General features: G+C 40.4%; 3 protein-coding genes across 4 annotated transcripts; all 3 read left to right on the top strand.

Annotated features, from left to right (window-relative positions):
• Nucleotides 1-91,501: 91,501 nt before the first annotated feature.
• Nucleotides 91,502-195,105, top strand: PREP (prolyl endopeptidase; the record flags this gene model as incomplete). 2 transcript variants are annotated; one of them, XM_080342544.1, is made up of 15 exons in its annotated part: nucleotides 91,502-91,607; nucleotides 93,283-93,357; nucleotides 100,751-100,884; nucleotides 104,067-104,197; nucleotides 106,925-107,134; nucleotides 108,369-108,490; nucleotides 118,718-118,823; nucleotides 142,353-142,544; nucleotides 152,375-152,572; nucleotides 155,982-156,085; nucleotides 177,097-177,233; nucleotides 183,098-183,192; nucleotides 186,150-186,281; nucleotides 191,018-191,174; nucleotides 193,573-195,105. In XM_080342544.1, the coding sequence occupies 13 exons, from the start codon at nucleotides 100,829-100,831 to the stop codon at nucleotides 193,865-193,867; spliced, it is 1,935 nt and encodes a 644-aa protein (XP_080198670.1). In that variant the 3' UTR covers nucleotides 193,868-195,105. The 2 variants fall into 2 exon arrangements, with proteins under 2 accessions (XP_080198670.1, XP_080198669.1); XM_080342543.1 differs by lacking the exon at nucleotides 91,502-91,607 and adding an exon at nucleotides 91,841-92,014.
• Nucleotides 195,106-235,982: 40,877 nt separating this feature from the next.
• On the top strand, nucleotides 235,983-239,604 carry POPDC3 (popeye domain cAMP effector 3; the record flags this gene model as incomplete). The annotated part of the gene is made up of 3 exons (XM_080342349.1): nucleotides 235,983-236,473; nucleotides 238,220-238,328; nucleotides 239,284-239,604. 3 exons carry the CDS (start codon nucleotides 235,983-235,985, stop codon nucleotides 239,602-239,604), a joined length of 921 nt encoding a protein of 306 aa, XP_080198475.1.
• An 18,015-nt stretch (nucleotides 239,605-257,619) lies between these two features.
• POPDC1 (popeye domain cAMP effector 1) lies at nucleotides 257,620-280,257 on the top strand (the record flags this gene model as incomplete). The annotated part of the gene is made up of 7 exons (XM_080342334.1): nucleotides 257,620-257,842; nucleotides 260,133-260,257; nucleotides 265,266-265,453; nucleotides 266,415-266,523; nucleotides 268,449-268,616; nucleotides 272,418-272,559; nucleotides 280,133-280,257. The coding sequence occupies 7 exons, from the start codon at nucleotides 257,620-257,622 to the stop codon at nucleotides 280,255-280,257; spliced, it is 1,080 nt and encodes a 359-aa protein (XP_080198460.1).
• Nucleotides 280,258-288,358: the final 8,101 nt, after the last annotated feature.

The raw sequence follows: 288,358 nt of genomic DNA, 5'->3' as shown, positions 1-288,358 counted from the left end.
TAGGCAAGACTAAAAATCTATGGTGGGAAGGTGTGTATAAGAAAGAGAGGGATGGAGGAAAACTAAGATTGTTTAACAGCAAGGATGCACCAAGAACGGCTCAGGAAATCCCATATCCCATGTTCCCGTTCCTTATTTTACATCAGAAGCTTCTCATTCCAGCTTGCTGGGGCTTGGAGCTGTGCATTGCATGGATGCCCTTTCCCAGACAAGTTAAAAGAACAAGTGAAACAGGCCCCTGTATCTACGATGTTTAATTTTTGATGAATTCACCTCTAAATTAAACACAATAGAAATGCTATATTTACAGACTGCAAGTGCTGGTACTCTCTCATTAATTAATCCAATGACACTTCCTCACAAGACTGAAGCATTTGTTCTACATGCATACACTTTAAACATCAAATACATTAAGAAACACTTTCCTAAGAAGAAGAACAAAGGAATAATGAAATCCATCAAATAAAATGTATCTTTATCATGCCCATAAAGAGTTCAGCACAAGGAATTCTTGTTGCTTTACATGCTACTGAAATAAAACTTCCTTTTTCTCTGGAAGAGCTTTATCACTCAGCTAAACTAAGAATTGTAAAATACTCATTCATCCATTGCCTCTTCGTAACTGAAATATTGTGGCTCTTTTTTGCATATTGATATATTGACAAAATATCTAAAGAACAGGTGACAAATATCTCCCACATTAGTGTAAGAGAAAGGTTATCTTTGAGTTTGAAAACATGAGCAATGTTGGAGGGATGGCTTTCTGAGGAAGGAAGCAGTCACACCAGAGTGAGTACTCTTATAGGGATGTACCACAAAAGACAAGTAAGGGTAATAGTTAAATCAGTTTTCACCCTCAGATTGTAATCACAGTTAAGGTAAATGTATGCAACTGAGGTTTCAGTCATTCTAAACGGTGCTTAAACAAAGTTTCGTAGTGATGTAAGTAGACTGGCTTTAAGTAAATCTAATTACACTTTTGCCAGTTTTTAAGCATAAACAAGTTCTTGGTGATGACACTAATGAGCATCCTTCTCAATTATACCAGTGAGCACCACTGCTGCAGTAAGGAGCCACTCACTCCTGAGTCAAGCTACCAGCCAGTCTTTGTAATGGAGGAATAATCTGTGAAACTGAGGCTGCAGCTGGAGGCCAAGATCTTTCACTCAAGGTTCTGCAGAGATGTGATGTTCTACTGAAATGTTTGGAAATGTTCATATGATACAGGCTTCTGCTCCATTGAAAAGGCTAAATCAAGACAGGCGTCTGAGATACAGCTCTACCCGACTCCAGTACAGCAAATATTTAAAGCTAGTGCTGAGATGTCTTTTCTTAAATGTGGTTTCCACTTGAGAGGTGCTTTACTTGTTTCTCCTCTCAGTTTATCATGCTTCATATTTTGGGAGTGAATCACTGACATACAATAAAGTACAATTTTTACTAGCATTGCCTGAACCTCAATTGTCGGCTCAGGTCCACATGCTTGAGCAGGCACAAACAGTCTTCTAACAGAGAATGCTCAGACTCTAAACTCATCAGACAGTAATTTCATGAGTTGTACAAATAAAATGTATTAAAATATGGATAAACAACATGTATACACGTTCTCATTATTGTAGACTGGGAAGTTTTGTTTAAGACTGCAATCCAAAATGTACAGAGAGAGACTATGCTTCGGAAAGACGGTAAACAGTTTGGCATCAACTTTCAGATTGATAAAGCTTTATATTAGTGGTCTTCTCTACCTGCCATTGGAGAGGGAGAAGTGATGAACGATGTGGTTATATTTCTTCTGAAGACTGGGGGACATGTACACAGATTTGGCCATAGATCATTTTGCATGAGACAGGTGCTTATAAATCACCCAGGGCTGCTTCCCATAGGCCAGAGAGGGACAGGTTTTCTGAAAAACAGAAAGTTGGGTGCACATTGGGAGCTAAGTGAGCTTATTTCCAGACCTGAAGGACCATATAGCAATGCGTGCCCTTGTAAGTGAAATATTCATCAGCAATGGTGCCAACCAGGTCAAACAGCCTTGGAAGAGAGGTCCCACTCAGGTTTCTGAAAGAATGGCAAAGTCTTAGAGAAAGGGCTAGGAGCTAGGAAAGGTGCTTGAGGCTAATCACTACAGCTGTGGGAGAGAGTATGAAAATGTACAGGAACAGGTACCAATTAACATTTGGCAGGGAGGCCGAAAAGCCTCAGGAAGATACCAAAGGATTTGATCAGAACAAATTTGAACAAGAACTAAAAAGTTCCAGAGCACCAGATATCATTTCCAGAGGTACTCCCTGTTACAGGCGAAGATATATTCATTGTCTTGCACATGAGAGAGGAAACAAAGCTGTACTACAATTTTCTGGGAAGAGAAGATGATTCTCCCATACCCTTTTGATGAGAAAGAAGGTAAATCCATCGCATGTGGGTGAAGTGTGAAGTTCTGCAAGCTTCTCTTTGGGTTTCATGATGAAATGAGTGTTTCTGGAGCCCCAGCTTTGAAAAAATACTCTTAAAAGCTTGTCTCTGATGACTGCTTGTCAAAAATACATAGAGCAGCTAAATACCAAGTTAAAAAGCTCTCCTGTAACCTAAAGGACAATTGACCTCACTGCAGTGATACTTAAATCACATTTGCACTGAGCTACTTGGATTCAGCAGGGCTGGAACTGACCTGGCTGAGCTGACTACATACAACCATCTGGTTTTCCATTTCATCCCACATTGCCCATACAAGATTTTACATTGCCTAGACAATATTCTGCCTCCAATTAACCTAAATAATGATAGCTGGCTATATTTGGAGCCTCCGACACAAAGTGTCATCATGTTATAACTCTGGATCAGAATGTTATCAGCAGTCCTAAAACATGACCTAAAATAGAAGTGCTAACAGTCTGGGGACAGAGTGCTTAGGTGGGAGATTTTAGAGCAACTCTCCAGACTGATACAGTATGACTATACCAATAAATTTTCAACTGTTGATGCCATGGACTTGGCTGCTGGGACATGGTCATGCTATTAAACTATTAGAAAGGTATCTGGCACAATTTTAGCCCAGGACTATTAACATGGCTCAGGAGTCAGCGTCGGTCACAGCCCAAGTGTCTCAGACGCTGCTCCACCAGATGGGAGCATGCAACATGGTGGCCCTGGCCAAGAAGATACCACTGAGCTGGAGAATACCCTAGAACTGCCCCGCTCTTGGGTACAGATGTAGCTGTGTCTCGGGTGCTAAGTCTTCACTCTGTGTGCCCTGGCAGCCAAGAGGATCAACTGTGTCCTGGGGTGCACCAGGTACAACATTGCCAGCTGGGAGAGGGAGGTGATTGTCCCGCTCTGCTCTGCACTGGTGCAGCCTCACTGAAGCACTGTGTGCAGTTCTGGGCAACACAGGATAAAAATTATATAAAGCTACTGGACAGTGTCCAGAAGAGGGCCATGAAGCTGGTAAAGAGTGTGGAGGAGAAGCCGTACAAGGACCAACTGAAGTCACATGGTTTGGTCAGCCTGGAGGAGAGGAGACTGAAGGGAGACCTCATCATGGCCTACAGCTTCCTCACAATGATAGAACCTGAAAGAGTGGCAGGAATATGTTCCAGGAGAGATTTAGGTTAGACATTAGGAAAAGGTTCTTCACCCAGAGGGTGGTGGAGCACTGGAACAGGCTCCCTAGGGTGGCAGTCACAGCCGCAAGCCTGACAGTATTCAAGAAGCTATTGGACAATGTCCTCAGACACATGATGTGAATTTTGGGGTCACCATATGCAGGGACGGGAGTTGGACCCAGTGATCCTTGTGGGTCCCTTCCAACTCAGGACATTCTATGATTCTGTGCGTGAGAAATGGGCTTAAAGGCTTTTGATTCATCTTAATGAGGTTCAGATTTATTGGGGAAAAAAAAAAAAAAGGTCTTGAAAAGTTTTGAGAGAGAGAAAGCATTGTTTCCTGGTTTCCTGTTTGTTTTAGCCTCAAGTCCTTATAGGATGAAAGTTGCACTTATGCTATACTAGACATGGGAGCAACATGCAGATAAGAGATCTGTGTCCCTTCCAAGACTAAAAATGTGCTGGCTTCAGCCCTGTATGTTTAAGTTGTTGTGGCAGATCAAAAGTAACTTAAAGTAGGGCCAATGGCTTTCCAGCAGCACAGACCAAGCCTCCAGACTCTTTTTATTAGTCCAACAGTTTTGAGCCACTACAGGCTGAAGAGATACCAAGACCATCTTGTCTCTACAGCAGACTTCGGGAGAAGCAACTTCTTACCTAACCTAATGGGAAGCAACTTTTCACACTTCTGCACTGAAGCTGTACTCATATTTCAGGGATTTGCTTATTGCTTCATGTGCTGAAGTACACGAAAGGATCAGATGCTCTCAGTGAACCAGGTTCCTGTTTTGAAAGAAAGAGGAAAGTACACAGCAAGATGCAGATAACTTATCTGTGTTTGCAACAACTTTTCTTTTTTTTTTTCTTTTAAACTATATGAGCAATAAAAAACTATTTACAAGGCATACAGACTTCAGTTTATAGCTAGAAAGATGTTTCTCTCTGCGTTGTCTCTGCAAGTGTCAAAACAGACTTGTATTTCATACCAATAAAACATGAATTTCATGCCAAGAACAGCAAGAAACAAAACAAAATGAAGCTATTTCCTCAGGAAAAAAAAAAAAAAAAAAAAAGTCCAACTCTTACATATCTGCCTCTGATCCTGTAATTAGGCTGGTGGGAGCAGACACCATGGGAACCCGTGTAGCAGCCTGCACGGATCCGTTCCAGTAGGCCCCCCTGTAGTCTCCAGACCATAATTGGAGGGTACTTCTTTCCCCTGATTAGTTCCTTACTTCTCAAGTGTTCCAGTTCATTTCAGAGGGTGAAGGGTTGCGAATTTAGCCCAGAGTGTGAAATCCAGAGTTATTGCTAGAGCTGGTTAAAAATTTTTCCAATGGAATGCTTTTTTTCCATCAGAAAATGCCATTTTGTCAACCCCAAACTGCTCTCTGAGGCATGTTGATTTTCACAACCTTTTGTTTTGGGGAAAAAAATTGAGAAGAAGTATTGTGAGAAGGTCAAAATATTCCATTTCAACATTTTTGTGATGGAAGCTAAGGGGGAGGAAGTGTTTTTTCAAAGCTGCTTTTAGTTTCAAACTGTAATTTGCTTTCTATCACAGAAAGAAAAGTATTGTGATACAAGGATTTTTTTCAGTCATGGCAATTCATTTGTTTTCATTCTGATTCAGAGCAAAGAAAATGTTAATTTCTTATAACTCCTCTGGAAATTGAAATTTCTTGTGCTTTCACAGCATCAGTTAGGGTTATATTATAGTTGTGAAAATATTGGAGATGCATTTTATCCATCAATCTTTGCAACAAGTGCTTAGAATGTTATTTGATCCTAGCAATTTTCTTGGTTAAATGAAAACCAACATTCATAAAAGTAACACTTGGCTTGAATAAATGTTCACAGATATTGAACAATGAAGATATAAAACAGGCAAATATGACAGCTGATAGTGATTTGCCTTAGTATTCTTGTGCAGATTTTCAACCAGTGAGACAGATTTCATGCTTGTTAACTCTGCAATGAAGACAAGTAGTAGATCTTAATATATTTTGAGTAATGGTTTTAAATGTAGTCCTCTTTTAGCTAGAAAATTAAACTTATCTTTAAGTTCATCCTAGTTCAATTAGAATGTGCTTAATTAAAGTCGGCCTATTTTTTAGGTGATACTTTGTCTTGCGTTTCCTTAGTGTGCTCATTGTATGTTAATCATTTCATGTGCTAAGTCCAGTAAGTCACACACAGTACATAGGTCTGTCACAAATGAATAAAAGGGTCAAACACTGTGTTATCAGTCCTCAAGTCTGCAATAAAGACTTACAGACCTGTCCTTATATGTACACTTCACTAGCTATATTCGGCGTACCTTTCACTTGACTGGCTAAATACTCTAGAACTGTGTGTTAAGTTACAAATTTGAACATCTAAAAGGGTGTTGAAAAAACAAGAGATCAAAGATGTTAGAGCATATTGCGGATCTAAAACAAAGAGTAGCGTTATTTGTTTGATCCTGTTGAATTTCTAAAAATATCTTCCTCTGTAATAAGAGAGCAGGTTGACTCACAGGAATCTAGAAACTTGGCCTCTGTAAACGTGTATCGCCAGCACCTTGCGGGCCGAACAGACTTGTCCAACACTCCCAGAGAGGTGGTGCTGTCATCACAAGGTATGGCCTCTCCTTCCACTGCTCCTGCTTGCCCAGTACAAATCGACTTTTAGGCCTGTCAATTCAGTCCCCCAAAATACAAGGAGTGGCTTAAAAGCTTCAGGATCCTAAAAAATTATGAATGTCAGATCCTTTTTTATGGCCTTTGGACCTTTGAATGTTTTGGTTGCATGTTCTGAAGACATGCCTGAAGCCTTAAAGTCCAGAAACTTCATTCTTAAAGACAGGCTGAGACGTCCAGTTACTCACCAGACATCGAGAGGTCAGATTTTGATGTGGGAGGAAAGAACATTGGAGAACACAAAACATACCCGCTTCTTCAGAGCAACCCAGGCGGTGTCATTTGCAGATGCAGAGGTGATGAATCCTGTCATATGTGCCTTGGAAAAGAAGAGCAGTAAATCTTTACTGTGATCAGAAAAGTGATATTCTTTCTTAAAGGACTAACACAAGATCTTCAGCTAGTATCAGGTAAACTGACCATAGCTAGTCCTTAAGGGTTATGAAGACAAAAAATGAGACCAATATTTCAACTCAGCGGAAGCAGAACTGGGCCCTAAGTATAATACATCTACATTACTTGGCCTTTCATTTTCACGTGTGTACAATAAATCATAAGAAAATGGATCAAATCCAAAGTGTGTGTATTGATGGACGAATTAAAATATCCATGTGTACATAAAAATTCAGTACACCAATCTACAGAAAGCTTGTGTGTGTATGTTCTTTCTGGAAGTATTCACACAGTGAAATAATCAACCACTATAGTTACAGAAAACTCACTTCTTTATGGTATTAACTGTGTTATAGTTCTAAAGAGCATGATATGAGGTTGTGTCTTCATCAAGCATTTGTAGACACAATAAAAACTACAGGAAAAATGTTTTACTCAGAGCTTAAACACACAGTCCTTGGCCCATTCCGGTTGCTTTTAGCATCTTCTTGCTTGTGCTGTCAGTACACCTTCATGTTCCCCCTTCCAGTGGTAGGCACAATTTTGCCGTTTGTATCTCCATGTTGTGCCTACCTCAGAAAATTACTTTTTTACCCCTCCCTCATTTAGGCAAACTCTGAATGTGGACATTGTTCAGACGTGCAAGTGTAGAGACATAATCCTAGCAAGCAGCAAAGCATCCCTAGAAATTGTAGCTGCTTTGACAGTTTCCCGGGAGTTAGTTCCTCAGTTGACCTGCAATTTTGTTTCTTTATTGCTTGTTTTTTAATTTAGAAGAATAGGCTAGAGTGACCCTTTCCCTCCCTTTTTCATATGGCCTCTTGCCATTTGGATTCCTAGACAATAGATAAAGTTCTGGGCTCTGTTAGAAACTATATTTACTAAATAACATTGCTGCTTCTGACTCAATCATCCATGTCAAATGCACAGCCACAGTTAGATGCAGAGGATGGTAATGTCAATTGCTTGAGATGTCCTACCTTATTTACCAGGAATGTGATTTTTTTTTTCCTCTGAACAGAGCAGGGATTAAAATAAAAACAATAATAAAAGAGGAAGCATCTTAGAGGCTGTGCGGACATGCCTTCGATTACGTGCAGACAGGCAGGGGCTCTGAGGTGGCTGGACCACGGCCAGCTGAACGCAACACCACCTTTTGAGAGGTGAAGTAGGGGAACTCAGGCTCTCCTCCCAGCCCAGCTCAACATGTAGGTGGAATCCCACTGGGCTGCATAGACGTGCCCAGTGTCTTCTCATGCCATTCAAGTTTCTTTTCCAGTCAGTGTTTTGCCCCAGGCATTCTCTCAGATTTTCTCAGGACACGCTCACAGTGCTGCTCTGACTGTGTCCCTGGTTCTTCTGTCTCTCTGGGAGTCTCCTGGCTGCTCCAGTAAGCATTGGCACACACGGCTGCATCCACACAGCTGCGTCCATCCGTGACACAGCTCCATTCCCAGTGGTGGCTCTAAGCTGCAGTGAAAGCAGGGCTTGCAGGCACTCCACCCTTCCCTCTGTTTCTGAAAAAGCAATTACCCTCTCCCTCGTTAGACCCTAATGGACAAGTCACTTCTACACATGCCTGCTTAACGAGGCCTGACCCAGCTTGCTATAGCAATAACAACCGATGCAGCTGAGAAGTATCTTTTATTCCACAAATGCTTACTTCTCCCAGCTCACCACTTGGATACTCTACCATCAGATGCTCCTGACCTAAGTCCTGCATCCTCTCGTTGTGTTTAGAGGGGTCTGTGTGAGACAGCTGACTTTTGGGGAGCACCTATTGGGGGTACAGGTAGAGAATCTCTGAAATGTAGCCACGAGTCTATCAGCTGCATAGTGATAAGACCAGTGGCAGTGGATGAGACCGAGGACAAGAAGTATAAGGGAATATTGTGCTTGATTGAAACAGTAGGGATAAAAAATCTTGGCCTATTTGTCTAAATGGGATTTATTCTGCTCAAGAAAACAACATACCTTTCTTAGACTGCTCCTTTTCTTTGCAGTTGTTATAGGCCCACAGTGCAATTTAATGCACAAAATTCGTGTAGTTGTGACCTTTAGAAAAGGTACCGCTTTCGGTCTCCTGCACTGAAGTCTCCCTTCCACACCCACGCTCACATACAAGTCTTCTGCAAACAATGTGGCATGCAGCAGGAATCTTCTGTTTGGTAGAAAGTTTTCCACAATTACATAAGTGCAGACTGAGAGCTGATGCGGAGGTAGCCGAAAATGTGAGAGTGAGATTTACAGTAATATAATTAGATCACTTACAGTAAGAAGGAATGCTCTTTCCCGTGTTCGGATGAATGCCATAGGAGCCTCCCGCTACTCCTCCTCTGAGTCATCTTTCCAGAGGCACTTCTGAGAGCCAGCCACCCTCAGGTGTTGAGCAGTATTTGTTTGTGCTGTGGGTGAAAAAATGTGTACGCGCGCACACAACCCGAATTTGATTAAGCAAACAAGGGCAAAGAAACCAGAGGGCTGTGGTTTCTTTGAATGTCTGTCTGTCTACTCAGTGACAGAGCCAATGCTTGCAGTCTCAGCCACAATACCTTGACTCATCACGCAGTCTAGAAGCAGTTGCTCATCCCTGGGTGCGGGGGGAGAGAGTCTCACCCGAAAGCATCTGGGAGAGCACTGACAGCCTTATCAGCCCTTCTTGAGGCTCCTCTTCCATGCTCATCTGCACTGTGATGCACCAGGAGACCAAGATTTATCACAGTGGCATAAGCCAGCGCATAAACTTTTGCCAGGTTAAATAACTTTGAAAGCACTGCTTTGGCCTAGGGATTGGAACACATGGTTTGGAGCAACCCTAAGTTCCCTTACAGGCTCTGCCTGGGCAAGTCATTTATCTTTGGTGTACCAGCAATAGAATACTGTATCTTGGTTCACAATAAATAATGGCTTGTGTGCATAATAAACCTTATCTACCTCCCAGGCATGTTGTGAGAATGGATGGATGTTTTTAAGAAGTTTTGTAAGCTGTCCATGAAAAGAGTTACAAGCGTGCAGTATGTAATTATTGCCCTTATCTTACACAACCATCCAGGTACTGAAGGAGCTCCAGCTTTATACATGCAAGGCAGTAAGGGCGTACTACAACACCAGACTTGCAGGAAGAAGGAGGAGAAGAGGTTTCCACTCCATAGCAGCTCCAGGTGAGCCTCAGTACTTATTCCAAGTGGAGCTAGGTACGAGACTGATGTGATTTTTGTATTCTGTGTCAACTGGGTGAATTATAGGTACTGGGTAAACTACAAAAGCCTGGAAGCAGGGACCAGACGCCAAGACACCTTTGCTCCACCTGACTGCTACAGCCACTGGGCTACAAAGTCATGTCTCTGCATTTTCTCCCACTCTGGTCCTGTTAGCTCCTTTCGGCAATGCAGCACAGCTGTAATTTGACCAGTGGAAAGTGCCCCTAGCCATACTGAAGAGATTTAGAATTGATGATGAAAGGCATCTGAAATCATAGGTAAGACCCACAGAAATGGCCTGCATTATTCACCTCTGAGTCATAAAGAGAAAGAGACATTTTTTAAACAACGCACTGCCAGATTCGAGCACAGCTGTATATAGAGAGCAAGACAACTTTTGAGGCAAGTGCTGTGTTCTGACATAACAAACTGACCTGAGTCATTACAGGTTTGAGCCAAGCCTTCTTTTTCGCATTAGGAGTTGTAGTTAGAGAATTACCTATAAGCATTACTGAGGACAGTCATACGAAAGCCAAGTTCTTGTGCCCACTGCAAGGGAGTTATATCCTCTGTCAGCAAAAAAGCCCCCAAAAACCTTGTAGTGGGGCAACTACAGACTATGTTAACTGTCCTGCACTTGATATGACATGAGGCCATATGTGTAAAATCCTGAGTAATCCTGACATGGGTGGTCAAGGGAGGTTGTAGATCTGTGGCTCCAAAGAGAGTGCTGACAGCTTCATAGCACTGAGGCACACACGAGAAGATGCCTAAGCTCAAGATTATGTAAATGGCCTGAGAGAAAAGAAGCAATATCCTCTTCATTTTATAGGTAGAAGAGCCGAAGATCACAAATCAGCTTCCCAAAGTCATCCAGGAGCTTGCCACAGAGGCAAAACCTGACTAGTGCCTTTTTCTTCTCCTTGGAATACCTGTCCTCAGCTTTGAATATAAATGTGTTGATCCCTAAGCTAAAGTGGCCCGGTGACAGGGGTGCACCTATGGACTATAAACTCAAAAGGAGAATGGGAGGGAAGGATGGTCTGTGTGTGTGAGAGAGAGATCTGAAAGTGTCTATAGATAAAATGAGGATATGATTTCCTATAGCTCAGAATAAGGAAATAACACTGATGCTTTCTCTGGGAGTGGTGAAGTGGTTTTTGCAGTGCTCATGTGTCAGCTTCTGTGTAAGTGAACTTCATCCCCTCCCTGCCTTCTCAGGTAAAATCCTGCTGTGTTTGACAAAATATGTAGCCCATAGGAAGAGGGGAAAATCCCTGTTATTGGCAGTGTCTTATGCAGTCACAGGATTATTACGTGAAAAAGCTCTTATACAGCCCCTGTGGGGCAATAATTTTTACACCAAGCTTTTACTGTAGTTTTTGTAGTTGGTATTTCAGCAGATACACACGGTTCCATCAAAAATACTACATTTTTGACTGTACTTTAGTCCTAGAGATCTCCCCAGGGGCTAAACCATCATTTCCACCTTTACGATGGAGGCACATTTTCCTTATCTGTTCTGGTCTAGAGCCATGCTGCATGGTTGAGGGCAAAGCTCTTTGCAATGACAGTGTAATTCTGCCATCTTACTTCAGAGGCTCTTGAAACCTTGCCCTTTCTATTTACAGCATGCAGAGAGCCATGTCAATTTATGGACACAAAACCCTGAAGTTTTGCTCTGAACATCTGAAAAGCAGTTTGAACCCACTCTCCCTAAGGCTAATGGAAATGAGATTATTGATTTCATTGGGAACGGGATCCATTTTAAGCATGGCAACATGAAATCATGTGCAGTTTGAATGTTTAGGCCTTCCAAGTAGCTAATAGCCTCATGCATCTCATTCCATAATTATTTTAAGAATAAAGTACACCCCTGTTGTCCTCAATATGGCAGAGTAGTTTGCCAAGGGGGGCATATTCAAATACAGGCAGAATTAAATTAATTATTTTGCCCTTCACTATTACAATATAAACAATTCAATATTAATGGAATACTCAAATTTATTCTGTTTTATTATTGTATTGTATTGTATTTCTTTCAACTCATGTTTCTGTTTTATTTTCATTTTTTCAGATTTTACTCTATTTCTACATGCTGCCAGGGAACATCAGAGGAATAAAGACCGAGGGTCTGATTTGAAGCCACGGCAATCAGGCAGCAAACTTTCCCTTGCTTCAGTCTTGGATCATACCTCAAATAAGGTCGTATGCTGGTAACCAACACTTTAGAAAAGTTTTCATTTAATCCCTGACACATAAACACCCTGCTGTTGCCTTGTCAAAAACATTAAAAAACCCAAGCAATTCATACTGCTTAAACACTGGAACATGTTATTAGGAAAAGCTATACCAACCACAATGATACTCTGCATGCCAAAGGTTGGCTTTTCACTCAAGTCATTAGTATTGGTGGCAAAATCCAAGCTCAAGCTGAGTGATTTTTCTGGAAAACTCAAAAGCAAGTGTGTGGAGCTCTTGTGTTCCACTGCAGATGTGGTCTGACCGGCAGACTCTATTGTTTGCTGGGAAGTAACAGAGAAAGTAGCCTGTATTTCGTCCCCTTGATCCCAGCAGGCTAAATGGTGGCTTGTAGAGCAGGTCTGGTAGTTCTTAGGAGTAGGTCTGTCCTCTTTTAGGTGGGACAATTGTGCTTTCTGAACTCTGGCAAAGAGCAGCTGATTTTGCAGAAGGGGAATATGCAGAGTGAAACCACTACAAACACTGATCCTACCAAAAATAACCAGCTCTTCCTTCCCACTATTTAGAAATGGAGAGTACAAAAATTCCAGTGATTCATCCTCTTATCTACCAGAATGGGGAGAAAAAACCCCACCTCAATAAAAGTGAAATGTTATACTCAGACATACAGCTTTACATGAAATTCTGTTAACCTCTCACTTTGCAGCAGTTTATAGAAGACAATGAATCCTGAAATTTCATATTCAGTTCCTTCCTAAGAATTCCTCTGAAGTGTGTAGGCTGGCAGGCTCTGCCTGACCAACTTGGCTTCATGGGTTTCCCAATCATCTTCTTTCTAGATAAGAAGAAAACTTTGATGGTTTATCTTGCCTGGGTTTTTTCTTGAGAAGAGATGTGCCTGGCAGAGTGAGCCCTCCTTTCCCTTCCCCCTTGTGCCCTCAGCTATCTGGTAGTGAGCAGACAACTTCCCCTTGTCCTGAGAGTCCCGAGCTCGTCTTCTTTGTAGTGGCATGGTTATGAATAGAGGCAGAAAGAAAAGTGCCAACATTCAGAAAGTACCTTCATGTAAATCAGTTTTTAAACCTGACACATATTGATTACATGAAGGGAAGGGAGAACCTGATTTGATTTTTCGATCTTTTCCTGCTCCACTAGTTTCTAATCATTAGTTAACTTACAATATTACAGTCCTGACGCTTATAACCTAATTACACTCATTCATTCTTTGCATTTTCAATAGCTCAGTTCCTTCATTCATCAATCTGAAGTCAAATGGAACTGTTTTGTGCAAAAAGAAAAAAGGCTGAGTGTTTAAAGTGAATCATATCAACTAGTGTGTGTGTGTGTGAAACAGATAACCACAAACCACTTATACCAACACTGCCACTCATAGGATTTTATTTCATCTGAAATGTATCCTTACTTCTGAGTATTTCACATCTTTGTGTTTCGAGTTTTGTTTCTGTTTTTTCTTTTTTTTTTTTTTTTTTCTTTTTGAGGCTGAGTGAGATCTGATTATGCTGTAATTCATCAAGGAAAAGAAAGGACTACAAACAGATGATTTAATAATGCATCAGAGGGTTTGTGGCTATTATGCTAGAACTACAAAGTGAATGCTGTGCACTAGTTGGACGTGAATGTAGATGAAAATGGATTTAAACATATGTATGCAATGGGTAGACACCATGGTTGAACCATTAGAAGCTTGCTTAATGAGCCAGGATTTTTGTGACTCAAGAGAAAGCACAATGCAGACAAGCAAAGCAACTGAGAGATGCAGCAACTGATCCAGTGACCACGTCTCAGACAGAAAAAGTCAAAGTGATCAAGATGGCCAGTGAAGTTCCCAAGCAAGCAGATGCTGTGGTAAAAGTATCGTAAATTCAGTGTTTGGTCTAGACATGAGTGAGAAGTGAGAAGTGAGGAGGAGTGGGAACAAGATTTAGGCACAACACGTTGTCATACCAAGTCAAACAGGTTCAGTAGTTCATTTTGCCCCTTCCACTTTTCATGCATATTAAAGCCTTTTTAATGGTTCTGATCATCTCTCCTGCTATTCTTACTAGATCAGCTGGGAACTCACTAGTGATGACTTAGCATACAGAAAAGGTGAATTTTTGACTGTCAGTCACATAAAGTGCTCTTAACTCCTTCAAAAATGTGTAGTATTTGCATAGCCAGTTCTCAAAGTTTTGTCACCACCACGACAATTCCATCGTAGGTAATGGCATTTTTCAGGAGATTTTATTGTATTTCATCATTCAGGAAAAAACAAACAAACAAGCAAAAAAACCCTAGAAAATGCATATATATGTGTATATAATATATAATATATATATGTGCCTGTTGTTCACATCAGTTTTGCATGATAAAAAAAACCCCTTCATTTAATTGATAGCTTGCACATTCACACCTGGAGTGGAAGTAATACATGGAGTTATTTGGAGTCATTGCCTAGCTGCTTAGGTGGCCATTTGCTAAAACTCACTCAGCATTGAAATCAGTGGGTACACCCACTGGCAACCTCAGCAGAGAAGCCCAGGAGTAATAATAAAATATCCTCCAACTTCCTGGAAAGTTTCCTCCAGGCTCAACTGACTTAAGCACGTGGACTGCTCTGCAGAAGCACATCTGTAGCACTGTTGTCTTTCTCCCTCTCATACATAGCTTAGAGACTTGGGATTTGACCTTTAAAAGCTCTGTGTTTCACTTATTTTTTTGGTGTACGCTGCCCTACAGTCTCTAAATCTCTGATACAACTCCCCAGACTCTTTATAGAGATTAAAGAGGGTCAGCTCTGCATGCCTAACTAATAGCGTTCCTCCTTTGTTTATAAAATGGCTCAGTGATTATGTCTGTACCAAGGGACAGGCATCTTCCTATTGAGATTTATTCAAGGAGATTTCATATTAGTCTTGAAATGCTTTCCACTCTCCATGGAACTGATTGATACTTCTATGTCTGCTCTGCAAAATAGGCTCAAGGCCATGATGGCTGGTGGATGGGAAAGATCAGTTCCCTGGAAGCCAAAGTCAAGCTTAGTCAGCACTGCTGCCATTTTACCCGTCCCCAGCTTGTCTGGGCAGGGAGCCAGCTCTCAGAGCTGAACTAGGTAAAGACTAACCCTACAAACAGTGAATTTCCGGCCAGATTCACTCCCTGGCTGGGCTCGTAGCAAGAAGGGAGCAGAAACACACAGTTAGGGTAGGACACTTATACGTCCTCACCAGGACTGACTTCTCTCTGGATCTTGACCTTCAGGCACACAAAAGTTTGGGGAGGGGAAAGTACTGATAAGCAAGGTTTTGAAGATCTTACTTTTAGAGCAGAGTCTAACCTTTGGGTTTTCACCCTTCATTCTCCAGAGCTCTTGACTCTTGTTTCTGCTCTACATTTCAAATAGAAAAGTAGCATGCAACCAGCCAGGTTTAGCACAAAAGAAAATCTTGCTCTGGTTGCAAAGCTGCTTGTGTATTTGTTCCTCTTGCTTTCAAAAGTCCCCATCTCCAGCTGTGATGTGCTTTACACTGTGAATCTGACTATTCTCAATGGTCTTTGTTAAAGAAGTGGCACAAAAGCTTCATTTGTGTAAAACTTAGGCATTTTGACCTATGAGATGCCTACCAATTGGATGGGCCAGGCATGGGGAAACGTGAGGAAACTTTCCCTACTTACATCCTTCACGAAAAAGCAGGACACAACAGCAGTCCCTCTGCCATGGGCCTGTTTTTTCTTAATGCCCTTCGTGACGCAGACCACTTTAAAGTGGGCTGGAAGGCACTCTTTGTCAAATTTCTAGTAACACATAATGGATCAAGCTTAATTTTTTTTTTTTCTGAACCAGAGTTACCAACACTAATTGAAACCTGACAGTGTTGCTGAGGCCAAATTTCATGAGAACAACAAAGTTACTCAAAAAAAATTAAAATGATTCATTCCCCACTCAGTGCACTGTCAGTTACTGGTACTCCCCACGCTTAATGCCTGAGGTAGCTAATGGCATTAACACATGAAAGAAATCATCAACATGCTTTTGACTCCCATTGGAATCCTTTATTAAAATAGTCCTGACACTTTTTTCTGTTTGTGGAGCTGGTATGCCAGCAGCCACACGACCAGTACTCTGACCAACGGAGTGATAATTCCCAGAAATACGGAATTTGTTTAGACTGCTCCAGGCACAGCCACCTTGAGTGGATAACCTCTCCTGGGTTTTGCAATGCTGAATGAGTATCTGTTCTAGCAAGACAGGGCCAAGCTTCAGCAAGGAGCACAGCTCTCCTGGAGCTGCATTTGGCGGGCAAGAAGAAACAAAAATGTCTCCTGTTTACGGTCATCCTGTGCAGCTGTTCTGGAGACTTTTCCATTCTTTTCCTCCTGCCCCAGGATGCAAACGTTGACAGAGCTTTGCCAGGCTCAGTGTCCTGGGAGTTGTAGGGTGGGGACTCCATGGAGCATTTCAAGGGAACTCACTGGTGCTGGAGGGACTCCCATGGCTGACAAGCGGCACATCAGCCATTAGCAAAAACACACACACCAAAAAGTCAAAAATAGAGAGAGTGGTGGTAATATTGTCTTCTGTAGAGTAAAAGTGGTGGTGAACTTTAGCTAGAAAATAGTTCCAACAGCTGAGTGTCCTTTCACGTGGAGAGAAAGAAAGGAGGACAAGTCAGGATCTTCAGCCTTCCCCTACACTGTCCCTGTGTGTGGATCACTGCAGCCATACTGCTTGCTTTCCCTTCCTACCCTCTTCCCCCCATCCCACACCAGTCCTTTTCACTCCAAAAAGCATGTGTATTTGTGTAAGGAAGCGCGAGTCAATGGGGAATGAGCAATTCTTGGTGGAGGCACTTTACCCTAATTATCCAAGCTGCGGATTCACCTCCAGACCATAGGGAAGTGGTATTTATCTAGCTTCTGATCAGAAGAACTCAGAAGGGAAGTGAGCTTTAACCAGAAAAAGAAATTACTTTGGAAAGATGCAGAGGTTTAGATTAAAGGTTGTGGTCTTAAAAAAAAGAGCATTCATCCTTATGTTCATCAGATAGAATTAAAAGCGGTGAATTATTATCTAAAATTAAAGCACATGCTTGTATGCAACATCGCGTTAAAGAAGTGTTTACCTACTAACATATCACGTTCCTGTCTCTTGAACTACACTCTAACATTTTACTATTGTCAGAACTGTAGCTCCCAGGATCCATTAGGAGTTGACCAGGTCTTTGTTTAAAATGAACACAAGAAAATCTATTACCAGGAAAGTAAAAAAACAATAATCCAAAGGCTGATAAAGGACAACTAAGTCAGTGGAATTGTGTCTAAATCCAGGACATAAATAGTCCAGCTCTCAAATGACCTGCTATTTTGGGACAACTTCAAACTCAAAATAATTGCAAAATCTTAAAATGGTGAATCTTCCCCAGAGCTTTTCTGTTGAACTGAAATCCCTAAGGATTTGTGGAGGAGATATATTTCAGAATTGGAATTTTTTTTTGGTCTTTGGTGGAATAAAAAGTCACATTTTCTGCAAAGCAAAAATTCCAAAAATTTCAATTTGCAACCACAGAAGCATTTTGTTAGTGTCTTACAGCTAATTTGCAGAGACTTGTACAGTCCAGACAATATTAGGCAGACATAGCATATGCAGCATATTAAAATTGTATTATAGCAATGATATTCCAATATATGATATTTTCATGTACACAGGCTAACACACCAATTTACCTTAAAAAAAAAAAGCCATCATCATTCTCCCCTGTCATTCAGCAGTAATGAACTGGGCACATTAAGAAAAGAATATTCTGAGTGGCCACCCCTCAAATAATCCCTCTTCAACCATTTCCCTCCTGCCCCTTGTTTTCAGTGGCCTCTCTCCAGTTGTGCTGTGCTGCCTGCATCTTCCAGAGGCAGCTCGGAGCAGCCCCGACAAGAAGAAGTGACTGCTACTGTGGGGAAAGAATACTTAACTTTCCAGCGGCCCCAAGAACTCATTTTAATTTCAGCAATTGACTTCCTTATAGTAAACTTCAGCATACAGATCCCTCCTGTGGCCATGACTCCAGCTTTCAGAGGAAAGTATAATTTTACAGTCTGGCTGTGGTTTGTGCTTTCTGTATAGTGGCGAGAAACATTTACCTACTCAAAACCCAGCGTGGTGGACTTCCAGCATTAGTTAGAAGTGGATTGGTCAGAAGCACACGGCAGTATCTAAGTTCAGCACTGCTCTAATATTTAAATTCAGGTTCTTGAGCACTAACACCCGAATTCCCCATTCCTGGAGTATTTTTGTATGTTCAGTTTTAGTGATGCTAAAATGCCACTTGTGAGAGTGGCTACCTGTGGGAAAATGCCAGAGCCAGAGACACATATCACTTACCCTTGTACAGAACATTTCTTTCACATTGCTTTGGATTTGACCTGGCTTTGAACATACAAGACCTATTTTTATCAGGCTGCATAGGTAGTGCTGATGTACTCCGAATTAGCTCATGAAGTAATTAGCCACTCATTTGGGATATTAAGCAACCACAGTCTGGGCTGCTATTTGTGCATGTGTGAGCCTGGCTGGGATAGGTTTGCCTCAGCATGTATTTATTGCTGCAGCTGACATGGCTAGAAATGAGCATGGGAGACTTTCTCTTGCTTTTCCTTCAGCCTTGAGATAAGACAAGTGGTTCATTCTAGGACTCTGTATGAACGTAATTAATATGTTCATCTACCATATGTTCATCTACCTCAGAGATAAATCTCTTGAGGTAGTACTGTGCTCCTTAGCTAGGAGATGGGGTCCACAGCCCTAGAACAGAGTTTGAGCTAATTGCTAACTCAGCTTTAACCTACACCACCCCAGGTGCACCCTGAGTGCTGATGGAGCAGTAGGAACCACTCTTCTGCCATGGTCCCTCTTCCCTGTGGCTCTGCCTAGCTCCCAGCTCTGGTTTGGGGTTTTCCCTTCCTCACCCTCCTCTCTGCTCCATGGGAGAGTTGTGCCTTCCTCAGGTCGCTTGTGCAGGGCTGCGCCATGTTGTGCACGGCCCTGACCGGCTTCTCATGCAGCGAGGCCTAAAGTGCAGAGACAAAGTGTGGTTTTGGTTGTGGACATACAAAATATGGCTGCTCAGGCTTATCCAAAACCACCTTTTCCCCTGCCTGCTTTAGCCCCCACTTTCATCTTGGGATTCAAAAACATGTCCCCTCTGTGATTTATTTAGAGACATGCTGTTGGACTAAAAAAGACACGAAAGACCTCTCACTTTCTTAAGTGGAGTATTTCCAGAATAACAACCCTAAGCAGTCCAAAATGTTCTCCTTGCCATTTTCTTCTGTCCTGTCATAAGTGTTACTTTTGTTGTTGGTGGTTGTTTATTAACCCCGCAAGCCTCAATTACAAAGTCTTGAAAAAAAAACCCAAAACACAACAGTTGCGAAATTTGCAGAGCTGGCATTGTGTCCTTTTTGCCCGCAGCATGTAGTGTTGTTGCTTAACAATCAACCTAAATACTCCTTGTCCCTTCGCTGCTGAATACATTACACCAGTCTGACGCCTGGTCTCCTAGACCAGCTGGGAAGTTTAATTAACTCTGTACTTAAGCAAATGTAATCGCAAAAACTCAGGAAGGATGAGCTTAGGCGGACCTGGTGCTACCTCTGAGATTATTGCTGATCTGCTCAGGGTGACATCTGCTGCGTGAAACTTGGTGTCTCCTTTTCCGTGGTTAAGTGGATGCCTGGGCCTGATGGATGGTGTCTCTAGGTGGACTTCAATTTCTATGATTTATGAAAACAACGAAACTTTAAAAACCTGGCTGTGAATGTCCACCTTTCTCCTCCAAATTTGAGTGGTCCCATAGCGGGCTCTGCTGGTAGTACTGGCAGTGCCTGAAATGGAGTAGCTAAAAAAGGAAATCCAAATCAAACAAACTGTACAAAATATACGTATTCCTCATTCCTTTGTCACTTTCCTCTTTTTGCCTTAAAAAAAAAAAAAAAAAAAAGGCAATTTATTCTTTGCTTATTAATGCACTTAATCCCCATAAAAGATACAAATGATTCATTGTATCTCAATGCTTTACCTCCTGGATAGATGTTCTTCAAATTAGGAATAGATAATTGCTCAGCTGAATAGCTGAGTATTTTTGAGACAAAACAGGCTTCTGAGAGACACGAAATATTGCTTTCCAGATTTTCCATCACCAGATCTTGGAAAAAAATGTGATCTCTTAAAAAACTGCTGAAACGGTGCCGTTATGTTCAAAGTCTCAGTAGATACAAGTGGAAAATCCATACTTGCTCACGGGAAACAAATGCTGATTCCTCATATGTAACATGAGTTGGATGGAAATAATCTTTCACTCTCTGATTAAAACTTCTGATTAAAAAAAAAAAAATCAAATACTTCCCCAAACAGTGTTTAAAAAGAAGAGTGTAGAGGAAATTTGGCTAAGAATATAAAAGAAAATGAATCCAAGTCTGTCTGAGATCATCTTTCCTCCCACGATTCCCAGATTACAAATTTTTTTAATAGAATTCCAATCAAAAGTTTATCTGTACCCTGTCTTCTTGGAAGCATAAATAGATAAATGTAAGTACTTGAATCTGAAAAGGGAAGGAGGATCTTTCATTTAATTCTATTTTTCTTCAGATATAATAGCCTCTTTGCTATCTTCCCTGGTTAGTACTTCAGGGAAGGACATGTACTACTCACAACAGCTAGTTTTTTTCTTCAAGTATTTCAAGGATTAAAATAAACTTAAGGCATCTAATAAGTGGGAAATATATATATATATATATAAAATCGTTTTCCCAAGCATTGAATTGGGAGATTGCAATTGGTTTTAGTAGCATTATCCTCCCAAGCACTGAATCTCAGTATTCTATTTTTACATGAACATTTTCACTGAGTCATTTCAGAGAGAAAAACTTATTTTTTCCAGGAATAAAACTAGTTTATAAGAAGATACAAATTAAAATAATCTTAATGTTTTCCTTTTGTGTCCAAAAAGCAGGCTGTAGGGTAGAAGATTTCATAAAACTTTTTCTTTTTAATCCATATGCTATATTACAGCATTATTTCAGTTTGTAACAACTCCTCCACTTAAAAACTGTGCTGTTGCAGTGACCCACATTTAGAGTCAGTATAGTGAATCAATCCACACATTTATAATATAATGTCCATTTCTGTTTTTTTCTAAATTTGTTTAAAAATAACTCTTTTTGTCTTCTACGCTCTGTACTTTCTGAGTCTGTATAGCCCTTTAGCAATGAAGAACGTCAGCAGTTACTGCATCTCAGTTTAGCTTTGTTTATTAAAGAATTAGCCTCTTTTGTTTTTAATGTTTCTTCCTTTAGTATTGTCACCACCTGCTTAAAAACTTTGGACCCCCCTGTTCATCTTAGACCTTGCTTGTGCTTAGACACTATCAGATATCCTGACACCTAAAATTCTTCCTGAAAAAATTTCCTATTTTGTGCTAACACAAAAGTTGATGCAGAAACTCTTGTTTCCTTCTCCTATGATGTTCTGCTGATCTACCTGAAAAATGGGCATTTTCTCTTGGAAAAGGACAACATAAAACTAAAAAAAATGCACAAAAATCAGACTATTTTTCCTGGCACGCTTCTCAGAGAACATTTGGATTTAAGTTATCACTCTGAGAGGCAAAAGAGGCTAGCATAAAACTACCAAATGAAATACTTTTATTTGAAAATATGGCTGTAATACCTCCTAGGGATTTAATTTGGGTGTTCTTCATCTCCCAGGCTTTTAAATCTTTGATCCACAGTCCTCTGTTGCAGGTCCTTGGACAACTGGGATACTAAGAAAAAAGCATTCAATTTAACGTGGCTACCCAAGAGTCTCTGATTCCACTGAGAGATTTGGGGGTCACCACACTAATGAAGCTTGAAAATGGCTGATCCATAGACTAGGATGGTGGTGACGGGCAGCTGCCCACCCGGACATCACCTTCCACTGCAGGACTCAAAGGGTCAACACCATTCTCAGACATGCAAGTAGGAACCGAGTGTCAGGACAAATACTGACATTCTTCCTTTTTCCCCATTTTTGGAAGCTAAGGCTGCTTCCTGGCCTGGGTCTGTGGAGGCTGTAGAAGTGCTGGGCCAGGCTTCTCTTGGGGGATCCCCTACTCCTTGCTGCAGCAAGCGACAGAAACCCACGTACATGAAACCCTCTGGAAAGCGAGACCAAGTTTCCATTTTGAGATCGTCTCACCACTTGTCTGGAAGCCAGATAATTCTTACCTGGCAGCTCGGGAGCAGCTGGCACCATGCTTGCTGCCGCCAGTTTTCCAGGGAGGTGATGAGAGGAAACTCCCCACAGCCTTCCCCAAGGGCAGGCGTGAGTCATGGGGACCTTACAGCTGGGGTCAGATCCTTACAAACCATCTGTCTGTCTGTCTGCAAGCTTACTGCAACCTAGTCTGCTGCAAACCTGCTCTCACCCCTGGGGTTGCTTTCCCAAAATAATATGGACCTGAGGCAGGAGCCAGATCTGGATGGGGAAAACCTTCACAATAAATCTGGAAGGACCGTACACAGAGATGTAAGACACGGAGATCTCCCTTCCAAAGGGATTAGAGGGTCGGTGTAGGAGCAATGGCCACCACCCAATCTGAAAAATGCATAGGAAATACAGCCTTCAGAGCTTCCCACTCACATTACATTTGCACACACAGTTCTGGAAAACATCCTCAGAGAAATCCAAATGGACTTGAAACACAAATCCTTGTAGTTGATAATCTTTAAACTGCTCTTCAAGCATTTCAGTGTGAACTGAAAAGCCTCAATTTTTTAATTTTCTTTTGAAAAACTTGCTTGAACTTTTGCTCTGTGCAAAAAGTGTCTTGAGACAGAAGTGCCAAATTCTTGTGGAAAAAAAATCGTTAAAATGTTCACAACTTCGCATACCCAGTGCTGAATCATTGTTTTGAATTGCAAGGCAGTTACTGTGGGTTGAGACATGGGTATGACTTGTTTTCTCAACAAAGTATTCATATATGAATAGAAAATGTATTATGTTTTCAACCTCTGTTGAATTCTGGTGTAATGGTTCAAAAATCATCGAATATTTTCTCCACACGGATTTGGTTGGAGTAATTAAAAACTGTTATTATCTTTGGTGGTAGCAAAGCTGGGAATATACTCAAAATGCATGTTCCCATGAAAAGTCACACTGTCTGCAAAAAGAAAAAGAAGGGATTTTCTCTGGACTATATATTCGTCATTGACTAAAAAAGGGCATCAATATTCTTACAGGTCTTTCGCTGTTTTTAAAATGTAGCAATGACAGAACATCAGACAAAATGTTTTACTGAAATTTCCAAACCCTTTCCCCTGGAAAATGCAGAGATTGTGTGCTAGGGATGAATACAGTATCACTGAGTTAGGGGTTCCAAAATGAACTGAGGAAATCACACTTTATCCCACCCCAGCAATATCCTTTCTTAACATTATAGCCTAAATTAATTTATATATATTTTTTTTTTCTGTTAAATTCAAGAGTGTATTCTGCCGTGCTCAGTTTTTCCTAAATTCTTCCTCAGTAGGAGACAGTTTATAGTTGGAAATGCAAATACACTTTTGGAGAGTGATTCCCGGGCCATGGACTACAGCAGTGGCTCCAAAAATTGCTTTCCTCAAGTGGGATGCTTCTCTCTCTACCTGTGGAGACTCCTCAGCTGTTTCACTGACAACACCCCAAGCATAATCAGTAGCCGGCGGTCACTGTGGGGTGAGAAGAGACCTTGTCATCATTCACACAAATATATTCACAAAGCTCACATACACTAAAGACAAGAGGGAGCAACAGGATCATTTCATACGTTCAACAGCCATCACAGGCTATAGAGTTACCTCCAGTAATTCCTGCATCAAGTCTCGCAACCTGTGGCTGCATTAGAACATATCTTTTTGAGAGAGCTGTAATCTTGATTTATTAGTCCGATTTGATTTCTTTGCTTTATTCTGGTGTGGTTTGAATTAGTTCCAGCTATGTGTTTTTGTTTGAAATGGGATTCCTGAATTCCCAAGTGAAGCCAACCAGGCAGCAAGATGAACTCTTGGGGATATCTTGCACTACTGGTCCTGGGCACAGACATTATGTGAATTCTTGGCCCTATCTGTCATTTTTCCAGTGTGACACAAAACTGAAACATACATGGATGACATGACTGAGGGGGAACGTAGTACCTGAAACAATCCACTGTGATCCAAATACACCTGAGTTACACTTTAAATTGTCTCTGGTTACAAATATTCGTAGATGTAGGGTGTCTCAGTGATGTGGGGTCTCACAACAGGATAGATCACCACAGTTTACCTGTAGGCTCTTGAGAAAGAATGGAACGAGTAACAATCTCTTACCATGTGCCCTTAGGGGTGAATGCTGGTGCCAGATCTGCTTGACCCCAGGTTCTCTAGCTCTGAAATTTGCTTCCATCAGAAATCTGCCACGGCTTCTGTGAGATGGGGATCCTGGCAGTAGGTAAGGCATGTTTATATGATTTAGTTTTTCACTAATCTTTGCTATTGACTAATTCCTGCTATGGAGGAAAGGAGAAGTTTTGGTATAGTGATGCTACTCCTTATGGCTGATTTTATACAAGACATGGCTTTTAGAACTCCTGGGTGGCCAGCTCTCTGTTACAGCTGTAAACCAGCTAAGGTTACTTCACCATCCTGCTCCACTCATACTTGTCCCGTTTCCAATCAGCACTATAGTTGGGGGGAATGCATTAGTAATGCAGGTACCCACTGTTATGCTGTGTTTTCTCTTTATGTGCTAGTCTCAGACAAAGAATAATTTTTACATATACAGCATTCTTACTAGAGTCATATTTCTCATGATCTGATGTGTAATATTTTAGCAATATGTCATTATTTGGCTGTAAGAGGAGAAAGCAGAATACTGCCAAGAAAGTGGCAAGTAGCATACTCTACAGAAACATTGAGAAACGGCGAGTGGGTGTGGGAAGGAAATGACTTCAGAGACTGAAGGGATGAAAAGAGGAAATGACTTCATTCCCCACGTTGCTGTGTGATGTCTCAGCATCCAATCACAGGGAATGAGGCAGGTAAACAGGAAAGGAGAAGAAGAAGTAGGTCATTCCCCAGTGCAGTGGGAGAGGAGCACTGGCAGTGATGGCTTGGGGTGGCTTCAGGAGATGTCCTGAACAGCAAACACAACATGGGATGCTTGCAGCCTGCCTGGGGTTGGTAGTAGCAGCTGCCTGGCCTTCATAGCAAGCTAGACAGGGGATTGGAAAAGGTGTGGAGACTTCTTACTATTAAGTTTAAACTTCATAATGTGATTTTGGTTTAATTTTTGAGACTTTATTTCATTATTATGGAAGTATATGCTTCAAGAAAACCCATTCTTCCATACATAAATCTTCTGCTGAAGATGACTCTGAATAGGCTAACGAGCAACACATTTCCTTCCTACAGACATGGTAATCTTTAAAAATATAATTATGGGCAGTGTCTTGTGTGCCCAGTGCCCGGTAGAGCTGAAGGAGTCCCAGCAGGCAAGTCATTAAGTGTGACCTGGGCTGCTGTCTACCATGGAGGCCACCAGCACCAAAAGGCCTGAGTGCCTTTGCCTCCAGAGTGGGACAGCTCCCCACAACCTGCCCATTGGCCGTGGTCTCTAGCTCCGCTAACTTTCAAGCTGTGCTTGGCAACAGTTTGGCGTGAGCCAACACCATATAGAAGGGGCCGTTCAAACAATTTAACAAGAGGTTCAATTTTCAGTACCTGGGAACATTTCCAGTTTTATTTGCTAGCACAGACAGAGCCGAAGTGCTCCTGCACTGAGCTGCGTGATTGTGGTTTAGATGTTTAAAATACAGGGTCTGCGTGTGTGTAATCTCTTCCAATACCTAACATAATCTAGGGAAGTTTCTTTGGCAGACAGTAGTGCAGTGGATTACAGCCTGAACCACAAGGCTCTCCAGGGAATAGGTAGCACATTTGCAAGGCTCTCTTCTGACCTGGCCCAGCTAGTGGCGAAGATCTCGAAAGCTGATAGAGAGGCCCTTGTGCCTCCGCTGACTGCGGCTGCTCCGCTTGCCCGCTCCATGACTCCTGCCTGAACCACCAGCCCTCAGGAAGCAGCAGTCTCTGGCTTTGGTTCTGTGCCAGCTTCTGCAGCCTCGTCCCGTCCTGGCAGTGCTATGTCCCTCATCACGCTGCTGCAACCTCTCTTGGAAAGCATGGAGGTTTATTAATTGATTTTTTTTTTTAAAGGCTCTGAGTCTTCCCTCATTTCCTCTGGGGAATTTCACAACAGCTGGATCAGCTGAGTAACTTGGCTTGAAGATGCTCCATTTTGAAGTTATTTCTTTGATTGCAATGATAAAAGCTGTGCTATCAGGCAGGGTTTCACTAAGGTCCGGAGAGCTATATAAAAGAATAGTTCTTTGGAGGCTTCCAGTGCATGCGATACATAATGCTGATGACTGCGGATCAATCTTGTTCTGGTGCTTTATACAGCTCCACAGACAATCTAGGTTTATGACTGTTTTGTATCATCAGGACGATGCAAAGCATCCCAAGCATACCGGTGAATGTGGCCTGTTGAATATATCGTATTTCTGGATACCTGGGGGAGATCATTGTTCTTTGGACCGGAATGCTCTTTGTGATCTTGAGTCCTTTTTGATTGCAAACGTAGAAGCCAGTACAGGAAAAGAATTCTTAAGCCAAGTTATCCCACTCATCCAGCTGTTAAAAAATCCCCAGAGGAAATGAGGGGAAACCCAGGCTTTGGGAAAGCCTGAAGCTTTGTATTAGGGATATATTAATAATTGATTTACTGGCCCCTTTTGGCCAGTTCTGTGTTAACTTTTTTTTTTTCCTGACCCTACAGCTATAATGTTCCTATGCCTAAGCAGTCCAGCTTATGTGGCTCAGGTCTGGATGAGCATCTGATCTTTGGAGAAGGGGTCTTATCCTAACTGAACCACTCTACTTTTTTATATGCGTGTACCTCTGATTAATACCTACTCAGAATATAACAGCTTGGAGGACACATGGAGCAATTTGTTTTGCTGTTTTAGGAGATCAGTTCTAAATGTGTGAAAGTTACATCAAATAAGCTATGAAGAAACGAATGAGTGTCCTTTCCTAAGTCAACTGAATGAAAATTTGCTGTAATGACCTGGTACTTCCTCCTTCTGTCCACATGCCAAAGAACAAAAGTCCTGTGTAAACCACTCTCTTGTTTAAGGAGGGTGTTTTATGAGGGAAACCAAGAACATGCTGTATCATATTAAGCTCCTGACAATTGCTTTCTGGCTGCACATTAGTTAAATATGGTTCTGGGCCTTGTATTTTGAACAGTCATGCTTTTGACTGTGTTTGCTTGATCTCATTCCTGTAAGCTACATAACAAGGAGGAAGTTGTAATGACTGACACCAGCTAAGCACTATTTTCTGGAAAAGTCTGAGCCTTTGATATTCAAGACTTAGGTCCTGCTGACATCTGCAGAGCATGACAGTGGAGAGAGGGCGTGAGAGTGCAAGGGTTCAGGTGAAAGACTGGCAAGAACTAGACCTATGTTAAGACCTGCTCTACTAAAATGCTGGGTTTGCTGACTAAGTCACATATTTTCAAGGAAACACTCCTGTTCAGAAGATTTACAAGGCCATGTTCCATTCCTTGGTGGCAGCAGAAGGATAAGACCTCTCTAGCATCCTTCCCTTTTCCAGGTCCACAGCTCTGAATGCATCCCAGAGTTTCCTTGCTGAAATATGGGAGCTTATTTGTTCTGAGTATCCTATTCAAGAATACATTTGGAAAATGTTTCAGAATGGTATAGTCCAATAAAGGACACCTTGAGAACAAAAGCTCAGGCCACAAGGAAGTTCTCTGGTGTAAATCTGTAAAACATATATAAAACTCCTGTGAGAAAAATGATAACCTGCTCAAGAAACTGAGAGAGATCTTACTCCATCTGGGAAGAAAGATTCAGCTTGTCTGATGCTTTACTATCACCCTGGCAATTGCTAAGGCAATAATCAAGTCATTAGCGCCGTGGCTCTTTTGTATTGATTTCCTATGCAGACGGGTATTGCACTGAGTGTGCTTGCTCTGTTGGTTTTAGCATGTGTTCGGTTGCAACCAATTTCTATGATTGTTTGGAGTGTTTCCCTGAAACTGCTGGAAAAAAATGAGTAGTTTGCCATAATAAATGGGTAGTGATGTTTTCACTACACTCCATGATTAAACCGTTGTCAAACATAGTAATTAAATAAAAAAAGATGTTGATGAAGATCTCTCTGTACATCTGCTCCACCTTGGTTCATGAAAATATCGGAAAAGTAAGACATTTCTAAAAAATTTTTAAAAAGGTTTAAGGAAGTAAATTTTATAAATATCACTTGCTGGAAAAAAAAATAATGAAATCTTTCTCCCTTGATTGTCCAGCTGAATCAAAAACAGGCTCGATCACACAGTAGTAGCTGGCCTCTGTCTTTATCCAAGGGATCCTCGCATGTTCCACCAGAGTCCTCATGGACATCGCTTCCCAGCAGCCGCCTGCCGCAGCCTCCCCTCCTGCCACAGTAACTCTCCCTGTGAAGCAACCGCGGGGGATTTCAGTGGGATTTTGACTGTCTGAATGTAGCCTGAAGCAATCAGTAAAAGACTATGTTACTTTGATCTTCATGTCCAGAAGGGTTAATTGTGAGCACCTTCGTTGAAGCAGGCAGGGTGTTTTGCCATAGAAAGATAAACTGGGATATATACTGAACTCTGGCCACCGAAGGGTTGTGCTCCCCTAACCGAGAGCAGATTTGCTGTACTGCTTGGAAAAAATCAACAGCAGAAGCAATAAACAAATACAGCTATTATCTTTAAAATAAAGGAAGGATTTCCAGTTGGCTGGTTTTCCCCTATAAAACTATTTATGTTATACATTTTTATATACGGATAAGAAAATTAACATACAAATCAGTTTTTTAAAGAATGGTGGAAAAAAGCTTTGCTGATCATGTAATCAGTAGGTAATTTTTTCTGTTTTAAGGGGAAAGATCAACAAAAAATGGGATGGAAAGTGGTGGGGAAGGTGAACAGTCTAAAGAAATAAGGTAATAATACATATTTCAGCTCTGTCCTAATACACAACTTTCTGGCAATATGAAATCTATATTCCACGATCTTCTTTAGAGTATGCAGGCCCTAAGAGTCGCAATCCTATTTTCAGCCATGTGAGAGCCCAGACCTGGTTCTGGAGTTTCCTGAGGCAGTAAAACTGTCATGGCTTGAGGTTTTCTTTTGCCTTTGCCATAGCCCTCCAGATCTGTACCGGCAAGTGCTGTTGTCTCTTTCAGGAGGGAGCTGATCTAAAGACAGTTACTACCAACAGGAAGGAACAGCCTGACCCATCCTTGGGGTCATTCTGCTGTCGATTATAAATCAGATGAAAACAAGTTCAAGCTAGTTATACTCTCATTTTCAAATTAGTTCTTCAAATTCGCTGTTCTTTCCAGCAAATAGGTTTCTGGAGAAAACTGGGAAGAGAGTGAAACCCTCTCTGTCTGCTTTACTTGTGAGAAGATGGATGGGTTGCATAAGGTCATGGTGCCTTTGCCACCTGCAGCTCTCCCCACTGCATCTGAATGTCCCAGGTCATACATTCCTCAGCAGCTCTCTGTCATCCTCACCCTGCTTGGGGCTTTTAATTTTGTTTCTTGGTTTTAAGGTACCTAATTTCAGCCTTTCTTCTTAGTTATGCTAACAGTTCTTTCTGTGGCATCCTCAAGCATCTGACAATTTTGTCAGTCTTAGTAAAGACTGTTTTACGTCAATGCTAGTTAGCCACTTTTGTGCTAGATGTAACCTTACCTGCTGCTGCAATCTGACTGAACTGTACTTTGCATTGCTGGTATAGCTACTCTTTAACCCTGAGTGTGGATAGGAATATTAGTATACAAATAAGAACTCTCTTTAACCTACCACAAATTCCCTTTGGTGTTTGCTAGGGAAAATGAATCAAAGCTTTTCATGTCTCACAGGCTCCAGGTGTATGCAGTTCTTCTGTCATTCTCATTTTTGCTTCCTTTTGGTTTCTAGCTCATCCTGCAAATGACATTTTTGTTGAATTGCAGAGTTTTGGAATTTCGTTTGGACATTTATCTGGGCATGTACTCCAGACATGCATCTGATTTACCATATCCTTTGTAGATTCAGAGAAAAGCTGAGGTTGGAAGAGACCTCTAGAGATGGTCCAGTCCAACCTTCCTTCTCAGAGCAGCATCAATCAAAGCAAGTTGCTCAGGACTGTGTCTGTCAGTCTTTGAATATCTCAAAGAATGGAGGCTCCAAAACTTCTCTAGGCAACTTTCATGAAATGGGGAGGCATTCTTAAATATTAGCAAATAATAGTGGAAAAGATTGCCAGTGGATGAGCTAAACATAAAACAAAAGACCCTTTGGACAGGTATTTCCATGTGATTGTGTAAACCACATATTGGTTTAATCTCCTGATTATGTATGTGTAGAAACCATTGTAGAAAGTGTGAAAGATTTTACATGAAAGATCTGAGCATGATGCACATGTCTGTTCCAAGATTCAGGTGGCCAATAACTGAAGATTTGAAACCAGTTCCCATGTGAGTTAGTTCAACCCTTTCCCTTCCTAAATGTGGTCAGTAGCAAAGTACCCTCCCATATAATGCAAGAAGGTTTGTGAAAAAAAGGATTGAAAAACCAAGGTCACCCTATGAGGACAGTAACTGTTAGGAGAATGATTAAGAAGAGAAGTAGATGGCAGATGGTTGAAAGGAAAAGAGCAGTTAAGGAGCTAAATTAATCCCAGAGGAGGAGGAGCCTTCCCTGGTGTCCTCTGCTATAGACTTGGAAGGGTAAAGCTAAAAGATTCCTACCAGAATAGTGTCCAACCAGAAAATGGGCAATGAAATATCAGTTTCCTCAGCTGATTTTATGACCTTTATAACAAAGCACAGGTTTTACAGAGGAGAGACCTCTTCATACAACAGATCCAAGATTCAGCTGCTCAGCCCACAGTCTCTTAAATGAACTTGCCAAATCCCAGCATTTGCTTGGGATTGGTTTCTTCATAAACAAGGAAATAAGAAATAGCCTTTGCTCCCTTCCCAGGCCCCATGAGTCCTGGTACACAATCCTTTGCTGTTGTCACCTAAATATTCGGGTGACTGAATTTTATTGCCTGAAACGCTTGTTGAATGTTTTTTTTGTGGCATTACTTTGCTTTAGCATGAAAATGTAATGCATGTCAGATATTTCCCTCTTCCTGCATATTTTGTGGAACCTTACTGGAAAATGCTCCCTCTTCAACTTTATAGGAAAAGGAGGTTTTACAATCCTCTGTTTGTTCGTTGTGCCAAATGTGCTTGAAGAACTCCATCACCCTGAATAAGTGCCAAACATGATAATGAACTTCTTCACCCTTTAAAGATCGCACATTCAGGAGATTCTGTAGCAACAAGTCCCTTTGAGCAATCCTCTTGCAGATGAATGAGAAAAGTTTCATGAGCACAGACATCACGTACTGATGTTGACACTTGCTAGTGACTAAAGGATAAATGTCATGAAATGCAGTTGCCTTGATATCCTGTATTCTGACCAGATTTAGCTCATCTTCCTGCCTAATTTCCTTTGTCTTGTTTGTAGTTCTTTTTCTCCTTAATTGCTGTGCTAGCCTGTCTTTATAAATTGCATTCCCGCATGTTTACTTGTCAGGGGCACACAGCCACCATGTGACAGGACGTGTGTGCTCAAAGCTGACAACGTGTGTGGATCAAAGCCAGCAAGGCAAAGAAAAAGCTTCATAAACAATGCTGTAAATAACATCTGGGCTGTCCAAATATGGAAGAACAGGGTAGTTTTCCCTCTTTGTTGTTATTTTGTTTTGTCGTGGACATCTCCCTATAGACACAAACAAGTCTGAAGTCGGTAATTATGGTACAGATTATTTTAAGCTAATTCTCATCACCAAATGCATATAACAACATGCTGCAGACGGAAAAACCACACAAGGTGAAGTGAAACTTCAGGAAATGAATGAACCGGTGTTGGAGAACAAAGCCAAAAAAAAAAGAAAAAAAAAAGAAACCAAGCCAATTAAGAAACACATGGAAAATGATTAAAAGAAACTCAATTTAAACATCCTCATCTCATCTTACTACATAAGATATTGACACACAATTATCCAGCTTATCTGAATATCAGGAATTGGAACACAAACGAAGGAGAAATGTCCAAACCCACAAAAGAGTAGAGTTCAGACAAAATCAGTCCTGGGCCTGAAAATGCTCCTACTTTTGTTCGGTTTTCTAAGTCAAAGTTGGACTGGACTTTTTAAGGATTCCTGGCTGCGGGTGTTGAATCTAAGTTGTTGCTGTTGGTTTGGCAAGTTGTATAAAGAGATGGATGAGAAATCCATTTGCCCACAGTCCCAAGGTTATCAGACACTGGCTTTTTTCTGTAATCAGTGGAGAGAGATGTGACATGCAAATTAAGCTCCTCCAGTAAGCATGTGGTAATACTATAAAATGAGACTTATTGTTCCTTCCTTCATTCCATTTACATTTTTAGCTTTTTCTATTGCAGACTTTTCTTTGTACAGACTCCAGCTCTATAATGCCTGCTTTTGGTTGGAATCTCATACAGGTAATGTTAAAGCCAAATAACTTTCCGAATTGATAAATTCATTTGAATGTCTGGATCTATGAATTCAAAAAGGCTTAAGTCTCCATTAAGATTTTTGAGTGTCAAAACAAGTTAGATGATACTGAAATATAGTCTGATTTTCAGTATTCTTTCTTCAGAAAGGTAAATGGATGCCTCTTGAATTGTGTTAGCTGTAACCTAGGGCTGTGACAAAAAAAAACACTGTACACTTCCTCAGTCTTTGTGGTATTATATAAAGGGGAAACATAATTGATCCTCTTTTTGTAAGTGTGCGAATATAAGATCTCATCCATATTCAGAACAACATGCTCTTTGAGGACCTGATTAAACACACCATGAATTCTTCCCAGAAATTTAAACAGAGTTGTGCTGGGCTCAGACAGAGCTGACAAAATTTCATGGTTTCCAGGACAAGGCAAATCACTCAGGACTTCAGTTCATTGCATCGGTGCAGAAAAAAAATCCACTTGTCACACATTTTCTCCTATAGGAGGCAATATTTTTATATCAAAATCTTCTGACTGCAGGCTGGCATCGAGCTGCTCACAAGGGCCTCACCAAGGCTGCTTAAAGCTCTGCATGAGTCTGGGGATTGGATGCCCTCTCAGCTTCAGCACAGAACAAGGACTTACGGCTACCCAAACTGATAATGAAAAGGTAAAATTACTGTTTTCTGCTATAACCGGATCCAAATAGCAGTGAAGTCAAACAGAGGATGGTTTTAGACTAGGTCTCAATGAATCCCCTCATTTCCTGTGAATCCAATAAATGATTATGAGTTCAGCAAAGATAACCTGTGATTCTGGGAATTTCTGGTGCTTTGTGTTGGTGATTTTTATGCAGCTAATGCATGTGTTTGTAAATAATTCTTCAACCAGCAAAAGAAGCTTGCTTCTTTTTCTGCAGGATGACAATATACAAATATGGATCTTAAACCACATGGTCAATCCAGTCTAGACTTCTTGAGCATCATTTCTAACATTGTCAAGACAAAAGAATGTGCCATTTATAACATATTCATGCTAATAAACTAACACACATGTACTATCCCCCTAAATCTGCAGGCAAGCATTGTTTCAAAATTTATTTCTACCGTAGTACAGATGTTGACCCTTGTAAAGTATGGTTTTATTAAAACCAGACATGAAGGACTAAGTGGGACATTTTAGAAGTGCAAAGTCTGCATGAGGACAACCCACTGTGCTTTTCTTAGATAGATAAACTTGTTAGAAGACTGTGTAAAAAGGTTATTTGCCAGTTCATAAATTCAGATGGATGCAGCTCAACAACTCTTTCTGCAATATTTGATGTTACTAGATGCTGACTAGCGTGATGAGTATTTGTATTATGTATCATTTCTCTAGAAGTACCTGGTCAGAAGAGATATTATTTATTACCAAAATGACTCTATAATGTGGATGGTTCTGTCATGCTACCTACATAGAGAAATAGCAAATTTATACACCAAAGCCTGCCGTACCTCCTGAAGTTTTCCCATTGTGTTGTGAACATTTTGCTTTCTTCCCCACTCTGGTCAGAGTAAACCAGCTCTCAAGTAAACAACAATTTACATGAGTCTTCAAAGAGAAACACAGTTAGGGAGAAATTCTGCACAGCACCTTCTAAGAAGTGCAGATGGGAACTTGAAAGCTAAGGAAGAGATGATGTTCCTATCATCTGAAGCCCCATGATGACTTCCCAACCAGGTCCTCCTGCCACAAAATCATTCTGGCAGAGAATTGAGAGACCTGTGAGCAGCCAAATCTGCGAGAGCCTCCTGCAGCCATCTGACAATCTTCAGTGCTTCCCATGGTGCTGCTGGGCTGCTCTGCAGCCCCAAAAAGTCCAGCTCTGCCAAGGGCCTGAGCTTGGCCTGCTGCAGATGCCAAAGCAAGAGATGAAGCCCTCAGGAGGTATCCTCAGGGCTGGCTGTCAATGCATGCACAAAAGGATCCTTCTGCGGAGAGATTTTGGCATTAGAGCCCTCCAGCATGACTCCAGCTGGTGCAGAGGACTTACAAGAGAATGGATGAATGATTGGGGTGGGGAGACAACTCGGTCTTGAGATTTAGCATTCAGACATGGTGTTTGCACTTTTTTGCTCTGTTTAGTTTATCTACCCTATGGTGTTTTCAGAGCATCTGCCACCAGGAGAGGAGTTTCCAAGGAGCACTGGAGGGAGAAGGCTGGGTTTGGGTTTGTGCAGGGGGAACCATCAGATGCAAACAGCTCAATCCCAAACTTTCTTCATGTCAGCAGCACAGCACTAATGAGGAGACCTTACCTTCTTCGTCCAGCTTCTAACTGATCATGGGGGAACTATGATACTTCACAAGGAAGGAACAATGATCAAACTTACCTTACACGTTAGCATAAAAATAATTATTATTGGCATCACATAACAAGAAATGCTATAATCAGAGTGGTTTTGTTTATTTTTAAACTGAGAAACAGTAAATTTCCAGTGTTGGTGGAAAAACACTGATGAATTTTTTTTTTATTTTTTTTTTCAAGACTATTATTATTTTTGGTTAACAGCAGCATGATGTTGGCACATAACTTCATCAGGGCGTTCCTTTGTGCATTTTCTTTCACTATTCAGCCCAATGGACACATTCCTGGAAATATATAGTGAAGACAAAACAGGAGGGTACCATCCCATATGTTACACCTAGAATATCTATCTTATATGATGACTTCATGGGTGCTCTCCTACATGAGAACAGTAATGGCTTTTGTAAAAGATTTAAATATAAAAAAAACTATAAGGAGTGGAAAGAAAAACAAGCAAACAAAACATTCCATTTTCATTAAGAAACCAGAAAACTTCAACAAAATATTTCCTCACCAAAAAAAGACTCTTAAAATTATGTGCCTGATAATCTTGCTGTCTGTTTTAGTTTCCCTTTTGGAGGAAAACCAATGGGAAGCTTGTGGCAGGATAGTTATTGCCCTGAAATATTGATTTCCTTAAATCTGTTGCTTTATGTTATGAGCCTGACTATTAAGCAAAAGTGTCATCAATCATCTGTGTGCAGGCGACCAAAATGTCTACAAAGTTCTTTAGATTTGTTCTAGTCTTTGATATCAGTGTTTTGAAGATTTGTTGATCTGCCTAAGCTAGAAATGGAGAATTTTGTTGGTGTTAAGTAGCTTAGTTCCTGTTTTCTCTAAGGAAGGGACCAGAAAGCTACAGTTTTGTCCCAGAGACGGGTACTTCAGGGAGCTGTTTATCAGCTTTCCTATAGAGCATGTGCAGACAATCTCCACAAGAACAAGTAACAAGAAGATACATTTTCTAAACTAAGTCATTTTGCTGATAACCTTCAAAGAAGTTTTTCTCCATATTTCATCTGGTGATGCAGCAGGTAGAAAGCAGGTAGCTTACGTGAGAGTTATTTAGACTGTGTGTTAGGTGAGAGAAGGCTTTTATGTTCATGCCCGACTTGTGTTGCACCCACAAAACCCAAATGTGTTCTCCAGTCTTTGCAGTGAAGAGTTTCCTGGCCCTTATTTTTCTGAACACCTGTTCAAGGATATTCATTAAGACAAGGAGAAGAGTGTTTTCCCTAAAAACTGCACATGCTCATGCTCTCTGTCTCTCTTCACTGTGGGGTTGCTGCTGGAGATTCTTTCCCTATCCCCATCCTGCCTGGTTTCCTGCTACGTGTTTAAAGAAACAGAAAATATATCCTCATAAAAATAATACCAAGTCATCAGTCCAGAAGAAAGAATGACACCATTTGAGTTAGCAGGAATATTTCCTTCTGCATCAAGAGGCCTGATTGAGACAGACGTGTCTGACTTGTGATTCAATGTCATCCAAGCAGATGTAGTTTTGACTTTAGGATGTTAAAAATAAGCCAGTGATAACCGGATAACTCTGTATTTTGAAACAATTATTTCCTTGGATACAGAGAGAGACAGTGTGTGTGCTTCTACCATCTGCACTTTTTCTTATTTGCAAGTGCATGAAAACAGGAAAGTAGCATGAAAGGCCTGAAGCGGAATTTTTGTTGTATCACAATACTGTCCATGAACTTCCACTGGAAAGAAATTGACAGTTTTGATTGTGTTTTTTAAGCATATAGTGTACAATTCATTATTGTGTCATGCATCCTATGATTGTGAGATACTCTTTATTACTCATTGTTGTATCAGGCAGCACTTCTCTCCTGCATACATCTGTTTTTATATAGTTCTAGCAATGAAAAAAACAAAGCAAATGGCTTTGTGGCATCTCTTCACAGTTGAGTTTCCTTTACTTGCTTTTTTAGAGGGTACTTACCATTTGTTTAGAACTTGAGATTTTTGAAGCAAGTCTTTATTTACGAGTGATGACATTAAAGATGAATAACACAAAGAGAATCAGCTCAGCAATATCATTTTGAAGTCAATCAAGAAAATCATAGTAATTAATAGACACTTCATTTTAATCTCTTGCAACAGATGCATGTGCTTCTCTTGGCAGTTAACTGCTTTCAGGAACTTATTTGACACCATATGGGTGTCAGGTTTCTGATCTCAACAACTGCTTAATTAATTGATGTCTTTATCTTTGAATGGGTTGTGTTGGCTCAGATCAAAACCTTAAGCATGCTATAAAATTGTAAATAGAGCTTTCATAGAGACTAATGCAGGATAACACCAAATATTGGGATATGTGATGTTTATGATTGATTTCACTTGGTTACCGTGTTGCCTTAATTGTGAAAAAGAGAGAGAAACCAGAAACTGAGGACAGTGCTGGGAGTCACAAATGTAAAGTATTGCCAACCCCTAAAATAAGGAATCACTCCCCCTAATAAAAACAACTAAACAAAAACAAACCCCAGAAATGGTCCTGGAAGTGATATCCTGTAGAAACAGATAAACAGAAACTTCAGATCTTAAAATTTTCTGTAGTCCATTCCAACAAATGGAACTTAACATGGCATCTGGGGAAACTTAGTATGTAAGTGTGGATTTGACATCAGATCCTCGATAGCTGTCGCTGTCCACTGCAGTTTTGCTTGTCCCATCTCTAGAAGATGCAATAGAAATGGAAGAGATGCAGACAAAAGGTTGACAATGATGATGAGAGGTATGGAATCAGCAGAAAAATTGACACTCTTCAGCCTATAAAAGAGATGACTGATACAACAAATCTGCTATATTGACAGATGTAAGGAAGGTGTCTAAGTGCTGTACATCAATAGGCACTATTTATTCATTATTTCTTACCATGCAAAAGTATACCCTAATTGCAATTTTGAGGCACAGTGTTCAAAGGGAAAAAAAAAAAGTCATAATAAGTATAATTAACTCACTGTCACAGGATGTTGTGGAAGCCAAGAGATATAAATGGATTCAAAATAGGAATACAGAATTTTGCAAAGAATAGGTCCATTGATGAACATCAAAAACAATAGCCCAGATGCAACGTCTGGCTCAAAAATTCTCTGAACTGTTGATTGCTGGCAAGTATGTGGCCTTGCCAAAGGAAGAGTCATTTGAGTTTGCCTGTTTTCTTCTGTTCTTTGCTTAACCAGTCTTAACTGGCTAGAGTCAAAGAAAGGCTGCTGAGGTGGTGCTAGTATGTGACACTACTGGGAGGACTCACAATACTCTCAGTATATCCTGAAGTTCAGGCTGGGAGTGACAGGACCAAAGCAGAACGTTATGGAGCTCATCACCTCATATCCTTGGGCAGAGAGATAAAAGGAATGGTGTCAAATCGCATCTGTAGTTCTCAGCTTCTCTTTTCCTGGGGTTATGATGTGGAAACACGGAAACTGAAATAACTCAAATGTAACTTACCTTATAAAGTGTCACCAGAAGTCTGTGTGGGCCAAGGGGGTGTGTTAGGTCAACTCTTCAGGTTCCTTAGGATGACCTCCCTTGTGAGTTACTGCTGTAGAAAATATTGCCTTAACTTTATGCTCAGTCAGGTGATCTTTACCACATAAGGAGTCGTGTGAAAAATGAAAACGAAAATTTGTTTGGAGTTGTGAGAAAAAGGAACAGCCAAACGGAACACCAGTTACCATGAAGTGCTGAGTTACTCCAGATGACGCATGACTAACATTTGGTGAAGTCTGAACTCTTCAGGTTTGTGGTTTAATCTGTATCAGCTATCAGTAATGAAAAAAAAAAAAAGCAGAAGTGTTTTGTTAAAGAAAGTCTTTCTTAGTGACGCTTATCAGTGAGAACTGAACTCTACTGATGTAAGTCATGAATTGTAATTGTTGGAAAGCACTAGAAATATGCTTCGCCCTTCCTCTACTCTTTCTCGTGGAAGAATGCTTCCTTTATGCTTCTCGTCAAGTTAAATGGAAGTAACTGGTTAGGTGTAGACTACTGGCTCTTGTCATGCAAGCTGTAACTGGAAATCTAAAAATGCACCACTAAAAGCTAATAGTGAAACTGCGGGCTCAGACAACTGATGAAGCAGAAAGTGTAGGTGTGAGTTTCTAGCACAGGCTGCCGGCTGACATCAACCTGTTTCCTGCTCACTTTACTTACATGAATAGCCCTACTGGGACCAGCTAAATCAGTCATGTAAGCAAAACAACTTTTAGACCTCTTGGATCTCTGCAGAGACCTCCTAAAGTGAAGGAAGCTGGCTAGCAATTTCATGTACAAAGGTGTTTTCAACAGCTCCTTAGAGCATCTTACTCCTCTTTTCAGAAATTGGTTCTTGCCCCTTCATGTAGCTTTTCCCATCTCTCTCTCCTTCATCCCTCTGTCCAGTGAGTAGAATCATAGAATCACAGAGTACCAGGGGAACAGCGATTTCTGGCCACCAAATTAAGCGGTGTGCTAAAAATGGGTGCTTATATACAGTGTAAGCAACTGAATATTATATAAATACTTACAAGTGAAAAACAAAATTCAGAATAACCAAAGCAGACATATATTACAATGACTGCACAGGAAATTTTAGTACACAGCACTAGCAAACACAGATGACTGATTGCATTTGGCCTTTTGCTTGGACTTGTTCCAGATGTTCAGCCACACAGATTTTGCTCAGTATCTCAGTAGGGGATCTTAAAAAGGTGCTGCAGAAATTGCAAAATTGATGTCCAGTCTGATGGAATCTCTTCTAATCATTTTCCCACAGATGTACATTGCAGCACATGTTTCCTGAGTCCCACGTTCAAGTTTCTCTTTCCCTTCCCCTTTTATCTCCATCTTTCTCCCCTTCACTTCCTTTTCCTATTTAACTAACTCTTCTGCACCATCACCCCATCCTCCTGTTCTCCCAGACGCATATTCATCGGCTGGTGTAAATCAGCATCAGTGCATTGATGTCAATGGGAGTGATGCCGGCTAAAAACCTGGCTGACAACACTTGTTTGAAATGCAGAAATTCAGTCTTGCACCCCTGCCTCTCCTCACTGTGAATGCTTTGCCTCTGCACTGGGTGTGAGTGCCTGAAACAGCCCCTCCTCACCACCTCATCCTGTTAAAGCGTAAACCATTCACAGGGCTCTCTCTGATGACAGGAGCTAAGGTGCTCGGGCAAAAAGGACCTGACATCCCAACAAGAATAACTTTGTGTTGCTGTAACACCGCAACTGAGAAATATTGACACAGGCTGCTGTTCTGTAGTGGCAGAGCAGCTACATCAGAGACTTTAAATCCTTGTCACTACCCAGTGAGATGCCCAAGCTCTCAACATTTCTGTTAGTCCTCCTGTAATTTTATGAAGTCCCTAGCAGCCCTTTCACACATGCGCATCAAACACTGATTGCAACCTGGCGGTCATGTCATCTTAAGAAAACAATGGCTTAGGTCCAAGCTACAGTGTTTTTCTTTCTGTGGAATGATCAAAGGGCTATAAACAAAGGCATGGAGAAGGTCTCTCAAACAAGTTTCTGCACTGATTGCGCTGAAGTTGCAGACAATGGGTGAAGTACAGTAAAGTCAGTGAAAGTGAAAAAGGACTGGTAGGGAAAATGATGTTTTCAGAGGCTCAGAGAGCCCAGTCAGCTGATTAAAAGGTGATTTAGTTACGAGTAGCTGGTCCCATCCAATTTCTGATTAACTCAGGGGCAGGCCTCATCAAGAGAGTCAGTTTGATTTTGGTTTTTTATCTCTTTTACCTTATGACACTATTGTTCCAGGTCACGGTCCCAGAGAGATCCCACTTGCTCCCCCTTGAACCTTTGTAAGAAGAATGGTGGATCCAAGGGTGTTGGAAAAGCCTGTGGCATTGTTTTGCTGTCATGCAAACCTGGCTACATTATCATTATTATCATAGACTGACATCTTTCATTGCCTTTTCTGTTTTCCGAGACAAAAGAGCCAGCTGAGACGGGAACAAAGGAGAATACAGGGAAAAGGAGAGAATATGTCAAGCAAGAATAGTTTGGAAAGGGCCAAAAGTGGAAAAGGAAGTCTAATTCTAGCTTCATCCAGGGGAAAAAAGTTTTTTGAGAAATGTAAACAAATCAGGAAATCCTGGCACTTACTCCAGTTCCGATTTGGCGAAACACACCAGCCCTTTCCCTGTGTGTGAGCTGCTGTTTGTGAATGAAATCCAGATTAGGTTATTCATTGAGCCCTGCCAGTCCCACAGTTTCCAGGTTTCCTTTTGCCTATGGCATAGCTTAAACCTTAAAATAATAATAATAAAAAAAACATATGCATGTTATTAACTCTCCATATTCAAATGGAAATACAATGCTATCATAAATCTTTTTCTTTTTTTTTTTTTCTAATGTAAATTCCTTTCTCCAGCATGAAGCTGCAGGAAAGCCATTGTATCTGTGCAATCTAAACTTGAAAGGGAATTTTTGTTAAACTAGTTATGATAGGGGAAACATGTTTTTCACTGAGTTGAAAGATTAAAGTTGGTCATAAAAAGGGGTGGAGGGGCAGGGGGAGGATTATTGGTTGCTCAACTAATGATTAGATACAGGACTTCAAGGACAAATTAAGGAGCACAAAAAGAAAAATTTCTGAAGATAAGTGAAACCAGGTCCAATAATATCAAATAAAAGTTGCTTTGTTTATCGTGGATTTTAATCTCCCTCAGTTCTATTCTACCCTTATTATTCTAATTAGACAAAGAGAGTGTAAACCCCAAAAGAGACAACCAATCTTTTGTAAACCTTGAAGTCTGCCCGGTGTATCAGTCTTCCAACTTGCCCTTCTTTTGCCTGTGTCCCCGTGCTGATAATTTCCCTCTCTCTTGTGATTCCAGCTTAAATGGCTTCTTCTTCATAATATTTTTTCTCACCCTTATTTTGTTATTGATTCTTTGCAGAAATACAATACAAGTTGCCAAAATTCCCCTTTTCCTGATTCAGGAGTGGTCCTGACTCATTAACACTGCCTGTTTAAGGCAGGGAGGGGGAGCAGAAAGAGGAAAGGGGACTGAATCTTACCTCAGGCAAAGTTTATCTGTGCTGTCATACAGGGACTATTGGGGGATAAACTGAAGGAGAGGTCAGAAGCCATAAAAATAAAGTACCTGAGAGAGGTGGAATTCATTGGGTAGCTCTAAAGAGCTAAAATAAAGAAGTGTAACTTGTTGACCGGAGAAGTGAGAAAAGGAGTTTTGTAAATACCAACCAGTAGCAATGACGGCCTCCCATTAAAAGTCTGTCTGCACAGTGAATTGGAAGGAGTCAAGGAAAAGATCCCAATCCACCCCAACTGATGTGTGCCTTACAGGTGGCTTTGGTTCAGGATTGAGGAAGCCAGGAGTAATTTCAGCCCTTCTCCGAGGTGGGTGCACTCGTAATGATGCATCTGAGATGTTGCCTCTATACCTTGCACACTCTCAGTCAAATTCTCGTGAAATTAAAACATTATAAGAGCTGTTTGAATTCCCGAAGAGCTGGAGCTGTTCTTGTTCCTAGCAGGAGCCTAGCTTGCATATGTGTTTCTCTGTATGTGTCTGTGTGCTCATGTGTGGGCATGTGCACTGTTTGAGAGAGAAAAGACAGGCAAGGCAGTATTTGCACAATCATCTTTACTGCATAAAAATGGTTCCGTCTCCTACCTGGAGATAATAATTGGCTGTGAGCCATCCTGAGCCAAAATCAAAGTGAAAGCAAGGTGTTTTCCTTTTACTGTGACATTTCTGTAGTGTCATGAGCCTCTTTTCCTTATAGAAGCTGGACCTTGCTGTGATTTACATGGTGGTAAAACTAAAGTGACACTATTTGGTTCTGGTTTCTTTTTTAAGGTAGATGTATTTTTTTTTCATGGTACTAGCTTTAATACTATAAAGCAGTTGGCATTTTTATGTTTTTCGTTGGCTTAAAACCTGTTTTTTTCTTCATTTAAAGACCGACTACAGTGCACAGCACAGCACAAATGGGGGTTACAGCTGCTGCATCGGACACAGTCCCGCAGCCTGCAAAAAATAGGTCCTTTCCATAGGGTTTGTCACCAACCTGTATCCACAAAGGCTGCAACTGAACTCCTGCTCGTCTTCTCTCTCTGAAGGGTGCTGCTTTTGGGGAGCGGGCGGTGGGAAGGGGCAGAGGAAGGTGAGCTGAGACCAAGGAGGGCTCATTACACACCATGATGCTGCAGCCTCGAGTTCCCAGCTCCGCTCTCACTTCCCAGCCATGCAAACCATGGGGACTGCCAGACAGAGGAAGGAGAGCTTGTTTAGGGCCATCATTGTGGGGGCATTTCTTGTAGGATTACTACCACCTTTCAGTATACATAGGATCACAATTCCTTTCAAATCAGTAGCGGGCTTTCCATCACCTGCAGAGGCAGTACCAGTGAGGCAACTACTCTGAACACGGCATTGTAACTGCATTTCTGCATCCAAAAGAGACACTTGTAAAACCTGTAAAAATAGATATAAAATATACATTATTTACATAATTTTTTTGGTTTAACTTTACTGCTGTCAGTCAGGACTATAAAAACCAACTTTTTTTTTTTTTTTTTTTTTAATTACAAGGCACAGTTAATGATGAATAAAATGATCTGCAGAGAAATGAAGTTGCAGACCCATTTCTGACTGCCTTCTGTTGCTCTGGAAAAAAAAAAAATCCAGCACGTGTGTATGAGCACTCAGTGTGCTTGCAAAAGCCATAGATAGTACTTCTCTGTTACCCTGTCAAGGGAAAACTGCAGCAGAGCTATTAATTTCAGGCTGTTTCTGTAGCCTGCATAGTGCTGTATTCTCCAGTGCGGGAAAGAAGGGAAACAGGTGCTCCATCTCCTCGGCATCTGGTTTGGATGACCACAATGCTCCAAACACCTGCACTTTGCAGTCCCTCCAAGCCTTGCCTGCTATTATATTAGGCAGGACTGGCTGCCTAGAGCAATAAAAGACATTGTTTATCAGTTGTACCAGAGGAACACGGGTTGTGAGGAGGGGACGGAACAAACAAACCTGAAAAAAAAAATATCTAATAGGAAAGAAAATCTGTTCTGTAGCTTGAATGCTTTTGACCATGAAAGGCCTTTTTTTTTTCTTTTTTTGAGACTGGAAAAAGGAGACCAGCCTTCTGTCAGGTTTTCCTGTCTAAACAGACAGTTAGCACTTGTGTTGAGAGGGTGATAGATTTTTAGTGTCAGGTATCAGGTTTTAGGACTTGAAGAGGAACTGCAGTTTCACATTTTAATACTGAATTGTTTTTACAGACTGTACCAAGTTTTATCTTTGCAGCTCTGACTATAAACATGATGATTCACATCTTACTAAGAATGGATTTAGGGCTATTTGGGATTAAAACTGAAACTTTGCCCAGAACCTTAGATACTGCAGTTTTTCCTCTTCAGGGCTGGCAAAGCCATCTCCCTGGATGTGAAATAACTGATACATTCAGCAAACCAAGTCAGGGCAACACTTTTTAGAAGATGCCGTAACATGAGCTGTCCTTCTGAAGTCAATGGTATCACTCGCATCCTTAAAACCACGCACAGATTTTTAGGACCGTTTTAAGATGACAAATTATTCCGTGCTGACACACAGGACTGGCAGATGCTCTACCGAGATTCTGCAACGTGCAATAGTCTTACTGTGAAAGCTGCTTAATGTAGTGGCACTTTGCTTCTCCTCACTTTTCGTCTCTTTGCCGTGAGCCCCAACTAGCGACAGAGCAGCGGAGCTGCAGCCGAGCAGCGCGGTGCCGGAGGATGAAGCCAGCACCGCGATCTTCCAGCAAAGTCGTTTGTGGTGAGGAAAAAGCTTGCTTGCCATCCCCGCCCTCAGCCCAAACACCACCGAACTGGGGCTGTTCCACTGGCCTTAAAATATCTGTGACATCGGAATTACACGCTGAGGAAAATGAATATCTCGTCTCTCAGCTTTTTGAAAAATGTGTCAGGATAGGGGGGGAAGTTCATGCTTTGCTGAGAAAAAGTTCTCTGACGGGCATGAGAAGAACTTTGCTGGCAGGAAATACTTTTGTGGAGTGGTGGACATGACGATATAAACAGGTAAAGAAAATCTGACAGTGCTTATGCAAAAAGTAGAGCCATTAAGTACTCAGCTCGAGAACATAAAAAGACACCTGCAAGACAACATATGGAGCACTGGATTTTGTTAGATAACAGCTTTTTTTTCTTTTTGTCTGCAATGATCCATCTAGCTTCCCAGTTTACTACATCTCACACATAAATGCCAGTGTTTAAGATTCACAGCCGCCCATTCAGATGAATGATGGCATAAGACATAAAGATGAAATAGGCTAAAACACAGACTGGGAAAAAGGAGAATAAATGAGAACTATCATTGTACTCGTCAAAGGGTTGATGCATGGCATGTACATGCACCTACTGCTGCACTCCATGAACATGGTTTAAAGAGACAAACTCGTGTTTGGAAAACTTCAGTGTTGCTCCACCAGCAGAATTACACAAGAAAGAAAGTACTTCCAGTTCTTTGGGACTTTTTTTTTTCTGCCTAAGCAGATGCATCTTCTCAGATTCACTCTGCTTTTACAGTAACCACTATGACTAATTGCATATTTGGATAAAGAATGGGGAATCTTGTTTCCAGCATATGAAGCATGGTGATTAGCTGTCGCCGAATTCAGTCCCATCCTGGATTAAACTATGCTCTTGTTGGCCCCTATGTACAAATTATGAAATTTAAGACTAAGAAGATATATATCCATATATTATGCATGGAGAGAAAGAAAGATATGAGAAGATATACTAGTAGGACCTCATATTTTAAGCTCAGCAGTTTGCAGAATGCTCCTGAAAATAAAGCTGTGATTAGAGGCTAGTAAATCTGTGACATCAGTTTTCAAATCAGTTAAATAATGCAGTTGCATTAAAAAAAGTTGTTAAACCAACTTCTGATCTCTAAGAATTGAGCACAGTGTCTATTGCTTGTGCAGCCAGGAAAATCCAGTTCTTAGCAATGACCACTTATTCCTGGTAATGATTAAATAGGTTCCACAAGATCATATGAAAAGTGGTTTGTTTAAATACCATTTATTTGAAGGCCGTAAAGTCTCTGGAGTTCAAGGGTAGCAAGGGAGATAATGTCAAGGTAATTATACCACATCTCTATTTTATGACACCAACTGCTCCATAGATCATTCTTTGTACATGATTTAGGTATGGAGAAAAGCTATTCTATTAATCCATCTTATCCTTCACCTTCTTTCAAGATAGTTCATGTTAAGAAGGGAGGTTGGAAGGCTAAGGAAGTTAGGACATTAGCAATAAGATGTCTCTTTGTCAAAGGCTACAGTCACTGCACTACAAAATCTTTTCTGCAGAGTGCACTTTCTTGTCACGGTGCCACTGTGTCACACACCCTTGATTCACCATCTTCTTAACAACCAGGTTTGTGTATTTGCTTAAAATCAGTCACCTGACTTCTGGTGATATGTGGATGCTGTTTCAAGGCTCCCTCTAGAGATGTTGTTCTTAGAGGTACCACAACTTGTGTGTTCAGTAAAAAGCAGAATGGGTAGAAGCTCGGCTCTGCAGAAATGGGTGGCAGAGCTCCAGCTGAATGAATCAAGGCCAGGATCTTTTTCCCATAATGTTCCCATAAAGTGAATTAAAAAAAATGTGAAAGTTGGACACAGCAGAACTCTCCATGATCATAAATTTGCACCATATCCTGCCATTCATACACAGGCACCAGTGCCTTTGAAATCACTGAGTCAATGGGAGACTTGCCTGACAAAGAATTACAAGATTACATCCTCAAATTGTTGAAGTTTCATGTGCATAACTGAACAGAATTTCCTTTGAAATTCAGACAAGAACTGTTGTAAGGTTAAAAAGTGAATCTGAATTTCGTATTTTTCTGAGTTTGTAGTTCTTGCCTTGGGTCTCTTTTTCGGAAACACAGACTTGGATGAGACTCAAAACTTTTTCAGCACCTCATCATTACTGACTTGGCACTTGTGCATGAATGTAAATTTTCCAGTCCCCACTGACTAGACAGGCAGACAAAGCTAAATCAGTCAGGGCATGCTTGACACATCTACTACAGCAAAGGAAGAAATGTTGAGGAACTTTAAAACTGGGCATCAAAACACAAAGTAGTTAAAATGAATGCACTCACCCTACCAGGGCAATATCAGAGAGCTCATGAAAAAGATGCTTGAGAAGAATTCTGTAAGAAACAGCAGTGAAAATAAGACACGTGAAAGCAACGTGATTTACTATAAAACAGAATTTCAGTTTACCAAAAGCCATATGAACTAAAGCAACTGCTATGTATAAGAATGAGGTTTCCTTAGCTTGCCAGGATATTAGTGTGTTTGTTGTTTCTCTGTGGTGGCCATATATTTTTTGACCAGGCCATCAAACAGAGTAAACTTTAATCCACAAAAAGAAATGTTCACCACCAGCTACCTATTTCTGACACACTGACTCAGACAGGCATCTGTTTCTCTTTCACCTCCATGTCTTGCCCAGATCTTGACCTTAGTGGGCCAAGGCACAAAGAGGTTTGTCAGCTTAGGTGAGTCAGTAGTTTAGGTGGTATTATGGTCTGAAAGTCTCCCAGTTCCCACTGGTTTGCTGCAACTACCAGGCTTCACAGGCTGCCCTTGGGATAGAGCATATGGCACTGAGCGGGGAGGGGGAGCAGCAGCTAGAGAAAAACGCAACAGCTTCTTTTCAACACTTACTCTCCTTTTTGCAATTCTTGCCATTTAGATTTCTGTTTGTTTAAAGGTGCCTTTATCTGAGAAGAAAGCAATGCCTTGTACGTCCATAAGGAAAGGTCCTCTGTGCTGGTTATGTTCTAGCTCTGGGAAGGCCATGCTTTCTGTCTGGGAAACAACCCCTGCCCCAGCCCAGTCCTCATACTTAATAGGCAGCCAAAGGGTTGCCCATTAATACGTGTGAACGCACACATGAACTTGAGGTCATTGCTGGACCGCTCTCCATCATCTTTGCCAAGTCTTGGGAAACGGGAGAGGTGCCCGAGGATTGGAGGAAAGCAAATGTCACTCCAATCTTCAAAAAGGGCAAGAAAGAGGACCCGGGTAACTATAGACCGGTCAGCCTCACCTCTGTCCCTGGGAAAGTAATGGAACAACTTATCCTTGTGCTATCTCAAGGCATATCAAGGATAAGAAGGTTATTAGGGGCAGTCAGCATGGCTTTACCAAGGGTAAGTCATGCTTGACCAACCTCATAGCCTTTTATGAGAATGTTACAAGGTGGATGGATGATGGCAGAGCCGTGGATGTGGTCTACCTTGACTTCAGTAAAGCCTTTGACACAGTCTCCCACAGCATCCTAGTTGCTAAGTTGCGGAGATGTGGTCTAGATAATAGAGTAGTGAGGTGGGTTACAAACTGGCTTAAGGAGAGAAGCCAGAGAGTGGTAGTCAATGGTGCGGAGTCTAGTTGGAGACCAGTATCTAGTGGAGTACCTCAGGGGTAAGTACTGGGGCCAGTATTATTCAATATATTCATTAACGACTTAGACGAGGGAATAGAGTGTACTATCAGCAAGTTTGCTGATGACACTAAGCTGGGAGGAGTGACTGACACGCCAGAAGGCTGTGCTGCCATCCAGCGAGACCTAGACAGGCTGGAGAGTTGGGCGGGGAGTAACCTAATGAAATTTAACAAGGAAAAGTGTAGAGTCCTGCATCTGGGCAGGAACAACCCCAGGTTCCAGTATCGGTTGGGAAATTACATATTAGAGAGCAGTGTAGGGGAAAGGGACCTGGGGATCCTGGTGGACAACAGGATGACCATGAGCCAGCACTGTGCCCTTGTGGCCAGGAAGGCCAATGGCATCCTGGGATGTATTAGAAGGAGGGTGGTTAGTAGATCAAGAGAGGTCCTCCTTCCCCTCTACTCTGCCCTGGTGAGACCCCATCTGGAATATTGTGTCCAGTTCTGGGCCCCTCAGTTCAAGAAGGACAAGGAACTGCTGGAGAGGGTCCAGCGTAGGGCAACCAAGATGATTAAGGGAGTGGAGCACCTCCCTTATGAGGAAAGGCTGAGGGAGCTGGGTCTCTTTAGTTTGGAGAAGAGGAGACTGAGGGGTGACCTTATTAATGTTTATAAATATATAAAGGGTGAGTGCCATGAGGATGGAGCCAGGCTCTTCTCGTTGGCAAACAATGATAGGACAAGGGGCAATGGGATCAAGCTGGAACACAAGAGGTTCCACTTAAATTTGAGAAAAAACTTCTTCTCAGTAAGGGTGCCAGAGCACTGGAACAGGCTGCCCAGGGGGGTTGTGGAGTCTCCTTCTCTGGAGACATTCAAGACCCACCTGGACATGTTCCTGTGCAACCTCACTTAGGCGTTCCTGCTCCAGCAGGGGGATTGGACTAGATGATCTTTTGAGGTCCCTTCCAATCCAGAACATACTGTGATACTGTGATAACTTTGTTTGGGGACAGCTTTTTTACTCTTCCAGGCATGTTTTTTATACTGCAGGCTCACTGATGGCTGCCAGAAGGCAGTCTCACTGCTGGAAGAGGCCACTGATCTCCCTTTCCCTCCAGATCCCCTTCATGCCCTGTGCCTGCCCCATTCCTTCTGTCAGCAGGAACATTTGAGGGGGAACTGATTCAGGTAGCTAGATCATGTCGTAGTTGATCTGGCCCATTCAAGAGCTCTTTTAATTCCTTTTTTCTGGACAACTCAGCTGTCTGCTCTGGTCCAACAAAAGCCTCCAGAAAGTGATGAATATGGGGTGAGCGAGAATGGCTGGGGCATATGCACAACCATTCTAAAACAAATTTCTTAGCAGTCAAGGGGTCTCTGTGTGTTTGTCTGCAGGTATCAAGAAAACAGGTGACAGACTGAAGAAAAGAGAGCCCATTTGTGCCAGTTCCAAGAAACCAATGTGACACGAGTTGCTGTCTCTTGGAGCAATTCACATGGCAGACAGCAACGGTGAATGAATGCTCCTCTTGCGTGTAAAGCTTTAAGCTTTACCTTATTAGACATCAGAGTACCCAACCACAAGACCTAATTCCTTGGGTACCAGGCTCCATCGGTTCTGCTGTTCACAGACCTACTAATTTCTTTTTACTCTTTGATAAGATCTGGTGGTTCACTGTAGTCTAACCTCTGTGCAGCGGCTGAGTGAAAAGGAACCAGGTGATCAGAGTATTTTCTACTCTTGCGTAATGAAGCGCAGTAATTTCTGCAGAGATGTCAGGACTGGTAACCCTACCTGTCAGGCTGCCACACCAGCAGTTTAGGAAAGATCCTGATAGTACCTTCTGTCTTTGTTTCTACCTATTTCTAACCTGTCTGTGGCAGATTCGCAGCGCTTGTTCCCTTCCTTCTTTTTGAAAACCAAATGTGCTCCTTATGAGAGCAAATGTCATGAAAGAAATAAACCAGGTTGATCATGATGACCAATATTAGGAAAATGCAGGGTTGCCTTGGGGTCTGGTGTTTAGTCAGGTATAATAAAAATAACTGTGTTTTTTCACAAGCTCCGGTGGGAGACAGTTCCACAGGGAATTGTGGATCTTACTGTAAACAGACTTTCCTGCTTATTTCTGCCCTCCCTCCTTTTTTTTTTTTTATTGACGTACACATCTGCATTACCTAAAGTTCTCATGTATTAGAAATGGTCTTCCTTTTAAAAACACATTGACCACCTCTGATCTAAATCTTCTCTCATAAATGAATCCTTTAAGACCCCACATAATTTTTCATGTAGTTTAATCCAGATACTGTAAGTTCTTTTGGTTAGCAGAGAAAGAAACTATTTCAATGACATCTGTTTTTGCTGTATGGCCAAAAATTGTGTTGGTCCTTTCTTGTGACCCTATTGTTGTGAAATAATTTTTTAACATTTTATTAATAAGAGCTGGTCAAAAATGGCAGTAATGTTTCATGGTAATTTCGGGGAAGACAGAGTGAATAATTTCTGAGCTTTTGATCATCCCAGATTCAATTTTCAAAAAGACTTGGTTTAGGATTTTCTTCCTGTCATCTCTTTTCCATTTTGTCCTTTTTTCCGGAGAACTGAAGAAGAAGAAAAGCTAAAAAGAGAAGAAACCTGGTTGAATTACTTATTTGTAGCACTGTTGTCCTTTCCTACCTCAGAGGGACTCACTTCAGAAGCTATAATAGAGTGTTCTTTTCTCCTCGCACATGTAGTTACTAAACCAAATCAATTTTACCTCTACAGCACCTTTAAAACTAATTTATTGTTCCCATGCTCACTATGAAAACTTTTCACAAGCCCAGACTGTTTTTTCCCTAGTTACTACAGTCCTCCCAGATCTTCCTGACATTCACCTTGGCCTGTTTCAAATTACCCAAAATGCATCCACAGGACACATCAAAAAGTAAATGGGGAACTGAAAAGCTAATTTGTAAGTAGGAAAAGTTTACCTAATGCTGCCTGGAAATGGCTGGTTCCTGTTCAAATTGGCAAGAGAGATGACAGATAGGTTATCAAGGTGCTAGAAAGCTGATGGAGAAGTCAGCAAAACTGATGCTGGCCGGCCTGCCTCATGAAATGGGCTAAAACTGGCACTGCCTTGAGACCTACTTTAGTTAATGAGAGATTTGTACCATTTCAATTAAGCCTCAACTATATAACTGAAATGCAAAGAAGCTAACCATGGGGCATGCTGAGTTCAAAACATAGATTTGGATTACGTGTCTATTAGAACACTCACTGAGATTGCCGATTCCCATTATGCTTTCCAGAACCTGTTTCTCAGTCTGGTGAATGAACTTAGTTCAAGCCCTGCCTTGTTTTTAATGTTTGAGTTGTCAGTCAGAGGTTGGGAGACTGCAGCTACTGTAAATTTCGCTCATGTCATTGTTTCCTCCTGTCTGGACCAACATTTTGGGCTAGCATGGGGTCAGAAGTCACTCTTCTGCTGGAGCTTGCGCTGTCCTGACCATTTCTAACAGTAAAAACATTTTGTGCAAAATGTACATTAGCCAAGATTCCCAGCCAGCAGCTTACTTCACTTTGTAAATACTCTTATTCCTCTTCTTCCTGGTTATTCCACTTGAATTTCATTTCAGTTATTAGCAGAGGGAGAGAAAAAAAAAAAAAAAAGAAAGAAAGAAAGAAAGAAAGACCCCCAAACTTCAAAATCAAAACACCTACAGTCCCCAGGAGAAATGCAACAGACCACCTAAGCACTGCCAGACTCACATTATCCACCAGTATCTTTTAGCAAAAGCTGTATTTTCTAGAAAAATGCTGGCCAGACAAGAGAGCTCTGGCCAGCCGCCCTTTGCACCCTTTCCCCAGGGCTGTCTGCTCCTCTGCCCAGCAGCCCACGGAGAACGCGGCAGCCAGATTCCACCTACACACAGTTGGCCTGTCTGGTTGCCTACACGCACTGAGAAAGCTTCTCCCCTTTCTTCCCTCGAGGATTTTGGAGCCAGGATGCAGGGCATATGAAACAAATGAGCATGGGACTTCTTTTGTCATCACCAAATGGTGGTGGTAGGGCCTCACTGGGATTGCACACATCTTGGCGTGAGAGGAATTGTGACTTGTCCTTTCCCACGTCACCAAGTTGGGAGTTGAGATGCAGGTCGGCAATGTGACATAGGCTCACAACCCAGAGGCAACGTTCGTTCGTACTGCCTGGAACAGAGCACACATGTTGTCCCAAGTTATGCCGGTTGTGAGTGATGAACTGGCTCCATGGCCTGTCCCCATGGGACAGGACATTTATAAGTGATGCTTTGCAGTACTTCAGGATTCGCAAAAATACTCAGAAACAGGGAAACTGCCTTCACTGCTCAGGACCCTCACAGAAGAGCTTCACGGAGGGCAGGCGTTTGCCAGGGAAACCATTCTGCCAGGTTGTGATGTGCCAACTGTGTCAACAGCATTTAGTTCAACACTAACTCTTGCTCTCTCCTTTCAGGACAGCCTTCAAATCAGGACTGCCAACTCAGGCAACAGATCCGGAAAAAAGGCATTAGGCAATGCATCTTTGAATAGGAAAACCGTCTTCAAAAATACTATTCTCATGCCTTCCCTACAACCTGTGTTGTTAGACCTGGTCACTTGACCAGCTCAGGCTCCTCACCCATTGAAGAACTGGCATGTGCAAAGAGATTCACTCCGCAGATGGTCTGAAGCAGCTATGGAAACATCTCAGACATGCTGCAGAACAAAATCAGTAATCAATTAAATTATTCCCTGGACTCCCTGAGCAACAATTGTTCCAAATAGAAGAAGCAATGGCAGGATGGATGTAGCTGCCAGGCTGTTCCCTGGGCCCAGGCTCTCCATCTTTGAGATAGCTTCCTAAGACACCTCTCAAGATGTCTCCTAAGAGGCATTGATGAGAAACCAGGAGAGCACAGAAGCATCTTTCCTTCTCTTGCCAACACAGCAGCCTGAGCAGTGCTGAACTTAGAGGCCTGGGGACAGGCCAGTTCAGGTGAAGGTATTAGTAACATGCATTTGGGGAGTGTTTTGGCTATAATTTTAAGTAGAGGCAAGAGGTGGGGAGAAAGGTGAGGCCAGCGGGAGAGCAAAAAATAGGTCTGGATCAACGGCCTACAAAGGTCACAGCACTGTTGAAGTCTATTTCAGTCTTTTTAGACCCTCTTCATGCTCTGAACACCAGATATGTGCCCCAGCGTGATAGACCTGGGAGTTTCTAAGAGGAGCTGAGACCAGACCCACCATACTGGTGGCAGGAGGCCAGTCAGCTTGCAGCTCACCTTTTGAGATGAGCCTCATGCCTGCTTCAGTCCCATCTGGGCCTTTCCAGAACCATCAGCCCCCTCGTGACCTTCCAGCCTTGGCAAGGCAGTTATCTGCACTATACCTACCCAGGTGCAAGCAGTGCATGCCAGGAACAACCTGCAGCACCCTGCCCCACTCCCTGGAAGGTGTTCTCCCGGCCAGCCCTCTGTGTCTGTGCACCACAAGACAGACAGCTTCACATCCTGCTTCTCCCTAAGCAGTGGACTCTGTCTGAACTGAGAGAGCTAGATTTGGCTGTCTTGCAGAGGACGCTGGAGGCATGAAGAGGGGACAGCTTCCTAAGAGCATTTGGTGGGACCTGGAGGAAAAGAAGGAGTGTGAAGGTGCCATGCTGTCTGGCAAGGAGTGATGGTGTCAGGCCATGCTTTGTTATGTATTTGTGACGAATGATTGACCCCCAGGAGCCAGATTGTCAGTCTGGAGTGCATGTATGTGACCACACATTGGCTCACACCCTTCCATATCATCCTGCTGCTGCTCTGGGGGTGAGCTGTAGGGAAGGCACCAGCAAGTCAGGACACCACACATCCTGAAATCCATGCCTCTTGGGCAGTGTTTTGGATCCAAAGAAAGACCACACCTATTCATGCCTTTTTTTTTTTTGCCTGTCTACTTGTGCATGGTGGCTGTAGGCAGTGCTTTCGCCCATTCACAACACCACGCTGATGGGACCCCTGTGAGCAGAGTATGGAGGAGGGTTCCTGAGCAACCCGTGCTGGTGGGGCTGCACTAATGCATGGGGACCCTGTGGGGAGACACCCTCATCTCCATCCTGATGCAGCCAGCCACTCATCAAACATAGGGAGCCTGTCACCAATGAAGAAGGGTGACAGGATTTTGTTGCAAAACAGAGTCCAAGAGGGGAGTGGGATGGTCTCACTGAATGGTAGTGGGGATGAGGAGAGCCTTGTCCCCGAACATGGGTTGCCTTCGGGATGCAACTGGGTGTGCAAGAATGAAAGGGGGATGTTGGCATGGTGGTGGTTTCTGGGGTGCTGGCAGGGACTCTGTAACAAGATAACATGGACAAGGTCTGTACAGATTAAAATAGCCAATGGTGGGCATGAGCTCAATTGCATCTTGGCCCTGGGCTCACAACAAATAAAAGTCCTTTCACTCAAGGGAGAAGCTCTTTTGTTTTCTAGGCTGTGCACCAGAAAGCTAGAGGCTGAAAAATCTGTCTATAGCTAAGGCCAAATAAACATGCATTGACTTTCTGCTTTTTTTAAAAAAGAGATTTCAAAAATCCTGTTTGAAAATACCAAAGAACATTTCCCATGGGTTAAAATATTACTTCAGTCGTCATTTTAATTTCTAATAGGAAATGTGCCATAAGTTTACTTTAGAGATACAACTGCTGAACACAAACATAAAATGATGTGAACTTTGGCATATATCTGTTGGAGAGCTGGAATTTTGTTCTTTATGCTAGAGATGAGTGGATGGGTAAAACATTTAGGAATATCCCTCTTCTTACTTCACACCATTACAGAACTTCTGCTGGGATTACTGGCTAATAGGATTCTGTAATTGCTCTGATGACTAGCATTTGAGTAAGGCTTTGCCTGTTGGAGGAGAGGGCAGAGGCTGACAACTGAATCATCTCATGAGATCCCTTTCCTAGGCAAGTATTTATTTCATTCTCCAGTGACTAATTGCCCATTGAGATCAGATTCTGAAAATAGTAGATTGAAGTGTTAACAGCACCATTTGACTTTTGTGTGGATATATTCAGGTCAGGAAAGCTACTGTGCATCCACCAAAGCTACCCCTCTTGGCAACGGCTGAGCCCAGTCTGGCCTTTTGACCAAAGGGAGATCAAATGGTTTCCAGCATTCTGGACCAAAAAGGAAGGCTAAAGTAATGAAATAATTGTCTGGCAATGCTTCATGTTGACCTTACCCCAATTTGTGTCCTTATAAGGCCTTTTGAACAGGGGTCTAAGTCCACTTTGCTGCCAAATCTCAACCATATATTTTGTGATGACAGCAGGGGGTTCCCATGAGAGCCCCAAGCAAACCTATGTCAGGAGGCAGGGGAGTCTGTATACCGTGTGCCCCCGCTTGCAACAAGGCTGGTCACAGCACAAATAAGTCCAAGGAGGCTCAGCACGGGTTTCTACCACCAGCCCCAGAATGCCTCACGGCACCATCAAACAACCACACTTGGGCAAGCCAGCCGCTGCGTGCTCCTTGCTAAAAAGGCCAATGTTGTAGACAGCCAGATCCTCCGGGCAAGGCAGGGCGCCTGCATGCTTAGCCACCCTGAGAGCAACGTGGGTGCGTGACACTCACACCTCGGCGTCCCAGGAACAGACATACAGCCTTTAATCATTCCCTGACCTGCATCTCACCTTACAGCACTTTGGTTTGATCTGCCAGGACATACTATACCTGCCTAAACAAGGGGTGTCAAAATAAATGCAACCTCTTCCGAAGGATTTGGGGAAATCAGGGGTGAAATTTGTTGCCAACCTGTCAAACAAAGAGTAAACACTAGCTTATTTGTATGTAGCTAGGTCAACAATTCTTTAGTTTAGCCCTCAGGGCTATGTTGCTAACTGTTCTTTTAAAGCAAGGTGAACAAATGCCCGAAAGCTAGAAATTACCTATATGGATCCAAACTGGGAGATTATGGGTAGTTTGAAGAGGAACAGTGTGGAGAGTTACATGATTTTAAATGGCATAAAATTGTACCCTTTGAATTATGTATCGCTATTTTTGGCGATCCTTATGACATTTGCTTACTACACTGATGAAAAGTTGCTCAAAATCAGAAGACTTTAAGCTGTGATATGATAAAGTTGGCTATGTCCAGGGACATAGTGGCCTAAGTGTGGCCTGAGAAGGGAGAATCAATGGCAGAAGAAAATGTCTCCTGTACAGAAGAGGAAATAGTTTCTGACAAGTTGTCTTTGGTGAAGGTGTAGATGTTGCATCTAGCGCTTAGGGCCCTTCTTGCTATGCATTGCAAGTCTGGAAAGCCTGGGGTGTTTAATAATGTTATCCCTCTTCAGCAGGAAAATGATCTGTCATTCCCACTGAAAGACTGGTCTTGTGAGAGTTCTAAAAAGTCCTTCCACAGGTGAATGAAATAAATCACAGATGGGGGCAGGCTGCTGATTTGGATTCAATTACTTTTATGTGCATATAGTCTGGTGGTGGTAATCCAGGAAGACAGGAGAGACTGTAGATTAATACACCTCATTCAAATTTATTTGAATAACCTTCTCTGACCTCTGTATATTTGTAATGAGAGAGATTTGATAAGCAGACTTTAACACTGACAAATTTAGAAAATATGTATTTGAAATATGCTGGCTACTAGGATTATCTGGTCACCAGTTAGCATGAAGGATTAAACACAAAAGCTTGATTTTCCATGTAAAGAGAGATAGGAGGTGCCTTTATGACATGAAGATTTATCTAAAAATCAGATACACACCAGAAGGTGAAAGGCTGCTGCTGGCACCTTCTCAACCCATCTATTTGTTCTTTCCTGTGCAGCTGAGATGTGTTAAATGCCTCTTTCAGCAGATTTATTCCTTAAAGATGCACTGGGTTAACTTGTCTGAACCACTACCGAAAATGGCTGCAGATCAAATACATTTACTTAACAGGGTCTTTCACAGAAAAGTTGTGTTAATTATGAGGTTGGACATATGGAACTATGTTGTGTGAACATGTTTTTTTGAAAGTTTTTCTTTCAAACGCACTGAGAAGTGTCTGATGCACCGCAAGCAGTTTGTTCATTTGGAAGATTTAAGTCTCACGCTGGATGGCTGCTGAAAGCCTGCAACAGTGTTCTAACCTAAGGCTGGGCTGGCCATTTTCATACAAATGGTCTGATTAAATAAGACATATTGGACACTAACACAGCCGTCCTCCATTTCGTTGGAGCTCCAAGGAGGGAGGAGATCTCAGTGTCTAGGACCTCTTAATCACTGGGAAGATATTTTGCTTTTAGGAGGAGCTGAACACTGTTGGTTTTTTCAATACCATGTCAGTGTATGCTGGTTCAGTCTGTCCCCTTTTAGTATATAAATATAAAGCAAACAACTGGAAATCAAGCTTAGACCAGTAAACCTGGGTAACTGTCCTTCTGACTCCTGAAGATCTTGGGAGCTGTATCTGCAGCCCCAGGGTGGTGACTGCTGAACTGGTGATATGAGAAGCAAGACTGGCACTGTACTGCCCTGACATCTGCAGAGGCATCTGTTTGCTTGCAGACAATAGCTTGAGAGTCTGTAGCTTGACACGGGATTGTAGCGTATAGTTTCACCATCTGAATGTTTATATATATTTATAATGTTTGTAAATATATAAAGGGTGAGTGCCATGAGGATGGAGCCAGGCTCTTCTCGTTGGCAAACAATGATAGGACAAGGGGCAATGGGATCAAGCTGGAACACAAGAGGTTCCACTTAAATTTGAGAAAAAACTTCTTCTCAGTAAGGGTGACAGAGCACTGGAACAGGCTGCCCAGGGAGGTTGTGGAGTCTCCTTCTCTGGAGACATTCAAGACCCACCTGGACATGTTCCTGTGCAACCTCACCTAGGCGTTCCTGCTCCAGCAGGGGGATTGGACTAGATGATCTTTTGAGGTCCCTTCCAATCCCAAACATACTGTGATACTGTGATACTGTGATACTGAAAGCAGCCAGCAAACCAGCCCCTAACCACTACTAACTTAGTTACTCCTGTGCAAACTCAGCACTGCTGCCATCACTCAGCACGAGGGCAGCAGCACCAAAATAAAGTTAAGGATTTATTTAGAACAAAGGCAATATAGAAAATAAACTCCCCAAACCTACCTCAAAATTAGACAGCTGTCTGCAAGCTTACTGGCTGTCTAGTCACCTTTCTCAAGAGCATCCTCGTGAATTGTACCCTCCCACCCAGATCAGTAAATCTAGTCTCATAGTCCCTTCCTTAAACTGAAAACCCATCTCCCTTTCCAGTTTCACAGACAATGTCTTTTAGAGGCCACTTAGCCCACTTCGTCTCCTTCATTGTTTTTCAGGTTTGTTCCTAAATGCGTTTATCTGGGACAGATAAACAACCTTCCTGGTTGTTTTTCCAGCAGCCCCCAGTAAATTAGCACAGGAGAGGCATACAGCAAATACTAGACAACATAAACGATTTGATCAGTCTCCAAAACAGAATTTTGCAGTAGTGTCTGTGAAGGTATTAGGTTTTACTATCCAGAGGCACACATCTCCATATTGTGGTCGTGGCTCCATGTGGCACACATTTCATTAACATGCCAGAGCATCTCACTTTCACTTAAACCAGCACAGCTTCCATGTGTTACCAAGCCCAAGCTGCAGCCATTTATGAAGGTGGCTTGAAGTCATCCCACCTAAGTTTACACGCCCGCATACGTAATTCCCCTAGCCTGTTTTAGACACATACCTCTGAATGAGGTGAGCTGAACCCTAGATGTGCCCGTTTCTCTTCATTGCTTCTAAAAAGGGCCATGAGAACTAACTCAGATGCCCACATGGTAGACAACTAATTTTGGACCAAAAGTCCTACTCAGCATAACAACAGAGCAGATTCCTATGTGGCTTCATACTGCGCTAGCCAGACATACCCCAGGTCCACTCTGAAAGTCATGTAGCTGTGCTATCATGGCAGCAAGCCCAGGCTAATAAACTGTATTGCTAGAGGAGTATGCGGCAATAATAAGGTGTCCACCTGACTTCTGGGAGTGGGTTAGGTAGGGTATGGCCTGCTCTAATTATAAACAGAGTGAAAAGGCAGCTGTCTGCACTTGTTTGTGCACCTTTTTTGGGTTGTTTAGTCTTCATAAAAACTTCTGATTGGCACTGGATCTGTTCTGGATTCAGGATTTTCATTTAAGTATCTGAATCAAGTACCTTCACCGATGTGCTCATTAGGTAAATTCTACTGTATCACATTAGTGCAGAGCAAGTCAATAAACTTATGCCTTGCCAACTAAAATGTTATCCAGCCTATGACTTAGTAACTCTTAAAAGTCTTGCCAGCTTTGCTATAAAGTGTGAAAAATTCACCTGAAGCACATAGGCATATCAAAATAACTCTAAGGTAGGTATAATTATTTCAGCAAAAATATCCTTCAGCTATTGTAGTTTATTTACATCAATAAAGTTTATAGTTGCTTATAGCTATATATAATATACATCCTTGTGTATGCAGATACTCTTTTATATATCATACATATACCAGCTGCTATGGTATAGGTAGACATACAGCAGACTATCAGTAGTGAATACAAAGGCTCTGCTGGATTAATATTTCTGGGTAAGTTTTTTGCAATGTTTGGAATGTACGTTGTGTCCATGGAAATATTGTACACTTTCCCCATTCTTTCTTAACAGGATACAGGTATAGTGTTCCCAGGGTAAGTTTTTAACTTGTTGGGGGTTTTTTACACAGACTAATTTAGTTGTATTTTCCTAAATTAAGAGATGTAAGCTATTCATAGCTTTTCTAGTAAATTTAGACTGAAAACAAAGTATGGCTTAAGACTCAACATACAACAATTTAAGTATTTGAGTTTATTGGCTTGCCCAAGGCTAATCAGGGCCCGATCCAAAGCCCACTTGAAGACAGTGGGAGTCTTTCCACTGGCTTTAGTAGATTTTGGATCAGGCTTGGAGGGCTCTAGAAAAGGAAAAAAAAAAAAAGGGAGAATGTTGTCACAATTCAGCCAAGTAAATAAAAGCATCTGTCACTTATCATGATTTGAAACTAATTGCATGGAAAATTAGATTTATGCCTCTAGAGATCAGATGGAATCTGGATTCAAGCACTTTCTCTTGCATTTTAAAATATTTCATTTTCACTTTGTTAGCTCATTTTCAATAAATAATCTCAGCCCCTTCTGGTAAAAAGAATAGCTCCATCCTTTAAGAACCAAACCCAGAGCTGATATTCATGTTTTTCCAGAAAAGACATTCAATTCCAGCTTTGTTATTGTGGTAGTTGCAAGCTTGTTTTTTGCGTGTGAAAAGAGGGTGAGAGCTGAATATAAACAATAAACATGGGATCGGCTCTTGTTGCTTTTGCATGCAGCAGCAAAGCGCTGCCCCCCTGGCTGCCTGTGCCCGAGCCCACTGTGCCTTCTCTGTGGGGGTTTGCTGCACCATGGGCAGGGACCCCTCTGGCCCCAGGATCTGCTGCTGCTCCCCACCTCCTGGGACCCCCCACATTGAACAGCTCTTGCTGCTGCCTACAGCCCTGCCACTTTGGGAGGCACAGGAGAAACGGCTCCCACCTTATGTCTCAGACCCAAGCGCACTGGCTCTGCTCGCAATTATGCTCTTAAAATGACTTGCTAAGTAAATAAAGTACATTTTTAATGCCGCTTGGAAGAGATAATTGAAGAAAATAAAGGGATTGCACGTGCCTTTCTTAGGCAACCTTAGGAAATGGTTTATAAAAAGTAAGAAAGTGAAAATGAGGGACTCCAATCTCCTTTTCTTGCTCAAACAAACAAAGCTCTCTTGGGTTGTTTGGGACAGATTTTCAACTTGGGCCAAGCAGATTTGCTGACTAGTCTGTTCACTACCCTAAAAAATTACTCCACTTAAACAATCAACAAGACTCATCCTGCCATTTCCATGTGCTCACTATCAAAGGAGGCGAGCTGAAAAGCCCTGTATATGGTGGTGCATGTGGGGGATCCAGGGTGTCCCTCTAACAAACCCTGTTACAACAGGTTTTTTGGTACCCGGCCACATTCCAGCATTTCCCTTATGAAAGGGAGACGTGCAGCGGCACATCCTCCTGCTCGCCAACCCAGGAGCTGCAGCAAGCTGTTCATCAGGGCCCTAGACAAGGGATGAGTGAAATTGTTTTGTCTTATTTCCAGCCCACTTGGATGTCATGGGTTTTAAAGTTCATCAGCCTTGAATGGTTATTTGGTTTGCATTCCTCTGAGGTGAGGCTGCAAGGGTGGGGTGAAGCAGAGAGAGGTCCTGGATGAAAAATGGGGCAGAAGAGACAAACAAAAACAAGGAGACAATGAAAACGGGAGCAGAGACGAGGAAGGAAAACAGTTAAAAAATGAAGCACGGCCTATAGGTATCCTCTGTAGGGCATCTCATTGTATGGTACCGACATGCTTCAAAACCAAAGGCAATTGTATTTATGTTTATAAGCCTCAGGGCCTTAGGGGCAATTAGGGGGTGAGAGAGGGAAAGAAAAGAGTTGAAAGAGACTTCAAGAAACATGGAATAATGGGGTTTCCCCACCTCAACAGATTTTTTTCTTTTAGCGTATGTACACAAACAAGAGATGGGGTAAGGGAAAATTTAAAAAATAATTTACAAAATTAAAAAACAAAACAAAACAAAACAGGGAGAGTAGTGGTCGAGTTGGGAGTTTATTTTCTGGTATAGTATTTAATTAGTTACATGGAAAGATAAGGAAGGGAGAGGAGTTTCAGGAGAAACTCCAATGGCAAGGGAAAGAAGAGGAGGGAAGAAGGAAGTAAATATAGTGAGAGTACTGGCTGGAAGAAGCTGTGGTGAATTGCCTGCCAGTCATTACAGTGTCCCCATTTCTCCTGCAAGTTCTGCTCTCATATACTAAGTGTTGCAAGCTTGGCATCATAAGGCCTGTTCCATGGAAGCTTTTTTCCTTTAGATCCCTGTCTTCTGCAGGAGGAACAAAAGCTTATGCCTAAGTAGATAAATAAACAAGTTTAATCTATGCTTGTAGAAATGTATTTTCAAATTCTAGAAAAGGAAAGCTCTAACTCAGTCTCATGAACAAGCCCTGAAAGCTAGCTCCCAGTGGCTCTTGTTCCCTTTACCATGACCTGGATTCTCTAGGGATTCTCTTGGAGAGCAGCAAAATAGCTCTTCCCAGGGGACTCCCGGAGTGCCCACCAGAAGAGGGCAGAAACAGGGAGATGGCAGAGCTCTCCTTCTGTCATCTTCCCCTTCAGCTTTCACACTAGGGAAGCCCAGGGTGATGGGAACGAAGAGACATAGCTGCAGACCCCACCAGGTCACTGTCTGTCCTCTCAGCAGCCCATGAGCCATTGGAGGATCTTCACCTCTCCCGCCTCCCAACCCCTGAGGTGCCCCAGGGCCAGCGTAGCTCTGCACCACCCTCCTTGCCAGCCTGTATTTAGAGAGTACATTGAGTTCCCAGGTATTAAAGAAGGGCCTGGAGGTGTTGTGTGTGCTGTGGGACACGTGCATCATGCTAGATCACTTTTCAATAGAAGGAGTGCCATTAGCAGCCGAAGGGGTGGTGTGAGGTGATGAAACACTGGAAGAGCGTACAATTTTTTGGCAGGCTCTGAGCAGAGCTCTTGCATCACCAACATAATTTGGCTTTCCTGAGAAGGGCAGATCAGACACCTTGCTGCTCTCTGTAGCCTCACCTGCAGCTTGCACTTTTCCTCGGCGTATTTATTGCTGCCCTGATTGACATTGAGCCGTCATCACCTTCCTTTGCTCCACAGGAGTGGCAGGCTGTATTTTTTGTGGTACAGTTACCAGAGAGTCTGTAGCTTTCTGGTAGGATGGTAATGAGAAATGGCAGCAAAGTGGGTGCAGTAAGAGAACAAATGTTAATGGGATAATATTCTACATTCATTGTCTCCACCTGCCTTCTATATTCACTTACCTTCAGAGATAATCCTTAGCATTTAATTTAATGAGCTTTTGTGTAGGCTTGCTAGCAGAATGCTTTCAATTGTATTTTTAATGCAGAAAAGCATGCTTATCAGGCAGGATTTCTCAGTCTCTTGCAGCTGACATTAAAATGTTTGCATAAAAGTAAGAATAACTATGTGGTAAGTTTCTGATTATATGCTTGTGGTCTACATTGTTTTCTGGATTCAAAAAGCCACCACTCACACCTCACATGATAAAACCTGATAGACAACCGGATCTGCACATGACACCTGCCACAAATTCTCTAGCACAGAGATTTGAAAGCATTTTATTGTTAGGGTTTTTTTTATTTAGCCTTTTGAATGAAAGTTCTTAAATTACCTTCACTTACTAGAAACTTTTTGGGAGGGCAGAAAAATATGACACTGCAGAGAAACTCTCCCTTTTCTTTGTCCTGCCTGATTAACAGGTATTTGCAATATATATCTGTTGGGCTCTTGGTGCTTTCCATTTCTGACACTTTTGTGCCTTCAGCAAAGGAGGAACAACTTTTGTTTTAATCATTAACCTGTAATTAGAAATCAGAGAGCCTGTCTCATGTCTGTCATTGAAAATGAAACCATGATTATTGTATAGCTCTATAGTTTGATAAATAAATTCTTTAATCAGCAGTAAGGCAGGTGGACTCAGCAGCCTCTCTTTGTTCTTGTTATGACAGCCTGAAACCTGGCATAGCTGGTCCGTGCACGGTGCCTACACCCAGTGTGGGACAGTGCCTGATACAAAGGCCAAGCCGCTGAAATGTGTCATTCAAAGGACGAGGAGAAAGGAAGCGACGCTCAGGCAGAAAGCTGTGACATCCAAGGATGCAGTGTAAGTCCATGTCAGCACAAAAACCAGGACAAGTCCTCTGATCAGCTCATTTTGCTTAAGGTTGTGTCTTTTTTTCCCCACCACTTAATGTCACTTTAATGATTTGGGAGTATGGCAGCAGGAATACTACCAAACACTTTGACATCCTAAAAGCAGGCCTGAGAAATCATGACGGCTATCTGATGATGCTTTCTGCATCCCGTGATATGTCCTGGAGTTATTTTTTGACCAAAAGCATTGCCTTAGACAACCCAGAGGACACGAAGGTACTCGTCGCTCAGCTCCTCAAACAAGCCGATGTTGCTCACTGATGTCCTCTCTGCTGCTTCCTATTTCTCACAGCAACTGCTGAGGATCACTCCTAACCCACCAGGATGTGTCTGTGGCATCGTTCCAGGCAAGTAAACAACACTGGCCAGTTTGGGAATACCAGACTGGGAAGGGTTTAAAAGCACCATCGTGGACTGTCTCCTTCATTGTGTTAGCGACTGAACCACCCAGTGCTGGTTTCCTCCAAATAGCAGCCCTGTAATTGTTTCCTCTTGTCTAGTTCATTTTTAGAACTGTTTTAATTTCGCCTATTGTTGACCCTGCTAGTTTAGTCTATTAAGCTTTTTACATACACATGGAAAAAAATAACAGCACCTAACTTCCTGCCTTCCATTAGCCTCAAGAGCAACTCTCAGGGCAACGCACACAAGGAACTGGGAAAGATGTATTTTAAGCTGGGATACAACCACCATGGCAATTTAGAAGGTAAAGCTGGGTGGGATTTAAGGTCCAAAAGGGGAGCTTATCCCATGTGTTGTTCACTCATATTGCACACTCTGGGGAGCACTGAGTCTGGGCTCACCAGCTGTAGTTTGAGACGCTGCTCAAGGACTGGCTTGTTGCAGCATTATAGATGTATTAGTTTGCTCTGGTTTTATTTCACACATCCCTTTTCCCCTAGACAAAAAATCCAGGCTCTTGGTGAATTTTTTAGGAGATACTGCCTATTTCAAGGTGTTACAATATTTAATATTTTGATCTAAGCTCTCTGATATTTTGCCTTAATATCTGCTATTGTCTCTATGTGTAGCCTAGTGTAGTGTCTCCACACCAAGCCATTTCAAAATAATTTTGTCTGATTTCCCAACAATCTTCATTGTAATCTGTTAAAAAGTTTTAAGTGTACTGGCTTGATGTTGCTTTCTAATAGCTGCCTGTGCCGGAAAGAAGAGCTCATTTTTTCTGTGCAGCTAATGGAGTAGCTCCTTCACGTGGAAAGACAGCAATTTCTACTTTGACTCCTATAGGCTTTGGATTGGGTCCTGGTTACTAAGGATCTGAGAGTGTCTCACTAGAGCTCCGTGGCCATCTACATCCATACCTGGACTCATCCATACCCAAATGCTCTCCTAGGTAACCTCCTGGTGACCTTCAGTGGTTGGTGCCATGTGTTCTCCACAACAGAAGAATGTACCAAACCAGCTGGCTCACAGCAATGCTAAGCATCTATTATTTAAGCAGAACAGTGTTAAGGCCAAGGTGCCAGAAGAAATTTCAACCTGGCAATAATCCACACCATGGGCTGGAGCACCTGGCTGTAGAGGGGGGACATCTCAATGCTGGGTGAGGTACCTAGGAGGCTGAATGGAGAGAGGTGAGCACCCAAGAACTAATGCAAGCACTCAGCATGACAGAACTTCTGAATCAACCTACAAGAAGTGCTAAAAAAAGTGGAGTCAATATTTTTCTCTTGCTTGGATTTGGTACTTTTGTGAAACTGGGCTTCAGACCCTCCAACACTATTCTGTGCTCAGGGTGGCAATGTTATGCCCTGTATTTCCTTAAGCCTGAATGAAAAAGAAAGTACCTGTGACAATCTTGTGTATGATGCCATAGTCACCTTATCACAGAATCACAGAATGTTTGGGATTGGAAGGGACCTCAAAAACTCATCTTGTCCAATCCCACTGCCAGAGCAGGAACACCTGGATGAGGCTACACAGGAATGTGGCCAGGCAGGTTTTGAATGTCTCCAGAGTAGGAGACTCCACAACCCCCCTGGGCAGCCTGTTCCAGTGCTCTGTTACCCTCATTGAGAAGTTTCTTCTCAAATTTACGTGGAACCTCTTGTGTTCCAGTTTGAAACCATTACCCCTTGCCCTATTGTTGGTTGCCATTGAGAAGAGCCTGGCTCCATCCTCGTGACACTCACCCTTTATATATCTGTAAACATTGATAAGGCCACCCTTCGGTCTCCTCTTCTCCAAGCTAAAGAGACCCAGTTCCCTCAGCCTTTCCTCATAAGGGAGATGCTCCACTCCCTTCATCATCTTGGTTGCCCCGTGCTGGACTCTCTCCAGCAGTTCCTTGTCCAGATGTGGTCTCACCAGGGCAGAGTAGAGGGGAAGGAGAACCTCTCTCGACCTACTGACCACCCCCCTTGTAATACACCCCAGGATGCCATTGGCCTTCCTGGCCACAAGGGCACAGTGCTGGTTCATGGTCATCCTGCTGTCCGCCAGGACCCCCAGGTCCCTTTCCCCTATGCTGCTCTCTAATAGGTCATTCCCCAGTTTATACTGGAACCTTATCTAGGAAGCAGGAAGTCTGGCTTCTATCCTCAACCTCAGAGGGCTTGGCTCTACAAGTCTCACATCCCAGAAGAACCCTGTAAACAACAGATTGGTTCTTCTGCTGACGGTGAGTCAGGGTGAGCTACCACAGGTCAAGCCAAAGGCCCAACAGGAGACTAAATGAGAAAGCACCTGATGTTGCAGTCTCCTGAGAAGGACATGCAACAGGGGAGATGGGGTGTTCCACAGCAGCAGTTCACTGAGAACATTCCTTCTCTGCTCCAAGAACTGACTCCAAAGCTGAAACATTTCAATTGCAAACACTGTAGTGGGTTTTGTTTTCTTTTTCCAAGTAAAATCTGTTTTCAGTTAACTTTACATATAAATCCTGGGAGAAGCTGTAAATTTTAGGAATTTATTGTACTCAGACGAGTAGGCATATATAGAGAGAAAGAGTGGGAGATGATACACATATATTCTCAGCCCTTTTGTTGACAAAGCAGTTTTATCATCAGGAAGAACTGTCATGGCTTGTAACCCTAATGACTTTTCCTTGTATACAGTAGAGTGACAAGAAACACACACAAAACCCTGTCTTTGGTTTTCTATACATATTTATCTTCTTATCTTTTCACATCTTATTGCTTTCCCAAAGCCAGAAAGTGACTTGAAGTCTCCAGTTCTTTTCAACCACATTTTCCTAATTTCAATTTAATTTATATTTTTGTATTTAAAAAGAAACTCAGAGAAGTGCCAAGAAAATATAAAAATAATCAAGGTCAAATTGAGGTACTCTCTGTGAGCAAAGGCATGGGTGGAAAAGAGGGGCCCATGCCTCTCTTCCATCTAATGCACCTATTGGAAGCATGGTTCAGTTGCGGTAGGAAGGATGCTTAGCACCAGTAGCTGGGAACAGAGAAAAGATTGTGTCACTGCTTTGATTAGGAACTGCAACAAGTTTCATTCATGCCTATGGAGGCTAGCTGGCACTCTTTGGTTTGCTGCAGCTACATGCTGTACCATATTTTCAAAACACAGTTCCAAAAATATCCCCGCAGAAGACAAAAGGACACTCCTTTCGTGTGTGCCCGTGGTGTTGTTGCCAAGCTCTGATTCAACAGCAATGCATGCACATTTCTGAGAACTGGAGACTTATTTATTTCTATTTCAGGGTGCTGCATCGATTTATCATGAAGTATGAATCATATGACACCAGCATTTACTTGAAGTACAAGACCAAATCTAATAGTTCCCAAATGCACTGAGCTTTCTTCTCTTTTTTTTTTTTTTCTGTTTATCCCACAAAGTACTTCTGAAACAGAGTACTCAAGACAACAATGAATTCTAAGTGAATCTGAACATAGATTTTGCTGTTATCAAACAATGTGTTAGCAACAACAGCAGAGTGTCCCAACAATGAAATGAAAAGCTGGATGCTTTCAAGTATTTTGAAACAAAATTCATGAGGCCTCATATTAAAACAGGGACATGTGATTTCTCTGCTCAGCAGGCATACTTTTGCCTTCACTGTAATTAAGAAAAAAAGGCCTCTTGAGCTCTTCATAAAGACAATTGTGAATAGGTAGATATTTCAGCTGTTTGAAAAATCTCAAGCATTAGCTGAACTGCAACTCTTTAAGCACTCCTGAAACTCCAGTGCTTTGTCTATTATCCTGAACAACGTGAGTGATGGATCATGTAGAGCAGAGTGACAGTGTTTGCTGACATTCCCATTTGTAGAAAGCAAGAGGAAACCTAATCCTAAAAGGATCTTGAGAATGCTGGTTGCCAGATTTCTTAATTTCCCAGGAAGGGAGAGCTACTGAGTGTTTAATTGCATATACCTGCATACTGCTATGTAGAGTAATGCACAGCGGAAAATCCATTTATCAAGACTCTGGTTGCATGTTACTGTGCCCTAAAAGTAAATACGTGACACCTTCTCTCTGCTCGCTGTGCCAGTTGGTATGACTACAATGCTGTTTACCCATCTGCACGTGCCTCAGGGTGTTCTATAGCCTATGCCATGATATCATAGCTAGCACTGTGTCACTTGAATGCCTTTCAGTGTATTAAATGACACAATGAAATGAAGCAGAAAGACTGATGTGACGTTTCTCAATAGGAAGTGTTTATCTCTGTTCCATCAGTGTTTAATTGACTTGCTAACCACTCAGGACTCTACAAACATGAAGTCAAGAGATCGTTAGCAGACAGTAACACTTTACACTAAGTGTCTTTAAGTACACTTGTTCATAGTGTAAATGTTCAGTAACACATTTTAGATATACACGCCATGAATATTAACAATAACATTTACCTTTGGGTTCCCCTATCTATATAATTGAAGGAAATGTATGCTTAGCATGCTAAAAATGCTTATGGCATTACACAGAGAAATCTCTGCTTGCCTGTATTAATTTGCCTTACTTTATGGCAGTCTATGTGTTGGAGTCTTACAGAAGTTTGCAAGTAGTTGTCATTAATGCTTTAAGTAGCACAGTTAGTGTCTATCATATGCTGTTCCGTTTTTTTGTCCTCTCCCTAAGAGGAGAGGCATGAAAGGCATGCAGTGAATTGTTTGGTTTTGGTACAGAGTTCTGGCCTTTTTCCCCCTTTTTTATTTTATTTTTTTTTAATATACACATTACTATGTGGAATTTAAGACTATCCCACAGACTGGGATATGAAGAACAGGCCTAAAAGGTTGCTGAGCACATGTATTCCACATGTCTTCATCTAACACAAGCCATATATTTCCCAGCACACGACAGAAAAAAGATTTGTGAAGATTCTTGTGGGACTATGTAGTGCCACAAGAAGGGAGCAAGAGAAATCAAGATCACTGACAATGTCCTGTTTATATTTGCTGTCTAGATTGCTCACAGGGTTGCAGGAAATGATTTATTTGCCCCTCTGTAAAGAAGCCCCCACTGCCTCCCAAACACCCATGGGCCTCACCAATTTGGCATGAGGGAAAATCTGGTGATTACTTTATGCACCCACAACAGCAGATTAGAACCCCAGCAAATCTTGCATGCTATCCTTGGTCTTGCTGTAAACTATGTTTATTGCTGCAGAAGGAAACAAGAAGAAAGCATTATTAAAAAGAAAAAAATAAAAATAAAAAATTGGGAGCCAAGTTTAATATCAAAGAAGAGATGAAAAGTCTTTGGCGTCTGCAAGTGGCAAACAGAAACATGAAGCTTTATGTTAATGTGGCACAACTCATCTCATGAACAGCAGAGATCACATCTTGATTTTCATTTTTAAATGCTAAGCACAGGGTGTGGTGGACAGAAGTGCGTGCATATGCCTATGAGCACATCTATTCACTGGAATTATGGAATAATCCGTAATTTTAACAAATTCACATTTGAAAAAGTAGGTTTTTCTGGATCTAAAATATTACTTTCAAGTAGATGAGCTTGTAAATGATATATAACTCCTCCAGATTTACCAGTGACATGTTTATCTAATAGTATTTTACTGTGGCATAGTCAGATGTCCTCAATGCTGACCAGCAAACTATGCATTTGTTAAGGGCAGGGAATACTTATTCTCTGAGTGAAATACTGGCAATTTCAGCTTAGAGGTCCCCCAGTGGAACTTTCTTTCATAAGTCACAGAGGACACACCATGTCTGTAAGTCTTGAGTTGATTTATGGCTCAGGTGTTAAGAACTTCAAAAGCAAATTAAAGAACAAGCAACGCAAATGAACTGCTGCTTAATAGGTATCATACTGTTTGAGAAAGCGACTTGTATAGATACAGAATTTTTTTACAAAGGTGCTTAATATGAGTTCAGATGACTCCTTAAACGCTCAGTTCTGAAGCAGGCTGCAGGTAGTCAGCACTGAGGATAAGATTTGGTATCTTCAGTAGAGTGGATATAAGGATTCTCCTAAACGGTAATGTAGCTTCAACATAGATTTTTGAGAGTTTATTTTGATTCGTTTGTCTGTACAAGCTTACATGTCTTTCTGGATCCATGAACAGCATCATGACAAAGTGCATTAAAGGTTTTAGAAATAATCTGTCAGTCTTAGAAACATTTTTTAGCTATGTTACTACAAATGCCTTCCTTTTAAATAAGCTCTACTCTCTTTTTTATTTAAACTAATCACAAACTAAGTTCCTTTGAGAGCCCTACAAAATATTTCAGCAGCTACCAGGGAACAGTTCATGACAAAGTCTGTAAAATTCTGTGCACTGTTCCTCCTATTTCTGCTATGTTAACAAGCTTCACCTGTTTTGCTTGCTTGCCTTTTCTCAAATATGAAATAATCTCTAGGTAGGCACATGACTTAGATGCTGCAGATTTTTCCCTGTGTTTGTGTCATATTGCAGTAAAATGATTTATCAAAGCAAGGGAGAGAAGAGGTTGTTATTACACCTCAGCCACGTCTGTGTGGTGCTGTGACAGGACACATGGCGCTCTCCCTGCTACATGCACACTCGAGACAAGGAACTCAGGTTCTTACCCCAATGCACCCATCTCTCTGCAGACAGGCATTTCATTTGCACAGGACTCATAGAATTGTTGTGCTTGGAAAAGACCCTGAAGATCATCAAGTCCAATCATTAACCTAACACTGGCACCAAAACGTGTCCCTAAGAATCTCATCTATGTATCTTTTAAACACCTCCAGGGATGGTGACTCAATCACTTCCCTGGGCAGCCTGTTCCAGTGCCTGACAACCCTTTCCATGAAGAATTTTTTCCTAATATCCAATATAATCCTCCCCTGGCACAACTTGAGGCCATTTCCTCTTGTCCTATCACTTGCTAATTGGGAGAAGAGACCAACCCCCTCCATGCTACAACCTCCTTTCAGGTAGTTGTAGAGAGTGATAAGGTCTCCCCTCAGCCTCCTTTTCTCCAGGCTGAACAGCCCCAGGTCCCTCACCGCTCCTCATCAGACGTGCTCCACTTGTGCCCATGTCTGTGAACAGCAAAGCCTGTCTCCCCTTCACCTGCTAGTTGCCAGGCTGGTGCTCCTTATCTGAAAAGGTGTCAAGGAGGCCTTGCTAGTGGCAAACACTGTCCCAGCAGCTAAAACCAATTGCTCATACATCTGTGAGAAAACCCATGGGAAACAGCTGCACATGGTCTCGCAGCCTCAGGCAGAGCTCCTGCAGCAGAGACAGTTCCCTCACTTCAGAAGGAAATTTGAACAGGACTTTGTGTCCTAAAAGCATGTAGCAAATTGTTTTTCTGTCCTTAGTTCCAGCTCCAGGTTAGTGAAGTTTCTTAGTACAGTACATATATTTTAGTAGCTGATATATCACATAATAGTATGTTCTAGCGGCAATGTGAACTCTCATTCTAGCAGCTACTCAGGTCCTTCTGAAATAGTTTGCACTGCAGACATACACAGCTACTTTTTTATCACTTAAAACACCCCTTTCAACTTTCATTGTCACCAAGACAAAATGGCTTCAAAGAAAAAAATTCCCCTAAAACAAACAAACTAATGAAGGGTCACAAATCCTCAAAAATAACAATGCTGCAGGTCTATTTTGGTAGTTCTCTTGGCAGAGTAATATGGAAGCTTCTCCCAAATGAACTGCTTCCAAGTTTCAGGGGAACAGGTCATAAATAGATTGTTCAGGAAATTCGCAGAGTTTGGGTATGATAATGAGAAAAAGGTTGATTAATGGCGGATTCTGAATTTACCTATGTAAGTTACAGTAGCAGTGGACTTGTCTCCCAAACAGGACACTAGTGTGTTTCATCTTCTTACCCATTATGTATTTTTTTTCCCTAAATTAAATCTCCATCCTTTTCTTAGCGGAGACTATCTCGGGAGCCAGAGATAGCCTTTGAGGCAGGCAAGAGGAGGACACAGGACAAAAAAGGACACCGAGGTCTTTGTGATGACAACAGGAAAAGCTCAAGGAAGAAAAGAGAGCGGCGCTGAAGGATGCGTGCCGGAGAGGGACGGGGAGGGAGGGCAGGACGGAGCCAGAGAGGCAAAAAGGTGAAGGAGTCCTGGAAGTCGCTGTTATTTCAAGAGATGGCAGCGATAGGCAGAGAGCAGACTACAGAGCACGGCCGCTGACCTTCGGCGAGATTCATGTTACAGCAGCCGCTGGCTGCAAGGACTGACAGACAGAGCTGGTCCGTCATCAGGGGTACCCCAAGACACCCCCTTGCTGCCTCCCTGGGACTCCTCTCTCCCTTACGGACAATCCTCGCTTTCCACAGCTCCCTATTTTGAACTTCTCCATTGTTCAAGCAGGCTGAATTTGCCCAGCGTAGAACTGGCAAAAGGTTGACACTGCAGGACAGCAGGAGGAAAGGACGTTTTGATTTCTTCACTAGAACATGCTAGTTTATCTTTAAGTGTTGGGAAAAAGTTCAAAATGGAAGTCTGAAGTGCCTCCAACTTTCCTTTTCTTATCAAGGGGAAAATACATATAGGAATGATTCCATCATCAGGACATAATTTAAAGGGACAGAAATTATGTAGGAAGACTTTCTCTTCCTTTAAAAATTCTTTTTTCTACTGAAGAAAATAAGTCTACAGATTTTATACTCTCTTTTTTTTAAAAAAATAGACATTTCTCAGTTATTTTTCTATTTTTAATTTGATCTGAGTAAGAAAGATTAACTTTCTTTTGGACATATCTCTCTACATATATATTAAACTGCAAAAAGACACAAAATTATTGACATTGTCAAGATTTTTAGATTAGTCATAAAAAGAAAGTGGCATATTTAAACTTGCCATGTTATTGACAGCAAAAAAATTACATAAACCAGGATACTTTCTCCCAAAGGATCCTAAAGCATTAAAAAAAAACTCTAAAGGATGCACTGATGTATTATTGACAGTCAGTGATTCTTCTGTTGAAACTCAGCACCTTGTTGGAAGCAGCACTACTTGGTTATTTAAAACAGGAAGTTAAATGTATTTCATTTAATTGCAGGAGTAATGTATGTGGCTAGAGTAATAATTTGATTTGGCATTTGGTCACGTCACACATTTAATAGCTGTGTTATTGTGACAAGCGCTATGCAATTCTCCACAGCCCAAGTGGTCAACATCATTTCATCTGAGTGATGGCATCTTCCATAGTATGGCACTACTCTAAACATCAGTTGGGACAATGATTCAGTGCTGACTCAGAGGGGATGTGCCAACATGCTAAATTACAAACATCGTTCTCTACATAATGTGTTCCTTGGACATTTTTTGCTCAAGGCAGGCTCTTTGTTAAACTTATTTGTTTTGAGAGCCGAAGAAGAGCTAGTACATAAGGTGTGAAAGCCTCCTTCAGAGAACTGGATTTACTGTTCGTTCTTACTTTGCTATTGTGATCTAGGTAGGCTGTCAAAACAGAAACAAAATTGAAAACCAGTGCACATTCTGCAAGATATCAGCACACATATTATTGTCGTCTGGATAGATCCTCAAAACAGCTTTCACTGAAATCCACTCTGTTTTTGACAATTATTTTTCCAGCTTGCTTTCTTTAAAAATGGGATAAGTAGCAAGTTAAATCTTACAGGTAGACTTGTTCAAACTTGCATGTGACTGATCATCTCCAGTGAATACACACACAGGTACTGCAGAAGGTGTCACATCAAGAATGTGCTTCCCAGCTTCTGGTAATCTCAATAAAAAGCCCGTTGTGTTTGTTGTTTGGAAGCTTTTTGTATCTTCCATCCCCCTGTCCTGGAACTGTTTTCTGATGAATGTGAAGAAATATGGCCTCTTAGTTACTTCCCTCAGCCCATTTTGTGAGAGTAAGACAAGTTAATTGTGCCTGATGATACGGATGACCCTTTCAAGTCATGTAAAATGATACTGCTCTGCTTATCACAGGTAGATAACCATTAATATTACGTGTACTGCCTATGGGCAGGGAAAGGGTCTTGTTTGTTTTGAATGTTTTCAAAGGTAGGAAACAGAGGGTCCTGTGGGGACACAGCACACAGCAGACAGTGCAGCCATACAAATTGAAGTTAAAAGGCAGGAACCTGCAATAAAAATGGATGAAAGATGCAAACTTGGCTACTTCTTTACAATAAAGCTAAACTGTTTCACTGGGGTGTACAGCAATACAGAAGTTGAATAATGTTGTGTCTAACTGGTCCTGGCCAGAGCTCCCTCTTGGTCACTCACTGTTTTTACTGAATTAAATTCTCAGTTCTTACTCATTTTTAACCAGGCTCATGTGCAATAAAATATCTTAAAATAACCAGCATCTCTCAAAACCTGGGCCAAAAACATTTTGTCTAGGTAAGACCCAAAGAAAAGGGTGTCTAGAGCCTGAAACCTTTGCACTGTCGTGACATTAGGAATTATAGCTTAGGAGCACAGTCCTGTAATCTAACTATAAAAACCCCGTCTCAGTACAAGTGTCTTTCTTTGCAACTGTAGGTACCACTTAGTTTATATTCAATGGAAGGGCAATGCGGGATGAGGAAGAAGCTAGTCAGCTGGGCAAGTGATGGGAGGATTTATGAGCTTAATTTTACTTTGATGAAATATTTAATACTCACAGAACAGAATTTTCCACTTGATTCAGACTTCTGAGACCAGTGGACTTAGGAGCTAGCCTTTAAACCGCTTGTTATACAAAAGAAACCCACACCGCAATTCCCTAAGAAGCCTGAAAATAAAATGCACTTATGTCTTTGTATCAGGCAACATGTAATACACTCTGAGGAATCACATTTTTAAGTCAGTGGAAAATATCTCATTAGCTTGAGCTGGCTTTGGATCAAGCTCCTGAAGATTCTGAGAAGACATTGCGTCTGAGGGCATCAGACAGCCTTATTTTTGGAAGAGGAATGTAACAGTTGCTAGAGCTATTTAAAAACCGTATAATATGCACTATGTCATTTGTGGTAAAAAAATGTGATAAAAAATAGCAACTTTTTTTTTTTTTTAATAGATTTCGTGTTATCTGTAAAACAAGAATTTAAAGTATAGAATTGCCAGGCAGGCAAAGAGCTGATTGAGGAAAGGGATCTCTCAACAGAGCTCAGTGGAAACACCGTGTTTCAGAGAATAATGAAGATCCCAGATCCCCTGTGCCTCAGTCATTTGGAATAATTAGGGGTTCACTTACTAAGGGTCAGATCATGTCATTGACCTCTAAACTTTCTGATCTTTAGGAACCTCCTCAAAACCGGCAAAAATCCAACAAGAAGGTACTATCTGCCCTTTTAAGTGAGTTTTCAGGAAATAAAAAAGATAGGATTCCTCTGAAGTTAATTAAAACATTCTAAAGGTTTTGGGTTTGAAGCTTTTCAAAAAAGCAACTGTTTCCTTGGTTCAGTGAAAATGTAGCATATTTCTTACATTTTACAGAAAAGAAATACATTTTTTAAATTACTCTAAAGGAAAATTACCATTGCTAGTTATAAAATAATACCTTTTTTAGGGCAAATATTTTTACATTTTGACATTTGGGTTTCATTGTGGAAAAGCTGTCAAACAGAAATTTATTGGAAAACCAGAAATTTTGGGAGAAGCAATCAGAGTCATGGCACTGATTTGTTTTGAAAATACAGCTGAAATATTGCGGTATTAGTTATTTGATATATTTGAAACAGTAGGCACATGTGAAAAGAAAATGCATGGTTAACACAATATGCCATGAAGTGAAGATGAATGAGAATGGTGAAGCGGGAACAAATGTGTGAGTCAAAATATTCAGTACAACATTTGTCTTGTAAATATAGTCCTTCAAGTGCTTTGAATAAATTTTATTTCAACAAAAGACCTATCATTCTTTTTTACCAATAATAGAAAATCTTGACATCGTGGTGTTTGAAAAACTTTCATAGCATGTTTGTGAACAAAGAGACATAAAAGATGATGAAGCTGAAAATGAATATTTCATTATGCTGCAAATGCAGAAATAAAATTAAGCACTTGTTAATGGATAGTATCTGTTCTCTTGATTCACATGAGATTGTAAAAAAAAAAAAAACCAACAAACTATCACAAAGGATTTACAGGACAATAGAATTCTAAATTTATACTGCAATGTTCCATTTGAGCAATAATTTATAATGTCTACATGATTTTAAGTCACTTGTAGCATGAGATATTAAAGATTTTAACTTGAAAGAAAATTATACCATTGTATGATTATAGGGTTTTTTCCGTGTTTTACACATCAAATTGGTCTTCTGACTGCCCTTGGACTGATAGTGCACAAAGCTTCCCTTTAGAATGTTGCATGAAAGCTTCCTTCTTTTAGAAAAATCGTACCTTTATAAGAATTACTCTCACAATGTGCTTACCTTCTTCTGCTGATAAAATAGAATATTAAACTAGCAACTTCAGAGAAATTAACAATTTATCTGCTGAACTGGGAAAGTACCTCTAAAAGAAGTGAAGTGCCAGAAACATCACAAAATTCCCTGGACCTTGCTACAGCTCTTGATTTTACATAGAGGGCACCGAGATTTCAAAGAAGCTCATGCACTCAGTCTCTCTGAAATCATGATACATTCTAGGTACGTAAATCCATTGAATTATTTACTCTTCAGACTGCAGTGATAGGCTGAGGTGTGCAATTCTTAGGCAGACAGCAGTGCTCTTCCAAATTCATTTTGCAAAAACAATAGGGATGCTTGATCACTTTGGTATTCTGAGGTAAAACTTGTCTTTAAAGCAGTTTTCATGTAAGGTTTCATTTTATCTACATGAAAATCCTCAGATACTTTGCTGAATCCTTTTGGAAAGGCTCTATTGACCTATGTGGAAAATAATTTGCAAGAAAACACTGTGGACATAAATTTTAGAGCTCTCATAAAACATTACGCATGGGACAAGTGAGGCTATATTACATAGAAAAACAGACTCTGTCCATAGAGTTATCAGTTAGGTTAGTGGTTAATATGTAATCTGCAACCTACAAATCCTGAAAAATGAACTCTCTGCACTCGTATCACCACAAAAAATGTGTGGGTTTAGTCACTTTCCATGATCTCATAACTTTATCACTGATTATGTTAACTTTACACTATTAAGCTGAAGAAAATTCTCCCTCCATCTATTTTTCTCTCACACAGAATCTTTAACGCTAAAAAGCTACTTCGATAGTTTTCCTGCTACATGCAGTTTTTATTATAACATTTTTACCTAGATAGAGTATTGAAACAATTTTATGTTTTCCTAAACCATATGATCCAAAATCGTAACATACAAACACATCAGCATCTCAAAGATGTGTTTTACTCAGCTTATTCAAGGATCTAAGATATCATTTTGTGAAAGATCCTTATAATTTTAACAAAATTGATCAAACAAGGTGTCACTAATGTTAAAATTTGGTATTGTCTTTTTCTGCTAATAGTTTTTTAAAAGGCTAAGCTGCATTATACTTGCCAAACCTCTATACCAAGCCTGATATAAAGGCTGGCTGCATTCTCTTCTCCTCACAAACCACAGTATAGCTACACGCAGTGCAGATTTATGCAGATATATTTATAGCTATTATGTTACTTGCTACTGCACGCTAGAACAAGAAGTCCCACAAAATACTATTTTTGCTAGGCAATTATGGATTTGACTAAGCTATTTTCCTTTAGTGTCATCCATACCTAGAGGAAACTGTTACTCAAATAGAAATGAGAACACATACTCCAAGCTTCAGGGGGACATTATGTTCCCTAAAAGCCTTAAATAAAGACCTTTTCCCTGAATTAAGACCCTATTCCCTAAATAAAGACCCAACAAATCCTGCCTAAGAAACTACAGAAGGGACTGAACTTTTACTGAACCTCAAAGTTTTGGCTTATCTCTTGGGCAATGGCTGGGCTTGTTCTTATTTATATCCCTATTTAAAACAATCAGATTAATTCTTGGGTTTGCTTTCAAATTTAGTCACACATGGAATGTCTTAACTGTTTGTTAAAGGAACAGCAGGTTGTGGTCAGGGTCAAATGCCCTTGTGTTCAACAGATTTTAACTTTACATAGTAGTAACTCTTGAGACTATGATAAGCAAGCAAAGCAAACCTAGAGGAAGATCTTCATGCTGTACGTGAGGGAATTGCTGAGTGTGCAGGTACACAAGGGCAGGGGAAAGGGAGGAGGTGACCTTAGTCCATTTTTTACCATCTTGGACAGCATAGTACATACTGGTAAATGGGCTTTTGGTGCATGTATGTCAGGGACTATGGGATTCTGCAAGATGAGTAGTAAAACAGTACAAGATGTCTCTGGTGCAGAGTTAAATTGAGTCTTGGCAGAAAGATTTAGGTATATGGGCTGGAAACCTGGTTCTGTGATCATTCCTGCTTTGTAGTAGATGCACAAGCTGGACCAAGGACCTGCTGATGGTCCTCCAGTAGTGTCATTCCAGAATTTCCTGTTTTCCTAGAATGGGTGGGCACCTCCCTGAGTCACTGGGGAAGGATCTTCAAGTGTTTCACCCAAACAGAGCACAAGGTATCATGAGATCTCCACTCACATATGGTGAAAATGTCTTTCAGATGTATGTGAGGAGAGGCAAGGGCTTGGTGGAGTGACAGATCTCTGAGGCACCACAGAAGAGCTGCCCCTAGGCACACTGCTTGGATGGACTAGTGCAGTTGTGAAAGCCATGGGCTGGTTTGGGTGGGTTTCTAAGGCAGAGGGACCTGCTGGATAAAAGCTCTCCTCATCATTTCCTCAGGGTCCTTCCAAACCTGATCCTGCCTGTTCAGGGACAGGTTATAAGGGTGACTGGAGTGGTTAGATGGTAATAAGTAAGACATGGATAAATTGATTTTTATGTGACCTATACCTATGAAGTGTCAGTCTCAGATGTAGCGCTCTCTGTGGTCACTAAGCGACTCTTTCCACTAATGAGCAAATCCTCCTGAAAACGAGAGATCAGCAGGAGTAAATAAGAGGGGTGCTCAACCTCCCCCAGCTGCAGTGGGCTGGTGAGATTGGATGGCTCAGCAGGCAAACCCCCTGTTCCAGCCCAGTGGTTGGCACCACATCTTACTTGCATATCAGGCAGTCTCCAGGGAAGAAAAAAGGGTTATTTTAACTCAGCAAAACACAGTTTCAGCTCTGTGTTATTCTGCGAGGAGAAAAGGGAGGGACCTCTTGTCTTTGGGACCAAGGGACTGGGTCTGTTTGTTTTCCCTTGGAGAAGACCAATTGCCAACTTTTCCACCCCCTGGAACAAGGAGGGCTGGCTTCATTTATTTTTGGCACCCTCCAGGAAATGAAGCTGTAAGGTTTATTATCCCAAAGCTAGAAGGCCAGTTCAGTTTCTTTAGTAGGTGTAGGGGCATGGTTGCTAAATTTACTGCACTTTTTCCAAAGGGAAACAGCCTTGGAGCAAGTCTGTTATTCATTCCCACTCACCACCTAATGCCCCGATGTCTCTTTGGCCAAAATCTGCCAGCTCAAATCATGACCTGCCAAGCACAAGCACAGACCTTACATAGGCATCGATCTTCAGTTAGCACTGCTAGAAGAGAAATCCTAAAAGCTGTGTAGAAATGTGTCTATTTACGTGTGCCTGGGGTTGTGACTGTATGACATCAAGTGCAGCGGTGGTATTGGTGAATGGCAGTGAGCACTCAGGTGGTTAAGAAGGCTGGTTTACAGCAACATGCCAGTGTCCTGCAGGACAGAAAGAAAATCCAGGTAGCATTACACAAGAGAAAGGCACATTTCTTTCTCTGATCTCTTTAGTGCTTACAGGATTTAGATAACATGCTTATCATGAAGCAAATGGAGATATTTTGCAAGTTTTACTTGGTGTGGTAACAACCATTACCCTTTATACCTTTGTAAATACCCTGAAGTTCGCAAGAGTAAGGGCATAAATAGAGCGAACAAACACAGCCTAACTCCAAATACCTCTTGGCTTTCCACATACATCTGTAATTAAATGATGAGGGTGAATTTTTGTGAGCTTGTAATAAAATACAATTATGTAAATAAATATCTGAACAAAATAGTCATATGGCTAGAATAAATTACTATCATATTTTTAATTACTGAAGTAAGTTTTGGTAGGAGGGAATGAATAATATTAAAAGATTTAATTAGTGAATTCAGAGAGAGGTTATTTACAGCATTAACATCAACACCATAACATCTAACATAATTAGGGATCAAAAAAAGCTTACTGCAACACTAACATCTAAAGTAATTAGAGATCAAAGAAAGTCTACCAGGCAAGCAAGACCCTTCTTGCAGAAGATTATGTGGTCTCCCAGTCTTTAATTCTTGCACTTCTCTCCTTTAAGTTCTTTTCTTTTCCAAATACTTTTATTTCCTCTAGAATATTTAACCATGGATAATTAAATAATTTTTGTGAGGGATCAAATAACCTGCAGCAGTAGCCTGTTGGTTCTACAGAAGCTAGACAGCAGAAATAGCTGCTGAACATTGATTTCACAATACCACTACATACGTGAGGAGTGGGGCAAGGGGAAGCAGGACACATCACTGTTATTTAGCACAAATAGTGACTTATTTTTTTTCTCCAAGATGCATAAAGAGTTCTTCTAACCTGTCTAATTTAAGCAGAGCTTTGGAATAGTAGGTCTATACAGTTATAAAGAAGAGGCCTTTTTCTACCTTGACCTTGTTCTGTGCCTTTTGATGACTCTTAGGCATGTACAGGGTTGGGAACAGGACTTCCACCAGGAGGCAAAACTGAATTAGGTGAATTAGATTAAACGAATAAGGGAAAAGTTCGTGATCATTTTTTTGCAGATTTTTTTTCCACCCAAAAGTGTCATACTTTTGCAATTTCTTTGACTTGCTCCATGCTTCCTGGCTGTGCTCAGAAACCTGTTCCAGTCAGTGAAAAGGATGCCTTCTCCACCTAGACTGAAGGTAAAGGAAGAATATCTAATAAATATGTTCAGAAGAGGAATTAATGAGGGTGGTAGAACACTGGAACAGCTTTCCCAGAGAAATAGTAGATGTCCCATCCCTGGAGACATTCACGGTCAGGCTGGACGGGGCTCTGAGCAACCCAGAATCACAGAATGTTTGGGATTGGAAGGGACCTCAAAAGATCATCTAGTCCAATCCCCCTGCCAGAGCAGGAACACCTGGATGAGGTTACACAGGAATATGTCCAGGTGGGTCTTGAATGCATCCGGAGTAGGAGACTCCACAACCCCCCTGGGCAGCCTGTTCCAGTGCTCTGTTACCCTCATTGTGAAGAAGTTTCTCCTCAAATTTAAGTGGAACCTCTTGTGTTCCAGTTTGAAGCCATTACCCCTTGTCCTATCATTGGTTGTCACCGAGAAGAGCCTCGCTCCATCCTCATGACACTCACTCTTTATATATTTGTAAACATTAATGAGGTCACCCCTCAGTCTCCTCTTCTCCAGCCTAAAGAGCCCCAGCTCCCTTAGCCTTTCCTCATAAGGGAGATGCTCCACTCCCTTCATCATCTTTGTTGCCCTATGCTGGACCCTCTCCAGCAGTTCCCTGTCCTTCTTGAGTTGAGGGGCCCAGAACTGGACACAATATTCCAGATGTGGTCTCACCAGGGCAGAGTAGGGGGGAAGGAGAACCTCTCTCAACCAACTGACCACCCCCCTTGTAATACACCCCAGGATGCCATTGGCCTTCCTGGCCACAAGGGCACAGTGCTGGCTCATGGTCTAGTTGAAGTTGTCCCTGCTCATTGCAGGGGGGTTGGACTAGATGACCTTTGAAGGTCTCTTCCAACCCAAACTATTCTATGATTTTTCACAAAATTTGTCTCAACTTCTCCTTCCCATCATTTGCTGTCAGAACGCAAAATGTTACACTTATTCTAATATTTATTGGGTCTTTTAAATTTCTGTTCCTTTCAAATTCCTGTAGGCTTCTCCAGGAGAAGGAAATAACAAAGTATACAGAAAACATTTGTTTTCAGTAATATTGTTGCAACTGGAGAAACTTAAAATTCGTCTCCAAAAGAGACTCAGTAAACCGTGTAGGGCTTCTGTATCAGCTTCAAGCTGCATTAAAATCAGTGCCTTTAAAATTTTTGGTAGTAGGATTTAAAATCAGTTATTAAAAGCTTTTATTATCAACAAATCAGATGCTGGAACAGGAGAATAATATGCCCTTTTTTTCTCCAGCTTTCTGTGGATTCCCAAGGGCTCCTTCCCTCCTCCCTCTGGAGAAAGCACCTCCTCTCTGGGGAAGCTTATCTGTAAGCACAAGCCCAACTGCTCACACTGATGCTCAAATCCACCCGTATGGTCCCTTCTGTACAAGCCTGAAGCTCAGCCTGCTTCTCTCTGGATGTCTCGCCATCGGCTCAGTCCCAGTATGGTTCACCAGAGCTCTTAATCTGCCTTCTGAGCTCTCCTTGCTGCTGCTTTTTCCAGTCGCCGTGGTGAACATCACTGGCCTGTCTGGTGCTTGGGCCTTGAACTTGTCAGCCAGCTCAGATTGGGACTTTCTCCACCTCGGTTTCTCATATCAAGGTTTTCTGTAAATCCTGATACATAAAGCTTCAAAGCTATGACCTCATACTTCCATACAGCTAAAATTACTAGTCTGGCTTTCATCCTTTTGCTTTTCTGCTCCCACAAGATGCTTCTCCCTGGTTTTGATAGAGCACGTTTCCCGCTCTTTCCTCTCCGCCCACAGCTGTAGGTTGGTTTTCTCTCTCCTCGCATCTTCTCATCAGCTCCCCTATCATGAAGCACGACATAATTCTCCTGCATGAAGATTGCAGCCCCACTGCCATTTCTGATATCCCATGGCACAAGCTGTCATCACACATTCATAAACCTTTCACAGCTCTAACGTCCTCTTCCTGCACTGCCCTTCCAGCCTGGGAGGAACTCTCTATGAAAATATACAGCACTGTCATTGTGCACCTTCAAAATTTCACCAGGAGCTTTCAATTTCTCACAGTGTCTGCACAAAACAGGTTGCCGGCTCACTGCGAGTGTTACATGCATAATAACCAGTAATGGTGCCTTTTTTTCCTCCACATCCCTGAATGTAGCTACCTGCTGGCTTGTGTTTTCTACTTTGATTGTAAACCTTAGATCATAAATGCATCAAGAATCTTTACCACTTGGGCATGCATGGAATAGGGCATGGTGAAGCCCTCGTCCACATCTGAACTGAACAGACACTGCAGTATCAGAACTACAGACATTTCACATTCAGCTACACAAATGTTGGGAATACTTTATTCAGTTATTTGACTATGTTTAATTAATTCTCCTTTGGAGGAGAGGCTAAAGTTATCCCTAAATGTTAAAAAAAAAAAAATAAAAAAAGATTACTTACAAATATAATTATATATTGCCTATCAAAATTTGGTGCCTTTCTTCAATGACACTTTCGGAACTGAAATTTTTTCTTGCTTCTTATTTTTGTCTCCTTTGTGGAACTGTAGTGGAAATATTTTAAATGATTTGCCATACAGGGTGGCTAGAGCACTACTGTGTGTGATAACCTAGCACATTGTCCAGTGTAGTTTGAATTTCAGATTTGGTGGTCACTGAATTGCATACAGTTTTCTTTCTTTTTCCCATGTATCAAGGGTTTCTTCTCAAAAGCATGTGCAAGTCTTGCTTGGAATCACATTTCTGGTGCTCTGACTCTAAAGCGTATTTTTTTCCACAGGGATCTATAGTTTCTATAGTGTTCTAACCCAAACCAAATGTGTTCTGAGGCACAATAGAAAGCTCTATTTCTAAGCCATTTGAACACATGCATTCGAAATATATTAAACATGGGTAGATGATGTCTGCAGAAGAAGATATTTCTAGCTGTGGAGCCTTTTAAAAGGAGCTAAAACTGTTTTCCTTTCCAAGAAAAATATATCAATTTCCCTATGTTTAGTGTATTTCAAATTCTGTCAACAAGTCATAAGCTGTTAACAGGAAGCTGCCTTCTGTTTTGCTCACTGCCAAGATTAGGGGTGACACTCCTACTCTCTTGAAATCAATGACAAAACTTCATTCGACTTCAATAAGGAGAAGATTTCATCCAAAGCAATATAATGATCATCCTTGTACTTTCAGAACTGAAAAGAATAAAAAACCTCCTTCCAATTGATATGTGTCTGCATTTTCAGATATTGCCATGTAAAAGTTATTTATGCTGTCATCCTCTTCAATATAAAGGTTATCTTAGTTGGTTTTGATGATTGAAGACAGGAATTAGCTTATAAAGTACTTTTGCAGCATACAACACCAACAAAAGAGTAGTTCAGAAAAGCAAAAGCAAACACACAGAAATAAGCAATTTTCTTTCCATTTTATTAGTATGGATTTGCTATGTTTCCACACAAAAGAAGGAATATCATCTCATTAGACAGACAATTATGCTTATATAGTTCTTTTTATAGAGTGATGTTTAGTGGGAGAAGATAAAAGAATGGTTGATTCACAGATCATTGAAATATATGGGGGAAAAAGTAGATAGAAAAACTTCTGTTGACTGTGTTAAGTTTTACGTCCCATCCTTCTCCCCTGTTTAATATTGTGTACTAAGGAAAGTTCAAACCCTTCTAACTTTTCTGCAAGAGCCTTCTTAAGAATAGCAAAATACACAAGACATGGAGTCCCAGCTTAATTGTATAAGTTTAGGATACATTTCCAGAAACGCTGAAGTATAACCTAGATGTCATGAATATGCAGTGATCTGGTGCATAAGTAGGCAGTACCTAACCTTGCAAACACTGAAGGTCTCCCTGACAACTTCTTAAAAGACTCAAACACATCACATACAGTGAAAGGTGAGTATTGACTGTCCATGCAGGGATAGTCCCTGGGTAGATTTTCCTATGTGATTTCTGGTACTTGGCAAATCCTTTTTTTAATGGCCAATTGTTATCAGTTAAAAAATGAAGACAAAAAACATAGTGTCAAATAAAAAAATGTCATCATCAGCCTCTTCTAGGATTAGAATTTTGCTCATTCTTCACTTCACAAAGAAGGTCACGGCAGAAGGAAAAGGTGAGCCTAAACCACCTTAACTCTCACCTGTCTGAAAAAATTCCTTTGAAGAAAAGCTATTTTTATTTGTATGTACTTATACTATGATCTGCATGTTGATACTCATACGTCAGTTTACATTTGTTTATCATACCATAATCATGCTTTAGGTTCCGTGCCTGATGAAATACTTTGAAATACTACTTTGCAATTGCTATTCCATACTAACTCCCCAGGCAGACATCCCTTCATCGTTTAATTGATGTGACAGCACCAGGAGTGAAGGCACACCAAGGCATAGCCCCAGGACAAGCCAGAGTATGATCTGCAGCTCACCACTGACTTCAATGCACCCATCCTGTCCCGTGGTGTGCAGAGCAGTTTACCACAATGAAATATTGCTTTGCTTGGTTGTACTTTCAAACACTGACCAGATCTACATCATGTGTAGGTTTCTATAACTGAGATAATAAAACCATATTTTGTTACATAAGCCACTTCATAATTCAGCTCGAAAAACAAGCAACTCTTCAATTATCCATGATCAATATGTAATTTTCATAATTAATACAGATAGTAGATAAACATAATTTAGGAATTAAAGATTCACTGAAAATCAGCAGGACTTAGACTCTTAAGTCAGTGCTTCCAAAATAGAAATCCAGCAGAGCAGTCACTTTCAGAGTCACATTTCTCTGAAACTCCAGTTACTTGTGGACGGCAGCCCATGCTCATGATCGTGAAAGACTGAGGTTCTGCTGACACCTGTTGATAAGTGTCTGAACAGCAGAATTGGTGTCTTAGGTAAATAAATTTTTTAAATCCATAAGAAAACAGGAGTAAAGGTACAGACCTGCCTTCTTTCTATAGCAGAAAAGTTTCCAGTCATCGCTGAGTGATAATGGTGGAGAAAGGATAGGGAAAGGATTAAAAGGAAAGGTAAAACCAAAGTTTGCTGCTAGATTTTTTTGTCAGATCTTCCCTGACAAGAACAATAAGGTCACTTCCTACCCAGTCAATACACTACTTGCAGTGAGTCATTGTGGAGATGCTGACTAAGCTGAAAGAGATTTGCTAATGACTGGATGATCAGCAGAAGTATAATTAATATCAGCAGAGAACAGTATGTGTTTTTCAAACGATCAGGTTCGTGCTAACGTGGCAGTGTGATAAGACGATAAAGACTACCAAGAGATTTTCAAACCTTTTTTGAAATATAGGACGAGAATTCTTACTTACACAGCAGCTTAACCTCAAAACTCAGCAAATATCATATCTGAACTCTGCTGGGGTTGGTTAGGCTCAAGAAAAGGTAAAATTTTAGTAGAATTTTAATTGCTGCTATAACATTGAACAATTAAGACAGGCTGCAAAATTTCAGTTATGATGAGATCCTAATACTAATTACTTTTAACTTTGTGTTAGGAAACATATTGAAAAAGAGAGAAGATTGCTATACCTTCGGTAAAAAGTATTTCTGCAAACAGACTGCACACTGTCCCTTTTATTTCTACGGGGTGCCTGGTCCCTGGTAAAAACAAAAACAAAACCACACACACACACAAACCAACCAAATACACACACACACATACACATCATGTTTTGGGCAGTATTTTCGACATTATGTAACCTATATTAACTGCTTTTCTGGTAAGAAAAGCTCAGACAGCGTAGGCTTGCTGCTTTTGCTGTAGTTCACATATGATCCTTCCCTACTCCCCCACCCAAAAGAAACAAAGGAGAAATTTACAGTATGAAGTAAATTCACTTTCTGTTCCTGGTGCTCACCTGAAAGACAATTACTGCTTGTAAAATACAGGCCCAAAGATCTTATCTTGGACAACCATGTACTCGGGTTTCTTTGTATATTCCCACCTTCCGTGTATCCAGGATGAATTAGAAGGTATTGTGATGGATAATTACTGTGATTACTGGATGTTTGGCAGCCCATGCAGGAATTACAGTGCCCTGGATCGAAAGGATTGCTGAAGCCTGACAAATCTGCTCGGTGGCAGCTGCACAGCGCTGTGCAGTCAGGCTGCCCTCTCCCGGCAGATCAGGCTTCTTCATGGGCATAAAGTAACGCCTGCCCCAAACTTCCAGTACACCTCAGCTTGGCTGCCTTTACAGCATCAACCTGATCCGTGAAAAGGTTGTGGAAATTCCCAGGAGATTTGGATGTACAGCTGCTCAGCCAAAGCTATTTGCAAGCCTGACTGAGCTGCTAAACATTCAGAAATTCTGGATAAATGTAAAGTGCATTAAAACACATTAACCAATTTCCTTTCAGCTAAGTTATTCTAAGGAACTGCATTTTTTCTAAAGTTGGCTGCATGTTTTTCAGACACTGTTTGCTCCAGAGCTGATAATGGTAGCAATGGTATGCAGAAGAGACACAGGTTTATCCTTATTGCTATGGCCACCAAGGCTGCTGATATATTTTGCAGGTCCCATAATTGAGAGAGGTGTACTTGCATGGAGGGGCAGACAGAACAGGCGATCAAAATTGACCAACTAGGTATCCCATGCCATTCTTGTTATACAGTGTATAAAACTGGGAGATCACAAGACCCTCTTTCTTCATCCATGGCTGACATCTGAAGAGTTCTGCCTGTTCTGCCTACGATCCTAGTTCTGGTTCCAGTATGTCCATCCCTGAATCCAGTTCCTGTGTCCAGTCCAGGACTTTGGGTGCCTGCCATGTAGCCTGTGGCGTGACACTAGGAAATTCAATATTGGTTTTGTATATTTTGCATTATTTTCTCTTATTATTAGTATTATTAGTAAAGCATTTTTAACTTTCCAACTTGTAAGTCTTTCTCTTTTTTCCTCCTATTCCCTTGCCATAGTAGGGAGGGAAGGGGGTTAACAGAGAGTATCTGACATGGTTTATTGTTGCCCTGCAGTAAACAGTGACAGTAGCAGACAGCCAAGCCAAATGCTCTACAGAGCTATTAAACTAATTCTCCATATGATACCATTTCATGCACATAGGTACTTCTGTCCAGGAAGCTCTAGACAGAAATGTGGCAGCCTTTGCCTGCCAGTGTTTACCTGAGCAAGTCGCTCAGACAGTTGACAAACTTTTATCAGCATTGGACATGTCAAGGCATTGCCATTAACCACCTTGCTGGCTGCTCATTCTTGAGCGCTACAAACAAAAGGTATAGTCGGCAGCTGTGCTCTAGCCTTGTAAAGGGAGATTAATGGAGGAACAAGGTAAGAAGGAAAAATGACCAGAAGAGAAGGGACAAGAGACAAGAAGCCACGTAGACATTGTTTAGGATATAAATTAAGCTGATGAATGCAGTTATGTCACTCAGGAACAGTGATCATTATGGGATTGGCTTATTTCCTCATACACACACAACCCTCAACCTTGCCACAGGATACCCAATTAGAGTGGTAACTTTTCATTAAGAGTAAGCAATCAAGACACATTTCTGAGCTGGTAACTATAAACATTCGATGCCATTTCTGAAATGGTTTAGATCGTTGTCATTCCAGGTGGTTACTTTATTCACAATTGTGAACGCTCATCAGGCTGATCGAACCTTTAAACGCCAACACCTGCAGAACTCCTTGTTCCCTGCTGGTGCCACACACCACATGTACATGGGCGTTTACCCCAGATGAGCTGAGGTGACATCCTCCTCAGGCTGTCAGGATGACTTGGTGAGGGCTGCTGGCGGCAACTCTGAAGCAACAACTATTTAGAAAAAAAGCAGTTAAGACATGTTGCTAGCCAAAGGACAACCTGATTGCTGCATGTTTCCAGTATTTTTGTGACACGGGGGCCTGCCAGGTCACTACCTGGAAGGAAAAAAGTTTGTAAGTTTTCTGACTCAGGAAACCCTCTTGCAAAATAAACACCTGGCTGATGAGCCTGAGGTCACCTACCCGAAACACCCTTAGTGGCTAATGCACTCGAGCCACTGTTCTCACTGAGGCTTGTTGGCTGACTTGTCATTTGCTTCTGTGCTGCTTGTGGGGTAGCATGTTTGATGTACAGGCGCTGAAGGTTTGGGTGGACATGGCCTCAGTCTGCCCTGAGCCCTTAACCATGAAACAGGCACTATTTTCCAGGCATCATTTGAGGGGAGCTCTCCAGATCGGGTCTGAGCCTCTCTCCACACCTTGTGTCAAGGTGGGGGAGCTGAGAGGAAAGGAAAAAAACCCAAACAAACATGAACTTCTTTTTTTTTTAACATTTACTATTGTTGCTGGATCAGACAAAAGACCTGATCACGAGGTCTCCTAGCTAATATTAGGTAAATAACAGATGAGATGTCTAGCATAGGTTAACTTTAATATGTATAATAAATGAGATGTCTAGCAGCAATTAACTTTTAATTGTAGAACAAATCCTATCCTGGAATTGAGAAGTCAACCATGAACAGCTGATTATTTAGTGATTATTGTCAAATTTTGTGGACGTGCTTAACCTAAAGTAAACTTTGCTCATTGTAATATCATTTTAATACAAAACCACACCTCCTCACCAAAGGCTACCCACCTCCAGGAGAAGACCCCTACTCACTGAGCATGTGTAGTAAGGATAGTGTTATACAACTTGTATGCAAATGTTGTAACTAATCAGCCCTACAAGACTGCCCTGAGGGCAAAGAATCATAGAATGTCCTGAGCTGGGAGGGACCCATAAGGATCATCAAGTGCAACTCCTGTCCCTGCACAGGAAAACCCCATGGTTCACACCATGTGTCTGAGGACATTGTCCAGTCTCTTCCTGAACACTGTCGGGCTTGGGGCTGTGACTACGTCCCTGGGGAGCATGTCCCAGTTCTCCAGCAACTAGATTTTGTATAAATGATTAAGACTTTTGCATTGCAGGTATGCTAGTTTGATTGAGTACCCAGACTTTCAGTGTCATTCTCCCTGGCGAGCCTCTGGCTCACTTTTGCCCGCTTTGTTACGGAGTGGATATTTCAGAAGAATCCACTACTGTGGGGATAATTGTCCCCCGTGAGCTCTCTGAGTCCATAGCAGAGGTTAAATGTCCTGATGAGCTCAGCTGGAAACTTCGGAAGGCATCAGCTCTCCACAAGCAGGAGGGATAACCCCTCTGTGAGGGCAAAGCCCAAGCTGGCCTGCCCAGTGTTGCATGGCACTGAGCATAGCTTGTGGCACTGATAAACAAGCTCTACCTCTGACTCCACTGAGTGCAGAGCAATGACAGTGCTAGAAATAAGTGAAGAGAGCAGCAGGGTGCTCTGTTTGTGGAAATTAGCAACTTTTCCCAAGTAACAAGTGACAGGACAAGAGGAAATGGCCTCAAGTTGCACCAAGGGAGGTTTAGATTGGATATTAGGAAAAATTTCTTTCCAGAAAGGGTTGTCAGGCATTGGAACAGGCTGCCCAGGGAAGTGGTGGAGTCACCATCCCTGGCAGGGTTCCACAGATGTAGAGATGAGGTTCTCAAGGACATGGGTTAGTGCCAGGGTTGGGTTAATGCTTGGACTCGATGATTTTGAGGGTCTTTTCCAACCAAAATGATTCTATGATTCTATGACTTGTACAACTCTGTAACAAAACCAGCATCTTTGAGTGGGACATTGGCACTTCGCACTCAAGAGAGCAAACTTGCCATTCACAACAACGCTGTAAGGAGGATGAAACCCGTTGGACGGGTGTTGTGGAGTGAAACAACGCGGCTGCGGGAGCGGGGTGCACCAGGAGAGGAGTGCTCCTGCTCCGGCAGGGGCATTGGACAAGATGATCTTTCGAGGTTCCTTCCAACCCCTAACATGCTGTGATTCTGCGATAAGAGCCAGGCTGCTGCAGACGCCCGTGGTCCGTCCCCCTCCCCCGCGGCCTGTCCTTCCCGCCCCGCCCGGCTCTCCGGCACCAGCCGCTGCCTGCGCGGCGGCTCCCTGCAGGGGGCGCCGTGTGACGCGCCGTGCCGCCGGCTGCCTCTCTCTCCCGGGCCGGGCCGCGGCTCGCCGGCAGGGGGCGGGCCGGATGGCGGCGGCGCTCCGCCTGGCCCGCGCCGCACGCCTGCTGCTGGCAGCCCCGACCCCGCCACTGCGGCCGCTTCCGCGCTGCTCTTCGTCCCGCTCCTCTTCTTCCCTTCGCCTCTCTCCGCGCACCATGCAGGCCTTCCAGTACCCCGAGGTGTACCGCGACGAGACCGCCGTGAGTACGGCCCTCGCCAGGGCAGCCCGCCGGCGTGTGGCGGCCGCCGGGCCCAGCCGCGGAAGCAGCGTGTCTGGTCGGCACCTTGGGTGCTGCTGAGGGCCGCCCCGGGGGGGGTTAGTGCTTCCTCGGCTTTCAGGGCTTTGTTCCGCTTGGGCCCTTGAAGTCCAGCGTGCTGCGTTTAAAGGGTCTCGGTTTTTTCCCGTGAGTGGGCCGCGGCGGCTGCTGGCGCTCGTGAAAAGCCGGATTGGTGGCTCCGGTGCCCGCGGGCACGTCCCGCGTGTGCAGGGCCCGGGCCGCCGCCCGGCTGGGCCGGCGGGAGCGCGTCTGGCCGCCGTGCCCAGCCGGGAGAGCGAGCCCCGGAGCTTCTGGCTCCGCTGCCTGTCTGGGGAATCCGGGCCTGCACTGGGCTGGACAGCGGTAGCGGAGGAACAACCGGTCTATTTTTGTGTGATAGCACATCTGCAAGATGGGCTGTCTCCTTGTGTTCCAGCCGTAACTTGATACCGAGGATCACTCTCCGAGTTTGGCTGGAACGCGTTCGGTTTTCTCCTTTTGCAAAGGATTGTGCTTTAGGCGCCAGCCCAGGAATTATTTACAGGACTAACATCAGTTTTGAACCTAAATGTTTGCCAACGTGAACTAACACTGGAAAAAAATCAAGTATTTACTTTCATAGTTGAGTAAAAGGCTGAACTGTGCAACTCCTAACAGCAGGTATTTAGTCCTATTTTGTGTACTGGAGGAAGGAAAGAGATAAATTCGACCACATGTGTTAGTCTTCTTCACTTTTTTTCCTTTAATTTATATATGTACTTTACTCACATGTTTGTGAGTAGCAATAGTGGGGAGGGCTAACCCAGAGACACTTGCATATGAGTGCATCTAGTAATCGGATTTTGTGATTTGACTTGAACACCTGGATTTCGAGGAGGTTTGGGGTTGTTTGGCATTGAGGTTTTTTTGTTTGGTTGGAGGTTCTTTTAGTTATTTGGTTTTTTACTTCACTAATCTGTCTTGTGGAAGGAATTTGTGTTCATGTTCTGCATTTCTTTGGTGCTCAGTGGTTTTTTTCTGAGAATAACTCTGCTGCCTTCACTGAAGGATGGTAATATTAGCAACTCACCTGGAAGCAAGGTGTTGCTCTTCTCTTTCTTTGCTTCTTAGCACTGTATGCTCTTGTGAAATTTCAAATGCCCCTCATCTTGATGAATAGTGTTTACTTGTGTGCATATCTTTTTCTAAAGTATTGTCTTTTTTAAATTCAGGTGTTTGATTACCATGGGTGTAAAATAAGTGACCCATACTGCTGGCTTGAAGATCCTGATAGTGAACAGACAAAGGTAACTTTTCTTCATACAGGAGTGGCTATTTTGACATAGTTCTCTTCTATAGAGTAAGTGCATGGGTACTCTGTTTTTGAAGGACCTGCCAATACTTTTTGAAAACATACGTAGTGAATGTAGGTGTAGTACACTTGATATCTTATGGTGCCAAAAGCAATACCATTATTTTGTACCTTTGCATCAATGGGGAAAGACTGAAACACTTGGCATAATCTAGATCACAGAATTTGGAAAATTAAGGCCTTGTTTATCTTGCACCCATTTTTCTAAGACAATTTGAGTGCTCAAGGAGGTGTTGTCACACTGAAGAGAAACACTCTGATTTTAGAACATTTTATCCACTGTCTAAAATTGCCATAATAAAATAGTTAGGAAAAGGTAGAAAGAAAACTCCTTTGGGTTGCTTTTGTCATACAAAGTGTGTGATTTTTTTTTTTAATACCCCATTTAAAAAAAAAAAAGCTTTCCTCCCGAAGTTAGGCTTTGTCAGTTTCTTTCATTACAGATTGGAGGTGCTGCAGTGTTTTCAGCCTGCAGTCTGCTGTAACTGGTCTTTCAGTGAGAGAGAATCCTGAAAAATAGTAGCATATGATTGTGAGGCAGTTCCTCTGATATTCGTGGCATAAGGAGTTGCAGGGGTGATGGCCAGAAAGGGGTGGGTGGGGCAGCGTGGAGGGGATTTCCTCTGTAATGGGTAACAACTTTGTGATAACTGTAGTTCCAGCGTGGTTGTGTTAGAAAGGTGGTGGACAGCAGGATCTCCATTTAAAAGTATTATGCAGGGTGGCTTTCCTTTAGTGAGATTCCTTTTAGGTTCTCTCATGCGTATGCTTACATAGTACCTCTTGATCAGCTAGGGGGTGGTCAAATAGAACTTACTTACTGTAACTGTCAAGAGCAAGATGAAATGTGTACAGGCAGGATCTGGTTCCCTACTTACAAATCTACCAGCATAGGCTCGTGTGGATTAAAAAGGTTTATTTGGAATCAAGTTTTACTGAAAAACTCTGCCATGGATGTTAACAGTGACAATCAGATATTTATTAAATTGGTAGGTTTTGTTGGGTTTTGTTTTTTGTTTTGTTTTTCTGGCATTCTTAAGAAACAGAATGCATAGGATGGTTTTGTGCAAAATTCAGAAGGTTATATGTGTGGGGAAGTATCGTTATGTCTTTCTTTTGTATAGGCCTTACATATATGTATTAAAGTGGTTTTAGGGATCCTGTGGAAGCATCAGGGTTGAGAAAATGCCAAGACCTGAATTTTGTGGCTCCATGTTCAAGACTCTCACCACTTACTGCAAACAGGTTAGGTGAGAGGTTGTAGTTTATATCTAGGACACAAAATAAGGATTGGGGGATTATAAGCTGCTCATAAAAATGCAGCAGCCCAGACACAAGATATCACATTGGTAAAACAAAAATACAATTAAATCTTACTTGCCTAGACACTAAAAAACACACGCCTTGGCAGAATTTTGCATTATAGTAGTAGTAGTATAGTGCAAAGAGTGGAGAGAGTTCCTGTGTTTATAAGTATGTCATCTTCCTCTGAAGTTCCAGGAGTTACTTAACAAAGCAAATTAAACTATTTTGCTCTTATTCCTCTTTCATAGAAGAGGAATCTTGAAGTGCTAAACTCCTTTCATCTGCTTTATCGCTCACTATGTGCTCTGTAGCAGATGTTGCTGATGGCTGTGCTTTATTGGTAGCTTTTCTTAATAGTTTTATCTCCAAGTTCCTGAGATAGTTTGCAGGACTCCTGTGAAATAGCCATTCTGCACTTACCCGATCAAAGAATAACCAGACACCGGTGTAGAGGCAATTGAATGATTGTGCAGGCTTCAGAGAGAATTTGGAGCGTGCTTCTTAGAATTTTAAAACCTTCAAGTCACTGACCTTGAGACCTGTGTCCTTCCCAGTCTTCTTCCAAGTCACTTGCTCTCTTTAGGCACTCCTTAATGTCCCAAACCTCCAGCTGTTTGGGGGAAAAGTAAAAATATCCTGTGTTCACCTGCAACAAAAGAATACCTTTAATTTTCTATGTATTAAGTACAGAACTAGAAGAAGAATTCCTTGACTGTCCATCCTCATCTGTAGTGAAAGAGCCCCTATTTTGTTTCTGTTTACAACATTCTTCCTTGATTTGAGTATGTGTATCAGTGAAAATTCTGGTTTATGCAGAGAGTAAACACTGAACGTCATTGATTTTTTTTAAGTTAGGAACCTTTTCTCACATACAAACAGCCAAAATTATGTGGTGTGTGCTGTCAAACAGATGCACAAATATGTTGGAATTCTACTTTCTGGATTTAGCAGAAATAGTCATATAAAGCATTGATGTGGCCATAGAAAATAAATGGGTAGGCCTCACTTTGTTTCTGTGTTGATGTGAGTCAGTGAAACATCAAGTTTACTATTTCTTGAAGCATGAAGGAAGAAGCTCAGGCAAGTGAAACTGATTTTATCTCTGTAATTTTTATTAGTTTCACCTGATGTTCACTGTAGGGTTAACGGGACTGAGATTGAAATAAATTGTCCACAACGGCTTTGAGTATAAAGAATCATACTATTTTTTCCTGTGGCTAGTCCAAATTATCTTGTGGACTTTTACAGTCAGCAGCTTACAAACACGTCAACATGAAAGGGTGTTATTTTGTTGGTGGTGGTGGTGGTTCATTTTGTTGTTGGTTTTGGTTCTTTTTTTTGGTAATTGGTTTAATTGGGTATTTTTGCAGTGAGAGTAGAGTGCAGATAGTACTGTACCCGATCCACTGTAGCTTGCAGGTTTCCGTTAAGTCAGGTGGTTCTGTGTTTTACCTCTGCCCTCTCTCCTCCTTCTTGCACTGACCTGAATGTTTCTGTCCCTCCCTTGCACAGGTATAGCCACCACAAGGTGATGTTCTGGAGGGGAAGCCTTTGGTGGATTAGTTTTCTGTTGGCACACACACATAATCTAGGTTCCCCCCAAGGCCACATGTTGGATTTAAGATGGTTCAAGAATGGCATCTTTCCTTTTCTAGCAGCTCACAGCCTACTTTTAATTAGGTGAAAGTCAAATAGGTTTAGAAACTTTTCAGCCAGGTCGCCAAGATGATCTCATTCCATGTGCAGTGTATGTATCTGCTATAAAAATGAGGTTATTGAAATCTGCAAGTGGCTAACCAGAACTACGTCCTGCAGATTTGCAGTCTTAGAGCTAATTAAACCAATCATCAAGCCGCATCTTCAGTTTCCTGTGGAAAAGCTCTGGTTCAAGAAGTACACGCTTCTGTGTTCATGAACTATGTGCTATATCACTTTTTTCAATATCACTTTTTTTTTCCCTCTGTTTGCTTGGTTGGTGTAGTCATGTGCAGCTATAAGCAAACAAAACTCTCTTCTCTGGACAGGTGAATAAAAGCTGAGTCCCTGGTCAGATGAGGAAGTGCAGAAGCTCAGTTCATGCTCTGTTGCTGTTTGACCATTGACCTTTAAGACAGACCGAGGAAGCATCCCTGATATAGCTGAAATGTTTATGCTATGCTGGTAAAACACTGCTGGTGATGACATAAGCCACAGCTGAAAAAAATGTACTTTTACTGTTGTCTTGGGTCTGGCTTGGTTTGACTTTTCAACTTCTTGTTTTGTTTTTACACTTTTTGGGAAATAATTTTTTTTACTGAAGCAAAGTATTTTGCTACTCAGTCATATACGGTACCATAACTCGCTGACGGTGTAGGCAGTGATGTGTAGCTTGTCTCAGACATGAGGGATGGAGAAGGGATGAAAGAGCAGCCATCATGTAGCATACACACTTGAGTTGTGGTATTATGAACAGGTGTGTGTTTGGATTAAGACAAGAATTGAAACTCTCAAAACTACAATTAAATGGATTTGGAGTCATAATTGACCAGTATTTCATTCACGTTTTGATGAATTTCCAAATGCACTTTGAAATTTTCATTGCTAAATACAAAAGTAAATGCTAAGAGGCAAGCCACCAGAAATCTGCTTAATTTTATTTTGTAGTACTTAAAAAAAGGTATGTGCCCTCTTGTAGGAATTGCACTGAGCTGCCTTTTACTGAGAAGATATATGTGAAGATTTTGGGGATAACTGTTTAAGAAACTGTAAATACTTTGCAGATTAATAACAAAGACTGGTAATATTAGAACAATTTGTATTTTAAGACTTCTTGGAAAGTATACTGTGAGCGGAAATTGGTATCTAATCAAGAGAATAGCTTAGTGGCACGTAGGAAGCTGATAGGTTGTAAAAATGCATAGTTAAAAAAATTTGTGTGCTTTTTAGATTAAATTTAGTTACACTTAAAAACAAACTAACAAAACAAAAACCATAAACAACAACAATGGCAACAACAAAAAAACCAGAAAAACAGTTGGCCTGACATGGCCAAACATTTCAGCCTCAAGTAAAACATCTCTAAGTACAATGCTTTATAAATTCTTTGACTTTTCAAATTACCTTATTTTCTGAAGCACCAATAAGCATATGCTTTGCTTGGACCTTTATTCTGTTTTTTCTTCTGCTAGCAAATTCTGTCCTGGTTCAAGGCTTATGATAGATTGTCAGATGCAGATTTCTACAGGTAAAATACAGATCTTTCTCTATAGGCTCATGAAGATGTATAGAGCTACTGTTCACACTATAGCCTGGGTGGCATCTGTTTAGCTCAGTGTGGTGGGTGCAGTTGTTTACTGTGAGTTTCTGCTGACAACATCATTTCTCGTACTTTACCTGGAGCAACGTTTCAATTATGTATTGCTTTTTGAACATGAGTGCAACCTTGTGCTCAAAAGTGTAAGAACAGAGTTTACAAACTATACTGGATTCTGCTTGGTGGAACTCTTTCAAAAACCTGTAATTCCTATTTCCTTTTTTTAGATAGCAATGGCATTCCCTTTTACAAATAGTCTTGGAATCTTTAGTAGAATACATACTAAATAGAAATGGGAAAAATACATGAAGTTCCTGTAAAAGTAAAATTACTAGTAACTCAGTGAGTGCAATAGTTAGTATGTAAGCATGCTCTTGTGCAATGAATGCTTGTAAAGAAAAGTTAGTGTCTCCTCTTTGAGCACCAGTAATTAAAGCAGATGTGGTAATATGTGACTGCAGTTAAAACTGAGTAACGCACAGTTCCAGTGTACCCCTGCCGCAGTGTTACCATTTTGGTCAGGTTATTGATAGATCAAGCAAAGATGTGTGCCAGTTTCTGTCCACTAAATGCAACTGCAAAGTGATTTTTGCCCATCCAGTACAATGGATGGTTTTATACATGGTTTTGTGTGGCATCTCTTTTTATGAAAATGTCACAGCGCTTCTGAGTAATTAGCTTATTTGTGTAGCATGTGCTGTCTAGATTTTTTGTGTCTGTGGTAATTAATATTTTTCCATTTAGAGAAAACAAATTCAGATACAAGTAATAATTTTGGGGTAGATTTGATTAAGTTAATCATCTGATCAGGTCGGGAGGAGACAGTTGTAGTGGTACAATGTGGAAGCTTCATGCAGTTTTGACTTACCACTGGGATGTACTGTTTTGCCATCCTGGCTTGTAAAGCTGTCTATGCCAGTATAATCCTCAAAGGGAGAGCAGAAGCAAAAATTGGCCATTCCTTGGCAGTGTATTAACCCCTTCCCTTCCTTTTCTCTCACGGGATCATTTCCTGACTTGATCCTTGCTTATGCATAGAGCCTAATTTTGAGTAAAGTTCCGGAAGTCATGATTGTTAGCCATCTATATCTGTTCCTTTTCAGTGCTATAGTGCTTGTTTTTTGTGTCATCTTTGAGTGGTGACCTCTGTGTAACCAGCCCACGTGTTCTTAAACTAATATGCTTCAACACTTAGCCAAGTGCTCTTAGGGCATTACTAATTCTGCACTCACAGGCTTAAAGCTTATCAGTTTCTGTATGCTTTGTTAGACATGAACAAATACCTCTTAAGTGGAGACTCCCCATAATTAATGTGTTTTCTCCTTTACATTTTGGCCTGCCAGCTCTCTGTAAACACAGCCTGGCATGTCATGCAGCTCTTGGCTGTGCACTGCTGTGGCAGCGAGACAAGTGGGAGGGAACGTGTCCCTCTGCTTGCCCTCTGTGCTTGCCTCTTGCTGTGTGAAATGTCTGTAAAATGCTGCTGAAAGAGTTCAATGTACAGTTCTTTCCTCTTTTTCACCTGAAGAATTAATAAATGAGTAGATGTTGATAGCAATTGGTAAGTGTGTGCCAGGTACTCTGTGCACCAGCTGTCTTTTCTGAAGAACTGTGAAACACGAGTTGTGGAATATGGATTGTAGCCTCGCAGCTCCTGTGGGTCATGCCCTGTGGTGAAGTGTGGCTCAGATATTATCATGTGTCGATCTCTTTACTGTGTGACAGGTTCAGGACAGGTAGAAACAACAGCCTCTTTCAAAGCAACTGGGGAAGAGACCTGTGTAAGCCAGAGGTGGGCGGATGGGGTTTCAGGCTGGAGGTGAGAGACTGGGGTCCGATAGTGATACTGCAGCCATCATTGCAACATCTGGCTGTGAATTACAGCCACACGTGGTGTGTCCTGTCCTTCCTACTCCATGTTAGAGACAGAAGAACCTGTATGTCTGCTTCTTAGCAGCTGTGGTTCACCTTAAAATGCTTAGATATTAGTTTTATGTTAACATCCTGTGCTATAAATAGGGATGGTGAAACGCCAACACAGCACCAGTTTTTCCATGTGTGCCATGGGAGTGGCAGCCACTAACAAGCAGCTGGAGTGTTAATGGTTTTGGCCACAGTCCTGAAGTGTTTGTCAGTAGGAGGTAGTGTTTTGAAGAAACCAGGTTCCTCAAAGGTTCCTCTCCTCTCAGAGATAAGGTGTTCTTGCCTTTTGTAACTAAGAACTGGTCTGTGGATAGTACTTTGGCCTTTCCAAGAAATACTGCCTGGGACTGATCGTGTGTATTATGTTAATAGGATGAACAGACAGAGCATGTGACATTTTGTATCATCATTGGAGTATTGTATATTTGTGGTGAAGCAAGGAAAGATGGTATTTCCTGTAGGTATATTCTATAAGTTAGCTTTTCTATGTCATTTAGGCAAATACAAGGGGAGTTTTTAAAAGCGTGAGGTTTGAGGTTTTTTTTAAAGGGCAATTGCAGGAATCTGGTTTGTCTTTGAACCACTGGTTATACATGTCACAGAGAGACATTATTGAAGATATAAGATCAGTCTTATTACAATATTGTGGCATAATGCAAATAACTATGCAAGACTTCGGGTGTAACTCTGCACAACCTGAATGGAGGGAAAGATGTCTGTGGTGCATTGCTTCAGAAAATAGTGTTTTCTGTAGGAGATACACATTTCTGCTTAAGTTCATGTTAACTCATGGATTGTTTTCTTTCAGGCATTTGTGGAGGCTCAGAACAAGCTTACAGTTCCCTTTCTTGAGCAGTGTCCTGTCAGAGGACTGTTCAAGGAACGAATGACTGAACTCTATGATTATCCTAAGTACAGTTGCCACTTCAAGAAAGGAAAAAGGTATGTGAGAAATGTCTTTGCAGGTGGTGATTAATGTAAAACAAGTAAAAAACAATGACTAGTTAGGAAAACAAATTATAAGTTACATTTATTCCATTATAGTTGGGAAGTAGAAAAAGTAAGCCAATGTTAATACCATATATGGTTGCATGATGCGGAGCACAAGGTGCTTGACTGTCTCAAATTTCTGGTCATATTATCTTGTTCTTTTGCCGTATTTTCTTTTTATAGGAAGAATTGTGAGATTATCAAAACCCTGACAACTTTCTAGAATAATTGTTGTAAAAATAAAACTTTGGGGACTTTCTTTCAGGGTTGGTCACTGTCAGTATAATTAAAGGCACCTCATCCTGAAAACACCCCAAGTCTGTCATGTGCATGTTGTTCTAAATATTTACTGAAGTACTGCTCTTATGTCGATCCTATCTAGAGCAGCTAGTAGGATTTTTGTTCAGTTGTAGCCAGTGAAAAGTAGTGAAAAACAGCTCCTGTGTCTGCAAGAGATAGGGGAAGAATTATTTGGAGGACTGAAGGTGACTGATGCAAAAAGACCTCTCTTCTAAGAAATAAAGAAATCCTGCTATATTCCAATACCTAATCTACTTATATCCCCGTTTTAATTCTGTGACTAGGTAAAGAGATGGTGCTTCTGTGGGTTACTTAAAGTTTGGAGACTGCAGCTCCTACTCGATTTTATCTGACCTCTTTCGGAAACACTAGCCATCTAGAGAAAGGGAGCAAAGGGATGAAACTGCTGTTTAACTAAGGGTTGTTTTAGCTGTTCAAAAAGAGGTAGTGCAAACAACCAGCCATTCTTAATAATGGGAAACACAGTCTTATTCAGTATTTTCAGTTTGTTTGATCCTCACTGAGTGACCACCTGGATGTGCCAGGTGTGTTTTCACTGTCATCCACAAGGAAGAGCAGAAGTTGTCTCATTGCCTTAAGATTTCTGCACAGATATTGAGGAAGATCTGCTACTCTTTAGTTATCTGCCCTATGTTGTGAGGAGGGTGTGGATACTTGTTCCTAAGGGAGGGAAATTCTGTACTGTGTGTTGTACATATATTGTGGGGAGCGAACCCAAGCTGATGTTGATTTAAGTTGTCACTGTTGTGGCACAGTACATCAGTGTGAGGTTTAAGCCCAGAATCAGTGGAGCTGCTCAGGACAGTGCTGCATGCAGGAAAGTAAGCCTTGTTGAGCAAAGCTTATTAGTCTGCATGTGATGCTCATGCAGATGTAACTATGCTGAGTCTGGTTCTGGAGCACACCTGATCAGTGACCGCTCTGGATTCTCTGACCCATTCTCCTTGTGCAGTGTAAACATGCCTTCAATGCTGATAAGGCCTGATGTTGCGGAAGTGCTCATGGCAGTGATTAATATAGTCTCTACTAGAGATAAGAAGTCTTAATTTGATGCAGCTGACTGTCCTTCAGGAAGAATGTTTATGCCAGGAACTTGATCTCCTTTAATTTATGAGACTTTGATTTTAATAGATACGTTTTTAGCTTTTCTGAGTATTACTCTATTTCTTGGCATGCACTGAACTTAAATCACAGTGGTTTAAAAATCATACCAAAACCCCGTATATTATGGTGTTTGAGGAGATAAAAAGGGATCTACCAAGTTAAATAACATTTAGTAAGGGGCTGTAGGAGGAACTGTTCTATTTGAAGAACTACCTAAACTTCACATGTCGCTTAGAAATACTTATATTTAATTACTTCAATTTTCTGCTGAAGAATGGCTGCTAAAAGTGCCTGATGAGCTATTCTGTAGAATGTGCAGAAAGGAAGAGTGTCCAGGGAGGTGCTGTGCCTGTCACATTGTTTGACCTTTGCTTCCCAGCTTATTGCCCAGCATTGCAAAGGTGAAATTGGCTAGAAAATGCACAGTCAAATGGAAAATTACATATCTTTTTCTTCTATTCCTTTGAATCTTTCAATTTTTTCACTCACGTTATTATTTGAAGATATTGCTAGTTCAGATTGTTAGTCAGGTCTTTCTGAGTGTAGTTTCCCCTTCTGGGTTTGCCACATTGCTGTGCTTGTATCCAAGTACTGGGCTGCCTTAGGGAATATGTGAACTCATGTTTAGGTTTGAACATAACCCCATAAATTCTTCTGTTCCCACAGCTGAAGCTGCTTTTTGATTTGTTAAGTCACAGATTTTCATAGTAAAACTCAGGAGTCCTATGAAGGAACAGAAGTGTAGTACTTCTGAATTGCATAGAATACAGTTATTAATTTCTTTGTGCTCTGTAGTGTATTCTGATATGAAGAGTGTATCTCACTAAAGAGAATTCTGTGATTCTCTGTTCCTGCAAATTTTTCAAAACACACGCAGTTTTATAGACATTGGGAAATACAGAATCACAGAATGGTTGGAGTTGGAAGGGACCTCTGGAGATCATCTAGCCCAACCCACCTGCTAAAGCAGGTTCACCTAGAGGAGATCACACAGGAACGTGTCCAGGCAGGTTTTGAATGTCTCCAGAGGAGACTCCACAACCTCTCTGGGCAGCCAGTTCCAGGTCGCTGACACCCTCAAAGTAAAGAAGTTTCTCCTTATGTTTAGGTGGAACCTCCTATGCTTCAGTCTGTGCCTGTTGCCCCTCATTCTACAGATGAAATAATTTCAGATCTCTTTCATTTGAATATCTGTCTACAATGTGGTACAGGTTGAAAGCAGCTGTATGAATGACAAAGCTTTTAACATAGGAGATGGAAACCTGTGCCAATACTTGTAACAGAGAACCGCTAAGGCTGCCAGAGCTGTTTCACATAGACAGTTATACAGAATTTATAGTATACTTAGCTTTGTTTGAAATGCACTCTGGCAAATGCAGCTTTTATTTTTAAAACATATTTTCATTGCGTCCTACAGTCTCCTCTATGCAATCTATATCACGTTGGGATGAGATTCCTTTCATTTTTAGAGGCCTGGAAATTGATGACTGGGCTTCTGTATTAAGGGGAAGATAAAGGCACCTACAGAAGACAGTTAAATCCCTGATGTCCACAGGGGAAACCATGATTCCTACTCTGCTGTGAAGCTTGTGTTTCCCTTATATATTTATCTGTCTTTTATTCACTTCATGACAATCTCATACAAGTTTTTCTTGCTTGCCTCACACAAAATCTGAATGTACTTATTTTTCCCTCTTGTGTTCTTTTAGGTACTTTCACTTCTACAATACAGGACTGCAGAACCAGCGAGTTTTATATGTACAAGACTCCTTGGATGCTGATGCCAAAGTTTTTCTTGATCCAAATAAGCTTTCTGATGATGGCACTGTGGCTTTACGAGGTTGGTGAGGCAGTAGTCCTGCTGAATAAGTCTGGGTCTTCAGGAGAATTTGGAAATGATTTCCAGCTCTTTACCAATAACAATACAGCTAGAGTGGCTTGTTTTAATCAAAATAATCACAATAGCCATATGTGGATTTTTATGCTGTTTCAGAAGAACACTTCTAAATCTCCATTGTATTCACAATTAATGTGGTTCGGTTTCTCAACATCTTCTTTCACAACTCTTTAACACAAAAATTACATAATTATTTCCCTTCACTAGGGCTCTAACTTCATGCTGGCTGTCCATTTTCCCACTGCCTCTTGGCTTGTTGTAGAAGCAAGACTCTTGGACCTAGAAGTCCTTGAAGTCTGTACAAGGCAGTTAATAAAACCAGAAGGAAGAGTTGGTGGATGTTTCTTTAATTGTGACCTAGCTGAAAAGAATCAGTCCGGCATTTTTTAGTGAGAAGTCCTGCCTTAAGCTGTGGATATAAGGACAGGGTTCATATAATCTTTCTGTATTTCTAAAAAGTTTATGACAAAATCTCTTTCCAAATGCACTTAGGATACACAACAACCATGGAAGAAGAGGAGAAATTCTTGGTGTTTATAAATACTTAATTTAAAAGGCAGGGACAGGAATAACTGATCAGCTCTCGAAGTGGAAACCACCAGTAGGCTTCTGTCAGGGTCTGTGCCAGGACTTGCACTGTTCACTGTGGTCATATACAAGGTGTTTCAAAACAGCAGACCAAATTTTAAAGCAGTATATTTCACGATGGCAACATGGCTGCTTGTATGCTGGGAGAGGCATCTAGCAGTAATGATTTGAAACTCTATGCCCTGCCCTTTCAAGTGGTAAGAGTTTCATTCATGGTAGGTTCATAGTTGCAGAAATATAGTGATTTCAAATTGGGTCCATCTTCTTGATATATCCTCTATATTTCTGCAACCATGAATGGCTCATGAATGAAAATCTTACAACTTTGGAACATAGAGCATTTATAAAAAGGTTACTAAAGCTTGATAACTCATTAAACTGTTTAATTTTTTTATGTAATTGTAACATGTTACCATCATGAAATATACTTCACTGAGTCCACCTTTTTGAAATACCCTGTATATTACACAAATGTGCGAGCAGTGTGGCGGCAGAGTTTGGCAACGATAAAATGTTGCTCCAGGTAAAGGCTGAAGAATGACTGGAGAGATGCAGAAAGACCTTAGGGGATAGTGAGTGGGCAATAAACTAACAAGTAAAAGTCTCTGTGCAGATAAATTAAGTGGTGCACAGGGGACAAACGATCCTAACCTCATTTGTAGAGGAATGGATGGAATGGACTCTGAGCTGACCATGACCATTTGGGAACAATTCTTAGGCTGTAATAGGTAGTTCCATGAAAATGTCAGCTTGGTTCTTGGTAGCAGCCAAACAAGCACATCGAATGTCAGAAATTATTAAGAAGGAAACTGAGAACAGAAGACACCATTACATTAGCAACCCAGGGAGTTATACAGTAGCATTGAATAGAATATAGTTCCTGTCTCCTCAGCTCAAAGCGTGCTCTGAAATACAGTTCAGAGGAGGGCAGTAGGAACAATCAAGGGTATGGAGCAAAGGTCAGGAGCAACTGAGTGTTCCCAGATCAGTCAGGTTACAGAAGGGACAATTTAGCAGGGGTAAAATAGAGGTCTACAGAATTGTTTGTGGCATGCGGTAGCATGGAGAGAATAAATAGGGATTGCTTAGTTGACATTTTTTCTATTACAAGCTTTAAGGGATATCAAATGAAGGCAGTGGGAGTAGAGTCCAAAGCAAACAAAAGGAGGTGGTGGTTCATACCAGAAGTAGATTTGTAGGACCTCTTACCAATGGACGTTGTTGGTGCAAAAAAAAACTTATTGTGGGTTTAAGGGCAGGCTGGACAAGGTCAAGGAGGAGGAAAGTACTGAGGATTATTAACCAACTACTTCATGGAAAAGACTTGTCCTAAGCTAAAAATGGCCAGAGGTTGTAAGAATATTTGAGGAAAATATTACATGTGCTTGCATTGGTGTTACTTTAGTAGACATCTTCTTGTGACCCCTTCTGAGGATAGCTAGGTGGAATCTTGGTCTGAATCGGAATGGCCACTCTTATGTTGTAATGGGTTATTAATCCATTTGCATGCTAGTGGCAAATTTTTCCAGTTACTTCAGTTTTTAGGGCTTTGCAGGGTCTCGTTTTCAGTGTCTCAAATACTGAAGTGCTATTTGCTTTATTTTAGGATGCACTCCATGTTTCTTTTTTAAAATACCACTTTAAGTTCTCTACCTGTGTGTATTTTCAGTCTCCACCTCTTCCCTTAAACTCAGGGAAGTAGAAAAGTTATGACTCTAATCATAATTCAGGTGTTGGGCATAAGGAATGTTAATGAACATACTTACTGAGTATGCATGTCTAAACTCAGATCTGTTAACTACTTGAGAAGCCCACAACAGCTGGAAAAGTGCTGCAAATCCCAAATATGATAGCAGACGTAGTTGCCTTCACTGTCTTTTAGAAGATAAACTCTCTTCTCTCAGTGTTTGGTGAATGCAGTTTTTCTAACTGCTTTCCCGATTTCACCTCTCTTTCATTGGGATTTGGCTAGTGGGTAGTAAATAATAAAAAGCTTTGTGGCAAAATAAGAAACACTTTTTTTGAAAGTGCTGAGTCTTTGTGCTGGTTCTTATTTCATCTTGTTTGGTTCCAACTTCCTAGGTTATGCATTCAGTGAAGATGGTGAATACTTTGCATATGGCCTGAGTTCTAGTGGCTCTGATTGGGTTACTATCAAGTTTATGAAAGTAGAAGGTCCTGAGGATCTTCCAGATACACTAGAGAGAGTTAAATTCAGTTGCATGGCATGGACCCATGATGGAAAAGGCATGTTCTATAACTGCTATCCAAAACAAGATGGGAAAAGTGATGGTGAGTATGGTTGTACTAATTGCATGCTATATGGAAGCAAAATGATCTTTTCAGTAATCGGTGCAACAATTAATGAGCTCTACTAGTTTATACTGAAAATAAGTAGCTGTACTAGTTTATACAATTAGATATCAGCTTATGTTGTATGATCAAAGCCTGTCCTCAGTTAATGTGAGTATCCTCTTGTCTGCCTGTGTTTTCTTAAAAGTCTGCTGCTCCATTTCCTTTTCTCTGCAATGATTTATTTAGCTTTCATACAGGGTGTTATTGGCTGGAATTTGATGTCTGGTGACAGCTTACTTAGATCTGTTCCCCTTATGCATCTGTGCAAGCATAGGTGAACTGGCTTGGGAGGCTGACCTTATGGATAGCAATCTGGGGCATAAGGTTTTTGTTATTCAACCAGATTAATTCATCTGTGGTTCACAGCACAGCAACACAAAATATATATGCTAGCAAAACTCAAGGAGCAGCACACAAAGGGAATAAATTGCTGAGGAGTGTCAATAGGGAAGGAATTTAGAAGCTCTTATTATAAGGCAGTGCTATTGAAAAGTTTCTTCTGGACCTGTGCTCTTTGTTAAACCTTGGAGAGAGCCCAGATTTTGCCTCTGTATTTGCTTTTGCAGCCTATCAGTTTGCCACACTTGCAAGTTAGATACCCACTTTGTGTTTTTTACTTTTAAACACTTTTGTAGTTCAGAAGCTGGAGTGTTGGAAAATGTCGCAAGAATGAAATTTAAAAAAAATCAAGGAGCACCTCTTGCAGTGTTTTTAAAGACTTTTTTTTTTTTTTCATTGTCAGCAAATGGAAGTATGAAGATTTCTAGCATATTAATTAGCAATAAATCTCCCCTTAGCTGCCCAGGGTGAAGTGGGAGCAAAAACATCATTAGAGGATGGCAGGGATTGTTGTTTTTCTTTGAGTGCTTAGTATTTCTAGAAAGCAAAGCCTGAAATTATAAATCTTTAGATTTGAAGATAGTATTATCAGCAAATAAAGGAAAGGGTAACTGTTTGAACAAGTTTGCAGGGTGCTTTGAAGTTTTATTTGATTTGGGGACCGTTGTTTATTTGGAGGGGAATGGCTGTAGACTCGAACCACTGTAATTATCTCTGCTGAAATACTCTTCTCTTTCACATGGAAAGGAATACAGAAGTTGACACTGATTTTATTTGGTGGTTGCTGGATTTCTTTGAGAGCTAATTGGTTTAAATATCTGCATTTCACTAGGCACTGAGACCTCAACTAATCTGCACCAAAAGCTGCATTATCATGTATTAGGAACTAACCAGTCGGAAGACATCCTATGTGCTGAATTTCCCGATGAACCCAAATGGATGGGTGGAGCTGAGGTATGGTGAACACCCTGAAGCTTGTTGTCATTATGTTCAGTTTTTCAGATTCTAACAACTGGTAGTAGTTATAAAGAGGAAAGCATCTTGTTAACAGAACATTTTTTTTAGTGTTTCAGTATTGACCATTCAGCTAAGAATTGCTGAAAATAAGACTGTCTAATTTACTTTAAATCAGTCCTCATTCCTGTAATGACACATTTACATATCCTTTATTGAGGATATTCTGCACGACGTACATTCCAGGTCAGAAAAGGATCATTCAATGGGCAATGTGTCACTGCTCTTTTTTCTTCTTTGTCAGTGTTGAGCTCCAGCCTTCACTTTTAGCACAAAATGCTTATTCCAATAACCAGCATATCTGGATATTCCCTGCCATATATTTATTTTGTTTATATTTATTTTTGTAGTGTCTTTCCTGGAAATGAAATATGTCTATTCTACTTACTTGAAAAATGGAGACATACAGTTAAAATCTGTTAAAACTATGTGCCCATTTGGAGACTTTCAAGTCTCCCAAAAGCAAGTTTATTCAGTACAAATACTGTATGGACTGTGTTACTGGAGATGGAACAAGTCACTGCTGGAATTGATTCCTTAAGCTTATATTTTTGAACAACTACTATATTGTGCAAAGTCCTGGAATAGCTAACCATCTTCCTGACATGAATGCTTCAAAAGACCCTAAGTTTTGTAGCTAATATGTGTTTTATATTTCATGTTGCATTTAACAATTCTTGATTGAGCACTATGTGCTAAGTGCTGTTGGGATGTAGTGGTGGTCATTCTGTTTATCAGGGAACTGATGCTTTTCCAGTGGATAAAAGCCTGTTGTAGTTCTTTACACTCTCTTAGCTACTATGTTTAATCAGTACATTTTGTTTCTCTACAGGGTCTCTTTTGATCTGACACTTTTGAGATATATGAAATGTTTTTACCCTGGTTGGGTTATTCAGTTCCTAGAATTACTTTTCCTTAAGAGAACCTCTTTTTAATAACTTGATCATCAGTCTGTGCTCACGTTTCCATACAGTAACACATGAAAATGTTTGGGTTTTCTTTTCTGTGGGGTGCCAGAAAAGAAAGATTCTTTCAGAGGATTTGAACAGTGGGATTAAAAATGAGACAGTGAGTGAGAATGTGAAAGGTTCACTAGCGAAGTGACCTCACTGAGCTTTCTTTGTACTAATCAGACTTATCTGTAGGTTCTGTGAATAATCATCTCATCTATTAATGAAACATACCTTTAACAACTGACCTGAATATAAGTGTAAACTTGCAAGTAGGGCTTCAGAATTTTTTTTTTGCTGTTTGAAAACTAGTCGATTCTGTTGTCTTCAGCTGGCAATAAAAAGTAATTTGTAAATCATTATCCTTATTTTTCCCTAGTTCTGGAAATAAATAGGCTTTCTGTTGGTGACAGATGTCTTCTAGTGATGTATCCACTGATTCATACAAGTGATGCATATTATTATTATTATTGCTTTGCAGCATCATGAGCTAAACTACACATGTTGTTGTGAAGGCAAATTCAGTTTCCGTGGAGGAGGGCTGTTGCAGTCTGATTCATTAGACTATACAGCTTTTTAAGGTAGTGAAAGTTTGCAGTCTCAGATGATTTTAAATCCCATGGAAGTTATATCTTCTGTAGTAGGTGTAGAGGTACACCTGTCTTACAGGTAGCAAAACCTTCTTTGAGATAATAGCACACTAACAGGGCCTTTTCTTATCTAAGTTGGAGAAACAGGGCTGGAATATTTCAAGATCAGAAATACAGAACCGAATATGAGGAGGACCATGGAAGAGAACTCATAGTATACTGCTTGTAGTGAGTAGCAAGAGTTTGCCTAGCCAGGGTGCAGAGGAATAGCCATCCTGCATCTACTGGCTCCTCTATTGTGAAAGACAAGCTTGAGGCAACCTTAAATGTAAAAGTAGTACCTTTTTTTTTCTGACACCAAATGTCTTGGGTAATTTTTGTGATTAATGAACATATAGCCCTATAATAAATGATCAAAAGGCCTTTGGGGTGGGAAGAGGGGACTGGTAGTAGTAACTTTTGCTGTAGAATAGGAAAATGATAGAATGTAGCGCAACTACCAGTTCTGAAGCCACTGGAATTGAAACAGCCTCCGAAGTATTGGGAAAGTGGGGAGGGCAGTGAATAGATAAAAGACCTCACTACTGTGGGTTCTTCTTTAATAAATCTTTAATAAATCTTTAATAAAATATGTGGCTGCTGATGGCTGTTTTGTTGACCTCTAGGAAACATAAACTTCCAAAGATGTTGGTATTTAAGAAGAAATGATATTTTAGAAAGGAGTGGTAAAACAGTGATCCACGTTGGTAAATAATCATGAGCTTATCTAAGTGAAAGTACTTTAAAACAGTTGACATTCTGGGGTTGTACTGTGAACTCCACCTGTAAAATGTGGTTCTGTCATTCTAATAGTAATTAAAAATAGTCTTTAATGGTCAGGAAATATTCTGCAATTAAAAAAAAAAAAGCAAGTGCAAAATGTGGTTTCATCCTTGTGCAATATGTCAAATCTTTTCAGGCCATTCAAACAAGTTTTCTGGTCAATTTTTCTGGAAGTATGTGTTTGAGAAAATGTAAGACCACAAAGTAATAGGGAGATAATTAATTATGTGGATTATTGACACTGTCCTGAACATTCTTACTTGGCACTAATATACTGCCACAGATTTTAAAATACAGCTTTGCACAGCTCAACATTTTATGAAAGTCTGTTTTCATGCATTCCTGCCAAATTACTAAACAAATGTTTTTATTTTACAGGGCCTTGCTGGGCCAAATAGGTAAAGACATTTGGGTTTTCTTGTGTTTTAGACAAGCTTCAGAAAAGACAACTGGATTATGGTTTGGATGGTCTAGTCTCAACTACCAAACCTTTCTCTATAGTGGGAGCAGAACTCCAACTTCCATACTTGGATTTAGAGCAGAATTTGCAGGTCTCATAACCTTTGGGTCAAAGGAGATTAATACCTTACTTGCAGTTGAAAAGCACCTGACAAGGAGATCTTCAGAGCCTGCAAAAGTGATATTGTTGCCATAATACTTAAAAAAAAAAAAAAAGAGTAATCTCAGGTGCACTGCAGGGAGTCAGCATGGTGTGTATTTTCAATGGAGAGAAGAAACTAGGTTACTGATTAGGATGAAAAAAGGCTTGTGTAAAATTTTGTCAGCTTAATACATTTACAAGACAACATGCAAGAAAATAGCTTGAGGGTGTTTTTCTTCATTACACATTCAACACCAGCCCCAAGTATGCTTCATTTAAACAAAATCTGTGGTGCTGAAAATGTTGTTGACATAGAAATACAGATGCATTTCCAACTCCTCACTTAAACGGATTGCTTGTGAAGAAGAAAAATATGTTTATTGTTAGCCAGATATATAAGTTTGAAAAGAGGCTATCGAATCTTTTGATTAGTCTAGGAAAAGCATATGTATTTCTGGTACAGATTCTAGGGTGGTGAAGGAGTTGGGAAGAGCAGGATTGGAGTTTATTTGAATAACTTTCCAGTAGAGGGCAGACTGGTTTGAAGATTTTTTTTTTTTGTTTTAAAACCTTGGCAATGTCATTGCTACTCTCAGAAAGAGGAGCTTCCCATCCTTCTCTAAGTGGCATGTTCTTGCTTCCTCTCCAGACTCACAGAGCCTATCTCTCTTTCACAGCCAGACTGTTATTCTCAAAGTTAAACAATAAGTTATATAAGAGCCTTTTACAGTTGGCAATGTTTAAAGTCTCTATGGTACTGGCAGGAAAGTAAACAGAAGAGAAAGCAGGGAGTGGGGGGGGAACCATCCCATCCCAATTCTGCCAGCAGTAAAACAAGTACAGGTTTTCATGTTGTTGTCTGACAAACACAGTGCACAGTCCCTGAATTGACTTTTTTTTAAATGTTCAGTGATGTCAGTTAACATCAGTGGTTCTCAACCAGGGAGATGATCTTGCAAATGAAATTCAGAGCACAGAGTAAGCTGTGCCAGATGTGTTCTTGCTACAGTGTGTTTTCACTGCAGGAGCATTAAGTGCAACATCCACAGGGCAAGAGTGAGCAGCACAAAGGGGAAGGGCTCAAAACATTGTCAGTTTGCTCAAGTGAGGCTCGCTGCTGGACTAAATGGTGGTGTGGGAGTTTTTCTGAAGACTTACGCTATCTTTGTCAAGGCTGAATTTGGAATAGAAGCCTGCCATGAATATTTTTTTTTCAGCCCTGGTAATGGGTCTGGAGAATTTTACCATTAAGAAACAAACAGGCAATTTTCTTGGCTGCACATGGGGCTATGGTAGATGGCAACCTCTTACATAGCCAAGTTCCTGATGCTTTGGTGCTTTCATTGCACTCAAAAGCAAGCTGAAAGCCACAAGAAAAATAATGTGTGATGTTTGTCTGTTGCTTCATAAGGCCACTGGTTTTACTCTGCGCTAGATTTAAGAAAGAGAATGCATGTAAATATATATGTACATATTGCTGTGCTCTTCTGAACAGGGCTGCCTTGTGTCTTGTTATAAGCACAATGATCGAGGGTCAAAGCCCCAGTTCTCTGGCTTTGGGAAGTGTTCTTCAACCCCAGGCTTAGCAGAGGCTCAGAAGAGTATGGTCAAAATAGAACTGCTCTTCATACCAGCACATTGTATCTGAAATCCAAGAATAAAAACCTGCCTGGAATATGGAAATTGAATTAATGCCCAAAGCAAATCTTCTAACCTGGGGAATGGATGGAGAAGCACATCAGCATGTTGTTTACTTATAATCAGTCTGTGTCCTGCACAGAGTATGTCAGGCCTGTTCCTCAGAATGTAGTAAGTGGTTTCTTTCGGATCTAATCCTGAAATTATGCAGTTCTATGATCAGACATCATTAGGTCTTTGAAGTCTAGTTGGTTAAACCAGTAGGATGCAAATAGAAAACAAAGCAAAGCATTTGCAGTGTTAGAGTACCAGCCTCAGGGGCCTTGGATTGTGCAGACAGTCCCAACAGGTCACTTAGTGAAAAGGAGTTCTTGCCCCAGTCCTCATTCTCTCAAAACAGAACATAAAATATGATAGGAGCTATATGCAAGCTTCAGTGACTTTCTAGCACCACTGCAGAGATAATGTCAGAACGCAGCTTTATGTGTTTTTCATTACAGCCCTGTCTCCCAAGCCCCCAAAACAAAACAAAACCAAACAAAAACACCAAACCAAAACCTTCAAGATCATTTTACCTTATGAAATCTGTTTCCTGTTCTAGAAAAGGAAACAGTTTTGCTTTTTCTAATAGTGAGTTAATAAAAGTGGAATTTGAAAGGCTGGGAAATTACAGTGGGGGTTCTTGACTTTGTCATCATGAAAGCAGGACTTTGTGTCATGGGAGTATGTGTGCATTTATGATGTTAGAATACTTGAGGCTGTTCAAACAGCATAATTAATTGCTTTCATCTTTTACTGACCAAATGTTGTGGCATTTTCTATAGAAATTTTTACTCCTTCTCTGTAGAAATTTTGTGGTTTTTATCTTCAGTATTTTGCTTTACTCATCTGATATGAAGCTCTAAAATATTGATACATAATGCAGTCAGTCACTCTGGGTGGCTTTAACTGTTATAGCATATATTGAAAGTTGTAGGCATTTTAAAATGCTGTGAGTTTTTAATTGCTGGTTAATTAATGCCATGTATCGCATGGTTGCATCTTTATTGTGATCCATCTTGCCTTCTCTGGATGGTTTGATTTTTTTCCCATGACTGGGTACATGGAGTCCGATTACTAATTTGACCATTTGGCTCTATTTGAAAGTTTTGATTCTGTCTGTGATTTTGTGACCTTTATTTTTTCTTTTTTTAAATGCAATTCATTTGCTCTGTTTCATTGGAAATGCATTAGATAGCAATGACAGTTGCCTTGTTCCATATGCAAGGGACACCGCTCTATGAAAAGCAGTAGTTTGTAAAATTATCAGAGGCAGATCAAGTTGTAGATTACTGTCAGATTATAGCGTTAATATCTGCAGTTAAGGGAGAAGTCAGTTTATCTTTTCCTGAATAGAGGAATATTATCTAATAACTGAATTTTACTTATTTAATTTTTTAAATATATTGTTATGCAGAAAGAAATTATACAGTGATTAGTTTTTTTCCAACTTGATAGAAAAAAGGGCAAAGGTGGTAAAACTTTTAATTGGTTAGCTTGAAAAAGAATTATGTATGTGTGTATAGTTGCCTTAATATAATACCATACGCTCAAAAAGCCCATATTTGTGCACTAAAAATAGAGAACTCTTCCTTATCCTGAATCTTGCAGTGGTGACTTCCCAGGGAGTATTCAAAGAACTGGCATTAATATTCACTGAAGTTGCTGTCATGCACTTTACTTGAAAGCAAAGCACTTTAATGTCTCTTCTATTGACATTTTAGTTGAGGAGTAATACACAAAGCCAGGAAGCCTGAAAACCCAACGGCCTTCTCCTGTTCATTCTTTTTCTTTAATTATGTATGAATTTTTGGTCTGAAATGTGCTGCTAGCAGACAAAGTATTTAACTTCACTTTTGCTGTGGATCCTCATAGATGGTTGCTGCTGTTATAAATGCAGAACATAGAACCCTTTGGGGTTCCTTATATGGCTTGTCTATGAATGAACTGTGTTTTGTAATGAAAGAAAAAACTTTAGTTGGAAAACTCATTTTACAAATTAGGCTTTAAATGATGTTTTTTCTTTTGATATCAGTTCATTTCTTGAAGTTACAAGTAAACCACTGTATCTGTTATTGTTTTTCTAAGCAGTGGTTACTTTTCATCAAAATGGAGAGAACACCTAACATTGAAACAAAATTGCTAATAAAAAACCAAAAGTACTCCACTGTAACCAAAAACTTCTCTATAAAGATTTTACTTCAAAGGGTTTGATCCTTGAAAGACTAAATAGAATAGTACTAGTGAGCACAGCTATCATAATGATACTTCTGTATGTTTGTATGGTGTCAAGATGGTCACAGCAAATATTTCAGAAATAACAGATCTAATAAGTTCAAAATTGCCAAGTGACTGAATGGCGGCAGTGAAACTACCCACATCAGCTTTTAGAAATAATCCTTCCTTTACTACTGCTGTGTTACGCTGATAGAATCATGGCTATGCTGAATGTTTTTAAAAGCTGCAGTTAAAAGGCTACAGGATTTTTCTGCCCTGTTTTGACAGGACCTAAATGTCATTTTAAGATGTTCAATTGCTTTATAACCTCCTTACCTTTTGCCAGTGGGTGTTGTTTGAAATGATAGAAGTTACATTAATGAGAGAAATGTGCACCAACTAGCATTTCGGATCTCAGAAATTCTTGAGATGTTTCCTTTAAGCTTGAATGTCGGAAACCAGGAGAATTTACTTCTGATCCAAGCTGTCAGTTCTGACATTACAGCTGTCCCCCTTATGCTGAACTACAAATGCATTCTAAGATTTGAGTGAAATGCTGGTATGAAATTTTAGTTCAGAAGTTTGTGGGCCAAGAGCAAGGATTGCAGTTCTGCTCATGAAGGTGAAGTAGCAGTGTAATAACCTGAATGATAGCTGGGGAATCCTGTTTGCTTTTGCCATTCTGAGACCCAGACTCTTATCTGTTGGCAATATACAAGAGTCAGTGGTATTCAGGCTGTGATTACACATTGGTCAGTGCTGCCATCTGAGCTGCCCTAAATAATCTCTGTCCATATTATTCATGTTTCCAGCTGCTTGGGGCAGTGTGTTAGCTCAGCCATTTGTGCAACTGCACAGTGAACTGACTGAGATACTCGTCTGTCAGAGGGGCTTTTTATTTTTTTTCTGTATTTTTAAATTATTATTATTTATTTTGATTTTTTATTTTAATTTTTCCCCCCTCCTGTCATCGTCTTTGTTCCGATTTTTTTTTTTCCAGATTCTTCTTTTTTTTCTTTTTTTTTTCTTTTCTTTTTTTTTTAATAATGTGCTATTTTTTCAGCTGGATCAGCTGCTCCAGTCTAGTTTACCGCACAAACGGTAAATGGTTGTGTTGGTATGATTAGGGTCATGAACTTGCATGGATACAAGCAACCATAGCAGTAGGGAGAGATGGAGGTGGAGACCACTCGTACCACTGCCAATATTTGCTCATCAAACTGTAACTTTGCAATGTCGATGTCTAAATTTGCAGTATAGTAGTAAACATTTTAGCATGCTGCAGCCAGCAGTGTCTTGTCCTGTTTCTGTCACAGTCCTTTGGGTTATAGAACTCACTAGTCTAAGAATAGCTTTCGTGATAGAGACAGACCTAATTGGCATCCCACCAGCAATATGCTTTGGGAATTCCTACTTCCAATTAAACATAAACCTGTATCAACTCTTCAGTAGTCCAGCTGGGAATGTGGAAGTAAAAACTCATTAGATGTGCTCAGATCTGCTGTCAGCAGAGGTTCTGAATTGCCATTGCAACATCATCAGAAATTTGTAAATAAGTTTTCTTGGGTAAAGCGAGCAGTCTTCTGTTAACCATTAACTCACAGCATCAAAGAACAAATTTGTGTGGGTTATGACTATGACTGAAAGAATTCTGTGTGTCATACTCTCGAATTTTAACTGAAATTTATAGTTGTGTATACCACTTGCAATTACTTAACGTGTTTTATGAGTTGGTGAGGAAGAGAAAGAAACTTGGTGTTTTTACAAGTATGAACAGTTGTTTAAGCAGCATTTTGCAGTCACAAGTTTAATTAAAACTGACACCTGCAGTTAATGTTTGTCTAAAAACACTGAAGATGCTTCTTTGAAAAAAGATAACCTAATTTTGGTTTCCATTTCTGGATAGACTCCTATCTTGGAAGGAGAAGGCAAAATGTCTCAATTTTGAAGGTTGCCATATTAAAGCTATCCTAGCTGTTTCATATAATTTTATTCTATTGGGGGGATGTGGGGGGTGTTGGTTGTTTTTTATGTTCTAGTAGGAATCTTAGGTGTTCTTTTCTATTTGCCTTGTGACCTTTCAGCTGTTTGGACTTTTTTTAGTGGTATGGTTAGTTGATGGCAAAATGGTAAAAAATATGACTTGCAAACACTCATTTGGGTTGTTTTTTTGTATTTGTTGTTTTTTGAGGGATCTTTGGTTGTTGGGGTTTGTTTGTTGGTTTTCAGATGCTGAGGTTTTACTCTCCGTTCTATGCAGTTCCGTTATTGTGTGTTCAAAACTGTGGATCTGTTTGAGTAGCAGTATAGTTAGGACCTAATTCTTCTGAAATTTATTTCACATAACTAATTCTACAAATATTTTGTACAACTAATGTTACGAATGTTAACCAAAGTAAATTTGAGAAGTAATCACAATATATGAATAAGAATTTTTTTGACGCTGAGTTTAGGGCCAAATGGAAAGTTTCCAGAACTCAGAGTCATACTTTGTGACTAGAGGTCTAGATTTCCATTAGATATTGTCATATAAGAATGTGGATAGGAAACAGCCTTCTGTCTCAGCTGTTAGTAAAACATCTAAGTCTGCTAATTTTGGAATATGCTCAGAACAGCTCAGCCAGGAGAGGGAAACTTTTAAGTTGATGGCTTCCTGTTACTTCCTGCCTTTCCTTGATGGGCTTGCACTTTCAAAAGTTTTGCCAGGAAAAAGACTATATTTTCAAAGCCTGAGTAGAAAGAAGGATTCATTGATGGCTATGTACCAGTAGAGATCATTTTGGAAATTTTATCCTGTGAGTATGTGCGTGTGCAAAGGTGAACAAAGAAGCTTCACTGGAAAATTTATAATGTGGTTGTAGCTTAACCATTCAACAGCAGCCCACAGAAAAGACCACGGTGAAGCAGGTTGTCATCCTGCAGCCCACGGAGGTCCATGATGGAGCAGATATCCACCCTGACTTATTTAGACACCTTATTTAGCTGGAATACTGTTAAAAATCATAAACTTTCTTTTTTTTTTTTTTTTTTTTTTTAATTTTTTATTAACTGTGGGAAGAAACAGCTGTTTGGCTTTCATCTCCTGAAATGTCAGCAGACTGTACATATGTTACTTGTTGATGTAAGCAATAAGTGTGAGTTCCTGGTGAGTTCTCAATATTCCATGCATGTCTGTTCACTCTACTAACTGTGGCATCAATTTATTTTTTGCTAGGGGTTTAGGGACTAACTTGTCAAGTTGGATTTTTTTTGTTTGTTTGTTTGTTTTCAGAGGATGAATTGTCCTTGATTTTCCTGTAACTTCTTACAGGTATCAGACGATGGTCGATATGTCTTGCTGTCTATCCGAGAAGGGTGTGATCCAGTGAACAGATTGTGGTACTGTGATCTAAAGACGGAGTCTCAGGGTATATCAGGTGTGTGTTTTCTTGCTTAGTATGGCTAAATATATATATTTAAATATGTATATTGCTTAACCTCTTTTTTTTTCTAATGCAGACAGAATGAGAAAATATGCACTGCTTCTACTAGCATTCTGTCTTCTGTTATGGATCAGTAGATGGAAAACTCCATTCTTAGTTCTGTAGTTTGTTTAAAAGGTCACAAGGAAAAGTTGAGATTATATAAGCAGCCTTACCAGAGTGTGTTCTGTTTCTTTGTATACCACTAGTGCTTTTCCATGTTTGATTTTTTTTACGTTTTAGAAATTTGTGTGTCTCCCTGCGCTGATCTTCCCTCTTTTAAAAAGTACTTGGTTTATAGGTAACACTATTTTAAATTCATATAGTGCTAGCAAACAAACAAAAATCCTCTAGTGCTCTAGAAATATAACTTTGCTTTATAGTATCATTATTATTATATAGTATCATTATTATTATGGTAGAAGTATCTGCTCATGTTTCAAATACAAAATCATGAACTGCTCCTTCCTTACCTTCTAGTTGGATTAGCGTTTGGTTTTTGTGTTCTTGGCTTTTTAGCCTTGATAGTATGGGCTGAAAGTATGGTACTTTACTCCATATGATTATTTTTTATGGTTGGCATAGTTAGTTGTTTCTGCTTATTGGTGGTTTTGTATTTCCAGAGCACTGGATTATTGAAATCTCTTTCTCAATATGCGCTTTGCATAGAACGTAAAGCTTTTGATTCTTTGCAGCTTCTGCCTTCCAAAACTTCAGAAACATAATAAACATGTCAGTTCAATTTGTAATTTTCTGGCACAGCAATTGTAGAAGTTGCTCATGAAGTTAGGAGCAATGAATGCCAAATTTCATTATTTAAGCTGTTTTAGACAAGTAAATAAGCAGCTCTAGAATAACAGAGTTTAATGGCAAGTCTTTTTCTTGATTTAAGACTTGGGTTTAACTGCCAGTTTGTGTGGACTGCTCAGTAATATTTCAATGTATGTTCAGATGGGTTAAGATTAAGCAATGCTTAGAGAACTATGTATAACAGAAGCACATGCTTAACAAAACCATGAGATACAGAAATACTGACCCTTGTTATGCTGTCTGTAGAATGCAGTATTCTGTACAGGGTCTGTGTAACTATCAAACCAAACCACTTGTTATGAAGTATTAAGAGAATCAAGTTCTTAGAAAAGTGTCTGTACTTTTAAGAGACCTTACATTATCCTTCTGTCTTTCAGTACGAACGTTTTGAATAGACCTCATACCTTCAGTGACATCTAAGATACTTCTTGCAGTTTTCCTCCTTCAGAACTATTGAATGTTTAATCTGAGCCTTTTTACTTGACCTGTTTACAACGATCTGTTCAAAAATCCGTTCTAGTGTTCAGAATACTTCATCTTAGTTTTGAAAAAGTATAAAGGAAAGAAAAGTAAGATAGCTAGTGTTTTTCCAGTGTCCTAGATGGTACTTGATAACTAGATTTGCAGACACATTTTTTTCTTCCCTACTTGGTCTTTTAATCCAGGTTGTCCAAGAATACACAAGTTCTTTAGAAAATTGGTGGTTTATGCTTTAGATCTTTCAAGTTTCAAATGCCTTTAGACTTATTCGGAGGGCATCAAACACAAAAGGCAATGAAGCCTTTTCAAAAGGTAACAGGCAGTAATATTTTTACATGCCATTCATTACTTATATATTTCTTTGTGAGGAAGTAAAAGCAACTGCTAAGCGAAAGGTAATAGATGAGATTCTAATTTTATGAAGTTTGTGGCAAAACCTTGATTACTGAAGGATACACTTCAACAGATTGTTTTTTAAAGCTGTTTTGTAACATATATTGTTTATAAAATAGCATTTCAATCATGTAATTGTGAATTTCTTTTTATTTTTTTAAATACTTCCTGTCTGAAGGTAAACATACTACCGAGTAGTTTGAAATGCTGTATGTAAAAGGCATGATTTAAGGAATCGTCTGTACTTAGAAATGCACAAAATGCAAAGAACTGATTTTCATCTATTGCTTATTACCTAAAAAACCTATTTCAGAATGTAATGTAAACTAACTTAGGGGCACTTTTCTTGATTTTAGTTGCTAGCAGTGCACTCTTTTCCTTTGACAGAAGGTAATCAAATTTCTTAGTTGGTTAACCAATTTTCTTTAAAAAGAACATCTTCTCATAGTCAAGAAATACAACCACTGAGGAGTGAATTTATTTTCCTTCTGATGTAATGAGGGCCTTGTGGAGTTAACTGTAGTTTTGTTACAATTTCTTAAAGAAGTTGGTTGCAATGATAAAGGCTGCTTATTTGGCCACATGGTGACAAATGGCTGTGAAGAAGTCATGAAGTTCAGTGTTACAACCTCAGTGCTGACTGCCAAAGTGCCAGGTGGTTGTCTGTGGGAAAACTGCAGGGATGTCTGTGAAATGGCATTAATTATGGTTATAGATCAATAGTTTATTCCTAAGATAGAGAAACTTAGATTTTTACTGGGAGATAAACATCCATATTTCATGATTTAAGGAAAGTAACATGGCATAATTTGATTTTTTTTAAGAGTGTAATTACTTGTTTACATCTGTGTATATTACTGGTGCTTCAGAAGCAAAGAAAATGAGTTCTGAAAATTAGAAATAAATGCTGTTATTAACACTTTCTGCTTCTGAAAAGGGAGAAAGGATTTCTTGGGGCATGGTAGATTGGAAAGTGTCTCTCATGTTGGGAACTAAAATAGCCACAAACTAGAAGGAGAAAGGCTCCTCTGTCTGCAGGTTACATGTAAATTTGTAGAGGGTGAAAATGGCAGGGTATCTTTGACTGAGTGCATGTTCCCTAGACACCCTTCTCTTCTATACCTGTGGCAAAGTTTGCATTAGAAAATTCTGCATAATGTCTCTTTCAGTGGGAGTTATGTCAGGACAAGATAACAAAATAGAACCAAAAAGTTGCATCAGACCTAGATCCAGTGTGTCCTGATCTACTATATTGAAAAACTGGTTATTTCTTATCTAAGGTGCAAGAGGTCTTTTAATTATTGAAACTTTTTGCAGTGTTCGAAGTGACTTCGGTGTTGGTTTCCTTCAGATTAATATTACTGAAACCACAAAGGGCTGACTTCTTGCCTGTTTATTTATTATGGTGTAAGGTATGTTTCACAGCTTTTAAGTTGACTCATTTAGTGTCACATTTCAGCATTTAACCATTACTATACCAGTGATGGTCTTAATTTCTAGACATATTTAATGTGGCAATAATAGATTTTGGTTTGTTTGTTAAGTTTTATAACTTTGGTTGTTTTAGGCCTCAGTCTTCAAGATTAAAACTTGCTTTAGAGGTACTGAATAAATACTCCGGAGAGTTCACAATCCAGGATCTGTGAAGCCTTAAAAGAGTCAATAGGAATGTGACAAATTGAAAAATATAGTTTCTTTAAAACAATCCGGACTTACCCAAAGAGAAGCACTAAGTTGCTTTATTCAGTGAAGAATGTACAAAGAAATTTCTCTTAGCAATAGCACATCTGTCATCAACACCATTCCATTAATGAAATGAGAGGTTTTTTCCTTCTCCTAGGCCTGAATGTTTATTAATTCTGTAGGACAGATGAGGACAAATTGATTTTATCCAGATTGAGTTTGATTAGTTAAGAGATGTCTTCATTTCATAATTTGTACAGGGGTAGAATTTAATGACATTTTTTATTTCATACTTTATCTAATAGTCTAGTTCATTAAAACAGTGAAAAAACAGTAATTATAATATTTTCCAAAGTTGAACCCAAATGATCTGCTTTTTCAGTTTTTAGTGTGTTTTGAAAGTTCGTAATTATAATTTGAGCTTGTCCAATCCCAAAGTGTCTTCATTCTTGTTTTACAGAAGATGAAAATACAAGCTGAAAAATACCACATGTCAGGAAGCAGTGAGAGAATGGAAAAAAATGTATTTGACCTCTTAAAATAGTGTGGTACATTTTCAAAGTGTGCCTCTTAATGAGTAGTGATCTCCAAAACTGACAAAAATCAGATTTCCAGGGCAGTTGGGTTCCATTTATCCTAATAACACTTCTAAATGCAAATAATAACCAAATTATCTGCATAAAGTCTTTCAAGCAAGGAGCATAATTAATTGTTGCTATCCTCACTGATTAAAAAATGAACTGAAGGCAACTAAAAAGCAGCTCCCATCTTACATCAGTGTATAATCTCTACCTTTTATATTATCTTTCCTGAAAAGGGAAAATGAGTCTGATACTTGACACTCCTCTGTGAGGGTCCCAGTCAACATACCCTCTGCTGCCTTTTGCTGTTGCTAAAACAGAGATCTGGCACAGAATTTGCAGCTAATGTGGCAATAGTTTGTGTTTATGTTCTTCTCAGTACCCTCCTGCTGGAAGACCCAAGTCCTTCAGCTCTTCTGTTTGATAGAAGCACGTGTTCAGGCTTCCCACTGCTTCATTATAGGGGTGGGCTGCGCTGCTTGTGGAACCCAGGGGCTGTCTGTGCAGTAGCAGGTTATGTGCTCTGACACTGGCACCAAGCTCACCTCTGTGCCAAAGCTCTCTTCCTCCAAGACATCATAACTGTGTCCAGGTTGCCTGTTGGCAATGATTTTGGCAAATACTGTCCCCCAAACTGTGACCACGCACTGTCTACAGATGTGAAAGGGGATGATGTGCTGGTAGTTAAATAGTGCAGAAGTTGTGGAGCAGTGCATCAGGCCTATATCCCACCTCTCTTTTATATACTTAGGTGTATATAACCAGATTGATTTCACACAGTATCACAGTATGTTTGGGATTGGAAGGGACCTCAAAAGATCATCTAGTCCAATCCCCCTGCTGGAGCAGGAACACCTAGATGAGGTCGCACAGGAACATGTCCAGGCAGATTTTGAATGTCTCCAGAGAAGGAGACTCCGCAACCCCCCTGGGCAGCCTGTTCCAGTGCTCTGTTACCCTCACTGAGAAGAAGTTTTTTCTCAAATTTAAGTGGAACCTCTTGTGTTCCAGCTTGATCCCATTACCCCTTGTGCTATCATTGTTTGCCACCGAGAAGAGCCTGGCTCCATCCTCATGGCACTCACCCTTTATATATTTATAAGCATTAATAAGGTCACCCCTCAGTCTCCTCTTCTCCAAACTAAAGAGACCCAGCTCCCTCAGCCTTTCTTCATAAGGGAGATGCTCCACTCCCTTAATCGTCTTTGTTGCCCTACGCTGGACCCTCTCCAGCAGTTCTCTGTCCTTCTTGAACTGAGGGGCCCAGAACTGGACACAATATTCCAGATGTGGTCTCACCAGGGCAGAGTAGAGGGGAAGGAGAACCTCTCTCAATCTACTAACCACCCCCCTTGTAATACACCCCAGGATGCCATTGGCCTTCCTGGCCACAAGGGCACAGTGCTGGCTCATGGTCAACCTGTTGTCCACCAGGACCCAAAGGTCCCTTTCCCCTACACTGCTCTCTAATATGTAATTTCCCAACCTATACTGGAACCTGGGGTTGTTCCTGCCTAGATGCAGGACTCTACACTTCCCCTTGTTAAATTTCATCAGGTTATTTCACACAGCAGCCTGTTTGTTCTGCAGATGGGGATGTGAATTATGTGTCATCGAGTACAGAGTTCTTGTCGTTATATGTTCCCAGCTGAACTGTTCAAGAGCTGAGGAGATGGCAATGTTGGGTGATGGAGAGAAATGAGGAAAGGAAGCAATACAGTTGCAATTTGCCTGAATGAAAGTTGTGTTCCTTTAAAGAGCAATGGTCACAAAACACGAATGGTAGAAATATTAGTTTGGTAATGACTGGAATAATTTCTATCCAAAAAGTTGTCTTAAGGAAACAGAGGTAAACTTAAAATGTGTTCTCCATCTCTCTTTCTTTCCCAATGTGCTTGTCTTATACGTTAGACCAAGGACTACTTTGTGAGGTATAGAATTGTTTAGGTTGGAAGGGACCACCTGAGATCCATCTCCTTTGTTCAAGCAGGGTCTGCGAGAACAAGTTGCACAGGACTGTGTCTGGGTCTGAATATCTCTACAAATGCTCTCCACAACCTCCCTGAGCACCAGGTGCCAGTGTTCGACCGCCCCACATCAAAAAGTGTTTCTTATGTTCAGATTGGATCTCACAGCAGTCAATAGGAAATTGAAAGTGTGGACGGGATCATTAATAGATTTTGCTGTACTGCAGGAATTTAGTCACTGCCGAATTCTGTGTTGGAGGTAAACTGAGAATCACTTCCAGATGCTGGATATGTTAGAAGAGATGAGGGGCTGAATTCACCTCTTTAGACTATTAGCTGAAACTCCTGCGTTCCAGTGCTCCCCTGCACCTGTTATGCGGAAAGAGTGTGTGAAATGAGGGTCCTCATGATGATTCAGTACATATGAAATACAAGTAGCCCTCTGGACAGGTCTGGACCTCTTTGCTGATTGCAAAGGGTGTCCATGGCTGTTAGCTGACATGCTCCTAAAATTAGAGGGAGGGAAAGAAAAGAGAGAGACCACAAAACTGAAGGCCACTTTCAAAAATTGGAATGGGAACATTCCTCCCATGACATTTGAGAAAAGTACAAAGCTGAGGTGAGAGAGAAAATGACCTGATTAAGATATGGGTGTTTGTGAAAGAAGATCTCTGAAAAAGAGAACTAGTTGCAAGACTATTTGAGTTATTAGTTATTTCAGAAATTGTACTGCCTGGCACAGAGAGAATGAGGAAAATTGAAAAATGAGAGAAAATGTTAAGACATAGCTAGCCTAGCATCTAGGAGATACCACATCTGTTATGTTTTTAGGACAGAGTGCTTTGAAAGTGAAGCTCCAATATAGTGACCTCAAATAAGAGGTTAAATAACATTAGATTAGAAAGAGGAGAGGCTTTGATTATTTCAGTCAAAATGCCTTTGCATCCTGGAGATACTCGCTGAGGACAAATGGTCTCAATTTGCAACTGAAAGCTGATGGTGATATTCACTAAGCTGGTGACTGAATTGTTGAAGATAATTGACCAGACAAGGCTTCTGTCAAATATGCCAGAGACAGGGCTATGATTTTTCTAATGAGGAAAGAAAAAATAACAGAGCTGGTAACTAAGGGCAAGGACCTAATACATAGAATAGACCTCAAAATTGAAAGGGCATGACTGTTTTGGTTTTTTTTTCCCTCCTTCTTCTGTAGTAGACCCTGGCCATCACTGTTCCATATGACACTTCCAGTATTTGGACCTGTCCTTTAAAATCCAACAGATGCAAAATTCTCTGGTTATAGGAGTCTCTTTTATCCTGTTAAATTTCTTTGAAATGCATGAGAAATTAAATAACCACTTGACCGTGACAAAATAAGTGCGTATGTATGTACTTAAGGACTGAAGTGACACTACCACTGTAGAAGCTCATGTGCTCAATGTATGATGTTGCTCTACAGCAGCATCCTGGCTGTAGCAGCCCAGATAAATAGACTGATCTGACTTCTCTTTGTCTAGATAAGGCAAAACAAAAATATAATAAACTGTTCCTATCCCAGACATTTTATAGGCATGTTACGTGTTGCTGGCTTTCCTCGCACTGAGTAGTAATGTTATGGTCTCTAGGTTGAGGTTTTTGTAATAAGTGAAAGATGTTTGTGTTGCCATGAAATGATCCATAGTTTGGATCCCTTCTGTGGTATGCTGTACAGCTTATTTAGAAGTAGTAATTGCTTTTATAATCTTCCTCATTTTAAGAAGGCCTTAAGAAAAAAAAGAAAAAACAACTTGGAAAATTCCCTATGATCTGACAGTATGTATTATAGATTGTTAGCAAAAAGAGGTAAACTTTTTATTTCATTTTGTTGGAGTTCTTGCTGATTCTTGTGGGACAATCTGGTTTTCCCTTTCAGCCTCTAAGATGAAAAAGGTGTAGACTTACTTATTTACATTACCTAGATATCTAGTAAAAACAGGACAGGTATGTAATTGAGCATAAATATGGAAAAAGTTCACAATTTAAAGAGGAAAAAAACATTTAACAGCTTTGTTGTTTTGGTTTTTTTCAATTGGATGTGCTTATGCTGTTGCATTAATCTTTTCAAAAACTTCCAGAAACCATTGAATTTAATTTGAATTTACAGAGGAAATCTTCTTCTTGCTATGAAAACATGATACATGTAAATAAGAGTAAAAAGGGAAGACTACACGTTCTGTCCATCTGCTGGGGAAAGAAATATCTGAACTCCTGTAAGCCTGTTAGAAGCTGCTAATATATTGTGTTGCTTAATAATTCCCACGGTAGTTGATTCATTTCTGAATTCACAGTCATCTTCTGAGTTCTGTCAGGCAGGTATTTGATAAGTGTTTTTTATTTCCACACATGAAATATACAGTTTCATTTTGCATTCCTGTTTCTTCTTTCTTTACTAAGGTGGATTCCCCTTCCCTACCCCGCTTCACTCTATCCTGCAAATTTAAGCAAAATAATTCAACTGGACACGGTGCTGTCTGACGGAAAAAGACCAATAAAATAAAACTTTACTCTGAGGAAACAGATCTCTTAACATATAGGTAAAAAAAATAATAATAAAAAATTGTACCACATTTCTAATATACGCTAAGTTAGAAACAAATTTCGCAGATGAGCTAGGCAACCTTAATTTTAACAATCCTAAGTACAGCATATCTACTCCACTGCAATGTAACTTTCTAAACCATGATTTTACAGTATAAATAAATTCAGAACTATGTGAAATTTGTTGATACCATACTTGAAATATTCCAAAAGAATATAACTCCCTCCTGTATGTCCATCTGTGTGCTGATTTAGACTAGTTCAGCTAAAACAAACCCCAAAGATGAATATAATAATGAAAAACTATATCATAATATCTATACTTGACAGAGAAGACTTGAAGTTGTATATGCTCATATGAAATCTATCACCACCCAACTTTTAAGTATAATATAAGTGGTAAAAACAATGCCTTACCCTCCAAAATAATAATATTTTAGTTGTTTCTCTGTCTCTTATCCCAGATGGTGCTGGGTTTTTTTGTGGCTCCTTTAAGGTTTCCTTTTAGCCCACTGGTCTTGTTTTCTGACTAATAGTCTGGCAGGCAGCGATGCTAAATCAAAATGCCTTGCTGTTTTGAGGTGTCTGACTTAGGTTTTAGCTCACATACCTTTAGTTATCTTTGTTGTTTTAAGTAATTTCCAATTTTTTTCACAGAATGTGTTGCTTCCATTTTCAAGAGTGGGAGTCATCTTCAGTCATCTTGCTAGTGAAGAAGGATGACTGTACTGGGCCTTAAAAATAAGGAACATAATGTATATTTCTGTGTTTTGTCCCATATCGGATAGTTCTGTAACATGATCTGGACATTACAACACAGAAATATTTCAATATTTATATTTCAGATTCTTTGCCACCCCGTGGAACCTGCAGTCCTGAGCTACATTTCCATTCTATAAAATTCAAAGAGAGACAGGGAGCACAGAAAAGGATGCATGATAACCTGCCTACTGAGCTACTCAAGTTAGGAAATAGGCAGTGTTGAGGTGAGAGGGACCGAGAGTTGAAACTACATGGGATGTAGGTACTCCATGTTCGATAAGTAGCTGAGGTATCACAAAATATGCAAGAAGTGGTGTTTTTCCTAAAATGCCATAATGTGGAAGACACATACTATGTCTTTACTCGACTATGGATGTTGTCTCTTGGGATGAGACTCCGTTCACTCCATACTTTGCCTCCAGCTGAGCTTCTTAAGTTTGATATTATATGTATTTTAATCAAATCAGAATCTAAAAAATGACATTTTAAGTGCTCTGGGAAAACATGTTCCTTGTGGAAGTCATCTGCTGGGATGTCTGTCACCTCTGTGCATTTCAGTAAAGTATTCAAGGTGTCAACCAATCCAGAGTAAATTGCTTTGATGTAGAGGAAACCTCTGGCTGAGCTTTCTCACAAGTTAGCTTTTTATGAAACATGGTTTGTGCAATATTTACCACTTGATTATTGCTTTCATTAACTTCCTGCACAGCATGAGTTGTGGCTTCTCTTTGCATGTACGCCCTTTAAATTATAAGTCAAGAGATAATGATATAATTGAAGACTCCGTGCAAGCATGACATTTATTTTATTAGTTCTGCTGTACTGAGGGCAGTTGTATCTTGTGCATTCATTGGTTCTTGGTATGTTCCAGTGGCTGTGGACCAGCGGAAGTTAATTTGCCCTGTGGTGGGCAGGAAATTATCTTGACTCCGAATGGAGATCACATCTAATAAATGAGAGTAGGCCATTTCTAAATATTTGAGAAAATTTAAGGATTTTACTTGCTTATTTCTACATTTGAAATTTTAAGTGTGTCAGGTTGCCCTTCCCCCTTTACTATATATGATTACTTATGATATTTTGTCAACAGCCATAGGTTAATTGAATGTTCAGTGTGATCTTCTGTAATAATTCTTGTCAGTTTGTTTTCCCCAGAAGATAATCTACACAGCAGTGTTTCTGTTTCTTTCCATGAACATCACAGGGAGCATCTGAGCATCTTTTCTGCTTCTCAGGTTAGCTAAAATGTTATTCATGCTTCCTTGTGCCCCTTCACAATCTTTATACTGTATACAGGCTGAGTCATTTTCCTCTTCAAATATTCAGGTTGTTTGCTAGGTTTTTAAATGAGCTATTTGTGCCAAGAATGCTCCTTTTCAGAATAGAAAATCACTGCGATAAGTAACTTATGACAAATACACATCTATTTTTTATGAGAATTTTAAATTAGTCTGGATACATAAGAGGTTTGGGGGATATTGTTTCCTGTACTCCCCTGCTACCGTGTGCATCTTGTGAATCCCACCAGGTTAACCCAGTTTGCGGCTTAGTTTTTACCACAAAACTCTCCATGTTAGAAATCACTAGGTTCACCAGTTGAAAAGCTTTGAAAAGGTTTTATTGTCTCATATCAAAGTGGTTTGCAAATACTTCATTCCTCAAGACTAGATACCTTTAGTCATAATTCACAGTGTTGTGGCAAGACAATACCGAGAGAAGACACAGCTGGGCTGTTCTTTAAGCTATACTCTGATTCAAGCAGCTGTAGGTAGTGGGACTTTTTCTTTCCTGCATGCCTCTTTGGTTGCTTACGTAGTGGGGTTTAGAAAGATGAGGGAGAATTAAAACCACTCTTTATCAGCCACTGAACCAACTAGTGCAGTTCAGTTTTGCTTTATGAAATTTCAGTAGCAGAGGTGCAACAGCTGTATGTTGTGTGAAGAAGGACAGCACTGGGGGTTCCAGAAGGTTATCCCTCCTTCAAGACTTCCCTACTTATCTTGCCAGACTGTGAGGATTTTCAAGCCTTGACTCTTTCAATATTTGAAAGTGATTTAATGCTAAGTGTTTCTTTTCCTAGTACCTGAGCATAGTTTTTTACTATTTTATCAAACCTGTCTTCCAGAAGACAGACAGCACTTGACTTTGCTTGTATGTTGAGCCAGTCAAACAAGTCAAACTTCTCTCACTGATCACTTTGCTTAACTGTTGTTCTTGGTATACCTGAAGATGCCTCATATTAGCCAAACAGCTGGATACACAGTGGTAAAGTAATTATATATTAGCAAACCTTGTTGTACACCTTACCAAAATAAACAAACAAACAAAACACAACAAAAAACCCACCACCAACAACAAAAAACCACCACAAATGAAAAAACAATGGTGTTTTTTTCTGTAGCATGTCTCTCACTGTTTCTGTGCCTGGTAATAATTTTGTTTTTCCCTCTTCTTGAGAAATTGTTTCTTTTCTATTAGATTGTCAGCCTTGACTATTTATTCTTTTGACTGTGCGGTTTGGTGCAGGAAAGAGGGAATTTAGCACAAATCTGTTGGCGTGCAACAAGAATAAATGAAAGCTCTTTAATCAGCCTTGGCTATGAACTTAAACCAAGATGACATGGCTGATCGGTCTTGTTGAAGTTGTTAACATTGACCTTTTTCTTTGTTTTGCATTAAGCTAGCCGCTTGGAAGCCTAGTAAAAAAATCAGTATCCTCTTGTTGTGAGCATCACAGAGCTGATTTATGAGTCACTGACTCGGAGCTCTGAGCAGAGCCCCCCTTTCCTCTTCTGGGGGGGCTGAAGCATGAGAACAGAGAGGAAAAGGAAGGATATAAGGCAGCCTGGGGGGCAGAAGAGGTAGCTCTCATTAGAACCTCTGGGCACACAGAAACTGTGAAAGGTTGCTGTGTCTTCTGGAATGCAAAACTTTGAGAGGGATGGCAAGTTGGGAAGCACAGCCCTGGTTGTTGGGTTGGAAGGGATTGCACTAGCCAGGAGCTCAGCACACGTTTGTAGAAGTTAAAGGCATAAGGAGTTTGGGGAGAGAGGAGCTCTTAAGCTTGGGTGCTGACTGGGCTGCTTGGAGACTGGCAGTTCGTGTCTATCTGGAACAGTGGGAAGTTGTGGGAGGACACATATGCAGGAAGAGGAGCTGGTGTAAAATATTTTAGAGCCACTGGCTTGGAAAGATGCAATAAAAATGGAGAAAAAAAATGAAGTTCACAGTTTGCTGGTTGCTTAGTTGTTGTCAGCTGGAAGGGCTTTGTACTGAACTGGCAGAGACAGGTTGCAAGAAGGAATTCAAGAGCAGGGTTATCAGCCAGAGGAATTTTTATTTTGTTCCTTTGTTTAAAAGGTTTTTATTTTTTCCTCACATTGAAGAAAGCATGTATATGGCTTGAGGGCAAGTGGAGAAACAAAGGTCATGTTTGTCCACTTCCTGTTGAAAGTAGGTTTCTCTGGACTTTTGTATTTTAGTTTAGTCTTGCCATTTTTAAGACTCTCTAAAATAAAAAGCAATGAACAGTGCTATATACAGTAACATCAAACAGATGAGTCAGTATGTGCTGCGTAGCCTGAAAAAGTGGATCAAAACCTTTGTAATGAAAAAGAACAAGAGAAAAAGGATAGTGAGGAGACAGTAGACATCAGCTAGAAAGTGGAATGTGGTGGGAGGGAGAGTGCTCTTCATTTTTTGAAAGACTCTTCTGTCACTGAAGTAACTTTAAATTAAAAAAAAAAAAGGATTAAAAAATCAGTATTGAAATAAGGCCATTGTATCCTAGTTCCCTAATGAATACGGAGAAAAAAAAACCCGTTGAGTCTCAGAAAATATGTAGAAGCCTCAACAACAGAGTCTTTACTTTAAGAAAACAGTTTCACGCACAGAATCACAGAATGTTAGGAATTGAAAGGGACCTCGAAAGATCATCTAGTCCAATCCCCCTGCTGGAGCAGGAACACTGTTTCATATCCCTTAAGTGGCAAGTCCAAAGAGTTTTTATTTCAGTGTATTTTTTTTAATTGGAGGCAAATCATTAGCAATAAAAGTAAATAGTTTGCTATTTGGGCAGGGAGATGTTTATGCTACCGGTGTCCAGCTGGACATGACATTTATAAGTAGTATTCACTATGAAGTGTTTCTTAGATTATGTATTTGTGCTTTGTGTATATTAGGGAAAGCGCAGTGTAAGAGAGAGATCACCTTTGGCTCTTGTTTTTCTGTTGCTGTGTTCTGCTGCATGAGGACATATGCTTTGTTTTGAGAGAGTTATAGCTTATATATTCTCTTCTGTCTTTTGAGTGATCATCCAAATTGAAGTAAAGTAGAAGCCTTGAAACCGACGGAAAAATCTCTGCTCATAAAAATGCTTTATTTCTCTCTTCTGGGCTAATCTTTGATATATCTGGACATATCTAAGCATTTTAACTCATAGGAATAAATATTGCCTCCTTACATTTATTTATTTTTTAAATTGCAGATATATTAACTTTCCATCATCATTGAATAGGCTTCATCCATCATCCACAGGATGAGTGGCACTGAGAGCACAGTACAAACACAACAAAGTTGCGTTCCTTTCAGGGATGTCTTAATACCTCCGCCCCAGTATTACCTCCTTAGATGTTCATAAATGAAGTCAAGTCTCAAGAGATTAAGAGATCTTACTTTCAAAGTGAGTCCACATTGTTTGAAAATCTCTCTTGCCTTTGGAGACCAGAGAGAGACAATTAAATTTTTGTGGCTGTGAAGAAAGAGGCAAAAAAGCGTAGCTGCCTGGCTCAGAGTGAGACCTTGAGAGGAAGCAAAGCGTTACATGATTCAAAAAGAAATTAGATTCTGATATGGAGTAGATGACTGAGTGAAGGGCTATGCTATGCCATTCATTTCCAAGGATACATTATGAACAAACCACTGGGGCCCTGAAACTATCTCGTCCAATTTGAAACACATTGTGTACTGTGAGATTACCTGTCTTCTATCGAACATAAAAACTATTGTGGATTGGCACTGTGACAGACTCCAGAGTAAGTGCCTGGTTTTCAAAATCTCCTCTCATAGAGGATACTTGAAATTTGATACTTGGAGTATATGGATTTTCAGCGTCTGAGGAGACTCTTAAATAAAAGTTTGAAGGATCTGACTTGCTTTAGTGAGTCAATATTCAGCAATGAAGATGTGCTTCTGCATGAAAACTCAATATACTTTTTATATGGTGACTGCACCCTCAACCATGCAACCTTGTGCAATTAAGCTGGTGACTGGTATGAGTAGCTCTGAAAATTAAAAGATTAGCCTTCATCTGACTGTCAACATAAGTGTTACTTTCGCAGGTTATAAACTTCTTTCAGTCACCATATCCACCAGCATGCCATTGTTTGTTTTTGTTAGTATTGTGGGACACCAGAAAAGGATGATGACTATATATAAACTGTTGTCATCCTGAACACCTTGTGGTTCCTGTCCTCAGGGTCTCTGTGATAATGTGAAATTTTATAGTAGTGATAAAACTTTTCCTATTATTTTAAAAAAGAAATTCAGCTCTATTTAGCATCCATGGTAACAAGCACAGAAATTCTGAGATTAAAAAAAATTAACATTGAAAACATCAGAAATAGCATTGTCTTTTTCCTTAAAATTACTTTTTTGTGTCCAACTGCATGGTTAGTTACTAAATTAGTTAGTTGTTAGACTATTTCCTAGATACCAAATACCGAGAGTAAAGTGTAAGGAGGAGTAGCTACATACAAGTATGATCTGTCAGCCCCTTATGTTTTGCAGCTGGATTGGTCATGGGTTGTTTTTTTTTGTTTTGTTTGCTGGTTATTTAAGCAAGTTGCTGGTAGAGCAAAGCCAGAGGTCTCAGAAGGACTAATGTCTGTATAATGGGGTAGCTGACTCTCAATTTCAGAGTACTTCTGAAAAGGAGTCTTCAACAATTGGCAGGTGCAAATCAAGTGAAGATGCGGAGTTGATGCAGCTGCTGATAGGGGAAGGAGGAAGCGAGAGATTAACATCAGTGTGGTGGCTCAGGGTTTGCAGGTGAAGTAAAACTATTTCAGTTAGAGATAGTGTAGCTGGTAGAAATCTAAGCACTGAGGTTCTTGGGTAGCTTTATGCTTTCAGGATAGAGCTGCTGAGACAGATTGGGGGGATGGGCACGATGCATCAATGTATAGCCACAATCTGCTCTTCTCAGCTCTCATTTCATATAGGAAGTTGCTGTACTCCACTATCGGAAAGCTGTGTACTGCAGCTGTTGTAAAGCAATCTCCATTTTTTTAACATACTCTGAAAGATGACAGCAGCATAATACTGGATTTTCTGTTATATCTAAATATCCAACAGTCATCAGTGTGAGATACAGGCTGCTCTCTGATATGGTGAGAAATATAGGGGGAATACACTCAATAAGTACTTGTAGGGAATTACAGCCATGTGACATGCAGTAATTGAACATTTCCTTTCTTGGATTTACCCTGTACACTGTAACAGGCAAGAAGAAAATACAAAGGGGAGAATACTAAGAGGAGATGTGAGTACTAGAGAAAACTTAAACTGCACTATGAGATTTGGTTTGGTTTGTTATGCCCTGTGATGAAGGGCTTTATATATCCTGTGGTTAAGATTTGTGGACATGGAAAGAGTTTGCCAGGTACCTCCAGCAACTGAAACAGCTTCTCAGTTAGGGATTGACAGTCCAAGGGCAAAAGATATTTCTCTGCTGTAGCAAAGGTCTTAAAAACTTGACATATATATGTGTCTGTACACGTAAAAAGAGAGGTACAGGTATATACAAATACCAGTATACCAATGTATTATAGATTTTAAGCCATTTTAAATGTACTGCAGGCTGTGTAGGTAAGTTAATATTGGAAAATGGAATTTGTGAAAGGTGTAGATTATTCTTCTTTATGAAAATAAAATTTAGGGAGTAAGAGCTTTCTCTTCAATGGAAAACATAAAAAGCAGAAATTGAGGGAGTGACTGATTTTAATCCGTTTTTCTGAGACTGGAAAAGAAAAAAATAATCCACTAACAGAGTCCTAAGTTGTAGAGTTTAACTATTGATTTCCTTTTAGAAATGAAGATGAAAAAAAGAATCCAGAGTTCAAAGAGTAAATACGGAGACTTTATAAAATTTACCTTAAAAATACAGTGAGGTAAGAAGGAAATAGTATGGTGACTTAACTAAAACCAAGATTTTTATCTTCACAGGATTTAAGACCTTACTTAGAGACACATTCATTTCTGTTTATAAAATTTTCGGTAAAATATGTTCTTCTCTTATGTGAATGGGGAAAACATAGAAAATGAAAGTAAATAAATTGAAAGTGCTTAATAACGTATGTACCCGTGTGACTTCTGCTTTTATAAGGCTTTTTTGAAACTGAAAGTGTTAAGGCTGTGAAGTTATTGTCCTCCTATGTCCTACTAGAATGCGCCATTGTATATATGTGTATGTTGATTAGTCTGTCAGTAGCGAAGTATTTAACTAAACCAGCATGTTTCTATTCTGTCTCCCATGCTGCTAGTATTGAATGCATTGATCATTCCAGTTTAGGAGTTGAATGTGTTTTAATTCTAATGTAAAACATACATAAAACCCATATGCCCTAAAGTTACAGTTGTGCATGTAGATAATCTAAGTGGATGTTGATAGATACATATATATGGAATCGCAAAAACAGAATTACACTGGTTTTAAGGCTTTTCTGTGAGCAGATTGCATTTAAAGGCATTTTGGGTTTGATTTGTATTTTCACTCTGTTTAAAAAAATCTTTCTATTGAAATAATTGAGCAAACTATCATCTTTAAGATGAAAGACGAATTCCAAGTAACTCTTGAACAGCTATCAAAATTAATTCAATTTAGAAAGTCATGCCTGTAGCTAAGTTGGAAGCTCATTTGTTAAGGCTGAAGATAACCGACTGGGTTGGTTTGGTTTTTTCACATATTTTTAACATTCCATCTATGATTCAGAGACACATTATGCATTTAAACTTCAGTGCCTCCTTGAAAAATCAGTTCAGAGTAAAATCTAAGAGTTGAGAAATCATAAACTTTCCTTGAGTAGAAGTTTACCTGTTTAATGCATGTAGCATAATGAAATTTGGTGTTCCTGTTCAGGTAGAAAGCCTGTCCCATCATTATGAGACAAACCTCTTGGTTTACTTCCTGGGCATTATCTTTCATTTCCAGGAAATATGACTGTCTTACAAAAAAATATAATTGACAAGCTATAATGGAATATAAATTTGTGGAAGTTAACATTTATATCTTTACCTGATAGTTTTGACTGCTAGACTACCTGACAAAAAGCCAAATGAGAGCGTTTACCTTGTTCGTATAACTTTATTCCACAACATCAGATTTAAAAAATAAACGTACCAGTAGCTGATCACTAAGCCCTGTCTCTCCAGCCAGCACAGCTGAGAGGTTATTTGCCACTAATTGATTGTTTGGCTTTTCCATGAAACATGAAATATGGAAGGAAGTATTGAGAACATTTTGTGAACTGATGAACAGTGACTCTCAGCCACTCTATCCTTTCTGTCTGAAAGAGGGTTGATAACAGGCTTTCTCTGATCGTTCTTACTGTTATAATCAGTTTGTTCAAATTAGCTTTTCCTTCTCCTGTAGTTGCCATCGTTCAGCTACAAACCTGCTCCATCACACAGAGAGCTCTCAGCAGACCAACGAATGTTTGACTGTGTTCAGATGCCAGTACAAGATTGAGGGCTTAATCTGTGATGCTTGCTGATATAATTCCCCTACTGTGGATCCAAACATCTTGTTTAAAAGTTCTGTCTGTACACTGTATGTTGCTTTTGTCCTAAATATTGCAGAAGAAGGGCTAGCTGTGTAGGATTATGATTTTCTGTTGTGTGGCATGGCTTTAGTGTCCATGAAATAAAGGTTATAAATCCTCTACCTGCAGTTCCTATAGTAATGCAATTATTTGATGATGGATAACTGGCTGGTATAAAGTACATAGGCAAAAACATCTATAGCTCTTCAGCAATGTGTTTTAGTGGAAGGACTGGCAAAGAAAAGGATTAGGTTATAGCAGCAGTATACAATAAACTGTCAAGATCTTCAGCCTCATGCTTTTCTCATGTATAATAAATGTCTCATTGTATGCTTACGTGGATTAAACTCTGAAGTCTTCAGTTACTCTGGTGTGAAGGATAAGGATGCCTGGACCACAAGTGCCACTTCTCAATGACTGTCTTCAAAGACAGATCTTCTCAGAGGGCTGCTAGTTTTTCAGCTTCCCCCTCCCCTCCTTTCTTTTAAAGAAATATGAGCTCAGTGCCCATTCTTTGCCTTACTTTTGGAGGGGTTTTAGAAGTCATAACTTATAGATGTATTGTTCTTTTTGTTAGTAAGAGGCTGTTATTTCTGGGTTTGAGAGTGAAGCAAGAATCCTTTACCTGTCTCTAGTTGATGGTAACCAACCTCCCATTCCTGGGCCTTGGTGCCCTTTTTGCTGGAGACCTTCAGAGATGGGGAGGAGCTGGTTTGCATGAACTGTTTGGGGGTCGACAGACCATTCCTTGTTTCTGAGACCCTATAGTCCCTCACCTGTTTTGATAACTGGGTAGAAACATGCATGCCACATGACACAGTGCACACAGTCACTTTTGGTCAGGTTTGTAACCAACAAGAGAGTATCCATCCAGTCATATGATGGGTTGTGTGCATGTACGTCACACCGTTTGGTAAGAATGGATGTGCTGATCACATGAGTTTGCATTCGTGCGATGGAGAACTGACTGTGGTCTGTGACCCATCTAGGTCCAGCATCCTTGCTCTGACAGAAGATCTGGGCACCACAGCTCCCTATCATATATTGTTTTATACACTTTGTCATGCTTCTATGTTTTCATCTTTAATGTAAGGCAAAAGGTATCTTCATGGGTCATTTTAATATGAAAACTATATTTTAGACCTTTTATCATTACTTCTGGTCTATTTTGAACCTCCGTTTCCTGCATCTTGTCTAGCTCCTGGGAAGACTGTCAGTCATCTACCACTGCAGAGCCCTTTCCAGGTGTCTCTTGTCTTAGTGAAACCACGTAGTTCATCTCTGTATCTCCTTAGCTATATCCACTTGTATAAGGCATCTGCTTTTTTGACTATGGCTGTATATTCATCAATAACTCCACTGTTTTTCTTAGCTTCCTTAGGAACTGGTGAATGACTTAGTGTTACAACAAGTTACTTGGGAGGCTTTGTGTTGTCCCATCTAGACTGTGTGTAGATACCTTCATTATTCTTCCAGAAGTTATAATGTGAGTCCTCCATGATCAGCTGCACTCTCCCACATCTGCACTGCATGCTAAATCACTTTTTTGCTTACCTCTGATTGCTGGAACATCCTCTTCTGATGCTTAGATAACAGCTCTCAGCCTGGCTCATTCAGCTTCTGTACAAGTGTACGCTGTTCCACTTATACAAAGAACGTGCTGTAAAGAAGCGAGCACCGCTTGAGGCTCTCAATGTATAGTTCACTGTGCTTTTGAATGTTTGACCAGTTACTATAGAATCATCCATCCTAATTCAGGCCAGGTGAAAGCTGCACGCAGGTACCTTTCCTAGTATTCAGTAGTCACGCACGTAAACAAAAGATGCTAAGGAAAGAAAATTATACTTAATCTACTTGCACAGAGTTTGAATTGGAAATGCATGTCTGTATCCCTGTCTAGGCAGGCTTGTAGATGTATTCTTGACACAGACAGAATCTTTGATAACGGATGCTTTACACTTCAAGTTGTGTTCATTCAAGCGAAGTCTCCTCATGTAATATGCTGTCTTTAATAAAAATCTGCCTTGTCCGTTCCCATGGGCCTTTTGGGTACCACAGGAAGCAGTTTTATGAAAAAAGCAGAGCCAGATTAAGCAGTTAGTGCTGTGGAAAGGAGAGTTGTCCCATCTCCATAGGCTCATGGATCACCTAACATCATCCCCTTCTGTTGAGTCACCTGTCTGACCCTGTGGTTAGGTGATTGCACTCGCTAATCTGTCACGGGGGAAAAAAATGTATAGTAGAGAGAGATTAGTTTTCTTCTAGGTTAGCTAATTTAATCAGCTTTACTGTTCACTCAGGCAAATGCCAAACCAAGCGTGAAGGTCGAGACATGCTGATGGAGGAGGAGGGGGAAATGGGAGGGTGCAGCATTGCTGCAGTCAAGCTTATCTTATGGCTCATTGCTAATGACAAATGTTGTTGCTCCTCTTCATCCTCTCTCTGCTGCTGCCTTGTGCATGCTGGCTGCCCTGTGCACAGTGACACTCCTCTGCTCCTCAACCCAGCAGTGAGCTGGTTCAGGCAACAAAAGAGAAAACTTTCTTTTGTGGCACAGTTTTTGGGTTTGGTTTTTTTTTTAGTCATTTTACCCATTGAACGAGCTCACTTCTGGGGCAGATGAGCAAAACAGAAGCAGTGAGCTTGAAGTTATGTGAAGAAGGACAAATTCCTCTGTGGTGACAAGGAGGCGTCAGCTCAGCTCACAGCAAGGACAGAGTGCTTGGCGTGGGGGCATTGCCGCACCAGTGAGCTGCATGGACCTGCTCTCCCTTCTGCTGCCACTGGTGTGACTGGGGATAAATGGTTCTCCCGACAATCACTTTTTAGCCATATTAGCGCCCAGAGAACTGGCTGTGCTGGTCACCAGGCTGTTACCACTGGCCCAAAGGAGGGCTAAGCAGGGTGCTTGAAGGTAATGCTAGAATATCCCTTTCACTTACAGGCCGCAACTGGATCATCTGCAACCAGCTGTACAGGTGCATCCTCTTTTGTCTGATATCTGCCTCACTGCAAAGTGTTTCTTCCTCTGATTAAAGATTTACAGCACGTACTCTGTACAGTAGCAAACATACCTGATCTCATACTGGTCTCTTTGAGCTGCCTGTAATTGCCTCGTTACCACCTTAACTTGGACTAGATATTGGCATATTTAACCACTTCAGTGAGACCAGGGTTTGGGGATAATTCGTCTGCAATATTTGTCTTCTAAGGACTATATAACATCCACTTTAACGAGATGAAAGCTCTTGATTTTGTAATAACAACTTAGTATATCCCTGTAGAATATCAACCCTTTCGCTGTTTTACTAACTGCTCATTTGGGAGCGGATGAACAAGTTGCACAGCAGCAATGTAAATCCGTAATGTCACATTATTGTCCTTTTTCTTAGTGGAATCCAACTTTTGTTGCAGTCACGGAGACTACAGTTATTGTGCACATTTACCATTTTCAACAGTCTGGGGATTCCTTTTTATGAAGTCTTGTTCTTCTTTAGTAGGATGGTTTCATTTCATCAGATACTGGAATACAAATGTTCCAATATTGTTATGGTGTTATACTGCAGTTAAGTTTTTATTTACTAGAACACTTGTGCGTGTGAGTTGAGATCTTAAAACAGTTTCACTAGTGTATATCAGAGTTTGCTGTAGGCTGGATTTTCTTTGTTTTCCCAGGCATCAAAGCAGGTTTTTCTCTATAGAACTCTGAGCAACTGAAGGGACCTAGCAGGATTTTTCTTCAACATAAGATCTCTTGAGAAGGACAAAACTCTAGACCTCAGTGGAAACCAAGATTCAGCAAGCATTTGGTTCACTCAGAGACAGGATATTAAGTTGGCTGGATTGTCTGGAAAGTTTGTTTTACAGCAGTATAAAAAGTAGATTTAATTGGCTAATCTATTGCTTTACATGAAGAGACAGGGAAAATGTTCTTAAACCGAAGTATCAATTAAGAGATAGGAGCTTTATGAATGTATTAGGCCTGGCTGTCCTCTCTTATTACATTTAATGGGTTTAAAATGAGCTTTGCCATCTCACTGCTTCCTCAGTTATTATTTTCTTTTTTAAAACTTGGAGTAATTACAGATCAGCTATGATCTACTTCCATTATTCTACTCAGCTCTTAATATTATAAAATAATCTGATATGTTGACACAAACATTATATTATGGAGTTTCATGAACAGATTTATGCAGAGTTGATATGGTTTTACTTAAAAGCGAAGACTCAACCTTTAGTTTTGGGAAAGAGGCAGGGTGGGCCAAATGTTATTTTAAGATATAAAAGCTTTAATTTGGCATATCAATAAGGATTCTGATTTTTCAGCATAGCTGATGTATGAAGTTTGGCTGATAGGTTGGGTTGTAGATATAACAAACGTATTACATAACTGATCTAGTTTTGCTGCTTTTTCTTTCTATTAGCCTCTAAACCTATTGCAAAATATTAAAATGTAAATAAAAAGTAGTGGAGTCTTTCAGTCCCAAATCCAGGCTGAGTCAATACTAAGACTGTGGTACAGACTGAGTAAACTGAGGCAGATCATATTTGAGAGAAGTCCACCTCCGTTAGTTGAGTGTGATATTCTAGAAGGTCGATAGGGAAAATGCAATTTCATTCTTCACAAGCCCAGAAGTTAACATTTTAGCTAACTGTCTGTAGTTGTCCTTTGGTGGTGACAAGCTTCTGCAGAACAACACTTCAGGAGTATTGTTTCTGAATCAACAGGGAAATTCCCGATAATGAAGTTCATTTTACTTATTCAAATAGCATCTTTTCTATTCCATGGGAAACTCCGAGCTTTTAAGGAGAATGGAAAACTTCCCACTTTAAGGAAAAGTAATTTTTTTTCAGAAAGAAAAAAAAATATATAATTAAATAGTAATCTGAAAAGGCTATTAAAAATAAAATTGAGCTCAAAAGCTTAGTGCAGAGATTTTGACTCAGCTACAACTCCTCATTCCAAGTCTATAGAAGTGGGAGCTTGTGAGCTCCATTGGCAAGAACGTGATGTGGTCCGCGTTGTTGGCTCCACAGCAGTCAGTGTGGTAGAAGCACTTCTGTAGCAAACACCTGAGATTTCCGGCAGCCCCTCAGGAAAGCTGGTGAAACACTAACCATACTTCTGTAAGTATTCTGTGCATATTTTGCTAGAAATTCCTCAAAACCAGTATGTTAACATGTCTGTGAATGGGCATTTTCCCACTGCAGCCTAGTAATCTGGAGAATCCTTTGGAAGTTCTTAATACTCAGTGCATATTCAGCCCCTTCCATAGCTGTACTTCTTCTGGTCATTGCCATTGTTCAATGAAGAGCCTACAGCAACTGTCAGGAAGACTTTGCCCTCAGTTGTTAACAGATTTTTTTTGTTTCAGGAGGTGAAGAATTTACATGGTATGTTTGATCTTACAGGAATTCTTCAATGGGTGAAGCTGATAGATAACTTTGAGGCTGAGTATGAGTACGTCACCAATGAAGGAACAGTGTTCACCTTCAAGACAAACCGCCATTCTCCAAATTACCGGTTAATTAACATTGACTTCAGTGACCCAGAGGAATCCAAATGGAAAGTTCTAGTCCCCGAACATGAAAGAGATGTTCTAGGTAAGAGTTCATGTCAAGTAAAAGATTTTCTGTTCTGCTTTTTTCAAATTAATTCAGAAAATAGCCTGTTGAATGATCTTGTACAGACTTTTTTTTCCCCCCTGTGTTTAAACTTTGTTTAGGATTTGTGATTAAAAGACTTGCTGAGACCTGAAAGATCCAGAATCTATTTCTCTCTGTCTAACGTCCTGTGTGGCCATAGTGAAGATGCTTCATGTGTCTCTGTTTTAGTTCTGTGTTTGTAGGAATTGAGGGCAAAGTATTTTCCTGCTTCATGTCAGTATAGTAAACATTTACTAGACAGTCACAGATTACAGCAAGAGGGACTTTGTAAGCAGAAGGAAGGGAAAGAGCAAGTCTGGCAGTAGTGTAGCACACTGTGAATCAAGTTGGTCAGAGTTTGAGGCAGGATTTTCTGGTTTTCCTGGGATAAGGGAAGACAACTCTTGAAAAATGGTCTCAGGAAAGCTGAAGGACATTGAAGCCCCTAAGCATAAAAGCAATCTCAAAACACAAATCTTTGGGTTTGGTATAATTAAAATAAAGGTGTATTTCTTTAATTGCATTTTTGGGGAAAAACTTAGCATTAGTTTCAGATAATGCAGAAAAACCTCCTCTCATCTGTTTTTGACAGATCCTCTGTGTACATTTATGTAGTCTGCTCTCCACACAGTGCAAAAGAGTATTATGATTTATCTGACTAGCAAAACTATAGCTATTCAAAAAGAATCAAACCTTTTTTTTTATTAATCCATCTTTATACAAATTTGTTCACGTTTACTACTTTTCTGGTGAAGAGCTGCTTTGTAGGAGTAGAATTCTTTGCGTGTGTGTGATTGATTTGTTTGTTCAGCAGTTTATAAAGTGGGACCGAGTTGAAGAATTGACTTAGAGATGGCAAGTGTCCAAACAGAATGAGACAGAAACATGTGATTGACATGAAATGTGGTTACCGTGTGTGGATTTACCTGAGATGTGGCCTAGACAGCCAAAGGAGCTTTGACCAGTGGCTGTATAAGCACTGGCTATATATTCCTTCCTAGAAAGGTAAAGGCCACATCTGTTCTTCACTACACTGCAGTATTTAGCTCAACTCCATTTCTTTTTCTTTCTAAAGGCAAAGTTGTTCTGAGTTCATGTTTGTGCACATGCAAAAAAAAAATTTTCATGCATACAACGCTCCTTTAATGGATTATACGTGACAGCTTTGACTATACAAACATAACAAGAACTGTATTTAGAAAACTGAAAGTTCAGATAAATGGATTTGCTGAGGGCACTGGACTTCAGACTGTAAACATAACAGGCATTCAGCTCTTAAACACTTGAAGGCAAACATCATCTGTCATATAAAACCATCAGAGTGACTTTCAGAAGTCTGTTGTGTGTCACTGAGCTTCCACTGTATTTGAATGGGAACCCAGAGTAGGCAATCATGTCCATTTTTCTCTTTACCTTTTTAAAGTGCTACGTAAAGGAATCAGATTAAATTAACAAATAAAAATGTATCCATAAGAAGATAAGTAAATCTTAGCGCTACAGTAAAGTGAGTTTAAATTGTTCATTTGCTTCTTTGTGGCAGACACTTGCAGATTAGTGTTGTATCCTCAAAACCAAGATAAGGGAGTTTTATCATGTTTGGGAGGTTGTAGCCCTGAATAAATGTAAGTAAATAAATAAACCAAACACATTCACTTAATGAAGTCAGCAAGCAAGCCAGTCTCTATGTCATGTTGTTTCAATCATTCCAAGATTTTCTTTAGAAAGATGTAATTATAGCAGAAAGCAGTTAATAATTCATTGTCTTTAAAGCCTTACAGTCAAGCAAATTCGATTTTGTGTGATGCAGAGATGACAATGTAACGAAACGCCTTCTGCAAAAGCTAGGACAGCAGTGATTCAAATGGTAAATGAGTGTTGCTTCTTGTCCAGTTTTACATATGTGTGGGAGTGAGTCTTTACCCAGATGTAATTAGCTGTGTCAGAATTTCCTTATAAACATTACAGTTAGTGGTCACAATCGATTTTTACTGGAATATATAGATACTCAGCTCAGAGATCTCCTATTCTGGTGTGATCTGCCTGTTAGCCATAGCCTACTTCATTTCTATGTGTTGGCTTAGATTCAGTTTCATAAAAGCTGGACCATGTGCATACAAAAATAGATGTATTTATTAACAATAAATGCAGGTTTGAGAATTATGAAGCTCTGCCACTGTATGTCAATGGCAAAAAGAGAAATTCCACAAAGTATCGTAATGCATTCTTAGGGAAGATGCTATAGCTAATATAATCTAACAAAGAAATAAACACACATCTACAAGGCAGTGTGAATGTCAATTGGTTTCTGCAACACAGTATTCAAGATAGACTTTTCTTATTGGCTTTAACCTTTTTGTTTTCAGAACTGTTTATAAATTAACTAATTTGGGAAATACAGGGGAAAAAACCCAAACATATTCCTGCAGTGATGTTACACACACACCTCACTTCACAACCCCCAGCAGAGATTTCACACAGAGTTGAGGTAAATGTACATCTCTCTCTGTGAGCTGAGGGGAAGAAATAAGTGACAACTATTTTAAAATCAAATTTAAAGAGGGCCTCAGAACATATCGGGGTGTGATGAGACTCATTTCCCCCCTTTGTGAGTTTGTTTATAGAGTGTTACTTTTACTTTTCAGGGAGTCTAAAAGAGAACCATTGGAGAGATTCACATCTAATGTTGAAGAAGTGGTTTAAATGATCATACACCTGCAAGTGGGTGTGCTGAATTAGTTAAAAGGCAGCTATGAAACCATAAATGCAGACTGATCATTACACTGTGACCTTAGTCCTAAGGCATAGGATACATCTGCTGTCTTTAGAAGGTTAAATAATTCTGAGAACTGCGACACCCCAAAAAGTGCCCAATACCGGTGGAGCGAGGCAGCTTAAGAGTAGCAGTTATATCCAGCCCTGTACTTGTGACAATGCGAAGAAAAGGGAACTCCTGGAGAGAGTCCAGCGCAGGGCAACAAAGATGATTAAGGGAGTGGAACGTCTCCCGTATGAGGAAAGGCTGAGGGAGCTGGGGCTCTTTAGCTTGGAGAAGAGGAGACTGAGGGGGTGACCTCATTAATGTTTACAAATATATAAAGGGTGAGTGTCATGAGGATGGAGCCAGGCTCTTCTTGGTGACAACCAGTGGTAAGACAAGGCGTAATGATTTCAAACTGGAACACAAGAGGTTCCACTTAAATTTGAGAAGAAACTTCTCGGTGAGGGTAACAGAGCACTGGAAGAGGCTGCCCAGGGAGGTTGTGGAGTCTCCTACTTTGGAGACATGCAAAACCCACCTGGACACCTTCCTGTGTAACCTCATCCAAGTGTTCCTGCTCTGGCAGGGGGATTGGACTAGATGATCTTTTGAGGTCCCTTCCAATCCCTAACATTCTGTGATTCTGTGTGAAAAACAGAATAGATCTCTTGAGTAAGGAGAGCTGAGAAATAAGGTGTATTCCTGAATGTGTCAGAGATGAGGTGGATGATCTTGAGCAATTCCTTGAGCCTCAGTTGGCCATCTAACTAGTAAGGGCAAAGCTAGCAATGCTTCTGTGCCTTGTACACATCTGCACATCTAAACTCAGTGCATGTAAAATGCTTCCCTTCCCTCAGCTAGAATGTGCACTCCAAGTAAAAAATAGTAATTTTCTTAATACCTTTAACCTGCTGGCTAATTTATAGTTTGAGGAGAGGAGTTACTGCAACTGAAGTGTTGTTGTATTCCAGCAGTGCCACAAAGATTTTTGGCTGCCTTTTTACAAATTTAAACTCTAAAGCCAGATTTTGGGTCACTGTCTTATTCACACCTGAAGCACAGCATAAAATAAATTTTTTTTTTAAAATTCCAAGGCATTCTTTCAGATTTTATTTAATTCTTTTGGATGTAGCTTACACTGGAAAATACAATGTGGAGACAAGATGCTGAGCAGCCAACGAGAATCATCAAATACATAGCAAGATAAATATTTATCTTTTGGCACTGTAGTAAAACCAGTATCACACAGTATCACATTATGTTTGGGATTGGAAGGGACCTCAAAAGATCATCTAGTCCAATCCCCCTGCTGGAGCAGGAACGCCTAGATGAGGTTACATAGGAACATGTCCAGGTGGGTCTTGAATGTCTCCAGAGAAGGAGACTCCACAACCCCCCTGGGCAGCCTGTTCCAGTGCTCTGTCACCCTTACTGAGAAGAAGTTTTTTCTCAAATTTAAGTGGAACCTCTTGTGTTCCAGCTTGATCCCATTACCCCTTGTCCTATCATTGTTTGCCAACGAGAAGAGCCTGGCTCCATCCTCATGGCACTCACCCTTTATATATTTATAAACATTAATAAGGTCACCCCTCAGTCTCCTCTTCTCCAAACTAAAGAGACCCAGCTCCCTCAGCCTTTCCTCATAAGGGAGGTGCTCCACTCGGGAAAAAGTCTGGAATGAGTGCCATGAAATTGCTGATCCTGTATGACAAGGATGTGCATGGGTGTGAGTAATCCCTCATGTTCATCTCAGTCGTCAGGAAGCTTGTGCACTCTGTTACGCTGTGGTGTTTTTCAGGGTACCCATAGCTTTGCGCACCTGGGAGTTTTGACTTGCAAAGCTGGTGCATGTCCTCTGTGTGTGTGGCTGTTCTGTGTGTGGCTGTTCTGTGTGTGGCTGTTCTGTGTGTGGCTGTTCTGTGTGTGGCTGTTCTGTGTGTGGCTGTTCTGTGTGTGGCTGTTCTGTGTGTGGCTGTTGTGTCACCTTCTGTGTGCAGCCCAGAGGCATCACCCTGCTGGGACGGCTGGCGCAGGGGAGTACAAGAGAGGAGGAAATTAGCTGCAACACAAACAACCAAATTGCTAAGCTTCTACTGTGAAATGTGGAAAAACAAAAACAAAAACAACAACTGGGATGTGGTTTAGCTCCGGTGTATCCCAGCAACAAAAAGTACCTCCTAAGATCTGGCCAAGCCAGGTACTGTCCCTCACACACTGTGGACATGGGAAGAGGATGTGGTTCAGATGCACATCCCTGACTGAAAGTTTTGTTCTGCTTTTGTGGCTCTGTTTAATTAACTCTGTTTACCTTGGAAAACCGGTGCTGGTCACAGATGACTGAAGCCTGTAGATTACTTGAGGAAATATCGCTCCTGATCTTTGCAGCATCAGAAGAGCTTTGCCCCCTTGATTCTGCCTCTCATTTGTGTGTCTCATACTGAGAGGATGTGGAGTATAAATAAAACCCTCATCTTGTTGAAATTGGTTGGAGCTTTTCCATTTACTTAAACATGGCAGACTGTTACTGGGGATGGTGTCTTGGGGAGAAGACATATGCCTTTTCATATGTTGTGAGGGTTCATCAACTTTTACTCACATTTCAGAATGATTCATGTTTTATTATGGAAATTGCTCAAGCTTTGCTTGCAAGTCTACCCGTAAGTAGTATTGGGTTTCAGATGATTTCAGGTTTCAGATGATTTTAACTGAGATCAGCATGGATACCTGTTAATCTACAGAAACACTGAGGTTTATGGTTGCTGTCTGTGATGACCGTAGAAACCAAAAGGCCTTTCCAGGTCTATTTTGCAGCTAAAGCTGCATTGAGTGGACACACAAGCACACTGTACAGCAAGTGACTCAACAGTTTCTGCTTAAGACTTATGGCTACCTAGCTCATCTAGCTTGGTGTGTTCTTCTCCATCAACCTTTCAGCCTGTGTCTGTCAAAGCTTGTTTGTACAGCTGGACACTTAACATGCTGCAGAAATGAAAGGTCAGAACTGTCATTAAGTTATTAACTGTCTTTGTTTAGGGTTAGTGGCACAGATATTTGCTTTGAGGATTCAAACCTCTTTTTCCTGAAACTATTTCAAAAGTTGTTCATAGCAACATGTCAGGTGCTGAGTTAGTGACACATCTTTGCTACTAATGAAAGCTGTCAAAATAAAATCGTTTTTGGAAAGTAGCAGTATATTTACTTCTAATAGGTTGAATGGATCATTTCTTCTAGAGATGGTTGAGCTCAGTTTTCTAGGCCTTGGTAAGAAGTATAATTCCTTTAGCCCAAATTTAGCTTTGAAGGATTGTGTGTAACCTATTGTAATCATCAAAGTGGTCACAGTCATCTTCAGAGAGAATAGGCAGTACTAAGAATAATTCTTCACACCTGCTTTCAGCACCTACGAGTGTTTCCAAGTGTGTCCATCTCTCTCTGATGCCTGAACCGAAAGGCTCAGGTTTGTAAAGGTGACCTCTACGTGTTTGTTGCTTAATAAAATAAATCCTTTGCCTGATGGGTATTGTAAGTAGGCGGGTTGTAAGTATGCTGGAGAACAATTGATACATTTAGGTGTAACTGTGAGAGTGACTGCTGTGTTCATAGATATTAACTGAAAATAAACTGACCCTAAACTTGAGAGAGGTCTCAGATGGTTAGCTTTTTTTAAAAAAAAACTCACTTGTGTGAGTGAAACCACTCAGCAAGCAATTCATAGTATCCCAGAACAGCTTGCAGTCAAAAAATAGCTCTTGTTAATAATTCAGCATTGTTTTAACTTTCTATGTATGTAGGCGTTGGTTCTTAGTGTCTTCTGCTCTTTCAAGTCTGCTTCAGTGTTTTGCTCTGTTTTGAATTTTTGCATTTTTTTGTAACTTCCATTACTGTAAATTTTGGAGGCAGTTAGCAATGCACCAAAACCAGTTATAATACAGGTATTGTACACAGAAGCTGTGTTCCTAAATCTCATGGAATGTTTTAAAAACATTTTGTGTTGTCTTATCTGTTATTTTCACCTTGCTGAGAGCATCTCATTAGTAGACCAAAAGAGTAGCAGAGAGTTAATAATGCTGCTTCCTAGGCAAGTTATTCAATAGCACGAATTGCCTCGTAATCCAGCAGCCTTACCCATGGGCAATTGAATCTGTTTAATAAAAGAGTAATATCTCTTCATAATATGTAGGCCGAAGTAATAATGTACCTTGACTTTTAATGAAAGCATCCATTAAACTGCAACACTTCATCAAATTATTAGTGAGGAATTAAGGGTCATCACAATTTAATTTTAAAATAAAGATTGCTTAACTAGCATTTTTGCTGAAGCAAAACTACATGCTTTATACATTTGATCTGAGAGTATCTCTAATCCATTTTGTGTAACTTTAAATGTCAGAAATTTTTGAGAGTAAAAAATAGGCATTTTAGTTACAGATGTTACTGAGAATGCCAATTGAGTTCATGGTCAGAGCAGTTAATTCTGCAGGCAAAAATGCTGTGTTACTGTAGGGATGCTATCTTTTTAATTCATGTTTTATAACTGGTTCATTAATATAAATGTGAACGTTGTCAGATTTGTGCAACAACACTCATAAATATTTTTAATGACCACATATTCTCTTTGTTCATGCAGCCAAGAATGATTCTATATTTCAAAATACATAATTGGATATAACAATTAAACTTTATCGTGTTCTCCAGCATCATTTAAGAAATTTCAGTTACTCCAGAGCTAAAATTACACATCAATTACTAATTTATAAACAGTGCTATGCTGTGCTATATCTTTATTTCAGGTCATGGCTTCATGGTTGAAATTTCAGTTAGTGTTGTACTGTGGGGCTTTGGTTTGAAAATTCCCAGATTTAGGCTAGAAGCTCATGAAGTAGTTAGTCTCAGGGGAAAAAATGTCAGTGGTGGTCTTTAGGAAGAGGACAGGAGTAAAACTTTATTTTGGTGTTTATGTAGCATAAATTCATATGGCTAGAAAGTCAAATTTGTGTTAAATTTCACCATTCCTTCAGGAACAATCTAAAAAGAAAGTAGTCTCTATTGAGCTATTAGGATTTGAAGGTCTTCGAGCTCTAGGGGGTCGTGACAGACCTGAGCTGTATATGAAAGCAGGGACTGTTAAAGGAGCTAAGTGTTACAGAATAATGAGTTCTGACCTTCAATTCAGAAAGAGCTGCTCACCTTTAGCAGAAGGGGCGCATCATACAACTCGGAACTTTTGTTCTGGAACTTGAATGTGCAAAGATGCATTTATAAGACTGTCGCCTGTACCTCTGTGAATTCAAATTATTTGGTTTTATAGGGCATTGGGGAAACTGGGAAGAACTGTTAAAATGTGAACTATATAAAATACTGTAAAGCCGAAATTCAATCAATTTTGCCTTGTGTCTCTTCTTGTTTTTTTCCTCCAATATTAGTATTTTAAACTCCATATCTTTTGATGCTAAATTACAGCATGCCTTAGGCAGTCCTACCTGATTTTTCATGCTCATTAGATTCCATCTTTTAGTTTTTTGCTTTCAGCAGGTAAGAGAAGGCATTGTCCAGTGCTGACACGTTGCCCATGACTTAGGTTTCCAGTCTGATTTGTCAGGGGAGAAGTTGCACTTACATAGTTGGAAGAGGACAGGAATCACCACCTCACCTAGCTCTGCAAATTAAAAAAAAAATCCCTCGTTCCCTCCTTCCTGATATTTTTTTCTTGACTTTTAACCTTGTTTGTACTTTGTCTTGTTTGTATTTGATTTGTGAATTAACAATAAGTTGAAATACTTTTGTTGCAAAGGTTAACTGGTTTCTTAAATATTAAGGGAGATGAAGAGGTTTCAATCTTTTTCCCGTCTGCTTCAGTAAATAAACAGATTTGTCACTGAAGATCTAAAGCCAATGGCACAGGAGACAGGAGAGAATATGTTACACGATATATATTGTGGGTAAACTGGAGCCCTGAAGAGTTTCTACACTTCACAGGCTATAAAGATGGGAACTGAAGTGAGATGGTTGACAGAACTGCAGGGATTATTTTAGAAATTGCCAACCTTAATATTTCTTTTTTTAATCGGTTTGAATTTTCCGAAGTATAATTAGAAAAAAATACCATTCCATGAAAAAGTTCACAAATCTGTGGGCTGGTTGTTGTGTTGTTTTGTTTTGTTTTTCTTTAATTCTTCTGAGGTGCAAACTCAGAATGTGAAAGGTTCTGTGAAGCAGAAGTTCTCATTCCTGCACAGCTGAGATGGGCAGCTCTGCTGGGGTCCGGGACTTTCAGGAGAGGCACAAAGGGAATGACCCTCTGCAGAGCACCTTACCCCTGGGTCCTTTTGCCAGACTGATTTCCCCATGCGTTGTCCTATTTCTATTACCTGACAGCCTCAAGAATGCTGTTTAACATTAGCTTCTTGAATAAACATATTTGGTTTTCATTTTAAAGGCATGTTGAGGATATCACCTCAGAATAGCCCTTTTCTTGCACCCAATAGAGCTTATGAGAATAGTCTCCTGAATACCTAGGCAATAAAAACAAAATGAATAGTAACCTCTAGGTTCTGTACTTTAATGTGCAGTGCAGGATCACATGTGCTTTTGTTCTTATTCATTTAGCTTGAGTCTAAATCATAGTCATTGTTTTGATTTTCTTGCATTTCCATAAGTATTGCTGGCACAGATCAATGTTTTGCTTGGGTTTTGCATTGAAATATGTGATATTTAAGTGCAGTATTGATATATAAGCAACCCAAATGAATGAGCATCTTGGTTAAACAGTCTTTATTCCTGTGTCTGCATAAATTAGCTTCAAGCAACATGGTTAGCGCATTTCCAGAGAATGTCAGCCTTTACTTTTAGGTTCATATTTTTGTTTCAGAAGGCAGGTGACTTTTAAAGAGTCAATGCATGCCAGAAGTTCTGGTGCATGTATTTAGGTATGCTCAAGAATTTTAGAATCAGATTGTGTCTGATTATTTTATTTCTTACCATTTTTTACTGTATTTTCTGAGGCTTTGTTGTTCTTTTCCACACTCTGCAGAATGGGTTGCTTGTGTGAGGTCCAACTTCCTGGTTCTGTGCTATCTGCACGACGTGAAGAATGTCCTGCAACTTCATGATCTAGCTACTGGTGCACATCTCAAGACTTTCCCCCTAGAGGTCGGCAGTATTGTGGGATATAGTGGTCAAAAGAAGGACAGTGAAATATTCTATCAGTTTACTTCCTTTTTATCTCCAGGTAAGATTGTTGTGTTTTTTTTTTTTCCCCTTTAGTTATTGTTCCTTTTCCTGGGACAACATCTTTCTCAGTTTCTCTTGTTTGGTAGTTATTTGGTATATCTAAGATGCAGATAAAGCTCTTTAGGTTGTGCACTTCAAAATGTCCCTGCCCTTGATCCATGAAGCCTAAGTAATATGCCTGGTAACAGACCTGCATTAAGAAATTCCTCAAGACTGGCTTGTTACTCAAGACGAAATTGTAGCATTCTCACAGCTCTTGCTTCATACAGCAAGATGTAAGTTTACATATTCTGTTGAATACAATTGTTAATGTATTTAATGTGATTTACATCACAGTTTTTGAAGAACATTAATAAAAGCCACAAAAATTATTTCTCTGACAGCTTTTTGATTAATTTGTGCATGGTCTCATTCGAGCGTCCTTACTATCTGTCCTTACAACACCTAGTGTTATTGAATTGCTGTAGACATCGTTTTTGTGCAGTCCTGCAAAGCCAGAGCAGTCCAAAGCATTATGCAATACCTGTGTGCCACAGCCATATCTGTTCCAGGATTTGGTATAGGAAGGGAGTTTCTACACAATTGTCAAGCTAGTATATGACAATAAAATATATTTGCTGTTCTGTCCTTTTTTAAATTTATTTATGGCCCAAACAATCAATAGCTAATACAGGACAGGATTCAAATATGGAGGCGGGGGTAAGCTTCAGAATCTATATTTTCTTCCAGGGTTGTGAGTAATCATGAATCATGAGATAATCAAAAATGTTCTTACAGCATCTGACATATATTTTTGCCCTGTTTCATTTAGAGCACAGCCACATTGCAAAATGGCTGTATAATAGTTTTGATAGATTTGCTGGTTTTGCTAGATAGGATTGAGTGAAATCATCAAAATTATGTTTCAAACTTAGAAGATAAGAAGTGTGGTGAATTTCCTATTATGTTTACATAACCAGAAATAAGATAAATTATGTTTCCAGTTCCTTTTTAAACAGACTTCTAAACAACGTTCAGATCATTGCAGCCATTGCATCTTGGGAGGAGCTTGAGGACATTTGCTTTTACCTCTAACTTCGTCCCAGCTTGGTGGTTCAAATAGTTCACTTGCTCACATCCCACTTTGTGGGCCAGAAGTTGCCAATCTCCATTAATCTCAGCTGAGCCAGTAGAGTCTCTGCAGCTCCTAAATTTGTGGAGAAGAGCCCAGAAATCTGTTGTAGCCCCTGGAGTGCCAACCAGCCAGCAATGAGTGCTCTCAGGGCCTGCTGGTTGCTTAGGCAGATTTATTTTTTTTTTGCCTTTTCATTCATGTGCTTAGCATCTACAGGGAATTCACCATGACATAGCTCTTTTGGCTGAGGCAGAGCAACCTGGAATCTAGAAGAAAGAAGAAGGGAAGAAATAGAGGTAGAATGTATGAGAATAAGGAAAAGGTGAGAAGAGCAGACCGGAGGTAATTGTTAGTTAGGTGTGTGGATATTTCCGTGTAACCTTCATTCACCCTATCAGTAGAATAACCAGACAAAAGGTATGGGGATGGTCCCTGCTTAACTTGGATCTTCCTACTTTACTATTAGAAATTAATATAATTTGCACTTGGATTAAGTTGTACTGTCTTTTTTTCTAGTGAGAAACAAATTAACATATTGGTGTTCAATACCTACAACAAAAGTAATAGTAAACATACATAATAATGAATAATTATGAATTAATAATAATGATTAAAGCACTTCTGAAACCATGGATGCTGAGACCATTAATATAATTTTTGCTGGAAAATATGGTTGTCCCTTGCTCTCTACTCCAGTCAGGCACTTAGCTGAGCACTCTAGTATTTTGCGTTTATTTAGCACCCAGCAAAAGCATGCAGGCCCCAACATTACTATTATTTTGGATATTAACTGCCATGCTGCTAAAATTAGAACAGGAGATGCAGTACCAAGGGCTCAATTGCATGGTACTGTAATATTAGGTTGATTGACTCCTGAAATGCAGTCTGTGACTGGGCTTGTGCTTCATCATGTGGTTTCCTAATATGCAGCTATTCTGCCTGCTCTGGGTATAACATTTGCCAATACATTACCTAGCTTGGGCAGCTGTATGGATGTCAAATGACTGCTCTGCCCCTGACCACCTGGTGTGCTTTCCTTTGTGCTTTCACATCACTTTTTGGATCCTAATCTTTAAGGGAAATGCTGCTTTAATGCTTGTTTGTACCTGTCACCCTACATTAGGTGTGCTAGTCACTTCATGACACATGAAGAAAAATATTCGCAGCAGATTAGTCTTACTTTTATTCCCCTGTTAAGCCACCATTATGGAATGAGACTTTATCAGTTATTAGCAATGTTGGTTTTCATCTGTGTTCCTTTGCCAATCTGTACCTTTGATTTTTTACAGTCTGTAAAAGGGATTTAATGAGGCAATTCCCTTGTATCAGATGTGTTTCCTCATTATTTCATGTTTCAATATATTTTTTTATAGCTATAGCCTCTGTAATAATTACTTCTGGTTTCCTGAAAGTATCTAAAATACACACAATACAGCAGCATTTCAATCAAGTCCTTTCTACCTTGGTTATTTTTGTTACATTGAGGATCCCTGTAAAGGGCTTGTTGCCTTAACTTTTAGTGGTTTTTTCCTAATATACATTTACAATTTCACAGAGACCAGCTTCTGTGTAGTGTCTAGATGGCCACAATCTCTGTGATTATGCCTCTGCTGCAACCTAGAAGTTTTATACTGCTTATAGACATACATTTTTCTCATGTGCACAATCCTTTGGAAATAATAGATGCAACTCAAGCAAGTGAAGTTGCCTTTAAACCTGCAGGATCAGGATGTAAAATAAATTATATGAGACCAAATTCTGTTCAGTTTCATAGGTAAACTGTGCTAGTCTAATACAATTTCAAGGGAATGCTCAGCTCTTTCTATTATCTGGGAGTCCATTTCAATTGTAATTTCAGATTATTTTGTCATAAAGAGAAAAATGTTGGCCTGAGTGAAGTTCTTGATATATTTATTCTTAGTCTGGTGGGTCTGGAGATGTTTGAAAATGGAATTTTGGAACTTTGTTCTTCGAACTTTATCACTCTCAATAAGTGCTATGTAGCTTTATGAAAGCAAATAATTTTTCCATTTTGCTTGACTCACTTTGGATACCTGACTTCGTATGGGCAGTGAGAATATTCTCTCTGTACAGAAAGCTTTTGCACCATTTCTAGATGAAGTGCATATATGTATGTGTTAAATTGTATATTAACTGAAAGTACGTGTCTGGAGCTACTGTTTTTCACCCCGCTGAGTTACATTTACCACTCATTATTCCATCACAGTGCCTAAACCAGCATCCTTTTAATGATGGACATACACTAAGCTGACAAACTTGCACTCTGTTCTAGGTATTATATATCACTGTGATCTGACCAAAGAGGAACTGGAGCCGAGAGTTTTCCGGGAGGTGACTGTTAAAGGATTTGATCCTTCAGTTTACCAGACAATTCAGGTAATAAACATCAATTCTGCTGTCTTGCTGTAGTCACTTATGCAAGAGTTGAACAAAATTGCACATGGCTAAAGGTGAGAGAGATTAGCTTCTGGCTTGCAGGTCTCTGTGTGCTCTGAAGGAATTCCACTGAGTCTTGTTAGAGGGATTGGAAGATGCCACCGCTGTAACGGGGCATACTCAATGCTCACTTGTCTTACATTATGAAGCAATATGTTCTCCATTTTTTCCCTTGTTATAGCATTCTTTGACATTTATTTTAACATGAAGCTTCTGCTTTTCCATGTTTATGTATTTCTTCCACCAGGGCAACTTGGCATGGCTCCAGTAGGCAAGTGTCTGATAGGGCAAGGCCTAAGAGGCAGTAGAGAAACAGAAGAAACTTGGAATAGCCAATTATCTTCCCAGCACTTCCATGGTATTCTGGGGCCCACCATGGGAAGTGACAACGATAGATATAACACTTCTGTCCCCACTACTCTTTTATAGAAATAATGATGATTTTTGCCACAGGTTCATACTGTGAATCTCTATTAAGACCTCAAGAACAAATAGGGAGGAAAGAAGGAAATGCATCAATTCCTTTGTAGCTGGCATCAAATGTGAAATCCACCATAGAATTGTGAAAGGTCATAACCACGATTATTTGGAAGGAAAGCAGGAAGATATCTAGTGATGTGAACAGAAAAATCTTGCTGTCTAAGAATTTCCTATTCTGTCCACCTTTCCAAGAAGTGCCAGGGTATATTGTGTTCATTATGAGTCAGTGTATTGACACTTGGAGCAACTCACTTTCATAAGAGCAGGATTAGACCCTGTGCTTGCAGTCTAGAACAACTAGAAAAAGGAGCAAAAGAAAAAAGCAATTTAAAAGACATACATATATATAATTAACGTTTCTAATGTAAATCTCAATAAAGCAATTATTTGTACAGGTCTAACAGCTTTTAATATTAGATGTTTAAACAATGTGGGACAGGGACCCTTCCATTCTATCTGTATACTATCTTGTACCATAGAATCTGGGTCCATGGGATATTACTTCAGTACTTAATAAATAGCAGGTTAGCAGTGCATTAATACTCTTTTAACTGTTTCCCAAGGTTCTAATGATTCATTGAAACTCTATGAATAAAGAATTAAAAGACAAACATATTTGTCCTATGTAGCATGGTTTCATGAAAAACAGGTGGTGTTAAATATGCCTGCTGCCGCTTGGGAGGGCAAGATTGCATGGATGGTTTATAAAGCCATCAAAGGCTCAAATTTCCTAAGAGACTTTTTGCCTTGATAAAACAAAGGCCTCTGGATTTAAGTTTGCACAGGTGGAATTAAGATTACGGACATGGGTGATCTGCAACCTGGTTCTGTGAGACATGAATGTGGAGAGAAATTAGTAAAGTCTTTCCTAGCAAGGTCTAATGCCATTTTGTAAATTCCTCAGGAATCTAGAAAATAAAATCTTTGATAAAGGATTTGTAGTCAACAAAGACTGGCAGATTGCCAAGTAAGGACAGCAGGTTACTGATTTATAATGATGTGAACTGCTTGTGAAATGGTCCCATTACAACAATCTGCATTTCAGTATTGCCAAGTGAGGGTAAGACATCTGGGTACCAGGGAGGGATTTATCCCACTTCAAAATCTGAAATCAGGAAGGCTGTGTCAGCTGGTCTCCCAGAGCTCCCTTTGGTGTCTAGAAAAACAGTTGTTCTGTCATGCTGCTTAGCATATTTAATACCTGCAATTAACAGAAGAAATATTGGAAAGTGGATAGTTTTACTTGTAGGATTTTGCATCTGTAGAGTGAGAGCAAGAGTGGAATAGAGGAATTTTCTTTCTATAGACAAAGGTATAACAAGACCCAGTGTCTAAAGCAGAACTTAAATAAGCTTAGCCTGGAGAAAGGTGAAATGACCCAGGAGATATAGTTAAGCAACAGTGGACAGCATGGCTTGGAGTCTTTGAAAAGAAATTAGATATTTCTCTGAATCTCTTGTTTTTAATTTTCCCTCTGGCACATATACAGGACAGATTCTCTGTAAGCATAAAGACAGTAGTCTGTGTGGATGAGGAGGTTGTAAATAGCCCCATCTGTTTATCTCTGCATCTCCAAACAGAAATAAGAGAGTTGTAGAGGGCAGTTTGCTTGAAATGTTCTCACATAGAAAGTGTTTTTACTGCTTCACTCAAATTCATAAAGGGATTTCCACAAGATGACTTCAGGGCATAGTGAGCTGAAAAAAAAGGAAGAAAACAGCATTCTTTTTAGGAAAGAACTTGGTACAATTATAATACTGCCATCAAACCCAGAAGGATAATAATGGGACACAAATACTCCTGTAATTAAAAAGGGTTTAGGAGGGGTCACCATAAATTAGAAATAATATATTTTTCTAGTAAATAAAATTTTATTAAATAAATGTCTTGAAGAATAAAATCTGATTTTACATTTAAATCAATTACATACTAAATTAAGGTAAAGTAGAACAGTAATACAAGGAGGAAACATGCTGTTGCTATGCTCTTAGAAACCTTCGCTCTGTAAATCACTGGCAGAGCTTCATTGCTGGCCTGTGGAAGTCAGCATCAGTGTCTCTGCTTTTCTCCTTACTCACCCCTGCTTAGTACCAGCTCTAGGGAAATGTGACCCGTTTAGTTGCACTGTGATCAGTGCTTATAAAGAACATTCTTGTCTCACCACTCATCCAGTTTTGCCTTTTATCAACAAATGATCTCAGTGTGGTTGTAGCATAGAGGGCGTTAGTCTCTTCTTGCAAGTAACAAGTGACAGGACAAGCGTAAATGGCCTCAAGTTGTGCCAGGGGAGGTTTAGATTGGATATTAGGAAAAATTTCTTCATGGAAAGGGTTGTCAGGCATTGGAACAGGCTGCCCAGGGAAGTGGTGGAGTCACCGTCCCTGGAGGTGTTTAAAAGGTGTTTAGATGAGGTTCTTAAGGACATGGTTTAGTGCTAGAGTTAGGTTAGGTTATGGTTGGACTTGATGACCCTGAAAGTGTCTTCCAGCTGAAACAATTCTGTGATTCTTTGACATCCTGGCAATTGGTTTTCTGTGTCGTTCAGATCCATGGAGAAATCTCATCTGCGCTGTGAAAGAGGCTGTTTGTCAAGGCCAGGGCTGGAACTGCCCTCGCCACCTTTGTAGTAACATAGCCTGATGGTGCTACACGCTTCTGCCAGGCTCCAGTTCTTGTTTCCATTTGTAGGGTCTCTTGGACGCTTGATGATGCTTCTTGGAGGAGTGAAAGGGAGATGACAGCTTATCAAAACAGTTTATGACAGCACCTAGGCTGCCAGCCTAGATGAAAACCTTGCATAACCATTGCAAAACTCAAGCAGCATTGCAGGGACTTGTGAAAGAAACTCAAAAATAAGAATGCAAGAAATATACTGAGAATAGGCAAAGATTGCTGATAACAGGAGAATGAACAACACTCCAGAATTTATTTCATTATTGCAGTTTCCATCAGAATTACTAAGTAGTAAAGAAAAATGATGCCAGCTGTGTCCTGACCACGTCCTCAATGAAGGTCAAGTCTCATGCCGAGGTTCTTCCTTTGTTCTCACATACTGGAAGAAATACCTACTAAGACTAGCAATCTTCCTAGCTTTGTCTGCATAGCGTATATGAAACTTTAATGAGTTGTTCTTTAGCAGGTTTTGAACATAATTGAGTTAAGAATATTTTAACTGAAGTGTAAGATGTCATGTGTATATGCAACCTGACTTAATGGCAGTTGGAAAATGCCACAGTACCTGTTTTTTGCAATTTTGGATACACTTTAAAGTACTTCATAGATGCTGTGCAGTGCAGGTATGGACCAGTGATGAAGTTTACTACACCAAGTAAATCTGTGGTAGAGGAGCTGCTTTGTACTACCTGAATTTAAGTTCTTACCCTTTGTCAGCCCAAAGCAAGAACAAATCTTGCACTGAGGGGAGAGCTCTTTTCAACATACCTGACGTTTCCACCAGGGTAAGAGCATGCCCGTAGGTTCTGGGCTGTCTGTGACACCCTGCAAGTACATAGCCTGACTTAACTGTGCAGTAGTTTGTGCATATGCCCTTGCCTTGAAAGACTCTGTGTGACCTTCGTGAGAAAATCAGACTGTTTAAAATGCTTGCCACACATAAAAAATTTATCCTGGCTACTTTTGTTAAATGATATATTAAGTTGCATTAATAACTTTTCCTCTGCCAAGCGCTTATTGAAATTTCTCTTTGCTTCCCTGCACGCTTCCATCCATCACAATGACAGACTTTTTCAGGAAATAGCCTGGGGTGGATTTTACAAGAGGAAAAAACACTTCTGCAGGAACTCACAAACAGCACTTGCCGTAAGCTGTTTACTGCATAAATAACTCAACTGCTGCTTTACATAAAAAGCCTTTATTTTATCTTTACGAAGTTGCCAACTAAGTTCTTATATGCCTCTCCATATTAAGACCCTACAGTGACACTTAATCATAGATAAACAGTCTTCTGGCCTGGCTCACAACTCACCTACTTTTATGCTGATATGCAGGATTGTAAGTGTTGAAATTGCAACAACAAAAATGTTGTTTGGCTCCTTTTGCCGTTCTTTGAATACTTTCCACTAATGTGCTTAAAATAGTTTGAGATGAACCAAAAATAGATGTTGCTATTGACAGATAGACTTTAGATTAGCTCTTGCAGAAAAAAGGTGAAATTCATAACACAACTTAGTTTTACAATTCAGTTTGATTTAAAAGTGGCTGCTGTTAATATTGCTGCAGAGATGAAAGAAGGATAAGTCTTAGGATATTTATTTTCTTGGGGCTGGGATAAATGTCCTCCTCTTTCTTTTGCAGAAATTACTTTTATAGGTGAAGTAATTTTCGTGAGAAGTTTATTGCTCAGTCTTTCACCCTCATCTTCAAGCCTTTCCAGCACTGATTTCAAGTTACAAGTCATTGATAGGGAAAATTTGTCTACAGTCATTCTAATTCCTTGTGGAACTTTACACCGTACAGTTTGGCACAGCAGTTAATCTCTGTTTCAGAAAAATAAAACACTGAGAGAAGATGAGTCAGGCTTGTGGTTGATTGGCAGAGTTGTGGGAGAAACTTGTGCACAGCACCTGCCCACGCTATTCTTGGATCTTGCCATTGCTGGTGTTGTCATTCCATGAGCATTGGATTCCCTCCTTAAAATAAAAAGTAACAGGGCAGCAGAGGAAAGCAGCGTCCTGTGGAAGCTGTAGTAAGCTCAATCTGCTTAGCAATGCAAGAGCTAATATTATCGCTGTCTTTTGATTGTGAATGTAGAGATAGTCTTACCATTGTTTCTTTCCCATATCTAAGTACGTATGAATAGATCAGTGGAGTTTGGAGAGAAACTCAGTAGCTCTGAATTTATCTCTGTTGAGAAAAAGCACTCTCATACCAGAGAAGAAAGGCATACACTTTTTGCATTGATTCTGAGCAGAGGCAAATAATTCCCCCCTTTTCTTCAGGCAAGTAAGTTGCTTTGGCATCCTTTTCCTCCCCCTTCCGAGTCAAAGGAGATTGATTTTTAAGGTGCTGAACTTTCTTGCTTCTAACAGTATTGCGGGTTTGAATCCTGCGTCAAATTCCTGGGATGGGAGAGTAGTATTAATACTTTGGGGAAACAAGTTGCTTATTGTTTTTTGTTTCTTTTTTTGTTCCTTTTATTTCCTTGTGGTTCCATATTGCAGTGAGGAAGAACTTGAAGAAATGTTGGAGGGAGGAGGTGAATGTGAACAGGCACACCAGTTTTAGTGCTTGCCACAGTGTGGCAGACACCTGCCCTCTTGCAGGAGAGAAATGAGCTTTGAGCTGCGTCCATCAGTGCTCCCAGGAAGAAAACTGAAGCCTTCAGCTCTGATCTCTGCCAGTGTTTTGCAATGGCTGTGGTTTTGGCACCCAGACAACAATCTCAGTCTGGAGGACATCAACAAAATCACAGTGACAACTGTGGCAGTGTTGGCTGTTGGCCAATGTGAATTTAGCATCTTACACCCTTGGCATGTGGTTGTTGAAAACACCACTTCAGTCTGCCATTACCTATTCTAATTTCAGGTCAGTGAAGAGCCACTAACTGCAAATGTTGTCCTCTAGGTTTAAGGCCACATATTTCTTGAAAGCCAAGAGATTGTATGTTAAATATGTTACATATTTGCAGCCACAGTACACTCCATTTTGAGGGGGGAAATTGTTGATGTGAAGGACTTTATGCCTAGAAGAAAGTCAAGTGAAGAATTTCCAACAATGACTTTACATGCTCTTGCACTTTGAAATCCTTGTACCTGAGCAGAGTAGTAGTGGTTGGCTATACACCCATTGTTCTTAAGAAGCTCCATCAAGTGCACTTCAAATAATTCACACCACTAATACTGGCAGACCATGACATTCTCTTAGTGTCTGGAGCAGGAACCAGATCTCCATATTCTAACTAAGAGGATGAACGGATAGGATTTTTGCATTGCTTTCTTCCCTGATCCAGTTCAAAATCTGTTTTAAGGTCTAAATGTCTGGGGTTGTTCTATCCCCTTTTTACCACAGAGGGTTGCTGCACAGTTTAGGATGTTGGAAGCTTTTGTTCAGCAGAATGCAGAACAATGGAAATGTGGTTTGGGATGGAAGAGTCCAGAACTGCTCTTAGGAAGAATTAGCACAATACCAGACCACACATTGTAGAGGGAAAATATGAAAATACCAGTCTCTGTGTTCATTTGAATTGTCATATAGGCTTTGTGATTCACTAGTTCCAAGCTTTTAATATTAGATTGTTTCTTTTTCTGCTCTTTAGGGAATTGAAGAACTTCTTAAAATGTTAGAGAGAGTCTGTAGAACCCTCATACTCAAGACATTATAAAAACATTCGTTTTAAGTCTGCAAGGAAAGTGATTGCTTAACAGTTTAACTAAAATTCATTGTGAAATATTCTTCCTATGCCTTACTCAGAAGAACTCAGAAGAATGGGTGAATTTGTAGTGATTTGTTTTCCACTTTTCTAGTGAGCGGAGATCTTAATTGGTATATTTGATCCCAAGCTGCATTCCATGCTCCATTTCTTCTCAGAATTTCTTAAAACACAAGGTGAAACAACATGGATTAAAACAGAGTTGTAACCATTGAACATGGTGTACAGAACCTCTTTTTACATGCAGGACTTTTAAACAAGAGCTTAAAGGATTGTTTAACTGCTTTCCGTATCTTAAATGACTGCATTGTTAATCATGAACAGCAAATAGTTTAGGGTTTTATTATAAGCAGCTAAATGCATTTTACAGTCAAGAAAAAGAGATTTAAAATGTCATTCACTCAGCCACCATAAATGAACATATGTGTTTAAACCTTCAGGAATCTCAGTAGGTAGATTCTTTGCTGATATAGGGAGTTTAAAATGAGAACATTGTTGGAGTGAAAATGCTTTTTTATTTTCCTTTTTCTAAACAAATTACTGAAGATTTTTTCCCTTTTTTTCTCCAGCTTTTATATTCACTCCTGTTATTGATGTCACCTCCAGTAATTAACCATGAACACATTACTATTTTAATTAACTCCCTAACAAGATAAGTAAGAATTCTATTTAATGATTTGCAGTGGGAATCTTCTTTCAGCTTTTCTTCTCACTTTTGTATAAGCCTATCAGTGTTAAATTTCTCAAAGGCAGTGAGGATATTATTAGCTTCATTCTGCAGGAGCAGAAGCATTCAGAAGGGAATTTGTCCATGGTTGCACACTGGTGAGATGTTGCACTGAGGATATGTTCTGATGGTTTGCTCTTCTAATGTCAGTGGTTTCCTACTCCTCTTTTTGACGATCCTCAGAATTGAGTCTTCAGATGCAGTTTGAAAACTTAATCAAGCCAGTTATTAAATTCTTACACAAGAACATAGAACTTCAGCATCAATAAAAAGCCCCCTCTCCCAATATCTTTAATAGTATTAATAGCTTACAAACCTGTTTTGTCACCAGTATGTGTCTGTGTGTCTTGTATAGGGCAAATTGAACAGCAAATTCCATTGGTGGCAGAGGATCAAACACACAGGATGCTTCTACAAAAAAAAACTGTTCCGAAGCTTTGCTGGCTGCTCAGTCCTTGCTCAGACTCATAAAAGTGGAAAATTGCAGCACGCTAGGGACTGCATAGTCCTCTACTGAAGGAAAGAAGTGGTAGCTGTGACTGTTCTCTGTCCCTTTGTTGAGGCTAAATGTCAAACTCTGGCCTGCCAGCATTGTTCAGAATGAGAACACTCCTCTGCAAGTGTGGGAATTTTTCTATCCATCTGCCCACCCATTACTTTGCCTCATGGAGCCTACCCAAGAGGCCATTAAATTTTGATGATAATGCTGTATTGAGGACAGATTTCTCTGGGACCACAAATACTGGTTTTATTCAAACAGCTGGCAGAAGATCATTAAATTATTGCATTTGTCAGTCACCACTGGTGTGGTCCAGCATTCAAGCCATTGGTCTAGCAGGGAGATGCACTGAATTCCTTTACCAAGAAAACCAGACTGTTCTGCTCATCTTTTTCGGTATTGCACTGGCAGTGCCATGTAAAGCTGTTCATTAGTCATTAGGTTTCCAAAGAATTGGACTTATATTTTTGTAGAGTTATATACACAGGTACCCTGTTTCCCCGAAAATAAGACCTTCCCAGAAAATAAGCCATGGCATGATTTTTCAGGCTTTTTGAATGTGCTCAAAATATAAGCCCTACTTCAAAAATAAGTTCTAGTTACAGATCATTTTAAAAGTCAATTTAAATAGTGTCCAGGCAGCTATACATGTAAAAAATTAATATAAGACCCTGTCTTATTTTGGGGGAAACGGGGTATATATGTATGTCTGACATAGGGTAGTTTTTAAATTCAAGCAGATTTGCAGAACAATAGTAATTATAGTTGTTTACTTGTCAGTGAAGCTCATGCTGCTTGGGAATAAAATATTGTGCACTTTGTTTATGGTGTTCACACATCTGCAGGATATACATGGGCAGGTTTTTAAAAGATTTTGGGTTTGATTTTAACATTTACATTTTTAATATTTACAAATTTAAACCTTTTTCTGAAATTTAACTAGTACAAATTCTCAATGAGAGTGGTAGATTTTTTTTAATGTATCTCTATTCTCACCAGTTGTTCCTGTAGATCCTCTGATATATGTGGACTCTCTGGATGGCCTTCACATCTCCTGAACAATCATATTTTTGTGAAAGGTAGAAGTCAGGGAGAAGGGAGGCACTTGTCCTCTTTTAGTCCCTTTGTCTTCTCCACTTCTACTTTTGAAGCCTCTCTTCTTGAAAGCATATAAAACATGGGTAAAAACAATCTCAAAAGATCTTCTCATGTATTGCAGTCCAAGAGGCAGGATTCTGACTTTTCCTGCAAGACGAAAGGAACCAGCTGTTTGTTACTGCCCAGCAGGTGATGTTGCAGTTTTGAACAGAAAAATCTGTGGCAGAGGTGCTGTAATAACCAAGGGACATAAAAACTGGGGAAGGGAAGAGCTGCAGTGCCTAAATATGGTTGGAGGTGGTGACAAAATGGTCAGGTACCCACGTCCTTGAGCTGGCCATCATGGCTACAAAGGCTTGAGCATGCAGATCTGTCCTGGCCTCTGTGGCAGGTCAGTTCTGCTGCTACTACCCATGACTGGGTTTTTTCTGACTTGCGCTTAAAAGCTTTCAGTCTCTCTAGGTAATCTGTCCCAGTGTCTCACTGTATTTACTGTTAAAAAGCTTTTGCAGGAAGGCAGAGAGCAGGGTTTCTGCCACAAGGTCTCACCTAAATTCCCTTGCCGCAGTTGAAATGTATTGCTTGTGTCCTTCACAGACATGAAGGACAGGTAATTCTCTTTCTAGTTACAGCAAACTTCTGCACATTTGGAGACACTCATCATGTGTCCCTGCATTTTTTTTAAAACTTAAAAAAAAACCCAACAAGCTGTACCTTATTCAGTTTTTCTAGCAGGTTGTATTTTCTGTGCCTCTTTTTAGTCTTCTTTCTTTCCCCAGAATCTCTTTAGAGGAGCAGCACATGATGTGCCATGGTTTAAAGTGAGCACAGTGCTCCAGCTGAGGCTTTGCAAAAGTTTAATACGCAGAAAGCATTATTTCATATGTCTTGAGGGTGAGACTTTGGCTTTTATCTCCCAGTACAGAGTTTGCTTTTTTGCTAACAATTAATTGTTTGCTCAAGTTCAGTTTGGCGTGTACTGTAAATCCAAGATACTTTTCTGTTGTTTTGGGGTTTTTTTTGTCAGTTGTTTTCTTATCCCGTATAGTACGTTGCATTTCTGGCATTACTGGATTGCGTTTTGCATTTTCAGGTAGTTTTGCTTTCTGTCTGTTTCTGCTTCCAAAATGCACTCCCTTGTCCCCTCTTTTCTGTAGTGTCTCAGTGTTTCTTGTTAGCAAATAAGCTTCCCCACAGCTCCATATTCCATTTAAATACTTCACAGTGGATGCATCTCTTATTCTGAGTGGTGTCCCTGTAGGTTATCAGGGCACTGGGGTGTTTTCAGAATAGAAATGGCTCTGGCAGAGCTGAGAGGCTGATGTTTCAGGGCTGCAGGCCTCCAAGCACACACAAGTTGGTAACTAGTTTATGCAGTCATTTATTAGGGTTGGCATACAACTGATATAAGGAGGTTTAAGGTAGTACAGCAGCCTGTAGAGAACAAAATAGAAGGTTGTTACTCCTTTATTCACTTGTGTTATCGCAGCACATGAGAGTGGTAGTCATGGACTGCATCCACCAGTGTGCTGGATAGCAAAAAAATGCAGGCCATTGCAAGGCCCTTACCAACCATGGCTTGAAAACAGGACAGAGAAATAAAATATGTTTTGGAAGATTAATAGTTATACCTGCGCATTTACTACATACAGGAGACAAAACAATATTAGAATTGGTAATATTTAAAACTAATGAAAAATGCAGATAAATGTCTGATAGATACATGTATTTATCACCGCAGCCCAGTAAAATTCTACTTTCTGTCTTCACCCAGGGCCAAAACTGCTTGGTAGATTAGAATGTTGTTGTTGTTAATTAACATTCATCACCATGGTGGAAAACACATTAATAGAGTTGAAAGTGGAAAACAGCAATTTTGAATGTTGGTGAGATGTTACAGAGACTTGATTCAGACATAGTGTAACTCAGTTGAACTTTCATAACCCAGGAGCCTCTGCAAGGTAAATGAGGCTGTTTGGCCACTGCTTGGAGCAGACTCTGCAATTTAAAGGAAAAAGGGGAAGCAAATGATAACATATCTTGTAAAATAAAGCTGTGACTCTTGCTTTCACTGTGAATGTGATTACCTTAGAAAAGGATGCTTATTAACAAAGATGATTATATAAGAGTTATGACTAGTTTCGTTTATACTGAGAAAATTTTTACTAAATAGAAATGAGGAGGGTTTGGAGAACCTCTCTTATCAGTGTTCTACAGCACAATCACACCTCTTAATAATATGTTGGTGTTGCTGGACACTTTCAACAGCTTTGTCTCCATTTATACCAAACGGGAAAAAAAATATGCTAATAATGGGTAAGGCAGAGATAAAAACACCTTTTATTCAGTGGCTTTTTATCTAGACAGATTTGGTGGGTCGTTTTTTCTTAAGTTGTCATTCACTGGTGAAGAGATAGGACAAATTAAACACGAAGCGCTTCCATAAGTATACAGAGATGTAGTTGGGAACCCATGTAAGTGAGACATGAGTGGGATCATTCAGGAGACTTCTCTCTTATCTTCCCTCAGTATAAGATCAGAAGTGGTAAAAATTTAAAAATTACAAAATCTTCAGGCATTCTGAAAGAATATTTTTTCGAAGGAAGGAAGGAAGGTAGCAGTTCACTTTCTACCTAGAAACAGTTTAGTCACTATGTGAGTTTTTTTCTGTGGGCTTTTGTCTGCTTATGATCCAGTACAAATTCATCAGTGTGCCATTTTATTAAGGGTAATCCAGTTTGCATCTTCATTTAGCAGTTGATTTGATTTTATCAATGCTGCCCAGAGGTACTGATAGAAAATCATCTTTGCTTAGGTTAATTATTTCTGCTCTGTCCTTGAGACATCTCCCAGGAAACTTACGGGACAAGCCTCCTAGAAATATCATTATTCATAGTAACTAGTTTTTCAACTGTGTAGATGCATGATATAAAGAAATAGATTATTTCCTTTGTTCTGGCTTGCTATTCTCACAGACAGGGAAAAATCAATACATAAATTCTCCCCGACAGTTCTCTGCACTGCTTGCTTTTCAACTAATTTGTCAATTATATTTGAAAGTAATAGTGCACAGTGATCACTGCTAATGGCTAAAAATAGACAAGATGCAGAAAAGCTCCAAAGCATAATGGTAGAATGCCTAAAATCAGTGAATCATTTACAGTTAGAAACATCCCTGACTTTTCCCTTCTACTTACTGGTGTTTTTTTAACTGCTGGTACTTATTGAACCTGGTTTGACGTCATTAGACATGCAATCTGTTGATTTATTAGTAGGTGATTAGTAGCAGGAGTTGAATTCCTTATGACTGATCTAAATTTGTTGAATTTTGCTGTCTTGTTCACGTTTTGTCCAAGAGAGAAAAGCTTGCTGCAAGTTGTCCTTAGTGTTATGGCTTTAAAACAAAAAAAAAAGAGGCATTACTCTTTTGTTGTTTATTTTTCTCCTCCTTATTCCAATGGTTTTACAGGGATGCATCAGCACACTTCTTGGTGTTCCTGTTAATGAAGTACCTCAAAGTCTTTGTTATGACATCTGCCTGGGAATTACGCTGTGAAGTGAAATTTTTGCTGGGTTGCTTTACGCTCATTTTGGTTTAATTTTTTCCCGAAGTATTGTTCTCTTTTACTTCGTTCTACTCACTGAGTGATTTCTCTTCATTATGCAATGAGAACTGCAAATCTGAAAACAATAGATGAGCCTGAAGTACTGTCTCCACAGCAAAGATGCGGTCACCAAGACACAATTGTTGAATCAATAGTGTCTGATTCTTACAATTATTTTCTTCTGTACTAGTACTCCAAATGTTTTCTAGGACTTTAGTTTATTCTTGACCATTTTCAAGGGATTTTTTTTTCTTCTGCTGCAATTTTGGTTGGTTTTTTTTTTAAATCATGTAGAGGCACAAATTCAAGCTTAATATATTTGTAGCTATAATTTGAGTGAGAAACTGCACATGGAAGTGCTTCACAATACTTTCAAGTGACCTACTTATTTCAGTAAGTTCTTCATAATAAATATTCACAGGATAAGTGATCTTAGTCTGATTTTGAAAGATACATTGTCCAGTGTAAATGATCTGTTTCTTTTCAAACCAAAAAGTGGGAATGAAGAGCATCAGCTATTTTTTTCAGTATTTTACTAGCCACATGCAGAATTTTTGTAGGTTTTTTGTGATTTATAGTGCCTTTGGTTTTGGATAGGCAACTTGACATCTATAAACATTATATGATTCTCTAAGGAAGAGAGAGCACAGTGCTCTGAAATTGTCTAGCTATTGAAAGTCATAAATAAAGTGTCTTGACATTGTGAAGTGGAATATGTGGGTCCTCTTGGGGCTTTGACACAGGATGGGCACTTGACATCACCAGTGTCAAGATTGAATTTGTTCTGTGCAATAATTTTTGGATACTGGTTTACAGGTGAAACTGGAGCACCCTGAACAGTATCGATGCCCCTGCCCCAGGGAGAAGAAACAATAGGGATTGTGTCATCTCTTTGAAGCTCATGAAAGCTCAGCAGCAGGGCTATATCGAGATAACCAAACAAATTTTGAACAAAATGGAGTCAGAAACAGAAAAGCTGAATTAGCCGATTACTATTGAAGTGATTGCTCTTTCTTAGCATGTCAAATTAGATCTGTGCACCTACCACAGCATAAAACCATAAATAAGAATAGTTATTGTGGAATAGTTTTCATAAAGTAAGTTCTCCTCTTTGCTTACTCCATGTTAAGGTACCTCTACATTTTAATTCATATAGTGTTTCTCATTACAATTTGAACTGTTTTCCAGCATGGTGAAGATGAGTGGTGTTTACTTTCCAATGCCTACACACTATTCTAGTGAGTTGTCTCCTGTCAGAGCAGTTTTCTCAGTGAAGTAAAGCTTGATTTAATGAAAGAAATTGCACTAGCCAGCAGCTGTTACTTACGCTTTTATTTATAAGTGTGCCACTTCCATTGAGACAGCCATTTGCTTATCTCATACTACTTCACAGTAATGTTTCTTGAACACGTAAAAATAGAGGTAATTCAAGAACGAGACTGTGACTTACAAAAGCCCTTGGGACATTTCTCCGTTTAATATGACTGCAATGTATATTTAACTCAAACAGTAGATGTTATCTATCCAATATCTGTCTCTACACTGTACACTAAGTTTTCTTTAAGGCATGTTGATGAAAGAAAAGGACTAACTATGCAGCAGATGCTAATTATTCTGCTGCAGGAAGCTCTGAGATCACACTGAAAGGGGCTGAGGATAAACATTTAGAGAAGAGACAAATAAGTCTTTCAGGTTGCAAAAGGGGAGTAGAGGGGTCTCACTGGATCTCACTGGATTTACCACTAAAGCTTTGTGTGAGGTTAATGGTGCCTTTTCACGCATCTAGAAAAGTGTGATTTAAAAGCAATTTCTGCCATCCTGGTCCTGCAGGATTTCGGAACTTTCAGGTTTATTTTTCTGCTGCCTTCCCCTCCCTCCTCCCACCCCCCTGTGAGATACCTCCCTGCAGTCATTTGCAGATGGGCAGCTGAACTTGCTAAGGAGGCATTTCTTTTAAATGACCATCTCCTGGCACTTCGCCTCTGTCAGCATGAGGCTGCTTTTTGTCCCCATGGGTGGGTGGCAAAACAATTTCTTTGAAAAGGTTTTTGATTGGTAGTGCTTTTGCAAATGTCTTTAGTGGGTTTTCTTCTTCCTGGGTTTTACCTGTGTGAATTTTTACTGTCCTGAGTTACCTTGCCCCCTCTCCATTTCTGTATTAAGTAAGCTTTGCAACTCACACAAAATTGCTTTGAAGCTAATTTAAGAAGCTTAAAAAAGATTGATGAGGATTTCTCTCTGAAGAAAGGACACCTTGGAATTCGGTGGGTTTGCTACGTATTTGTAGTAGTTCTCTGTTACTTCTCCTGACTTCTGGTGAACCTTGTGTATAGTAAGAGCTGCTCTTACAGGTGGCCATTGGCTGGCTGCCAGAGTTGTCTGTGGGGCCACTGGTGGTCTTGTGCTTGGGTCCATGCCACTGCTGCAACAGATAAGGCATTTTGCTTGTGATGTGCCATATCGTCTTTAACCTCAGACTAGTATCGAGTTTTATGTAAGGTCAGAGGTGATGAGGGATCGAATGGGCTATGGGGAGGTGGTGCACCAGGCAACGCATGATTCTCTTTGAATCAATGCAATCTCTGCGCTGACATCTCACGGAGATGATTTCTCCCCACCAGGCAATGCTGAAGTGTTCAGACTTGTTGGTGTGAAGGCAGGGGCTTTGTCACTTGCCTTCCTGAAGCTCTGAGTGGCAGTTCTTAGGACCTGTCAGTGGGGGGTGTTGCTGTGTGGCTTTGTTCAGCCCCAGGTGGCACTATCTCTGTACCTAAATATAGGTTTGAACACACTGAAGCCACCATCTGTGCAAGAAAACTTTCTCCAGGGACCGCTCCCTTAAGTTTACTCTTCCAGTCATTTTTCAAATATAGTTGTGTGGCATTTTTAAACTGGTGAGTCTTTCACAAAGCATTTGTGATGTTTGGGAAAACATGAGTTATGTTACGTGATTTACTATTAATTCCTTATGCTTTTTTCCCCCAAATCTCAAAACACACATATTGGTATAAATATGATGAAAAATCTTCATGTCACACTTAATGAAGGAAATACTGTATATGAAACTGGATGCTTGAAACACAGTTCCAAGAAATAAAAAGTGAAGTAATTATTCCCTTTGATTGGCTGCCTAACCCAACCGTGCCTGCTTTGCTCCTACCTGCATCTACTGGGATAGAGCAGGACGTTGCTCTTTGCCAGCACTGCCTGGAGCTGTGTGGTGGCCATGAGTGGAATCACTGCAGCCTGTGTCAGGCCAACTGCTCTTATCTAGAAGCAGAAGACAACTGCTAAATTTCACAAAACTGCTACATCCTCTATTTGTTCCAAATGAAAAGGAATTATCTCAGTAAAACTAAACTAGAAGACATTAGAACAAAAGTCATTTTGAAGGCATTGTCTTGGTGTTATTAAACCTAAATTATTGAACGCAGATTTTAATAAGGAGCATTCCAGCATGATTCATGTACCTTTTTAGTTGCTCTTTCTAAAATTCTTTGTCATTCTGCACAATGGATGTCAATCTAATGACAAATGTAACTTTTACCTGGTTTTGATCATGCGCAAGAAGACATGGAAAAAATTGCTATCTCTGGTATGTAGTACCTAATCTTGAAAGAGAGGCTGAGAGAGACATTTTTAGAATCAGTAGTGGCTTTCTAAGAATAATTAGCCTACTGTGACTTAGGGCATGTTTTCAAGTCCCAAAAGTCAAAGTTGCTTTTCATATGTAAAGTTCCTGCATTGTCTACAGGAAATAATTCTGTTTGAAAAGCCAAACTAATGACTTTTTAATTGGATTTTAATTCTCTTTGTCATTAATTAACAAGTCAAAAAATTATAAAAGGTTTCTAGACATTCAGATATTGTTCACAGCTTAAAATATATGCGTTAGACTTGTTTGGATAAGATTATTTTTATTCTGAGTTTTACAGCAGTATTTCAAAACCTGTGTTGAATCTTAGCTTTATAAGGTTCGTTTTAAATCTGTGCAAGTTTGGAGTGAGTTATTGTTTAGAAGGATTTTTAGTTTTGTGGAAGTAAGATGATTTCAGGTGTACGTACACTTTTTCCCTTGAACAAAGGTAATTCCATACGCCTCTCCATTATATAAACAGAAAACATTTCTGAAAGGGACCAAAAAAGTGAAACAGAATACTCACAAATTGCTGAGTTTTTTAATTTTTAAAAATATAAGTTTCTATTCAGTTTCAGTTGTTTAGATATTTTTAGTTATGTGGCACAATGTGAGTACTCAGGCAGATTAGTTTTATTTCTTTATTGTGATGATTGTATCACTTTAGTATTCAAATATACTGATTTCATATTTACTCACAAGTGTGTAGTGGATGATTGCCAAAACTATTTTTATCTCCATGTGTAGGTCTCGACGTCTGGCTTTGTTATCTCTGTAGACAAATTAAAGAAAAACTTTGTCTTCAGCTTCTCTCATTCAAATCCTCTTAGTTTTTCAAAAGCTAAAATTCTTAGTTTTGCCTCCTGGTGACTTGAGATGGAGAAGATGCTTCTGGTACCTGCGGAGGCAGAAGTGGATAAACTCGGAGTCTTTCTGAATTTAGGTCTGAGTCTACAATGCTGGCTGATTGTTCCCCTCCTCCTTGAGTGAAGATTCACCTAACATAAATACTGCACATTTAAGGCAAATAATAATTAGGAGGACAAAGACTTCCCCAGGAGTGAATGTACAGACCTTTTTGATCCTACTTAACTACTAAGTCAATTTACAAATCCTATCACACAGCTGTTAACTGTAGTTACTTGTAAAATTTACTCCGTAAACTGTCTTGGAAGTAAAACATGTGAAAACGCAGCGTAAATTGCTTTCAAGTGCTAAGTTAAAAAAAAAAAAAACAACAAAAAACAAAAACAAACAAAAACACCAACAGCCCACACCATTCTGTAAATATTTATGTATGCACTAGAGGAAAATGACTGAGATAGTTGTTCGTGTGGTTTATACAGCTTAATCTTCAGTTATTTTATAGTAATGAGTAATTGTGAGAACAGCATTGTATCTTCCCTGAGTCATAAGAAGAAGAATAGGGGCTATAAATTTATACCTCAGGTTCTGGCATCTGAATTGAAAGTGGTTCTGTCTGGCACTGAGGCCCTTCTGCTGTGTGACAGGGACATTAGTGTGAGCCCAGGTCAGCTATAACTAAATTTGGGGCCACTGTACTGCTCCAGCGTATGCTCCTGGAATAGAGTGGGGGTTTACATGTGGCAGGAGTGCCCTGTCAACCACACGGCATCACTGGTGCATTCCTAGAGGCTGAAAATATTTATTTTTAGCGTGTCCCTCCTTGAATGGTGAGTTTCAGCATTCATGATGGTATGTCTGAAGCACTGTTCTCCATCCTTTTCTCTCCAAAATCACTTTGCTGATTTGGCCTTATAGGTGCTCGTGACATGAGTTTTTATTTGAAAATATATGAGCAATGAGTGCTATAATGTGACCAGTACAAGTGGATCACTCCTGTCTGTGATAAAGCAGAAAACGGTGGTACCCTTTTATGAGCATTTACGCCTGTAAAAGCTGACAGCTTCTAAAATTAGGCATTAAATAGCATCTTGGGAAATTCTTCTTTTTAGGGCTTGCCCTCTCTAGTTCACCTTAATCTTTGAGATAGAGGCACATCCCTTTATTGGTTGCATGAATAAACCATTGGACTTGCTTCAGAGATAACACCTAATTTAAAGGTGAGATTGAATCAGTTGTTGAAAATAGTTTTTTTGGAGAAGCTTAAATAGCTTCTCATATCTCAGTGTCTGACTGAATTGATTTCTACCCCCCTTCTGTTTGTTCATCTTGGAAGGAAAGGTAATCATTAGGAGTGGAAACTCTTGAATCGCAGATGTCACCTTGACATGCATCTCTTTTTTTTGTTGAATTTTCATTTAATGGTACATTATTTAATCTTAACTGATGATGATAAAAGTCCTACTGAAGTCAGTTTTCAGAGGGTTGTTTTTGAAAAAAAAAAAAACCCTTGTTCAGAAAGAGGCAGTAAATTTAGTGGCATCCTTTAATCATCAGGAAAGGACTGGCCCACATCCGTGAGTTGCTGGACACACAGGAGGGCCGGGCTTCGTGTGAATTGCCAGCAACAACTGGAGTTGACAGATGGCATTTTAGAGAGGAGTCTCTTTGGAACTCTTCATCACCAGCCTCAGCAGTTCTCCTGCCCATCAAATACTTTATTTATTTATAGTGTTCAGCTAAATACTTAAAATGAAAATCCTTTGTATTCTACTGCAGTGAGTTCTGACGAGAACTTGATCAGTAAAGGTATGGTTGTGGCAGTAGTTGGAAGCAGTGATTTCATCTGTGTAAAAATGCCCTCAGAGTTTTGGTCTGATTTTTTCTGTCTGCTGGGAACTGTGAAATACTGAATTTTATCTGGAATATGTCTACAGGTTTTGATGAAGCCTTTGGAGATAGATGTGGTTTCTTTTGAAATTTCTCACGTTTCCTTAGCAATGATTAAACAAAAATTAAATGTGATTATTTTGTTTTCAACATGCCGTGTGGATTTACATGTTTCATATTACAGGCAATGCTCAGAATAAATGTGTTGGATGGGTTCATATTACAGTTGGGGTTCATGTGTTATAAAAATAGATCCTGTTGATCATGTGCTTTATAAAGCGTGGTATGTCTATTTCCTTTAAAAGCAGAGAGGTTGTAAAAATGCAACAAAATTACAAGAATGTGTTCTTCATTTATTTCTTCTTTGTTCTAATTAGACTAGAAGCTGCAAATACTGATGCTAGAACCAAAGCAATGAAAAGGAGTCAACTATTAATAGAATTTTTCAACAAGCAGTAAACTGCATTCACACCCACGTGTTTTGCTTGACTGGCAAAATAAGATATGCTGGATCCTGAGTTAGAGCGTGCAGGCAGATACATGTATCAAAACAACGGATACTAGCTTTTAAGTTCACACAGTGCTGTGACAGTAATAGAAAAACATGTATGCTTCATGGGTACTCGGTGTTTTGAGGGCCGGTGTCCTGAAGGCCATGGAGTGGCTCCCTTGTCTTGCTGAGTGGGTTTGGGGGTTCTGCAGCATTAGGTTTCCTGATTCCAGCTGGTAGGTAATGCCTGAAAATGCACCAAGTGCTATGAAAGTTTCTGTCAGGGCTTAGGTTACCACCCCGATGAGGTGAAGTTGTCGTTGAGACAACCTGGCCAGTACTTAGTCCACTGTTGCTGGGCGGAGATTTGCTTTGGTGAATCCATGCCGTATGTACAGGTGTTGAGTAGTCAGCTTTTTGCTGTTTTCACACGGCTTAGTAAGGAATGGTGTCTTCAGCTATTCAGACTTCACTCTTTAGGCTTGAATCTCGTGCGTGGAGTCACTCCATTGAGAAATGTTGTTAATGCCAATATATTAATACTAAAACCAAAATACTGTGACTTATTTGAATATCTTTGGCCTTCTGCTTGTGGTTATGTTTTCACAAGCAAAGACTGCTGCATCAACCAATACAAAAGGATTCTCTGTGATTTCAGCAGTACGAGACCAGATCTTCAGAGTGTTACATATTTATTTGGTAGCAATATAGCTCTCTGCTATCCAAAATGATAAATGTTTCGTGGGGTCTGACTAAGTCAGCACCCTACCATGAGTTTCTTTCTTCTCTATGCACTGTTCTAGAGTGTCCAAAATTTTAAATTTGTAAAAGGAGAAATTTTAAGAAATCATAACTTTAGATTGAAAATCTGGATTTAGTTCTGTTCATTCTTCTTGACAGGTCAGTCTTTGCTGCTTTCCTATATGATGAACCTTGCAGTTACTGCATTTTCACACCGCCAGTCTTTCCTTGCAGAGAATTGCATTGTTTTTGTAGCATTTCCTTAATCTCCTTGTATGTAGAATTGATAAATAAGATACATTAAAATTATATTGTCCTGCCCTTTGTATTGTCTCATTTTGATACATCTTCCAGAACTCATAAGTAACCAAGTGGGTGATGGACATGACTGACCTGTGCAATTGGTGCAGATTGCTCAGGAAGTTTTACCCATTGGACACCATGGAAGTGATCACCTCCAATTCTTGTTAACAGTGGTTGTGGGGAGTCAGAACAATAACAGTATTTCAGATTTCTTTTTCTCTTGTCTTAGGTTTTCTACCCTAGCAAAGATGGTACTAAGATCCCTATGTTTATTATTCACAAGAAAGGAATTAAATTGGATGGTTCTCATCCTGCCTTCTTGTATGGATATGGAGGCTTCAACATATCAATTACACCAAGCTACAGGTAAGCAGGGTAATTTATACCTTCTTCTGAAATATCTGGTATTAATAGCTGTCCCAAACTGAGGGAAGGGTGGGCTATGGATCTGACAGAGTAATGCTTTCATTTCAGGTCCCTGAGAAGCAAAATGAGGACTCCCCATCAGTGTCCAGGCATCATTTGTCTGCTTTGTTAGTTGTGAATTCAAGGGTTTTGCTCAGTGTCACAGAAGAAATCTTTGTTACAGCAGAGGAGTGCTGTGCTCTCCTGAGGTTTACAGCAGGCGCCCTGCCCTTTGCATTGCACCTTAACCTCTTCCTGCTTTGTCACCAAGCTCAACTGAAAACCATATGGGCGTATCACATTAAGCAAGTATTTGAGCCCTTTACTGAACTAATAACATAGGAAGTTTTCCTTTTTTTCCAATTTATACAACTACCTATGTCTAAATATTATAGAAAATCAAATATTTGTTTAAATCAATGTAATAATTAAAATTCAGCTGTATTTTCATATTCTGCTTTTGGGAAGATTACGTGAGAAGCAAAATCCTACTGTGTTCTTATATAATTAGTAAAGAGGAAAGATGATTCTTTCTTGAGATGCACATGATATAAGCTCTGCATATGCAGTGCATTGTAAACCAAAAATGCTGTGTGCACAACAGGATTTGTAGCCCTCAGAAGCCATAAGCTTTATTGAATTGATCTCTTTAAAGAAAAGGCTTATTTCCTCAGCAAGGGAATTTGAATAGACTTACCAAGAGGCAGTCATTGTCTGTAATATGTAAGAAATGCTCCTAGGCGAGGCAGGGGAAAACAAATGCAAAGGACTGGAGAGCAGTTTTTCAGGTAGTAAAAAAGCCATTCACCAACACAAAAATTATCTGTTATGAAACCATCCTATTAAGTTTAGGTGCCACCAGTTTTGCTTTAGAGACAGCACCTTTCAAAAAATTCTTTGTAGTGTTTGCTCCTCCAGGTCACTGTGATTGTATTTCTAAATAGCATTTTCAGCTTCTTGTCCTTTCCAGCAAATACGTTGTCTAACAATGAACTTCCCATCTTGTATTCTGTGATCATTTGAATGGTATTTATCTGCCTTGTAAAGCTACATTTTTAATTTCCTGTGGTTTTTGAGACACAATTATATAACCAGAACAGTTTTTAAATTCCTTTTTAGATTAGGCTCAAGCATTGATCTATCACAGTTTATTGTAGATGCTGAAAAAGGTGATAAAACTTATCATATTTTCTTTTTTAAAGTAAATAATATGAATCTATTGATTTAAGATTTCACACGCTGAGAGCTGACAAAAGCTGGCTGCTGGCAAAAGGAGAAGGTATCTCATGGTGCCTCCTTCCACCTCCCATCCACAAAAGTAGGAGTCCAGCAAACAGCAGCAGGAGAGTGCAGCTGACAGAAAAGAGGAAGATGGGAGCAGTGACCTGCATCTTCCTGAACCCTATGAAACCTTTATTATACAGTTTGTAAAATAAGAATATGAATCTCTGACAGTCTCTTAAAAGTAAATGCACAGAGAATGATCAACCATCTCCAGATCAAAATACATTATCCCACTGACAACATATATGAAACACGACTGGCACACCTCCCCCCTTGTTCTCTCCCTGTAATATCAACACATCCCTTCTCAGCCTTTCTCTTTCTAAAATAGAAACAAGAAAAACCAGAGCCTTCAAATGTATCTTTATGGTTAATGACCTGAGAATTGAGTACTTGTTGAGGAATTCTGTTCCAAAGGTAGGCAGGCAAGATCAGGGAAAGGAAATTGTAATAGAGAAATTATGCCACAAAGGCAGGAGGTCCAGCCCTCCCTTTACCCAGCAGATTCAAGTAATGTTTTACTACATCCCTGTTACTATATATATTGCAGTATTTGACATGGAGTTCCCAGGCCCAAGGCAGCTCCAGCCACAGCCCAACACCACAATTCAGTCAGTTTTTGGTAGATGACCACAGGCACAAGGGCTAGGAAGCAGCCACAGGATGGTCAAGGCTGAGGCTTGCCACATAGTTCACCTGATCCTGAGCTGAGACGTAGCTAGGGAAATGCAAACGAGTAGTAGCCTGCTTACCTTGAAACAAACAAACAAAAAGTTGCAGGATAAATATTTCTGATTTTTTTTTATTTGAACTGAAGGCTCTTAAAACTTTTCACAAAGCACTCTATCGTCTCCTTTCCAAGGGTTTATTTCTGTCCTGTGTTTCTTCAAGCCCATACAATGTTTTCTCACTGGTATTTCACACCCATTAATGTGAGCCAGCTGTCTGGCTTGGGGAGCTTATTTCTGCTTAATTCAGCAACTGATGTTGCTTTTCATTTTTTCTCCAGCACAAAAAGATGAAAATAAAATAGTTTTCACTGAAAGCAGTAGAAACAAACCAACAGGTTAGAGGATCCAGAAACAACTATGAGAATGATAGGCCAAAGTCATGAAGTCGGTTACAGTGGCAGTTTATTTTTTAATGCACTCATGCATCTTTTATACGCTACTCTGGACTGAGGAGCTGCATTTGGAAGTATTTCAAGTGTGGTGCCCACTGGAGCAGTGTCGTGGGTGATACAGCCTGCACAGGGAGTGCAAGTGGAAGCTGATGGACCTCACACCAGTGGCTCGGCAGAGCTGCTGGGGCAACACCATCGCAAACCCACCCCTAATGCCTCAGATTTGGCTACTTACCTTGCAGGAAGCAACGTGTTTCCCTTTGCTCTTCTGTATGTGCGCGTGTGGGTACAGGAGAAGCAATTTCTAATGCATCCTGGAATACAGCTGATGGTGAAGCAGACTGTGAAATTGCATTTCGCTGCTACAGGGACAGGTTGTACCAAGCGTTTAAGCAAGAGATTGGTCCAGGGAGGGACTGTAAGCCCACAGAAAGGTCAGGCAACACCGCAGCCACCAGGATTTACTGGGTTTGGTTACTTCGTTACCACTCCCTCCTCTTGCACCAAAGCCAGGAAGGCAGGCTGGTTCAGTGGCACAGGATATTTTTTCCCCGTCGCTACCTTACATTTCTCCCAAGAGGAAAGCTGCAGCCGTCAGCTGTAATACCTGACAGCAGATCAGTAATTCTGGGAAAGCATTCTTGGTCCTGGTAGCACAGCTGCTTGTGTTGTTCTATATGGGGAAAAAAAAAGCCCAATGCCTGTTTTCTGATTTTGTGTGTTATGCTTCTTAAGAAAAGAGTAATGGGTTCAGGAAGGAGCTCTACAGGGAAGGAACCATCCTCTCCTCCCTCCGCTGGCTCCTTCCTGACCCCGTTGTCCATTCCTTTCTCTTTTTCTTTACTTTGCTCCCGTGGGAAAAGGAAAAACAGGGCTAATGAGAAAAAGGCTGGAGAGACTGTTGGGAAGAGCAAGAAGCCAGACCTTCTTGGGCAGAACAAGACATTTCATAGGCATCCAGAGCAACTGGGTAGTTTGCTGGGACTCAGACACCAAGCTGATTTAAAATCAAATCTGAAAGTAAGAATCAACCTGGAAGAACACAGGAGGCAGTAGCAGGGTTGTGTGTGAAACTTGAATTTTGTGCTGTCTGATCACATGGAATTTTCACTTTTTTTGAAAGTTAATGAGTCCTGACTATATACTTATAAAGCCTGGTTCCTTGAACTTAAAAGTCACTTTGAGAAAGCTTGTTGAAAGCTCTAGGAAACATCTACCTCAAAGTATTGGTCAAGTTAAGGTCCTGGCTCACTTTAGTAGTGACCATACTGGAGTGAATATTAATTAATAATGGTTAGCAGTGACATTATTAGGTGTATATGTTGAAGTATATGGGGTAATGATTTCTGAAGTGCCTAAATCGCAGTAGTATTGCTGAGAGAGGGCACAGATATACTAAACCTTACTTATAATTTGGGCAATATAATGATTGTTACCGAACTCTGGACTTTATCCCGTTGAGGACCCGTGTGACAGAAAAATTGTATGCTTGTGGAAATGGGGACTATAATGAGAGTACTGCGTATCCTATGAGACCATAAGTCACTTGGACCTCTCCAAAAATTATCATCAAGGTACCATCTCTGTTACAGGAGTCTGTGGACAGGATAGGATGCTCTCAGTACTTTGGTTTTGCATTGCTCACGGATTCTTTGCTGGTTAAACGTGCTGATCCCTCAGATGGGGACAGAGGTTTGTTTTAAATACTCTCAGACAACATATTTGTGTAGCAAACTCTTAACTTACTTGCGATTCCTATACTTGCTACCTTTGATTACTAGGAGATGTAATAAGTTCAGACCAAAAAGTTTCTGTAGATTTCGTTTGGGACACAGACGAAGAAAAGAATCAGTCACAATCTCATGAGGCATCCTACTGTCAGGCTCCAAATTAGCTGTGTAGCAACCTGTCAAAATTTGGCATCCTGGAGTTTGACAGGATAATGCTCTCTGACCTTTGCACAGTGTGCTGGTAGAATATCAATCTTGCATTTGATCAGCATGTCACAGCGATCTAAGGAAAATACAAATCACAATGATGGACTTCAGAACTGATGTTACAGAAGCAGAGGTAATTCATGCCTCCTGAGCCATCTGATGGCCACAGATAAACCACCCTAGGTGGAAAGTTTTCCCTTAGATGGGTTATTAAAATACAGAAATATCAGTCATCCTCCTGCTTTTCTTTTTGTTTCCTTGATCTTTAGTATCTACTCTCAAGAACAAGTGACAGTATATAGATAATTGCTTTGGGAGGTATGAAAAATTTACCTGTTTTGTTACTACATCCACATGAAACACACTGTTAGACCTACTGTCTTTCAAGATGTTTCTGATAAGCAGTAGGGGGACTTAAAGGTAAAAAGGCCCAATCCTTGCTCTTGTGGTTGAACAGGATTAATTTCTGCAGGCAGGGGATTCTTGCATAAGCAAAGATTTCAAGCAAATTAATTTAAACCTACTAAAGGGGAAAAAAATAAAGATTTACTGGGATTAAATTTTAATATTTTACTGGTCACCTTGGCATGTGTGTGGTTTGCTATCTAGAGCTTCTGCTATGTTTAAGCTACTGTCTCAAAAGATCAGAGAACTATTTCTCTTCTTAATTGTTAAATATAATTTAAGTTACTTCAGTCCCTTTTGAAAATATAGCAATAGCTTTGATACTTCTGCAATTTGACATTAAAAAAATGTGCTACTTGAGCTTTCAGCCAGGTTCTCAAGATACTAGGGAAGGCAGAACTTGTAATTTTATTTTTTACTATTTATTTTGTATTTAGCAATGCAAGTGCAAAATAACTAAGGGGATTGACCAGAATTTGACTACAGACTCTGGCACAAAACAGTGGTAGAAATAGCATTTTTCTTTGAAAACACAGTTTTATAAAGATCCAAAAAAGGTACATTAAGCAGAAGCTGAAAATACCTGCCAATAACAAAGATTAAGTGCCGATCTTAAGTCTTAATTCTCTGCTTTCTTCATTTGGGCTAAGCCTTCCTTTCCCCTCTGTCAAAGCAGAAGACCCACAGAAGATGAACAGTTCAGAAAGCCATGGGGCTCCAGTGGTACTGCATAGCTCTGGGGCCCACACTGAAGGCTTTGAAGATGATAAAAAAATGGTGATGTGTCCCAAGGGGGTTTTGTGCTGGGCAGAACCACTGGCCCCAAAGTGCAGAACTAAAGGAGGAAGAATGGACCGGCATGGGTTTCTTCTTCTCCCAAGGCTGCAGAGGGTTTAATTTCCATGGATAACCATTGAAAAAAGCTTGGCTACTCAGGTTTGCCATCAAGCGGGGCTTCGGTCTCAATTTCATCATTGATTTTGGGAGAGATCTTTCCGTCAAAGTATTTTTATAAAAGTGGTAAGGATATAAAAAGTGGAAATTTAAAACAATCCCCTATCTCTTTGCTTTTTCAGTGTGTCAAGACTTATTTTCGTGCGACACCTTGAGGGTGTTCTAGCAGTGGCGAACATCAGGGGCGGTGGTGAATATGGCGAGACATGGCACAAAGGTAAGTCAGTCCAAGTAGATGAACAAAACTGCAGACTCAGCAATAAAAATGAGAACATTTTCTCTTCATTGCCTCTTCCATACTCACATCTCCTTTTGCCTTTTACATTTCTGTAGAAACATGATTTTTTTTACTTACTCATATGTTAGATCTGTACGTTGTCCAGAGTTATCTGATGGTTTTTGTTATTTTTTGTTTTTGCAACCTACTTAAAACTAGTTTTGCACAAACACAACATTGTGGTTTTTTAAGCAGCAAGATCAAGTTCCCTAGACTTTAAGCTTTGAAAATGCAGCTGTTTATCTTGAACTGATTTTCCAGAAAATGTGTCTGTATTGTAGGACACCTGTGTTGCTTTCACATCCTTCTCTCATTATTTGCAGGTGCACATGGGCCCCCCAAGACAGGAGCACTCAGTCTTTAGACTCCCTGGGTATCTCTCTCTCTCTCACACACACACACCCCCCCACAAAAAAAAAAACCCAAACAAACTAACCACAAACCAGCCACGTTTGCAGAATCTAACAGAAGATGTGAGCTTTTGGGTTCAGAGTGTAACTCCTCCAGATTGTTTTTGCATAATTTATGAATAGATCCTTTTTTTATATTTAGTGAATGTGATTGAAGTTCATCTATAAACAATCAGCTCCACAAGTTCAGTGGCAAGTGACAAGTTCAGTCATCCTCTATACGCTCTCTTAGGGGATCCAACTTATTGTAGGCAGCATTTGACCTTTTGGGGGTTTTTTTAAGCTTTTATGCTGCAGGGAAACCAAGTCACTCACTACAAAACTGTCAATCTCTCTTCCCCCTTTCTTAATAGCTTTGATGTATTTCTCTCCATGTTTTTCCTGTCCAGTCCTTGTCTTAATCCTTGATTATCTTTGTCTGCCTGCTTTATTGTTGACAATTTTCTGCATCTGTTCACCAGAGGAAAAAACTGGACAAAAAGACCTATTCATCTTCGTAATGTACCCATCATTATTTAATGATAACACGTTGTCCACATCCTAAGAATCTGGTGAATAAGTTGCTGGAGATGTCAGCAAGGCAAATGCACCAAAATAGTGGTGTTTATGCAGCAGTTTTCCATGGGAGTAATTCATAATAGCTTTTTATCAAACAAAATGGTATTCCTAGATCATTACATCTTGGGTTTACTATTTCATCTGTGGTAGCTTTTTGTCTGGGTCATTTCCTCACAATTGAGTTAAATATGTAATAGTTTCATAAATAGAAGCTATATATGCTTGCAGATACAGGATACTATTGCTAACGATGACGTATCCTTCATTAATTTTAATTTGCCGATTGGTTTGTAATAGGTTTTAATAAAATTTATTTTAATATTATAATGCTTCTTTGGTCCACCTATTTCCTGCTTAACTTTGACCCAAGTCTTTTACTGCAGTTACATAGTAAGATATGTATCTGTTCCTTGTTAATTCCAGAAGCAATTACAAAAGTCTGTTTACTTCGGGTTAATTGTATAGATAGGATTCTAACCTTACATCAGACCAGAACTTTGAGCAAAGAGTAAGATTTATTTCTCCTTTATTGCAACACATTTGAAGACTTTTTGATTGCCACAGTATGTCTCTCTTCAATGGTCTTGTTAATGTGAGAATGATGTGTATTTGCTAAAAAAAAATTAAAAATTGAGTGGTCTCAGTTCTACAAGAACTGTATGACTAAAATGTCTGGGTTACCTTACCAAACTTTTGCAACACAGAAGTTAAGCATCCAGTGTAAACTGGGTGTCTAGGATCACAGTATGGAAAATGGAGATAAAGAGACACCTCCAGATTATACCTCATCTCACTTATTTTAGGGTAGAATTAATTGTCCTGGAGGTTCCTGGACTATGGTGGGAACCTTAGGCAGTTAGCTTAGAATAAATATCTAGCTTTTAAATAAAGTAGAAGGAACTGAGTTCCACTTCACTGTCCACTGAGCCGCTCTTACCTGGCTGGACCGCAGCCTTTGCTACAAAAATATGAGAATGTTCTTCCTAGTTCCTATCTTTTACTAGCATTTAATTGCCTGGGAAAGAACATACCAGGTCTTAAGGTAGGATGGAGAAGGCAGTTTAGTCTCTTCCCAAACAAGCTTCTGAAGCAGGAAGATTTTTGAGATTGGGTCAACTGTTGAGTTCTCTCAGGTGGTATTCTTCTGCTCAAATAGTTGAAAGATTCTAGCACAAAACTATCCTTTTCCTTCCCTACCCCACCCTGTAATTTTTTTATTTTGAGAACTGAAAGTCTTACCAGTGATGTCATCTGGACCTACATTTTCAGTCATTATTTATTCCTCAGGCATCTGGTCATGTTTGGAATTTTGTTCAACAGGATGGCAGCATCTTAAGCATTTCCATATTGGTAATTAATGAATAAAATTTCAAACCAAGATGCAACTCTGAAGTCCCTTTCTGACCACAGCTGTATATCATCTGATTTAAAAACAACTACTGTAAAAATAAATAAAAAAAAAAAAGTAAATTACCAGCCACATGTTCTATGTCCAGGAAATTAGAAGTGCTTATTTTATAAGTTGAAGCTTTATTGCCTTAAGAAACTGTCATCAAGTTTAATGCTGTAGAAGTCCCATTTGACCAAACCTCAAGTGGATTGTATGTGGTCATTTTGTATATATCTTGCAATGCAAAGCTCTTAGCTTTCATTTCACTGGTTAGGAACATTACCTGGCACTCACTCCACACTATAGGTATGTATTATTCAGAGTTTCTGGAAGCATTAGTGTTATCGACAGAAGCATCTTATATTCTCTCTGTGTTTAAAGAATCTTTCATTTTTGCTGTCTTTCTGAACCACATCAATTATTAAAATGTTCATGAAACTGGAATTGTTCCCAGGTATTTTTGCACACATGTTTTTTCCGAAGAGATGGCATCAAATGGATTTTATGGCATCAACTGATTTGTTTTATTTGTGTGCTAGGTGGTATCTTGGCCAACAAACAAAATTGCTTTGATGACTTTCAGTGTGCTGCCGAATACCTCATCAAGGAAGGCTACACATCCCCAAAGAAGTTGACTATTAATGGAGGTTCAAATGGGGGCCTCTTAGTTGGTAAGAACCACTTGTTTATCTCCTGTGTTTGGTGCTGGCTTTTTCAAAGTAACCAGACAAAAAATTATGAGATCCTCTTTCCGAAAGCTGCCAGAATGTCAATGCATTAATGTATACCGGATGTTAAGTGTATACAATTGCACTTCATTTGCTGTTTTCATAGGACAATGGGATTCTGCAGTTTCTAGCAAAGGCTGGCTATTAAAAGCCATACTTACTGTCGTGTGTGGTAGCGCTAACCCTGTGGTGGAATCATACAGTAAGAATGCTTTAAAGAACTATTTGGTTTTTTATGTTTCTTTCTTAAGGCTAACCATTACAAAATAATTACTGAATAACCAGAAATCTATTATGTAGCATTGGGAGTCTTTGTGTGGTCTGTAGTGTAAGCCAGAATCCCATGTCATGCAATCTTTCATCAGAGTTTCTTGTTCAGTCTTTCTGTAGTCATGCATTCTTGTTCTTAGAGGGCAAATAAAATCATGACAGTTCTGCCTTTAAAACCTTTGTACAGGGACACATAACAATTTAACTCCACTTTCGTTGTGTAGTTAAAACATGACCACAAATAAAATCATGAATGTCTCTGGTTTGAATTGTAAAATGCAAGTACAACTGCTTGAAAAAGTCATGAGCTTTTGAAGGACTGTGTAAATGTCGCACTTTGTTACAAATGCATCTTGTTCCCATGTAATTCACTGCTGTGTTCTTAAATTAAAGGAAATTAATAGCCTCCTCTTAAACAGAAAAGCTTGTCACAAAAACATCTCATGGTCTAAGCAGTATTGAAAGAGCTACAAAACTTACTTCTGATTAAATCCCTGTATGTGAAAGTAGTAGAAGAAAAGAGGAGGTGAATTTGTTCAATTTTGAAGGGAGAAGGAAACATGAATATGGTTTTGTTTGTGCTTATTTTAAACAGCATGAGAGGCATGGGACAGTATGACAGGGTTGAGCTGCTCATGTGAGAAGGGGAAAAAAAAAGGCATTTCCAGTTCATAAACCACTGATTTATAGAAAATGAGCAGATTTACTAGGCCTGCTCTTTGTTTGTTCTTCTTTATATACTCCTCTCTATTTATCTGCTGCTGAATACTGGCTCTATTGATCTCATTTTATTTTTTCAGTGAACTCATATCCAGCATAAGAAACAGGATTTGGAGTTATACAGATCTTTGATCTAAGCCATCTTGGCTATTCCTGCATTCTTATTTTTAAAAAGCAATTGTTTTACATATAAATAACAAGTACATGTAAAATTATATTTTTACTTTCTGCTTATATGCTTCTCAGTTACAGATGGTAGGAGGTATTTGTCCATTGTGCATAAGAGCACTGATAAAAATGGATGAATATGGTAAAGGATTAAAGGGTTTGGACACCATTGGGAATGCAAGCATTGCGCAAGTCAATTTTATGTAAGCATAAATACATCTTTGGAAATGCAGAAGTATCAACATGTTACATGGCTTCTGAAAATACTATTTTATGGTTACATGGACTTCAGTTTCAGTCTGGATGGGATTCATCCTGCCCAGCTTTGGGGTGTTTCTGGCTGAACAAATAGCTGGGCCCCTTGTTGAGGTAAAGGGAAGTGAGTGGCATCTGCAGAGTGTACGTCATGCCCACAGGAGACAGGTGTGAGGAATCCAGACCTCCCTGCTCTGAAAAATCTGTTGTTAGAAACCTTCCTTTGCACTTCCCAGATGAATTACAATCCAACTGGATTTCCATATGCTTGGTAAGCCAGATAGGGATTTGCCTTGACTGGGTAGAATTAGGTGTGTTTAAGAAATTCCTATAAGTGCTTTTCTCTTCAGAGCAGAACTAAATTTTGCAATAGCTGTTCATGCAACACTGAAGAGCAAAACTCATACTTTAGGGGCAAGGACCCACTGCCAGATTTTCTCAGTTCTCATTTATTGAAGAGAAAACTGACAAGGAAGTGTATTGTCACTCTTCAAAACACGGTTTCCTTTGACTAACAGGAGGTGTCAGAGCCCTGAGCTCTTGCCTCATTCAGCTTTGAAACAAGACTTCGTTGTCCTGCCGTGTGATGCAAAAGCTGAGTTGAGCAGCACAGCTGTGAGCTGAAAGACTTCATGCAAACACAGAGTTTGATCTCATGTTTGCTCAGACAAACAGTTCTGAGGTTTTGAAATCTTACTTTTGTACTGAATTCTAGAGCTCGAAGTATGTGTAGAGGTGTAAGATTCACTAATGAATTGTTGCTCCAGGTTACAGTTTTATTAATGCATATAATTAAGTATTATGCCTAGTTAAAGGGGTGCAGTGAGAATGGATGAGTGTCTCCATAGGTGATTTCTTACTGAAGTAACTGTTTAGAGAACTAGGAGCAGAAATTGTTTATACAATCCTGAGCAACACACGGTGCTTTAAGAAACACTCAGCAATAAAGAATACTAAAATTAAATGTTATGATAGTTGTTTTGGCTTTTTTTTTTCCTCCCAGATGTAATTTATGTTCATAAAAGGAGATAACTTGGAGGGGAGGGATCTGATCAAAAGCTTGAGTTAAAAGGTTAAAGAGCTTTTATGTGGCAGCTATTTCAGGCACTATATATGCCTTATGAAAATGGCTCAGAATGAACCCAGGAAGAGCTAGCATAGTTACATATCAGAGATGACCAGAAGTAAAATTGTATCCTTCAGAAAATCAAAATCACATTCAAATGAAGAAAATAAGGTAGAGCATAAACTCTGACAGGGACTGACGGACCACAGGAGGCTGATGAACAAATTGCTTGCAGTATAAAGATGAGCAATGAAAGCTTTCTGTGCACAGCGGAAGCGGGACGCTGGCCAGAGAGAGGATCTGTGGGACTTAGAGGTTAGTGAGGTGTAAAAGGAGCACTAAAGTGAGATAATGGCAGAGCAGAACAACTAAATGGTGTGTTTGTATTGATGCTCCCTCCTGAGGAGCGTGGGGAGTTCCCTGCACCAAAGTCTCTCTTTATGGGGAATACTCCTGACTCAAGCTGAAGCAGCAGCAGAAGAGGTTTTGGAATAAATCAATCAAGTGAAAAGCAGGGTGTTGCCAGGACCAGATGGTGCACATGCAAGATCCTTAGTGAACTCAAATAGGAAATTGCAGGCTACTAAGCCTGACTAGCTGAAGAACAGAAGGGGGCAGGTATAATGCCAATTTTTAAATGGTTCATGGTGATCCACAAGCTGCAGATGAGTAAATCTGAATTCTCTAATGGGCAATTGAAATTAATGAATAATAGCTGACATATAAGGAAGAATTTTGCAGGCTGAAATTGCATCTTTTATATCTGTTAGAGCTGTCTGAAGGAGTCGGGCAGCTTATGGTGCTTCTAAGAGTGATCCTAGGTGAGGAGTTACTCTTGGACTTCCAAAAGCCTTTGACAAGTTCCTGCACATAAAGCTGTGCAAGGAAGTTCTTGCTGAGCTGGAAGCAAGGTCATGTCATAGCACTATCCTGGTTATCAGGAGGCAAAAAATGGGAATAAACAATCCATTTTCTCAGTGGGCAAAAACGAGGAGATACAGGAATTTGGGTAAGAGTATACCTACATGTGGATGCACAGTGATTAGGTCTGAATCAAGAAAGCGATTCTGGGATCCATTGTAGTAGTTACGTGAAAATCTTAGTGTTCTTATTTCTTAAAATTAAAAAAAAGCAGGGGCATTTGTAAAATCACCAGGCAACAGATTTAAATCAAGCAACAAATACTGGATCTGAAGAAGTTATTGCTACAGGATATGATGAACAGTAGATGAATAAACACTAAGAAAGGAAATAGATGTATTTACAGAAGATATATGTTGTGATGGCTGGAGATAACTCCAGCTCAGGGAAAACCTAAACAACTACTTCAGAAGCTGATGATATTGTACAGGAAATATCTCCCAGTATTTGCTTAACACGTTTTCCCAGAGCATCTGCCAGTTGCCACTTTTGTAAACTGAACATTGAGCTAGATGGGCCTACTGTGGCTATTTTTAAAATATATAAGGCAAGCATTATTCTTTAAAAAAATCTCCCTTCCAGCAGTAGGAAGATGGAAATCATAAAGAAAGCACAACAGTAATTTGCTTTATTAAAATGAGGTTATTCCTCTGATTTTGTAGTAGGTTGCTTTTATCAAAACTCTTTTCATATGGGTTTACATAGTAATTACGTAAGAAAACTTTCATCAATAAATGGAGTTTTGCCCTTTTCTTTGTTGGTACTAATGTTGAAAGGTGAGATGGTGAATCATTTAAGAAACTTCAATTCAGTAGTCCAAAAGCTCACATATTTTAAAAGTGAATTTCTCCTTTGAACTCTGTTCATTAGATTGGAAGGCAGTTTTCAAAGAACAGTGTGTTTGGTGCTTGAACAAGAGGGAAATAGTTCTTAATCTCTTTTGAAAATACCATCTTTGGGAATTGTAATTTTTATACGTTTGTGTATTTGCTTTCATTTTTGCTTAAAAGTCTATTTGACTTCATAGTCACTGGCAGTCTTCCCCTAGTGCAATTTGGTTTATATCAGATATTTTATACTCCAGCTTTTTGGCTTCAGATATTATATGGTAATCTATATTTCTTCTCACATTGTTTAAACTTAGGAGTTTTACTTTAAAAAAATTTAAAAACCCAAGCTTTTTGGAAGTTGATCTTTCATGAACTCGGCTGTGGAACTTTCACTGTTGAGCTTAATTCTTTAAGATATGTATACTAATAGAGTTGTTTTCCTGTCGAAGCTGCCTGTGCTAATCAGCGCCCCGACCTATTTGGCTGTGCTATTGCCCAAGTAGGAGTGATGGATATGCTCAAGTTCCACAAATACACCATTGGCCACGCTTGGACCACTGACTACGGCTGCTCCGACTGTAAAGAGCAGTTTGAATGGCTCCTCAAGTAAGTGCCTTTAAATTCTTCTGTGGTTGTTCAAATGAATACTCTGCTCAACAGTTTCAGGTTGTCATGATCAATAGCTATTCTAAGAATTATTTCTTCCTTTCCCACACTGGATTTGTGGAGCTCAGCATTTCCTTCCAAGTCAGTTTTGCTTGAAAGACTATCTTCAAAGCCCTGTTGAGTCAACTGGTCATATATTTAAAGACCTTGTTCTGCTATCAGCTTTCACAAATTTTAAGGTTTTCTTTCTGAATAGTGACTTCTTTAGGCTGGCACAACAAAATATTCTCAAGTGAACCACTACATAAATTGTGTGTTTTATGATGGGGGAGAGACAATCACCACTGTGAATTACATTATACAATGTGGATGAGATTTATTTGTAGGAATTGGATGGCAGGAGACCATAACAAGTTATTAATTAATTTTTTAACTTCTTGCTGAGAGGTCTGGAAAGATTATTTTTTTTAAAAAAAAGATAAATGAGAGAGACAGCTGTGTGAGAATAGAAATTACCTGCACAGTGGATATGGCTAATAATGAGTGTAATAATTTTAAAATATGTTTTCTGTAACCTGGTCTTCAGTTACTACATTTGTGTTCCTTTAGTAATGAAGATTGACGTTCCAGGAGAATGCTTTAGACACACTAAACAATTTGGCTGGTCTGAAATTTAATAGAGTGTCTAGATATTAAAAAGTACGTGTGCTACAAGTACACTGAGATCTAACTTCATCTAAAGCATTTATTTAAAAAAAAGAATAATTAAAAATCAATGTCAAGTCCAAATACTAGATGATCAGTTGGGCCCATTGTAATCACATTGTTTCAAAACCTCCAGTTGTCTAATTTAAGCTTTCAGTGGCAAACACTTTTTTGCAAATACAGTGCACAAAACAATTAACAAATTTCATAATTCATCTTTTATCAATAGATAAATTAGATCTTAGATCTAACAGATAAAATATTAACTGTTAAAAAATATCAAAATAATTTTCATTATTTTGGACATTTAAACATACTTGCACATCTGTGAATTCATATGTACTCAAGAGGAAAATAGAAGCGAAGCTTTTAATTCATTCTGTGATTACGAGAAATACATCTGCAGGAAGGAGTCACTCTGTACCTGCTTACACACGTTTACTCACAAAATCTCAATGCAGAATTTTAGAAACATCTTATATGGCAATACCTGAAATATTTCTTTGCCTCCTTTTCAATAACTGGCAATTGCTTATCAAATGTGGGAAGATATATATGTAACGTCGCTTAGATGTTGCCTTTACAGGTATCCAAAAAATACGTAAGGCAGATAGAGTGGCATGTAGTGACTATAATTTAACTTTTTTTTCAACATAAATTGTAGTCTGCAAATTCGCTTATGTGTTGCTTAAGTGAAGATGAGGAAGCCAGGTGTCTGTTAGGCTGGACATTCCAATATTGTCATGTGTTCTTAAAAATAATTTGGACTTAATGGATACACCTCCAAGTGGGAAATTAATTCAAAAACAAAGCAAAATTTCCTTCTGTATTTTCTGTCATGAAATGGGGGGTGGAGGGGAAAGTATCCTGCTCTTGATTTAAGGAATGTAACCTTCTTCTTAGATGTAGCTTTGTCTAAATGAAGTATGAAATGGTTAGAAGGAGTTCTTGGTGACTTATTATTCTGTTTAATTTCTAATGCTAGAGAGTACTTTGTGCTGAGATACGTAGATACATATTTATTTTATGTTACAGCAACTACAAGATGTAAATTCTCCTGCAAAGAATCTTGAAAGTTAGATTATTCATTGCTCAAAAAATAAGAATCAAGGTCACCTATCGAGAGCAGGAAAACAGGAAAGCAGTTATCTCAGTTTCCTGCTTGGTGTTCCCTCAGAGTATGTGTGTGTGTGTGTGTGTGTGTGTGTGTGTGTGTGTGTGTTCAAAGGTGGCCTCAATATTGCAGGGAGAAAATGTAAGAACTGTGCAGCCCTTGTGGCTTACCACCAGAGACTGTTTCCAGATGTGTATGGGAAGAAGTCATCCACACACAGACCTGGACTGCAGATGTATGCTGGGAAAAAGTCTCCATTTCCCTGTTTCCCAGCAGGATGGATCCCGCAATGGACTTGACAGCTTTCGCTGTAGTTTCCCTGTTGCCCATTCCCAATATTTTTGGCTTTTCTGTGAGATGTATGCATGTGACTCTGAAATTAAATAAATGTACTTGCTTCACGTTTGAGAGGCAGAGATCTGTGGCCACTACCAGTAGCGCAAATCTGATTGATGCAATTGAGAACTGTAATACTCCAAGTGGCAGCAGCAAAGGCCCCTGTGACTATTTCCATATCAGAAGACCTTCTTTTGGGTCTTGAGGAAAAAAAATATGTAAAGATCTGTGTGCTCTTCTCAGGTACTCCCCACTTCACAACATCAAACTACCAGAAGAAGACGGCATCCAGTATCCCTCTACGCTGCTCCTCACCGCAGACCACGACGATCGTGTGGTTCCTCTGCATTCACTGAAGTTCATCGCTACTCTGCAATACGTTGTGGGCCGAAGCCGCAAACAAACCAATCCTCTTCTCATCCATGTTGACACCAAGGCTGGGCACGGAGCAGGAAAGCCAACTGCTAAAGTTATAGAAGAAGTGTCAGATATGTTTGCTTTTATAGCCCGATGCCTAAATCTTGATTGGATTGAATAGGCAAAGTGTTTATTACTGTCTCTTTTAGAAAACAAGGGCTTTTAACACCATTTAAGACCAATCAGACTACTACTTGGTGTAGTACCTACATTTAAGAACTGCAGTTTAATATTTTATTGATCCATCCTGCTATGGAGTTTTAATCTTCTGTGCTTCCCTCCTTTTGGCATTTCTTTGAATTTCTTTTCTACTGCGTTCCAAGGTACATTTTGAAAAGCATGTCGAAATAAATAGCTGAGCTACTGTCGGTGCTGTTGTGAACATTTAGTTAGTACTAGTTGAGCTAATTTCCTGTAAACGATTTTAATGTATTTTGCACCTATAAACACATCCATATCATCTGTAATTAAATGTAAGTACTGTCCACATACAAGAACTCTGAACATACTTTATTTACACAGTAACTTATTTAAGAATGTAAGTTGAAGGTGTTCAGTGATAACCGTGAAAGACTGAGGAGATAATAATCTGGGTAATTAAGTCAAATATTATTAAAAAGCTTGTATTACATGCTGTTCATAAGTGTGTTACGGTTTATAATAATGATGTTGCTAAATTGTTCTTTCTTTCAAAGAGACTTCCAAAGTCACCAGTTGTTCTCTTCTGTCATTTATTTCCACGCAGAAGAGAAAATGAGAGGCCAGAGAATGTGAAGAATTCTTAGATTCTCACTGTAATCTCAGTCAGGATACACAGATATTCTTCAACAAGCTGTCTGCTGTTGGCTCTTTAACTATTTCTGAAGAGCAGCCAGACACTGATTTTGAGAGGGAAAGTAAAAAGAAAAAAAGCTTTGTCCAGATTGTTCAAGTTCAGTTTTTCCTGATGCCTTTGACAGAATGTTCTCTAACAAGCCAAAATCCAAACATACGTATATAACATTTTGGCTGCAGAACGGCAAGAGCTCTAAGTCACACTCCCTAATGATTTGACACAGTATTCAAACTGCCATTTCATGTCTTTGCCATCCAGGCTGTAGGGCTATAAGGTAGACGTGAGTATTTGCCTACTAGCCGTCCAAACTCTGATGCACTGCAGCAATTAGGGTTGGATTTTGCAGAGCAAAACAGTGTTCTACCAGTTATTATTAATCTTGTTGCCCCTCCAGAAAACACGGCTGCTTCTCAGTTTTGCGTAAACCGATAAATCCTTCCAGAATCATGTTCATTGTTTTATTCATACGTAGACCTCTATTTTAACTCTGGGCTCAGGAATTTCATCTATAAGCAAACAGTGTCTCAGCCCAGAAAGAGGAGGGAGTGGTATTTAAAAGAGGAGTAGGCTGCTGTAAACAGCAGCAAAATTAAAAATAAGTTTGCACCAGATTCACTCTGTGTTCCTCTCATGCTCTACAGCTTCTGCTGATTCCCTCTGCAATCCAGGAAGGATCATCCCTCCCAGGCCCTTATTATGCATAAATTGATTTTGGGGTGGGAAAATAAATAAATTTTTAAAATATATTTCCGCTTTCCTATGAAATACCATACCTGAAACCTGTGTGTGATCTGGGGTTTATTTGTGATCCAGGGGCATTACAGTTTAACCAGATACTTTGTGGATTGATGTGTTCTGATCACAGCATTGAATTAAACTATCAAAATAGGGAGTTGAGTGAGGGTGGGTTTTTTTTTCCCATCCAGGCTGTGAAAACAGGGTTCAGGTTCAGCACCCCCTTTTCCCGGGGGTATGTGAACTGCTTTCTGCAATCATCTGGGAATTTTCAACAGTTTCCCTGCATGGCAGAAACCAAGCACATAAAGCAGTGCCGTCTGTACTCACAGCGCCTCACAGTTGTGGCATCTGTCCTTTTGCCGAGTGTTGACAGTATCATCAGGATGGCTGAGCTTCATCTCTGAGACCAGAGCTTTGCAGGAGAGGGCCTGTGGAGAACACAGTCCTCTGGCATTTTGTGTTGGTGCATTGAATTGCAAAGGTTTGGGCACAGCCACCTCCATCATTTCTTCAGGTCTTTGTTCCTAAAAATGCTTTTCCTTGTTCTGCAGCTACTGGAACACAAAATTTCTGGCACAGGTTAAAAATAATTCATTTTCCTCCTGAAGCTTTCTGCTGAAGCTCAGTTCCCTGAATGGCCCAGGATCGGGGCAGATGACCCATAATGTGGGGAGTTTGGAAACACAAGTTTGGGTAGCAATGAATAGTATTGAAGGTGGAGCTGGCTTGCTGGAGGCACCACGTGCAAAATTGAAGTGTTCCAGAGTATCCCTTGTAGAATGCTAGTATCTCTGTTGGGAAGGCATTTTGTTTCTATAATATGGTCTTAATGTTGACATTAATTGATCTTGATCAGATATGCCAAGTACAGGATTCAGGTGCCAAAAATGTGATGTTGCAGAGCTGTTTGCTGCTTTTGCTCCTTTCAGTGCAGAAAGGGTCATGACTCCAACTGGAATATGTAATTAAATATGAGTGAGTAATACTTTTGTAATACAGTGGGATTTAAACCTTCAGAGTTTGATTTAAATAGACCCGGGGCTAAACCATTCCTGATGTACAAAACCTAACAAAATCTCTGCTAGTCTGGTTTCAAGGTTAAGTTCTCTACAGATGCTATTTCATGTATATTGTGCCTTTATTTCTAGTGCATGAAACAAAATTCACTAGCTGGGCAAGGTAACTTCCTCACAACTATTCGCTTTTTCAAAATCATGTTTCTTAGAAAAATAGATACCAATGTTTTGAGCCAAGATCAAAACCAGAAAAATCTTTATAAGAGGCTTATGCTCTATGAACTCAAATTGTTTTTAAGTGGAAATAAATGAACTTTTAACATATTGCTCCTTCTGAGACTCTTCAGAACTAATGTAAAGATGATACCTTGTCTTTTCTCCCATGAGAATACTTTTGCATCAGAGTTGATTTAAGTGAAAAAGGCCAGAAGTCTTTTTAAAAGCTGAGATGAGTCTTATTCTTCACAGAAAGAGGTATTTGAATTCCCTTGCATCAGAGTTAATTTACATTTTGTTAGCTGGGGGAAAAAAAAAAAGGCAACAACAACAAAACACCAACCCTGACTGTAGATAGGCACTGCACCACCAAGATCTAAAGATGGAAGAAGTGTGGCTGGCGTGTGGATATGGAAGAATAAAGACAGAGTTTGGAGACACCTCTTTCTGGCACCATGGACTTTGGTATCACTAGGATTTTCTTGACTTGACTTTGCCATCTGTCTGTAGGAAAGTAGAAACTGAAAGCTGTAGCTTGCTGCTCCTAACATCTATGGTGTCAGGTCATTTATCTATTTTAAGCTTGAGGTAGGCCCTCAGGATTGCCTAAAGCTCTGCTTATAGACTCTTCCTGACAGCCTCCTGTGAAAGGGGCTTTCCAAGCCAAGTAGGATTTAGGGGGGGGGGGCTGAGGGAGGAACTTGGAAGCCAAGTTCATAAACAACCACCTGATTTTCTGCCAAGCTCTTCTACTTTGAAAATCTTCAGTAGACAGCTTTTGTGCAATTGCCCTTTGTGCAGACCTCGGAGGATTTGGATAGTCCATGCTGTTTGAACAGCCAGGTTTGGCAACTTTGTTCATTTCTCCTTATGTTCTTTTAATTACTTGTGCCTTACTATGCTGCATGGCAGGAAAAGAAATAACATTCCTCTAGCTTTTTTTATTTCCTTTCCCTTGGAGGAAGCGGGGATGGAGTAGCCTTCCAGTTCCCACATCTCTGAAGATAAACAAGGTGTATCCTCAAGATAACATTATTCCTGAATAGCCATTTCTGAACAATCTCATGTCTACCGTTTATTCATGGCAGAGAAATCCCAGTGCTGGGACTCCCTCAGTGGAAGCTGAACTAGCTACTGGCATCTGCAGAAATAAACTGAAATTCAGGACTAGGAGAAGGACCGTGATTTGGCCGTTTCTCCTAGTTTTCTATAGGAAGATTAACTGAAAATTCAGCATTTAAAACCAAAGCTGAGCAATAAGAATCTCTATTCTGTAGACATCCCTCTGCCTTGCTAGCGGGAGTAACAGAGGCAAGGAAAAAACTTGGTGCTCATGCCCTTACCCACAGCAGGGTACATTTAGTGCTCAAAGTCTGAATGGCAGGAGTCAATTCATGGTGATTTTTGTTAAAGGTTTCTAGCTTCTGCAGCAGATGGAGCGTGAGGAACGAAGTCAATGGATGGATGATGTCTCTGCACGTGTGACGTTTCTGCCCTGCCATGTGCTGTTCAGAAGACCACAATTTGTGCATGGGAAATACCTTCAATGCCTCTCAGCCCTTCTCTGTGCAAAGAGGAAGGAGACATCATTCTTGAAGCTCTTGAAGTGGGGGGGCACATGCTATTTTAACTTAGGTAGGTATCTGATAGTGCTAACTGAAGCATTAAATTGGATATTTGTCTATTACCTAAACAGAGCAATATTAGGCCCAAAATATTATCTATAATTTTCATCTTAGATCATTGTCAAAATACAGGGGAGATATTCAGAAGAAAAGCAATGGAAAGGGCTTGACTTTCTAGTATTCCTATTGATTTGACCCTTTCAGTACTTCAAGAGACTGGATGAACACTCACTGTGTGAGTTCTGAAATAAGCATTCCCCCAGACACGAAGCGGGGTGAGATTACCTGATTTTAGGAAACAAGGTTGTCTTACAAATGTAAGATTGCACACAGTGAAGGTGCAGACCAGCTGCAGTTTGAGCTGCATGAAGTATCTTAATTCAGCAGGGGCGGCTGGACTTATAGGAGGTAATTCCATTTAGCTCTTTGCACCATTGTTTTCATGAAGCTTTTCTTTCCCTGCAAAGAGCTGTACTTAACCTCTGACACCTCCTCAGTAGAACAGATGAACATTAAGATATATTGCATTTTAGTGGTGCCATGAAATAGATTCTCTTCTCCTGTGGAACTTTGAAAGTGTCAGAAGACAACAGCAACCGTGAAAAAAATAATGTTTGCTTTGCCACCTAGCAGTCATTGAGCAACCACGAACATACTAAACAACAGGAAAATTGTTATTTGTTAGTTATACACCAGTTAATGGAATCTTTTAGAAGTTCAGATGAGAATGCTTAGCTGGTGAAAATTGCTTTCTGTGCTGTTTTGCTTTTAGACCATTTTCTCATGTGCAACCACAGCGCATCATCTTGACAGCAAATGACAAAGTGCTGTAATGTGGACTGTTGTTTCTTTCATGGGGAAATTAAAAGATGAATAAAAGGTCCATGCATTTCACTATTCAGAATCCTTTGGAGCTGTAACAGGAGCAGATAAACAATACTTGGTGTCTTCTGATTATTTCAAATGAAACTGTCATTTATCACCAGAATAAGCTCCGCTGTAGAAAAACAGGCTTTTAAATGTAGCTGTGTGCAGGTATCTATTTAGGTAGTTTACCCAAGCTGCTAAGCACTTCCAGTTTCATATAATTAGTGTTAATAATTAACATTCTGCTCCTGAAATTGCTTTTCAGATCTAGTTTATAGCTTTTCAGTATGAAAAATGTATTTTCATTATAAACATAGAAGTGGCATAAAGAGAAGACTGTTCACAGGGACACAAGCTTCAGCTCTTTTACCTTTTATCTTACATTTCACTAGGTAGACGCAGGTACTATGAAATTGCATTGCAGTAAAAAGGTGAAAAAAACCTTCATGATTGCTGCCTGTAAATCGCAGGGCTTGGGAAATCTCTGTTGTTGACTGTACCTAAAAAAACCTCCAACTGTATTTTGAAATTAAAGGGGATTCCTTTTCCTGATTAGGGATGCTCAGGCCTCCTGGAGCTTCAAGGAAGTGCAGATCCCAACCTGCTCTTCACAAGAGCACCCATCACTCAAAATGCTTAAAAGCAACCCCATATTTGCAATGTGGTTATCCTCCAGCAAAGCTTCGGCTGCCAAGGACAAACTGGAAAACATCCTCCTCTCACAGATGACAGTCACTCACACAACAATCCAGTCATTAAACAATTTTCTGCCATGGGACTGCTGCCCAGTCTTCCTGCGTGCTGGAGCCTTCCAGGGCCTTTGCGCTTGCCAGAGGAAGTCGATTGAAGGGGAGGGGTATCAAAGTTACTAAGTCACTTCCAGCTAATGAATTTGAAAGCTTATTGAGGACATTTCATTAGAGGTTTTGGACGGCTTCTGTTATTTTCGATGCTTGTTTCCTTTGGTGAGAATTAGGCAGCCTGTTCTGCCAAGCGGAGGGGCCACAGCAGCGCTGGATCTGAGAAGGAGTCACCTGATGTTGGATGTCACCTGGAGAAGCATTCTGGAAAACATGCTGTCAGTTCATCAGAGTTTAACACCAATGTGCACTGATTTCTGCTTTACAGATCTAATTTGGTGAAAGGGAATATCAGAGCATTAATTGCAAAGGGGTGTTGTGGCCTCTTCAGTCGCTCAGAGTGGCTGTGGGGGGCAAGACACCCTTTGTAGCAGGACCTGTCAGAAACATGGGGAGCAATCACCAGCCAAATAGAGGCATGTCTCTCAGTGGATGACAGAATGAGAACCATCTGTCTTTGGTTTTGGATGCACAGGCCTATGGAGCTCCTGCTTATGGAGCTGAAGGAAAAGCCATTCCCCCGAGCTGTCAGAGCCTGGTTGTGAGTTGTGTTGGCTGTAGCTCATCCCAAGCTCCCACACCAGCCATTGGGCTGGTGCTTAGCTATAGTCACCGAACCACAGAAGTTCTCTATTTGGCTGTTGTTTTGGGAGCTGAGGATGATGAACCTGCGACTCGAGAAGGGATGTGATAGATTGAATCACTTAACCACTCAGCCACTTCACCCTGCTCTGCAGGCTGTGATACAGATGGGCTTGACCAGGTTGCCAACAGACCACAGTGCCACAGGATGGTCTCCACTGGTGGCTGATGACTGACGGCAGCAGAGCTGAAACAGAGGGCAGATTTTGGGCAGGAGTGTTGGCCCTCTCTAGCCAGCTGGAAAGGCATGGCAGCCTCCACTTGAGCCTCCCCTTTTGGGCACCATCAAATGGCTGACAGGGGTCTAAACCCCTGTGATCTGGGAATCCTCCAAGACAGGGACAGTGCCCAGGTGCCACCCTGTCTTGGACTCCCCTGAGGGTTGTAGGTCCTACCTGTCGGCTCCCTTGTCCTACCTGTCATTCTGCACCAGGTGATGTGGTCACCAAGACTAAGTCCCTCTGGACAGCCCAGTTTCCCCATGTGACAGCCAACAGAAGCCTCAGCTCGGAGCTGGGAGAAAGGGAGACACTGACACAGACCATGGCCATACCTACAGGTCCAGTCCGCAGGGTTGGACCATAGTGGGCAGATCTGTGGGCTGATCATGAGGCCCATCAAGAGCCCCTAATATGGCAAGCAATGCACCAGGTCCGGGTTCCAGCCATGGGCTCCAGACAGGAGCAAAAGGAGATGGGGCCAGAACAAGGCTGGAGAGAAGCTACAGTGCCCATCTAAGGGGTCCATGGATGAGACAGGCTGCCCACAGCACAGAGACAGTATCAGGGGCTACCCAGCACTTTAGGTGAACACTCATATGGTGAGTTTTAGAAATGAAACTGAGATTTCCTAGTCACTGGATAAATAGAGGCTCCTCTTCTCCAGAAGCAGACATTGGTTCCTCTCCTAGGGAGAAAATGGGGTATTTGGACATCCTTGTAGATGGCAGTGTTGGTGCCCTGGGTACTGCAGGACTTCAGACCCACAGATGCCTTGTGATGTAAATATAAAATACTAAAGCAAGGCAAATTCCAAGAGTCTCCTATTTCCCAGTAAATACTGAACTATAGACATGTGGTCACTTTTTTTTTTTTTTATTTTATTCCTTCTGGGTCCTGAAATGCTTTATTTGTCTCAGACCAGAGCAACTGCTTCTTTGAGCAATGGGAAAAGAGGTGGTATCTACTCAGGCTACACTCACACATAGAAGAGTTTGTTCAGCCAGGCAAATAAAGGTTGTGCCTTGCAGCTTCTGACTTGGGCCTGTCTTTAGCAAATACGCCTCGTAGTGAAAAGTTTTGTACCTCTTTAAATAAATAAATTCTCTTCCTCAAGAGGGCTTCAAGCCTTGCAGACATCTGGTCAGACTCAAACAGCTGGTGATAAATCATCCTGGGGAAAAAAAAAATCTTTTCTTCCTCTACTTTGTGCCAAGATATGATATTCTTCCAGCTGACACCAGCCTCAAGGTAGAAGTCCAGCATTAATCATTTTTGCCTGTCTGCTGCAGTAAGATTCAGAGAGTCTTGCAGGACAGGGGGTTGGGCAGCCCCACACCAGCATGACGTACCCCTTCTGGAGGAGCCTGCCTGGGGACACCACACGGGCAAACCTCAACAGGCAAAACCTCCACAGCAGAGCCCAAGGAGGACACCTCGGTGAAGGGCTGCCAACATCATGGCCCCATCTGCCAAGGCTGGGAGGACAGCTGCTGCTGCTGCTGGTATATTTAATACCACTGTTGTCATCCAGACTAATGCACTGGCTCACAGAAGGGTTGTGCTGTCTCTACACATGCCAGAGCTTGGCTGCGGAGACACGAGTCTGGGCTTACGTGAGAACTTGGGGAAGATATTTGCAACATGAGGTCTCTAGGACCACCTGCCCTGCCTCAGCAGAGGGCCTGAATGCTGGGGGATTACAGGGGCGACCTTTCTCTTCCTTTAAGTATAAACGTCTCCTGCACTCAAAGCTATTTTTTTTCCAAGTTTATTAGCATACTCATTTGTGGGTTTCCTCCACTATTCAGGATGACAACAGATGTCTAGGGAAGCTAATTGCTCTTATGTTGAAGCATTAGAAGGCTGTGCAAGCCTTTTGGGAGAGCATGTCATCTTTAACTCCAGCACAAATTTTGTTGAAAATGCCAGTTTAGCCTAGAAACCGGTTTCCTGAGAGTCTTCCTCTGTACAACCAAAACATGGAGCTGATCTCCTCAGCTTACCAACCCAAGACCCACCTATAGATAACTGAAGGGAGATGCAGCGAACAAGGAGAACACTCAAATCAGCAATGGCAGACAAGGCAGGGGAGCTAGGGACCCCAACTTGCCAAGACTAACCAAAATCCTACTGCTGGCTCATCTGTTTGAGCTATTCTGCTGTGCTGTAAAGCATGAAGCCGTCAGGAGAAAAGGCAGGCAGGAGCCTAACCCTGCCATTGAATAACCAAGACCATCATCAGAAAATTGGCTGATGACACCAAGTTGGGAGGGAATGTCGACCTGCTGGAAGGCAGGAGGGCTCTGCAGAGGGATTTGGATAGACTGCAAAAATGGGCTGATTCCAATGGGATGAAGTTCAACCAGGCCAAGTGCCGGGTGCTGCACTTTGGTCACAACAACCCCCTGCAGCGCTACAGGCTGGGCGCAGAGTGGCTGGAGAGCAGTCAGGCAGAAAGAGACCTGGGGGTACTAATTGACAGGAAGCTCAACATGAGCCATCAGTGTGCCCAGGTGGCCAAGAAGGCCAATGGTATCCTGTCCTGTATCCTATTTTTAGTGTGGTCAGCAGGACAAGGGCAGTGATCCTTCCCCTGTACTCTGCATTGGTGAGGCCACACCTGGAGTACTGTGTTCAGTTCTGGGCCCTTCAGTTTAGGAAAGATATTGAAGTGCTGGAGCGGGTCCAGAGAAGAGCAACAAGACTGGTGAAGGGACTTGAGCACAAGACCTATGGGGAGAGGCTGAGGGAGCTGGGGTTGTTTAGTCTGGAGAAGAGGAGGCTTAGAGGTGACCTCATCACTCTATAACTACCTGAAGGGAAGTTATAGCCAGGCAGTTAGCAATAGGACAAGGGGGCATGATTGGATCTAGTAAATGGACTGAAGTTGGACCAAGGGTTGGACTTGATGATCTCTGAGGTCTTTTCCAACCCAGTCGATTCTGTGATTCTGTTTGGTGCACAGAAGTCCAGCTCTGGTCAGGGCTTGGGCACTACAGTGACCTCCAGCTACCAAGGGAGCTTTCTGGCCTGTATGAGAGAAATCTCTGGCGGGAAGCAATGAACTGACAGGGTTTTCTGAATCCCAGTTTCAGGCTCACACACCTAGAGCCTGTCTGATGTAAATCCTCCTGTTGACTCTGAGCCCGTATCTTACAGCAGCAGCTTCCTCCTCATTCTCCCATCCCATTCATCTGCACTGTATTATGTGTTTCAGGCATATCTTGTTTTCCTTACCTGCTTTTTGCTCCACAAGGTGTTCTCATCTTTCCTAATCACATTACGCCTGCTCATTTTTCATTCTTTGCATTCTTGCTGTTTTAACCCTGTCTACTCCTTGAATCACCTAGAGCTTCAGCATGCAGGAATTACTACAACGCTTATGTCAAAAACAAAGAAGCTGCAGGCTCACAAACACACACACACACACATGCGGAAGCCTTTCCTTTGGGCTTTGCTTAATTTTCTCTCTGCTTTGCTCCAGATCACTTATTAGAAATTCAGAAATCCCTCAAGCCAGTTTCTGAAGACTAGCTGTTCTCCTTGGGTGACATATGGTTCCCACATACATGGCCCTCCAAAGGACTATGCTTCACTCAAATCTTGTTTCTGGGATGCAACAGGGACTTGAGACAGCATGCTTATTTTCCACGGGTGACTGAATCTCACCCATCAGGAATGTTTGGTACCAGCATTAACAATTCCCATTCTGCCCTCTGGTTTTAATCTCCACTTTCACTGCACTTCACCATCTGCTGCTAACTCCAGCTGTCAGCTTTTAAAGAAACACTTCTTGAACATTTGTCGTGGCTCTCACTAACCTTCTCTCCAGGTGCTTTGCTGATTATTGGATGTCCCTGGTTAACAAACAGCCAGCGCTACCCAATGCCCAAGATGTGCCACTGCTTTGAACATCACCCTGGTCTGTTTAATTAGCTCCTCGAGCTGGAATTAACTGTAGCTTAGCTTCTGTTGTTTTTTTCCTTCATTATTTCACCAGGGCAAGCTGTCCCTACAGACTGCTGCCACCTCTTGTGCATCTCTCTCATCTTGTTTCTCGAAGCTGCCCACAAAAGCCCTTTTGCTTTCCATGCTGGAAGATGTGCAGCTCACAGAGCTTTCAGCCCTGACAGTGGTTTCGCCTCTATAGCAGTCATTTGTCCCAAGAATTGGCTCAGAGGCTCAAGCCCCCTGAGATGCTGTGGTATTCTCCTCCTACAAACTCCATATCATTTTCATTACTTCATCTTTTGCAGACACACAAATAAGATGTCTGGCACTACATTTCCCTATTCTCATTTCAGGTAAACACAGCCAGCAAGGTCTAAATCAAACAAAATCCAACAGAATGGAGGAGTTTGAACCTCAAAGTGAACCACTATCCCACCATCCCGAGGCAGTCCTTATCCAAAACACAACTGTCATGAATCTTCCCATTTCAGCAATGAATTTCTGTTCAGACCCAGAAAGAGCAGTGAAGGTTTCATACTAATGTAATTTTGAAGTTGCAGCATAGATAGTGCAAAAAGACCCTCAAATACCTCTTGAGATATTTCCATATAACCTACTACAGCAGTTCTGGCACCGCTAATTTTGCGCCTATATTTAACCGAGTCCTTGAACAATCCTGGGAATGGCAGGTCATTAATTATCACAGCCAATGTCAGTGATGGGGCAGGTGAGAGCACGCATTAGGGGATGGCCAGAGAAGTGTCTGCACCTTGGGGAGGAGGACAAGGAGCTGTGACCTGTCCCCAAGATCCTCTTCTGGCCAGGCCCATGACAGCAGTTCACCCCGGGGAGTCCTGCACACTTTCCTAAAATAGCAACTCCTCTCAGCCCTCCTCCTCGGGGGCGGCTCAGCATTAGCAAAGTGGCAGCCTGACACTCAGCTGTGCCTCCTCACTTCAAGCCCTGGGAAGTCCTAACCTATGCACTATCCAGTAAAAACATATCTGCAAATACATTTAGAATTTAAAACAAACAAAGAAATCCAAACAAACAAAAAATACCAACAAAACAAAAAAAACCCACCACAAGAACAACAACAAAAGCCAACAACCCAAACACAAGAACTAACAAACAAACAAAAACCACACACCAAGCCCCAGCACTGATAAGGAGGAAAGAGGAGAGGCACAGAAATTTGGCATTGAACTACATTGGTTCTACCTTAAAAAGATGGAGAAAAGTAGGAAAGAATATATGAGAACCAGTCAATCAGATGCCTGTTACGAAAGACCGAAAAACTAGGAATTTTCCATTCAGAAAAGTGAAATGGGAGGGCACAAAAGATATGTTGATAGTAAACACTGTGGAGAAGGTAAATTGGGTACTGAAATCTGCATTCGTTACAAGCAAAAAGACAAGAAAAGAAAATAAAGAGGCACAACTTTTACAAACAGTGAAAGGGAACAGTCTCACACAATATATGATTAATCTGCAGCACCACCTGCCACAAGATGTTATTGGGGTTGAGTGCTTAGCAGAATTATTTTTAAAAGGCATATTACATGCTAATAGAAACATGCAATGGCCTGTGATAGCTGAAACTTACAGAAGAAATCTGCAGAATTTGTAGAAGAAAGCACAGAAAGTAAAAGACTTGTCCATGAAGAAGTAGAATATGGTCCATGAAGACAACTCTTACCATGGAAGTGTGGATAATCCCCTCTGAACTGGAGCTCATCAGTTTTACATACAATTTATTATTGAAATAGGAAAAGCAGGAGCATTGTCAAGTCTCCCTGAGACATCCTGAGGATTATTCAGGATAGAGAGATGGGGGGGAAAAAGCAAGGTTGTAAGAAGGAAACACTTTGCTTCGTTCTTAAAACCCCTTTCAGCTGTTGTGATCTCCGCTGCATGAAAGGGCCATAGTATAAAATGACTGAAGCTATTTAACATTGAAAAAGGAGTAAAATTATGAAGTGGAAGCTCAAGTTTTGCTTTGAGTGTGATATCCCACCACCGGTGAGATTTTTCAACAAAAGGACTTGCACTTCTATGCTCAGTCGTTGTGTTTCTTCATCCTGTGATGTTCTGAGGTGGCTTTGCCGGCCCGTGGGAAGGTAAAGTAACAGAGTTTTGAAAGGCAGGAACAGGTACAAGTCTCAGAGGTGGCTTTATGCAAAGGGCAGTGTACATACTCATGCATTGCTGCTATCTTACCACATAGAATCATGCAAGGTTTATCTAGGAGTTTCTCAAGCTCTTTGTTTTTCTTAACAAGACAGAACTAAGCTTTTGATGCCAGCTCTTGTTACTAAAAATTACTTTAAACACCTACACATCTTTTTCTCTACTTGCACTTAATTATGTGCTCATTTGACAATTGACACCTAATAAACATGATTTGCTTTAATTCTTTTCTTTCTGTCATCTACCTTCACTGACTGCACTATAGATGCTAACATTGATGCTAGTGCAGTCATCTCTGCCTTTTCACTGCCATTTTCCATCTCTGCTGCTTGTGCAAAACATGGTTTTCAGCTTTCTGAACAAATTTACAAATAATGAGTTCAATGTCTTTTATATGTTTTGTGGTTTTGGTGGGGTTTTTTGTTTGCTTGGTTGGTTTTTGTTCGTTTTTTCCCTTTTTTTGGGGGGGCGGGTGTGTTTCCCACCTGCCCTCCCCTGCCTTCCTTACTAAAACACATGTCCCAACATTCATTTATTCATTTTTGATTGAAGAAAATTTATTCAGGGGGAAAGGGAAACCAGTGGGGAAAGCACGTCTGTCCCAAAAGGGAAACAATTTAAAAATGAAATTACTTTGCCAACATTTTATGAGACTCTTTTCCAACAACCCACTGAATTGGTCATGAACGCATCACTGCGTGGTCCTAAAATATGGGGTCCTGTTTGCTCATATTGTTGCTCTTCTCAGTCCTTCATGCACTAAACAATCCCACATTACTATAAGACTTCCAAGATTTTTCTAAAGCATCTGTAAGCTTGTGAGAGATTTTTGGTAGGGTTTCACCTTTACTTTTATAAAGCTTCCTCAAATAACAGGTCTGCTTCTGGTCCTCTGTTTTCTCCTACCAGATTGCTGCTAAAAACATATAAGGTCTCAAGAGGAGCTAGTGTACAATATCATTAATCAGTGCCACACACCAAGTTCTTGCCAGTACCTCAGAGTAGCTCTGGGGGAATATTTCTCAGCCTCCATTCATAATCAGAGACCTCTTGCTTATTATTTTTACTGCAGTGACAGTTTTGCTGGATCAAGAGACTTCTCCACGTGTTCCCTGTTGGATTTGCAGCAGTTACTTTTTAGTCTTCCTAAATTCATATTTGACTGCAAGCTTCTTCCCTGTTGTGAGTCTCATCTTCAAATGCTTCTGCCCAGAGGATGAAAACTTGCTTTGACCTCTCTCCAGCTGCTTTGTACAAGGGGTCTGGTGTCACAGAAGCAGCACGATTTCTTCTTTCTCCCATTCTGCATGCTTGTGTTTCCCTTTCCCCTACCATCTCAGGTTAAACTCTGATGTTCAAAGAGGATCCTGAATGGTAGTGAGAAATTGTGGGTTTCAGCCTGCTCATCATTTTCATTTTTCAGCAAACAAAACCTGTTCAGAGCTACGCCGCGGTGCAGGAGCCTCCAGCCTCCCAGGGCTCTGTGGTCCCACCATGGTGGCCGAGCCCTGCACTGCTCAGGCACAACGTCCGGGTGTACATCACCTCCCACTGCTGGCACTTTCCAGCAGCAGCCACCCAGCCTCACCAAGGAAGAGCCGCCTTTCCTATCAGAAAATGTCGTGATGCTGCAGGTGCTGCAGATGTGCACAGAAAGGCAGGAACAACTCCAGCAGGAAGATGGGCAATGGGATGCTGGTACTGCCACACCGCCTTTCCCAGTAGCATCACTGGAAGCCATGTGTGCGCTGAGCTCAGTTTAAAGAGGCTCAGGACAAAGTTATGAGGAGCTACTGGAAGATTTCTCTTAAGCCTTTCAGATAATTAAGGTTATACTATCCCATTTTTAGTTTATTCTTTCCCACTTACCATAGTGCTACAATGAATCTCATAGACACATCTTCAGAGGGAAATGAAAAATATCTTTTCGTTTGCCAGCAGCACAAAAAAAAAAGTTAAGATTAACTGCTGTTGTCAGCTCTGTTAACAATGTATTTTGCAGAGTTGTCCAATCTTAGTGTTATTTTCATGCCTAGTGAAGTATTAGCTATTGTCTCTGTCATAAGCAAAAAATTCCATTTCTTTAGCAATGTGCTAAAATTTGAAAAAGAAAAATTGTCCTTCATAATTCCTGACAAGGTTCCATTATACTGAAAGGGGAAAGTGATCTTGTACTTTACGTACCCAGAAAGTAATGTCTTAAAGGCCTCTGTTACACAAAGAATATTTTTCCACATCAGTGCAATTATTCATAGACAACACATCCATTACTCCCCTCCAAGTCTTTATTTCATGTAAGATGGGAATGTGTTCTGTGAAAGAGACACAGTTTTCACGTCACATCAGAATTAGTCAAAATATCAGAAAGAAAACACTTTTTATTTTCTCTAAAACCTTTAAACCTAATAAATTCTCAACAGAAATCTGTGGTTTATAATAAACAGACAATTCTTAACCAGCTGAATAAACTACACAATACTGTTTCAGCATAAAGTTTTGCACCTCTGGGGTATTACAGAAAAGAGAGCTGGAGGAATCCATGACAGCTGAAGATGAAAAGACAAAACCCTCCCCTAATATAAATTCTCCTAACTTTATCAAATTCAGGAAAGCTATGATGATTTACACTTCTCCAGAGTGTTTTCAGCAGTTTTCTTCATAAATAGAAGGGTGGAAATAAGAAAAGATAGAATTATGGATAAATAAAACAGAGAACGGACACTGTAAGAAGTCTGGTAGGGACCCTTGTTCAAATGTAATTCAGTTAGGAAGTCTGTGTGCTTTATAGCTCTGTGCTATATAGTAAAAAAACAAAGATATATTTTTAAAAGATCTTTAGAAAAGTAACTTCTTATGTCCTGCATAGCCTTTATGTCAGATGAGCTCGTCTGTGATTGCTAAAAAATGCCAGTCCAATGGTGTGTCATGAGGGGAGCAGTTCAATTGCCCTCACATGGATGTCTGGTGCCATTTAAGATGCTCTTGGGCATCCCCTCTACTTCCCCAAAGGATGCAGGTTTCCCAGATCGTGGGTGGTATGTGCCAGCCCTGCACTGGCATTGTGGACACCCTTGGGCATCTCAAACTGGACAACCTTCTGACGTCTGGGCACCTGAAATCTGCCCCTGGCAGGGAGACAGCTCTAGGTTGAGACGTCTACATTGAGATGTAAGCTGTCTGAGATGCCGAGGGGTGTCTCAGAGTCCACACAAGGCTGGTGGATACAACCCAGGCTCTGCAGAAGACCCACAGCCCACTGCAGAGGCAGTTGGAGCTGGCCCAGATACTCACAGGCACCTCAAATAGCTACAGGTGCCCACGTTTGGGCACTTGGTTGCATCTCTGGGTCTCCATTGACCATAGTGGGTGCCTGACCTCAGCTCGTAGAAGTGCACTACATGTACACCCACAACATGGGTAGTAAGGCTGAAAGACTTCTGCAAGGAACGTCTTGAGGGAACCAAATATTAGCTGCCCCTAAAAGAGCTTAGTTATTTTTACCTCCTTTGCCAGAGCAGGGCTTGAAAGCGCATGCCCAGTCACACCTCTGCCACCCAATATCCCTGTTTTGAGGAGATTACTCATAACTCTACAATCCAAGTGTTTAAATATGTTTTAATACTACCCTGCTGCCACAAATACGGAATTTATGCTCTACTCACTCCCTTGGCTTCAAAAATAGAAACTGTCCAGCAACTACAAATAGAAATATACTCTATCAGATGGCATTTTGTTATTGTCAAATGTTTTTTGTCCTGAGATGACAATGAATTAAACTTGGATACCAAGTTAACTCCATTCAAGGGTGAGGTCTCAGCAGCTGAAGCTTCATAGTGCAGAGCTGATTACTGATGTGAGTATGGACTTCAAGGTGGTTTTGGATTTACTTCAAAGACTGGCAGCTTAGTTTATCCATTCAGACGCTGACTTTTGGCTGTTGGAGTTTATTTCATATCCCCATTTTTCAGTACAAACCATTTATGAATGCTCTGAACACCTGAAAAGTGAAGTTGTTGTATATTGGCTTCCAAGTGACACTGGCTTGGGTTTTTTGAACTCATGTTTTCCGCATGCGTCTGTTCAATAAAGAAAATCTTTTCCACTGGTTCAGAAGAAGTGGATATCTCATCCTATGCCTAGGTAAAAGTTTTCTGCTGCAAAGAAAGAGAGATGCAAAAAAGGATTTTGTCTTATCTCTGCAGCCTCCTCAGTCCAATGCTTAGACATATACTATGGAAATTTTTACTTGGATAATTTCCAGTTCTATCATATAAGCATCTAGACTTAAGTGCCTAAATTTCTTAAATGATATCTTTTGAATATGCAAGTGCATGTTCTGACTGAGTTTAGCAATAAGTTATCCAACCCATACTTCAAATTCATTGGGTCCTGCAAGCCAGACAATCAATACCTTGCATGTAAAACCCATCTGGGACATGATACTAGAGCACACACTCACCATGTTCTGGGTGTAACACGAGTGAAGGCACCACTGCCTTCCTTCCAGGTACTCCCTGAGAGGGGCGATGCTGGTGTCCCTGCCCCGCTGACCCACACCAGAGTAAGCAATAGACCAAAAAATCTGTGGTCAGTCACTCACCATTGCAATAAATAACAGTCTTGTCTTCAGCAGGAGTGGGCCACATCTCTTCTTCCTACAGGCTATCCCAAAGTCTGTGAGAGAAGGAATGATTGAGTCTGTGTCCAGGTGAACAAGGGCCGGTGGGCAAGAAGAGGACAGATGCCACCTCCTCACTTGGCTATGAGGCAGATGCCCCTGTTGTGAGAAGGGTCAATCTCTGGTGCTCATGACAAAGTAACCCAGCCACACTCAGTTGCCTTTTTTGAGCTCAAAATCCACCTACGTCTGGGGAAGAGCGTGGCATTTCTGTTGGCATTTCTCCAACAGCTCAGGCAGCTTCCCAGGCAGGTGCCAAGCTCCACCGGTGGCATTCCCTGCTGTCTGTATAGACAGTGGGGACCCACAGAATCAATTCCAGTCCCAGAAAGTGCCGAAAAATCAGAAGACACAACACTTTGCTATTTGGGATTGCTGCCCTATATAGTTATTCTTCTGCTGGTATATGTGACAGTGATCTCAAATACGTTTTTTTGTCTCTTTTCTAAGAGATTATTTCACAGAGGAATGATTGATCTATTTAACAGTGCAAAGAGCATCTGGTCTATACAGGAAAAAAAACAAGCTAATTATAAACAATTCTGCCTACACCTCCTATTCCATACTTTTTTTTTTAATTCCTTCTCGGATTTAATTTCATTTTAGTATCGTTTCAGGGAAATAAGATCTTTTGCTTTAAGACTTCATCTGCTCTCACTTGCCATAATTTAGAAGCTAATAATCCTCCTCATGACATCACACATACTCACTGAAACCCATTATGCCAAGGACAAAAGTATGACAGTCTCAGGCGTGGGGAATAAGAACAACATATAAGAGACAGCAACAGATGCAAATTAACTGCTAAAGACAAATAATTATATTGTGCCCTTCCAGAAGAAAGCTCCATGAGGAAGGAAAACAGCCCAGCAGTGCTGTCTGTACCCCAGGGATGCTTTCAAAAATCCCTTGCCCATCGTTAGCAGCGATGGAATTGATCTAGACCCAAGCTTTTCTTCTTCTCAAAGGAAACGTAGCAGGCTAACAAATGGCATCTAAACCACAGTGTTAAACACAACCTAACACTTAGTGTAACCAACTCATGGTTAGCCTTAGGTTGCTTTTAGTACTAAGTAAAAACATGGCTTTACTCCAAATCACAGTATTATCTGGTTTCCCACGTGGTTTGAAATTATATTCAGTATTTTTTAAACAATTGTATTTTCTAAAGGATATATAGTGCCATAAGCTGAGCTGAGTAGGAGTGATAAAAATGATTCAGACATTTTGATAGCCCCTACGCCCATTCAGTCTCAATTTTAGTGTGGTTTTGGCCAAAGGAGTCCCACGTTTACTGAAAAACCTTATGCTGTAAATAACATTGCAGTGTACTGCAGTCAAGTAGTGGAAACACCTTCAGAGACCGTGGTGGGCACAAACACAGCTTTTACTCAAACAAGTATGAGCATGAGCGCTCTCAGCTGGGAGAGACAGGGAGGAAGGTGAGTTGGAAGGGTGCAACACCAGGCTCAAATATAAAGGGCCAAATAGCATGTCTGTCTTTTCACTGTAGGTTTCTGCTTCCAAATTGCAGATCAGGAACCACATATCCTTGGCCAAAAAAAGTTCTAGTTTTGGTGGGGTTTTTTTGGTTGGTTGGTTGGTGGGTTGGGTTGGCTTTTTTTATGTGTGTGTTTTGGTTTGGTGGTTTTTTTGTCATTGTTGGGTTTTGAGTTTGTTTTCCTTTTGTTTTATTATGTTTGGTTTTGTTTTGTGGGTTTTGAATATTTTTTTAAAGTTTAAAACTGCTTTTTAAAATGTAAGAGCAGAAAGGTTCTTTAAGGTGGAGCCTTGTCTGCAGCAGTGACTGCAAGCAGGTGTACGCTGAGGGGGAGAGCACAAGAACATGGCAAACACACATGATTCTGCTACCAAGTACCTTCACAGCATCCTGTAATCCTCAGCAAAGCTCTTTCCCACAAGCTTGTCCTGTGCCCCTCGAGTCCATGCAAACTCTGAACATCCATGATATCTGTGAGTAGGAGTTCACAGCCCACAGACACTCTGAGGGTGGAACGACCTCCTGTCCAGTCAGCTGAACCTGCCACCTACTGCTTTCATCTGCCAGTGCCCCATTCCTCTGCCAGGAGTGTGCTGTTGATCCCTCTTCCAATGCCTTTCATTATTTCACGAAGGGGCTGTGAAATGCCTCCCCCACGCCCCATTTAGTTGTTTCTTTTTCAAACTGTTTCATTCCCCCTCTCATTGTTCATCATACAGAAGTAGTTTCACAATTTTGATCACCCTTGTTGCTCTTTTCTGAAACTTTTTTCAGCCTTTCTGCACCTTTTTGAGAAAGAAACACCAGGACTGCATGCAGAATTGAAGGGATGAGCAAATCATGGACTTCTATAGTGGCATGATGATGACATCCAGTTTTCTTTCTCTTTCTTTCCTGGCAATCGTTAACACTTGCTTTGCCTCAGACCGCGTACTAATAGCAAGCATGAATAGTTTTCATGGAGCTAGTTATCATAACCCAGAGCTTTTGCTGCTGAGAGAAGCAAGTGGCCCATCTTTTTATATATGAAATCAGGATTGTTTTTCCTCCACGTTCATATTTGTCTACATCAAATTTCATCTGTCACTTTATTGCCAATTCAATCTAGCAAACTCCTTCTGCAACTCTGCACAATCATCTTTGCTGTCCTGAATAAATTATTAACTTTGTATCATCAGCAAACCCCATTCCTTAGCCCCCTTCCGTGTCACATATGATGGTATTGAACAGCACAAGTCCCAGTACAAATTTTCTTACGGAATTCCCCTTGCAATCTCACTTCACCATGAAGAATGACCATTTGCTCCCATCCTCTGGTTCTTTTCTTTTAATAAATTATTTATCCACACACAAACCTTCCCTCTTGCCACACAGTTGCTTTGCTTCCTTAAAAGCTTTTGGTGAAGGACCTTGCTGAAAGCCTTCAAACAGAAAGTACAGGCAGCTTTTCCTTATTCAGCTGCTGTTGACATTTTCAAAGAACTGAAGGTCTGAAAAGATGATGTTCGTCTATAAAAGCTATAACACTTATTGCTTAGCAAAAGGGATTGCTGTTATTCCAGCCAGGAAAATGTCCACAATGAAATAACAATGCAGGGAATCCAGCACCAACAAAATGAATAATTTTCCATATGACATATTACCCAGCACTGATTTCCAGAGGAAATCATCCAGGATAAGAAGGCAACAGAATTCAAAAGAAGGCTGGGCAACCACAATTAGAGTTCTCCCAGCTTGGTTTTCACTAGTGTAGGAAGGGATATGGAAACTCATCAATCGGGGCTTAAATGACTGTCTCAGTGTAAAAGATCAGGATGAAATCTAATGAAGATGATTCCCTTATTTTCTGAATACTCCTTCATTGTAACCTGATCTGATGAAAAGAGGCATAAAACTTAAAGGGTTCACTGGCAGAGAGTATCAGCTGCTCATCAGCCATGAAGCTGCAGTCTATGGACAGAGGAGCCGCCTTCCCGCTGATCACCAGCCTGCAGCACCACTTGCTTGGCCTGCATGTGAGGATAAAGACTAAGACTAGATCATCTGCGAAGCTTTCCAACAACTTATTGATCTTCATTTTAATGCTAACACTTAGATTATAATATAAGCCACCTGAAATCTCAGAATCTTAATTTAAATGATAAACTATCCCATTTATAATCCTCATAAAATAACTCACAGCTCGGTATGTTTCTTGTATTGGTTTGCCCTTCCCTTCCCTTCCCTTCCCTTCCCTTCCCTTCCCTTCCCTTCCCTTCCCTTCCCTTCCCTTCCCTTCCCTTCCCTTCCCTTCCCTTCCCTTCCCTTCCCTTCCCTTCCCTTCTCTTCCTTTCCCTTCCCTTCCCTTCTAGATCTTGCAATGTTCAGTGTATTACAGCCAGCACTACAGCATTTCTTAATGGTAAACATAAGAGCTGATCAGCACTTCAGGAAATATTTTGGAGTTCTGCAGGCACAACACTCTTTTTAAAAGAATTTTTTTTCTTTGTTATTCCTTTAATCCACAGACCATATGGTAAATGTAATGGTAAATTATGTTTCCACATTTTTTTTTCCTATGTAATACTTTGTATCCAGTGCAAATAATAACCGAAAGTAAAATATTAAACCTCTAGGTTCCACCTTGCTTCTTGATAGCTTCTGGTCATGATTTCTAGTGCATCTCCGAGTCTCCAGGACTGAGCCAGTACAGACAACTCTGAGTTATCTTCGCACTAACCAGATACATCCACTTTACAACTGTTGTGCAGAAATACCCTAGCACAGTAAATTAGCATGCTCAGAGGGCTGCAGTTTGAAAATTAGCTTGGATAGCTCTCTGATAGGTATCTGTCCACACATGTTTATTTCAGAAAGGTATTTACTCCTCAGCACACAAGCAGGAAAACAATAAAAAGCACAAGGTATTATTTTATTCACTCCCCTTTGATTTTCATATGCAGCCAATCACTGTAGTATCTGAGCTCATCATTAATGTTCGAATACCCTAGACATAATTTTCTGTGTATCTAATAAATGGAAAAGCAGTGCAATTTTTAGTAGCATTTATTCATTATTTGTGTGCAGCAATACATAGTGTATTTGCATTATGGAAGGCAAACTACACTAGTAAGAAGAATGACCTTCCCAAATTTCCAGTCTTCAAGAACACAATTCAATTGTCATTTTCATAAATACTTCTGAACAGCTTCATTTTTGAGAGCAATCTCATTGATGCTACACTTTATCCTATTTATCTAAAATTACTATATTACTCTTTTGGCTGAATGTGTTTAGCAAAAACATATACTGCAAATTGTAAAGATAATGCCAAAAGATACTGAAGAAAAATACATTCTCAGTTGCTACAAATAAGTGCAGGCAAACATGCCTGAAAACAGATTATGAAAAGAGTAATTGAGATACTCTTTTAAAGTAATTAAGCAACTAGGAGAGTTAACTCAATTGAAAGACAATATCCTTATTAAGGTAGAAGAAGATAAAGGAATGTGTTGAAGTGGATGACACTTCCAAAAAGAATAAGCTATTTGTGATGTTCCTAAATTGAATTTTTATTGTTATCCATTTTCTTATCTAAGCTTGTATATGTGTGCCTAGTATGAGCACATGTATTCTGAACTCCACCCTCCCTTAATGTATTGATTTTCTGTCCCACTGGGCTGGCTTGGTAATATATTTGTGCTGCAAATATACAGCAAAGATGCCTCACGTACATGCTGTTCAGTGAGAATGGCATCATCTTCCTGTTTGGGGAAAAGAAGTCCCCAAGCCCTGATGTACCCGATACTCGCTCATCCTTCACATTCTGTTGCACTTGCACCCTTCTGCTGCTTTCCATGGCATAGAAAAGTGTTTTCATAGTCACAATGGAGCTCACCAACCCAGTAATTGCTTCTTTGCTGGCTGCTTTCTTCAGTCGGTCTGGTCCTGCATATGGGCAGAGTCTGGTGAGCATCTGGAGGTGAGGAGGAGTGAGCGACCTGTGAGGATGGCTCGGAAGCCAGCTGCTCTCTGGTGCCATGGGAGCCTCAGATGAGGATTTTGGAGGAAAAGGCAGCCCTCCTGATGCCACACCACACACACAATCCACTAGCTCTTCACTGCATGTATCTTTTTTTTATCTGTACCTGAATGAATGAGGGAGGCACAAGCAAATTCATGTGCCAAGAAGATGGTCATGGCTGCTACTTCAGGCCAGGGAGCTTGGCTAACCAGAGGCATCTTGGCAGTAACAGAGAAAAGTGGATTTTGCCAAAAGTGGGCAAGTAGCTCCCGTAAGGACTGCTCTGTCCAAGCAGACCTGGGAGCTGGTGCCAAGTCAGGGCCTGGCTCTGGGAGGAGATGACCACCCCTCTGCAGCCCACGCCTCTGCCCTCCCTCATGTCACAGTCTCCCCAGGAGCCTTTACTTGGGTTTTCCCTCCCTCACAGCCATACAGCCCAAGGGAGATGCTCCCACTTTACGCTGGGGGACCCGAAGGCACTGATCCTCCTGGCTGCAGCTGTTTGCCACCCATGGCAAATGCCTCCCTCATTCTGGCAGACCCGGCTATGGGACCTCACGGACGAACGTCTCAAGGTGGGTGAAACAGCCAGGATGTAGGTTCATCCCCATGTGAGGAATTTTGACGGTAGGCCTACCCCAGATTTTTCCTTACCCAGAGCAACACCTGAACTCCCCTGAACCTGAGAAATGTCACCTTTTCCATAATGGATTTGGAGAGGGCTCACCCAGAGGGCCACTGACTAAATTCAGTGAGTTCCATGTGCAAAACAAAGGCAGGTTTGAACCAAGAAAGAAGCATATTAATAGGTGAAGGAAATCGTATTCTCTTTGCTGGTTTGATTTTTTTTTTTAATTGTGTGTGGGTTTTGTTTGTTTGTTTTCCATGTCACTTTTCTCACATGTAAATGTTGCACCTTGAAGAAAAAGAGCACTATCAAACGCAGTCAGCTGTGGTTCAGGCATTCTGCCTCTTCTTTGTAATCCAAAACATTTACAAAATGTTCACATTTTAAAAACCTTTTCTTTTGTCTTCTGTACATTACTGATTCTGTTTTGCCACAAAATACACACAAAACAACTCTGAGTATTTCTTTTTACTAAACTTTCACTCAAATCAAGTGTTTTTAATACAGAGAGTAAATAAAGGATGGATCCTTTATGTTTGGATGTTCTTCATAATGGATTAATTGTATTTTGTTCTTTCTTTTAACTTTGACTGATTTTAGCTAAACCGTGCACCCTGAAGGTATTGCATCCAACAGCCAGGTGTGGTACATTCCTATCTGCTTCTGCCCCTCCTCATTTCCCATCACTGTAAATTGGTCACTTCATATTATGCAAGATAAACCTTACTAAACATTCTCCAGTGCTTATTTCTTTCTATGTAAATACACATGTTGACCTACTAGATTAAAGTAATCTGCTTATTGACACGTAGTAGTTGGGTATATGAACCAACATCATTAATCATCTCCACTGACAGGAAGCCCATCGGTGCCAAGGACAGTTGGCATTCAAAGTTTTCTGTATACCTTGTGCTAGGAAACCAAAAAGGAATACCTAAACTCAGGATTTACTTACTTAAATTCAGTGCAAAAGCACTTTTCTCTGCCCTTGACTGATTTAATGAAATCAATCCTAATCTTTCAACAATTATGTGAATGCCATTATGCAAATAAGCAACTGCTTTTCAGACTTGCAGAAATGTGGACACCTCTACTAAGATTTCTGAGGCTCTTTAATAGTGGCAGTCGATGAACTTCATAAATACAGATTTGCAAGAATTGCATTCAGTGATCATGATTTTCTTTGTGAGGCTGGACACTTCTAAAGCCATATCTTGAAGCTGAGAACTAATGAGATATTTAATATTCTGGAATAATTCACCTCTGTGCATCAGAATGTTGTAAGAAGGTTTCCATCTGATGACGCCTGCAGCTGGCACGGTGTGCTCTGCATTTATCACAGTACTCCAGATAATATTAGTATTTAATGACTGTGCACTGATAAGCTGAAACTGGATGAATAGGCCGTCTTCAGTCTCATTCTGCTTAAGGTGACATGAACTTTCATTTATGTCACAGCCACTTGCAGCTGTTCAGATACACTCTAAAAACGCTGAAAGGAATACTCTATCAATCTGCAACTGAATGAGTCTGTTGTCTTACTGTCTTTGGATCACTTTAATAAAAGCATTTGTATTCCAGGAAGGAGGCAAGAATATAATCAATCATTGACACAACCGAATAGGCACATTGTTTGAGTGATTAATTAGGAGGCAATTTCAAGAATATTTATTTTGATGATATACATTTTATAATTCATTAGCAACATAATAAAGTGAACACTCAAAAGAATCCATTTCCTATTTTTATACCTTTGAATTAAATATAACTGCATCCTTGCTATCTGCAGCTCTCTGCAAAGCTTTGTGTCTGAAAAAAAAAAAGGAAGAAGAGTGATCATGATGGATATAGTTAGTAATGCCGGGAAACTGTGTTTACAGTGCTGAAGTCCTTTTTGTATTGATGACCACAATTCAGACCAGAAATATTATATGCCTGGTGAAATTCAGCCCCACAATTCAGTATTACTGATAACAAATTTGGCAGATAAGTCTAGAATTAAATGTGTGCAACCATGTGCAAGAACGCATATTTGCAATTATTTTTTCCGCGCTCCAGCTGCACTCCAGTGTGTGCAGAATATGGGCAGAAGGTGGGAAACAGCAATGCAGAATCCCCCACTCCACTGTGCCACTCTCCTGTACCTACATGGAACTTGGTATGCTATGTGATTTTTCTGTCTTTGAATGCTTGGAGATAAAAGTCTGGTTTGAAAAGGAGGCTTTTCTGATAAATACTTGATTAGTATTTATTAAATTCCATAAGCTTTCATGGCAAGTCTGCCCACTAGGGCTCACCTTGATTCTGTTCACCGCTAGGGCTCAATGACATATGTCACCCATAGTTTCCACCTGCAATTAATCTAACACTTTTTTGTAGCTGCATATTCCTAACACTGGGAATGAGAGCTACAGCAGATGAAACAAAAGCTAAATAATATTGCATGTGTGTCAACTGAAATTGGTGCAACTCTGAGCTAGGCGAAACCTGTTTTTACCAAGAAGACAGGCTCCCCCAGCCAAACAGACCTCTTGCAATGGCCAGCACATCTGGTCATTTGGATCTTTCTAAGCAAAGATAATAATTTATTTAAAAGATCTTTATCTATTCTTAATGACAATACTTGTGGAAATAGCTTGATTGGTAAGGACTGAGACAGAAGGCTTCTCAGAAGAGATGAAGGGAGAACTGGAAGAAGGTGAAAAAGCAAAATAAGCAGTGAGAGTATAGAGTTAAAAATCAGAAGTGTAAGTCTAAAAACTATTGAAAACATTATGTAAGTACTAAGATATTTGACATGAAAGCTTAGGCTGGGAATTACAGGTTTCCTTCCTTTTTCAACAACATCTAGTAGGAGGTTGATGACAACTCAGTACTTCAGCAAGAAAGAGTGTCAGATAGTAATATCAGAAACCATCTCCATGCCTGAAGAGTCTTTAAATACTTGTGATGGAAAGCATCTGCTTTATTTGCCTGACTATAACATAACCTTTTCATTTTCACAGTTGATGTCTTCCTTAGTTACATAATGCTTTGAAGAGCTTTTACATTTACACTCTGTATTTTTAACTTTATATTCTCTTTCCTGAGCAGACACCTTACTTGAGATGCAAACATCAGCCCAGTGAAGCACCTCATCTCAGAGAGACACGTTTCAGCCGCATCCCTCCCCTGTGCAGGCAGCCCACCTTTTAACTAACAGTCTTGTGGTTAAAGCAGCCATCTGAGAAGCTGGAAGTCTAGAACAATTCAAATCTACATCTCTTTTTTAGTTCCATACAAGCTTTTACCATGCTATATTTGCCAGCTTCTGAACACCTAGAGATACTCAGCATCAGCAGGGTATATCTGAGTGAGGCCGAGATGCTGTGGGGCAGTGGTTTTGGTACAAAGTCCAGCTTTAGTGCTAGTTTCCAGATTTGTTTTGGTACTTAGCCTTAAACTGTATTTCACCGCAAAGTGCAAACAGTCTTGAGAAAAATCTCAGAATGGTTGGGGTTGGAAGGGACCTCTGGAGATCATCTAGTTGAACCCACCTGCTAAAGCAGGTTCACCTAGAGCAGATCACACAGGAATGCATCCAGGCAGGTTTTGTACTTTTCCAGAGAAGACTCCACAACCTCTCTGGGCAGCCTGTTCCAGTGCTCTGACACCTTCAACATAAAGAAGTTTCTCCTCATATTCAGAGGGAACCTTCTATGCTTCAGCCTGTGCCTGTTGATCTTCATTCTATTGTTGAGCACCACTGGAAGGAGACTGGTCCCATCCCCTTGACACTCACCCTTGAGATATTTATTTATAGGCACTGATAAGATCCCCTTTCAGCTTTCTCTTCTCTAGGTTGAACAGACCCAGCTCTCTCAGTCTTTCATCATTCCAGACCCCTAATCATCTTCATAGCCCTAATTCAGGTCTTCCCCCTCCCACACTGAGTTCCCCAAGCACTGGGCTTTCAACTCACATGGTTTTTCTAGACCTCTTCTTAGCCCATAGAAATCTTGGACCCTCCTCTGGTTCCTACATCAGACAACAGCTGAACTTTGTGCAGGGCTCACACCTTTGAGAAGGGGAGAAGCAGTCTCTGAGCCCATCCTTGGCTCTGCTGCGATCAGGCAGGAGCTGAGCTGAGCAATGGCTGTGGCAAGTGCCCTGAGCAAAGTGACTCCGGCCTCATAGAGAAACCACAGAGGGAGGCCCTCTACAAACCTGAAGCTGGGAAAGCGCTCACTGAGTGAATTTAAACACCTCCATCAGCAGCAGCCACAGACTGGGATTCACATACTTCTGTTGCAGCTAAATCCCACATTGGGGATTTCTTCTACCTCTTCTAGATGCTTCTGCCTGAAATGAGCGGAGGTTCAGAAGAGACGGTTTCCAGAAGGAAAAATCCCCTTCCCTGTGCTCAGGCTACTTCAGGGTGTGAAGTCATTTGGTTGGGGAACTATATCCCCCACACGCTAGCTATGGAAATCCAGGTGGAGAAGCAGCTAGGGCTCTCCAACTTAACTGCAGCTGAGGATACTCAATCCCAAGTCTATTATCTGAAAGCCTTTAAAAGTGAAAAGATAAAAACTTGAATGCATTAGTTAGCATTTTACTTGACTGATGCACAAAAAAAAAAAAAGTGCCTTTTGCCTAAATTAAAACTATTTTATCTGTACCTGACAGGGAATGCTGTTAATTGAATGACATTTTAAAAAAGGTTTCCAATTTGAATTTTGCTCAGTTCTGCAAGCTGCATATGAGCTGAACTACAGGATTATATTGTTATGACACAACTTGGTTGATGTCTTGCTTGTAAAAGATAGCAATAAAAACTAGTTTGCTACCTGAAAGCAACCCTGATTCTTCTTACTTCAGTTGTACCCACAAATAAAGAGAGAATGGGTTTCTGTAGGAGAACCCAGCTATACGAAAGTCTGCTAAAACCTTTTCCAAAGTACATAAGGAGTTTAATTCTCATTCCAAAATGACTAAGAGCTCCTACACAAGAGCCCTCTTGTGACTACCTGGGAAGTACAATATTATGTCCAGAGAGGAAAAGCACATCATTCCTTAAAGAGATAATTCATCATGTCACCTGCTACCATATCCCCCTGCTTCATAACTTATTTTTATTGACCAAGGACAATACAGGGAAAGAAGAAATGCAGTAGAGATTTATTAGACATTTAAAAAGTCTAAGAAAATATAAAAAATCTCCCCCTTAAACACAGTTATTGATAACTTCTTCTCCTAGGGTACAGCATGATGTAAGAAACACCATTACTTCAGAGGTAATGGAGAAGGCAACCATCTGATGTTGTAAGTAAATCCCCCCCTTAGGCAGTTGCTGAGGAAATAGATGGGGCTGTTTTCTGGACAGTGAAATCACACACTGAGCTTATTTCTTCCTCTGTCTGGGGGAAATTTCTGGCATACCCAAGGGGAGGTCTGGTGCCAGCACTCTGGGGGGACTTCTGGGTATCTGCTCGGGTAACTCTGCCTTGACTGCAGCAGCACTAAGAGCTGCATCTGGAGGCTGGGCTGCTGAGAAGCCAACAGCAACACAATCTGCACATTTTATGGCACTGTCAGACTTCTCATAGAATGGATTGTGGCCAGAGACAGGTGCATCTAAGATATTCCCATAAATCCAATAGAAGGTATGAGAAGAGAGCTGTTTACAACCAGACAGAAACTCACGCCATCCAGTTCCATGGCTGAACAGTGGGACTGACCCAACAACACCAGTTCAAGTGTTCAAGTTCCTGTCCACCTCAACTGGAACAAATCTGGCGCCTTCTGCCACTCCTTTCTAGCTGGGCCTTGCTGGCTCCTTGTCCAGGTGCCCTCCTGCCCTGGGAACACAAAGCACAGAGCATTTGCCCCTCAACCCAGTGCTGCAAAGTCCTGTACAGCTTTTCATGTTGGAGTTTTGAGCCTCGCTGCAGGCTCTCTCGTAAGCCTACCTTGAGGTATGACCTTTGTGTATTGCCATATTGCTGCAAAGAATAATACTGGTTATAATTTGGTTTTACATTTGTTATGTTATTTGACTTTTTAAAAATAGGCATTTTATATAAATATATAAAGTTTTAAATATATCAAAGAGCCACCTGATGGCTTGAGTGGCTGGTTCAAGGCACGCTGGGCAGTGCTAATCTCTCCTCAGAGCATGGTGGCTTGGACATTTTACTATTGCCTCTCTTGGATCTCTCATCCAGGCGTCATTTTCAAGGCTAGATCAAGAAAGTAATTTGCAGCCTCAGTCTTACTGTGCTAGAGAATATTTGATCTGGAGTTGATTGAACGAAAATAAAAATTATTACAGTAGACTGTTCCTTGGTAACTTGTATGTCTGTGGAGAATTTCGATGACTTGACTGTTGCTTCCAACTAAGTACAACTTAAAAAGTGACTTACAGCTATGTCATCAAATTATACTGATTTTCTTGCTTCTTTTATGATGATTAGGAGGAACATGTTTTAACTGATCTAATACTGGTTTATTAGAATAATGTAGTCTCAGCAGACAAGTAGATCAAATTAAAAACTTCAGCAATTACTCCTTCATTGTGTATTTCCCCATCCCTTTTCAATCATCCCAATGAAGAATAAGTATAATGGGTGAATTTATGCCCAATGCAACTGTGAATGACTCTGGGTAAGTGGTTGGGTGCCTTCAACCTCACCTCAGTACAAAGAACAACAAAAAAGACAATAAATCAGTACTTCCTCAAATTTGCCAGTACAGAAATCTCTCAAATGATACTGCTAAAATTAAACAAGTTGTAAAATATCATATGCAAAGGATGTCTGAAATGTATGTGGAGCAACACTGCAAAAACCTTCAAATGTTTAATTAACTACAGCTACCTTAATACATACTTATTAGATTTATAAAAAAACTTATCTCAAAAATATTAAATATAAAAATAAATATTCTACAATCAGATAATGAAGTTTTGAATATATGTAACTCAGGATAGCTTTGAGTTAAACTGCTCTGGCTCTTTGTTTTCTCAGTTTTTAGGAGAATTGATTATTGTAAAAGTTCAAATATCTTTCCTGGAAAATATGGAGCTAAAAATGTTTAAAAAAAAAATCAAGAACTCCCTTGGGAAAGCAAGTTCACAAAGGTTTTATGAAAAACCCTAATCCCTCTACTTAGAGCATGACAGGTTGCTCTGTCCTCTTATTTCTGGAGAAGTTCATAAGTGCATTGCCTTGCTGTACAATGGATGTGCCAGCCTAGTGTGGGAGCTTGGAGCTGGCCACTGGCAAGCGCACAAGCTTATCCACATTTACTATTTAAAATATATTATTGCTCATGTTTCAGTTTTTGAGAAATAGCCTCTGTAGTAGGAGTTGCACGTTTAATACTCTGTGATTCTTTTGTGTATCAAAAACTTGTAAATCTGTCTCGTTCCATCAAAAAATTCTCTCTCCCCAAGACACAAAGTGATCACCAGAACAAATGCATGGCTTGTACACTGAATAGGTTATGTATTGACACTGTATCAATACTTCTAACTATATTTTGGTGAGGCATATTCTTGTTCTGAAACGAATTAACTAAAGACTGTGCATAAATATGTGCACCAGTCATGTAATGAAGGAAACCCCGAAGGCATCCATCTCCCTTCCGAAGAAACATGCTGCTGAGGTGAGGAGGTGAAAGAGAAGTAAAATGCATTTTTATTTATTCCAAACTAATGGTTCCAGACAATTTAACCCGAGACAGCGGTACCAAAAGAGACGCCTCTCCCTGCGTGTCTCCAAAGCCGCGGGTTTTGCGTGGAAGTCCCAGCCGAGCACCCGGGCTGAAGCCGCGGCGGGTTTTAAGGTGCGCAAGTTTAGCGAGCGGCACCGCCGCGGGCTCCGCCGTCCCTGAAGGGGCTCCGCCGTCCCTGAAGGGTCTCCGCAGCCACCGGCGCCGCCTCCGCCTTCCCCCGCCCGCCCCTTCGACGCCTTCAGCACCCACCGGCAGCCTGGAGCGGCGGGACCGGCTGCCGGGCAGGGGGGAGTGCGGCCGCTACGGCAAGAGGGGCGCGGCGGGACGGGCGGCAGCGCCCGCCTCCTCGGCTCTGCCGGTCTCGGCCCGTGCGGCTCGCCTCCGCTCGCCGGGGGTACACCCGCCCCCCGCAGCCCCCCGGGGCCGGCGGGAGGCGCCTGCGCGCTGCGGCCGCTCGGTGCCGGCCCCGGAGCTGGCGCCGCCCGCAGCCTCCCGCCGCCTTCTGCCTATTTTAGTCACAGCGGCAGCTCGGTGGCCGCGGTGGGATGTCGTGCCGGCAGTGGCGAGGAGCGGCACCTTAAGCCCGTCCCGTCCGGGCGGCCGGGAAACTTTTCCGAGGGCGCGGGCAGAGGCACGGGGCAGGTAAGGGCCGCGGCCAGGGCGGGAGCCGAGCCGAGCCAGGGCGGGCTAATCCCGGCGCTTCCTCCGCCCGCCCCCCGCCGGCGCTGTCCAGTCAGACAGCGCGCGGAGCGTCGCCCCGTTCTGCCCGGGGCCGGGGACCGAAGGGGAGACGGGGACCGAGGGGGAGCCCGGGCCGCGTCCCGACTCGCTGCGCTCCGGGGACACCCACCTGGGGCCCGGGGCGGCGGCGAGAACTGGCCGTCGGGGGAGGGCTGCTGCCCCGAGCGCTCGGCGGCGTCCTGGCGGTGCGTGCCGGGGAGTAGCCGCGGGCTGCCCGGGGCCCTCCCTACCCCGGGAGGAGTGCGCTCCGCCCCAGCACGCCCCGCTGGTGCGGTCCGGCAGCGGTAACCGGAGCCCCCGAGTTCAGCCTCGGCTGAAGTTGGAGAGCTGTAGCATGTCCCCTTTATAAAGGAGCGGGGCAGACTGCCATGAGCTTCCCGTCCCGAGGTCTCTGTCAGAAGTGAGAGTCTTCGTTATGTCTTTCGGGTTTAGGGTTTATTTCTAAGCAAAGCGTGGTTCATGGTTTCGGGTTTCTCCTCGGGTGCAGCTGCAGCCCACTCACAAGAGCTGACTCGAGTATCCTGCTTTCACAAAGCCGTCCCGGGGGCCGGGGATTTCTTCCACTGACTAGGGGTTTGCTTGGTGGGCTGCCGTTACTTGACTCTTCTCATCAACAAATGGTAAGAGCAGATGAACCCTGAAATTAAGATCTGGTTTTGCATTTGCAGTTGTTTCTTTCCGAAGAGAAAATGAATGACACAAAATGCTTCTTCTCCCCAAACTATAATATTTTTTTCCAAACATGTTTTTCCAAACTATAATATTTCACCACATTTTCTTCAGCTGTTCTGTAAAGCTCTGTGTGTGTTTAGGTTGTCAATCACTTTATGGGCAAACATTTTATATAGCTGATCTCTTGTAATATTGAATCATGGACCACCTGGTAGTGTTATAAAGATGTCATTGATGAAATCTGGCTTCCAGAACTTGGGCTTATTGCCACCCTGTTGATTAATGGGAATATGATGGTATATATGCAAGTAAAAATGTCTTCACTGACCACAGCAAAACAAGAAATAATTTCCACATCTGTAGAACTTGCTGTTCAGGCTTTCCACAAAGTTCTGTGTGGTGCCAAATAATAAAGTAGCTTAAAATGTCGCGTTTTTAAGAAATGCCTTGCTTGCTAAATAGTAAGTACGCTGCAAGTCCTGTAGCGAGGAGAATAGATATTGAAACATAAGGAAATGTGATACAGGTAATTGTGAAGGCAAAGTTTGTGGCAGGAAAACTTTTTATGGTGGAAATTCAGAACAGAAAGTTTATTAAAGATTCAATAACAGCATTGTTAGCTGAAGCAACTTTTAATCATTTTATTAGGTGTGCAGGCTCTTCAGAGATGAGATTTCATTTTTATCATTTTAGTGTGTTTCACTGCCTTCCGAAAATGAAGTTTGATCAGTGTCTCCAGGTGCTGATACAGTACCTGTAACCAGGCATGCCGCCGCTGCCCAAACACAAATCAGGTATTGTACAGTGAACAAAGCCTCAGTTTGTGGTTGTATTATGTGATGAAACTAAAAGTATTCTGGCTCTCATAGAAAACTAATGAAAGTGGTGCTAAACCAGTGCCATGTGTATGGTTCTGCCTGGCTCTGCTTTCTATGTAAAGCCATATGACACTCCTTCCAGCAAAGCAGAGAGTGAACCTGTACTTCTAACCTCAAACATTCCACTAAAGATAAATAATTTCAACAGCTCCATTAGGGCATCCTCGCTGCCTTTCACTGTGTTTCACTCTGGTTTGGAGCTCACGGGGTACATAAATGTGGCATTTTGTGACTCAGCATGCTGTTTGGTTGAACACATGGCTCATGAGACTACTTCTCATAAATCCAGTTGTACATGCAAGGGTAGTGTGATGAACCAAGCCTCTGTGTTTGTTTCTTTTTTTGGAAAATGAAGTTCACATCAGGTGGTTGGTTTCACGGGAATACTTTCCTGTCCAAAGGAAATACTACACAGTACCAATGCATTTAAGCTGAATTTTGCAGGGTTCAGCTTTAGTTCATTAACACAGTTTTAAAGCACTTGTGAAATATGCATTGTAGCTGCTTTCTCTGTTATTAATTTAAAAGTTAAACTGTAGAAAAGTTTGAACTTGCACTTCACTTTGCAATTTTTATTATAAAACACAATAAAACAGAACCCAGCATTATTTGGCCAATGCTGTTCAGTATACAAGAACCTTGCTCAAATTTACCCAAGTGCTAGGAATGCATAGTTAGTTTAAAAAATGTCTGACTGTCCTCCCATATTCATGTTTCCTAGGAGCAAAAGACCTTTAAAAATGAGGGAGGGGATTATTTGTTTTAGTTTGACAGGAATGCCACATATACTTATGGTTCATCAGTTCTGATTGAAATTGGAAGAAAATCTGTATCCTATCAGATACTGTCTAGATGATAAAATGGATAGCATCTTCCATATTGGCTTTGCAACCACAGAGGATTGCATTGTATATTTTACAGTGATAAATGAGCAATCGTTCAAGTACTGTAAGCTGTGTATAGTAAGCTGGTCTTTAAATATTTAAAGACTAAATAATAGCAGCTTCACTGTATGCAGTGCTTCTAATGAACCTTAAACTATTCTGTATTGCTGTTGGTTTTCTTTCGCTCTTGATGCCTCCTACTCTCCCCCCACGCAGTTTTTTTCCACTTCTTAAAAAGACATAAGTAGAATCAGGCCTTCCCAGCTGCAGCCAAACAAGCTCAATGACTGGAAGGCCCCATGAAAAGACTCCCATTAAAGTGCTCTGCTTTGGAGAAAGCAGTTCTGCATAGACTGCAGCAGGGAGGCAGGAGTCAGGCCCAGCCTGGTGAGGAGGACAGCCAGTCATCAGCCTCATGGCATTGTTGGGTTGTTTGTCTGGACCATTGGCTTCAACATAGAGATGGCATTGGGGTGTCTCCAGGGTTAGGCAGCAGCTGACTGAAGGAGGTTCTTGGTTAAACAGCCTTGAACATGGGAGCCTAAATTCTGCCTGACCAGAGCTGGATTTTGTATCCAAAAAACTCCAGCTTCACAGCTGGTTATTTTTCAAGGCTTGCCTGAAGGCAGTGAAGCACCATGGATGGTTGGACGTGCCCCAGCTGCTTGTTTTGTAGCTCTGAGCATTCCCAGAAGGATTGCTCTCCCAGAAGGTGTCACTTCACTCAGGTTCTCTGGGGGCAGGGGTCCAGTTCAGGAGCTGCAGCCTGTGTGGCCCAGAGGCACTGGAAGTGGGCTACTGGAAGGACTAGGACCCCAAGGGGGTACTGGAAGGACTGGGAAAGGTGTATGATGGCTTTTCCTAGGGTCTGAGATGCTTTACCTTCCAAGTGACAGCCTGTGCTGAGAGCACTGATCCAGAGGGTGAGGCGTAGCGATGAGACATCAGTGAGACACAAGATGCCTTCCTCAGCCCCCAAGACTGCAAATCCCTTTTCCTGCTCCCATGAGGGTGCCCAGAGTGACTCATTTTGGCTCGTGTGGGCAGGTCACTTGCTGCCCTTCTTGTTGAAGCTGTGATGTTGCGCAGAAAGGAGACTGAGGGAGGACAAACTGTGCTGCAGTCACTCTTCATTCTGTGATGGGGATGCTTGCCCGGGCAGCAGGATCCTGAGACTTGGCTGGCAGGGTGGCATATGTGTTTGATGTTAAAGCATTCATTGGTAAAACATCCCTTTCTTTTAAAAATATTGCCAGGAAAGATGCTGACTCCATATGGATGAAGGTTTCTGCTGGAAGGTCTATATGAGGAATAAGTACCTGTATTCAGGGTTTTCTGTTTTCTAAAGTAGCTAAGTCTGGGTATCTAAGAGAGGCGTCTAGATTTCATTGGAAAGACCAGGTATGTAACTTTCTAGGTATATAAAACTTGTTTTTATTAAGTAACTTCAGACAAAAGTCCAGAAGACGTTGTGATCATCTAATCTAACTTCCTAGAGAATAAAAAAATAAAATAATATTAAATCAATTCATTTTTTAATAATGACTTATCCAGATTTATTTTAGGTACCAGGCAGCATCCTAACTTCCTTAATTTCCGGCAAAGGAAATCTTTAAAGCTGTCCCATTAGTTAATTACCTTTGCTATATATGCTTTTGTATCTTTGTATATATGTAGTTTTACAGTGACTGATTATCTTGATACCTTTGTCTTTTGGATTGCGTAGTCCTTTTTGCACTCATCCTCCTTACATTTTTACTTCCTGAATAGATATTATGGGCCGTGATGAAGATACTTTTGCCTTCTCTGTGTTGCACAGGCTGTATTTTTGGGGGGAAAACAGTGTTATCCAGTATTAGAATTACTGTTGTCTAGGATATAATCTCAAGAAGTTTAAGGTAATCTAGGATATGAGTTTCTGTTGTTAGTTACTGTCCTAATTGCTGTATGTATGCTTTGAGCCTGGAATAGGTTCAAGGACAGTTTGTCACTGAAAATAACTTGTTTATCTGCTTGTACTTGCCTATAGGCACATGGCCATACCTGTCTGTAGGTGCAGAGCTCCTCCGTGCACTGCGTTAGTTAGGCACTGCATTGCAATTAAGAGTTTGGTTGTCTCAGTCCCTCAAGTGAAGAACTGCAGAAGGAAATTAGCCTGGGGAAAGCATGCTAGAGAAACAACAGCTGAGAGCAGTAGGTGTCAGTAGGGGGGCAGAGAAAGGAGATGTGGGGCAATGGAAGGAAGGGGTACATTAATCAATGTATCCAATTGCACTGCATGTTAAAGGAAAGAGTTGCTAAAATGAAGGAGCAGACCAGATGTAACTTGACAGCCTAGAGAGGGTGTTCAGAGCTCGTCCCTGTGGAAGCATGGGGACATCAAGGGACCCTTGGCTGGAGGGACTGCTTGGTTCCTGGCGCAGCTGCTGGAGCAGCTTCGCTGACTGCAGCCATACGCTACCTCACGTATGACCATCTGCACTGTAGACGGCTAAAGCCAGTGAGACAAATCTTGTTAAATCCAGCATAATCTCATTTTGTATATGAAAGCGTATATGTTATGAAGGAAAACCTTCCCTTTTGCTTCCAAACCTGTAGCAGGCAATGTAGTTCATTCAGGCTGGTTACATGATCAGCATGTGTGGCTCTACAGCCTGTAAACATGTTCAGGGTGAAAGTGCTGAGGGCTTTCTGGCTAAATACTTGGCATAGTACAGCTACAGAATGGAGTATTCAAACTCTGAATAGCTGTACTTTTGGCTTAATTAAAAGGACCAAAGAGAGAACTGCCGGTGGCCTCAGGGCTTTTTAGGGTTTATTTTTTGCAGAAATTATTGTGATCCAGACACAGTAACTAACACTCAAAGCTTCTCAGAGTTGAATTCGATTCATCAGTGACAAAAATGGGGTAAAGTACCCATCTCTCAAGCAAATTAAAAATGTATGTAGTTGGTAATTCTTTATGGCAATACTACAGTGTATGGGGAAAAAGCCCATTTGGAAAGGTTGTACTATGTGCATTTAAATTACAATATAAATTAATCCTGTTTTGACTGGTTTAGTATACTGCTTATATGAAGTTTTAAGTTGCTGGAGGGTATTTATTTTGCTGAATATAAGTGAAATACTCCATTTACTGCTTTGAAGCTCCAGTAAACTCATGGATTTTAACGCTTTCTGATGACAGCTTAGTCTTTCTGGCAGTGCTGTTGTTTGTTTTGAAGAAGTCCATGCCACTATATATTGCTCACATCTCCAGTCTGGATTGATTTTTTTCCCCAGCACTGGATCTGCTCTTGCTGGAGAGTGTGGGACATGTGGTGGAGCAAAACACCCAGAAGTGCTGCAGTGATTCAGCCTGTGTCGATAGGGCATGTCTCCTTCCCAAGCTGGGAGGAGACCTCTTCCATTCTTTGCTTGGGATCAAGGTTTAGTGGAGGACGTGGCAGTGTTAGTTTTGTGGTTTGACTTGATGATCCTAAAATTCTTTTCCAGTCTAAATGATTCTATGATTCTGTGTGCCTGTGGTTCTGGCAGCCTATGAATGTCAATGTTGTATTATTCTGAATATGATAGTCACATAGCAGAGGCTGTGCTTGTGCGTAGTGCTCCATCTTCTCTTTCGGCAGGGGACAGAGTAGAAAGTATTCAACATTTACTTGGGGAAGATACAGTTCTTTAGGCTTATGATCCAAGATATCTGCTTTAAATGCAGTTTCCCACTGAAGCTTGCCTGATTACCACTATCAAATGAACCTGTAGCAGTAAGTGTTCACCACAGACAGGGCAGCTGAAGCAGAACATCAAACGAGGCCGTGTCAGTTGGCACGTTCCCTGAACTGGTAGCTTAAAACACTGATGCATCTCAATGAAAGGATGGTATCCCCTCTGGGTGTGCACAAACTTGGCAATGCTGTGCTACTGTGGGTGCTTTGTAGACAGGTCCTCTGTGGAGGATGACTCAGACTTGGTACCACAGCTGTTTGGCTTTTTGGTTTGGGGGATTTTTTATGCCCCACCCATGCTTGCAGTAGATGAATGGTTTAATTAGAGTGACTGTTCTGAAGCCCTCAAGTTGGAATTTTGCATTTGTAGGAACTATGAAGAAAAATGTGAAAAGTGTTATCTAGTGCTAAATACCAACCAAATTATAAATTTTACTATACTTAGGCACATACATCCTACTGTCTCTGTTCTCATAGAATCATAGAATGTCCTGAGTTGGAAGGGACCCACAAGGATCATCGAGTCCAACTCCTCTTCCTGCATATGACAACCCCGCAGTTCACACCGTATGTCTGAGGATGTTGTCCAATCACTTCTTGAACACTGTCAGGCTTGGGGCCGTAACTGCCTCCCTGGGGAGCCCGTTCCAGTGCTCCACCACCATTCTATTTAATACTTCATTAAACAAAAAGAACTACCAACAAGTTTCATCTCCCAAATAATAGAATAATTTCTTGATTCAAAAGAGGTGAATTCTTTCTTTTTGCCTGCAGTTCACTGGCAGCAAGCATGCCTGCTTTTCCATAGCCCTGAGATAACAGCTTCATTTAGCAGTAGCCTTCATCAGCATTTCCAGAGGGTTAGTTTTTTTCTGCATTCTTTACGTAGCTCAGGAGCATGTCATGTTGGTGAGGCTGTATCTTGTGCCAGTGCTGGCCTCCCTTCTCCATCCCTCCTCTTGCCTGGCTAGAGGGAGGCCCTCTCCAGCCTGGTGATGCTGTACCACAGTGCTGTACCATTAAAGTTCTCATTGTACAGAACTACTGAAATAAGTGGGAATTTTGCATGCAGTCTGTTTTGCATACTGTCTTTTTGGAAAACAGGTCCCATTCCAAAAAGAAACAGTTACAAATACAGGGTAGTTTTTCCAGGGATTTGGTTTTGTGTAAGATGACCCTCTATCTGTGTCCTAGTGGTGTACTGTTCTTTCAAAATTATTTTGACCCATTTGGTCATGAATAAGTGTTTTAAAGCAATGCTGTGAGTTGTAGTGTGGGCTGTGAATGCTATAAGCAAATTGGAAATTGAACATAAATTTTGTGAAATTATTGCAATGTGTGGCTTTACATGATAAAAAGACATTGATAATGGAAAGTAGATTACAGTATGGATTGACGGTGCTTTGTTTGTGGCATGCATATAGCTTCCTGTGTAACTTCTCAGTCATGGTTCAATTCAAACCACTGAATTGTTTTGTAGAAATTAGGTTCTTATGAGAACTGCTCAGAGCAAAATGTTGGCAATAGAGTAAAAGTATTAACAGTAATCCATAGTCACTGTTAGCAGTTAATCTATTTCAAAAAACAAACAATCAAACAGAAAACTTCTGGTGCTGATTTTTGACCGCGGTGGAAATGCTGACTGGATTCAGAACACAAGGTCTGGAAACTGCACGTTCCAGTTTTATTTTCTTTCTGTTCAGAAATCTCACCCCTTGGTCACAGAAGTACTGCTTAAAATTCCTCATGCTCTTGCCATACCCAGGTAACTTCCTTGTAGCTGATGCAGTTCCCATCTCCCGTTCTCCAAGGGCTAAATCCTGTATCAGAGAAGAGTATCTGGGTAAAGAGGCAAGAAGCAAAGCTCATAGCTACAAAGTACTTTATTCTTATAATGCTAGTTCTACCACCGTAGTAGGATATTAAGCACTTTCAGATTTGAAAGGGACCTTGCCCTTTAGCTGTGATATTTTTATGGGTCAGTGACTTCCCTACTACCACACCCAGAGAGGGAGAGCTCTCCTTCTAACCTTTTCTTCTGAACTCTGCCACTTGGTTGTACAGGATTTTATGTCTTCATTTAGCATTAGTATTTTTGGATCATGGAATTAGTGTTGGGGTTTGAATAAACTTAAAAGTAGTGAAGCTGTAGCAGCTGGGAAATATGATACGACTTTGCTTTATTAATTTTTTTAGGCCAGTCACTGTTAAAAAAAAAACACAACAAAACCCAACAAAACACAACAACAAAACCCCCACTGCAAGCCCTGCTGAATGGTGTTGGATGCTTCACTGTGCCAGCAGTACTTTTAAAGTATTGACTTCTGTGGCTCTTGGGTGGGGGGGGGAAAGAAGGTACCTTTGATATTCTAGAGAATCTAATGATTTAGATGGTAGACGTTTCTTAGCTTCCTTGCTGTTTTCCTGGGAATAGGAACAGTTAAAGTCTTTGAGTTTCAGTCCTGACTACACTACTGATAGACTCTGGCTTTGCAGTTTCTACTACGTCTAATCTTACATTGAAGCATGTATTTTTACTTCAAAAGACAGACGCAGAAAGCTGTTTTTTTCATGCTTTGCAGTTGTCTATTTTGCTTCTTATTTAATTATTGGGAATAGATTATAATTTGGAAACAAATAGCATGTTTAACATTTTACAGTGTTGAACAATAAAATTATGAGGGTTGTGGCATGAAATTATACAAGGTAGAACTTCAAATGTTATAAAATTGATTTGTAAATGCCCTTTGAAAAGTATTTTGCAGAACTACTTAGTGTTCTAATAACGTAATCTGTATAAGTCTGCCTTGAAGCTTTGTAGTCTTCTTTATACATGACAGCTTATTGCCTGTCATCCTTGGAGTAGGAAAGTCCATCTCTCATGACACTTGGGTTTCTCTTATTGCGGAGTTTGCAGATGTAGTTTGTTGTCTCCGGGGACAGAGCAGCCTTAATGGTAACAGAAACACAAAGTGGAGAAAATAAAGTGACTTGACAGAAATCCAGAGTGACATGGAGGAGTTGAACAAGGGACGAGAGTTCACTGTCTCTACTTGTTCAAGAGGTAGGTAGAGCGTTAAGTGAGACTTGCAGATGGCAGGTTCATGACCAACAAATGTAGCTGCTTTCTCAGCAGATAGGCTGTGGAAAGACTTGTCACAGGATGCTGTGGACGCGATGTCCAGGTTTACAGGGATTCAGCAACAATTCAACAGTCACTACAGGGTTCATAGATAGAAGAACATGATATTCAATTGAATGAATATTAAGGTTTGATCCTGGAATCACAGAGCTACAAGGGGAATTGGGTGAGTGTAATGCAGTCTGTGGTTTTAGACAATAAAAGCTTTGATAGAATTTAATTGATGAAAATAATTTTATAAGTAATGAATCTTTTCTTCAACTGTCCAGACCAGGTGAAACTGCAGATGACATGGCCAAAGTCAAGACAATACATGAACTGATGAGAGACAGCATGAGCCTCCTACTTGCTGGAAATCCAAAGTGCAAAGTTGCTACCAAAAGAGACCCTGATGTTATGTGATCATTGAGCAGAGTTTGCAAGAATGGAAAAGCAAAGGACCCCACTAGCTGTGTCGCATAAATAAAATTTTCCAGGATTCAGCTGAATTGAAAAATTGTTCCAACCATGGGAGAAAATGCAAGTTTTTGGGAAAGTTTGATATATGCGCATCCTACCTGTACCACCTGGAAGCAAGAGGCAGAGGGATCTATCTACCACCTAGCCAGTATTCTTTTTGTTGTTGGCTTCATGGGTGGAAGTGGATTCTTTGGGCTACTCTATGTCTTCAGCTTGCTTGGATTGGGCTTTCTCTGCTCTTCTGTTTGGGCTTGGCTGGATGTCTGTGCCGCTGATATATTCTCCTGGAATTTTATACTGTTTGCTATATGCTTCGTCCAGTTCATTTACGTTACCTACCAAGTTCGGAGTGTTTCCTTTGACAGAGAATTCCAGGAACTCTACAGCGCACTCTTCCAGCCTCTGGGAATCTCCTTGACTGTCTACAGGAAGATTGTCTTGTGCTGTGATGCAGAAGTAGTTACCCTGGAGAAGGAACACTGTTACGCCATGCAGGGCAAAACACCTATTGATAAACTGTCCTTGCTTGTGTCAGGCAGGTTTGTATTGGTTTGCTCAGACTTACTGCAAATATCTTTATTTTTTGCTCCTTCTTGAAGATGAAAGCAAAAAGAAAAGGCCTGATTTGTGTATTGTTTGTTCATTTTCCAGTACAATAGATTAAATATTAATGCAAGTAATATAAATATTAATAGGCTAAATACACTTGTCTAGGACAACACTAGCATAAAAGCACTAAGCACAAAATCTGTAATAGCAGAAAGAAAAGGATTTTAAGTCATTCTTTTCCAGACCACTGTATCATAGCACTTAATAGGTTAGGAACAGATGTGTGCTTCAGTCTCCAGGCTATGGTTTGCTATCTGTCTACTGCCTAGCTGATGAACACAGCATCTTTCTTACTTTTCTTTGCTAGTATCATCTGAAATGGGACTTAAAGGTAGTTATGAAATAGAACTAATATACTGAGATAAACTCTGATAGAGATCTTGATTTTGATACAGATTGTATTTGGTTTCTTTTGGGGGCGTATGAGAAGGAAGGGAGTAGGGGAGAGCAGAAAGCCTAAGAGTGACCTTCCATTACAAGGGAACATAGTTGAGCTTTATCAAGATTTGCAGAACTGAGTCGATAGTTACTGCATACTGTGGCACTTAGTCAGACTTTGAGGCAATAAATCTACCTGCTTATACTCCCTGCTTACTGGAGATCCTTATGGCATCTTTGCTGCTGCTTTCCTGAAGAGAAATAGTGGCTTTCATACTGTAGACAAAGTGGTGTGCAGTACTGGACCACCACAAGAGTAGATGGGAGCCTGAAACTCAGCTAATTTAGGACTCCTTGCAGTGAACAATATGGATTTTGGGTAGTTGGCCCTAGTGACCCCCTGGTTCAAAGCATTTTTGGGAGCTATCTAGAAAGTACCATGTGGAGGTTGCTTCTAGTCGTAGTCATGCGGAAGGAGACATCTCCATCATTCTACGTGCCCAGGCAGTTAATAATAATGCGGAGAGTTCCTGCTACCCTCCTTCCTGCAGCATAGGGCTGCTGCTCCTGATTTCCTAAGAAGCATTAATCTCAATGCAGAGCAGATGTAAAAAGCGGATTCCTACAGCTTGCTTTTTTTTTCTTTTAGCTCAGGAGGTTCAAGCATGCATTTCCTGCTTGTGTGTCTTCAAACTTAAATATTATTTGAAAATTAGAAAGAAAATCTTTCTTTGGCATCTGCAAATTTTGGACACAGCATTCACACAGAGATCCTGTACCTCTGTGCTGTTCTCTGGCCATGTAATTCCTGTTAAACATTGAGAGAGCCTTACCTAATACATGCCATGGGGAAATCCTGCTTTCCACTCGCTGCTTTTGCCACCTTCTTCCCTCTAAAATGTGTATTTGCCAAACCAGAAGTATATCCTGTGGCTTTCAAGTGAAGGGGGCACACGATGTTATGTGCATTGGTCTTTCACCCCTCCAGTGCACGCTGGCCTTTACATGAGAGAACTTCCACGTTGCTGCACAGACCTTCCCCAGAGAGAAGAATATGACTTGAGTCAGCCCTGGAAAGGTTTCCATTTCAGTTACACGATTGTCTTTTATTCTCTTTAAAACAGCCTGATCAAGTTGTGTCCAAAAATATAATGAGGATACTGTCGGCCAGTGATTGCTTTTTCATCCTCTCAAAGCTAGATTTAAACTCCTCACATAGTACAAATAACACATTCTTGTTGGCCGTCATCACTGCTGTACAGGTAGTACTAACAAATTAACACATCTTACCTTGGTAGGATCAGAGTGACAGTCGATGGGGAGTTTCTGCATTATATATTTCCTCTTCAATTTCTGGATTCTCCTGAATGGGATTCTCTGAGGCCCACAGAAGAGGGAATTTTCCAGGTAACATTGGAACTTGTTTGTTTATTGTTGTGTTGTTTTTGTTGTGGTTTTGTTTTAATACTACAGAAAACTGTTGAAGTACTAATTGACTGAGAAATAAGTTCATTTAGTTGTGGGGGTTTTTTGTGAAATTATACAAACAAGAGGCATCCCATTAATTTGAGGGGGGAATTCCTCTTTATCTGCTGGACTAGTCATGCTGTTCATATCTTCTTTCTGTTTGCACCTTGTCATTAAAACAAATGGGTTTTTTTCTTAAAGCTAATCTAGGAGGTACACTCTATTTACATTCTTTGGCTGAGAAACCAGGTTTGCAGGAGGTGGGTGGAAGTTGGTGCTGAAGGGGCTTCCCTGCAGGAGGTGAACGTGAGACGGGAAGAGGCTGGGAGTGCTGTGGAGAGGCATGCCCATGGTCCGGCTTGGCACAGGGGGGACAGCATGGGACATGGTGTCCATCGGGGCTGCCCCCTGTGACCCGTGAGCTTGTTAGGGAACAGACTGCCTTCGCTTCCTTAACACACCGCTGTCACTTGACTGACACGCTCGCTCCTGCCTGTGTGGATCTGATGTCTTGTGTCACGAGGGCAAATGGCATTTGTTGAGAGCTTTCTTTAGACCTGCCATGCCAGCTGGGGCTGCCGAGGGTGAAGCAGGGAGCGCAGGGCCAAGGGCCACCATCCACCTGCATCCTGGCTGAAGCTGCTGTTCAGCATCGGTGTCGGCATATTGTCACTGAGGCTGACAAGATACAACCCTACAGTCCATTCCCAGTCACTCTTCTCACTTATCTTTGGCATACTTTGCAGAGCTCTGACTGTATTAAATGGATTTAATTGCAGTAGGTGCAAAGATGCATTGTGGACACAGCCTGCCCGCCTGCTGAGAGAGCGGAGGTGCTTTCTGAGCAAGGGGAGCAGCAGCAATATCACTGCTAATTTTAATTTTTGTCCTATAGGTAACGCTTACAGCAGAGACAGATTGTCGGTACGTGGCCTGGAGGAGAAAGAAGCTGTATCTGCTGTTCGCTAAACACCGTTTCATCTCCCGCCTGTTCTCAATTTTAATCGGGAGCGACATTGCTGAAAAACTGTATGCCTTGAATGACAGAGTGCAGACGGGGAAAGGCTTTAGGTATGATATTCGGTTACCGAACTTCTACCACGTCTCGCTGCCAGAGACCCCTCCAGTGCAGCCCTCCCACCACCTCCAGAGAGGGTCCCCCCGCCGCAAGCCCCCTGGGGTCACAAACTGCGGCTCCTTCAGCGCACAGTCCTAGGGGGCAGAACTCTGCTGCAGCCTTTCCCCAAAGCGAGGAAAAGAAATGCAAAGTGGTGAAGCTGAAGAGCAGGAAAGTAAAGCAGAATGAGACCTAGTCAAGCCAAATTTGACTGACAAGTGCCATTTACTTTCGTTGGAGTAGCTTGAGTTCTTCCTCTCCCTGTAGAGCCAGCAGGTTGGCTTCTGCATTTTGACTGTTTGTGCAATATGTTTCTGTTGATTCTTTTGTTGATCTTCAATCCGCCTTACTTTCGGAGGAAAACAAATCATAGCAGGCTGAAGTTTTATTGTAATTGCGGTGGCCTCTGTGTTGTGTTTTTTAAAATAACAAACCCACCGTATTTGTGATTATACTTTCTTGAAATTATTTGCCATCATGAAGTATAGTCAGTATTGTCAATGAAAACAAGTAAGTTGTCTTCAAAATATAGCAACTTGCTTTAAACATTCGTATTTATACCACATGAAAATTGTCTTAAGTAACATGAAGAATATTGCAGAAAAAGGCTAAGAGACCGATTGTATTAGTTTTGGTTTTTAAAGAAATGAAAGATTTTGAAATACACAGCAAGATTCTTTAAAACAAAAAAAGCCAAACAAAACAATAAATTTCCATCTGTAAGTGATTGGTTTCTCTCCAGCTGTCCTAAAGAGGTATTATGTGAAAAGAAACATAAATGTAATTGCTGGCATTAAAAAAGTAAAGCAGTTGTAACTGCTGCAAATATAGCTTAGGGAAATGATTGTGTAGTGTTTCTGATAGAATGTGATGCTATAGGACCTAGGCTTCCACAGTGTCAGTGCCATTCATGACATGTGTAATAAATACTGTTAATCAACTGCCAAACCATTGGAGTTTGTTTTACAATATTCTTTTTAGCCAGGTTTGTCAGGAAGTAACTACTTAAGAAACAGCTGCAGCAATAAATACATTTTTTTTATCTGAAACATCATTGTTTAGCTTCCAAAGTTACTTCTCTGTGCCTACGAAATTCTTGATTTAAAAGGTGTTCTCTCCCTAATTCTGTGGTGCTTTAATGGCGTAAGGGAGCACCAGCTCATGCTTTGGTAGGAGAGAGTTGGTTTTGACCCTTGAGGTCACTGTGCCTTCGAGAAGTGTCTGAATGTCTTTGCTAACTCACCTTCCTGCTGCTATGCCTGATGCCTGCGAGGAATCACAAAATAAGAAACATTACTATTTTATGAGACTGAATTGCTGCTTGATAGATCTGGAGGTAGATCACATTTTTAATATTTTAAAATTGCTGGACCGTTCGGTCGGACAACTGCTGTGTGTTTGTGTATGTGCGGGCATACATATGAGTTTTGATCTTGGGAGTTGCTGCTGGAGCAATTAAAATAATTATACAACCTCATGCTTGAAAGACAACTGTGCAGGATGGATAACAAAGGTATTAGAAATAATATGAAACACCACCTGTTTGAAGGACCTTCAGTGTAGAACAGATAATGTTGCTTTTAGCTTTATGTCCCTTTCTCAGAGAGAAAAATCTGCCAAACTTAAGTAGCATAGAATGTGATGTGATAATCCCTAAATCCTGCTAATAACCCTTCCACACGATATATTCTGTGTGTATTACATGTTGTGTGAAGTCCCTGAGTCACAAAACTATTTTGTCTCGGTCGAAAGAGAATTGAAAAAGTGTGAATGGGGATTTCATTGGCAGCTATTAAAGACCAGCCCAGGAAATCATTAAGGCACAAAGTGCCAGAGGCTGACAGCATGTAGTAAGGACATACAGCTGTGTGTGCCCTCTTCCTATACTTTTCACGGCTAAGGGACAGGATGGCAGGCTACCTCACTCCATGGGATGACTCAGCACAGGTATTCTCATGTAACTTCAGCGCTGTCATTAGTATCATGTCTTACTTGTCGGCGATGCCTGGGTACCTGAGGCAGGTAAGAAGTGTGTCGTCTCTTGTGGATGTGGTCACTTGGGCTCTGCCTTGCGTCCCCTGCTCTGTTTCATGCAGCCAAGCTGCTCCTGCCAACTATGCCATGTGCTGAAAACCTTACGCTGTTCTTTAACAGGTGAATCAAAAATAGCCCCCTCAGTCTATCATTCTGATAAAATTTATCACTCTATAAAATGTGTTTATATTTAACGTTTTACGTGTTAACAGTCTACAAACTTTAAAAGATTATATCCTAGAAACATAAAAAGATAGTACTCTAGGCTTAGACGTAATATAAAGCATCAATTAATGCTCTCCTCAGTTTTCTCGAATATATGGACTTGTCCCATATATATCTATAAGAAAGATTGCCTTATGGTCAGTATTTAATAAACTAGAATAATCATCTTCACGTTCAAAATAAGACCAAGGAGTTTTGCCCAGCCAATTTCTGTATCAAGCTTATATTTTTTATTTAAACTATAGCATGCTGCTCAGAACGATACTTGCTCTGAAGTGATGGGTGCTTCATCACATACTTAGGTAATTTTTTCTTCCTCCTGACTGATGTGTGCCTTAGTTTCAGTCTGGTTTCCAACCGTAATCCTCTTTGATGCTTTTCTCTGCTGGAATCAGTTACTATCTGAGGTATCTGCTACGACGTGTCTGAGTCAATATCTGAACATACTCTTAGCTAATCTTGTTTAGCTTTTGCTACTGTGTTGTTGGGGCTTTGAGTCACTTTTAAAAATTGATTTCCAGTTTTCCAGCATCTGTTTGAGTCATGAGTAGCAGAACATTTCATCCGTAGAATTCAGGGTGTATATATCTACAATAATATAAATCCACACAAAAGTACTGGAAGTGAGACAGCAAGCCTCAGCCACCCCTTTTTAAAATCATGACAGCACTTCTAAAATGTGCTGTAAAATATGCTCTTGTATGTGACTCATAAACGAATGTTTTGGGAGAGCTGTGTAATCTACCTAACATGTACTCAGACTGAAGTCAGTGAAGTAATACGATCTTTTATATCATATACACTCAGTCATTACAGAGTTTGGTTTGTTCAGCCTGGAGAAGAGAAAGCTCTGGGGAGACCTTACTCTGGCCTTTCAGTATCTTACTGTGGCCTTTTAGTATCTAAAGGGACCTGTAGGAAAGATGGGGACAGACTTTTTAGCAGGACCTGTTGGGATAGGACAAGGGGTAACGGTTTCAAACTAAAGAAGGAGAGATAGATATAAGAGAGGAATTTTTTACAATGAGGGTGGTAAAAACTGGCACGGGTTGCCCAGAGAGGTGGTAGATGCCCCATCCCTGGAGACATTAAAGGCCAGGCTGGATGCAGCTCTGAGCAACCTGATCTAGTTGAACATGTCCCTGCTCATTGCAGCGGGATTGGATTAGATGACCTTTGAAGGTCCCTTCCAGCCCAAACTGTTCTGTGATTTGAGGATTATTTATAGGTTAGTAAACATTTGGAGCTAGATGCTCTGACTTGAGCATCATACAATTTATGCCTATGTTATTACTTGAGCTCCATAATAATTGGTTTAAGTGAGTAGATACTTGAGTCTGTGCTGCTTTGTGAATTGAGGATGCTATCAGTAGATCCTTTGCTTGATCTGCAGTAATTCTCCTTTATGGAATTGTTAAAAATGTAAAATCTGAGTAATCTTCTATGGGGTTATGTCTGTATTTGTATACTATTAAAGGTAAGAGTGACAGAATCTGGTGCACGTGATGATTTCCTCAGTCATTGGCATCAGTTGATCTTCCAGAGTTTTTATAATTATGAACATTGTGCTGGAATCCCCTTTAGAGCCTGCAGAAGGGTCCAGATTTACTGCACAAGTTAAAAAAAAACATGGTCTAGGACAGTACAAAGAGAAAAAAAAAATAAATAGCACCACTCAAATTCTTATAGGTTTTATCCAGGAGGGGTTTATTTTAAATTTGGCTTGTGGCAAATTAATTTATTGGATACAGCAATGTATTGTGAGATCTTCAAAGCAAGTCTTACTTACTTAGGTGTCCTGATGGCAAGCTGCCTGCGGTCCTTTGGCAGAGCAATGCCTGTCTGATAAATGCCTGAAGTAAGCATGGGACTCATCCTGCAGTTCTTTCACTAGGTAGTACTTGGTTGACTAATAGCAGTATAAGTACAGGTAAGAGATTATAAGTGGTTTTAACTCCATCATACAACCCTACTCAAAACTACAGAATATCCAGAGAGAATGTATCCCAATGCACTATTATAACTAATAACAATAAGCAAGGCAGATTGTGTTTAATGAAAAAGATTATTTTATGTTGTTGCCTGTGATAATAGAGGTGGAACTTAGTGACTGAGGAGGGCCAACCCAGTCCTATATTTTCAATAATTAATTGCCCTGCAACAAACCACCAAATGTGATAGTGATCAAAGTAATCTCAGTAACAGAAAGAATGGTGGCAAACTATACATATAGATATATGACCTTTGCTAGGATAAAGCTGGGAAAGCTGAATACGTGCTTGGATGAAATTGTGTAGGTTTTGCCACACCACAAGAAAGTTAAACGCTTGCAGTAATTAAATAATATGTTGGTGCTACGTTTCCAGCAGAAAAAAAGTGCTCTACAGTTTTTGCTTATTGGAAAAGATAAATATGAGACATGTTTAGGCTCAATATGCATGAAAAATTAAATTATAATGTTGTAATGCTCATATATACAGGTCTTGTAAACCGTTTGTTAAAAATGAAACAAATCTGTAGCTATTTACATAGAGGAAAACTATAGAAAAGGAAAAGGTTAATATCTATTTGCTGAATTCAGACATTAACAGATTAAATATTGCTCTTTCTAGTCCTGTAATAATTGAATACTCATTCTTCTGTCCCAAAGCGTTAGTGTAACAGATATTTTTTTATGGTACAACAAAACAACTACTGTATTCAGCTGATTTGTTAATCCCTCCTGAAAATACTTACTTTGATTACATTAATATGCATAAAAATGTAATAGGTTCAGTGGTCCCAAGGGAGAGAACCCATTTTTTTTCTGTTTGACTAATTCACATTAACTTTCCTTTCTTGTAGATTTTTGTGCCCCTTCAGTTTCTGCTTACCCTAATCCTACTTCTATGTGAATCAAAAGCATTAATTGAAATTAGTATGTAAATCAAGCCACCTCATCCTGATGAACCAAACCACGTAGGTGGAGCTTCATTGATAGGAGTGCATAGGATAAAGGCAGCGCAAGCACAGTCATCTACGAGCCCCAAGACCTGGGCTCATGCCCCAAATCATGGTTTGCAAAGCCCTTCTCCAGGGGAGCTTTGCAGGTGGTTCTGCCAGCAGAAGGTTTGAACCCATAATCATCATTCTACAAGCCACAAATATTGTTAAGTGTTGTCATTGACTGGGAAGTAGTTGGGACACTCCTAAAAGCTTGTGGAGGCAAAAGGATTTTATAGCAGTTATTCTTCTGCTGTGGGTTCCCAGGCAATTTTATTCAGTTGTCAGTTCCACCACCACAGCTCCTAATTTAAAGGATCTGTGGTGTGTTGTGGGAACAGGACTATTTCCCTACTTCAGTGGGTTTTTGATGATAAACAATGGTGAAAGACAGAGGATGAATAACTTGGATACTCAAGTCATATAAATAAACAACTGCAATAAAATTGTGGTAAATAACTATTTTAGCAGTGAATCTCATTTTTTTTTTTCATTGCATCCACTAGTAACTTTCCACCCAAGCTTCTCTTGGGCTGAGAAAGACACTGAAGCCAAAAATCCCATTTCATGGATAAATGCTCTAATGATGTTATTGTGTAGAAGTGGTCAGCACCATCATCTCCTGTAGCAACTGCACATCATAGGCGAGTGTTACAGCATCGCAGATCTGTGACAGGAGGTGAGCAGGTCCCTGTCCCAGGCAGGGATTTTGGCTGGATGACCGTGAGTACCTGGCAGTCTGTGAAGCAGGGGCTTGGGGTGGGGGGTGAGGCACACATCTCTCTTTAGTATTTCCCACATGTAGGTTTTAGTGGCTTCTAAGAAGCATACAGGGCAATCTACATGACCAATGCTGGGTTTGAACTTCCAGACACCAACTGTAGGACATAGCTCCAAGGCTGAGATGCTGGCAGGTAGGCTATGGGATGGGTTTAAAATATGTTAGATATGACTCTAAATATTCCCATATACACTTTCTTACACCAGAGTAAATGCAAAACAACTTAATCCGTTACAAATGTGAGGCAAGACAGTTCACATCTGCTAGGATACACAAGGATGAGTGTCAGGAGTTACTGCAAAATAGCTGGAAATCTTTAATATGCTTTCTTCATTTAACTCATTCATGTTAAAATCCTTAAAATTTTTAGTTAATCCAGTTGTAGCAGGTATTCTACTTTACTAAGAAATTTAGCTTAGATAAAATATTTTGAATACTTATTCTGAATATGAAGCAAAACTGTCCTGTTTTCCTTTACAGAAAGGTTGGATCCTCTCAGATGACCTTTTTAAGCAGATCTCCCTAGTGAGGTGAATGGGAGTGCTTCTTAAAAACCAGTCATACAGCACCTCACTCTGGTTTTTACTGGATCTCTATTTTCTTGTTCGGTTACGGCTTTTCAAAAACATAGTGTCCTTTCAGTATATATGTTCATACTTTAAAGAACTAAGGAGTAATTATTAGTAGGAAAAAATACAATAAATATTGACATTCTGAAATCAGATATGGAACATACAACATTTTTATACTGTTTTTGATTTTACAAATTATTAGTACTTTTCTCTTTACCATAGTCATTGCTATTTTAGTTCTGAAACTGGTTTATACAGTGGTATACGTACTTAAACTAATCCTACATGCAAAAGCAATAGTCATAAATATATATATATACCTGTATGCTTATTGTGGTTTGTATCCCTGTTTTTAACCATATCTAGTAGGGGGGGTTCTGTTGCTTTTTTTCTTTACCGAACAAAGAAGTAGAATAAACATTCCTTAGAAGACTGGTCTTATTTATTCATTGAAATTAGAGATTTTTTAATTCTGTATTTGTCTTTACTCTCACAGATCACTCAAACAGTAGCAAGAAGCAGTTGAGGTGTAATATAACTGCACACATTTTGATACGCACGGCTGAAGTCCAGCATCTGAATGTACAAAGCAACATAGTTGAGGTGGACAGTACATGCAGACGAGATGCTTGCTAGGGAATGGTTCATGCTGACTCTTCTGAAATGGCAGGGGAGGCATTTAATCCAGAAATTGGGTGCTTGATATCTCCTTGAGGTTTATGCTCAAAACAAGGAGTATTTCAAAGACCCTTATTTAGGACTGCTGATCTGCCCAAGTGTATAAACTGCTTCTGCTTGATATTTGGGGTACATCAACTTGGACTGAACTTGTGCATTCCTGGTTTGCTTTTTGCTCTTGAACTTTTGCTCCTAGCATTTATTTTGTTTTACTTTATTCCCCAGTATGTTCCTTCATGGGATTATCCGTTTCCTCCCCACTCTTGCTCTCCTCTCTCTATGTCTTTTTGCAAGGAAAAAATTAACTTTAAAAAAGCTACCTCATGCTTGCACAGTTCTGAGCTAATCTGTTTACCTTTTCTTCCCCCTCAGTGTGTGGAGTATTTTCACTCTGAAATCCTACATGCTTTCTCTGTCAGTTGTTTAAATAACTCCATAGACTCATCTTCTGCCTCCCCTCAGTTCCTCTTTGTCCTCCTTCCTCAAGTTTTTAAGTTAGATTTTTTTTTTTTAGTTCTGTTTGTCCTTCTGGATATGTTGAACACTTGATATTTAGTTCCCTTTCTATCTTGAAATAAAATTCTAAATGGATAATCGATATTTTTTTTTAAATCTTAGAAAATGGTATTTTTTAGTGAAGCTATTATGCAAAGTTCTGGAGATTCAAGCCTAGCCTTCACTTCTCAAAAACAGCCACTGGTGAATATTAGAATACACAGCTAAAAAGGACTAATATTACAACAATACATTAACTGCTCTTGTACCAAAACTGAAAAGCATGCATACATGTGTATGCTGGCAATATTTGTAATTCCTTTCATTTATACAGGCTGTCACATAGGTTCACACAAATTCACAAAGATCTCTGCAGGGAAAACATTATGAGCCTTGGTTGAGGTGGATTTACCTCAAGATTAACACAGACATCCTTGCGTGATCATTTTGAACTTTCCCTGCATGTGAAAATTGTCCAAAAAGGGAACAGAGAAATCATATCCAGTTCAACCAGCACTGCCAAACCCGCAGTAGCAAGGACCCCTAAGAAGTGGGCTGACAGCCAGCAAGGGGATAGATGCACTGCAAAAATCACTGCTTTATGACTTCTCTTCCAATTATGTGTGACGTAAGAGCTGCCTCATGTTAACCAAGAGCAACACATCAATAGCAACTTGAGTAATGGATAGGTGATGTGGTCAAAACCTGTCTCCAGTGGTCCTCTGTTTTCAGAAACAAGCAGACCCACTGGGGACAGGCTCCCTGTTATTCCCCACCACCCCGGCAGGGCAGTGCCAGGTGTGCCGTGACAATAGCCTTAGTAAATCCAATAGGTTTTACAGCAGCCCTCTTTTTTTGGGGAGGGTTGAACCATGTGTTTTAGGTAGAGATACAGCACGCAGAGCAGGCCCTTCCAGCAGCAGCCTCGGGAAACGCACTTGTGAGCAGCTCACAGGCTTGCATGTATTCACAGAAATCACTCACTGAGCAATTCCAAATAATGAACATACAAATTAAATTGTCAGCAGGAGACCACTCATGTATAATTCGGGAAGAGGGATAATTGCTAAGTGTGATTGAATAAATTGTTTACTGTGCACAATTTAGATAACTTTAATAGCAAACAATTTTACTCTGCCCTTACGCCTCAGGATTGCGTACCCTTTGCATACAACAACCAGTGCATCTGTTAAAATTTGGATACTTTGACAGATCATTTTAGAAGAAAATTGGATCCTGGCTCAAAGTTTGCAACAACCCGTTACTATAGTACCAGACACTCAGAAGACCCAGGATACGATGTTTTATATCACTGATTCAAAGGAGGCTCACAAATACATAGCTCTTCTTGTACAAACAGGAGACATCCTCCCTGCAGATGTGACATGCGAAAAATTGCCAGACTATATTGCAACACATCACAAAGTGGCCATCAAAGTGTCTCAGGTGAAAATGCACCAGACTGTACACAGTCTTCTTAAATAAACCTCAAGAATATTAAAGAGCTTAGTCAGTATTTATCATTCACAACCTCCAAACTTCCTTCTAATTAAACATAATTCTTGACTATGCTTTCAGGCAGAACACAAATAACTTTTTTTTTTTTCTCTTTTGGAAATTATGTGTAATTTTTCAGTTATACGGCACATAATTTCAGCATCTGTGATGAGATTTGTCTCACTGAAATGTGGCAATTCTGAAATATGCCAGCATATTTCATCCCACTCCAGACAGTTGTCAAATACATACCCGATTAATTGCTTTCTAAAAGAGTCCCCTTGCATTGTCTATGGAGGGAGTTTAAAAGATTAGAGTAGGCATCTTTGAGCCTGTAGATGCTGAATACGCTTTCTGAAGCTATAAATGGAAACATTTCAGACATCTCACCATTGTCTGAAAATAGCCCTGTCAGCCTGGCACATCTGGAATCCCAGAATACAAAGCATTTGTTCTCTTTAGTGAAAACTTTGCCTAAAAAAGGCTGTGGAATCGGGTTCTCATTTGGATGAGGCAGAGCACTTGCAATTTTACGAAGAGTTACTTTATAATCTGCTTAATGAAGTCTGCCGATGCCCAGCTAGGCTGAACTGGGAAGCAGTAAAGGGAGGCTCTGGTCTCAGCTACCCTTCTGAACTCCTGTCTAACCTCTGCTGAGCAACATCTCCCTGCCCCATCAACAGGCCTTATTTCCCCTGTAATACAGAAAACCATCCAGGCACCAAGAGGTTAGGATGTGCTGTTGAAGATCACAAAGCAGGTCACTGGAGATAACGAACAAGACTGAGCAATTTGCAACATCCATCTGACTTTTTCTACTATGGATCATTACTGTGGAAAATAACTAAATAATTGGAGAAAGTACTTAAGCTATCAAGATTTTAATAGCAGAAGAGAGAAACACAACAGAGAGAAAGCCTGCACCGATGAACAGTTGTAACACCATTAGACCTGTCTCTGCTAACAAAATGCATCCATTCAACACCAATCTCTAAAAATTGATCTGGCTATTTGAAGCCAACTCCTCATCAACGTACACAAACAGTTTTTATTTCTTGCCTCTGTCAGATTAATTTATATTAGCAGACTTCAATGAGCTTGGACTTTACTGACATAGGAAGATGAACCAACTCTTAAAGTCTTTACAGTGGTTTAACAGTGGAACACTAAATGGATTTAATTAGACTAGACCATTCTCCTAACATACAGGAGATCTTTGTGTAAGAGAATAAACTCTACATTCTACTTAGAGAATGTTTAAGTTATCTATATAACTATAGATAATGTTATTTGTATTATCCGATATTATCTATGTAACTAAAGATTCTGTAAAATTTTGGCCATTAATATCTGCATAGGACTATGCACTATTATCAACATAAAATTAATGCTAGTCATTCAATTACAAAACAGGTTTTTCTTCTATGTACAGGGGAACCCCACAGCACAAGACTAGACCACATCAAGCCATGTCTATGCTCTTCATCTGCTTGTGGTCCTTTTGGATGACCAAGAGATAGGGGCAGCTCTCAGATGCTCCCTCATTTCTCTCTGCTGGCAGCTGTACTAGATACCACCATCTATATTACCCACACAGCCTTGGTTCTTACTGATCTGCTGCACAGGGGAAATGTTTTTTAATCATGAATATACTGAAGTATAAAGATCCCAAGTGACTAGTTTCAATCAGGACAAAGTTCTACACCTTGATATGCCTGCAACTATTATTAGTTCATTGCCAAGCTTTCCTGACTAGGATTTTCTGCATTGGGTTAAGCAGATACTGTTTACCACTGAGGCTCCCCGCAAAAACATAGAACACCTAGAGGGTAATGAGAGAAGTATGAAGACTATAAGAGACCCAACTAGTACAGCAATCTGTGATTCTCCAATGCACAGGATTCCGTAACGTGCTAGAGAATGCTTACACCTCAGTCTAGATTTGTATAGGAGTCCTCTGCCAGGCTGCCCTGTGCTGCTTTTGGAAGCTACTTGGCTTTGGTCCAGCAGGCATAGCTGAATATTATCAGTCTCAAACACATGCTAGATGCTATCTCTCATGACCATTCCTGGGTCCATGCTATCCTGACTCGCTCTTCCTGTTCTTTTTCCAGCTGGCTTACTGTGCATACTGGGAAAGAGTGAATACATCCATAAGAGGAAACACAGTCCCAAATCAAGTCCTTCATAATAAATTCATAATATAGTTTGGAAAATCAGGTCTTACACCAGCACTTTTCATTAAAACCCTATTCACATGGCACACATAGCTGGAAAGATCCAGATCTCTTCTCCAAGATATAGAGGCAAGAACAACCATACCAACAACTGGAGCCTCCTGGAACACATGTTGATGTGTATAAACAGTTACTTCAAAAATCATTCAAGATTCTATATTATTCTTTCTAAAAATATTTAATGCTGACCATATGGCCTCAGCTGCTGAAAAAAAGCCTCCACACTTTGTAGATAGCTCATCAGAATGTATTGAAAGATATTTTCTGCCTTTGCAATCCTCATTTATCATTGACAGTCAGGTTCTGGGATGGGATGGGATGGGATGCCCGTAGACTGTATCTGCAATGCCTTTCATCACTGATGATACACATCAACGTCCGAGAGATGATAGCAGGCTTGGTGGATACTATTCCTGTCCTGCAAGAGTGACCGTGCAGGAGAGGGCTAGACAGGACATTGGCAGAGCAATCTGGTGACATGCAGGGACACAAGTGACCTGCTTTGGAAGCAAATAATTTCTGCGAGCTGTTGAACTGCCACACCAGCAAAGCCAGCGACATTTCTTAAACATTATGCTTGTGACAAAGCAGCCACAGCAGGTGCCAAGTTGAGAAGAGCAGTTTTATAAAGGCTATTGTGGCTCCTCGAGTCACCATATAGGGGAAATACCGCTTGCCAGGCGTTTGGAGAAGAATTCAGCTCTTCTAATTTTAATCACCCAAAAGTGAGGCGCCTTGCCAAAGATCTGGATTCACCCTACGGCAAATGCAGGCGTCTCTGGGGGGTGATCTGCCCCACGTGTTTTAGCTGCCTAAGCTGGGCACTGCTCAGTATTCGCGGGCTTCAAACCGGGAGGGACCGGGGGTGATGCTCTAAGAGCCAAACGGGGAGAACGGGCCAGGCTCCCAAAACGCTGACTCCTCCCGCCCCCCGCCCCACTCTGCACCGCCCCCTGGCGGCCGCACCTCGCCCCGCAGCCCCCCGGGGCCGGCGGGAGGCGCCTGCGCGCTGCCGTCGCTCGGTGCCGGCCCCGGAGCTGGCGCCGCCCGCAGCCTCCCGCCGGCTTCTGCCTATTTTAGTCACAGCGGCGGCTCGGTAGCTGTAGGGGGGATGTGGTGCTGGCGGTGCCGGGAGCGGCGACGAGCAGTACACTGAGTCTGTTCTGTTCGGACGCGGCGTCCGCCGGGCGACCGGGAAACTTTTCCGAGGGCAGAGGCACGGGGCAGGTAAGGGGCGCTCCTGCGGACGTGCGCTGGCGGCACCGGGGAGTGGGGGGGACCGCCCTGCGGCGGGGAGGCCGGCGGGCGTGAGCGGCCGGAGGGACGCTTCACCTGGGCGGCGGTGGCGGTGAGTGCCTGTGGCTGCGGGCGGGGTCCCTCTGCCCCCGGGGCCGGCGGAGGGAGGGGTGGGCGCCGGGCTCCGTGCTGGAGCGGCTTTGCCGGCGGCGGCTGGACGGGGAGCGGGCCCTGCCCTGGTCTCTGTGCTCCCCTTTCGGGCGCTCCGGGGCTCGCGGTGTCTCACCGCGGGCGCAGCTGCCGGGCGCGCTCCTGCCCGCCCCGCTCACGGCCCCGACGGGAACGGGGGCTCCGCCGGTGCCCCTCTCGCGGGCTGGCACTGCCTTGGGAATTGCTCTTTGCAGGGTAAAGGGACAGGTTGCTTGGTTTTATTTTTATTATTGTTTTTATTATTATTTTTTGAATAAACTGTGGTTTTGGTGTTTGTACGTCGTGGGCTAAAATACAGCTTCGGAAGCACGGGGGGAAAGCGGGGCTGTGGGGTGACCGCTGCGGTCGTGTCCCCAAACTTGGGCTTTCTGCCCACCGGCGTGTGACGGGATCGAAACGGAGGGTGAGCTCAAAGGCACTTAACAAATTTCCAGTGCTGTAGTACAGCTATGCTGCTGTTACATTGACTGTAAGTAAGAGCATTTCTCATGGCATGGATGTTTTTGTTAACTGTGCTGGATGAAATTGTTAATTTTTCTCTAGAATAAAGTGCAGAGTGAAACTTAACAAATTTCTGTAGTTAATAACATATATAACGGAATTGACTTTGCCCCAAAGAGCGTATTGAAATACATTTTTTCTTATACCACTTTTCCATTCATTTCTACTTCACTATAAAACGGAAATTGGTAACTTAAACTGTAATTAACTTCATTATGCTGGCACTTACAGTTTGTCTTCTGCTCACGAAAGCAAAGAAATTGCCTAATTTCTCGATGCAGCTTTTGTGCAACAAGACCATAGAAAAGTAATTAAAGTTCTGCAGATATGATTAAAACCAAAACAAAAACAAACACCAAAACCTCTTGATTTTATTTTCCACCTTTTTATTTTCGTTAGACTCACAAAATCATCTATATAAATGGTGGACTGTAACAAGCAAAGCTTTAAGAAGCTCACTTGAATAATATGAAACAGTAAAGCTGTGGGATACGAATAATCTCAATAAAAGTGGATGACGATGTGAGTGGGACATCGCACTGTCCTGTATCAGCTTGGCTGACCTGTTCTACTGAAACCAACTGCTTGAAACTTTTATGCTGAGTCCATCTTCTGTAAGCATTGTGTGGGTGTCCATAAACGGTCTGTTTTATTTTAAAGGCATCTTTGTGTCTGAATATTTAGGGACTAAATACCTCTAGGGATGGCTTTCAGAAGTACAGCCTCTTGTATAAACATGCCCTGAGTGCAGAAAAATCCTGGAGTAAGCTCACCTCATTTACATTCTGAGAACTTGTGTTTTCAGATGTAAAAACAATCTATTACCTTAAATCTCTATCAAATTCATGCAGGAAGAAAAAATGGGCTTTTTTAGACTTTGTTGTTAACTATACTAATTTCTGATAGATTTAATATTAAGTATCACTGAGTGGAGGTTTTTTTGTTTGTTTTGTTTTTCCTGTTTGGACAACAAATTGCTGGAGTATTAAATCAGCTGAGTATTCAGACTCTTAGATTAGGAAATCTAAATCCATATGAAGTAAAAAATTATTGGATATTAAAAATATTATTTCAATTATTTGTCTTAAGCTCCATAAAACATACATTTCAATTGACACTATTTCCCTAATTTTTCCAAAACTGTTTGACCATGTTGGTTGCATTCTTAACTTCTGATATTAATGTCTTCATGTGTTTAAGATTAAGCATAAGACTTTGAAGTCTTATACTGTATTAATCCTTAGCACATATAACCCTAAATTAAAGTTTCAAAGGCAAGATTCTGTATTTCCAAAATTAATTTTTGAGTCTCTGAGATAGCAGAGGGTAGGAAATTACAATTGCTTGTTCACCTGTTGAACAGCAGATTTTTTTGCTAATTCTTCAATATTATTTGACAACATCAGGGCTAAAGAATTGGATCTAAAAATTATGGAGTTATTATTTTGAATATTTGTCTTTCTGTTGTTACCTGAAGATAAGCGTTTCAGGTTGGAGCTTGTAAGTCTGTCTGCCTTTGTTGTTTGTTCTCAAACAGGGTCCCTAGTTGAAATTGATGGGCAGCTCTCCTTCAGAGCCGGTGTCACAATCTGTCCTTGTGTCATTTTGCAGTCAGTATCAATCTATTTCTGCCAGCTTTAAAATACTGCATTGACAGAGAAGTTCTGCAGCTTTCTACTATTTTCCAGTATGTTAGGAGAGCTGCAATGTTCGTTTGTGAGTAGGAAGTTCAAATGTGTTCATATAAGGACTTCAAGGTATTAAAGACAAAACTTATAAAACATGGAGGTGGCTGGATTTAGGTTCTCATTGAGGCAACTACGTACATGGCCCAGACTTTCAAAATCATTGAACGTCCTGTTGTTACAACTGTGGGCACTTTATTGTCGAAGGCTTTAAACAACTTACTGGAGAAACCTCTTCGTATTATGACAGTTTATTGCTGGTGGGTTGTGGCATCAATATCTGTGGCTAATGCGGGGAGTGGTGTTTTGGCTCAATTGTGAGGAAAATGAGATTGTCACATGCTATATAGTTGATTTGGCTTGTTGGGTTTCCAGTCTTCAAACATTGCAGCCAAGTCTTAAAGAGTAAGGTAGCCTCTGTTCTCCTAACAATACAGTACAAAATTTTGCTATTAAAAAAATCAAACACCGTGAAAGCTTTGTTGATTTGTAATTGGAAGCAGCTGAAGTTACCTCTTGCAGCCCATTTTGATCTTGATATGAGTTGATGGACTTAGGGCTGTTTCTGCATGGGTATGTGAGTTTGGTTGCCTTGCTCTGTTACCACATGATGCCATGTCAAGTGGTGCTTTTGTTTGCAGATGGCTGGGTGGTGAAAGACCGACTGCAGGTAGAAACTCAGCTCATAGCTTTCTGCAGAAGGTCTAGAGATCCTGCTGTTCCAGCGTAGGGAGTTCACGTTGTTTGAAAACAACAGGAGCATGATGATGAGACGTGTAAGATAAGCACAAACACAGTTATCCAGTTAGCAATAATCTTCTGTTTATGAGCGCATCAAAATGCCAATCCTGCAGCCTGACTCCCAGTGTGAGTGGCTTGGTCAGGACAGTGGAGCTGCTCTCCTGGCTCTTGTCACTAAGTTCAAGTGAGAGAGCTGAAGGAAAATAGATGTTTGTTTGGATAGTGCCTGTCTGATACCTGGACTGTGAATTTATTTGGGCACTGTGATTATTGGTAAACAGTTTAGTGTAGAATTTCTTTACCACACCCCCCTCCCCCATTTTAATTAACATTTGTGAATAACTAATGCAGGAATCAAAAGGAAAGCGAGCACTTATTTCTTAAGTGAATTATATATTTGAGTACAAACTAGATACATTTTTTTCTTTGAAAATAGTGCTATCCATAACTGAATAGAAATTATGTCTGTACTAGCGATGAATCCTGCAAAATGCCTCTGCATGTTCTATATCATGCCTTGGCTGTGACAGGCTCTAGACATCAGAGGGTTGAGGTTTTCTTCCTGATTTCTTTCTTCCCACTAATTTAAAAGACTAATTAATTTCAGAAATTGTCCAGCTTGCTTAGGCCTTATACATGAATTGATTGGGGGGAAGTAATAAAAAGAATGGGTGAAACTGAAGCAACTGAAAATTACTTCACAGCCCAAGAAGCACTTTCAAATAACAGAGAAGTGCTGAGCATGTTCCAGTTTGCAGGAAATATTGAGTGTATTAGCTGTGACTCGGAAGTCTGAGCAGATGAATTACATGACAGTTCATAAGCACACACGGCAGGGATGTGCACTGTCTCTATAGAATTTACTTAAGTGCGAATCCCACAGTGTTGTATGTTGTGGAGCCTGTTTGCTCACTGATACGTGCATGTATTTAATTAACGAGATTCAAGCTGAGCTCCAGACAATCTCTACTGCTGCAGCAGTGGGGGACCATACGTGCCTCACTGGAAACATGGCTCTCATGTGTTTCTGACAGCCCGTCTAGGAACAGTCACATCCCTCCAACTGGGACCTGCTCTGGGTTGAGACCTTCTGGAGTACTTGTAGCACTGGCTGCAGTTCCCTAAAGAGACCAGCTTTTAAAATTTTAAAGGTATTGTCTTGAAATCTTCCAGTTTGTCTTTGTAGTTTCTTTTTAGTAGGAATTTTTTACTTTGTGTTGGGAAGATATTTACACACAGATTATTTTTTTTTTTCCTTCTAATTGGTGTGAAAAGAAAATATGTTAGATTTATTGTTGTTACTATAACAAATCCCTGTGTATTTTTAGATTAGAAATCAGCTTTTTTTAACTGTCTCGCTTTCTCCAAGAGTTCTACAGATAACTAAGCGTCTTGCAAACTTGCTCATACTAGGTAGACCATGTGGTTTCCCTGAAAGTCTTGCAACCTTGTCGTAACGTGGCAGCCTGAGCATCTCCCTTTCTGATTTGGTGGCACCTGATCAACTAGGAGGAGAAGTGGTAGGGTTGGGTTTTTTTTTTCTGTTCTCAAAAGTGGTTTGGAGTTTTTTTGCCTACTCTGGTTAATATGTACAAGATGATGTATGGCTTAGGAGACCTCCAAAGGATCCTGCAAATACTGCAAGAAAGCCAGAAGCTGAGACTGTCTTTGGTTTTGATTTTTGTATGGTTTGTTAGCTTTTTTTCTTAGTCAACCTAGCAGCACGTGTTCCTTCTTTAAGACCTTCCATTCCTAATTTAGAAGAACAGCTTTGTATGCCGTAAGGGAGACTAGCACTACATAAGCCTTTTTTTCTTTCAATTTTCATCTGTCTTGTTAATGTCTCTTAAATATTTACTTTGCCTAAGATTGCAGACCCACAATAAATAGTAGACTGAAATGTGATATTTATTTTGTGTAGGACTAGGAAGAATAGATAGGATGTTGTACTGAGCAATTACAGCCATAGCAGCTAGTGTTTATTTGCATATGGTCCAAATTTTGAAATGCACCCTTCTTCGAGTCTAGTGCATAAGTGAAAGAGATAATAAAGCATTACTGAACTTTAGGTCTAGCTTGCCCTTCTAAGCATTTGTAGATTTATTTTTTTTTGCCCATGAATTATAGTGGAAAATATATCCTGGAAAGAGAGAAAATAACCCTAAAATCCCTGTGTATATCTAATATATTTCAGTTTAATGTCTGGTGTTTTTTCTTTCCTCACTGCAGGAGTCTCCGCAATGAATACTACAGCAATGAGCCCACTCACTGTTACTCCACTAAGTTTTATTCCAGACTTTAAAAATGCCACCCTTGTGCCTTTCAATGAGACTGCATGTGAAAACTGGAAAGAGATTCATCATCTTGTTTTCCACGTGGCAAACATTTGCTTTGCAATTGGACTGGTTATTCCAACCACTCTGAACCTTCATATGATTTTTCTGCGAGGCCTGCTCACCATAGGTAGGAGAATTATTCTGAAGAGGTTTGTGACTTTCCTGTGGCAGAAGTGGCAGTTCATTGCCATTGTGGAGCTGGTCCCTTCAGCTTATGATGAAATTACATCTGATATTCATGATCATTGTACACTGCTGAAGGTGTCTTTGGTGTAAGGGGAGGGGTCCGTTCTGACCCTGACATACCCTTTCTATGTACCTAGCCTCTTAAAATTTCCCAGAAATGTAACTTAGAAACTCAAACCTATGAAGATGCCAACTTGAAAATAAGTGGATCCCATTTACTTTGTGTGTGACTGGCTGCTTAAAATTCATTAAATTCCAAATTGTAGTTCAGTCTATGGATCCTTAAGACCTTAATTTTAGGTCTCAAGTAAGTACTGGGACTGTGTATTGGCTGCCGTGCTGGCTTAGTATGTCTGCAGAAGCTGAGGTGGGCTGACATCAGGCTTCTCAAAGAAAACATGTTCTTTAGATGCAGGTTCAAACACGTGGCACTCATGGGTCACTGGCATTATTTTCATTGCTGATATAGAAGCATGGGCTTTCAATATGGAGTGCAGTCTGTGTTCTCTTGAAGTCAGTCATATTTCCTCCACCACTGTAGGCATCTTGCAACACTAAAATTTAACTTCAGCAGAAAAACTAAACTGCGCGCACTTGAGACTGAGCAAACGTGGCTTCATTTGTGACACTTCTGCAGTCCAACAGCTATTTCAAAGCCCCTGTAGTTTGTGTGGGACGATGTCCCTGTGATCAAAGAAGTAGTGAGTCATTGCAGTGTAAGAAAGATAAAGCCAAGTGTATCACAACACAGAGCATGCTGAGGTATTTTTAAGTGAGAATGCTTATTTGTATAATAGCGCAGGTAAATTTTATTGTATAACTTTTATTGCTGAATTTACAATGATCTTGCCTTTTCTTTTTTATAGCTGTTATAGGATAACTTATTAAAGCAGACTGCACTGTGACAACCAAGAGTCTGAGTGTTGCAAGACCTTTTGTTTGTCTAGTTCTCATTTTAAAAGCAATTGGAGCTCTGCAGTTGCTGAGCTTGCCACTTTGATCTGTAGATCTTATTGCAGTTTGAGCAGGTATGGAAACAGAGTTTTGCAAGCTGAGGTGACACCTGGAAGCAAATTTACTCTGTGGACAGATTAAGTAATGAAGCGTGGTTCCTAGGGGTCTGTCCCCTTTGCTTTGGTGACCCTGCCCCATCTCTGTGCTGCTCTACAATGTTGCTCCTCTTCAATACTTCCAGACCTCATATCCTCCCATCCCTTGCAGTCTAATTAACCATCTGATCAAGAGTCAGTGTTTTCATTTTTCTGATCTATATGTAACTGCTGCCTAGCCAGTCAACAACCCAGACAGAATATATTAATATAATACTGAGTTCATGAATTCAGCATCATTTTCAGGGAGAAAGGGAGAAGGGACACTAATTTGGCACATTCTCCTTGTTGTCTTTGCATGAAACTTAAAGGAAAATATATTTGTGACCTATACAGCCACCTCTGTCGGGTGGTAGGCTCAGTTATCTGGGAGGCACTCACTGATGCATAATCTATCATTTGATAGGTATTGTCTTTATAGGCTAAAAATAGAATCCCTAATCATGCATCATGCCTTATATTTTAAAACAATTGTCATTATTCAAAGTAAAGCAGTTAAAAAAAAGAGTAAGCATTTGAAATTTTCTCTTTGATGTCATACAGGAGAATTAGGGTTCCTGCTGTGATCTTGTCAAAATGCAGCAATGATACTTCCTTCAAATTTTCAAAAATACCTGTGTATGACTTTAGGAGCTTTTTGTGCAACTGCTGCTCGCTAGTTCAATATGATTGTTACTGATATGAGCAGCAAACATTCATTTCTAGGCTCTTGTTTGTCTAATTAATGCAAAGTAGTATTAAAGTTTTGTGAGCAGCTTAATATTTTTATTTTTTTTTTTTACTGAAGATAGTTTTCTGCTGTTCCATTCCTACTTCATTTTTCATAACAGACCATTGTGGGCTGCACCTTTCTGCTTTCCTCAGTCCCGATCTGTATTATTATTGCTCTGGAATTGCAGTCGCATGCAATAGAACTGCAGTCTGCTCCCAGCCTGCTCTCAGTGCATTGTAGTGATTAGCTAGCCCATGCATTGACCCACAGAGCCCAACTGTAGTAACGTTGTAGGATATATTGCTTTTCAGTGTAATTGCACCCAGTGGACACATTGATGATGGCTTTGTACAAACGTGTTTGTTGTTCAGTGAAATTTAACTTGCTTTTTTTTTTTTTAACTTTTACAGGATGTGCTTTGTTCATCATTTGGGCTACGCTCTACCGTTGTGCCTTGGACATAATGATCTGGAATTCTGTGTTTTTGGTTGTCAACCTTTTACATTTCATATACCTAGTGTATAAGAGAAGACCGGTATGTATAACAGCTAAATTGCACAAGCAGTCTAGTAAGGTGCGAGAAGAAGGAATTTTTGCCCATGTTTTTTGGACAGAAATTCCACAGCAGTTCTTTTGGACAAAGTCAGTGAGTTCCTTCAGGAAGGATCCAGATCATAAGTATGATCTAGTGCAGTACATTATTATTTACCTGAAATCTATATTATTGAAAAATTATTTGATTTTAGAAGTTACTGTTGGCTTGTTTTGACTGTAGTGTTTGGCTTTGGTTTAGGTAGTAAGGAAGGGGTCACCTAATGTCTTTGCAGAGACACCAGAAGTGGTAGTTTTGGGGTTGGTGTGTGTTGTGTTCTGTGGCTTGTTTGTTTGTCTTTGTGGCTTTAGTGGTTGGTTGATTTTTTTTTTTTTTATTTTTTTGTTTGTTTGGCTTTTTTTGTCATTTTCCCCACTCACAAGTGTACATACATATAGACCTCCTAAAATAAAATACTATCATGATACTTAAAGTTGAGGATTCCAGGATGGTATTTAAAAAAAATATATAGTTTGGGAGAGATCAGACTTTCCTTTTACGGAAAAGACTTTTAAATCTTGATCATCCTTTGTGGTGGGAAGGGAGACTGATAAATCATGAGTGCCCTGGTAGACTGTTATTTCAACGTAAAAACAAATGCTGATGTCCATTTATAAATGACCTTCACGCTCTTTGCTTTCCCGACAAGTGTTTTAGCCCATGTTTTGTACTGCCACATTCCTTTTAAATGCAAATGAAAGGTGAGATGGTACTACCATCTGTGGGACTCAGAGATAAAAAGCAAAACTGAATAAGCTGTGGGAAGAGCAGCATTAACTAAGAGGATCCTTCCGTTTATCCCATTTAGAGCATTCATTGAGTTTTGAGGGTCACATCTGGGAATTTTGCTGCTCTTTTTGTTGCCTTTAGCAGGATGCATTGGTATGACTTGCTTCAAATGCACTCTAAGAACATAACTGAAATGTATACCAAAAATGCAGGATTCTTTGCCCTGCCTTCAGCTAAATAGAAAATGAATTTATTTTGTTGGTATTATTCATCCAGAAATATATTGTTTCTGCAAAATTATTAGCAACCCAGCTTTCTGTTGGCATATGCATGTCAAAACTAGATAATCTTTAATATAGTAGTTGCTACTATGTGCCAACCAAATATTAATGAAGTGCTAAGTGTCCAAAATGTTAACATTATGTTCTGTAGTCTCCAGAAATCAAAGGCAGATATATATATTCCTGTAACCTTCACATTATAAATCTCTGCTTACATTATAAGCAGAATAACTCTGCCTTTGCCCAAAGTCAGATACATTCTGGAAGTGTGTAACAGCTGGTATTTAAAACAAACAATCAAAACACCAAAAAAACCCAACACTATACACAACCTAGCTGGAAATAAGCTCTTCACCAAGTCAGCGCAGCCTGTGCAAGAAAGCAGCTGGGAAATTAGCAACCTCCTCCTTTCCTGGCAATGCAGCGTAAAGCCTGACTTCTGTCTTGCTTGAAACTAGTTACACAGATCTACTACTAGACATTTATAGATGTGTTGTAAATATTTCTAGTCATCTAAATTACTTTCTCTTAGAGAGTAATCTTCCCGGTTAAAGGCTAAGTTCATCTTTGGTTTGTATTGCTGATGCTATTGTTTTAGGCTATTCAATCCATTCATGTGTTGTCATCAAGGTATTTCTACCAGTCAGCTGTGGCCATGCTGCCCAGCGCACCACACAAAATAACATTTGTGATGACGTAGGGCCAGTGAAGCTGGACTTTACATGTTTGCATCTGCAGCTACATATCCTGTGCAGGTGCTCTGATCTTTAATATGGGATGAGATTCTGTTGCATTCTTTGCCTACAGAATCTCTCTCTTAATCTTCTGCAATATTGAACTGCATTCTAAAGACAGAAATATGTGGAAAATAAAACCAGTGAAATGCAGGAGTAATATTAAATCCTTTTAACTGGGAAGTGCCCTATGCAGGCATTGACTGTTTTCTTAAGTAGTCTCAGTCACATTCTGATACTCATTATAAAATACTACGTCATTCAGGACATGGATGCTCCCAGAAATAAAAGGCCTCTGAGAGGAAGTATGTAATATTTGAGTCTAACAATTAAGAGTGTTTTCAAAGAGTAAAAGTAATTATTTGTGGTCTTTCCTTCTGCAACAGTAGCTTTGCCTTATGGAATGGGAATTGTAATAATCTTGTCTCACTTCAGCCATCTCCAAGTTAAACATCTAGTTTAAGCTGGTTGTTCAGTGTGATTCAACCCACCCACCCAGTATCTGTTTAAAATGTGATAATGACATCCCTCTCCACTGGCTAGAGAACAAGTCTACACAACCATTATAAACTACGAACCTAGCTTTATTTAGTCATAGTTAGGTGAAGTGCACTTCATTGCTGCTCTCTAGCAATATGAGGAAAAAAATGAAATAAATTGAAGTTACTTCATGCCTGTCTGAACCATAACACTGTGAAGAACTGAAGTTTGCCTTTCAGACTTGTATTACTCCCACTGCAGCTGTGCTCTGGGAACTGGGAGTACTCTGCTTCTCTGAAGACTGTGCTCTAAATACCTGGTAAATTTGTGTGAATTTAAACAATAGGTGAAATTATATGAATCAGTGTACTATCCCAAACAATATATGAATCTCTTTGGTTACAGGCTGTGATCAGTGAGCTTACTTGAAATTCCGCCTGATAGTCATGCATGTCTTTTTAGCTGTCTTACACATTCTGTTTATTATCAACTTGAAGGCTGTTTTTAAGTGCTTTTCCTATAGAAAGCTAGAGAATGGGAAAAAAAATTCTCAGGAAATAATTTTCAATGAGATTTTCTGTCTGCAAATATTGTATTGCCCCTCTCAAAATCAATTTTATTTAGTCATCTTCACAAATGACATTTTTAAAGAAAGGAATGGAAGAATAATTACAAGTTAGTCATATTACAAAATGAATAATTTATATGTTCGGTTGTTAAATATTTATTTTATTAAATGGAGCGTGCAGAATAGCAGTGAGTTTCTCTTCTGGTTTTTAGGAAGAGAAGATTTTCTGTGGTTTTGACTCCTTGGAGCTTTACGGATTTGGCTTTCTTAGTTTGAGCAGCAGCTAAAAGAGCCTAATCGGTGTCTCTACAGAGCTCTGACTGGAAGCTCTGGCAGGATCCCAGAATATTTCAACCACTGCTGAACAAAACATTACACCTACCCATATGGCTCATTTAGAATATGACCCACAGGCATGACTGGAGAAATAGTGAATTGTCTGTTGCAAGGGAGATCATCTAAAATAGATCTGTGGTGTCCAGCCTGATCAGTCTTTAAGAAACTACTTATGCCTGCTTTCCCTTTTACGTATTTGTACATCAGAGGAAGGTCATAAAACCTGAATCAGGTGCTAGTTCAGTGGTTTAATTAGCACTCCAAGACCAAATCCTGTCCTCATGTCTGTATATGTGATTTTGAATTTGAGAGTCTTTGGAGCTTCTTGTATGTTCATCTGAGAAAGGAATTTATCTTTCTTTGAGTTGCAGTGGTCCAATATTTCTGTGGGGTTAACCCCCCATCTCTGCCCACGGGATTGTCACTTCCAGAGTGGTTCCCATGCTGTTCTGGTGGCCCATATGCGGGATGGATGGTATCCAGTGACTGAGGCTGTGTGTGAAATACTGCAAACATGGTTCCACACAACTAGAAAGTTTCTGCCGCAGCTCAGTTTGCCCTATATTTAAATACACTTGAAGTGTAACGAGGAAACCTTCTCAGTTTTCCAAAAACTTTTTGTTATGCTTGACTTGCTGTTTCGCACACACATGTAATTCTACTGAGAACAGCTCAGGGAGGATTTTTGATGTAGAATACATATATCTCTTAAGGTCTGAAGACTAATATTTTCACCCTAAAATGCTTTCCTAGGGAAAGACTAGTGGGTATGTGACAATTTGAAGCCCTCATTGGCCTCAGACAGCCTGGGGCATCCCATGGTCATTCTGGATTTCCCACCTCCTCCAGCCTCAAGGTCACCAGAAGTTTCTCAATTCCTACTGCTGAAAAGTGACTCCTGTGCTGCTGCCTTCTCTCCTCCCCTGTTTTTTATATTGAAATACAAAAAAAATCTAGAAAATAGTGTGAACTTGCAATATTCTCATTGGTTTAAGTGGTGACTCCTTTTCCTATTTTTCTGCCTTTTTTTTCTTGGTTGATTTACCTTGTTTTCTGTTCTATTTATCTTTTATCTTTCCATTAGCTGATGCTTATTCTTTTAATTGTTTTCCTTCCAGCAAATATGCAGGCTTTGTTCAGGCTGCCTTTGCTTTCAGGGAGGCCAGGACATTGTCTCATTCCCTGCTGCCTTCATTCAGGGAAGACTTCCAGGCTTGGGCCTTCAGCCGACTTCCTTTCCCTCACTGCCGCTGCCTGAGTTTGGGTGGGCTCCTAGATGTGGGATGTTCAGCTGGCAATATTTTATTTCCTCCCTCATCACACATGGTTTCAATAGGATGGGTTTGTTTTTCAGGACTCAGAGTCCTGCTTTTCTGCTGCAAGTAAGCCAAGAAGCTCAGGGATGAAATGGGCTCCCGGGGGAGTCTGAGAGATGGCCGGAATGAGTTGTGCATGTGGTGTGAAAAAAGCAGGCAACCTCTTTTTTCATTTTGTTTTGGTTTTCTCTGTGTAATTTTGGCCCAGGTCCTATTTGCTGTTACATGGACTGATGTCTCAAAAGACTCCTTATGTCTGATTATAGGTACCACTTGGATAGAACAGCATCCTACAGCTGTTTGCCAGCCTGGCTAATTTTAGATAAGATTTTGGCCACCATCTCATAGGCAGTGTTTGTGGATAGATGTCACACATTTACCACTTTTTTCCTTGCCTAAGTGTAACAAAGGTGTTCTCAAACGTAGCAACTAAAGCATACATGCAGTCTTACATTTTTTTAAGTAATGCCTTTGTGTTTATTGATGTCTTTTGTTTTTGCATTCTAGATCAAGATAGAGAAGGAGCTTAGCAGCCTCTACAAGAGAACATTTGAACCTCTCCATGTGCCTCCAGAGCTCTTCCAAAGACTAACTGGACAATTCTGCAACATTCAAACTTTAAAGACAGGTCAAGCCTATGCTGCAGAAGATAAAACATCAGTTGATGATAGGCTAAGCATCCTGCTGAAGGGGAAGTAGGTTCTGTGAAGCTTGGGGACAGTCTTATACTTTGCGTGACGGTTGAATAGATTAGCAAGTTGTTGAGGTTTTTGTTAGCTTTTTAAATGTTACTGTTTGTTGCATGTTATGATCTATAGCCAAACAGTCTATAGCCATAAATAATTTTATGACACAGTTTTCAAATCACAATTATGTTTCTTAATGCAAACATATTCTGCCTTCACTTGTGTGTGCAGCTGCAAGGATTTTCAAGGAAATTAGATTTGCACAGGACCAAAGGTAGTGTCATCCAGAAAAAAGCAAGAGATTTGTTTGAGTCTTAGATATCTAAGTTGTCTTCTCAGTGCATTTCAGGTTTTAAGGTTAAAAAATATTGTGCATGAGGGAAGTGAAAAATAACCCTCCAGTAGACTTTAAATCAACAGGCCTATTGGAATTGATTCATTGCACCTGTATGTACAAGCAGAGAGGAGCAGGTGCACTGCCCAGAGCCTGACAGGACCCAGGTGAGAAAGGGTGAAACAAATGCCCATGGCCAGGCTGTCATCTTGAGGCTTTTGCTAAGGTTTGGCCAATACTTTAACTTTTTTCTGTTGATGGCAACGGTGATGTCAGGTGTCATAGTTTTTCTCTGAAGTAATTTGCTGCTCATTGCTGCAAAGCCAGTTATCTAAAGGGAGCCCGATTATGCTCTGACTGCGTAGCATAACCCTTCAGACCTTTTTTCATTTCAAATAGCGATATCCATGAGGATACACACCACAGCTGGCAACTCGAATTGGCTTGGCAGCCTGTTCTGCTAGGAATTAGTGGGAGTTTAGGCAGAAGATGGCTTAGTTGTGGGGCTGAAATACCAGAAGAGGAACATAGTTTCACCTGTTACCTTCTGCACTGTCAATAATGATATCCAAATTTAGATTGAATTAATCAGCTACCATGACTTTAAAATGTTGATTCATCCATTTTTATTTCCAGAATGAAGGTGTCTTATCGTGGGCATTTTCTGCATAATATTTACCCCTGTGCCTTTATAGATTCGCCTGAATTTCGATCAACACAGATGAACCGGGGTGAGAAATTCCAGGTACACCTTGGTTTAAAAGTCACTGCATATGAACAAATGAGATAATTAAAGAACAGAGTATAAGTTTGATCAACAGCAAACTATTTGGCTTGCATAGTTTTGAAAGCTTTCTAGTACTGGTGTTTTGTGATGGACCATACCAAAAATAACTTTTAAAGTTAATTGCTGCAACACAATATTATAATGGTGTTCCCTGAACAGCCTGGCTTTTGCTATTCTGTTCTCCTTTACCATTTGTGAATATGTTTTATGTTAAATGATTATTCAGGACAAATAATTGAAGAGACTGCTTTATTGGAAAAAGAGGTTATGTGAGCAGTCTCATCACTGGTTCAAAAACAGAAAAGGAAATGAAAGACTAAAAATTCAGGCACTAGTAGTTTGAAATTGGTATTTATCTAAATGTATAAATACTGTCATTTTTGAAAGTTGTTAACGCAACAAACTGAAGAAGATAACACTGTTCTGAATAAAAATATTCCTACAGAGGACAATAACGGCATATGTCTCTAGCAGTATGATTATACTAGTACATTAAAGCACATATCATATTATGGCTTGTGGGCAAAAAAATATTGTTAGAATTTTCTTTCAAGTCGTACTGAAATGGCTATTTTGGTACCTCTTACTTGATATTTTTAACTGTGTATGTGTAGTAATGACCAGACAGTAGCTGGCTGGGTACATCCACATGGATACCCTGGCAGGAGGGGAGGGAAATCAATGTAGACTCTAAAATCAGTGATTGATGTCATATGTTCTAGTCAAATACTAGGCTTAATGCCAGGGAGAGAGAACTGTCCAGATGTATTCATTTCACAGCAGCGAGCCGTCCTGCAGCACGGCCGCCCTCTTGGCACAGCTTATTTCTCTCGTAAGCGACTGGACGTGAATCCGTCACTCTGAAGGGAAAAGCCTTAACTTCTGTCTGCCTTAAAAATTACTGTAGTCTGGTGCAGGGTACATCCTTCACTCCTGAGTTCTGCTTGTTACTGCCATATAAACACTCTCAGCATTGCCACTGCGAGAGGACACAGATCCAGTCTTGAGGACCCCATCTGGTGGCAGCGCTGGTGAATTCCTGCTCAACCTGTGTGCCTGTATTACTGACTGTAACGCTAAAACCCATGGATACATGACAGTTTCCCATTATTTCTTAGGCTTTGTATGTTTTTAATTTTTCAGGAGCTAATGTTAGCTTGCAATAGCAGAGGCCACCTGATTTCTTCTATAAGTGACCAACTTTTCCTTGCAAAACACACTGTTAGGTATCACCGGGTGGTGCAGGTTTTGATGAGCCGTAAGCCTCTGCCAGCACAGGAGTATCAACCTAATAGGCCCAGCCTCCCAGGAGAGGGTACAAACTCCTCCATAACTATTGTTAGCTGAAGTATCAGTAACTGAGCAAATGAAGCCGCAGCTCAACTGCTACAAGGTGGTACTTGTGAAATCAACAGGGCTGACAGTGAAGAAAGACAAAAATAAGTTTTGTTTTGTTTTTGTAATCACTAAATACTCTTTGGAGATCTTGAGAAATAGTGGTTGTTCTTGTTTGGTGGCAGCAACATAAAATAAAACCAAGCAACATGTAGGCCTGCTGAGGTGCGAGTAGTGTCATCACTGTAGGACTGAGTTTATATGTAAATTTCCTCTAACATAAACACTTCTACAGTCTGGGAACTTATGAGAGATTTTCCCTCCTATTATCTGCCCCAGGTTTTCTGAAAAACAAACTGGCCACAGTTATCAATTAAAAAATATTATGATAATAAATATATGAGATGGTTTATGTTTGTAAATATGTTCTAAGGGATACTGAAAAGTTATGTGGTTTTAAGAGTTCTTTAACTGGAGGCATAAAGAAAATGGTATCTCTTATTTTAAAGTGAGAGAGAGGTGCTAATTCTGAGCATGTATTTTCTCAGGTCACGATTGTTGCAGATGATAACTGCAAGTTCCTGTGCTGGTCCAGGGAAAGGCTGACTTATTTTCTGGAATCTGAGCCATTTCTTTATGAGATCTTTAAGTATCTTATTGGCAAAGATATTACAAATAAACTCTATTCATTGAATGACCCAACCTTAAATGACAAGGTAAGCAAATGAAGTCACATCTGAGAATTTTCCTGTATGGTTACTTCACCTTTAAATCCTCTTAAAGCACCTTTTTTTTTTAACCTGCTGCTCTCAGCTGCTGAATTCACACTCGCTGCCTTTTAGTGCCAAAGTATGAGTCAGTGCAGCGCTTTTGTCAGAAGCAATATTGGTTAAAGTTAGCACAGTAATGTGCAAGAAAGACGAATAACTCAGTTTCAGAACTGATTGTCTAGCACATTTCTAGCCAACTGGTAGACATGATGGCCAGTAGCTAAAAAGATGCTTCTCTCTGGATGTCCTTTCTCGTTAATAAATGGGTGCCTTTGTCCAAAGAAGCTTCAGGGTTTTTTTCTTAAAGAATTTGCTTTTTTGGGGTCAGACAACTGGGTAATACTGATTATCAAGAGGAATAATTTCAACACGTGTTTGGGAGTTGCAAATGCAAAATGAAAAAAAAGGTATGTTAGGGATATGATGTAGTTTGTAGAATGAGGCACAAAATACACATAAAATACAAATACATCTAAAATGTTTAGTGGCCTGAATGTAGCTTCTTTGCATGTATAGGTGTCACCTTTAGTTGTCTCCTTACTAGTTATTACAGGGTAACTCAGCTGCTGTTTTGTTTTTTTGTGGGTTGGGTTGGTTGGTTGGTTGGGTTTTTTTAAAGTTATTTATATAGGGTCCATAGGGTTCTCATATATAATTTATTTGAAGAACTTTCATAATCATTTATGAAAAGCTTTAGAGTTTTATAATACAGTATTTTTGTATTCTGTCTGTATTGATTTAATTCACACTAACTTAGAGCAAAAATCACTCTCATCAGATTGCCTGTAAATATCTCATGTATAGGTTAAATTATTACTTCTGCAAAGTTGTGAATTTACTCGACAGTGATCTGAAATGAATGACTGCCACTGCTACTATGCAACAGACTTCAACAGGCTTAACTTGTAATGTCTTCATAGAAAATTAGACATTGTAACTTTCCTCAGTTTTTTACTGGCTATTGAAGGGGTTGGAGGGGAGAAGAATTGCTGGAGAAACAACTTAATAGCAATAAAGCACTGCTTATTCTGTGTTCTGATCAATGAAACAGAAAATTACACTGTCTTGCAATCAGATCTTCAAAACCATTTCAGATCGCTGTTGTCATCTTAGTAATGTTGTAAGATAAAAGTGATCTAGCAGGAATGTACCATATATAAAATCCATCTTATAAAGTGTGTGGTTAAAGTTGCTTCTTTTTCTTAATAAAAAAGAATTACAAGGGACACTCTGTATGAAAACCTACATCTACATAAATAGTAAGGAATTTCTGGACCATGGCATCTGAAAGGAACATGTAGGGATGTGCTTCCTCTGTTTGCTAAAGAATTGCATTCAGACTCCCTCTCCTGGGAGAGCACTGTTCTCCACACTCCTTCTCACCTTGCTTTTTTTTTTTTTTCTTCTTTTTTGCCCTCTTATTTTTTTTTATCTTTTTTTTTTCTGTTTTCCTTTTTCTCTTTTTTTCCTATTCTCTATTTTATTCTTTTCTTTCCTCTTTCCTTCCTCTTTAATTTTTTACACATGGATGACAGCATTAGGCTGTCATGCCTGGCACACAGCCATCTGCAGCAAATTTGTGCTGCTGACTTCTGGCACTGTAGAGCTTCAGCACTAGTATAAATATTTCTTGAAATGAAAGTATAATAGAATATGTAACAGAATATTCATGGTAAGGTTGGAATTGATTATCTTTTAACTGAAAGGTCCTTATCATACCTTCTAAGTATTAACAAACACATACCCCTCCAACACCCCAACCAAACCATCAAGCTTTGCCACTGCTTTGACTTAACATCTGCATGTGCTTTTATAAGAATAACAGTATGAGCGTTTGTCATCAGTATATTAGATTTAGGCTTTCTTGCAAGAGCAATGGGCTCCCCTGACTTCTGCCTTGGCAGGTATTGCTCATTGAGTGGCAGTCCTTGCTGTTTGAAAGGTTTATTTTGATTAGCATTGTGCTGTATGCGCACAGCCTGGAAAAATCAAATGGATGTCCAACCTGTTGGGCTACACAAGATCAAAGCTGAAAGGGACTTTATATTCTGTACTTAACCTGTCTGTCTTTCCCACTGCATCACTCGGTTATAACTACATAACGCACAGTTGAGTCGGTACAAACAGGAAACTTCAGTTTAACTTTATTCCAGCTAATAACAGTTTGGATGCTTCTGTTTGCCACTTTGTTTAACACACTGAGTATATATTTCACTTGTCATCCTGAAGTCACAAGCAGATATGTAAATCTGACCCCACAGTTTTATGTGTATTTCTTAATTAAATTATATTTTTCACTTTAACTTGTACAAAGTCTTTAGTGCAAATAGTCACATGAATTAAAGATTATTGTGACTGTTTTATCACAGTAACTTATGAAAATGTTAAAAAAATAAAGAGTGAGCATCTGGGAAATTTAAAGTACCTTTTTATGCTTTCACAAATTAAAATCCTGTTACACAAGATCTTCCTACATGATATAGGACCAGAACTGTCTGTCAGGTAAATTCTCCTTCATTTCCCCGTTGCCAGCACCCTATGGGCATGTCACTTGTCACAGGCTTCATTGTCAAATACACATATATACACATACACAAATATACACATACAAATACACAGAGTGTCAAATACACCATTTTATTTTTTCAGCTGGTGACAATTTCAGCAGAAAAAATTGTAGTAGACTTCTGTACACATGGGACATACAGGAGAACAACTGAGCCAAATCCAGTACAGATTATTAATGATCAAGATCATAGTAAGAAGATATTGTATGTTCGCAAACAGAAAAGTATCTGTTTATTTGTAAGGAAACTTGTGATTTTCCTCCTACTTAGGGAGATTTTTTTCAGTACTGGTGGGAAAATAGTCCTTGATCTCTGTGTGAAATAGGGTGCTATTTCCTGAAAAAGTCCAGTAGAGTGGAGTTACTCCTTATGCTTTTGTCATTGATTACTAACTTTTGCATACACCTAAATAGGATTTTGATTTGCAGGAACACTTAACAAGGTACAATATATGGTTTCATATAAACATTATAGTACAAAGACTTCTCAGGAAGACTACTGAAAGCAAATGAAAGCTCTAAGACCATTTGATAGGCAGAGGATGATATTCATATGATGCATTTAATTTGTCTTCAGTAAAATCAAGATCATCTACTAGGAAGGAATGGCATTCACTGTTTTTTGACATGATGAGATGAAAAGCCAGGAAAGTGAACAAGTTTATTTTAAGACATAATTGCTAAACTGCCTATATAGCATGCTGTTTTGTTTAGCAAGGAGGACCAGGCTCACAATAAAAGCTGTTTTTAATTGCAGAACATCATGCCTAAATACTCTAGGTGAACTTGCTTTAGCGGGTGGGTTGGACTGGGTGATCTTCAGAGGTCCCTTCCAACCCCAACCATTCTGTGATTCTGTAGTAATGAATTACCAAATAGTAAAAATTAACCTTTCTATAGGAAAATACATTAAAAGTCCAGTGCAAAACAGAATTAAAATTGAATAACTAATCTGAGGTTTCATGCTTATCAGTGTTCTAATTCAAATATATTGCTGACATTTTTATTTTAATTTAAATCAATTTACACTGCACAGAATCTTCTGCTCTAACCTATGTCTTGATTCATGAGTAGTTATAGCTGAGACCAGAGCACCTATTATGAGGAAATAGTTATTTTCCATTTTTTATTTTAATATGCTTGATACCTTTTTAAAAATAATAATTTAATTTTTTTTTTAGGCTTCAAAAAAGATTGATCGACAGCCTAGTCTGTGCTCACAGCTCTCTGTGATGCAGATGAGAAACAGCATGGCCAGTACCAGTGACAGTGAGGATGGCTTGCAGATGTTTCTTCGCGGGACTTCCTCTGCATCCTCTCTTCGTGAGTGCTCAAAATAGTTCATGCCAGTTTTGAATGCAGCTTGGTGTGATGGTTGCAGAACTCCTGTTGTTTTCAGTGGGATCAGACTGTAGCTTTTCAGATGCTGCTGAACATCATCAACTAAGCGGAGGGGCCTAACCATAGGAAATTCATAAGGTGCATGAGGCTTTGTATGATAACTCTTTGTATGATAACTGAAAATATCTCATGTAGATACTGTCAAAAAACAGCATGTATAGTAATTTTTTTTTGGCATAACATTAATGTATAGACATAATATGGAATGTTTATAGCAATGGGACAAAACTATGAATATACAGTGCTTGTCACAGTAGTATCTCCTTTTGTCTGTGACTGGTACTTGTGGAAATGAAAATCCCAGAGAAAACATTTCCCCTCAGCAACTTCGTGCTTTGCATTTCCTCCCAAGATAGTTTGTATGGGCAGGGTCTGGAGAAATGTGGTGTGCAACCAATATTTTGTTACCACCTGGAAAATCTCCAAAAATCCTATCAGGCTCTCCTCTCCTGTGCTTTGTAGGACAGGAGTAGCAGAGATCAGATGAAGTGAGGGAAGAAACATTGTCTGACCTTTTTGCTTCTACTTTTGGAATTCCTCTATAGAAACCTTCTAAACAATTCTAGGCTTTTGCTGTTGTTTATTTTTAGTTCCCCTGAATCTAAACTTCAACGGTAGTCTGAACTCCAAAAGCAGCTTTTGAACAAAACAAACCAGAAAATGAGCAATTTTCTCATTTGAAGTAAGCTGTTAGTTTAATGGCATTTAAAAGGATCATATAGGATTGTTTATTTTTACTTGGGAAATATTATTATTTAGTGATTAGAATTCAAATATATGGGGAAAAAAAACAGGGCCAGCTATTTATCATAGTTAAACTCTTTGCTAAGAACAAAAAGTGATTTCAGGTATATGCGTTTCCTGTTTAATTATCTGTTCTCCATTGTGTTCTTCACAGTTCTCATCCAGGAACTCCTTCAGACTTGGCGGGCCTCTCTGTTTTCAGTCCTTAACATTGGTATAGTCTGCATGCCCAGATAGGTGGAAGCAAAAACCCTACTAGAAAGTTGAGGGTGACAGCTGGGATATAGTTTGAAAATTCCACTGTTGTTTTCTTTATTTCTGGTCTGTTCCCTGACAGGACATTTAGATTCACAAAACAGTTGAGGTTGGGAGGAACTTCTGGAGATCATCTAGTCCAACCCCCCGTTCAAAGCAGGGTCAGCTAAAGCAGGTTGCTCAGGGCCATGTCCAGTCAAGCTTTGAATAATACCAAGGTGGAGGATTTCACAACCTCTTTGGGCAACCTGTTCCAGGGCCTTGCCACCCTCATCGTGAAAGAGATTTCCCTTACTGTAACTCATGGCTGTTGTCCTTTGTTCTTTAGTGCATGCCTCCGAGAAGAGTCTGGCTCTGTCTTCTTTATACCCTTCCGTTAGGTAGCCGAAGACAACACTAAGATCCCCTGAGAACCTTCTGTTCGTATGGCTGAACACACCCAGTTCTTGCAGCCTCTCCATGTACGTCATGTGCACCAGCCCCTGACCATCTTGGTTGCTCTCCACTGCACTCGCTCCAGTATGTCCATGCCTTTCTTGTACAGGGAAACCCAAAACTGGACACAGCACTCCAGATCCTGTCTCACAAGTGCCAAACAGAGGAATTAATCACTTTCATTGACCTGCTGGCTATGCTTTTGCTAATATTGCTCAATATCTGGATGGCCTCTTTCACTGCAGGGGCACTCTGCTGATTCATGTTCCATTTTGTATCCACCAGGACTGCTAGGTCTGTTTCTGCAAATCTGCTTTCCAACCAGCTGATGTCCGGCCTGTACTGCTGTGTAGGTTTTATGTGTCCCAGGTGCAGGAAATTGCTTTTGTTGAACTTGTCATGGTTTCTGTCAGTTCTTTTCTCCAGCCTCTGAAGGCCCATTCTGACTAGATGCCCTACCCTCTGGCCTATCAACAGTTTCCCTCACTACTTGGCTGTTGTCTGTGAACTTGGTGGGAGTACAGTCCATCCCGTCATCCAGGTCATTAATATATTGGGCGTTACAGGCCTTGGTATTTGCCCTCAAGAGACACTGTTGGTAACCAGTGGCCAGCTTAGTTTTTTACTGCTGCTCACTGCCCGGTGAACTCCACAGTCCAGTGAATTTTTCACCCAAGCTGTAGTCCATGTATCCAGTCCCTTTCTCACCCATTTGATTAGAAGGATTCTAAGGCAGGCTGTGGAGGGCCATGCTACAGTCCAGGTAAACAACACCCACAGTACTTCCTTCATCCACAGAGCTCGTCATCTCACCACAGAAGGTGGTCAGACTGGTCAGGCACAATCTCCCCATGGTACATCCATGCTGGCTGTTCTCAGTCACCTTCCTGTCCTTCATGTGCTTGAATATGGCTTCCAAGAAGACGTAGTCCATAATCTTCCTGGGGACTGAGTTTAGGTTGATAGGCCAATAGTTACGTGGATCCTTCTCCTTGCCCTTTTTGAAAATTGCCATGACATTTAAATTTTTTGTCTCTCATGTGACCGCCATGATCTTTCCAAGATGATAGAGAGAGGTCTTGCAGTTGCATCAGCAAACCCTCAGCACACTTGCATGCAGTCCATGTGATTCCAGTCTTGTGTTTGCCCTGTTAACTTAAGTGGTCTTTAAGTCAGTCCACCTTTCCTGTAAGTCAGGTATAACTCTCCAAGTCTCTACCACTAGACTCAGAGAACTGGGAGGCCTCAGGACAAACCTCTAAAGTAAAACCTGAGGCAAAAAAGGTATGGAGTACCTTTTCCGTGTCCTTTGTCCCTAGGTCTTGTGCCCAACTGAGCCATGGCCTTATAGTTTTCCTCGTCTTCCTTTTGCTGTTGGTGTATTTGTAGAAGCCCTTCATGTTGGCCTTCATTAGATCCAGGTCCAGCTGAGCTTTGGCTTTCCTAATTCCATCCCTGCATGCTTGGGCCATGTTTCTGTATTTGTCCCAGGCTCATCCATGCTTCCACTTTGTGTGTCTTTGAGCTCTGTCGGGGCTTTCCCCTTCATCTATGCCAGTCTTCTACCACGCTTGCTGAACTTTCTGTACACTGGAATGGACTGTCCTTGTGTTTTGAGGAAGGTATCCATGAAGATCAACCATCTCTCCCTTGCAGGCCATATCCCATGTGTTCCTGCTAAGTAGATCCCTTAGCAAGCCACAGTCCCCTGGCCTCAGGTCCAGGGTTGTAACTCTACTATTTGTCTTGCACAGTTCTCAGTATCTTGAACTCCACCAACTCCTGGTCACTGCAGCTGAAGTTACCATAAGCTTTCAGCTCCCTGATGAGTTCTTCCTTGTTCATCAGTGACAGGTCCAGCAGAGCACCATCCCTAGTTGGCTCATCGATCACTTCTGTGAAGAAATTATCTACTACACTCTTCAGAAATCTCCTGGACTGCTTGTGCCCAGCCCTGTTGCCTTTCCATCAGATACTGGGCTGGTTAAAGCTCCCCAACGACCACCAAGGCCTGCGATCATGAGGCTTCATCCAGTTGCCTAAAGAAGGCTTCCATCTACTTGCTCTTCTTGATCAGGCAGCCTGTAGCAGGCAGAAACCTGCCACGAAGTCTCCCGTATTGGTCTGTTATCTGATATTTATCCATAAGCTCTCAACTGGCTTTTCACCTGTTCCACGGCAAAGCTCCATGAAGCTGAAGCCATTCCTTTTGCCCTTGGACAAGTTTGCACACTCAGAAGCCTGAAAGAAATTGTAAAACTGTGATTGTGCTATTAGCTAGAATTAAAAATCTCTTTCAGGCTTAGCAGCAAAACACTTATACGAGTATTTCAGCTTTGGGAGAAAGTAATCTAAATGTGTAACATATTCAGCTGTAATTACATTAATCCTTAAGATACATCTGTACTTAGTATCTACTTGATAAATACACTTTTCTCTGTTGTACTGTTCCTTGGTTTGTGTACCGTATTTTCTGGTGTGCTTTTCCCAAAAGAGAGGGTTAAATGTCTTTTGTGTTCCAAAATCGCCCAGTACAACAGCAGCGGGTGTAGCTGATACTGCCAGGGCCACCATCACACTAGCAACAGCAGGTGTGGCAGCAGCATCCCCAGCCCAATACTTCCCTTACTTTTGGGGAGGCAGAGGGGTCACCCATGCAGAAGTGTATCGTACACCTCAGGAAATATCGACATTTATTTCTCCTTTACCTTTTGGTTAATCTGAAATTTCTGACTTCTATAAAAGGTTGATAAAAAATCTCGATGAAAGATTATTTATCTCACTAAACTGTAACACTTCAATCTTTCTTTTTGCTAAAATAGCTTGTTAATTATTCCTGGGTACTGGCATTGCCAATGAGGGGTTTGCTACCAAGGTGAGCTCTGCTTAAAGATTTGTATTCAATGTGGATTGTGGCCATGTATGCACTTTTTCTCAGATCACAGGCAAAGCTGAACAAAAAGCCTGCCAATTACCTTACCACTGTTGTGTTTTAAAAACATTCCCCTGGGTGCTCTCAGTGCAGTAGTCAGTCTTTTTTGGGGGTCTGTTTTTTAAGATTTAGTAGAGGTACATACTAAGGCATATACTGTCCCAGTGCTGTTCCTTTGGATCTTCCTCTGCAATCCTGTATTTGTTCATTTAAAAACAAACAAAATCCAAAAAACCCCAGAAGATTTAGTGAGGAACATATGGAAGTGACAATCTCTCTCTTTTTATTTTTTTTTATTTTTTTTTTTTTTTTAATTAGAAGGAGAAATGAACAAGATAAACTTATTTGTACAGGAGCTCTACAGGGATACTGTCTTGTCATTGCTAGGTGATTGAGTGTTCTGTGGACAAAAGCTTCCCGTTACAAATACGACATTTGACTACCACAATACAAATAAGTCTTATACTCCTCATTTCCATATTCTTTAAAAACTGAGCATTTATATTTTTGTATAATCCAAATTTTTTATTGTTTTTATCTGTGCTATGAACTGAGCTTTGGCTCATTTTCTAAATAAATTGATACGAAGTTTTTTTCTAAGTGTTTAGTAGCGAAAGAGTGAAAAATACTAATTACTAGGCCCCAAACTATGATTACTAACAAAACTGTGTTTTGAATTTAATTAACCAAGAAACCCAACTAACTGTTTGCTTTTATATTAAGGAAATAACCAACAAGAGTTCTATAATGCTTACGGAGTGAGTCGTTTGCAGCATGATGTTTTCTGTTGATAACATCACATTAACTCAGCAAGCATCCTCAAAAAGGTATTAAAGTGGGATTTGTTTATCACATAATACTTGTGCTTGACATCCATGATCCGTCTGTACGTAATTTATTAGTAAATGAAATTGACATATCTCTTTTTCCAAAATTTGAGTTAAGCAGAAATAGTTCAACCTGATCACAAGGGTAGCTTCACCTGACTTTCAGTCATTTCAAAAACATTTCAGTATTAGTTTTATTTAATAATTTTATTGCTTGATAGTCATTCATATCCTTATTAATGATACATTATTAGACTACTTGGTTTAGATCACTTAGATGAATCTAGATTTGCAAACTCCTAAGCTAGGCAGGAATGTAGAAAGGTTTTGGTTTAGTAATGCTTTTATTGGCGTTATCTCATTATGTGTGCTCCCTGTGTTATATCCAAATTGTGGTTAAAAGCAGGATCAGATTTCATGGGAAATGCCATTTTAATAGGCATCGGGGCTACCATACTTGAGAGAAGGCAACAGAGTAGTGTATGGAAGGTCTGGATTCAAGATGTGACTCAATCTCCTGAACATCTGTCCATCACTGGATAGGGGCATCAGTAGACGAGGTTTTTGTATTTGGAGAAAATAAGGCCATGGCTTTGAATCAAACAAATTGACAGTATTAGACCTTATATTGAACCCTGTTGAACAGACTTATGGCTTCTTCTAATTTCTGGAGAGAAATAAACACTTTTAAGCAGAAGAAAACCATTCTAAAAATGGCAATAAACTATACTAATAAATCTAAAAAAAATCCAACAACAACAACAAACAAAAAAAAAACCCCAAAACCAAACTGAAACTGTATTAATAATTCAGCATTTTCAGGCATCCTTGCCTTTGCGTGTAATTTGTTGGTGTCTTCCAGCAAAGTCAGTTTTACATCCAAGTGTACACACAAGCCTTGGATATGGACAATAAAATGATCTAGTCATCACTTGCTTAGGCCATAAAAGCCCATTATCTATGTGAAAAGAAGTGTTTAACATTCCCTTATTTAAAAATGTGTTTGAGTATCCCTTTATCATGGCAATTGAAGTAGCTTTTGAATATCAGAAGGAAATACTAATATATTGTTAACATAAAAAATTCTGAAAAAGCTAATTCCAAACAGTATTTGTGTGAATGTGACTTAAAAAAGCAGTAATAGAATAACCCACTGGTCTTGCCTGTAGCTGCATTTTGTTCTTTCTGTGTAACACATGCAGTGTAAAGTTCTTCTTCTTCATAAGCAGGCTTCCTTAGCAGAGCACCTTACTATATATGATAGACTTTTTTTAAAGTAATAAGAATAGCCATGCAATAAGACTGTGTTATGGCTATCAGTATATTTTTCAAGAAAATTTGACTTTTTAGGTTATACACAGACATTCTGTCAGACAGGACCACTACCTCTTGCTCTTCTAAAACAGTATTTCCAAAGATTTCCGTAGTCTTTTTGGTCATCATATGCTAGCTGTTTACCGCCTTGTTCCACTGTGGTGGCTTAAGTTTACAAGAGAGTACTGAGAGGTAAAAAATGTCCAAGCACAGAAGCAATTTCAGAGTGAACAATAGGAAATAAACCTGTTTGGCTGATGTCAAAGGAACTCTCTGGATAAACCCTTATGCTGAAAGTTTAACTACAATACTGGTAGTTTGCAGCATTAACTTGCACAAAAACTCCACTCTGGCAAGCTTTATGAGTTGCTGCTTTTTTAAAAGATTGTCTTGGAGCAATTAAATCGCTGTCACTCAAAAGTTGTGTGACCTTTGCCTGTTAATGTCTTGTTTCTTTGCAGCTGTTTATGAGGTATTATATTTTCCATAAGTTTTATGTTGTCATGCTTTTTAAGGAGGTTAGGGTCATGATCATGTACCCACCTGAAGTTTGCCCAGTATACCAAGGAATTCTTTCATAGGTGAGGCAGGTGTACAAATGTCTTTTGTACTCAGGATATCCATTCATGTCACCATTTGTGGAGAAGAATTAGTGGGTAAGTGTAACAGTGTAACATTTGCCAGGGACACAGCGTTGGGGACCTCATGCAGTCAGGATTTGCACTGAATTTGGGGAGAATACTATGCCTGTGGCCAGCCACAGGATTTGAACCTCGGAGACGTTGCTGGTTCATAGCGGTGTGGCTGTCCCACATCTTAGGATTTCCTGGTGCCTGTGGCCAAATAACAAGGAAACCTTCCACTAGAAAATCCTTTTATGAGGGAACTAGGACAGGTTCATCAGATTGTGTATGTTTTGTCACAAATATGTGTATGTAGCAGGTATGTGTTGTTAAATTAATTGGTAATTTCTTTGTAACTGTGACAGGCCCGGGTCGGACGTCTCCCTACCTGAGAACTTCGGCAAAAATGAAGCCAATAGAAGAAAGCGTTGAAGATGACGTCTTTGAAGCATCATCTGCTGATAAGCTTGAGCTCCAGCGGCTGCCTTAAACAGATGTGTCTCAGGTATATCAGAGCAGGTACCAGGCTCCAGTGCAAGTGGAAGAAGCTGAATTTGGGAGAAATCTGAAAGCCAGAACCACCTCTCTGTGTTTGAATTTACCACAGCATATGTCAGTGGCTTCTAGATGGAAATGTCACATTTTATTTTAGTTCTAAATAAAATAAATAAAACCCAAAAACTTTTATGGTTTTTATTATTGTTTTCTGGACATGGGTATTTGCTTTATTTCTACTTTGATTCTAACTGTCATAAATTTAGTATTAAGTGTTGGACTAGCCTGAAATTTCTAGAGAGTTATTTGGTGGAGAATATCCCCAGTTTCATTTCCATAAGTTTCTTAGAAGTCTGTATCTCAGTGCTTTTCAATGGGAGATTTTGAAATTGTGTTTCCAAAGCTGTGTTGCTATTACCTACCATCATTATTTTGAGAGTCTCGTGTGAAATAGTACATGTGCTCTTCTGCACTTTTTGGTAGATACTTGCTTCTAATTCTGGCATTTCCCAACTTGACTGCTTGTCTCTGCAGTTGTTATAATGACTTCAGTTTTTCTTGGCCAAATATTTAAATTCAGCGTTGCCTTTCCAACCTTAACTTGTTCTTCTTTAAGTAACTGCGTTACACTGAAGTCTATGCTTTTCCTTAGCCTCATCCGTGGAGTGATTGAGCTGTTTGGGATTAACCTTTCCACACAGAAATACATGAGATACAAGTGACACTTGATGTAGGAGGTGCACTTTTGAGGTCTGAACTGGAATTAAGGTAAATCACAGTCTCATAATGGGAGACACTGGGAAACCTTTGTAAGAAGCACTTGTAGCAGTTCTGTCTGTGATGTGTGGAGACAAGTTAGATGGTAGCTGTCTTCTGCTTTGACAATTCTTGAAATTTGTTATGCAACAAATAGTATATATTAACTAAATAGAACAGAAAATACATACTATCCCATTTATTGAATTTCACAAAACTCCAGTATGTACAATAATAGAAGTTTGGCACAAACTCTCAAGCAGTCAGAGGTGTCAGAATCTGGTTTTGCTTTGTTTTCTTTCACTCTGTTTTAGTTCTAAAATTTATCCTGACAAAGCATCTTCAAATCAGCCTGCATCTGACATAACCCACTTATCGCCTCCTCAAAAGCTTCTGCAATATCAGAATATGCAGATAAATGACTGGAAGATTGACCTGCATTTTTCAGCGTTCTGCTTCTGTGAATTTAAATCCAGTGTTTAGTATTACATCAATATGTCTTGTGGTTTGGTCAGTTTTGCATTATTAAAAATGTCACACTGAGGTAAGACATTTACTAGTTTATGTCTGTAGATGTAAAATGTATTTTTGACACACAAGCTCATTGGCGTCTGTTGAAGTTGATGTAGTTTGTGATCTAAATCTGATTTTATTCTATGAAAGTCTTTATATGTGTGTACACATATGCAGGCACGTGGCAAGAAGAGCCAGAGGCCACGAATGCATGCAAAGAGCAAGTTTTGTTTTGGTTACCTCTCCACTGGGGGATCTCTGAAGTTGCACCTGAGCTCCCAGGCAGAGGTGACACAAGCGGGGACGCAGGCGCTGGTCAGTTCAGCCCTGCTGGAAGATCACCGGGCCTGCTGAGCTCTCCTGTATTGCAAGGCTTCAGGCAGGTGCAGCCTCCCACTCTTTCTTACAACGAAGCAGGAAATGATCTCTGAGGTCTTTTCCAACCCAGTCGATTCTGTGATTCTGTGATCTCAGACATAGTGATAAGGTGCCTAGAGCTTCTCACAGGCCTATGTTATCTAACACAGAGGTTCTACTCATCAGGCACACAAGGTCAGTAAAACAATTAGTGTGATGTATGTGCTTTTTCTAAGACAGGTGCAAGTCACTTGAGCGTATTTACATTTAACTAACCTCCTCGCCAATCTTGCGCTACATTCCCATACAATATGTAAAACATAGAAAGTCTTCCTGCAGCTGTTGTAACTTATGCACAAGTGTTAGTTGGAATAGCTTTCAAAGCCACTGGTCCTTATGTAATATTCCCAAACTTCTGCTGGTTTTCAAACTCCTTTAGAGAAGAAAACCAAGCCGGTGGGTTAGAGCTCATATAGTTTAGCAAAAAACAGAAAACCCAGAGTGGCTAAAGTAAGAATAGTGGTTTTCTTTCTTCTGCTTCCCTCATCAGCAGAATAATTTCTCATGTAGTGTTATAAATTCAAGCAATATTCAATATCCTGAGAGGTTGCATCTCATGACCAGAATTAGTCTTAAAAATCGGGGACGCTCTGCAGGAGCAGAGCTCTGCACACCAGTTGTGTATCACAGCTTCAGGACCAGAAACTTTTGTCTGCTGGGAACGAGACCCAAGTCATCTTTATGCCTGGAAAGCATCACACATGCTGAGGGTACAACAGCAACAACACTGCAAATCATGATAACTAAGTGTGATAGTCTACCAGAAGCAATGTATTTTATTACCTGAAAGTACATAACTGGAAATTTAAAAATTCCAAATGGATGGGTAAAATTAATAGCAAATAAGTTTACTTGCTAAATACAACCTGTGTTGTCTGTTTACCTATGCTCCTGTTGTTTCAAGTGGAGCTGTTACGGAGACAACAGAAGTTAAAAGACACTACAGCCTGCTTTTCTCTCTTGAGGCACCCCTCTCAATGGCTGTTGCAGAAGGCAAGTAAAACCTTCCCATAATAATTCAGATCTAAAGGAGAAGTGCTTGTGTGTGTGGGTTGCCATTTTTAGCTCATTTCAAGGTGTGACTAGTAAATCAAACATAAACCAACACATACTTTTAAATCATAACATCATGTTGTGTTGGTGATAACTGTTACTATGCAGCAGATGTGAATCATACTAGCAAATAGTTCTTTTTTACTAGCCGGAATGCCCCGAGAGGTCGGGGAGGAAAGGAAAGGATGGTGCTTCATCAAAATATTGGAGAATTGGTTGGTTGTTTTTTGGGTGGTGTTTTGTTTGTTTGGTTGTTGTTTGTTTTGTTTTCCTGTGATTTCAGTCCATTTGTATAGATACAGTAAAATACATACATTTTGTCAGGGAGACTGTACTTGAAGGTATTAATCAGCTGTATTGAGAATTGTCCTGCTTTCATTAGCAAAGTGCTGTTTGTCTTGCTCTTAAATCACGTGGAATGAACTTCACATGGAGCTGACCCAGCGTCTCTTCAGCTGTAACCCATAGGCACAGGAGCTTGTGTACTCCCACCCCAGGAGGTAAATCTGCTTTGAATAACTCATACAAATACTGGGGGGGTGGGAAATTAAAAAAAGAGGGCATTTAGAGAGGATTTGGAAAATCAGCTGTAGCACAGTGCTCAGGAAGTCAGTCATATAAAAAATGTTCCAGCTGTGGAGCCAGAGAACCTCTAGACCTTGATTAACATGAAGAAAGATGCTGGTCACTACCCACAGCATGTTTCTTCAGGCCAAAACCAGCCCTCAGGTTGTAGTCCATGGAACAGGCTGCCCAGGGAGGCTGTAGAGTCTCCTACTCTGGAGACATTCAAAATCCGCCTGGTCGCCTTCCTGTGTAACCTCATCTAGGTGTTCCTGCTCCAGCAGAGGGATTGGACTAGATGATCTTTTGAGGTCCCTTCCAATCCATAACATTCTGTGATTCTGTGATATTTGCAGTAAATACCAAGCTCAGAACAGGTCAAGTCAATGATCAAAACCATTTCAATAATACAAAAGTAGTTTAGATAACCCTGGTTCTAAAACGGTCGTTTTATAAACAAACCTAATTTATTTACATCTTTAAAAAAAGTCTCGAACTGTATGCAAAAATACTAAACACTTTATTTTTTCCTATATTATTTCCCTTTATGAAGTAAGTCCAACTTTCTCCTTATCGAAAATAGACTGCTTTATTTGATATAAGCTTCAGAAAGCAAAAAGATCTAACAAAAGAGATGTTTGAATAAAAAACATTAATAAAAATTTAAAAGGGTAGCAATGCTAATAGAGGGGCTCAGTTCTTCAGTAAATTTCCAGCATCTAGGTAGAGCCTCTTGCAAAGTTAAAGACTTGGAAAGTATCTTCACATGCGGAAAGCAGTAATTTCTTGAGCGACATTGTGCATCATAGACTGTTACAGATACCTTCACAAGTCATTTGGCTGGAGTTTCCGGAAGTAAAATTGTAGTGACACATTTTAACATTATTACCGGAATCACAGCAACAGTTACTTTAATTGTTGTTTCAGAGACGCACTCATAGGAAGTGCCTCGGAGTAAAATGTTTTTCTATCTCTCCTGCGATGTTGGTCACAGCTGCTTTGGATTAAAGGGGAATGGGTTCTCAGTACTTAAGGGATTAATAAGAGAAGGCAAACCATCTTAATTAATTAGCCCTGACATTTCAACTTCCTGAGAGCATGATGATGATAATATGAGAGTCATTAGAGAGTGCAGGGAGGCAATACGAAAGCAAAAGTTGCAGGATCTCTCAGTATTGATTGCAATACAGTCCCCGTGCATTTTTTTCAAAAAGAACATCTCTGCAGACTGGCTCAAAACCATTGCAAAAGTTGATGGGTTCTCGTTGGGCCATTTATCAGGAAAAATGGCTTTTCAGTTGATAAAGTTATTATGACTACAGGTAAAGTAAAGCATTTTCATTGTGCTTAAATATCAGGTGAATTTTATTTCACAAGAATGTTTGCTTAGCACTTAATGAACATAAGTTACAAATCTAAGTAGGTTACAGCCATGCTATGCCTGTGTGTTTGCTAAATATCTCTAGTAGCCTGAGAGCTTTCTTCTCCAGAAACCTCTTTAAGACCTGTAAGTCAGAGCTCAAGCAGAAATTAAGACTTTGCACATGGGTAGACATAAATTGTGTTACAATCTCCAGACACCTTTTGCAGCTATCAGATGCCTCAAATGAATACTGTCCAGCCACTGCAATTTACTGTGCTTCAATTTCTCCCTAACTTTCTCTTGGGACGTTAATATCTGTTACAACCGCATCCTCATTTCCTGTGTAAAGTGCTTTTGGGATAACAATTCCCCGTCATCCTTTGTGGCAAAGAACAGATCAAAAGCAATGCCTCTTAACAGGCATCCACTTGTATGTTACTGCGTCAATACTGTTGTATTTATGGATACTCAAGGCTCTATTATGTGCCAGAAAACTAAGGAATTTAATAATATTGTAGACATTGTCCTCCAAAATACTGTGAAAAGAGAGGAATCTTCTACAGTTTTAAATGCTGAAGAAATCATGCTCTCTTCAATTTTAAAAAAAAAAAAAAAAAAAAAAAAGAAGAAAAGTCCCTGATTAAAACTCCCCAAATTTTATTGTCTGGTCAAGTCCATTGCCTGGTCCCTTGGGCAACCTCTCCACACAGGGGTACTCAGGAGAGCTGGCAGGCAGCACTGCTCTTTGGCTGGGTTACTGTCTTAAATTTAGAAAGGGCTTGTGGCACACTTGCTCCTGGCTAAATGGCATATGAAGGTGCCATTGTCCTTATTTCTAAGGGCTTTGGAATGAGTGTGGAGGCATGAGGCATGTGGTCACTTCCAGGGGAATGAAACAGAAACCTTTTATATTGCTCAGAGACGGGACTTTAAAGAGGTCTTTTTAAATGTCAGTTAAATGTTAAAATCACAGCATTATTGTTCTGTTGACATTTCCCCATCACACCTCCACCATCATTTTCCTCTCCTGGATCACACAACCATTGGCCTGTGCTGAAGCACTTCTGGAACTGAGCTGGGAGCAGGGCTGTGAGGAGCAGGGTTTTTGTCTCGATGTATGGATTGCACTAGGACCAGGGACAACAGGGAAATCCAGGTGGAGATGGCTGATTAATTTGGCTGGGTGTGAGGAAAGAAGAGCCAGCTGAGCAAGAAGGAGCAATCAACACATGGGTGTGGTAGAGGTGGTCTCTGACTTCTTGGAGTTGAGCTAGATCATCTCCTGGGCTTGGGAAAGCTCACTGAAGATGCATTTGTGGGGTGTCCTTGAACTGCTGCTGCTGTGGTGCACATCTGTGGTGGTTGTCACCTGTGGGCTGGGGAGAGGTAAGTGATCCTGAGCACAGGGCAAATATCTGCATAGTCCCTGCAGCTTATACCTCCACAGGGTTTGTCCTTCTTAGAAATAAAACCAGATTTAGTCCTGTGTTCCAGCTGGTGTTTCCTCTTTGAAAGTGCTAGGATGAATTGCAATGATGCAACTTTGTTTAAAAACAAAAAATACTTGGTGATGAGGATGGAAAATTTGAGTTGCTCTTCTGGAAACTCTATAGAGAAATGAAGCGCACACAAGCATTGCGAGGGTCTGGTTCCCTGTCTTTTTTTCTGCTTCCTTCCCTGTTTCCTTCTTTCAATCAAATCAAGCAGTAGGGACAGTTATTGAAGGAAATTTTATTATGCTCATCTGTAGATTTTTGTATGCTTGCTGCTAAACAGAAAAAAAAAACCTGGCATTGGTATCAGTTAGCGTTATATTTGGAGGAATAACTGCCTAATAAATTACTGCTTCATTTTACTTAGAGTTTATTGAATAGAAAATGTCTTTTATGTGCACAACATGAGTTGTAAAACACTTTACAGAATGTGAAAGTTTAAATACATATCCTTACTTAAGCATCAAAGGGGAAATCATATTACTTAAATATAATAGAAAAAAGTGGAGTTTGTTAAAAAGGGGGTGGGGAGGGGTTGCCTTTTTTTGTTGTGGTTGTTTTGTTTTCCTCAAAAACCCCTCTCCTGGTGTGTCTCAGTCATCCTTTAATTGCAATAAACCTCGTACTATGAGCTCTTCTTGAGGAGGGCAGGAGAAGTAAAAGACCAAGAAAATGTATTTTGGGCTGTGATGTATTTGGTGTGTGATTTCTGGAGGACTTCAGTTCTTCTCAACACTCTGCAGTGAATATCTGCTCCATCTACTGCCTTGCCCTAGAAGTCAGGAGTCTGAGCATTGCAGATGAAAAGCCAACAGACAGATAAAGACCCCTAAATAACCTTTTAAAGCAAATCTATAATAAAATGAGTGGGTTTTGTTTTAGTGGGCAGACAATCCTGGATTTCCTCACAGAACAGACAACAGCTTGAAAATGGAAGCAGCAAAGAGAACCGAATTGGTAACTCTGCTGCAGGTACCTTGTTAGGGAGAGGAAAGGTGGAGCTGGGAGGCAGCATGATGGCCAAACCTGTTCCCAAACTGCTTCTAGCCAGCACAAGTGTTTCTTCCAGCACAGCCCAATGGCATGACCATAGCTGAGCTCTGATCAACTGTTAGATGTTGTAAGAGAAATGAGTTGTGTGTGAGAGAACCCTGGAATTTGTGCTGTTTCACTCAGAGGAGAAATCTGAAAGTTACTCATCTTGGAAGACAAGAATGCAGACAAACAGCAGCCTCTGCTGGGAGAAACATTCCATGCTTTGTACAAATGCTGCCGCTATCAGTGGGGAAGCCAAAAAAAACAGCTCATTGGAAAGCCATTGATTTGGTAAAGACTGTGGAAGCACTTGCAAGCTTTAGGCTTGGTGATCAGCTGGATGAGCTTAGCATAGGTCTTATGGTGCACAAAGTAATGGAGGTAACATTTCTCAAGGCTGGGGTGAAGAAGAATAGTTATGATCATAAATTTTGAGGGGAAACTACTAAAATTTAACAGAATTGTTTTGATAATTGGTAAATCTGTTAGCTGCCTCCGCACAACTTCAACAGTTAGCAATTCCCATTAAAGAAGCACACAGCTACAACTGTATCACAGGCGACGGTAAAACTTACCTCTCCCATCTCTCTTCCTCATTCCTGTCTTCCTCTTAGAGATGCTTTCTCCACCTCTCTGAGTTAGATGCAGTAGAGTCTACTGAGGAAAGTCAAGGGAAAAAAGTCACTTGTGCAGTGAGAAACTTAATCATGTCATGGAAAGAACGATCATTAAGCTATTTGTGACTTGAAGCAGTTGATACGAGTTCCACACTTGTCCAGCATCGCATTTGTCATACTATAGAATTACTAAAAAATGCTGACTGCTGAAAGTAATGGAAATCCCCAATAGAGTCAATCTGAAAAAGGGATATGATGTATGTAAACAGCACAGGAAATATTTTA

This window comes from Nesoenas mayeri (genome assembly GCF_963082525.1).
Source record: "Nesoenas mayeri genome assembly, chromosome: 3".
Taxonomy (NCBI): domain Eukaryota; kingdom Metazoa; phylum Chordata; class Aves; order Columbiformes; family Columbidae; genus Nesoenas; species Nesoenas mayeri.
This window is presented reverse-complemented; position numbering and strand designations above follow the sequence as displayed.